We start from the raw sequence: 283,574 nt of genomic DNA on the forward strand, positions 1-283,574 counted from the left end.
AAATTCCCCTTTTTCATAAATATTACACACCAGTTTGTATAATCTATCAATCGCTTCCTCACCTGCACTGCGCAGTAATTCTACTGGTATTCCGTCTATTCCAGGAGCCTTTCTGCCATTTAAATCTTTTAATGCTCTCTTAAATTCAGATCTCAGTATTGTTTCTCCCATTTCATCCTCCTCAACTTCCTCTTCTTCCTCTATAACACCATTTTCTAATTCATTTCCTTCATATAACTCTTCAATATATTCCACCCATCTATCGACTTTACCTTTCGTATTATATATTGGTGTACCATCTTTGTTTAACACATTATTAGATTTTAATTTATGTACCCCAAAATTTTCCTTAACTTTCCTGTGTGCTCCGTCTATTTTACCAATGTTCATTTCTCTTTCCACTTCTGAACACTTTTCTTTAATCCACTCTTCTTTCGCCAGTTTGCACTTCCTGTTTATAGCATTTCTTAATTGCCGATAGTTCCTTTTACTTTCTTCATCACTAGCATTCTTATATTTTCTACGTTCATCCATCAGCTGCAATATATCGTCTGAAACCCAAGGTTTTCTACCAGTTCGCTTAACCATGATATAATCTATCTGATACCTTGCAGTATCGCCTGGCTTTTTCCAAGTGTATATTCTTCTATTATGATTTTTAAATTGGGTGTTGGCAATTACTAAATTATACTTTGTGCAAAACTCTATAAGTCGGTCCCCTCTTTCATTCCTTTTGCCCATTCCGTATTCACCCACTATATTTCCTTCCTTGCCTTTTCCAATGCTTGCATTCCAATCTCCAACTATTATTAAATTTTCATCTCCTTTTACGTGTTTAATTGCTTCATGTGTGACTTTCTGTCAGTTTTTCTTTCTCTGTGGGTGTGTTGTGTGTGTGCCTGTCATTTGTTCTTTCTATCTGTCTCTGTCTCTGTGTGTCTTTCTCTTTCACTCCCTCTCCCTCTGTGTGTGTGTGTGTGTGTCTGTCTTTCTGTTTCTCTTTCTCTCTGTGTGTGTGTGTGTGTGTGTTTGTGTGTGACTTATTGTCCATATCTCCCTCATTCTCTCTCTCTCTGTGTGTGTGTCTTTCTGTTTGTTTCTGTTCCTCTCTCATTTGCTCTCTCTCTCTCTCTCTCACTCTATGTGTGAGTGTGTGTGTGTGTGGTGATGTATGGTGTTGTGTATCTGTCTGTCTCTTTCTATCTCTTTCTCTCTCTCTCTCGCTCTGTATGTATGTATGTGTTTCTGTGTGTGTGTGTGTGTTTCTTTCTGTCAGTTTTTCTTTCTCTGTGTGTGTGTTGTGTGTGTGCCTGTCATTCTTTCTCTTTATCTCTCTCTCTCTGTGTGTGTGTGTGTGTGACTGTCTGTTTCTCTCCCTCTCGCTCTGTGTGTGTGTATGTTTGTCTTTCTGTTTCTCTTTCTCTGTGTGTGTGTGTGTGTGTGTGTGTGTGTGTGTGTGTGACTGTCTGTGTCTCAATATATCTCTCACTCTCTCTCTTTCTCTCCTCTGTGTGGGTGTCTAACTTCCTTTCTGTTTCTCTCTAATTTTCTCGCTCTCTCACTCTGTGTGTGTGTGTATGTGGGTCTGTCTGTCTGTTTCTAATTCTATCTCTCACTCTTTCTCTTTCTCTCCTCAGTGTTTGTGACTGTAGTTCTGCCAGTTTCTCTCTCATTCACTCTCTCTGCTTCTGAGTGTAACTGTGTGTGTGTGTGACTTTCTGTCTGTTTCTCTCTCATTCTTTCTCTGTGTGTGTGTGTGTATATGTGTGTGTGTGTCTATCTGTCTGTTTCTCTCTCATTCTTTCTCTCTCTCTCTCTATCTCTCTCTCTCTCTGTGTGTGTGTGTGTGTGTGTGACTGTCTGTTTCTCTCCCTCTCCCTACGTGTGTGTGTGACTGCCTGTTTCTCTCCCTCTCCTTCTGTGTGTGTGTGTGTGTGTGTGTGTGTGTCTGTCTGTCTTTCTGTTTCTCTGTCTCTAGGCGTGTGTGTGTGTGTGTGTGACTGTCTGTGTCTAAATCTATCACTCACTCTCTCTCTTTCTCTCCTCAGTGTTTGTGAATGTAGTTCTGCCTGTTTCTCTCTCATTCACTCTCTCTGCTTCTAAGTGTGACTCTGTGTGTGTGTGTGAGTGTGACTGTCTGTTTCTCTCTCTCTCCCTCTATGTGTGTGTGTGTGACTGTCTGTGTCTAAATCTATCTCTCACACTCTCTCTTTCTCTCCTCTGTGTGGGTATCTGTCTTCCTTTCTGTTTCTCTCTCATTCTCTCTCTTTCTCACTCTGTGTGTGTGTGTGTCTGGGTCTGTCTGTCTGTTTCTAAATCTATCTCTCACTCCCTCTCTTTCTCTCCTCAGTGTTTGTGAATGTAGTTCTGCCGGTTTCTCTCTCATTCACTCTCTCTGCTTCTAATTGTGACTGTGTGTGTGTGTGTGTGACTTTCTGCCTGTTTCTCTCCCTCTCACTCTGTGTGTGTGTGTGTGTGTGTGTGTGTGGGTCTGTCTGTCTGTTTCTAAATCTGTCTCTCACTCTCTCTCTTTCTCTCCTCAGTGTTTGTGAATGTAGTTCTGCATGTTTCTCTCTCATTCTCTTTCTCTCTCTGTGTGTGAGTGTGTGTGTCTATCTGTCTGTTCCTCTCTCATACTCTCTCTCCCTCACCCTCTCTCTCTCTCACTCTGTGTGTGTGTGTGTCTGTCTGTCTGTGTCTAATTCTTTCTGTCACTCTCTCACTTTCTTTCCTCAGTGTTTGTGACTGTCGTTCTGCGTGTTTCTCTCTCATTCACTTTCTCTGCTTCTGAGTGTGAGTGTGTGTGTGATGTTCTGTCTGTTTCTCTCTCTCTCTCTCTGTGTGTGTGTGTGTCTATCTGTCTGTTTCTCTCTCATTCTCTCTCTCCCTCTCACTCTCTCTCTCTCTCTCTCTCTCTGAGTGTGTGTGTGTTTCTGTCTGTCTGTTTCTCTGTCTGTGTGTGTGTATGTGTGTGTGTGTGTGTGTGTGTGTGTGTGTGTGTGACTGTCTGAGTCTAAATCTATCTCTCACTCTCTCTTTTTCTCTCCTCTGTGTGGGTGTCTGTCTTCCTTTCTGTTTCTGTCTCATTCCCTCTCTCTCTCTCTTACTCTCTCTGTGTGTGTGTGTGTGTGTCTGTCTGTCTGTTTCTAATTCTATCTCACACTCTGTCTCTTTCTCACCTCATTGCTTGTGACTGTCGTTCTGCCTGTTTCTGTCTCATTCACTCTCTCTGCTTCTGAGTGTGTCTGTGTGTGTGTGGGTGTGTCTGTTTTTGTGTGTGTGTGTGTGTGACTTTCTGTCTGTTTCTCTCTCATTCTTTCTGTCTCTCTCTCTCTCTCTCTCTGTGTGTGTGTGTGTGTGTGTGTGTGTGTGTGTGTGTGTGTGTGTGTGTGTGTTTATCTGTCTGTTGCGCTCTCATTCTCTCTCTCCCTCTCCCTCACTCTCTCTCTCTCTTTGTGTGTGTGTGGGTTTCTGTCTGTCTGTTTTTTTTGTGTGTGTGTGTGTGCTGTCATTCTTTCTCTCTCTCTCTCTCCATCTCTCTCTGTGTGTGTGTGACTGTCTGTTTGTAAATTTATCTCTCACTCACTCTCTTTCTCTCCTCTGTGTGGGTGTCTGTCTTCCTTTCTGTTTCTCTCTAATTCTCGCTCTCTCACTTTGTGTGTGTGTATGTGGGTCTAACTGTCTGTTTCTAATTCTATTTCTCACTCTTTCTCTTTCCCTCCTCAGTGTTTGTGACTGTAGTTCTGCCTGTTTCTCTCTCATTCACTCTCTCTGCTTAAGAGTGTAACTGTGTGTGTGTGTATGACGTTCTGTCAGTTTCTCTCTCATTCATTCTCTGTGTGTATGTGTCTATCTGTATGTTTCTCTCTCATTCACTCTCTCCCTCTCCTTCTCTCTCACTCTCTGTGTGTGTGTGGATGTGTGTATGTGTTTCTGTCTGTCTGTTTTTCTCTCTCTCTGTGTGTGTGTGCCTGTCATTCTTTGTCTCTCTCTCTCTCTATCTCACTCTCTGTGTGTGTGTGTGTGTGTGTGTGTGACTGTCTGTTTCTCTCCCTCTCCCTATGTGTGTGTGTGTGTGACTGCCTGTTTCTCTCCCTCTCACTCTGTGTGTGTGTGTGTGTGTGTGTGTGTGGGTCTGTCTGTCTGTTTCTAAAACTATCTCTCGCTCTCTCTCTTTCTCTCCTCAGTGTTTGTGAATGTAGTTCTGCCTGTTTCTCTCTCATTCACGCTCTCTGCTTCTGAGTGTGACTGTGTGTGTGTGTGTGTGACTTTCTGTCTGTACCTCTCTCATTCTCTCTCTCCCTCTCCCTCTCTCTCTCTCACTCTGTGTGTGTGTGTGTGTCTGTCTGTCTGTGTATAATTCTATCTCTCACTCTCTCTCTGAGTGTGTGTGTGTTTCTCTCTGTCTGTTTTTCTCTCTCTCTGTGTGTGTGCCTGTTATTCTTTCTCTCTCTCTCGCCATCTCTCTGTGTGTGTGTGTGACTGTCTGTTTCTCTCTCTCTCTCCCTCTGTGTGTGACTGTCTGTTTCTCTCCCTCTCCCTCTGTGTGTGTCTGTCTTTCTGTTTCTCTGTCTCTGTGTGTGTGTGTGTGTGTGTGTGTGTGTGTGTGTGACTGTCTGAGTCTAAATCTATCTCTCACTCTCTCTCTTTCTCTCCTCTGTGTGGGTGTCTGTCTTCCTTTCTGTTTCTGTCTCATTCTCTCTCTCTCACGCTGTGTGTGTGTGTGTGGGTCTGTCTGTCTGTTTCTAATTCTATCTCTCACTCTCTCTCTTTCTCTCCTCATGGTTTGTGACTGTAGTTCTGCCTGTTTCTCTCTCATTCACTCTATCTGCTTCTGAGTGTGACTGTGTGTGTGTGTGTGTGCGACTTTCTGTCTGTTTCACTCTCATTCTCTCTATCTCACTGTGTGTGTGTGTGTTTCTGTGTGTCTGATTTTCTCTCTGTGTGTGTGTGTGTGTGCCTGTCATTCTTTCTCTGTCTCTCTCCATCTCTCTCTCTCTCTGTGTGTGTGTGTGTGTGTGTGTGTGTGTGTGTGTGACTGTCTGTTTCTCTCTTCTCCCTCTGTGTGTGTGTGTGTGTGTGTGACTGCCTGTTTCTCTCCCTCTCCCTCTGTGTGTGTGTGTGTCTGTCTTTCTGTTTCTGTGTCTCTCTGTGTGTGTGTGTGAAACTGTCTGTGTCTAAATCTATCTCTCACACTCTCTCTTTCTCTCCTCTCTGTCGGTGTCTATCTTCCTTTCTGTTTCTGTCTCATTCTCTCTCTCTCTCTTACTCTGTGTGTGTGTGTGTGTGTGTCTGTCTGTTTCTAATTCTATCTCACACTCTCTCTCTTTCTCACCTCATTGCTTGTGACTGTCGTTCTGCCTGTTTCTGTCTCATTCACTCTCTCTGCTTCTGAGTGTGTCTGTGTGTGTGTCTGTTTTTGTGTGTGTGTGTGACTTTGTGTCTGTTTCTCTCTCATTCTCTCTGTCTCTGTGTGTGTGTGTGTGTGTGTTTATCTGTCTGTTTCGCTCTCATTCTCTCTCTCCCTCTCCCTCACTCTCTCTCTCTCTTTGTGTGTGTGTGTGTTTCTGTCTGTCTGTTTTTTTTTGTGTGTGTGTGTGCTGTCATTCTTTCTCTCTCTCTCACTCCATCTCTCTGTGTGTGTGTGTGTGTGACTGTCTGTTTGTAAATTTATCTCTCACTCTCTCTCTTTCTCTCCTCTGTGTGGGTGTCTGTCTTCCTTTCTGTTTCTCTCTCATTCTCGCTCTCTCACTCTGTGTGTGTGTGTGTGTGTGTGTGTGTGTGTGGGTCTATCTGACTGTTTCTAATTCTATCTCTCACTCTTTCTCTTTCCCTCCTCAGTGTTTGTGACTGTAGTTCTGCCTGTTTCTCTCTCATTCACTCTCTCTGCTTAAGAGTGTAACTGTGTGTGTGTGTGTGATGTTCTGTCTGTTTCTCTCTCATTCATTCTCTGTGTGTGTGTGTGTGTCTATCTGTTTGTTTCTCTCTCGTTCTCTCTCTCTCTCTCTCTGTGTGTGTGTGTGTGTGTGTGTGTGTGTGTTTCTGTCTGTCTGTTTTTCTCTCTCTGTGTGTCTGTGTGCCTGTCATTCTTTGTCTCTCTCTCTCTATCTCACTCTCTCTGTGTGTGTGTGTGTGTGTGTGACTGTCTGTTTCTCTCTCTCTCCCTATGTGTGTGTGTGTGTGACTGCCTGTTTCTCTCCCTCTCACTCTGTGTGTGTGTGTGTGTGTGTGTGTGTGTGTGGGTCTGTCTGTCTGTTTCTAAATCTGTCTCTCACTCTCTCTCTTTCTCTCCTCAGTGTTTGTGAATGTAGTTCTGCCTGTTTCTCTCTCATTCTCTTTCTCTCTCTGTGTGTGAGTGTGTGTGTCTATCTGTCTGTTCCTCTCTCATACTCTCTCTCCCTCACCCTCTCTCTCTCTCACTCTGTGTGTGTGTGTGTCTGTCTGTCTGTGTCTAATTCTTTCTGTCACTCTCTCACTTTCTTTCCTCAGTGTTTGTGACTGTCGTTCTGCGTGTTTCTCTCTCATTCACTTTCTCTGCTTCTGAGTGTGAGTGTGTGTGTGACGTTCTGTCTGTTTCTCTCTCTCTCTCTCTGTGTGTGTGTGTGTCTATCTGTCTGTTTCTCTCTCATTCTCTCTCTCCCTCTCACTCTCTCTCTCTCTCTCTCTCTGAGTGTGTGTGTGTTTCTGTCTGTCTGTTTCTCTGTCTCTGTGTGTGTGTGTGTGTGTGTGTGTGTGTGTGTGTGTGTGTGTGTGTGACTGTCTGAGTCTAAATCTATCTCTCACTCTCTCTTTTTCTCTCCTCTGTGTGGGTGTCTGTCTTCCTTTCTGTTTCTGTCTCATTCTCTCTCTCTCACTCTGTGTGTGTGTGTGTGTGGGTCTGTCTGTCTTTTTCTAATTCTATCTCTCACTCTCTCTCTTTCTCTCCTCAGTGTTTGTGACTGTAGTTCTGCCTGTTTCTCTCTCATTCACTCTATCTGCTTCTGAGTGTGACTGTGCGTGTGTGTGTGTGACTTTCTGTCTGTTTCACTCTCATTCTCTCTCTCTCTCTCTCTCTGTGTGTGTGTGACTGTCTGTTTCTCTCCCTCTCCCTCTGTGTGTGCGTGTGTGACTGCCTGTTTCTCTCCCTCTCCCTCTGTGTGTGTGTGTGTGTGTCTGTCTTTCTGTTTCTCTGTCTCTGTGTGTGTGTGTGTGTGTGACTGTCTGTGTCTAAATCTATCTCACACTCTCTCTCTTTCTCACCTCATTGCTTGTGACTGTCGTTCTGCCTGTTTCGGTCTCATTCACTCTCTCTGCTTCTGAGTGTGTGTGGGTGTGTCTGTGTGTGTGTCTGTTTTTGTGTGTGTGTGTGCTTTCTGTCTGTTTCTCTCTCATTCTCTCTGTCTCTGTGTGTGTGTGTGTTTATCTGTCTGTTTCGCTCTCATTCTCTCTCTCCCTCTCCCTCACTCTCTCTCTCTCTTTGTGTGTGTGTGTGTGTGTTTCTGTCTGTCTGTTTTTTTTGTGTGTGTGTGTGCTGTCATTCTTTCTCTCTCTCTCACTCCATCTCTGTGTGTGTGTGTGTGTGTGTGTGTGTGTGACTGTCTGTTTGTAAATTTATCTCTCACTCTCTCTCTTTCTCTCCTCTGTGTGGGTGTCTGTCTTCCTTTCTGTTTCTCTCTCATTCTCGCTCTCTCACTGTGTGTGTGTGTGATGTTCTGTCTGTTTCTCTCTCATTCATTCTCTGTGTGTGTGTGTGTGTGTCTATCTGTTTGTTTCTCTCTCATTCTCTCTCTCTCTCTCTGTGTGTGTGTGTGTGTGTGTTTGTGTGGATGTGTGTGTGTGTTTCTGTCTGTCTGTTTTTCTCTCTCTGTGTGTGTGTGTGCCTGTCATTCTTTCTCTCTCTCTTTCTATCTCACTCTCTGTGTGTGTGTGTGTGTTACTGTCTGTTTCTCTCCCTCTCCCTATGTGTGTGTGACTGCCTGTTTCTCTCCCTCTCCCTGTGTGTGTGTGTGTGTGTGTGTGTGTGTGTGTGTGTGTGTGTGAGACTGTCTGTGTCTAAATTTATCTCTCACTTTCTCTCCTCTCTGTGGGTGTCTATCTTCCTTTCTGTTTCTGTCTCATTCTCTCTCTCTCTCACTCTGTATGTGTGTGTGTGTGTGTGCCTGTCTGTCTGTTTCTAATTCTATCTCACACTCTCTCTCTTTCTCTACTCAGTGCTTGTGACTGTCGTTCTGCCTGTTTCTGTGTCGTTCACTCTCTCTGATTCTGAGTGTATCTGTGTGTGAGTATGTGTGTGTGTGACTTTCTGTCCGTTTCTCTCTCATTCTCCCTCTCTCTGTGTGTGTCTGTATGTGTGTGTCTTTCGGTGTGTTTCTGTTCCTCTCTCATTCGCTCTCTCTTTCGCTCTATCTCTCTCTCTCTGTGTGTGTGTGTGTGTGACTGTCTGTTTCTCTCCCTCTCACTCTGTGTGTGTGTGTATGTCTGTCTTTCTGTTTCTCTGTCTCTCTGTGTGTGTGTGTGTGTTACTGTCTGTGTCAAAATCTATCTCTCACTCTCTCTCTTTCTCTCCTCTGTGTGCGTGTCTGTCTTCCTTTCTGTTTCTGTCTCATTCTCTCTCTCTCTCTCTCTCTCACTCTGTGTGTCTGTGTGTGTGTGTCTGTCTGTCTGATTCTAATTCTATCTCTCACTCTCTCTCTTTCTCTCCTCAGTGCTTGGGTCTGTCGTTCTGCCTGTTTCTGTCTCGTTCACTCTCTCTGTTTCTGAGTGTGTCTGTGTGTGTGTGTGTGTGTGTTTGTGTGTGTGTGGGTTTGTGTGTGGGTGTGTGTGTGTTTGTGTGTGTGACCTTCTATCAGTTTTTCTTTCGCTCTGTGTGTGTTGTGTGTGTGCCTATCATTCTTTCTCTCTATCTCTCTCTCTCTGTGTGTGTGACTGTCTGTTTCTCTCGCTCTCCCTCTGCGTGTGTGTGTGTCTGTCTTTCTTTTTCTCTTTCTCTGTGTGTGTGTGTGTGACTGTCTGTTTCTAAATCTATCTCTCACTATCTCTCTTTTTCTCCTCAGTGTTTGTGACTGTAGTTCTCACCCTGTTTCACACACACACACACAGAGAAACATAAAGACACACACACAGAGAGGGAGATAGTGGGAAACAGACAGTCACACACAGAGAGAGAGAGAGAGAGAGGGAGAAAGAATGAAAGGTAGACACACACATACCGACACACACACACAGAGAGAGAGAGCGAGTATGAGTTTGTGAGAAAGAAAGAGAAACAAACACACACACACAGAGTAAAACAGACAGTTACACGCACACACACACACACACACACACACAGATAGTGAGAGAGAGAGAGAGAGTGAGGGAGAGGGAGAGCAGGAATGAGAGAGAAACAGACAGATAGACACACACACACACAGAGAGAGAGAAAGAAAATGAGAGAGAAACAGACAGAAAGTCACACACACACACAGTATACTCAGATGCAGAGAGAGTGAATGAGAGAGAAACAGGAAGAACTACAGTCACAAACACTGAGGAGAGAAAGAGAGAGAGTGAGAGATAGATTTAGAAACAGTCAGTCACACAAACACACACACACACACAGAGTGAGAGGGAGAGAATCAGACAGTCACACACAGAGAGAGATAGAGAGTGAGGAAGTGAGAGAGAAACAGAAGGACAATCACACACATAGAGAGAGAGAGAGGGAGAGTGAGTGAGAAACAGACAGACAGACACACACATAGAGAGAGAGAGATAGAGAGAGAAACAGTCAGGAACACAGACACACACACAGAGGAGAGAAAGAGAGAGTGTGAGAGATAGATTTAGAAACAGACAGACAGACACACACACACAGTGAAAGAGAAACATAAAGACACACACACAGAGGGAGGCAGAAAGAAACAGAGTCACACAGAGAGAGAGAGAGTGAGAGAGAACGAATGACAAGCAGACACACACACACACAGAGAGAGAGAGAGTGAGTAAGAGTTTGTGAGAAAGAAAGAGAAACAAACACACACACACACACACACACAGAGACAGAGAGAGAGTGTGGGTGAGAGAGAATGAGAGAGAAACAGACAGAAAGTCACACACACACACAGACACTCAGAAGCAGAGAGAAAGAATGAAGCAGAGAGAAACAGGCAGAACTACAGTCACACACACACACAGAGAAAGAGAAACAGAAAGACAGACACACACACACACACAGAGGGAGAGGGAGAGAAACAGACAGTCACTCACACACACACAGAGAGAGAGAGAGAGAGAGAGATAGAAAGAGATAGACAGACCACAACACCATACAACACCACACACAGACACTCACACATAGAGTGAGAGAGTGATAGAGATAGGGACCTAAACACACGGAAAGACACACACAGAGAGAGACACATACAGAGAGAGAGAGAATGAGAGAGAAACGGACAGAAAGTCACACATACACACACACACACACACACAGACACACTCAGAAGCAGAGAGGGTGAATGAGACAGAAACAGGCGGAATGACAGTCACAAGCACTGAGGGGAGAAAGAGAGAGGGTTAGAGATAGATTTAGAAACAGACACAGACACACACACACACACACAGAGAGAAAGAGAAACATAAAGACACACACACAGAGGGAGAGAGAGAGAAACAGATAGTCACACAGAGAGAGAAAGAGTGAGAGAGAAAGAATGACTGGGAGACACACACACACACACAGAGAGAGAGTGAGTTAGAGTTTGTCAGAAAGAAAGAGAATTAAACAATCACACACAGCGCAACAGACAGTTACACACTCACACACACACACACAGAGAGAGGGAGAGAGAGAGGCAGAGGGAGAGAGTGAATGTGAAAGAAACAGACAGATAGACACACACACACACACACACACATACACAGAGAGAGAGATAGAGTGAGAGAAAGAATGACAGAAAGAAACTCACACACACACACACACACAGAGGGTGAGAGGGAGAAACAGACAAACACACAACACACACTCACAGACACACACACACATAGAGTGAGAGAGAGAGTGAATGAGAGAGGAACAGAAACAGAAATAAAAAGACACACACAAACTCACCTACACACACAGAGAGAGAGAAGGAAAGAGGGAGGGTGTGTGAGAAAGAAATAGAACACATACACACACAAACAGAGAAACACATAGAAACACACACACACACACTGAGAAAGAGAGAGAATGAATGAGAGAGAAACAGAAAAATACACACACACACACAGAGAGAGATAGAGTGAGAAACAGAAACAGACAGACAGACAGACAAACACACACACACATACACAGAGAGAGAGAGAGAGAGAGAGAGAGAGAGAGAGAGAGAGAGTGTGAGAAAAGATAAACAAATACACACAGAGAGAGAGAATTAGACAGACACACACACACACGCAGAGAGGGAGAGAGGGTGAGAGAGAGAGAATAAGAGAGAAACAGACAGACTAAGACACACACACACACACACATACACAGAGAGAGAGAGACGGAAAGAGAATGAGACATTAACAGACAGACACACACACACACACACACACAAACCGAGAGTGAGAGATAGATTTAGAAACAGACAGACAGACACACACACACACACAAACCGAGAGTGAGAGATAGATTTAGAAACAGACAGACAGACACACACATACACACACAGAGAAAGAGAAACATAAAGACACACACACAGAGGGAGAGAGAGAGAGAAAGAATGACAGGCAGACACACACACCCACACAGAGAGAGAGAGAGAGAGAGTGAGAGTTTGTGAGAAAGGAAGAGAAACAATTACACACACACAGAGAACAGGCAGTTACACACACACACACACACACAGAGAGAGAGAGAGAGAGAGAGAATGAGAGAGAAACAGACAGAAAGTCACACACACACACACACACACAGTCACATTCAGAAGCAGAGAGAGTGAATGAGAGAGGAACAGGCAGAACTACAGTCACAAACGCTGAGGAGAGAAAGAGAGAGAGTGAGAGATAGATTTAGAAACAGACAGTCAAACACACACAGAGAAGGAAAGAGAAACAGAAAGACAGACACACACACATACACAGAGGGAGAGGGAGAGAAACAGACAGTCACACACACACACAGAGAGAGAGAGAGAGATAGAGAGAAAGAATGACAGGCACACACACAACACACACACAGAGAAAGAAAAACTGACAGAAAGTCACACACACACACACAAACACACACACACACACACACATAGACAGAGAGACTGACAGAGAATGAGAGATTAACACGCACACACACAAACAGAGAGAAAAGAGAGAGAGATATAGAAATAGAAAGAGAGACACACACACACACACATGGAAAGAGAGCGAGAGAATGAGAAACAGATAGAAAGACACACACAAACAGACCCACACACACACATACAGAGAGAGAGAGTGTGTGAGAAAGAAACAGAAACAAACTGGATTAGTTCATATTACATCGGCTTTCAAATTCAAAATTGATACAGTAAACACAGTGAGATGGCAACATTAAGTGGAGAATTTGATACTGATAGGTGAATGTATGTTGGCAATGGTTCATATTATATAGGCTCTCAAATTCAAAATGGATATAGTAAACACGGTGAGAGGGCAACAAATAAGTTCAGAATTTGATACTTATAAGTGAATGTTTGTTGACATTGGTTCATATTTTACAGGCGAAAGTCTGTATAATATATTAACCAATTCAAACTCAAAATGGATAATATATGATAAGTGAATGTTTTTTGGCATAGGTTCACATTATACAGGCTTTCAAATTCAAAATGGATATAGTAAACACAGTGAAAGGGCAACATTACGTGCAGAATTTAATACTGATAGGTGAATGTATGTTGGCATTGGTTCATATTATATCGGCTTTCAAATTCAAAATGGATATAGTAAACACAGTGAGAGGGCTACATATAGTGCAGAATTAGATACTGATAGGTGATTGCATGTTGACATTGGTTCACATTATATAAGCTTTCAAATTCATATTGGATGTAGTAATCACATTAAAAACAAATAATCTATTCAAATTTAACATCTTTAATTTTTTAATAAGGATATGATTTCATTAGAAACGCTTCTGTTTCCAGCATCATATTCACCCAAAAGATTGTACAATCTAACTACCAATTTGTTTGGATATTCCCAATATTAATAGACTTCAGAATAGCGGCCGCCTATAAGACGGTGTCCAGGGAGGCGTTTGAGGTGATTGCTAGATTCCTCTCTCTAGACTTGATGATAATGCGGCGTAGCAGAACTGGGGAACTGTGAACACTCCCATTAGAGGAAGGAAGCATTCTGATGAAGAACTAGAAGAAGAGAACGCACAACCATGGCAAGAGCGGTGAGATCGGGCCACGAAGTGTAGGTGGACCCACCGCCTTATTGTTGACATCAGGGGGGTTTGCTGGAGGACCCAAGGTGCGCAGTTTTGAGTTAACGCAATTCTTGGGTCATGGGGGATTCGGGTCTTATTTGTATAGATTCAGGCTCGATAAATCTGAAAATTCTCTGAAGAGGGAGGTGGAAGAGACCCCCTCAACATGTTTTCTTTTTGTGTCTGCGATTCACTGTAGAGCGTATAGAGATGCTCGGCAACCTGTGACGTGAGCATATGTTTCGCCCTGAAGATATCCTATGAGTCCTATTATAAGGCGAGGCACAGTGGAAGACTGTGGAAAGATTCGTGAGAATGGTCATGAGGAAGCTCCAATTATATGAGGAGTCCAGCAGAGGAGAATGGCGCGGGGGCAGACTGGTGCTTGGATGAGTGCCTAGCGGGCAGGGGGCCCGCTAGGGACTCATACCCACACGTACCCCCTGTACGTGTGGGTATGCCTGGGTGCGATGAGGCCGTAGACACATACTATATAGTATGTGTCTACGGCCATAGTATGTGTCTATATATATATATATATATATATATATAAATAGACTGGACTGTAATTAAATTGTGCATGCAGTAGTCCGATACCGCTAAAGATGTAGATGGTGTTTTTATATGATGAAACATATCTATCTGTTCTTTTTGGAGGAAAAAACTTTCTAATCACTTCATTATATTTAAAAGATTTATTCGTTTTTATGGTGGCAACATCGTCAAGTGTGCACCAGTATGATTTAACATACCTTTTGAAGTTTGGATATCAGATGTATGAACTTTTTGTAGATCTTGATTTTTAAAAACTAATAACTGTAAAAGACCTGGTGTAGCTAAATAGATTATATCAACTAAATAAATATTAAATATCTGCTCGCGACAAAATCATCCATAAAAATGGGTGTAATTTATTTAAAATTTAAAGTTGAAGCGGAAGAGAATTTTAAGCCTAATACAGTCGCATATTGTTTATTAATTTACAATAATATAGTTAGTTTATATACTCTCTCCCTTGATGAGCACTGTGATAAAGCAACAGTAATAGGTTAAAGGTGGCAGATAATTTAATAATTTTTTTTTTTTTCAATTTTTAATGATATAAAGCTAATGATTGATATTAAATAGAGATCAATATCTATCAATAGAGATATTATAATATCTATCTAAACCAATACTAACAAATAATTATTATTTGATTTAAAGAATAATTGACAGCTGACATCATGTTATAAGAGACAGGATTCCCCATGACGTCATCAACAGTCTATAGTAAATGTTCATTAAATAACAAACTATAACGAATAAGATAGGACCTCATGTAGCATCTAAAGCATATGTTTTACTATGAATTTTTCACTAAATTAAGTATTTCAAAATGTAAATTTACGTGATCACACATTCATCATTGAAAATAGCTGTTCATTAATGTAGTCGTGAAACACACGTGAGGTTTAAACTTCAGTAGCTTTGTTGGTTCTTTGTTCTAATTTTGGACTCATCTCAAACCCATGTATCCTATGTATTTTGAAGTAAATGTACTCTTTCAGTGTGAAAATTTAACTACAAAGAGGGGGTAATCTTGGAAAACATAGCGTGAGTGAGGTTCTGCCTCAACTTGGACTAAAGGGGTTAAAGTCAAAGTGAAGATTAAACCTCATGTTTTCATACTAGTATTCTGTCTGTCTGTCTGTCTGTCTCTCTCTCTCTCTCTCTCTCTCGCTCTCTCAATCTCTCTGTGTGTGTCTGCGCGCGCGCACTATAATAGTAATAAATTTTAATAAGTAATATAAAATATATACTAAGATAATTTTAGTATTTCATAAGGACATAAATAAGGAAATGTCTAACACTTAGTTTATAAGATACTTCTATTATGAGGAAATACTGTGTTCCCACTGGGATCTACCTTGAGTAATTAAAGATCAGTAGGCAGAGTTTGTTAAATTACACACTTTAGAAATTTTTTTTTTGATAACAACTTAGTAACTGTTGCTTTAAAAAATATAATCGTTTATCAACTCAATTTGTGGGTTACAATATACTGTTCCATAGGCAATATGAACAAAAAACCAAGTGATCTTTGATTAAACACAAATTTTTATCCGAACACAAAGGCAAAAGGTAAAAAAAAAAAACAACACAAGAAAGAATAAACGTAAATACTATTTCTTTATATTTATTTAAAAATAATCAAATGTACAAAAATACATAAAATACATTAAGAAATTTATATCACACAATAATTATCTTACATTAAAAAAACTTACCATTAAAAGAAAATACATAGTAAAAAAAGTATATGCATAACTTACAGAAAAAATACATTTGATTACAAAAATAATACAGCCTATTTTAAAAATAAAATAGTAAATACACAAATATCAAACATCAACAAATGACTAAAACATTTTTAATATGGCAACAACACATATTTAATAAAGTAATAAAAAAAAAACAAAAAACTGGTGTTTATAAAATAGAATCTTTTTTCAAAGATAAAAAAGACTTCATCTAGGTTACAAGATTACTTAAACATTTTTATATCAAATCAAATTTTATGAATGAATTCGTAAAATAGGAAATGTTTTCAGCAAAATTCATAACGGGTAATAGTAATAACATTTATACAATATAATACAAAAAAAAATTTTAAATATTTACTTAGTCTTAACTTGATCCATTGTAATAACTATTTTTTTATTAAATAATACAAAAATTAATTTTCACTTTAATCTGTATTTTTGTAGTTTGTAATATAATTACGAGTCTATTAAAATTAAAATAAACATGATATGTATATATACTATTAATTGGTATAACTCACAAACATCACCGAAATCTCTGCCACCTAGAAAAAAATATTTAACATTTTATTATAGTATAGCTTCAACAAGAAAATATTTTATATTTTATTCCGGGTGGACAAAAATTTATTGTGAGTGCAAAATTAAATATAATGCTTAATAATTAAAATAGAAAACAATAAAAATATTAACATACAATCCTGTGATAAATGTTAGTAAACCTGATGATTAATGGTACAAGCTAGTACTCATTTTGAATTTTAATGGTTTTTTTTTATAGGACATATCTACTAAACTGATAAACAGAAATTCATATCATACATTTTGTGACACACACATTATTTTCTGAAGTAAAAATCTAAATATTATAACTTAAGAATTAATTACCTACAGATGTAATGTTTCTTATTCATTATATATATTTAGAGACTACTTTTAAACTTTGTAGCCATATTATAACAATATTAAATACTAGAAATAGGACATATTAATAGTACATAATGACATATTAATACTAGAAAGCCACAAAGTAAAGATAATGTAAAAAAAATCTATTTTCACTAAAACGTAAAAATATTTATATTACAAACTATGTAAATATAATATGGTATGTATCAGTTACGTTTAAATTATATTTGCTATTAATAACTACTACTAACATTTTTCACAAACCAAAATTATATTTTAGAGTTTGAAGGACATGGTTTTATAAATTTCCTTCAAATAATTCAGAAAACTCTCTTTTGTAATAATTGCAAGTTAAAATTCCAAAAGTTCGAATCTCCACTGTTCCAAAATAATTTTCTGAAAAACTTTACTTGTAAAAAATTACTGTACAAGTTATAATTGTAAAATATAAAATTCATGTACATTAAAATAACATGGCAAAATTTATGGCATAGATTAATTTATCATACAAGTAGCATACGAGGTCTGTAAATAAAATAATGAGACTAGTTTTTTTTTGGCAGTCAAAGTGGCAACACTGTAAAGTTACTAATAAACTTATGGTTATATGAACAGCTGATTTATATTACGTATTAATATTTTTAGTCTATTATTGCCATCTTAGACGTAAACAAAATTTTTGTGTAACGAGTTTTTGTTGTGCATTACAAAAATGAGTGATACTAATTATGAGCAACATTGTGTAATCAAGTTTTGTGTTAAACTCTGTGAGAATGCTACTGAAACTCTTTCACAACTGAAAAGGGCGTATGGAGATGACGCTCTGCCATGAGCCCAAGTTTTTAGGGGGTTTAAAGCATTTTCAGATGGCCAGGAATCAGTTGAAGATGATCCATGCTCTGAAAAACCATTAATGTCAAAAAGTGATGACAATGTTGAGCGAATCAGAGAATTGATACGGTACGACCGGCAATTAGCTGTCAGAATGATTACAGAACAATTTAATTTACCACAGTACATTAAATTTTGATAAATGAATTGGACATGAAAAAAGTTTGTGCAAAATTGGTCCCACAAAACCTCACTGCTGAACAGAAAAACAACAGGGTGGAAATATGCTGCGACCTTCCAGGGCAAATTGAAACTGATCCTGATTTTCTAAAAAAAAATGTTATTACTGATGACAAATCTCATATATTTGAGTACGACCCAGAAACAAAATGTCAAAGCAAGGAGTGGCACACTTCAAACTCACTACATCCCAAAAAAGCAAAAATGAGCAAATAAAAAATCAGAACCATGCTAATTTGTTTCTTCTTTAGTAATGGCATTGTCCATAAGTAGTTTTTGCCTACAGGACAGACTGTAAATGGATATGTTTACCTAGAAATTCTTGAAAGACTGTGGAAAAGAGTTGCCATCAAAGGATCTGCATTTAATGCACCTTGTCATGTTGCACTCTCAGTTAATGAGTTTTTGGCAAAGAAAAACATTCCTGTAATTCCTCAACCACCTTATTCACCTGACTTGAGTCCCTGCCACTTTTTCCTGTAACCGACTTTAAAAAAAACACCTCAAAGGATGGCATTTTGGAACAGTAGAAAACATTAAAAATAATGTAACCAACCATCTGAAGGATATTCCGGTTTCTGAGTTTCAACACTGCTATGAAGAGTGGGAATACCGTTTGAAGTGTTGTGTGGCTTCCCAAGGGAACTATTTCGAAGGTGATAAAGAGTCCATGTATAATTGAACTGTAAATAATAAGTTTTCCTGAACCAGTCTCATTACTTTATTAACAAATTTCGTATTACATAAAAATAAATGTTTTAAGTTGTGAATGAAGTCAGTAACAATAAAGAATTAAATTACAAAGAAATTTAAGAATGAATACGTGGAAAGAAATAAGTAATGATAAGTGGAAAGACAAAAAAATAATTTTGAGTTATAAGACAACAAAATTATTAACAATGATAAAAAATGGTGAGCTTGAAACTGGGAATGTTAATAAGGAGAACATCCAGATGTCAAAATACAATGATTAAATTCTGATTTTCAATATGTTTACTATCTGTACCACTGAAAATAAAATGTGATATAAAATTCTGGCAAAGAATTCAAATCACTGTTGTGATTTGAATTCCTCCAATGAAAGTCAGCTTGAACAATTTATATTAAATTATATCTCACAAATAACAATACACAAATCCAGGGATGGGTTTATATAATGTTTTTTTTGTTTTTTTAGGAAATCTGAGCTTGTATTTTGCCTGATCTTTATTTCGAGAGGAAAACTAAGTTTTCAATAAATATTGTTGAACAATAATGTACTGCTTTCATCCTCAGTAAAAAATCCACAATTATCTGAATGGTTGTGAACAGGATGGTGTCTGCTACCTGGACAGACTTTTATACAGGGCTGTTTTCTTGGTATTGCAGTTCCTCTCTTTTTAGATTATACTTTCTCATTATCCATCCCTTTTCCTAATCCATGATCCATTCTTCCCAATAAGGGTCCTGTGGGTGTAGATAAGATACTAAGTCCATGCTGAGGTTGTAAAGACTTGTAGAGCCACTGTGATCTGACGAGAGATGACTGTTTTCTGACCAGTGGCTGAACAATACATCTAATGGCTGAAGTGCCTGATGGGTAAATCCAGGACTCCTAATCCCTCCTAAAATACAAATACAGATCTGATAGAGGGCTGTAGAGAAGTAGCTCAATAAATTGAAACAAAACTTAAATCTCTGATATTTTAATAAGAATTAAACTAATAAATAGATTAGATATAGACAAACTTTACATAGGTACAAAATGTTTTTATAAATGATATTATTTATGACAAAATTACTTCATTAGATGAACATTTTATTTCAATTGTCACCCTGAACCTATACCAGGATTGAAATTCATCAGCATGGCAAGGTCATTTACACAATACTACTTTCTTTCTGATCTCTTTCATCATATCAATAATTTCTCCTCTACTGTTGTCTTTTTTTACATCCTGAAATGATTACTTTTAATACCTGCTTGTTTTGTTTCACAATTCCTGTTTCAAAAATACAACCCACTCACAACATCTAATTTAAATTCAACAAAATTTCACAATTTTCTTCACATCTGTGTTCGTTTCTTGATTTTTAACTTAAGTACTTCATAAGTTACTTCCTAATTTATAATATAATTATTCTACTTATAAAAAAAAAATTACTTGGAATTATATCTTATGTTGTAGAATGTAATATTATTTTTATACCAGGTGATATTTAAGTATGGAAACATCTTTATACTGCATACCTGAAAGTTAATTGGAGATAGAAAGAAAAGGGGTTCTACACAATTAAAAAAAACTGCATTGTGGTGGGTTTTTAATTTTTATCTGCCACATTGAATCAAATTTAATTCTTTTAAATAGCACGGTGGATGGACACATGATTTCAATTTAAAATTTTACAAGAAAAACAATGTTTTTCTGTTAATGCCTTCATTATCAAATTAAAAGCATTCAAATCTCCAATGACAGAAAAATCGTGTTAACTATAAAACAAGGTAAAATAGCATTTTACATTTATAATACATACAATAACAAAGTTTAAACAGTGCTATAATATTGATGATAATAATAAACAATTACTAATAATTCACAACACAACAAATTAAACAACTATATCAACTGATATTATTTTCTAAATAAAAATTAACTTCCAGTGATAATAGCAGCTGACATTTGTTACTTATCATAAATGAAACAAATCAGCAGGAAATACTTTTTACTTAAAAAATATATTACATATTTAGTTGAGTAAATCAGCTGTTAATTTATAACAAAATGGTTTGTATTACATTGAAATAATGCGACTTATTAACTCCTCACTTCACCTTTTTACTTACACAAACATACTTGCTTGTGATGTAAAATTTGATAGAACTAGTAAAAATTAAGTTGTAGGCCTACCTACGGTTCAAATTTGATGTTTGGTGAAAGTTTTATTATTAGTTTCCTTGTTCATTTATTTACGTTTATTAAATATTAAACAAATAACAATGACTTCTTTAGGTGAAACCAAACGAATAACTCTATTGATGATGTACAGGTATAATGACAGAGTTCAGCCTTTACAAGAGGTAGGTGATTGATTTAATAATAGATTTCCAAACAGAGAACAAATAAGTAAATCGACTGTGATCAAGACAGTACAGTGATTTGAAGAAACCGGTACTGTAAAAAATTGTCCTTGCAACAGAAGACAAAGAACCATCACAACTGATGCAAAGTCATTAGATGAATGCAGACCTTTGTGAATTCTCATTCATCGATTGGGGAAGCTGTTGTCCAACATGATATCAGTTATTTTTCAGTTCAAAAAAATTCTTAATACAAATAAATATCACCCTTATAAGCTACTTGGAATTATGAATTATACTCATTGCAACTTTGAATGCTTATAAGTATATAACAAAGGCATTAACAGAAAAATGAATTTCACCATCATTTTTCTAGTAAAATTTTAAATCAAAAACATGTTTCATATAGCTTCTATTTAAAAAAAAATTAAGTTTGATTTAATACAGCAGATAAAAATTAAAAAACCCACCATAATGCAGACTGTATGAAACAATATGAACCCTCCAAATACCTCTCAGCCTCCTTCTTTTTGCCTCCAAATATCTCTCAGTTATGCAGTATAAAGCTGTTTCCATACTTAAATATCTCCCGGTATGCGTATCTTTAAAATTAACATATTTTATCAGTTCTAGTTATTGATAAAAACCTGTTTCACATACTGTAAATCTGGTATGACAAATATTTTATTACATGTGATTTACACAATCAATATACATATGATAATGAAAATTAAAATATTGAATGCAGTAGCTAGTTTAATATCTCCAGGTCACCTGAAAAATAATAATTTTGTTTACAGTACTGATATCATTTATTCACACATATGTTGTTACATAGTTTCATCATTATTCATGCTCAATTTTAAATATCTGATGCAATAAATTATAATTAACATTAACTTTTATTCAATACATATAATAAATATTAACTTTTTATCAACTGAATCTAAAAATTAAAATTATTAGGCATATAATTTGTAAAACACATTAATAAAACGTGTATTAATATTTTATCAAATATTATGTACCACTAAAACTGCAATACTAATTTATTTCAGTTGTGTTACAACATTTAATGGGTCAGGTGTATCTACACCTTATGAACATATGTTAATTACCTATATTGTACACATTTATTATGTTACCCTTTATTCAGTTCAGTCACACCTAGTTTTTTGGTTGGTTTTTAATAGTTCTGTTGTAATTATTTTTCTTTATCAAAAAGTTAAACAAATGAAACTCTACAGCAATTAATGATTTACATACAGAAAATGACAAAAGGAGTATAAACAGATCAATCAAGGTTGACTTCTAAAAATGTGATCAAGGCTATAATTCGAACATTATACGTAATTTTCAAAAATGTGTAAAAGTTAAATATTTTAGGTAGAAAGTTGTAAATAGAACAATATACAAATCTTAGAAAGATTAGAAATTCTTGTAGCAAAGAATATTTTTATTATTTCATTTATGTTTAATTATTAAATTAAAAATAAGCTGTTACATTTTTATAAACATATTTTTTTTAAATAATACATTTTATTCTATAAATTTCATAATTTGTGTTTTAACAACCTTTTTATTTTACACATAATAATAAATATATTCAGAATTTAATGAATTTAATTTATTAATTTAATCAGAATTTAATGACTGATTATTCCAATCATATAAAAAACACACACACACACACACACACACATACAGACAGACAGACAGAGAGAGAGAGTGTGATGGGGGGATAATTTTTAAGTAAATTATTTTTAACTCTTTACCCATGATGTAATGGAGACGGTACATGCATTTGGGGTAAGAGGTTGTGTGTGTGTGTGTATGTCTGTTACCATTTTTGCCAAAAACTACTGGACAGATTTCAATGTGGTTTTTTGCAATACATAGTTATAGGCTATCAAGGGGCACTGAAGTAGATGTGTTTCTCTAAAACAGTCGGGTCAATTTTAATGCATTTTTTTTTTTAATGATATATCTAAAAAAAAACTGGTACTTACGTATTAACGTCACTGCAGCTACAGCTTTATTTAAAAACAAAGTAGTCAATCGGATTTCGGTGGAAAATGTGCCGATATAGAGTTTAACATAGATTCAAAACAGTCTCTTTATTAATTTTAATATATTTATTTTATAAATATAGTTTAACCAAACTTAACCTACGCTCGCTTCGCTCGCTAACCTTGACTAATTAACACCGTAATTTTTTGAGTATTTATTTAATAAATTCAGTAATTATTGCAATTATTTATTATTTAATAATTACTGAATTTATTAAATAAATACTCAAATAATTACGGTGTTAATTAGTCAAGGTTAGCGAGCATAGCGAGCATAGGTTAAGTTTGGTTAAATTATATTTATAAAATAAATAAATATAAATAACCATTTTTTAAAATTAATAAAGAGACTCAATAGAATAAATACTTAATTTTAAATAAAGCTGTAGCTGCGGTGGCGTTAATACGTAAGTACCAAAAAACGTCTCAGTTATGTCAAGAAACACAGGTAAATGGTTTGTTGACTGATCGAGTAGTTTTTTGCCCATGATGGAACGGAAACAGTGTATGCATTTGGGGTAAGAGGTTTTGTATATGTGTGTGTTACCATTTTCTTCAAAAACTACTGGACCAGTTTTTATGCGGTTTATGCATTACATAGGTATCACCTCAGAGCAGGTTTTTAGATTAGTTTTACGGTTATAAGCCAACAGGGGGTGCTGCAATAGAAGTGTTTCTCTAAAACAGGTCAATTTTGATGCGGTTTTCTGCATTACATAGGTATCACCACAGAGCAGGTTCTTAGATTAGTTTTATGGTTACAAGCTACCAGGGGGCGCTGTAATAGATATGTTTCTTCAAAAACTGCTTCGTGGGTTTTTAACATTTTTAATTTTATCACTAAAATAATTTTAATTCTATCAAGACAAAATTTTATCACTTGTTCTTTTTAGTTTAACCTAACTTGACGTGTTAGTGAAATCTGCTAATGAGATATTTTTCATTGTTCTACCCTTGCTTATTTGGGCTTTTTGGGGCAAAATGGTAACAAATTATTTCTGGTTTTTTTTTAATATTTTGTTAAGAAAATATCTATTTCAATTAGGAATGATTATTTTTGAAAAAATATAAGGTGAGAAATAAAAAAAAATAAAATTAAAAATTTTAAAAACCACAACTAAACAACTGTGATATTATTTTTAAGACAATAAAATTTAAGATTTTGATTAACCATCGTGCATAACTGTGATGATAAATAACGCTTATCTATGCAATCTACAGGTGACACATGACGGTCAATCAAAATCTTAAATTTTATTGTCTTAAAAACAATATCACAATGTCACAGAGGATTATAAGGTAAAAATACTGTTATTTAATTATTTCATGTTTTTAAGGTAGTCGTATCTTTTTTAAAATTTTTAAATTTTATTTTTCATGTTTTTAAGGTTTTATTTTTAAAAATACGTTTAATTAATTAGAAAAGTATCTAAAATCTACCTGATGTAATGATCTACATGATGTAATCAAAATCTTATCATCCTATGCCTATACATTAAGTTTTTTATGCAAAAATATTTAAAAACACGGTTTTTTAAGTATATGTTTGAAGACATGAATACACAAAAACTATTAATGAAAATAATTACATTGTGTTCAAGAATGCTAAGCATTTATTAATTGATTAAAAAAGAGAAGAAAAAGATTCATTTCTTTTTACCATTTTGCAAACGAGGTTCCATATTTGGGAATTCACAGTGGTTAGATTATGTACAGTGAAACACTGAGAATTTTTCTTCCTTTGCACAAAGAAATATAAACAGTGTGAACACACAAAAAAAGGGTTGTTGCCTATGTAGTACTATAATAGACACTAAAATTAAAGAAAAGAATCAAACTTTGGTAGAGAAAAATATAAATACTTGATTAACTTTTCATTGGATACCTAGTATAAGAGCAACATAGGATGCAAGCAGAGAAAATAGATGCAATGCCAATAAATGATGCGATGGAAAGAACACATAACTGGATCCATGTTATACCAGCACGACTGACGACTGGAGCACATCTCTGTAAAAAAAAAAGAAAAGAAAACAATATATAATTATTCTACAACATGGCATTAAACATTTTAATAAAAAGCAAGTATACTGCAGAATTGGGGTATGCATATCCACTGTTAGGTGGATATGCTAAGAGTATTGACTATTATTCTAATTACATTATTAGTAGAATAATATCTGAAGTGTTTTATGTGTTTATAATTATATTACTTATAAATTTGTCTCTTTTTTGTTTCTTATGGGCGATATCATCATCCAGAAATTATTATGTCAAATCGTATTAGAAGATGAGCTGAATTTGCCCAGAATTTACATGTAAAAATAACTTTCTAAAAATTCAAATATTTCATCAACATACTGACTGACCACTGTGCCAAATAACAAAAACAACCAACAAACACAGTAACAGAACTTGAAAAACTAATACCAAAAGTTAACTTTCGCGGTATCCTGCACCATCAGTCGGTACAAAATTATAAAAATACATCAATAAAAACAAAAATTAATGAATAAAAGTCAAATATTATAAAACATAAACTTCAAACCAGAACAACAGAAGACTTGAACAACATAAATCAATGCCAACTGGAATGATAATAAATTTAAAACATCATGCAACTATGTACGTAAACAATGTTGCCCACTGTTACAATCCACTACGTCCTTAATAAAATCATCATCTTCAAAAACGATCTGATGAATCATTTCATACTTTTGTTTAAGTTTATAAATATAATACTTTTCAAGTGTACCCATTCTTCTACTGCTGTTTCAAATTTCCAAAATTTCTAAATTATTTTTACAATCAGTAACACTATGCCCTCACAACAACAAATAGTCGGCCATATTAGATACACCTTTCTTTCCATTTCTGTAAGCATTGTAATGTTACATAAACCTCATTTTGTAAAAGTGTTAGTTTTACCAATATAAATTTTATTGCATTCATTACATTTAATTTTATACATTCCACTTAAATCCTCTCCATTACTTTATTACTATTATTATTATTACTTAAATATTTTATATGGTTGTTTAGTTTGTAAGCTTTTTTACATTTATCTTTATCATAAATATCAGTAATTTTGTCTATTATTTTATTTGTATAACTGTATTTTAAGAAAAAACTATTACTAATCTCTGTGCTATTTTCTTGTTGCAGTTGTGTAAAACTATCACGGTACTTAATTCTCTGCTTTCAATATATTTTATCTATACCTCCAACATCAAAACCATTAAATACTGCTATTTGTTTTATTACATACATTTCTTTTTTAAGTTTATCATTGTTCCTTGTATAATGTAAAGCCCTAAGCTCTCTAAACATCAGATTTTTACATATATTTTTTTGTGACCATGGGTGATTTTCTGTTCTTTTCTATTTCACACGTAAACTTTAAATTATCATTATAGTTATTAAGTTTTCATAATGAACAAATGTTCATTATTTATAACTGAATTATATATAACCAAAATATCATGTACATATCTCATCCATAATAGCACTTAATATGTCATGAATTAAATAATTGCAGAAATAGGTGAACCCATAGGTAAACCTTTTATCAGTGTATAACAGTTGTTCTCACATATATAGGATAGAGAAGAAGGATTAAAGCCATGATTGACTCAAGTTTCACGTGCTCTCCTTAAGGGGAATAATCGGAAATAATAATAGTAATAATAATAATAATAAATATATATAAAGTAAAAAATATCACTTATTTGAAATAATAATAATTTAATTTATATAACAATGAAAACAATTTTGGGGGTCGTATAAATTTTGTTAAATATTTTATTTCTACTTATTCACTTGTAATTATTTTTATTTTTGAAGCAATGTTAGGATAAAATTAAATATTGTCAAAGTAAACATCAGTTCTGATTTCTTTTGTTTGATTTTGGGTTCAACAAATGTCTTTACTTGCTTTATTTGGTCTTTGGTTTTGCACTTTGGTAAATGAATTATAATTTAATAATTTTCTGTTTACAAAATATACAATTAATTATTATAATATTATTAATTTAACCATTTATAATTGGATCTTGGCTAACATGCAATAATATTTACAGTTAATGAAATAAATAAATTATAATACAGAGTTAGATTTGTTTTAATTCTTATTCACATCAAGAAAAAAATAGTTTAATTAATCTCCAAAAATAACCATTTTTGATCAAAATAATTATTGCTCAGAAAATGCCAAATAATGGCAGAAACTGCTTATCCTAAATGAACATGGGCTACAAAAAAACAATTACTAACTGGATACTAAATATGGTAAATATTTAGAATTGTTTTTCATTTCACAAAATGAGTAAATGTTGATCTGTATTAAAAAGTATGGATTTTTTTGTATTTTGGAAAAAATTGTTTACAATGGAATTAAATTGTTTACAATAGTAGAATTGTGGTCACTTGGAAGTAAAAAGGTTTACCTAGTAAACAGTCTAATCCTAGATAGTAGGCACTTCAATTCTAATCTGATAAGGCTAGATTTTTACCATTATTATGAAGCAAGTTATTTAAAAACTGAAAAATATAATATAAAAACTGTATAAAATGTTTCACTAGTTAAAAGAAAAAAGTTATATTAATAATCACAGAGAAAAAAATGCTTACAAAATGTATATGGCTGATTGAAAATACACATATGCACATCTTTAGAAAGACAGACAAACAAACCTAGTTCGATTAGAAACAAAACACATAAACTGGATCGGAAAAGTGATATGATTTTAAACAGAACAATTTTCATTAGTGTTTCAACAACATAATGTAAATGAAAATAAATAGAAAACTAATCAATAACAGAAACAAATGAATAAAAAATAGATTTAAAAAATTAAAAATCACATACTTTTTGCTTTTTTCTAAAAATGATTAATTATTAAAATGGTTCCTAGAAAAACATTTTTTTTAAAGCAGTTGCTCAATGTGGCCACCATTCTATTCAGTGCATAGTTCAGTTTGGCGAATTCATGCTAGCTGGGCATGCCTAATAGCATCATTATTATTCTTAACAGTAGCTCCAGCTTCTATTATATGATATCTAAATTCTTCTTGCGTGCCAATACAAGCAGAATGTACTAACGACTTCATCCAACCCCAAAGGAAAAAGTCCACTGTCGTGAGATTGGGAGATTAAGGTAGCCATTTAATAAGCAATCTAATGGGAATTTTCTTCTCCCCAAGTGTGTGTTTCAATAATTTACAATGGCATTCTTGTAAAACAGGATTCATCAGTAATTATAATATTACTTAGAAAATCAGGAAGATATTCACATTTTTTAATTAACCATCGACAGAATTTCATCCGTTTATCAAAATCAGATAGCAATAGTTCTGATTTATGATGTTTAGTTCATGTTGTATGAAATAGGTATAGTTGTTGCTCCCATTACGTTCACCACACACTTGATTAAGAGCATGGAAGCGATGTAACAACCTTTTGGTGCTTGAGATGGGAACTAATTGTAATTCATTAAATACTGCTTCTTCAGCATTGGCATTTCTCACAAAATTTTCACGACCAGCATCAAATCGTTGTGATTTAAGCATACCTGTTTCTCAAACTTGCTTCTCAAATACCTCAACTGTTTTACAATCCAGTACTCTTCAATTTGGATAATTTTCCTGGTATTCACACACACACACACACATATATATACTCTCTCTCTCTCTCATGTGCACACACACACACACACACACACACAGCAGCCAATCAATTTTTATTTACTTTACCATTGATTAATAACATGTTTGTCAACTATCCAAATGAAAAAATATTTATGGTATCACCCACAGTGAATGACTGACCAAACAATAACAGTACAAACACTGCTCAAATGAATATTCAAATGTTAGACACTAAATTTAACTGCTGATCAGCTGTTACTGACAACCTATTAAAAAATAAAAATTTTTAATGTGTTTTAAAAGGATGTGTTTCAAATTTATTATTATAAGTTTTAGTATTTGTGTGTAAATTGTTCTGTTTAAAATCATATCACTTTTCTGATCCAGTTTGTATATTTTGTTTCTAATTAAAGTTGAAAGTGTAAAGTCTTTTACCCAACCAAAGACATAGAAGAGCTCAGTGATCAGAATTTCCGCAAAAAAATACAAGAATCTACTCAGAAAACAGAACACATCCCCAATAAAACCTGCCCCAGATTTTTCATAGCATAAAGTAAGGCAACCATCAGTGTACATTTTCTACAATATTTATAGGGAGTATTAATTTGTTAAAATAATGTCTGTAGAAATATAAGGTAATGATATTTGATGTTTTATTTATAAAAATTGTCTGACAGAAGTAGTTGAATATATAGTAGTTAAATAAATAACATCCCTGCTGGTGTAGATTCCTAAACTGTCTCGGAGTAATATTGTTTCAATGAAAAGATTTTATATTTAAATGAGCTTGTACAGTCTGACAAAGAGCTTTTAAACAGATTAGCGGTTTGCAAGTTTTAAGTTTTTAATCCAATAATCTAACTCAAGGGACAAAACTCTACTCTGATGTTTACAATGTCATATAATAATGGGTGAACAGTTTTATCAGGAAGTTCAGCAGATATGCAAGATCAATTTCGTCAGATCATATTTTAGTTACTAACATACCAATATGTGATAATGAGGTAAGCCTCATTTTTGCCATTTGACACTTAGTGCATAGCAGCTGACTGAACCAAATATTTCTTTTTTGTTAATAAGGTCTAGGACGTTTTTCATTTTCAAATGGAAAACTCTGAATATAATGTGTCTAGATTTTAGACCAATGAATAGGTCGTTTTTTATTTCTGGCCATTAAGGATTGTACGTAAAAGTTATAAATAAATCTAGATACCCATATTAACACAAGTATGTCATAGCATCTTGAGATTTTTCATGCATATACCGTGGTGAAGCAGTGAAAGACGAGGAAGTATATGACACTTTGACCCATGTTGTTAGCATTAATGGTGTCTTCTTGCACAGTATCTCAAAGATGAATCTAATCATCAATATGTAATTTTTTTTTGGTTATTATGAACAAAAGCTAATATTTCAGCGATATTTTGGCCATTATGTTAACACAATATTGATTAAATACGTTTCAGTAATAATGTAAAAAATTATAAATGTTATCTTGAACCATAAGTCAATAAGTATAAAATTGCATACAGGAAACTTTTATTTTGTTAATTATTAACAAAAGTTAGATAATAACCATCTTCACCCTTCAAAAACATAAGGGAATATTGTAAAGGATTATAACAGCAATGAAGCTCCGACACACGTTGCATTTGACCTTAATGACAATTTAAGATATCTCTAGGTCCTTTATCTTCATCGGCCAGCAAGCAGCAACTTCAGTAGTAGTTGGAGCATTATAGCGATCCCTATGCTGATTAACAAATACATGATCAGCATGAATTATAAATTAAAAATTTTTCCACATTACCCAAAGGTGTGTTGTCAATATTGCATTTAAACTCTCTGATCAAATTATTATAATCCAGCAAAACTTGCTGGAGTGCTGGTATTAGTTCCTTGGTTTGGAACAATATTTGTACGAAGAGAAGTTTTATTGAGAAATTTTATAGAGTAAATTTGTAAAAATTGGTGGCCAATATCAGGTGCTGGCAATAAACTTCCTATGCGATGGTAAACTTAACCTTGAATTTTAAATGTAGGCATAAAATTCTATTCTATTCTATATATTCTATTATATATATATATTTATATATAATGTAATATTATATTAAAATCATAATTTTTCCTTGCATTTAAATATATTAATAAGAAAAAAGCAACATAATACAATACATACCTGTCCTCTAAGCCATCCACATATTCCTTCTTCCTCTTTCTTGAGTCCTGAACTGAGATCTTATTTCTTATCTTTCGACGAATCCTCTTTAATTCCCTTTCTTCTTGTTTTGTTAATGGATAATGAGATGGAAGAGAAACGCCTTCTTTATCCATTAATCTTTTCTCTTCACCTATAAAAACCAAAATTATTGTTAAGCATCAAATATTAATAACATTTACAATTAATTAACAAGAGAAAGAAAAATCATGTAATGTACAAAATTAAAACACTTCTACAGTTTCAAATATCTGACAATTTTTTAATGCAAACATGTCAGATTAGTACTTAAAAAAATAATAAAATAAACATGATTCTCTCAAGTTTGATATTAAATCTTCTAAAAGTTAATTATTGGAATTATTGAAACACTTACTGAAACACAAGAATTACTCAAATAAATACTTAAATGAAAACAACATTATAGTACAATTCAGGCTAAATAAAATAATGATGGAGAAAAGGTTTCAAACAGCTGAAATCTGGAATAATCCATGTTTATTTGTTGTTAGTGAATAAAACCTATTACAATGTTTACTACTACGTCTGCAGTTCTAAGGTAATTTGGATCCTCTACAGTTTAGGTTTCTGCAAATCAGCATTCTCAGATATTCCTTGTTCTTTTAACTGTGGACGGTTAGGAAAGTTATGAATGCTTCTGTTACTACAACAGAATTCAGAGTTTAAATTTTTATAATAATAATATCTGGGATTTAATGGTCAGTCTTTTGTACAAAATTTTAATTTTAGTGAAGAAAGTTAATGCCTTTTCATCAGGAAGTGATTTTTATTATTCTATTTATTTATTTTTATTCATGTAAGGTTTTGGTTGGCTATGTTATATTTAACCCATTACTAATGTTGAGTAAACGAACATTTTCATACATGTTTTTTTTAATTTCTAGGTACTTTTTCATTTCTCCCTCTCAAAAGTTTGTAAGTTTTTCACCTGGAAATAACTCAAAATAACAGGAAATATTGATATTAACCTTGAATAATTAAGAGTAATGTTTTGAGTACTTAATAATTAATGTTTTGAGTAATTATTGCTATTATTTATTATTTCAGTAATCAAAACATTACTGTTAATTAGTCAAGGTTAGTGAGCAAAGGTTAATTTTGGTTAGATTATATTTATAATTTATATGTAAAATTATAAGCAACAATGTTTATGCATACAATGCCAAGTCTGCAAAAGAAAATCAGGTGTGAAGTGATTTCCTGTTCGCTCTTTTTTTGCACATGTACATCAGCAAGTGTGCCAAGCCCACTAAAATGCAGATGTTCTGCTCTGCAAAATTGATCTTCAATGTGTTCACTGTAGGGATTGATAATTAAAATCATTATCCACACAGATAAAGATAAGAACACATTTTTTTTTTTTACAGAATCAACAGAATCAACAAGAATGTGGTCTTATTGAAACGCAACACATTTAAAAAAATAGTCATACATTAATGTTCAGTCACAGTCACAGAGTGCCTAGTCTTAAAAATTTAATGTCAGTGCCAATTATTAATCATTATGAAAAATTGTAAAGAATGTTAATTTTTTAGATAAAATAGGTGAGAACATTTGACATAAAAACTGCTTCTTTTTAATTTGTGGGAGATGTTGCAAACAGATAATCTCAGAAAATTTTCTTTGGTATCACTTTAATCGGTTGACTGTCGGTCTTGAATTTTTTCCTTGCTGCCAAATTGAGATACTTGTGGTCATGCTATCTTGATTGTATTCTGGCTCATAATGATGGATCAAGGCCTCATATAAGTTATACTTTAAAAATTTCATTCTTTTCATCAGAAATTGAGTTGAAATTCCTCACTGCCAAATTCAGGAATTTGTTCATGCTACGTCATTTGGATTCCAGCTCATAATGATGGATCAAGGCCTCATTATAAGTAATTACACTTTAAAAAGATTCATTTCTTTTATCAGAAATTAAGGTAGCCAAAAGCATGAAGTTTGATTTCTATATGATAAACTGTTTGGAATTTATCTTGCTTATTATTGTTTACAGTTTTTTTTTTTTTATATGCGGAGCGTTATGAATAATTGAGTGAACTGTACTGATGTTTAATAATTTTTAGGATTTACTACTACTGTAATTTGGCTGCCGTCTTGTTCATTACACATTGAATAATCCATTAGTTTTTTAATTCTGTAAATCAGTTATTTATAGGTCACAATGACTCACTCGTTGATCAGAAATAATCAATTTATACTGGTTACTTGATGGTAGTTACATGCTGGTCATTGATGTAACCATTATCTTAATCAAATCTCACCCTCAGATTATCAAAAAGATAAAGTTATCAAGATTGGAAGATCATCCTTTTTCACCGTTTCTTTTCCTAACCCTTGATCCCTTCTTTATTATCAATTCTTTGAGTGCAAGTCTAATACCACTAAGCACTTCTTGATATAAGGATTTGATCAAGATTCTATCAGGTAAAGTCGGGTTATCTAATGCTCCCCCCCCAAAAAACAACCCTTTCCCATTACTCTTGATCCATTCATCCCCATTCTGTGAATTTTAGGTTGATTCTACTAAATTTATGTTCCTTTATGGTTATTATCTGCTTAATATTGTGTAGTTTGATGTAGAATAGGGTTCATTGATGGACTTACCCACTGAATAGGAAATTCAGGTCCTGTCTGATGCTGTACATAATACCTATCTAGTAAAGTCAAGCTTCAATTCATTCCTAATATATATATATATATATAATCATACACAGAACCTTTTGGCATGACGTGTCTGTTTTGTTTAAAACAAGGTTTTTTAAAAAATTCATGAACTAATTAAGAATTTTTATGTAAAATAAATAAATCATTGATAAACTTAAAATAACTTTTTTTTAAATAAGAATAATTTTTTTACCTTAAATCTATGATCATTGATTGGTACATCATTTGGAGTAATTTTAGAATCTAGTATTTTGATCAAGAAATCTTCAGGACGTGGCAATATGTAAATATTTCATCAACAGTGAGACCAGTATGTGTTTCAGCAGTTAAATCACCACCATTATTTAATAAGATATTTAGACACTCCTTGTTGCCACTGAATGCTGCTCTATGCATTGGTGTATAACCTTCCTACAAAACATTGAAAGACATATAAGATGTATAATGAAATATATTTTACAGTCTGCCAAATGTAACTGTGGACTTAAACTGAAGTGTACCTGGATCTTAATCACTAAGATACAATTTATTTGTTATTTGATATTGTCACTAATGAAACAGTTTACTTTATACTTGGTTATTTTGCATTTTCATTGTTGACTATATTTTTTATTTCTATAATTGCTGAAGCTTTTGTTTCCATTGTGACAGTGTTTTAGCTTGCTTGAAGATTGCATCTTTTTATTGAAAATATATTTTGTTGTGGTAATGAGTATACAGAATGTATGAATGAGATGTTTTATCAGAAGTTACCAGACATTGTTGTTTCATATCATAATGCTGTGTGACAATTAAAAATAAGTTCCAAGAAAGTGGATACGTCAATGATGCACTCGAGTACAGAAGACCATCTATCCTACAGAGAAAACGTTAGATGGTATTTGTAATCGCGTAGCTGAAAGTCCCAACAACTCTACCAGAAAATTGGCTCGACAAACAGAAATCTCAAGCAGTAGTACGCACAGAGCACTAAATAAACATTTAATAAAAAAGAAGACAATCTTCATGTGACGGTTTTTTCAGATGAAACATGGTTTCATTTATCAAGCCATGTCAACAATCAGATGTGGACTGTAAATAATTCTTGCCAGATCTTTGAATGACAATGATCTTTTTATTGAAAATATATTTTGTTGTGGTAATGAGTATACAGAATGTATGAATGAGATGTTTTATCAGAAGTTACCAGACATTGTTGTTTCATATCATAATGCTGTGTGACAATTAAAAATAAGTTCCAAGAAAGTGGATACGTCAATGATGCACTCGAGTACAGAAGACCATCTATCCTACAGAGAAAACGTTAGATGGTATTTGTAATCGCGTAGCTGAAAGTCCCAACAACTCTACCAGAAAATTGGCTCGACAAACAGAAATCTCAAGCAGTAGTACGCACAGAGCACTAAATAAACATTTAATAAAAAAGAAGACAATCTTCATGTGACGGTTTTTTCAGATGAAACATGGTTTCATTTATCAAGCCATGTCAACAATCAGATGTGGACTGTAAATAATTCTTGCCAGATCTTTGAATGACCATTACACAATGAAAAACTGAGGTTTGGCATGTTATATCATATAAGCAGGTAATCAAACAATTTTTTTCAGAATACAGTACTCAAAATGTTATTACAATGAAATCATTAATTCTTTATCGGTCAATTAAATGAAGAAGAAATTGCTTTATTTTACTTCCAACAAGAGAATCATGGAATTTCTAAATTAGGTCAACAAATGTTTAGGAAATGAAAACATTTTAAAAATAGTATACAGTTCACTTTATTTTAAGGTAAAAGTTACAGAAACCTTAATTGTATCTGAGCTAGATTTTGACCTAAGTTAAATTCTCTTATAATATACAGGTAACATTTTTATAATTTTTCATTTTAAAATAAAATGTATGGTTGTTTTTTAAAATACAATAAAATCATGAATATCAATATCCTAACATTTAAAATGTGATCAAAAATAGTAATGGAATTGAACTGGATCTATTACACTTATATTATTGTTATGTATGTTTATTTATTTCATAATGAGTATTAAAATATAAATGCAGTTTTGCGTGTTTAAAACAAGGTTGTTCTTAATGTTAGTGGATTTGTGATCAGCGGTCTACAAGACAGCCAGCAAATGTTGATTATATGTTACCATGGAGACCTTAAACGCTTATTTTATTTTTTATTAAAGCTGAATTCCATTTGAACGATGTCTTACTTAAGCAGTGTGAGCAGATCAGTTTATATTCTAGGAGCATTATGTTTGTTTGGTATTGTATTTTTTTTCTTTTTAATGGTCTGCTTTATTTTGCTTTTCCTAGGGCCATATTGAATCCAGATTTTTTTAAATTCATGAACTATTTTCTGACTACTTAATTATGCATGCTTTTGATGTATTTTTTTTTTTTTATAAGTAGATCAATAATGAGTACATTTATGAATGCTTTTTCATCACATATTTATTCATAAGTAATGAATACATTAATAGTATATACATTTAATAGTATATATTTAGTACCATTTATATGTTAAATATTTTATTCTAAATCAAGAAATTGTTTGACCACATTCTAAATCCATATCTGCCAAAGTTACATGTGATCATATCTAAAAAAAAAATACCAGTAAAATTATTGGAATATATGAATTAAAAACAAAAAAAAGGATTTAAATAGAGAATGTAAGATGCTGACCTTGTCAGGATAATTAATAATATTTTTACAGTCATTCATTAAGATAACACGAAGAACATCAATGTTGCCGAATTTAGCTGAAACATGCAAACATGTCTCACCGTTTTCTTCTGTAGAGCTAATACTAGCACCTTTTTAGATAAGGATGGTGATTGCTGTAACTGAACCGATTTCTACCGAATAATGCAATGGAGTACATTTTGTAATTTCATTAGTCATGTTAACATTAGCGCCTTTTGAAACTAATTGATTCACGATATTCTCATATCTGAAACAAAATAAATAACTGTGAGGTCATGATACTGCATGGTACTGAATGTATATACAGAGTATTTCTAAATTAGTTATATAAAAGTAACCTTTAATAATAAAAAAAGTAAATAACTTACAGAAATGTTTGACAGAACACTAAATACATTATATCTTCAAGTTACATTTATAAATGTTCAATATGGCTACCTTTTGTAACACGGCAGATGTCCCATCTGTAATCAGTTTCCTGCCAAATCCTATGAAGCATGTCTTGGATCTATGGTGGCGACTGTTTGTTATCTGGTACCACAGCTCGTCAACATTTCCTGGAAGCAGGGGAACAAACATTCTGCCTTTAATGTAATTCCATACAGAAAACTCTACTGGAGTTAAATCAGACGATCATAGTGGTCAGGAAATTGTTCCACCACATTCAATCAAAGTTGCCACTTTGCCTGCATAATGATAATGTGGTAGCGTAGCATCTTGCTGAAAAATGAATTCTGTGCCCATACCCTGTTGTAATTGTGGCATAAGATAATGTTCAAGCATGTCCAGGCACTGTATGCCAATTATAGTTGACGTGGCTGATGGTTCCACCAGGTGGGGAAGAACTCGATCAATGGTCTGATGAAGCACAGTTACACCTCGATAGATACATCAATACACAGAATTCACCTGTTTGGTGTACAGAAAATCCACATCAGCTGCACGAGTCTCCTTTGCACAGACAAAAAGTGGGTGTTTGGCATGCAATTGCAATGTCACATAGCGAATCTTCATGACATTCTTTCATGGCTCAATGAACACTGAGTGCTACATACAGAAAGTGCAGCAATTCGTAAAATCTATTCCTGCAGACCAGCTAGAGTACATGTAGTTTCAGCAGAACAATGCTAAGCCAATAACACTATGAATTTCATCAGTGTTTTTTTGGACAAGTGATTTCAAAGGGATTTTGGTCCCTTTTAGATTTTTGTCCCAAAGGGACATGGTCTCCTGATTTATTCCTTCCTGACTTTTTCTTGTGGGGATACCTTAAGGATGTTACATACAAAAGTCATTCTCTCACCATCCCTGAATTGCAGAGCAAAACTGAATGACATGTCGCTGCAATTCCTCAACAAACATTACAATATATGTTTAAAAGCATGCAACATTGTATTCATTTATGTGAATTACATAATGGAGGCTAATCTTAACGACTATTTTAACTTGCTCATTTTCCCAAAATTTAAATCACTTTTTGAACACTAGTATATGTATAAAGGATTGTCAATGTTGAATTTAATAATTAATTGTTTATGTTGAATTATCAGTGTTCTGTTTGTATGATGTTTTCTGTCATACTGACATCTCTGGTCAATGGTTACGGATGACTAAGTAAACCACGTATAGTATCACTTGCTCCATCAGAGTTACCTCCTGGCAATATAATGATTATCATTCCCACTACAATTATGAACAGAGTGAAGATATCATTTGTAGAGCTGAATTGATATTCAGCTCTACTGTGAATTTTTTCCCTAGTCTTACTGATGTGTCATAGTACATTTGTTTTATGAAGAAGGCATTGGATCACTCAATCCAATTTTTCCCTAGTGGACCAAGAATGTAATGCTTATTATCATTGAGAACAATTGTATTATTTTCAGAATCAATCTATATCTCATACTAGATTACGTACATGTTTCTTTTTGTTATCTAATAGGCAATTTTGAAAGATTGATTAACCCAATTTGTTGATGATTCACCTGGATCTGTTTAAAATTTAAATAATTGTATAATTATTTTTAACAATGCTGAACTTTTTTTTACCGTTGTTATACTTTGTTCTGCAACTGGGAATACAAACTGCTGAATAATAAAAAATAAATAAAATGTTTAATTTAAATTGTATAAATAATATTCCATAAAAATAATACCTTTCAATGCTTAAAATTTTGTTATTGCCAGATGTTACCTCTGCACTTGCCAATAATAAAGGGCTTAGACTATTTTCATCTGATGCATTTACATTTGCATCTTTTTCCAATAGTATTTTAACACATGCAATATGTCCACCTTTTACTGCTTCATGTAATGGTGTACGACCCCCCACTGGCACTGGCAGCTATAAAATAAAAGATACAACTATCATACAATTACTGATAGGTAGTAACTAAATTTCACTATCATAGTTTTTCCTTTTTTAATTTTAAAATTTATAAAAGATAAATAACCTAAATATTGGCATGCAGCCACACAAATATTACATTTCATTACAAAATGTTTTAATTAATTTATCGTTATTCTTTTAATGTAAGTAGATTTAATGTGTAGCACAATCTTGGAATGTGATAAAAAACATATGAATTTTTTTTTTAATAGAAACCAATATCTTAATAGCAAAGTAAAGAAAGAGTAAATATATTGTAAATAAAAAATGTCTCTTCATAAAGAGCATGCACTGATTTCTAGTAATTGTCTGTAGTAGGTGTTTAGATATGATTTAGTTTGTAGGTAGGGTTGATTAACTTAAATATGAAATCAAACCATCCGTTGTATCAATAAGCGCATAGAACAGAATTAAAACTTGTTAGAAAATTTCAGTTGACGGTAGTTTGAAACTCTTGAATCATTGGCCTCATTGGTTGAAACCTTCCTTGAAGAGTACAAATTCACATTACTCAATTCTGTGTTTAGTTGGTGAAACTATATATTAATGAAATTTATTCAGTAGGTCTCCCTTCAAAACTTTTAAGAGAGAATTTTATCGATTCGGTTTTTCTGAGTGATTCTGAAAAGGGTCTCGCTTCCGTAGGTGACTTCTGGCTGAACTACAGTTTTATAATGTTTAAGTTTTGTTTTAGTCTTTAAGTTTTTTATATATATATATTAGCTATGGTGTGGGAGGGGGGGGGTTAATGCCACTATGTATCGCATAGAATTTACAATCGATCACATGTTTGGTGTAATATACTACCATACTTTTACCCCGGCAAGGTTAGAAGTCATTAAGCTGAGGGCCTATCTCCCCACATCATTATCATAACCCCCATTTTAATTATGCTTCAACCATGATCATTATTCCTTTTTTTTTCTGAAGTTATCTACCAATTTATATAAATAAGTTTTATTATTCTATGTGCTACTTTTCTTTTTCTGTTTCTTTTATAATTACTGTTTTCATGAATTTTGAATTAAATTCAGATACGACTTTCTCTTTTATAGTTGTTATTAAAAATGAAATAAAGATTTTTATTTATTTGATGAACCAGCAAATAATAAAATATCTAGAATTAAACCTAAGGAGGTATTGAACCAAGATGGCATATTATTCAACAATTATAACAAAAAAGGTATATATAACAATGCTAACTGTTAACATTAATAATGTAAATTAAGAAATATGATTATGATATTTATAAATATAAATATAATATTTATAAACTATTTATAAACATTTATTATCAAATCTAACACTAAATTGCCATTTCGATTGTTAAACAATCATTATTTTCGTTAGACACTAAAGGAAGTGTATATATTAGAAAATAAGCCATATAAAACAAACAAAAAGGTAAAAACAAACAGATCAGTTGTTTTAACAGCTGAAAATCAGCTGTTAAATAAAGCAAACAACTGATCAATGTTTGTTTTTACCTTTTTGGTAAATCAGCTTTAACAGCTGATTTTCGGCTGTTAAACAACTGATTTGTGACGTGTTAACTACTAGACCAGCCTGGTGGGCCAAATAAAATTTGACTAAAGTGATTTTGATGAAATTTGGCACAGACTCGTGTTAATGAGCAATTTATTGGTAAAATTTTTGGGGTAAAAATTTTCTCCAGGAAGTGGGGTTTCTTTGGGGTCAATTTTCTTAAAATTTTGCAAACATAACACCACCTTGCTCAGTACATGCATACATGCTTAACTACCGTCTTTAAAAAAAAAATGTTGCCCCGCCAAATTCTTCCCTTCTTCAGAAATCAAAAAAGCTATTTTTATTTATTGCATATTTTTTAACCCAATTTTTTTTGTCTTCCTAGGTGTAGTAGTATTACCCGCCGGGTTGGTCTAATGGTGAACACTTCTTCCCAAATCAGCTGATTTGGAAGTCGAGAGTTCCAGCGTTCAAGTCCTAGTAAAGTCAATTATTTTTACACGGATTTGAATACTAGATCGTGGATACCGGTGTTCTTTGGTGGTTATGTTGAGACTGTACAAGACTACACTTCATTTGCACTCATACATATCATCCTCTGAAGTATTATCTGAACGGTAGTTACCGGGGGCTAAACAGGAAAAAAGAAAAGAAAAAGGTGTAGTAGTATTAGTTCAAATGACCCAAAAAAAAATATGTAGAGGACAATATTGGAGGTAGGGGAGCTGATCAAAGTTTAAGAATATTGATTTTTTAAAACCTTTTTTTGTTTATTTAAACTTTTAATTTACGATAAAATTTTATCATAATTTACCCCCACCCACCAAAAAAACAAATCTTAGATAATTTTTTATCGGTTGTACATTTTCAGTGGAATTTTTTTAATCTCCTCATTTATTGTAGTAAACGTAGACAAATTAACAAATTTTCTTTAGGAGGTGATTTTGTGGGTGGGGGAGCAGAAAAAAGTAAAAAAATATTGATTTTTCAAAACTTTTTTCATGTGTTATTTTTCACTAAGTAAAAATAAATAATCAATACCAGGAAAACAACTACTTTATTGTCAGTTTTTTCAACTTTTAAAATGTTTGTGTTTTTTTTTGTTTATTTTAAATAAATTAAAAATATTTATTTATATTCAGATATCAATCACAGTATCTCAATAAATATTCAGTACTACCTCCTACTGTTCAATATATAATCTTTTACTACCATACCAATCAAGATATGATCAAAACTACCTACGTGATAAAAAAATAATTTATGAGTTAATTATTTTAAGAAGTTTGTAACGGTCAAAATCATATTTAAAGATTATTAGTGTTTACACTTCCATAAAACCACACCTTAAAATATTGTACTATATTCAAATTAGTAACATTATTTGATGTTTTTTGCTTATTTTGGGAAGTTTTGGCTGGCAAGTGACAATATGTTAACTTATTGGGCTAAACAATTATTTTCAATTGTAAAGTTTTACCGGCTAATACATAATCTATTGTAGAAAAAATTTCCCATTTTCACCCTCAGTTTAAGAAAGATTACAGTTGCTAATACAACATAATTTAGTAATATATATGACATTATAAAAATTTATTTCACTTACCTTAGCACCATGATCTAAAAGTAATAACAATATTAGCTGCATCCTGCTGATTTTTTAAAGATGATGCTAGTTGCAATGGTCGTACCTTCATTGCCCCACAATGACAATTTACAATTAATTCACTATTACCACATGTTCTAGAAAAATCGAGAACATTTTTTACTTCATTATAACTGGAGCAATGTATTGCAGTCATTAATCTTGCAACAATTTCACATTTATCAGTCTTTACCCATTCTCCCATAGTTGTTTTGTAAAAATTCATTTTGCTATTTTTGATTTTTTATAACATAATAGACTTAAAATTAAATAATAAAATTAATATAAACTAAATAAAACTTTTTATTAGCAGGTGCTAATAAAAAGATAAATATTTTCATCAGAATGAAAATATTATACCGCAAGAAATAAATGCTTATCATAAAAGTTTAGATAGGTTTAAAAGAAATACACCTTAACACTGAATAACTGTGATATTTTATGGCTAAATAGGTTTATTTAGATAAGAAGTGGTTGGTATTTGGTTGCACTAAGGTTTTTTATTTACATTATCAGGAAATGTTTGGCGGTTTAATACAGATTAAACTACAAGATAATATTATACATTAAGCCACAAAACTGTATATATGTTTGCAGTTGTTGAAATTATAAAATCAGAAATTCTAACACATTTTCCCCTTAATAAATTATGTTTTTGTCTTTAAAAAATTACTATTTAAATCAGTAAATCAAATAGTGTAATTGCCATGCTATTTGAAGTTTATTTTTTAATTAAATAATTTACAAACTAATAGAATTTATTTTTATAAAGAACAATGTAAAAAATAAATATAAAAAAATAAATTATTATTTATTTATTTATTTTATAAATAAATATAAAATTTAATTTACCCTCAAATATTTAAAAGCAGTAAGATTCTTCATTGACACTATGGTGGCTGCGTAATGTTGCAGGATAGAAGCATGGAATAATGGCAGAACAAGGTCGTAAAAGGACTTCTTTCAACGTTTAAAATGATTTTTAAAGTTATTTAATGTAAAATAATAAATTTTTGTTACTTTTATTTAGAGTAATTTTTACTTTTACTTTCAAATATTCACTTTAAATGTCATACTATTAACTATAGAATATTTTAAAATATAAGTATAAGTTGTGGAAATGTTAAGCATAAATTTATTTTTAAACCAAAATTAATGGGGCCAAACTGTTACCTGAGCATTTAGTTATCCAAGGTATGGTCCGTTTATATAAACTTGACTGAGCAATATTCTACTGCAGTTTAAACAATAATGCTATAAATTAATTAAAATGGTTTTAAAAAATAATATGAAGATGCTACAAAAAAAAAACATCAAATAATTTTCACTTGAGCCCTCTACTCTACCTAATCCTCCCAAACAGTATTTGAATGCGAGGTAATAGAGAGAGAACTAGTACAAACATTTCTGCGAGACGTACCTTAAAAAACTCTCAAAATTGTTGGCCAGATCAATTGTAATCTAGTTAGTTTGCAGCCACCCAACTGTTTGCACAAATGGAGAACCAACTGGAAAAATTATACAGCGAGTTAAACTTTAGCAGAAACATTGCAGAATTTAATAGATTCAAGGTTATGACTGAGGGGTGGAACTCTGTTTCTTTAGAGATTGATGCTGGGATTTCTGAATGTTGTGTTGCTACCACTGGTTGCAATGTAGGTGTTCAAATCGGGTTTTGAAAGGTAATATTTATTTACAACAAGTACGAACAGCATGTATGATTTTAATTGTTTGTGTTCATTTAATTAAGCAAAGATCTTTTAAAACCTAATTAGAACACTAGTGCCTTGTCTAGAAGCAGAGCTGGAACAATCCAGTGGCAGTCTCTGAATTAGCTTAACATAGAGCAAAAGGTGCAGTAGGAATGTTTTTTTTTCTTGTCTATAAAGATTCAGTAAGCCACTGACTGGTAGGAACTTTCACATTGTGGTAGGAAATCTGATGAGAAAATAATACCTGATAATGACCCTTTCCAGATGAATCGCACAAATGAAATTAATGCGCATCAGTTTTTAAGCCCTGAAAATCAGGACCGCTAAAAAATCAAAAGTATACAAAAGTATTGGTATATAGTCCCGACTTAATTTTCTGTTGTAAAACAATATATTTAATTGAGAAATATCTTGAAAATCTTTGTACAGCTTTCTAAGTAAAGTAAAAGTGCAGGCGAGGACTTAAAAATATTTTTATAGGTTAGTTTCAATAATTATAATAAAGATTAAGCAAACGTAATTTACTGTACAACATAAATGCAATATACATTACAAGCATTATGTAAATTTCCAGAGAAGAAAATAAATCATACATAGATAACATTTACCGCTTAATAACTTTATCATTATCATAACCTCTACAATATGTCACTGAAATAGTTTAAGATAAATATGAATTATTAACACAAGTAATCTGTCTTTAACATGATATGAAAAATAAATTTTAACTTAAGATTGTATACATATTCTTTTCTGACAGAATCACTTCTACTTAAAAATATTAAATGTTTAAAATATATAAGAAAAGTAAGTGTGTGTGTTTATATTTAAAATATATAGGCAAAATCATTTAAAAAATTATATAATTGTACTCAGACACCATCATGTATAATTACATTCAAAATTGTTTTACACTTCATGTCGCTAAATGCATTATTTGAATTTACAATAAAAACCTTTGAACAACTAAGTTTCATTAAAAATATCTATAATTATTGGTGGTGCTAATACAGGTACTGTAGTAAAGTTGAATTCTCCAGCAGATTAGCAGTTAACAATAATGGCATGCTTGATATTCCTGTAAATAAAACCATTAAGTTAAAGCCAATTCATGAACACAACATAAGTTATAATAAAAGTAGGTACACAACAATAGATATATAAGTAAATAAAATAAATAATTATACTGAATCGTACTAAATACTAAATTATACTAAAAAATAAATAAGTGTGTAAGAAACAACACACACACACACATAAAATTTATAACAAACCAATTATGTTTATCAAACTGATATTTGAATAACGGTACTTCTAGAACTAAAGTAAATAACTGTTTTCCAATTAGTTTCCTTCAAATTTCTTAAGATATTTTAACAGCAACATATTTTTTCCGTCAATATATTTCAGAAAAGTTTTAACGACTGAAGATTTAAGTTCTCCATTTATTTATTTACAACAACCACCTAAAATTAAGAATAGTTTATGACGGTCTACTTAGGTTAAGAGATGGCTCTAAGAAGATATATGCATGTATATAGAGCTATTTTTTTCTGTTTTATGTTAAATATTATGAAAACTGCAGGAAATGCAGTTCTGTGATCAATTTTATTTGATTTTTGAGGTTAAAAGTCATACAAAACCATCCGGTTTAACGCCAGAAAGTTTCAGTATGAACTCATTTCACCAGGAAAACTGAAATACAGGAAAAATCTTTCACTAGCTGTAACTTGATAACAAAATATTTTTTTTTGATATATGTTTGTATCAATGGAATGGAATGCAAAGTTGGCGGGAGTTTATTACTCCCTACTTTATCGCAGAACCTGGACAGAGTCCCTTGCTGCTGGATGATTCTAATCGGGCTTGGTTTTTTAAAAGGGTTATTTTATATCTCGGGTCTAATTTTTCAAGTTTTGTGTTATTTTAGTGAATTTAAGACGGATTTAATTGCATTCCAATCCGTTGTTGAACCAGTGTTATCGAACCCATTTCATGGGCCGACCGCGTAATTCCCCTTCAGACCGTCCACTGAAGTCCTTTCGGTGCTAACTCTTAATAGGCTAGCAGGAATACGCCACAACGGGGCACTAGCTATGAGGAGGGAGCAATGCGTCCCCTTTTCCGGAGGAGTCGCAATTGCTGGGTTATTTTGTCTTACTGTAAGTTTTTTAAAAAGGAGAGGTTGTGTAGAAGCTCTTCATCCGCTTCTGGTATGGCTGCCCTTCAGGACGCATCTCTGCTGGGCTCTGTTCCGGACTCCAGTCCGTGATGTTGAGACGAGTGGCTGGTCTTCCTTCTTCTTCATCTTCTTCCTCTTCTTCTTCCAAAGACCTCTTCGTTCTTCTTTGGCCTGCACTTTCCAAGAATTGGTAGTTTGTATCAACGTTCTCAAGTAGAGCTTATTTCAAACTACAGTATATATTTTTTTTTGAAAGATTTATTGCATCCTTGCACCAGTAAGACAAATACATAAAATCTGTATCCAAGAAAATATGCCATAAATGAATATCTAATGTAACTGCTCTGGTTAAATCCATCAATGTAAATCGCTTCACCTTATAAAGAAGTATCTTTATTGCAGAAATTCTGTAATACTACACGCTTATTGTCTGTTTTTCTTATAACTAATCACCTAAGTAAATATACTAATGAACAGTAAATGTAGCATTATTTAGTTTCATACTAAGGAAAGATAAAACAAACATTCCCCGAGCTTGAATAATCATAAAACTAAATTAAATGGGAATCTGTGGATTAAGACTGGAAAATAAAAACAAAATCACACAGAAGATGCTAAGATTGTCCCTTTATGATGCATGTAAATCATTATTGGTCCGACTCGACCAGAGAGGGAAAGGCTCACCATTCTTCATTAAAGAGCTTACTATTTGACTAGACAGGAATGATCCGGTAGCAAATCAAATAAAATTTTACGAATGGTGATCCAACATCCCAAGAATTGTACACTCTGAGGAGTAAACTACTAATTGAACTTAGACATTACCAAGATTCAGTAAAATTTAAGTACACATTTCATCTGCACCTCAAAAGCTGTTACTGTAAATATTATGCTGTTACTTGTTAACCTATCAAAATGTCTTAAACACTGAATTTTGAGTTCTCTTACACGCTTAATTCAGGCAATGCATTCATACTGAGATTTTTTTGTTAATTTAGATAATTTCACCTTATGACTCGTTCATAAATGAAGTTTTGAAGCAAACGTTTTGCAGCTGTCGATGGATGTAGGCTGTTAAATCATTTACATATAATGAACACATGAAGGCGGTTTTTAATAAATTTTATAGTGTTGTTTACAGCCAAAGAAAATAAAATTATAGAACATCAGTACTTTAAGGTACATTTTCCAGTGTAAATGGTTCTGAAGTTAAAAACATTGTTCTCAAGGAATCTTACTATGAAGCCCAGAAAATTGCCATCTACATCCCATTCTATTCAGCAAGTCAATTTGTAAGCCTTTTCAGAATTGAAGAAGACAGCAAACGTGGCACTGGGATTCAAAGTATCCAATAAAACATTCTGCTTCAAGATTAATTCAGAGATCCAAGGGAGATCTAGCACTTCAAAATCTGCGCTCCTCTGATTCACCATTAGCCGGAAAGAATTTCTGGTTTCTTGTTTCAGCAATATCAATATTGAATCTCAACATCTTTATTTTCTTTCTTGTTGGTATCTAATTTTTTCTATTTCTTTCCTGATTGATTGTTATCAAATTTCTCCTTCAATTGTTTCTTTTAAAAATAAATAGAATAGGAAAGGTGATAAGACTAATATGTCTGAGAAAAGGTTTTTTGGCTTTCCTAAATTTCAGCTTACCTTTCTAGATCTCTATCTTATCTCACAGCTACTGAATTCTTATACATATTCTAAACAAATTTTCTTTCTCTGTATTTCAATCCTAATATCCTTAACACATTTATTCGGTTAGACAACAATATGTAAAAAATTAATTAAATTAAGAGCTTTCTCAACTAAAGCAATCTGACAGGATGAAATTTTTAGATGGTTAATTGAGTATTTAGGTGGTCTTTATTTTAATAAGTTTTCCCAGAGTATGCCGACTGAGTATTTTAAACTCAATATCAGTCCCTCAGTTATAAAAAAAATAGTTTTCAATTTCTTTTACTCATTTTTTAAGCGAACAATTTTCTGGGAATTCAATTAAAGCATTTATTAAATACAGAATTTCATCCTGTGGTTTTACATTTCATTAATCCATTCAAAAATTAAAGAATAGAATACCAAATTTACTTCAAGTTTGGTTTCATGTACATTTTTACACAATCTATTTCATATAAAAATTGTTTACTTTTGAATAGTGAGTTTACATCCATCGACTGACCATTAACCTACTGATATCATCACATCCATAGGAATGATAAGTTGATCGTACTTTAGCAGCTAATGAGATAAAAGAAAAACTGACAGGTAGTGCAAAACAAGAAATTGATTAATCCTTTTAATGCACTCTTCTTCTTTGTACACATTACAAATCTATGTAGAAAAGCTTAATTTTTAGGTAGTCTTTCTTCTAAATATAAATTTAGAATAATTTTTTTTAATCTTTTTTTTGTTTTTCATAGCCTACTACATTAATCTGAACAAAATTAATTTTTACATCCTTAACATCTGAGAAATATAAGAGTTATTTTTTAAGATCAGTCGGTAAAAACTGTGTACAGATTACTTAAGTAAATATTGTGCTCAATATTTAATTAAAAATCAATAAGATTACGTGGTTGAGCTTGAGCTTTGAATAATTCATCCTTAAGGGTAGGAAGAAATGTATTAATTTTGTCCCATGTAACTGTCCAAAGAGGTGAATACTCCTCACCATGTTCTACAGCGACTCGGGTATGGCCTCGTACTATACAGACAAACATTATACAGTATACACATCAGACCGTAAAACAAGATTCAGAAAACTATTTAACCTATGTTTCTGATCGTTAACTATAACAGAATAAGATACACATCATATAACATCGGTTTGATTAACGTAACAAACAGTAGAAAATATATATACAAATTAAAGATATGTAAAATGCTGTATATTAAATAAAAAATATAAAGATGATATAAAACCTAATGTTAAAATAAAAATTTTACATCCGTAACAACAAATTATGAGAATTCCTAACAGCGATCAGAAAAACGGTTTTGTAGAAAGTCACTAATGATAAACTTATCCACACGCTTTCAAAAACCATAGCAAAATGAGAAATGAGAAATGAGATTTTGAGTGACAAATGGCTAAGTAAGATGTTCCTGACTTGCATATGTATCACCGATAGTCAGTTTAATTTTTCACTTACCAAATGATCACTTTATCAGCATGCATATATTTATCCATAAAATCAAGTATTGTCAGCCAGAGTGCAGTAAACATTGACAGTGTTTGAAGAGGAGTAAGATGATGCAGAAATACCTAAAAATAAAAATCTGACAATAATTCATTATACAGTTTTAATCTATACTAGATACTCAAAAAAATAAATAACAATGAGCTATTTACTTTAGTACTTAAAATAACAATGTTAAGATTTCTTACACGCATATTTTTTACTTATCACATTAAAACGCTAACCGATTACAAAAAAGTACTTGATTATATATACTGTATTTTTTTACATTAAATGTAGATTATTTTTTTAATTGCAACTAATCAAAAAACTTACTTAAATTAGAATCATGCATTCAGTTCTTCTGCAAGTTTGCTATCTTCATTGGAACAATCACTTACACTATAATTATCAAAGTCTACACGAAGCACATAACAGATTTTTCAGTCATTTTTTATATAGACAATTCAAGTTTCAAGTGGATCTAGATTTGCAATAACAATTACCGTCATTCTATACTTTTGAAGAAAATAGCTTTTAAAACTTACTTTTACAGTACTTAAATGTTAAATTTCCCAATGGCCTTTACTTTAGAGATATTCCTTGTAGTATATCCTTCACAGCTATTGAAGATCGATTCTGTTTGGTGATTTTAAATGAGTGTTTACATGAACCCTTTGTCATGTTTAATTGTTAAGATGATTGTTAATGATAATTGTTACTGATGATTTTAAATGAGTGTTTACATGAACCCTTTGTCATGTTTAATTGTTAAGAAGTGGACATATTAAAATGATCCCTTCTGTAACAAGGGTAGCCACCAGGTACATCCCCATATTTGGGCTACCAACCCCGGATGTCCAACCCAGTATGCCAGTGGAACCAGCATGTCAAAGCAGAGACCAGAGAGCCCTATGAACCGACACAAATGGACACCTTATTACAAGCTTGCCATCGCAGGGAGCAGTGAGAAATGAATTGATCTCTGTTGTGTAACAGAGATCAATTCAAGCTGTAGTAGGTGTCTACTACAGCTTCAACCCTGGTCGCTATATCACCAGCACAAAAGATGGTTAAACCAGTTTCCAAAATCCGATCTGTGTATCGATCTGAAGTTGAAAGTAAGATCAGCATTATTAAAAAAGAACGATCACATTTTCGAGGAAAAGATTTGGAGTCCCGCTACCCAGCTATATGTTTAGTACGTATAACTGTTATTGCCCCAGATGGTATATTCCAGATATGGAGATGATCTACCTCAGGGCATTCTTTTTATTATTTTTAATTTTTTTTTTTAAGTGTAGAATTAACTACTGGTAATTTAAAGAGAATGAAAAGATGATTGTCATTCATCTGTTTGTCATTTTCTTTAAATTGCCCTTTAAAGAGCAATTTAAATGATTAGATGAATTGATTATCACAGATTTTTTTTTAATTTAATAATTCCAACAAAAAAAAAAATAAAGATCGTTGCTGCTCAATTTTTATAATCTTAAGTATAATTAAAATCTTAAGCGTAATACCATGATGTTTTATTACATAAAAAAATAATAAAATAAAACAATGCAATATAACCTACTTTTGTTTCTGGTATTAGCTAAATGAATGAATTTTTCACTACTTTTCAAAATTCTTTAATTCTCTGAAACAGTTAATTTCATTATGATATCATATCAGAGGGCAGGAGAGAGAGAGAGAGAGAGAGAGAGAGAGAGAGAGAGAGAGAGAGAGAAAAGTAAAATATCTTGATTTTTGTATCAATTGAATAAAACTGTCCATATATCAATATTTCAAGTACAATTGGTTAATTTTTTTTTTTTAATTTTATTTCTGTGACATTTAATTATATAAACATAAATTCAGTTTGCCATGTGTTAACAATTTTTATCTGAAATTTAAAGACAAGAAAAAACTTTATTTGGTAAAATTGACAAAAGTAGGGATAAAGAGATACAACTCCACTAGGACCAGTATTATTAATGTATCATATAAAGCGCAAAATAAACCTATAAAAACCATTTGTCCAAGTGTGACTCCATAAAGTTCTCTTGCATAGACTTGATACAACTCTATCTTTGATGTGAACTGTTACTACATTAACTCACAAATTCAATAGTATGTAGTTATCTAACTAAATAGAAATAGCTTACATCATTTTTATAGATCACCACAGGTGATCTATATTCACAGTATGAATGTATGTACTAATTCTTTAATTAACTTTCATATTTAATTGAAAGTTATTTTTGTATTTTTATAGAGATATCGAAGCTTTATTACATGTAGTCAAATCAAGCCTTGGTTCAGGAGTACTAGCGATGCCGGTTGCATTTAAAAATGTTGGCCTTCTGCAAGGGTTTTGGGAACTATATTTGTCAGTTTACTTTGCACACGTATAAATTATCATTTTATCATTCCCGATTCATTAAAACTTGGTTTAAACTTCATCCTTCATTTTCTATAAAAGTGTCTCTTCCATTCAAAATATGTGGAAGGGTTAATATCATAAAATAATTCAGCAGTATGTTGAATATTTACAGTTTATATACAAATACAATATACAGCAATATATGGAACTGTGTAGAAAAGAAAGTAATTTACAAGCAATCTGGTAATAGTTGTAATTATTAAAGAGAATGAATTAATAATTATTTAATTAATTACTTTCTGGTACCATTGTTTTTATTATATGGAACACAGTTAATACAGTGAAACTCCGTACAAGAATAGCAATCACAGACAAAAAATATTCCTTAAAGTGAATCATTTCAATCTCTGGTGTAGGGCGATGCCAAACTCAATATAAATGTGTTCACATAATTATAATAATGAATTTATTTTTAACGTTTCTTATTTGCGATTAAAAAATATTTTAGCTCAGCAAAGATAGAAAAACAGTAAAAATAAATAAAAAATGTTAATTTATTAACCGCTTCAGAATTATCAGTTTTAATTATTTTGAGAAAAGGTAAAACCACAGACAGATTAATTTAATTAATAACTTGAAACTTGAAACAAGCAGACCCCTCTTTTTTGCTGGCCACAGGTCATAATTAGACACGAGTGTTAATAAGTTGTTTTAAGTGGAGTTAAATAAAATTTAGTTCTAATCATAAAATGTGTGTTCTGTGTTACTATATTTACTACGTTTTTCACCTGTTAAAACTTATCCGCAACTTAATTTACTGTTGTAGGAATAATACTTTAGTATCTATAATTCAGCCTACTTCATTTTAATTGTATACATGATTCATTATATCCCTTACAGAATTGAGGTAATTTGTATAACATTGTTTCAATACAGAAAGACATGTTAATTTGTTGTTCTACACTAACCCAGTCTTTATCATGGTTATAGCGCTTGTAACATAAGTTGCAAGAATGACCGATTACGGTTTTCTCTGAGATGATTTCTACATTCCTGTGGTGCAGTGTTGTCTGTAGGGCTGAATATCATCTGCATTTTGGTAAGTTTAGCAGAACGATATGATACAACATATTTGACCGATGAAGAAGACAACATGAAGTCTCACTCAATTTTAAAGGTAAGCCTTAATTCAATTTATAATTTTGTTAAAACAAAGTTACATAGAACTAAATAAATAGAACTGTCACCAAAAATAAAATTTAATAACTTGTTGCTTACTATATTCCAGAATATTCAAAAACTAAATTATCTATATTTAAATTTCCTCATTGCCGAATCAATAGTATACATTTATATATAAGAAAAAAAATTGCCAGTTTTTTATTTCCCAGATAAATGGAACATAAATTATACTTTCAGGTAAAATCATATCAGAAAATGTGTTACACACTTAAAAAAAAAATATTTAGGATATGCAGAAACAGTTGAAGCAGTATTTATGTCATCGCCACATGAAAGTGTCAAATCTTGTGCATCATTAAGTAGGTGAGTTGAAACCTACATTTATTAAAATGTATTATATTAAATATAAAAATATATTATATTTATTAAATTATATTATGCTAAAATATGAACAAAATTAATTTAAAACTCACTAATTTTATTTGTTAAATGAGGAAGATACTTTCAAATAAATCATGTAATTCTTTCTGTTACAACGATTGTTTATTATAAATGATTAATACTAAATGATAAATTTTTCCACTGATTAGATCTCAATGAAGGTAGTGCTTATCTGTAAAAACTTACCTACTTTATCAAGCAACATGAAAAGTTACATGGAGTTTAATTTGTTGGGAAAAGTTACAAAATAAAATTTCACATAGCTCGTTTTTGCCAAAAGAATTGGACTTTATTTTTTGACAGAATGAAATCAGAATTGTATAACCAACCATATTTATAAAACTGCATAAATACATTATCACATTTTAATACTTTGTTAAGACTGCACAAAATCTACATGTGTGAAATTTATATACAACAATCCTTAATTTAAAGGATTATATAATAATAATACCTTATTATTTAACAGACAATCACTGTTAATATCACTAAGATATTAATGAAAAACATTATAATCTTAATTAAAATAAAATATCTTACACTTGCACAAAATGTAATCTCACAATCGTGAATTTTATATATGTCTACATAAATTCCTTTGATCAATGGAACATTCCAAATTATAAAGAAGAAAAATCACAAACATAATTTTTGACATGCAACAAAGATTCATATGTATGACTTCAAAAGATATTACAAAGATTCATACGGATTATAACATGACAAAGAATATTCGTAGAGCTCACACAACAAAGATTCATAAGTATTAAACGTAACAAAAAATATTCACAGAGTTAAACATAAATCCATTCAGGTGTTCAATTCTTTAACACAAAATGAAATGATCACATACACAATAGCTGCTTAATACAAACTCGAGAAAAATTGTATCAAAAATGTTTTTTACATAATCGTGTCATATACATAGAAAATTAAATGAAATGAGAAAAGATGAACATGTGTAATTATGAATGTGAAAAAAACAATACAACAATCTCAAAATATTTTTCTTTTTTTTAATAATTAAAAGTTCTTATTATTACTATTTAAGATGTAAACACATGAAATAATACAGAGTTAAATCTTAAAAAATAATCAATACAGAAGCATAAATGAAAATCAGCTGAGCATATATTTATATGTATGTTGAATGGAATGCATAAATTTCAGTATTTGAAAAACTTCTTAATTATAATTAAAATTTTCATCTACAACGGTTCACCAATTTATTTAAAAAAAGTATAATGAGACACTCTCTTATAAGTTGAATTAAAGCTGCTTTAATATTTTCATATTTAATTGTGGGAATTAAAACAAAAACTGTAATCTGGTTTAAAATAATCCCAAATTGGTGATTTTGGAATCAGCTTATAATACGATTCAAGATATGTGCAAGTAAGAAATCTGCTGTGACTATGTCAGTACCTGTCTCATAAGACAGTAATATCTTCTAATTGATATTAAATATAAAGAATTTTTTGTAGAGTAGAACCATAAAGACACATTATTTTTACACTCGTATTTAATAGTTTTACTTTGTTGACGAAAGTTATAAATACAAAATAAAAGATGAAAAAAAAATTACTCTGATATAAGTACAAAACTCAATTTTCACAAAAAAAAAAAATTTTTTTATAAATGCGTGGTTATTTTTAAAACTAATTTAATATACATGCATTTTTAGTTACTTTTTTTTTTGTATGGAGAACTAGAAATTGTAAAATTGTAGTGAAAACTGTTTGGTAAAGCAGTTGTGATTTACAACTGTTTATGAGAGAATCATACAACTGATTATCAGAGAATTTGTTTCCATTTCTTCATGAATCTTCTAGGTACTTTCCATTTTTCTTTATCTCAGGAAAATCAGCGATTAAATATATCTGTTTTTTTTTTGTTTCTTTACCATTTCCAGCTTTCAGTCGTGCTTAAAATTAACAGCTTTATTTGTCATCTAAAGTAGGATTAGGGAATATACATGCTATCCTTTTGTGCATCAAATCGATGAACTTCATTAGTCATGTTGTAAAATTTACATTATTTTTTTCTACATAAGTTTTTTACTTTGTACTATGTTTATTTAGTTTTATTTTAATGATTACAAAACTTGACTAGTGCATTCAATCTTTAATGAAATACCATTAATCTATCAATCGAACAATAATTTAAGATATAATGCTAAAATTCTATGAACGGTACTGTTGGGAAAAATTACAAAATAAAATGACACAGCTCGTTTTTGCCAAAAGAATTAAACTTTATTTTTTGACAGAATAAAATCAAAATTATATAACCATATTTATAAAAACTGCATAAATACATTATCACATTTTAATACTTTGTTAAGACTGCACAAAATCTCCATGTACGATATTTATATACAACACTTTAATTTAAAATATAGGTAAATTTGTTTGTTACCTTTAATATTTCTTTTACATACACAAAGTATATCATTAAATTACCTTATTATTTAACAGACTATTACTGTACAATGAAAAACATTAATATCTTGCTATTCAGTTACGCAAAATGTAGTCTCACAATTGTGAATTTTATATATGGCTACATAAATTCCTTTTATATTAATGGAACATTCTAAATTATGAAGAAGAAAAATCACAAACATAATATTTAAAAGATTTTTTGCCATAAAACAAAGATTCATACGTATTAAACATAACAAAAAATATTCGCAGAGTTAATTCAAAACATACACATAAATCCATTCAGATGTTCAGTTTTCTAACTAAATCTAGTTTTCTAAATCTATTATCTTAGATATTTTTACAGCTATGACAGAGCTGAAAATAATGCTGTAAGGTACAGAATTATAGACAATTTTTTCCAATTATGTTCAATGGTAACAACTGTAATGTACATTTCATAAAAGAAAAGGTTCATCTTTAAATAATTACATCACTTAAGTTCTTTACTTACTGTTCTCGCAGAATAATTATTTTATGTTAACACAAAGAGAAGCATATTTATATTAACACTTGAAACAAAACGAAATGTTCACATCACTAACCGATGTTCACACAATGGCCGCTTAACAACAACTTGTAAAATTATGAATCAAATGTTTTTTTTAACAATAAAAAGTTTTTATTAATTATTTAAGATGTAAACACATGAAATAATATAAAGTTACTAAATCTTAAAAAATAATCAAAAAATAAAGCACAATAAAGAAGGCATAAATGAAAATCAGCTGAGCTTATATTTATATATTATGTTGAAGGGAATGCATAAATTTCAGTGTTTCAAAAACTTCTTAATTAAAATTTTCATCTACGATTTAATACTGTTACTATAAAAGAAAATTTTATTTGAAATAAATTGGTGAGAAAACAGTTCACCAATGGGACACTCTCTTATAAGTTGAATTAAAGCTACTTTACACATTGGCGTAAACAGGTACGGTTGACACATTTATTCAATTTACAATTGAATATTGTGCAGGTGAAAAATAAGTTGCCCATTGAGTTCTTTACATGGTATAAGTGAATATTAGATCGTTATTATGTTACACATTTAAACAGCAGTCAGAAAAAATAAACCTCTATAAAAAATTATAGAAACTCGGCTTCAGTACCATATAAGAGTTTCTTAGCTTATAATGTCTCCTTTGTCATAGCCACAACAGTATCCATCAAGATATCTAAACCAGAGGTATATATGCTCACGTGGAATTTGGTAAGAGGAGAATGACAATAGCCTTTGCTTCAAAACAATTATATAATTACAAAGCCCAAAGGATCGCTGTAGTCAGATCACTAGAGGGAAATTATTTAAGTAAAAATTGATTTTAGTAATTTATTGATAACATAAGCGTTTATTGTAAAACGATCTCAAAGAAAATCCAAATACTTAGTATTAATGTTATTTAAATGATACGCTAACTTTCTACAGGGAACATCAAATTTTCTTAAGCCGCCTGTAGAAACGTAAACTAGATCTCTATAACAAATTGAGATTTACCATCGACAGCATATCCCATTGAATAAAATGCGTCTATATATAAAAGGCGTATTTTCAAAGTAAGGTCAGTTTTGAATTTGCCTCCTGTACAGGTGATTTAAATAAATGGCGCTTGCGTACTTAGTTAATTCAATCGATATTCAGCTGATAGCAGCAATAGCTAGTCATTTTGATGTTAGTTGTTTATATTAATCTGTTTATAATGATCGTTACAATTCCTGATTCTTAATGGCAAAAGATAATTCTGCGCCAAAAGTGTACAAGGAAATCTGTAACGTTTAAGGGCCAGATATTATAAGTGACGGAAAAGTAAAACAGTGGATAGGCTAAGATTTGGAATACAAGCCATAGAGGGGCTAAAAAATCTGACAGGACTGCGAGACTGACTACTCGCCTCCTCCCAAACAGTGGCAGACCGACCCTGCATCATAGAAGGTTACTTATGGGAGTGACGTACACCACACTGCTTTATGGGACTGAGCTATGGGCTGGAGTAATTAGAGGGCTAAATCTGGAAAATTGGTGTTCCCTGTATGAAAAATCTAACATCCTTACCTCTTCATTTTCAACTTTTACATTTTCTGATTTAACTAAGTTCCTTTAGCAATCTTCAATTGCTACAGGATCTTTTGGAATATCACTATTAATATCAAGCGGTTCCTCCTTCAGTCTCATTAAATCTTTCTGCTGTAACAAAAAACAAAAAATGAATGCTACAAAGTAAGTATATTTATGATATTTTGTTATGAATAATTATTAAATTAAAATAAAAAATAATTATATTTTAATTAAAATTAAAAAAAAAATTAATTATTATAATTATGATTAATAATTCATCATTTTTATTATGAAGAGAAAACTATCTCTAATTCACTTACCAGATACATTAACAGTGCAGCCATAGTTCAATTATTATCATTATTAAGTGACTTTAATGTGCCAGGTTTCATCCAAATTTAGCTCTTCACCTTACAGATTCTTCAACAAAATCTAATCATTTACAATCAAATAAACTCATAAACTGCTGCGGTAATTCACTTCATTTAGTTTTCCAATTTTACAGACAGCATTCATATTTCATATGATAATATTTTAGAGATAATCTAACCTAAAATTTTGAATTCTACTTATAAGTGATAAATACATATCAGATTACAAAAATATTAATTTTGTAAGATTCAACATTTACTAAATGAGAGTTTGATTCTAAACAATATTTATTTATTATTATTTTATTTTTTATATATCAACATATAAGTCTGAAGCTTGTGTGTGGAACATGGAAATTGATTTTGTAGTGTATGAAAAAATACCATGCTGACTGGGATTTATATTGATCATGATAATAGAAATTTTTGCTGAGGAATTGCAACCATATATTAATACATATGTACCAAAAGTACTTATAAAAAAAAATTAATTTTCTCTAGTGAAAATACTAATAAATAATAGTAAACATAAAAGAATAAGTGACTTTCTAGTGAACTTATAACCAGAATTATTAATAAGCTTCAAAAACAATGTAGATCTACTTATTATGAATTATTTAAGAACAAATTGTACGTAATACTCTTAGTCGTAAAGATTTATTATTAAGTTATATTCTTAAACTTGAGGAATCTTTATATACTGATCCCAAAGATTTTTTAAAATTTGCTAATAAAAATGACAACAGTAGATCTTATCCATCTCTTATTAGTTTTGAAAATAAGTATGCTGATAAAGGTGTTGATATTGTAGAAGTTTTTGCTAAAAAATTTGGAAGTATCTACACTGATTTTTCCTAGACTGAAATTAGATTTAACAATAATGATCGCTTCACTTTTAACTAAGCTCTTCAATCGTTATTTAAATACTGGTGTTTTTCCTAGTTGTGACATTCAGATATCAATAATGATTGTCCTATCAGCAAATGCAATTTTTTCGCTAAACTCTTGGATAAGTTAGTTTGTTAGAAAAAATTAGACCTTGAATACAGTAACTTATAGTTCTGAACAACATGGTTTTTTTGGAAAGTAAATTAGACAAATGAACTTAAGTGCATATTTGGAAGATATTGTTGATGTGCTAAATGACAGTTATTATCTTGATGCAATTTATAAAGATTTTCGTTGTGCGTTTGATGTAGTTAACATAAAATTACTTATTAGAAAACGTGCTGCGTGTGGATTTAATAAATTCTCTTGGATACATTAATTTCACTCAAACAGAATTCTCTGTGTTAAAAACGATGATTTTATCTCTAAGCCTATTTATGTTGAATCTGGAGTAAGACACGGCATGCATTTTGGTTCACCAATTTTCCTACTACTTATAAATGACAGTTTAATAAGTTATTTGCATTTTTTTTAATTTGCCAATGATATGAAATAGTTTATGTCCATTACAATTGTAGCTGATATTCAGTTACTTCAAAGAGTTGAGCTCTGTGCTTAGAGATAAAAGCAGGAGCTACTATTGGGAATAATAATGATGATATTAGATGTGCCTGACTAGCACGGATTTGCCGAGCTGAACTATGCATTGAACAGAATGACAGCCACACTGAGGTACTGCTTTGAAGAAATATTTGCAAATTTATCAAGTAAGAAGAGTTTTGATGTTTAATAATTTTTAGAAAAAACCAAAAGGTATGTGGTTGGTATTTTTTGAAATATATTTTTTATTCTTTTTTCTGTTATTGATATGTTTTCTTCTTTTTTTTCATTTACATTATTTGCCCAAACACTGCTGAAAATTGTTCAGTTTAAAATCACATCACTTTTCCAATCCAGATTGTGCATTCTGTTTCTAATTAAAGTTGAACTTTTCAGATTTGTGTTTAAATTTAAGACATATTTACAAAAATTTTCTCAGAAGTAAATTCTCTGCCAAGTTAACAAGAAATTTTTCTTTGTTTCTTGGTAAAGTTATGTTATTCCAAATTTTAAAAAAAGTATATTTTCTAATAAAAATGTTTCTTTTTTAACACACTCTTATTAAAAACTAAGTGAAAAAGAGGTCTGGGAATACTTTAATTCAATTTCTTAGATCAAACACCATAAGGAAGCACCAAAAACGATTATACACTGAAGTTTTTGTATAGTTTAATTTCACAAAGGGAGTAGAAAGCAGAGCTAAATGTTTTGCGAGGCAAATCTCACAAGTAAACAGTTTTCTGACCTATGTTTTTATGAACATTTTTTCATACGTTTGGCAATAAAATCATCTCCCGAGAGACTGCCATGCAATTTGTATATTGAATGATAATTTATTTTTAAATGATTCTAGTGATAATGCTGATTTTGGCAACTATTTTGATAAAAATCCTGAATACAGATCAAAATTTGACAAACCAGCTGTAAATGACACAACAAAAAATCAAAAAGTTTATAGAGAGTGGGCCAAGCAAAGGTTATGATGGAACTATGAATTTGTCTGATTCTGTTAGTAATTCCGCTGATATAAGTAATAGCAACAATACTCCGATTTCTTGAATTCCTGATGAAACAGAGTATTTTGAAGTATGCACTATTGGTGCCTCCAACGGTCCAATGTTTTCAACAATGCACAGCACAATGGTAACAGGGAAAGAAACAATAAATCTAATCTTCACTGCAGTTAATAATTTAGATATAAGGTAATATTTTATGGGGACCCTCTGGTGAAAACCAGTTATTTTTCCCAATCCCTTTCCACAGTTAGTTAATGATTAAATAACAGCAAAGGTACAGACACCAACCTCCAAGAAGCGTACAATGTTCGACAACTCATCGACTTGCTTCTCCCAAACATTCAATATGCAATGAATCCCCAGCAAAAAATATGAATCAATTAAAAATAATTGCTTTCACAGTAGGGCTTGTTTTTTGTTACTGCAAACAAATGACATCAGTACGGGGTGAAACTTTTCAAATTATGCCTTATCTATTATGGCCACACATGGAATCTCATGATAAATGCTGGAAAAGAAGCAGTTTCAGGCAAAGGGGTTGCAGAAAATTATGTGTCTGAGCTTGCTGGACCATTACTTGATGCTGGATGAACATTTTATTGTGACAATTTGTACACAATTGTTCCCAGCTACTTGATTGTTATACACATATTGGTACCTTAAGGGTTAATGAAAATGGAAAACCAAAACAAATAAGACACCAAACTGAAAAAAGTGAGGTAGTTAGCCGAATGTTCAAGAATAAAAAAAATATATTCTTGAAATGGAAAGATAACAGGGATACAACATCCCTGTTATGATTTCAACAATACAGAGATGAAACAGTAACAAAACAGAAGAGAGGATTCATTTTCTACACATGTCTGACCATGATCTGAAAATTAAAGTCAGTCAAGTTGGATCTACAAGACTGGATCAGTACCAAGGCTGATCAGTGAAGAGGCAAAGATAAAGAAAGCTCAGCAAATCTGTCAAGAGGTGATAACAAAGTGTTCAGTGTGTGATGCCTTCTTTTGTGTTGATTGCTTCAGCAGACCACACTCAAGTTTTGTGAAATGAGATGACTAATTTTGTTATCTCATAAATCTTTGATAGAAACTTCATTATCATGATTTTGTGTAAAAATGTTCTTTATTGAAAGGTTTAACAAAATTAAGTGATAGAAATGAAATTAGAATTAATTTCATGTATTGTTTTCTGTAAACAGGATTTTGGAACATAGTACGATGTTAACTAATAATATAACTAATAAAAAATTTCCTTAAGAGCTATAAATAACTATTTTTTAAATAACACCCTTACCACTTCACTTTCATTTTTTAAACCTTCTGATTTAACTAAGTTGGTCTCTTCAATTGCTAGAGGGTCTTTTGGAATATCACCATTAAAAATATCAAACGATTCCTCTTTCAGTCGTAATAATTCTACTTGCTGTAACAGAAAACAAAAAATGAATGCTACAAAGTAAATATGTTTATAATTTTTATTATAAAGATAAATTGTATCTTTAATTCACTTACCACATGCATTAACAGTGCGGCCATGGTTAAATTATTATTATTACTAGATGACTGTGCCAGGTTTTGTATAGAAAAACCTAGAAAATTGTTTTTTCCTAAACGTTATCCTAATTTAATGTTAAAAATGCTGCTACTCCCCTTACAGATTTTTCCATAGATTGAAATCTTTTACAATCAAATAATTTGTTAAAGTCTAGCAATAATTCTCTTGATTTGGTTTTTTTAAATCTTACTGACATTTGTGTTAATATTGCTTATGAAGAAATTTTTTATCACGATAAATATCATTTACCTTCGGAAATAAGTTAAGCTAAGATTTTGAATTCTACCCTTTTATCTGATAAATACATACCAGATTCTAAAAATACAAATTTTGTAAGCTTCAACATTTACCAAATGAAAGTTTGATTCTAAATAATAGTTATTATTAATTTTTATTTATTTTTATAACACCACATAACAAATCTTTTTGTTTATCAGACTAACAAATCTTTGTTAGTCTATACTAACAGAGATTATTTCTAGACGAACAATAACAAATAACACACATACGGTGAGCAACTTACAAACCAAACTGAGCAAGTTTGAATTTGTTATTTGAGTGTTACCTTAAAAACTGCTTCGATTAGCACCATTACTGGTTGTGTATATTACTACATGAATCTACTATTGTCAGTTTTAAACTGTTCATCCTTCAATTCAGCAAGTTTTGTTCCGTGAGTTGTGTTTCTCTAAAATGCCTTAGTGGATCAAGAAATGAGTTACTATAGTGAAAAATAATCTGTGTTCTGAATCCTTTCAGTTTTCTTTTCTCATAGGTGCACAAGGAAGTGTCGTTTTCATCAGCCAGAAAGGATAATCATATAGTATGTAAATAAATATCAAAAATTAAAAACTAAGAACCCAAAAAATGAAATAAAACCAGCAGTAGATCTCGACTGTTCCTCATATTGATTCATATCCGTTAGAGAACACTACATAAAAAATTGGATGATTTTGTTGCACTTTAATATGAGCTAAGTACAGATCATTTGGTTTTGTCTATTCTAATGGCATTTTGCCACTTTCAGCAGGGCTTGAATGAAATGCACCTGTAGTAAGATGGATGAATGAATGATAAACTACATCTAGCTACCATTCTAAGAATGGTGGACTAACTGAATGAATAAGCTACACAGTTGTACTCCATGTAAGAATGGACTAGAATTTAGTAAAAGTGCAACATGCATACTCAATCAGCTCCTCATCGATTATTAGATAAAACTCTCTCTGCATGTCTATCGTTTTTAAAATTTTACTTTCAGTTCCTTTAAAAATGTTACAGACATTAGTCATTGATCAAACAACATTATTAAAAATCTAACCACTGTGTATAGTTCAACTGGTTCACCATGCAAAAACAATTGAGGGTCAGTATCTTCCCTCAAAATTAAAAGTAGATGTTATTTCATATTCCCTGGAGAAAATGCAAATTCAGTCATTTTACACCACAATTCTAAATGGGTTATTTTATTTTGGAGCAGTCTCTCGCTAGTAGTTACAAAGTTCTAGATGCTACGTAAATTGAAAAATCATCAACAAATAAAGAATTAGTTAGTTTTAATATTTATAGCTACGGCAAATAAAGTAACACTTAGGACAATTCCCTGAAGCATTCAGTTTTCTAGTGTGAAATTTTGAGATCGTCTTTCCAACTCAAACTCAAAAGGGCCGACTACTCAAAACGGCTGACAGGATGAAACCCCTGATAAATGCAAGATTTTCTAGAATACTGCATTCACACAGTGTATTTAGAATTCCTCTCCTCCAAGCTGTGACATACTTCTTTTGGACATCAAAAAATACAGCAACCAGGCATTGGCAAAGTAGAAAGGTGTTTTGAATAGCAGATTCCAAGGCAACTATATGATCGATATCATATAGCATTTCCAGTGGAAATATCATGGGAAATATTCAAGGCACACCTCCCGTAATGAGAAGAAAAAGCAACTTTTAATTCATTATGCAATTCTTCGCTAATAAAAGGCACACTTTTTACCTGCAACTTATAATTCATAAACTCAGGACAGTATGATGATAAGTGAAACTGACCTAAAAGAGTAACTAAGCACGTTCACCACACCAATTGGTAAGGTAACGAGTATGCCGTTGCTTTTCAGTCCAATTGAAGGTGGTGACTGTCCTGACCTGCACATGGCCTGTACTTTTCTCCAAACAACAGATGATGCAATTGTCTGAGAAATGGTACTGACATAATTTAGCCATGATTTCTGTTTAGCACACTGAAACACTCGATTGCACACAGCTTTCACATTGCAGTAGGCGCAAAGCATTTTATCATAGGCCGATTGAAAGGACACAAAGCACTGCAACGATCCCTTAATGCACTTCTGCATTCTTCATTCTATCAATTTCTGTTTTTCAGAACAGCAGGTGCCTTGATTTTCCAGATGTTAGAGGGATATATTCACTTGCACTATCAAGTATCAGGGGTGAAAAATTGGAAATTTGGTAGATCACATCACCACTTTTGTTGTATTGGATAATTGAAGCTTTGTAGCTGATCCAGTCTGCTTTCCCAATCATCCTTCTGCGTAGCTAACTGAGACAAACCCTTACTATCAACAAGTCTATGATCGCTTACAAAATGTTTTTGGAAACACGCCAGTTAAGACAAGGAAGTAGGGATGCTGAACACGACAGATCGATGCACGAAAATGTACCTGATGAAGATGATACAAACATGTAAAATTCATCGTTCAATAAGCAGAAATCTAAGTTCTGCCTCAGTTGATCAACCACACTGCCTTGGGAAGAACATGATGAGCCCCATGAATGGTTAAAGATAAATTGTATCTTTAATTCACTTACTACACACATTAACAGTGCAGTCATAGTTCAATTATTATTATTATTAAGTGACTTTAATGTGCGAGGTTTTGTATGGGAAAACCTAGAAAAAGTTTCTTTTACTAAATGTTATCCAAATTTAGCTTCTCACCTTAAAGATTCTTCTACAAATTGTAATCTTTTACAATCAAATAAATTGTTAAATTGTTGTGGTAATTCACGTGATTGGTTTTTTCTAATCTTACTGACGTAGCATTCATATTTCTTATGATGGAATTTTTTATCGTGATAAATAAAATATAATTTACCGTTAGAGATAATCTTACCTAAGATTTTGGATTCTAATCTTATATCTGATAAATACATACCAGATTACAAAAATATTAATTTTGTAAGATTAAACATTTACTAAAGTTTGATCCCTAAATAATATTTATTTATTATTATACAACACCCCATAAGCTTGAAGCTTGTGCATAGAACATGGGAATCAAATTTTGTAGTGTATGAAAAAATGCCATGCTGACCAGGATTTAATATTGATCATGATATAGAAATTTTTGCAGAGGAAATGCAACTAAGTCAATCCTTTTGAAATGTCCTAGAAAAACATAAACTGGTTGCTTGAAAAATTCAAAAAAGAATGAAACTTGCCCACTTGTTTCACTATTTTTTTATTTATGTTTTATTTAAGCACAGTACCTGTGGCAACCATTTTTGTTTTGCTGTGCACACACATTTCTGTAATTGTAAAGGTTTACGGAAAAAATCGTATCTAAAAAACTACTGGTCCTAGAAAGGTGAAACAAAAAGCGATTTATTCATATTTTCTCAAAGTTAAGGACTGGTTTAGTGACTTATTTACCTATCTCTTTTCTTTCTATGAGAAAATTACAAATAACATTGAACATGAAAAACTGTGTGAAATTTCACTTCAGGTAATTTTTTTCAAGTGGCAGGGATGGCATATACAGTTTGAATAATTTTTTTTATGTAGGTATATGTTAGTAGTTTTGCCATAAATAATATTAATGGTGATATACTTACCCCTAAAATTTTATTTTTTATTAATTTCTGAAAACTAATTATTTTTTTAATTAAAATTTTGGCTTCAAATAACTCTGATGGGGCTGGTGATAAAAATCTCAATTTTGCACAATTGTTGGACTGTTTTTGTAGATGTTTATGGCAAATAGAAAGTTTCTTGTGTTGAAGTTGATGTTTTCAATATTTTTAAAATGTTTTTTTTTTTTAATTATTAATGATACATCTAATTTAATAACTTAACCAATACCAGTATCCAAATACAATTTTGATACAAAAATTTTAGCAAAACTTACCAAAACTGAAATTTCAATAAGTAGCCTAAATGATTTTTCAAGAATTCATTTTTATTTTTGTATTGGTTCATTTTTGTAAACACTATGGAATAAAAAATAAATTGTAGCAAAAATTAAATTGTACTTCAATGAAATAGCGTTTTTGTAGCAATGAAAGTTTTATTTATTGTGGTACCGTATTTATTTAAATTTGAATGCTGATGGCCTTTGATCCATACTGAATGTTTTCAGTTTTGATGGAGTTGATACACCCAAAATGCTACAAGCAGCATCAAATTGTTCAAAATTGTGATGTGGAGCAATGTATTGCTCTTGGTTTTTGAATTCATATAGTTTTTTGTTCTGCCGAGAAAAAATAATTTTGAAATAGTTTACAGAAAGATAATTTCCAGGAACTAAAATTACATTTGGAAAAATGTGTTCTTTAAGAGCTTGCTCTAATGTTATTTGTCTTAAGTTATTCTTAACTGTTTTTTTTTATGAGTTCCCAAAGGGTCACAACAGAGCTGTCCATACAGGTGACTGAATTTTGGAATTTTAACTCTTTTTGAAGACATTTACAAACATTAGTGACAACATCTGAATTAACAAATAAAAAATAAGTTGTTTTCACATTAAATTTACAAATTTTAGTGAGTTCTTTTGGTTCCATACACTGTTTTACGACACTCTTCATTCACATAAATTCCTACAGAACATTGTTTTATGCGAAATTACTAGAAAATAATGTAAAAATTTAACTGATTTAAAATTTGAAAATATAATATTATTAAGTAAAACTTATTTTAAAAAAACTCCTGAACACAAGATGAAATTTTTGACACTCTATAGATGTGAGCAGGTCCTTGACTAATATCAGTCTGTAACTGCAAAGCTAAATGATGAAACAAGCATAAATGAGCATGTTGCAACAATATTAATTTTCCTGACAACTGGAAATAACTTCAAGCGCCAGTTATAACATGAACACTGCAGTTGAATGGCTCGAACAAGTCTAGTTCAACTATAGTAATTAGTATAAAAATATTGAAGTGCCAAGAAGACAAGAAACTCCCTTGGAGCACCTCTTTTTTGACTCAAAACAGTATTGCTTTTAACAGGTTTTTCATGATTTATGAGAAGTTATAACTTCTTTATTAGTACAATACACAAGAAACTTTTCTAATTTGCCATAAACATCTACAAGAACACTAAGTTGTACAAATTTGAGATTTTTATCATCAGCCTCATCAGAGTTATTTGAAGCCAAAATCTGAATTTTTAAATAAAAATTAGTTTTCAAAAATTCATAAAAATTTAGGGGTAAGTATATCATCATTAATATGATTTACGGTAAAACTACTAATATATACTTATACATAAAAAAATAATTAAAAAAACTGTGTAAGCCATCCCTGCCTCTCGAAAACAATTACCAAAACTGAAATTTCACAGTTTTTCATGTTCAGCTTTATTTGAGGGTAATTTTCTCATAGAAAGAAGAGAGATAGGTAAAAAAAATCACTAGAGCAACCTTTTACCTTGAGAAAATATGAATAAATTGCTTTTTGTTCTAACCTTCCAGGATCAATAGGTTTTTAGTTACAATGTTTGCCATACACCCTTGGAATCACAAGAATAGGTGGGCGCACCGTAACAAAAATGGCCGCCATAGATAAACTGCTTAAATAAAAAATTTAGAGAAATTAGTTTTAAGGTCCTGAGATACGTAGAAAACAAGTGGGTAAGTTTCATTCTTATTTGAATTGGTCAAGCAACCACCTTTGGGTCACTTTAAATGGATTGACCTGATTATAAACATTGTTGATACATATACAACTTATTATCACAAATATTAATAAGGAAAAGTTGTATAGGCTTCAAATACAACACATATCTACTTATTATTAAGAATTATTTAAAAACAAATTGAATGTAATACTCTGAGTCATAGAGATTTATTATTAAATTACATTGTTAAAGTTGAGAAATTTTTATATACTGTTCCCAAATATTTTTTTAAATTTGCTAATAAAATAGACAACAATACATCTCATCCATTTCATATTTGTTTTTAAAATGAATATGCTGAGGGCGATGGTATTGTAGAACGTTTTGCTAAAAATGTGAGACTGTCTATATTAACAATGATTTTTCCTAGACTGATATTACATTTAACTAATATGATTAATTAATTCAGTTAAATTACTTTAACTAAGAATGGTGCTGATGAGACCATTTGTCAATTTAATGATAATTCTTTGATGGACCCAGAAAATATTCATCCTCTTTTAGTTAAGAAATGCTCTGCCTTTTTTGTACAGTTCTTAACTAAACTCTTCAATAGTTATTTGAATTCTGGTGTTTAGAAGTCGTAACATTCAGATATCAATAATTATTGTCCTATCAGCAAATGCAATGTTTCTGCCGAACTCTTACATAATTTAGTTTGTATGAAAATTAGAACATGCATACGGTAATTTATACTTCTGAACAACTTGGTTTTTTGAAAGTAAATTACACAAATTAACTTATGTGCACATATGGAAGATATCTAGAAGCAATTTTTAAATATTTTCATGGTGCATTTGATATAGTCAATATAAAATTACTTATTAGAATGCTTGTTTTATGTGGATTTAATAATAAATTGTTGTCTTGAGTATATTTATTTTACAAACTGAATTCCCTGTGTTAAAATTGGTAATTTTACCTCTAAGCCTTTTACGTTACATGTGGAGTGTGACAAGGCATGCATCTGGGATCTCCAATTTTCACAATATTTATAAATGACATTAGTTTAATAATATACTATTACCATTTTTTTTTTTTTATTTGCAAATGATATGAAATTGTTTAAGCCTATTACAAATATAGTTGATATTCAATTACTTGAAATTGACTTGAGCTCTATGCAAAAGTGATGCGACAAATGTTAGTAACTTAAAAAGAATGTTTTCATATTCAATTTGGAAAGTCTGCTAATGTTGACATAATTATTTACTGAATAATATTACAACACAAAAGATAGCTACTGTTAAAGACGTGCCCCTCCCACCACAAACGCCCGAGTACAACCCACTTCAAAAACATCCAGTTCCCATGAATGACCCTGAATTTTGATATCAAGTTATCCTAAGTAAATACATTGGTTATACTTATCTAAATCATTCAAAATTTTAAATGTTATTCTTTACAAATTTTAGAAATATTAACTCTTCAGAACTTTACGGTTATGCTTTTTTATATCCAGTACTAAATTATTGCTCTGTTTTCTGGTGACCTTTTACTGATTTGCAATTAAATTTATCAGACATACCTCATACAATCTTTCTTAAATGTGCTGCCTATAAAATCAGTGATTCTATACACTTTGCTCATCATAACTTAATAATTCATATTTCAAATTTGTTAAAAGTAGCAAGTATTGAATCACATCTGATGAGGATAGATTTAATATTTGCCAATAAATCAAGACCTATTCTATCTTATGAATGTTAATTTTGTTAACTATTAATCTTTTGTTATTGTTTTTTTTTATATGATTTTGTATTAATGGATTTCATGCCTGTTTATTTGAATAAAGAGGTAAATTGCTGTTAATCATCCAGCCATTTCTTTGGATAAAAATGGAAAGTTAGGTCTTAACAACAAAGACAATTGCAAAATTGTAGTAAGTACTTTGAAAGATTAGCCAGAAATTAAACAAGGTGAATGCTTGAGTGCAACAAAATCATGAAAACAGCCAAGAAAAAGTGAAGAACTTCTTCTAAGAAGAGATATGAAAAACTGAAAAAAACTTCACAAGACTGAAAAATGCATTAATACATCCACTACACAACTAAAAAGATAAAACAGAATAAATAACAACAAAAGGATTTCCCTCTTACATCTGATAAACATCAAAGCACTTCCAAATAGATGAAATTAATTGTAAACGCTAACTGGGAGAATACCAAGAAGGATTCAGAAACAGAAGTGCAGAACAAATCTTGAACCTTAAAAAAATAAGGGAAAAATGACAAGGTATAAAAACTAAGTAATTGTCTTCATAGATTTCAAAAAGAGTTACAACTCAATCTACAGAATTTCTTCTTCATTTAACAACCTTATTATTTGGTATAAATCCCGAAACAATTTTACATTATTAAACAGACTCTGACAAATATAAAATTAGAGGTGTCAGAAGAATTAGAAATTAAAACATTAGTAAGACAAGGGAATGAATTAGCTTAAAAATATTTTATCTGTGTCCCAGCGAAAGCAATAAGAGAATGGGAAGAAGATGAAACAAATTTGAACACACCACTAAATAAAACTGGGGAGGACCCGTTTGCATCAGATGCATCTTTAGTTTGAAATCAGATGAAATAAGTCAAATAAAAAAAAGGCAAGTAAAAACTTGAGAAAAATGCTACAACTACTAAAAATACAAGAAATGGATGCAAATTAAGAAGTAATAAAGATATTTACAAACACAATGAAATTGAAAATGTCAGATTACATCAAAAAATGAAGAGCCAAATCCTTTTTTCAAGCTCAGAAAAAAGATCTTCAACTATATTTACAGCAAAAACAATGCAAATCAATAAATTTCAGTGTTTCTAAATGAAATGAAGATATCTGAAGGAGATCGTGCAATATAGAACAATGTTCAGAGAAACAAAAAACAACAACATTTGGTCAAGAGAGAGAAGGCAAAAAACAAAGTAAAAGAATGAAAAGTTGATGGAAAATCAGTAAAGAAAACACAGAAATATGAGGAATGAATGCAAAATATTGCTTCATAATCCTCAGACAGTCAAATAAACAAAAAATTAAAAACTTACATGATCAAATGATGTATTCGTTCCCGTCCTGTGATTTGGTAAAAAAATGCATATCATGTCTCCTACATTATCCGGTTCATTCTCTAATTTAATACTTTTACTAAGAGGCAGAGCTTCATTATTAAAAGAATTATTTACAGGCTCGTTCATTATCTGTAAAAAAAAAAACAAACTAAAATAAAAATAAATTATCTTAATAAAATAAAAAACACTATATAAAAAGACTTCATGACACGTCTCTTGCAATTCCTTAATGATTATTCTTGGTTTAATATTTTATGGTGGCCTGAATGAGGTTATATTTGATATAACCTCATATATATAACCTGAATGAAAAATTCTAGTTAACTTTACAGAGAATCTACTTCTAAGAAAATTAATATAAATAACATCTATTAAAATTACACACAAATTCTGGAACTTTAAAAAACATAATGCACAATCTGGATCAGAAATGTGATAAGATTTTAAATAGAACAATTCTCATCAATGTATGAACAATTTAATGTAAATGAAAACAAATAAAAACCATAACAAAACAAAGAAATGAATAAAAAAGCTGATAATGTAGTTGTAGGACTTTCACATCATATGCCTTTTTTTATGATATGCAACTTACACACACTAACACACAACTGAATTTAAAATATTTGTAATTTTATTTAAATATAATATTCTTTTGTTTATTTAATTTATTAACACTAATTACAATGCACACACTTGCTGCTTTACATCAGTGCTACACAACCACTCCTTGTGGTGACAGAGGGGTACTACAGATCCAGTATAATCACTTAGCCACTAATTTAGGGCATTTTTTTGGGTAGGGAGCAATTTCAAAAAAAACTTTTTAGCGAATATTTTTTTTAATAGTTAACAAATGTGCCTAAGAAAAATAAGACCTTAATTAGGTGAAATCTCAAGATAATGAGGATGACCTTGCTCTACAGCCTCACCCCCTTCACCTTTTTAAGTTGAAAATTTAATGGCATCAATGCCCTCTGTACAGAAGTAATCTGACAGTTTGGTTAAATTTGGTCCAGTAGTTCTGGAGATATGAAGTGTTAGACACCGAACACACACAAGTACATATAAATGATGTAAAATTTCCATCCGGTGAAAACCGCATATGCCCAAATTGGACCATTACAATACTTTCCCTCCTACAGCTGTAGCACTAAATGGGAAAGTAATACATTTTAAAAAACAAAAATTACATACTTTTTGTTTTTTTCTAAAAATTATCAAATATCAAAACTGTTCTTGATAAATCTACAAACATTTCTTCAAAGCAGTTGCTCAATGTGGTCGCCATTCTGTTCAATGTATATTTCAGCTCAGCAAATCCATGCTGGCTGGGATGTCTAATAGCATCATTATTATTCCTAATAGTAGTAGTTGCAGCTACTACCATACGATGTTTCAATTCTTGTATGCCAACATAAGCGAATAGACTAACGACTTCATCCAACCCCAAAGAAAAAGTCCGATGACATGGGATCAGAAGATCAGATAACCAATTTTACTGGTCCGTTTTGACCAATCCATTGCTTACTAAATGTGTTATTTAAATGATTCATCACATCACGACAGTAGTGAGCAGGTGCGCCTTTTTTTTTTCCTTTTTGTGTTTAGCCACTGGAACCACAGTTACGATTACTTGAGAGGATGAATGAGGTTGATATGTGTGAATATAAATGAAGTGTAGTCTTGTACAGTCTCAGGTCGACCATTTCTGAGATGTCTGGTTAATTGAAACCCAACCACCAAATAACACCCATATCCATGATTTAGTGCTCAAATTTGTAGAAAAGTGCCTTTACTATGATTTGAATCTTAGAACTCTCGACTTTAAAAACAGCTGATTTGTGAAAACGAGTTCACCACTAGACCAACTCAGTGCGTTAAAAGTTGTGCCATCATTGAAAAACCATATCTGCACTCTTATCTGCAAGTGGAATATCTTCCAAAAGTTACATTAGTATTGTCTTAAAAAAATGCAAGTACCAAACTCCTTTGAAGCTTAGTGATAAAAAAAGGGGCCTATGAAATTATCATCAAGACCACAGCACACATTAACCAAATAAACGTCCATAGGAAATGACTTGCAGCAGACTGATAAGAATTTTTTTTTGTCAAAGTGACAGTATTATGATAATTTACAATGACATTTCTTGTAAAACAGGATTCATCAGTAATTAGAATATTATTTAGGAAATTGGGATGATGTTCACAATTTCTAATCAACCGTTGACAAAATTTCATCCATTTTATCAAAATCAAGTGGTAATAACTCTTGTATACATGTTGCATTTTAAGGGTATAATTGGTGTTATTGCTTGACTGCTCATGTCACACGCTTGGATGTGAAACATGAAAGCGATGTTACAACCTTCTGGTGCTTGAGGTGGGAGATACTTCCACAACATTCAATACTGCTTCTTCAGCGTTAGCATCTTTTACAAAATAAAATCATTGTGGTTTAAGCAAAACTTGTTTCTCGAACCCATCTCTCCGAAAGATTTTCTTAAAAACTAAGTGAGGTCCATTTTTATTCAATTTCTTAGATGAAACACCACAAGGAAGCACCAAATTTACCCCTCAATTTACACACAAGAATATTGAAACTGTTTAATTTCACAAAGGGAGCAAAATCCAGGGCTAAATGTTTTGCTTTTGCTAACTAACCATTTTCTGACTTATGTTTATATGAACTTTTTTTCTTATATTAGGGAATAGAATCATCTCCCCAGAGATTGCCGTGCAATTTGGAATCTCTTGTATATTGAATGATGTATTTTTAAATGGTTCTACTGATAATGCTGATTTTAGCACAGATTCTGATGAAAACCCTGAATACAAATCAGAATTTAACAAAGCAGTTCTAAATAACAGGACAAAAATCAGAAGTTTATAGAAAGCGATTGAGGAAAGTTAAGATGGAACTATGAATTTGTATGATTCTGCTAGTAATTCAGCTGATATAAGTAACGGCAACAATACTCCGATTTCTTGTATTTCTGATCTCAGTGTTATGAAGTGTGCATCACTGGAGCCTCCAACGCTCCAGGTATTCAACAAGGCACTAGGACATGAAAACAATGGAGATGCTGAATCTAACCTAACTGCATTAATAACTTAGATACAAGATGATATCTTATGGGGACCTTCCAGTGAAGGTACAGGCACCAACTCCCAAGAAAGCTATTTATGTACTGTTCATCAATGATGCCATTTTTAATTTATTAGTCGACGAGACAAATCATTATGCAGAATAAAAGATTCATCCAACCAGTACAAATAAAATGAAAATTTCTTTGGGATATTTTGTGGATTGGTCTTTATACAATGGTGAGTATAAAGCAAGTCTTTTGTATTCTAACCATGTTAGGAAACAGATTTCAGATTCTTTCAGATTCTTTTGAGAATGTTCCATGGTTCAAATAATGGAAATGCATCAGAAGGTGACACACTGTACAAAGTTCAACAACTCATCGAATTGCTTCCCATTAAGAAAGGTGTATCAATAAAAAATAATGCCTAAAGAGTATGGCTTGTCTTTCATCAATACTGTTCAAACAAAAAAAAAAACAGCATGGGATGAAACATTCCAAATTAATTCCTTGTCTTTGGCTTCACAAGGAATCTCATTATATATGCTGGAAAAGAATAGAGCAGTTCCAGAAACATATTTGTTGGAGCTTTCTGGACCATTACTTGATGCTGGACAATCATTTTATTGTGACAGTTGATACAAAAGTGTATCGTTGGTTTCTCAGTTACTCGATTGTTATACACATCTTGTTAGTAGTACCTTAAGGGTTAATGAAAATAGAAATCCAAAACAATTAACAGAAATCAAATTGAAAAAAGGTGATATAGTCTATACCCCAATGTTCAGGTACAAAAAAAGAAATATTGAAATGGAAATATAACAGGGATGTGTTAATGATTTCAACAAAACACAGAGATGAAACGGTAACAAAATAGAAGAGAGGGAAGGACAACATGAAACCCAAGGTAGTAACAGACAACAACGATGCCAAAGCACCGATCTTCTATAAAAAATATGAGAAGATATAATGTTAAGAAGAATTAATTAACCTGTAGTACTTATTAAACATATTGAGATCAAAAGATAAGTAGAATTTTGGAGAATGTTCAAGTGACATAACTTGAGCTTATAATAACAAATAAAAATAAATTTTGAATTGTTTAGTAAAAGGGAAAAGTTAAAATTTGTTTTAAAATGATTTAACGAAATTACTTCCCTTGGAGAAAAATTTATTCATTAACTTCTTCCATTTTGTCTTCCTTTAAAAATCAGAATGTAGTTTTAATTCTCTAAATTAATTTGTTTTACTTTTAATTGAATCCATATTAGGTTTAAAGTTTGACTACCAGTCTCAGATTAATGAAACTGTTTCTTCCAAAATGCCATATACAGCTAATTTTATTTCATTCCTGAAATGTTAATCTGAAACTCAATTATTAATAACTTTAGTAGTTTTGTCATTTTTTTGTAATAATGTTCAATAAATAAATCCATTATGCATTTCACAATAGCATTATTATAAATTTGGGTTTATAAACATACATTTTTGAGGTTTACATTTAAATCATTTGTGTGAGGAAGAAAATGTTCTTACATCTCTTTAAGTACTAGTATTAAACACTTTAAGCAAACCATTAAAATATATATATATATACATAGCTAGATTGGGTAAATCTGATGCTTCTTATTCAGCAATAAGCAGTATGCCTTACTAATATTAAAAATAATTATTAACATGGAAGTTAGAACTAACAAAAAGCATGAATAATAAAACGTAATTGAGTTCATGAGCACAAATAAATAATTTTAGTTGTTAGACTTGTGGGCTTAAATATTGGGTGTTGAGGTAATGTACATCTGATTCATTAGTTGATAAATTATCAGAATTAAGTAATGACATATGACCTAATCTTAAGTATTCTTGCATAAAGGCAGAATATTCCCTTTTAAGATTTGTTTCATAATCTTCATTCCAGATTAAAAGCCTACTTTTAGCGTTAATGAACGATTCACCTAGCTGGGGTTTATCAGATTTACGTGGTAATGAGAAGATAAATCTGCCTTGATTGTTCGTAGAGGTATTAAGTTGGAAGTGTGTTTGACATGTAGAAGTTTCATTAACAAACATTAGAATCAGTTTCAAGAATTTTCCAAAAATTTTCAAACATAGTTGAATGTTCTGAGTTATTGTTGGTTGTAAAATGGGATGTAATAGTTTAAATTCTTATGTTTAAATTTAGTAGGAAGACAACCGCTAAGAATACATCCTAGCTTAGTCTCTTGAATAACAGGATATCTTAAATCTCGAATAAATTAGGACAAGATAATATAATATCTAAATAAAATTGGGCTCAATTAAAATATCGATATTAGTTAATATAAGGTAGATTAAGATAAGAAGTTTCAACTCTATGTAATGGAAGGTTAGTTTATGTCTGGCAAAACAGCACAATACACCTTGAATGAAACGTTTTTTTATCGTGAATGCAACGAAGTACCACACCATAATCAGATTTGACTAATGCATTATTTATGCCTGAAATAGGCAAATGTTTATTGAATTGAAATCCCAATTTGCAAACAAACGTATATGCCTAAGTCTAACAAGACTACACAAATAAGAATGACCAAAAACATTGTCTACATTACATACAGCAGTATACAAAATTACATTTTTGTTTAATTGTAAACAAGTCATTATTATTAAATTTATCATTACTTATCTTATCAGTATGAACGAGTGTGTAGTGTCGTTCACGTAAGTTATTTGAGCAACACTGATACTATGACCTCTGTGAAAACATATGAGACAGTTATTTTTTAAAAAGTATCTTCATTCATCATTGGAAAAACTTATAGCATTTTTGTAACTGATGACTGAACTTACGAAATAAACAATGCTTAAAGTTAGATCTAGAATAATAACATTATGTTGTTTATGAATCTTGTTAATGTTTGAAGTAGGATGTTTGCGATGAGACTTAAATGCATTGTTGTAATCTTGTCCTTTAACATTTCCAATACTGAACTGAGTTGTAATACTTTTTGAAAACCCCTTATTTGATAATCTTTCGTTCCATAATCTGGCAGTATTATATTCTAACCTTGTTAACTGGGAGTTTCAATGCCTCAAATGAGTTGACAAATGAAATGTCAATAGGATCTAATGATTATCTTTATCAAATATGATTATCTTTATTATCATACATTTATCAAATTGTTTTATCAATAAATCTAATGCGATTTAATTTTCATTGTTTATTGGAAGTTTTTTAATAATGGCTAAGGCTTCGTCTCTTAGTGCCATATGTAAATACTGTAATTTTTGAATGTGTTAAATCTTTTTGAGTGTTCTAATTCTTGCAATGAAAGCCTTAATTTATTTTATTTGTCTTAATTGTACTTTATCCATAATGATTACAATTAACTAATGTGGCCAAAAACCAAAGTAAAACTAAATTGCACTAATATTATGTAAATAAAGGTGTTAACATAAGTTACGAACCCAGTTTCAATGTAGTGAAAAAAACTACAATGTAATATTTTTGTTCATTCATAATTGAATGACATTGTAAAGAAAAGTGAAATTATAGTTAATAATTGCTTAACAATACCTAAGCTCAGCTGGTTCATTAATAAAAAATAAAAAATGAAAGGCCATGTTTACATCAAGCAAAAGTATGAAGAAAACATGTGAATCCAAACAAGGTGGTCACAGAGTAAACAATATCAGCGTTAATCGAGGCAACGTTTTAGAATTGCTGCACTTAATCACAAAGTACGATGCTGTACTTCGTGAACATCTTGTAAGATCTAAAATGGGTAGCAAAATTTCTATTGCTTATATGTCACCAGAAATTCAGCAATTTTGGGAGATAAAGTTCCCCAACATATCAGACAAGACCAAATATTATTTGATTACATTCGACAGCACTCAGACTTTTCTCACAAAGAAATACATAGCGATTGAAAATCAGGAAGTACACATAGCTGCGGTTAATACATAATTTTATTTGAAATAATTAGTAATCCTTTGATTAGAAAACCAGTGTTCTACCATTCTGTTATCCCAAATTTTAAATATTAAACAACCTATATGTTAAGACAAACAAATTCTCTTCCAGTAGGATTTAACTTCCTACTTCCTGCGTCACGATTTTTTCAGACTAATCTAAATTTAGAATGTTAAATTTTTTTTGTTAATTTATAAAAAATTTTAAATTATTGAAAAATAAAATACTGGTTAGGATACAAAGCAGTACATGAAAAAAGTACTTTAGTGAGAAATGTATAACTTTATCGAGGTGATTTGTATAGATTAAATGTTACATTGTGTAACAATAAACTTTACAGACCGATTGATTTATAAATCAATCAATTTATAAATTTGTTTTGTGTTTATTTTTGTCTTCCTATTAAAACAAAAAATCTTAAGTGAACATCACATGACTTCCTTGCACGCATATTAAATTACATACAATTTTTTTTTTTAATCAATATATTGAAAAAAAATTAAAAAAAAAAAAACAAAAGATGAAGTCGGATTTAAACCGATGTGCCTTCCCCTTGTAAGATTCAAATATTTCATTAATTAAAATTTTATTTGGCTATAACTCTGGAACCAATGAAAGTAAATACCACTTATGGCATATCATCGAAAAGCTCTAAATGAGAGCTTATTATTGCAGTTAAGAAAATACCCAAACTCCAGATTTTTTGTATTTTGGGCTTTTTTAGATACTTTTGGTCCAGTCAATTGCAATCAAAAGGGGTAGTGCACAACTAGATCTTATAACAATCGTAAATCCAAAATTTCAACATCCTATGGCTAATTGTTTTGAGTTATGTATTTTACATACATATGTATGTAAAAACATACAATGTCACACCGAAACTAATCAAAATGGATCCAGGGATGGTCAAAATGGATATTTCCGTTAGTCTTAAAACCGAAATTTTTTATGATCACAATATTTCCTTTACTTTGTACAAGGAAGTAAAAATGAGATTTCCTTGCATTCCCATTTTAATAAAAGATATTGTATTTTAAATTACAATGATGAAGTTAAAAAATATACAAACATCCTACACGAATTAATTAACCAAAACTGGCTTGTATTGAAAACTGAAAAACAATAAGCTAAACAAAAAAAAGTATGTTATAATACAAAAGAAGATTACGGTAAAAATTATAAAATTAAAATTCAACTAGGGTAACCTATATATATATATATATATATATATATATATATATATATATATATATATATATATATATTCTACCACAAGATTGCAGTTTACATAGATTTGCATTTTGTAATAACAAAGCAAACTTCAAAACTATATCAATAAAAATGACATTAAAGTTTCATATTAATGAAATGTGGGGCACCCCCTATTTCTACTTCATATTATTGAAAGCATTTAATATAATGAGTCCTTCTTTCTTTACACTTGTACAATATATAATCCTTAGCTTAATGTCAATAGCTATCTCCCACCCACAGTTTATGAAAATGATCTTTTTTTCATACAAAAATCTTTGTATGGAACTGTGGCGCTTCACAGATCAAACACCATCTTCCTATGTGCGTACACACAAAGGAAGCTGCACACAAGACTGTGAGGGGGAGAGAGAGAGAGCACTGTTGCTCTCGCAGTGCTGACCCTGGCATCTGGTAGAAGGTAGTTTTTTTTTTTTACTTCGCAAGTGTATGGAATATTCCTTGTTCGTTCCCTTTTCTAGTTTAGTCGGTAGAAGGAATATGAAAGCGGTTTAGTTATTTTTTCAGTAGTTATCAGAAGATGGCGGAAAGCAAGGGCTCTTTGATTGCCAAATCTGACCAAAAACAAGCTGGAAAGAGAAGATTATTAGTAAAAACTAATTATGTATTTGTTTCTGTATACATAGAAATTTAAATTAAGCACCGTTGCACTGTAGTGTTTTTAAGCGAATATTTTAATAAGTTATCAAATGATACTAAAAAATATTAGCGGTATTGACATTTTATTATTTATTCGATTAAAGTGAATACGGTTTTTAAGCACAATGTGCTCAAAAATTGTGTACCATATTCTTGAATATGATACAAGTGTAGAAATAAATTATTACCCTGCTTCCAGCTATTCCATTTGATTAATTTTTTTTTCAGTTCTGGTATTTTACAGAAAAGTTTAATCCTACCTTGAAAAGACCCAGAAAAACGTTTTCTGGAGCAGCACCCCCACTAATTTTAGCTACAAGCTGCCACTGATAATCGTGTGTGAATATATATATAATTATTAAATTAATAATATTTATTAATGTAAATGAGTAATTAAATAATTTTTATTTTTTAACAAAAATGTTTAACATTTATTAATTTGTTGTTATATTTTTTTATTATAAAAATATTTTAGTGTTTATCATTATTATTAAAAGTACTCATAAAAAAATACTCAAAATTTATTAATATTGAACAAAAAATGTATGAAAAGTTATCAATAAGCATAACTAAATATTAAAATATGAAAATTCTATTCTGTTCGATTCAAAACAATAAACATAAAATGACGTGATAAAGAATACTATTTTATTTATTTTTATTAAAAAATGTCCATTTTAATATTCAGTCTTCTTTCCTTTGCTCATCAGATAGTGGATTATTTATTATTTTTTTTAAAAATGCATGGCCAATCGGCAAATCTTCCTAATAAATATATCAATAATTTTATTTTCTTTTTAAATTTGGAATCCAACCTGTAGATTACAACAATAGTTGTAATTACTATTACAAGTGTAATAGTTTATTACACTCGATTCATGTATTATTTTTCTAATTTCTTTGGTCGATTCTGCTTTCTTAGTTTAATATCAATCTGAGTGACATTCACTTTTCATAAAAGTCTTCATCGGTTGTGATTTAACCAGTTTATATAATAATATTTTGTATTTTTATAGTATTTTTATTGGCATTCATTTTCAAAAAAAAAGAAAAATCATCCTTGTGCGTCTCATAAAAATTTGTTTTCTTGTCTAGTACTTCTTACCTCTTTGTATCAGTTCTCTAAATGAACTTAGGTGATCTTGTTTCATGGCTGTATGGCAGAAATTAGAGCCATTAAGATACTGTGAACCTGAAGATTAGTTGTCACTTCCATACTTGTTTCCGGTTGTGATAATGAAGCTTCTTTTTGTTTTTATTCTGTTCCGTACATGTATTGCTGTAGATAATCAAGCTCTTTATTTATGGCAAGTTTTATACAACCGGATTCCTTCTTGCTTATTTTCTTTGCTTATTATTTTCTTGCTTCCTAACTACAATCTGTTCTATCTGTTATGTCCAAATTTCTTGAACTTGATTTCTGGCATGATCTCTCTTCTTGTACTTTGGACAAATTTATATAATTTCAAGCAAAACTTAAGACCAAATGGAAAAATATAAATATGTTGGTATTATTCAAATTAGAATGCAGAATTGACAGCTAAATAAAAAAGGAATATCATTGTTGCTGCATTACCCTTTTAAACTCTACAGCAATAATTGTGGTAATCTCTAGACATCAGTGACTTAATGAAAAACTAAAAGATCTACAGCAGGAAGCAGCTCCATTATATATTGCTTCATCGATATTTTTCTTAAGAGAAAAAATGTTTAACTTACGAAATAAAAAAATTGGAATATCAGATTTAACTGAATAATAAAAATAATTTAATAATAATAGAAAAAAATAAAATAAATAATAACAAATTGTTTATCATACAGGCAATTAATTAACTTTACATATAATATGCATAATCATCTTGATAACAATGTGAGTTGCTTGGAACTTTGTTTATAGTTTTTAAGAAATACAAATAAATTCTCAACAACTGAACCAACTAAAATCTCTCTGTAGGAATATATTCAATACTCTCCAAGCATCTCGTAGATATGAGTTATAAATCCACCAAAATAGAAAATAGTGTTGATATTGTATACACACTGTAAGGAATTGTGTTCAGTAGAACACAAAATGACATATTAAATGAATAAGCACAATTAAATACAATACAGTATTTGATCAAATTCTAAGTATATCTGTTCCTAACATGAAAAGGCATAAATGTTTCATGCTTTGGTTATTAATTCCTTATTTATAATGATTTGTTTTGCCCCTGCTGCCCCATTTGCATAGAAAGTAACAAAATTTAATGCAGCTGAATTGGAAACCATTAAAAACGCAATAAACTACAACATATAGTTCAATGGTACTTGTAATCTGCTACCTCTGTGTAAACGGCAGTTCACTAGTACTTGTACTGAATTTTTTCTAATCGGATTTTCATATTTTTCTTTTATGTTAGTTGCATTTGCTAATGGCACAGAAGAAAAAGGACAATTTTTAAACTAATTTTCAAAGAATCGATGAGCAATCTTCTTTCTGTAAGGTTATGTTCATTATGCAGTGAATCCATCACAGCACAAATATTGTTACAAAACACTAAATTATTTTTTTCAGAATATCAATCTTGAAACTCTTCCTGATAATAATGAAAGAAATATATTTCATATCAGTTTGGAGTAGTTTCCAGCCTTTCACAAATTCAAATCCTGAACAAGGTCATAATTCACTTTGAATTACCTAATAAGATTCATGGGAAGAGGATTCTGCTTCAAAAGTAGGACCTTCTTTTCAAAAATTTTAAACTGTCCAGTTTAAATAAATGCCGTAACAATGATTCCTTTATGAAGATAAAGAGATTATTAGGTGGTTTCTAAAATGGAATTAAGTAGTTACCTGTGTACACACGTTCAAGGTACCTAAAGGAAAACCTGGACCATTCATGGAAATTTGTGGCATTTAATTGATGAATTTATAGTTCAGCCTGGCCTCCAATAAATATGTATAAATAATGGTTGTGCCTAATACAAATTTTGAAATTAAAACATGTCTGAAAATTTTTATTACAACGTTTAAATTTATCATCTCTCTGAAAAATATGTGGTTTGTTCATTTACTAACAAGTGACAGGATTTAAATCTAAAAACAGTTATATAAAATTTACATAATATTTTTGTTATGGAAATAATATAAGTGAAACCTGGCTGTACTATAAATTCATCATTCATCTATATTGTTTTTTTAAATATCCACTCAAACATAATTGATCTATTCATCTTATCAGCAATCTTATAAAAGTTGGTGGTACACTTATTTATTATAATATTAAAAAATATTACTACTATGGTTTTATTGTAATAGAATTTTATTTATTGATAGCCATTGTATACTAGATGTTATTCGCACATCTTTAGTTCATTCAAAATAATGTAAGTGTAAAATAAATTTTATAAGTATGATACTTTAGTGGAAAAATTAGAATTTAGAGCTGCTTAGAAAAAGAGATAGGATTATTTTTATTGATTTATGAAACACTTATATATTGTTATAGAATTATAGTTGTATAATATTTAATTTTGCTGTGTTTATGTACATATACTATAATATGAATTTTAAATAAATTTTGTTTTTAATAATCATTTCTTATTAGTTATACTCCTAATAACCTTTCTCCTCAGAATACTGAATATTGTTAAACTACTTCATACTTCTTAACTAAAATATTATGTGCATGTAAGTATAAAAACTTTTTATCATCCGTTTGGACCGGTGAAGGTATAACAGCCACAAATGTTTGCCTAAGCCATGTTGTAGCAAAAAATACGAGAAAAATCATTTTTGTATTAAAAAGATTTGATGAAAATGCAGGAGAACACTACTATACACAGAGTCAAATACAACACACAGTATAGACAAGTGAAGCTAAGTAACTGCACTTATCTGTAACGTATCTGCACTTGCAGATAATGCCAGTGCTGTTGTTTAATTCCTCAATAATATGTGCTGCTGTTTAATTCCTCAATAATATGTGCTGCTGTTTAATTCCTCCTCAACTAGTCTTCCCATGTTATTTATAAGGTGTAATGGCTGGTACTCAATACTTTCCTGTTGGATTGTTACCTTAGTGTAGGAATACCAGTCAGGCCTCCTTGCGGCACCTTGGTCATTCCCTGCTCTCTATACCGTAGCTGGCCACTTTGACCATCTCAGAAGGTGATTTGTTCAACAGTCCCTTTAAAATCGCAGCTGGTATAGCGTCTGGGTCAGGACTTTGCTTTGCCCAATTAGCTGACTACTGTTTGCACTTCGTTAAGTGTGAACATCCTGATCTCACATTCATCAATGTCCTTTTGTTCCTCTTCGTTACAAGATCAGAGAATCATTGCTTGGTTCTGTACTTGCTCTTTTGTTAGAAAAGTCAAACGTCTTCCAAATCGCTTTGTATTTATTTTATATGTTTTACCCCATAGGTTGTTGTTGAAATCTTCACACAGAAATTTCCAGTGTTCTTTTTGGAATTATTTATTTCATTGTTCAACATTCTCCTCCTGTGCACGTAATTATCAACTGTTTCCTTTTATTTTTCTCCTTCTACTCTTCTCGATCTTTATTTTTTCCACTGATTAGCTTGAAGCTGCCTTCTCAACGTTGTGTTGTTTGCCGTCCATCAGTAGACCTTATGTTTACATTCATTTCTGTTGATCTCCTTCTCCATTTCTTGTTGAATCACTTTGAAGTGCTTCAGATGTCCATTAATAATTCTACCTACCCCTCAATCAACAACTACATCTACCTGATGAATCGTTGGTTGCAATGGTTGACTTCTTGATACAGCTCTAAAAATTGGTTCATTAATCTCTAAGTTTGCGATTATATGGTCACTCATTATGTCGTCTGAAAGATCATACCATTTCCACTGTTATTCCAGTTAAGTCGAAGACTGAAAACATGTCCCTTTGCAACATATTTTGGAATGTTGTCATTTATGCAAGGCTGTGTCCATCTCTATTGCTATAAAACCCTTACTTCTGCTCTTGACTTGCCAGGCAATCTTACCAGTCACATCCAAGATCGCAATGTCACCTTCTGTGTCAATACACCACCCAGATCTGGCCGTTACATATATGATGGGCCTTGTGGCACTAAGCATATCAGGCCCTTTTTCTATGAGAACCTCCTCCACCAGGTAATGTGATAGAGTACTTTGATTAACGTCAGCAAGTACTACTTTAAGCATTGTCTGTTTGTCCACACATCTGGCCCCTTGTTACTAAAATTTAGATAATGTTTTCGTTCTTGACACGTTTCGATCTTGTGGCCTTTGCCACTACAGTTGTAATATAAATCCGAACAGTCTAGTCCCCTGGGCTAAAACCTCTTGTGTCCTTGCCCTAACCTGAAGCATCAGTGTTCCTCAACAAGTGATGAGGAATATATATGCCGATTTTATTATATTCCCCAAATCGGCATAAGACTGCTTCTTTAAGTATCAGAGTCCTACTTTCTTCAACATGTGGTGTTGCATTTTTTATGGGTATCTGGCCTGATCTAACTTGTCTTGTTTGATTCTCTAATTGCTGAATCATCACCTCTGGAGGCTCTATTTTATTTCACAAAATATAATGCAACGCCTTCTTGATTGTTTTCCTTATTGGTCCTCCAGGTAATAAAAAACCTACATTTGGACGTAACTGCAACACCTTCCTTATACAACGTATTATAACCGTCATCATTCCCTACACAATTATGATTGGTAATGTTTGATTCACGTCTGAGGCTGAGGTTGCTCAGCGGGTGTCACATTGTGGCTTACCCTGACGATGCTCTACTGCTGGACGAGGGAGGATAGTGGAGAGAGTTTGAATTCTAAGCCGCTCAAGCATGCAGGATACACGAGCTAAAGGGTCATCCAATAATAAGGTGGATTGTTTTCATTTTCGGGCACAAAATTTCAACAAATCGCTTTGTTTTTTACCCAATCCTAAGAGGAGAATAATTCTTATCATATCGGCCACATAATTCCAACCAATCGTATTCTTTGTTTTTACCCCATCATAAGGTGAGAGTAATTCTTACCATTATTCACTCATCCGTTTATTCACAAAAATTCACTCATCCGTATCTCAGATTACACCAAACATTCAACGCCCACAGAGATTCTTTCTATAACTTTCTTATCAAAGAGGTAAAGCCGAGAAAAATTTAATCAATGACATGAAACGTTCACTCTTCCGTATATAAGATTACACCACACATCTAACGCCCTTACACATTACTTTTATAAATATCATATAAGAGAGCGAAAGCCGATAAAAATTTAACCAGTGACAAGAAGCATTCACTCTTTCGTATCTCAGATTACACCTAACATTCAACGCCTTTACAATTACCTCAATTACTACCTTATCAGAAAGAGAAAGCCTGTAGTTTTTTGGTGTTTACTGTCACAGTAAATAGCTTAATCGCTTCATATATTGACTGTCAACACTGTAGGATTTACAAAGCCTTTTGTACGTACTTAAATTGTGACTTTGTTGTGTATAGAGTTTCACTCTTTTCCATTCAATTGCCATTCGCTTAGCATGTTTATTTTATTTTAAATACGCACAATATGAAATTTAATTCATTACCTAAACTTGATTTTTATTTTTGTAGTATCGTACCTTTTTCAGTTTGGATTTTTAAGATAACAGCCAATAAATTTTTTTCTTTCATTTAATTACTATTAGTGAAAGGTCATACACACAATAGGCATAGATTTACAAATTACTTTATACAGTCCACTACTATTGAGAAGAATCGTAAAATATACTTTATTGACAGGACAAAAGTCAGTTAAATTTATCAAATGAATTTAGTTCATAGTAATAATAATAATAACAATAGAATAATTCACTCGATGGAATAAATGATAGATTTGCATAAAATTTGTGTAATAATTTATTTTATTTAATGGAATTTACAACTACATACATACAGCGGTTTCGTTACCTCTTTTATAACCATTGAATTGTGCAGACAGTGTAGTTTGCAGTATCATTACAACAACATTTATATTATACTAGTACATGCAATTTTACCCATCATGTCTGATAAAGGTATTTGAGGTTCTTAATTGTGGATCTTGAAGTTCAAAACTCTGTTTCCATTTCCTGAGCAAACATTCTTTATTTAACATTCTTGTTCATTAATATTTTATTAAGCGACTTGCAAAAATAAAAATGATACAGTATTTGAATCTTTGAGGAAGAGCCTGCAGTCACAAATTAAGTTTTTATATGGAAAAATTATTAATGAAATATCCTTAATCCACTCCATGTTAATATTATTACTTTTGATACTTAAATACAGTTGACAATTTGGTCAATCTCTAGATTTTTCTGTTCCATTCAAATCTATCTGCATAGATTCGTTAAAATGTTTTCCTACTTCCATAAATATAACTTTCTGTACGAGGTTAAAACAAAACGAAACTCATAAATCCATAAAAATTTTTTATATTTAAAATTATTATAAATGATTTCGCTTAAATAAATCGTTTACGTCATGGAAATGGCACACAGCAAGGTTGACATTATTTACATCAATCTTCTTATAATTAAATTCTGTACAATTTATGTTTAAAAAATGTAAGATTTATCACCAATTTAACAACGTTATGTACGTCAAACGTAAAAAAATGTGTTTCTGACCCTATTTTTGGCGTTTTACACAGAATATCTTAGAAACTAAGAGACATACAGTTCTGAGACCTATGTTTTTCGATTTCCCAGCTCAAAAACCATAAGAAACAATTGAATTTGCCCCTAAATTGACCTTCCCAGAATTTCAGAAAACATTAATTTACCTGGACAACTGAAACTCGGGCGAAATCTTTCACCCTGTATAACTCGCTAACAAAGCGTTTTCGGACCTATGTTTATATGTACTTTTTTCTTATTTTTAGCCTCTAGAATGAGTTGTCAAAGTATTGCCCTATCCTCGTGAATCACCCTGTATATACTTATATCTAGTTAATGTAAGTCACACATTCTTATTATTAATGAAATAAGTCATAATAAATTCATATCGATAATAAAGTATAAGTTCACATTGAATACACTAATATCGAAAATACAAAACATTATAATTTACTTTATAAACAAAAATAATTACTAAAAAATTAATGTAAAATGTAAAACGACATTAATCGTTACTCTTATAAGAGAACAACCGATAATAAATAATTTACAAAACAAAAAGTAAAATGAAATTTAAGATATATAAATGTCAACGCATTACGTTGTAAAAATACTTTAAATAAGATGTACAAATGTACATATCCACCACAAAAAAAATTAGTGCACAGTTTTAAATATAATGTCCCTCATCATCGATATCAAATATACAACGTATACTTATGTTCTGTCGTCTACAGATACCGATTCAAACTTAAAAAATTAAGAATTTTAATTTTTTTCATCATAAAACAGAATCTTTTTATATTAAATTTTTAAAAAAATTTGTACTGGCCAAAAGCCAATATATTTTAAATAAATTAATAAAGTTTTTAAAATAAAATTTAATTTAACCCTATATTGTTTATGCGAACATATTTTTATAACTGCAATGGAAAACTAGGAAATGAAGGATAAAAATTTATATATCTTCACCGGTAAACAAATTATCAAAAAAAAGTTTTTTGATATCATCAAAAAACTTTACTTAGATAGGTTTTAGGCCCTTATTCAAAAAATAGTATGAAATGAATTTGATATTTTACTTAATAAGAAAGTTATAGCGATATTGGTTTTTTTTTAGAAAGCCCTGCCCATTTCCACCTCCATGGTCTGATTTTGCCCATGTTCACGAGAAAGTGAAATACATAGATATAGATATGCTAAAGACAAAAGTATAAACAATTTACCACCAACAGTACAGAATTCAATAATGCTTCTTACCTTATGTGCTTTCAAGGATTTCCCTCATCATCGGTTATAAAATTTAAAAAAAATTGTTATGCAGCTAGATAGCCACACATACAGTACCGTTCACAATTTATTTTTTAATTTTATAATATTTAATACGACTACATATTATTACACATTTACAATTTTATTCCTAATTTAATGTGCGATTGTTTAAAACAAAGACTGATGATGAGGGGAACCCTTGAAAGCACATAAGGTAAGAAACATTATTGAATTCTGTACACTTAGTGATAAACTGTTTATACTTTTTGTCTTTGGTGTAATTAGTACAGGAGGGAATATGGACAAATACAATAACAAAAGAATTGGTCTTGCTAATATATATATATATATATATATATATATATATACACTTTTTGAACTTTTACCCATTGAAATAGGTAGCTTTCTTATGAAATCTACCTAAAAATAAGATTCAGATAATAAGACTTTTTCAAACAATATTAGACCTATTTTTGAATAGTTTTGTATTCTAATGTTACATGAATAGTAGACCTTGATCGTTTTGTATTGAACTTAACTGAACTCTTAAACAAAATTTAATTAATAAAGTGAAAATTGAATTTTAAAAAAAATCATAAAACTTATGTAAAGAAATGTATATTCCAATTAAAACAATTTGATCACATTGCATGTAAAATTTGGAAAATTAAGCCAAAATTACCTAATTGTATTGTTGTACTTTTTTTTTATTCGATATAAAATAACACATTAATTTATGCTGTGTTTTACATTTAATCTACTTTTGTTGTTTGGAAACTTGATTCAGTAGTTATAATAAGGATTCTAAAGTACAGAAGTAATAAAATATCGAAACACGATGTTAATTATTAATATAATTAATGTTTAATTATTATTAAACATTTATGTTAATCTACATCAGAGAGGACATCTGTGCATAACGCCTCTGTAATATATTTGTTCTGGACGATAATGCGAAAGTTTTTCATGCTACAAAAAAAAAAATGCCTCAGTAATTGATACTGATTTTTTTAACCGTAACCGAATCAGTAATTTACTGAATCAATTGTCATATTTAGCTTCAGAAAATTTGCTTTCATAAGCTTCTTCAGTACTGAAATTAAAAAAAAAAAATTGTAATTTTTAAATTAAAATAAATAATTAATTATTATTTTATTAATTAATAATTAAATTATTTTTAATTTTTAAAAGAACATACAAAACATTTAGAATATTTTTAAAATAATGAACTGAATACAGAGTGCTAGTAATTTATAAATAACTTTTTGTTTAAATCATAATAATTCTTGCCGTTGCATTGGTAAATTAATTACTACTAAATCTCCAAGATGGAATGTTACTCGTTTGTTAAATACTCTATACTGGTTGTGAGAGCACTAAATCTCACAAACTTACTCAAAAAAGTAACTTACTGACCCTGGAACTTCTTCAAAAGGGACACTACCATGTCAATGACAAAATATTTCAGCACCTGTTTTCCTTAAAAGGAGCTGTGATAGTAGCTATACAGTGATTGAAATTCTTTATAGAATTTACTAGAAAACAACCACAATCCCTAACCCATCATATTACGATATATTATTCATATTCAATAAAAAAAAATTCAATAATAGTGTTTGTTATCTGGGCATCCCAACCCTGCAGGGGGAAGAACGGTAACGTCACCAGTCGCCACAACACACCCTCCGTTCCGAGCCCTGAGGACTTTACTGGATGTCGTCTTTAGACCCCTCTGATTACATCTCACAGTAATCAGCCAGGCCTGTCAGGGTGCTTTATTATTGATAGGCGGTTTCGGTTTTGTTTGCATGTGATTGTGCTACGACCACTTTGAAAAAACAATCTGTAATGTTTAAATTCGATTTTGACGCATTTAGCCTGATACAGACGTATAATTGGTTTAAATTGCTGAACATGCATTGTTGTTGATGAATGTTTGGTGTGACCATTAGCCAGCATTAAACCAAAAAAAGTCATTGCAGTCAAAAAAAGACATACCGTCAACAGCATACATAACATTATGAAATTATTGTACAGCACATGTCAGTAGCTTTTGTTAAGGATTGGAATCTAAGGTTTTGCCGTGACTACTATCTGATGAACAAAAATAATATCGTAAATCACAAACTTAAATGTTTGCAGTGAACTGAAAGAATTGCAAACAAGGAGAATTATATCATCTTAACAGTCTTTTTGGTACTGTTTATAAAAGTTTTTGATGTCCTTTTTCTGTTTATTTTTGGTGTTTACAGCAAATTTAATTTAGATTGATCCGTATTATTCTGTGTTATTCATTGTTTATTTTTATTTTTTTCTTGAATATAATATATATCTTTTATTTTAGGATCTTACTGATGAAACAATTGACGATTGTTTTAGAAAATATTGAGGATAATATTCAGAATACGAAACATATGATTCTCAAGAAACATAAAGATAATGTTTTACGTAATTGCCTACGTAAAATATTCAATGAAATCGACAGTGTTAGTAATGATGGATTTAATAACAATAAAACATTAGAATTTGAACACGATATAAAAATTAATAACAATGATGTAAGCGATAGATTAGTGGAGTGTAACAAACAAAATATTAATGACGCTAAGAAATATACGTGTAATCATTGTGAAAAAACATTCAAGTCAAAATATAATCTGATGCATCACAATAATATTCATGTCTGGGAAAAAATTACCATCGTACATTATGTCAAAATTCATTTTATCGAAGCGGTGATTTAAACAGCATTTTTCTGTTCATATCAGTGAAAAAAGATTTAAATGTAACACTTGTGAAAAACTTTTAATAATAACGGTAATTTGAAGAAACACCTTATAATTCATACAGGCGAGAAGAAATTTACGTGTAATATTTGTTTAAAGACTCTTAATAACAGTAGCAATTTGACGAAACATCTTATAATTCATTCTGGGGAGAAAAATACTCTCCATTCACAGTGGTGAGAAAAAATCCTCGTGTAATTTTTGTCAATTGTCTTTTAACCAAAGTTGTCATCCGAAGTAAGTCACATCTTTCTATTCATAATGGACAGTAGAAATTTACGTACGTGTGATTTTTGTCAAAAGTATTTTAATAGAAAAGATAGATTAGAAAAACACGTTACTGTTCATAAAGAAGAAATTTCTATAAAATTATCTTCATAATAGTTTATATTTATATAAATTCTAAGATTTACTAATGGTACACAATATAAAATTTAGATGATGTGTTTGTATAATTTTTTTAAATGTTTGTATAAAGTTAGTTATTATTTGATGTACAGTATTATTAAATTTTGTTTTTAAGAATTACTTATTTAGTTTTGTTCAACTCGTTAGTAAGTAACTTGTTCTCGTTACTTATGTACTTTTAAGTAGATAAGTAAATCATATTTTTCATCAAAATGATTAAAAAATGTTTTACTGAAATAATTCATATTCAACAACAAATGGTAGTTTGGTAGTTAATTCTGTTCAAAGGGTATCTGATTATATATAAGGTAAAAAGTAACTTGCCTGTTAGCTTCTTATACTAATTTATTTCAAAGCTGTGAATTCATGTAATCCACCAGTTTTATTGCATTAAGTTCATTTTTGTTGTGGTTGTCTTCTTTAAAAAGAAAATCAAGAACTGTCTGTACAAGGTGCAGTAAAGGATTACATGGGGAGTGTTTTCCTACACATAAATTTAAAGAAAAACATTTACCCAAAATGAAATATTTTATCCAAAAACAAACATGGATTGAAAACATTCATTAGTGAATTTTTTGTATTTTATTTTTTTTGGTTTCCGTAGCGGGGAGGAATGCTCTGCCAGCCGCCGTCAGGCCCTCACTGACGGCAGTGTGGGGCTGTTAGTTTAGGGGGATTGGGTTACATGCTAACCTCACTCCCTTAGGTTAGGATTTAAAGCCGCTAGTGTTTAGGTCAAGTTCGTTAAAATATAATTTTAGTTATAGGTCAAGTTCGGTAAATTATAATTTAAGTTAAGTAAGGGGGAGGGGTTTTAGTCGGTGCGAGCCTGAAACTGCCGTCTTGTACGGGCAAGCGGCGGGGCTGGTAGAGCTTTCCCCTCCTCTTACGCAAAACAAACAAAAAATCTAGGTGTAGGAATGGGAGAAAGGTTTAAATCAGTGAGAGCACTACCCTGCATATAAATAAATATATACCTCTTTGAAATCTATAAGATGGATATATATATTTATATATATATATCCTTTACCTGGGCTGTTCAGAAAGTTCTGAACCCAACACAGATGTGGTGCAAGTATGACAAAATTACTATTTGTCAAGTATGATTCTTTATATGGTATGCTATGAAATATCAGATGCATACGTTTTTTTCACAGTTGTATAGCACTAGAATAAAACAAACAAGATTGATATTTTTTTGGAATATGGATAAAATTTATTAAATTTGAACGGTTATTACTTGTGTTAAAAAGGGTAACTCCGACAGACATAAAAAAAAAGTATTAAATTCACTTAAAGAATTCTTACTTTTCAATTTTTTCAATTAAAAAAGTGAGCTGCTGAATTTAAATGTGGTTGTAGATCAATTTAAGATGATAAAAGCTCAGCGCATCCAAAACTTGCTAAGACTGACGAAATCTTCAAATAATCCACAATGTTGTATTAAATGATCACTGACTCACGACGATGTCCGCTACAATTATGCACATGAGCTAGTTGACATCGCAAACATTTCAATAGATGTGCCCACTACACCTATAAACATTTTAGGTGTGAAAAACTTTCTGCTCTATGGGTGCTGCACAGCTGACCGTAAACTTCTCAAGGCTATTATAAATTTATTTAAATATAGTTCCCCTGAGTTTCTTCAACGTTCTATTACAGTACATGAAACACAGATTCACAGTTACATGTCAGAGGCCAAAGAATGGTGGTTGTGTGAAATTGTGCCAAAGAAAGAGAAAATGTTTCGAAATACAAAAAAAAAAAAAATCAAGGCTAAGCATTTTTTCTGTTATTTAAAAAACATTAAGCTGGGAAATAGTTATTTCAGTAGTTTTCAACAGTTGAAACTCAATAGAATTTCAACCGCGCTGATTATTATCGATACATGTATTTCAAGAATTTGTGAATCTATTACCGGTCCTTTTTTCCAGAAAAATTAATCTTTAATTTTGTAAATTAAATACTGTTAGTTTCTTTTACAAAATAATAAGAGATTTTGAGGTTACTGATAAATCTTCTACTAATGAAAAATGTATCGATTAAATTTGTTGTTTATGACTAAGTATTGAGAAAGGAATTCCATCAGTAGCAACTGAATCTTTAATTTTTATGTGCAAAGTCTGTGTTTTAATTTCTTGTATATCGACCTTAAAATAATAGTAATACAATAATTTGGGTCCCAGAAAAATGTAATCGCTTTTTTGTTGCCATTTTATAAAAGAATAATTTACACGTGTAGGATTCCTCTAGTCGAGTAGAGACCAAAAGAGACCAAAAGACAAGCCAAGTCTTAATAGTTCTACATTCACAAAGCTAATTAGCAGATCTCACATTTTAATATTTGTACTTAGAATCCCAACTCGATACTAGAATATTGATTTTTCCAGTATTAGAATACAGATTCAGTATTCTACAAACAATGTCCTAAATATTGTTTAAGTTTTTCCTTTATTTTTAACTACGGGTCAGCCAGAATTCCTCCTCTCCATTTTCTTGTTGTTTCCTGAAATATAAGTCTACATTTATTTTCCCTCAGTTCCTGCGGGCCTGGGAAAAAAATTTATGCAAAAAAGATTTGTGTAATAAAAGAATCGGTAAGTTACAGATTAGCGTATTAAGGATTTACTGATTTCTTTTATATTTAAATTAATGAAACAAATTCTGAAAATTTTACTTTATTTAAATTAAAATACCTGCCGTACAAAAATATTGTTAAATTAAAAGAAAATACATGTATAAATATGGATGCAAATTCATGTTTCTGGTTTAGACCACCTAACATCATGCATTATTTTACGTTAAATCATAGAATATTATTACTTCACATCAGTCAATATTATTTCCTTAAAATGTAGCATCAGTGTTATTTGAAGACAAAAGCTGGTTAAGCTTCTGTCACTTCGTATTCCTAGCATTTAAAAAAAATACTACCTAGAAATATGAACCAAGAATTTCGCTCTTTTAAACTCACCAATTTGTGAGGTTATGTTTGTATTCATATTAAATGTGATCACCGCAAAAGTACCTCTATTTTTATGTGTATATATTCTTACATAAAATTAAACTTTTTTATATACCGAGATAAACACGTTGATGCATGCAATCGGTCAATTACAACTTCATATGTAACACTACATAATTTCAAATTAAACTAACATTACAGAAAACCCACCAGGTTGGTCTAGTGGTGAACACATCTTCCCAAATAAGTTGATTTAGATTTAGTTGAAGTTGATTTAGAGAGTTCCAGCGTTCAAATCCTAGTAAAGGGAGTTACTTTTGTATATATATTTGAATACTAACTAGATCATGGATACTGGTGTTCTTTGGTGGTTGGATTTCAAGCCGCACATCTAAGGAATGGTTGAACTGAAACTGTACAAGATTACACTTCGCTTAAACACACATATCATCCTCTGAAGTAATGCCTAAACAGGAATAAGAAAGAACATTACAGAAAAAAATGAATTTTTTTCCTTCATTAAATTTTATTGCTTTCCATAAATAAAATCATTTATTTTCATGGTTATGTATATTTAATTATGAATATGAAGATGTGCAAAAATAAAACAAAAAGGCATTTCTTCAATGAATTTTATTAGTTAACGTATGAAATTACTGAATTCAAAAAAAAATTTTATGTTTTTTAAAAATAAAATACAGAAATGATAATTTAGATTCACCTACTTCAATGCAACACCTTATTGATTGGAATGTCATTTCATATTCAGTCGCCTGAGCTTTATTAATCTGTCATTTTTAATATAGATTAGTAAGAATGAAATTTTTTCAAATGGCTGAGAAAAAAATGTTAGACTAACTTAGTCTGTATTTCAAGTTAACATTAATTTTAATATAATTTTTAGAAATAAAACTGATAGCATTACTAATCAATCATGTTATCGGTTGAAGTATCTTTGCTTAATCATTTATAAAAGATGTTTGAGTAATTTTAGTCGTTCTGATTCTTTCAATTTTTGAATACGGTAATTATTGTTAACACTCTGTATTAAGATTCTGTATGCCGTCCTCCCTAGTCTTAACTAATCATTATTCTGCTGTCACTTCTCTTGAGCTTGCAATCTGTTGAACTCAATGTCAAGGTTTCACTTTAGAAAAACACCACTGAAATACAAGTGGATCTCAAATTAATCGATTCTTCTTTCAACATAGAATTCTCTTATTCAGAGGACTTGTTTCATTATAACTTGTTTCTGGCATTATTCTTTTATTTATCTCTCTTTTCATTCTGTCTAATATCAGGCCCGATTAGATCTGTTTCATTCTCAATATGTAAGGTTCTACTGAAGCAAGGATAAAGTTTTTTATTTAGGTTTATTTTCACCTTTATTTTTGCAGCTAAGGTTAAATTTCAGATTTTTGACAAGTAGGCTAAGCTTTGAGTTCTTTTATTTATCTATCTCTCTTTCCATTCCATCTAATATATCAGGACTAATTACATCTTAAATGCCTTAGGTTTAATGGAAGTAAGGATATAGTTTTTATTTAGATTTATCTTCACCTTTTTTTTTTCATAAGGTTGCAGTTAAGATTTTTTACAAGTAGGTTAGCTTTGGGATTTGTAAACTATACTTTCCACCGGTAAATAACTTTTTTCGATACAATTTTATCACACTGTCTATAAAACTTAAGAAAAGATATACGAATTATGTAGAGCAATATTTTTTCACTAAATAACCTATTTGGAATGGCTCTGAGATTACATTCGAAATTCTGAAATAGTTTCAACAAAAAAAATTTAATCAAAGAATTAAAGTTTTTAGCCAAACTACTAATAACTGTAAATTTAAAGGAAATGAATGAAGGTTTTGCAAATTAAATCTTCATCCCTTCTATCACCGACATTGGTATTAAGGGAATAATCGTCTTTATCATCTTTCCTGGATGCCATTACCTTTTATCAGCCGATCAAATTTACATTTCTTTATTGAAGTTATAATTGTTGTAATATACAAGTATGTATAATTTCTCCCTCTCCATATTTAATCTGGACTCAGGTATGTTTCTTAGTAAAAGTTACATTTGTCTGCTTGACCGGTTAATCAGTCTTTCATACTTATTCGGTGTACAATGGATTACAAATATTATAATTGCTACAATTCATGTTTTTAATGTTCAATGGACTCTTACAGCATTTTTCTAGTCAATTGTGTTAGTTTTTTTTTTATTAAAAATTGTATCAGCTGTGGGATAGATGAGGTGAAATAAAATCATTACTGACTTCTTATTAAAAATTAATCTGTATTAACTGATAGAAAATAAGGCTGGAACTAGCAGTTTATAGAGGCATTGGCAAGACCCCAATTCATATTTCACAGCAAATGGAAACCGATGAATTTCGAGTGCGCATGCAACAAAAAAGAATCCCAATATTATTGTCCATTGTTTCCTTCGCAACCGGCTCTTAATTTAACTCCTTGTATTGATGAAATCTACCGTAAGTACATTTAGGCTGGTTTACATTTAGTTTCAATTTTTTATTGTAATTATTTCCATTTTAATATTTTATTATATTTACTACTGTTTATGTTATTCCTTTGAACTTTTTCAGTACTGTAATGTATTACGATTGTATTTGATAAAATATTAACATTTTGTTTGGTTATTATAATAAAATTAATAATTATCAATTCTGATATTTGTGTTTTTATTTTATGTCTCGTCCAGTATAACAATTTACTTTGTTAAGTCTACAAAGTTCATAATATAATGCTACTATTACTGTAGATTGTACAGTATGAATGAAACTAATGAAAATATAACACGATAATTATTTTGTTGTTTGGTGGAGAACGCGTCTTCCCAAATCAGTTGATTTAGAATTCGAGAGTTCCAGCGGTCAAGTCCTAGTAAAGCCAGTTATTTTTATATGTATTTGTACTAGATCGTGGATATTGATGTTCTTTAGCGGTTGGGTTTCAATTAACCAAAAATAAAATATGAGTTTTCAAAAGGAAAACAAAAATATCGATTTTTCATAAGTTTCACTTAAATTTGTCTAAATAATTCTCAATTGAATTCTATTTATTGTAATTGAAATACTACTAGTTGGAATATACTTACATGGGATATTTTTGATTTAAAAAAAGAAAGTATTTTTGAGAATTGTTACTGTTTTCAGAAGCGATTGACACTTTATGTCTGGTTGTAAAAAATGAGAAAATCTAAAAATCTGATTTTTTCTTTTAGATTAAAGTAGTACCAGAGTTAATTTTAAAAGCCAATAAAAAACAGTTATTTGCTGAAGATAAAAATTGAAAATGTTAAATTAAAAATATCAGCTGGTTTGATAGAGCTGAGTTTTAAAAGATATATATTTCCACCATAGATAATTTGAGAATAAATAACGTAAAAATCTAAAAAACTAGTTTCTGCAAAAAAAATAATTATAAGATGATAATAATCATACCAAAAAATTAGAGATCCGGAATTAACATTTATATTTCTAAGATTACTAAAGGAATATTCAATAGAAGCTCTGGTTAAAATATTGAAAGAATTTGTCAATAACACTAAAGCATTATAAAATAAACATACTCAAAAGTTAAAATTTAAGGTTGAATTTCGAAACCCATTCAAATAAAAATGACAGTAAGACAAGATGATGGTCTCTCACATCGTTCAATTTCGCTCTGGAAAAATCGATTGAAGAATAGAATATGAAAATACAAATACTTGTAAAAAAAAAATACAAAAGTCAACATCTAAATGTTTACATTTTACCATTAGCTGATGACATGGTAACTTCGGAAAAAACTTTAGATGGGAGAATGAAATTTCAATAATCAGAAAAAAGTGCAAACAAAATCAAGCTATAAATTTAATATAATGGATTCCAATACTATGTATAGTTTACTGACATACCGTTATGTTTCAGTCCACTGCCGCCTTTCACAAAATATAATAGTAGTATAAATTACCTTAATTTTATTGCCCGGCGGTGGTGCAGCCCGTATAACAGCAAGGTTGATTCGTATTCTTTCTTCTAATTCGTTATTAAAATGTAATCGATCAGCGCTTTAATGAACCAACAGGACATCAAGATATGGACTTGGCGCTGGTGGATAGATGCTGAAGAACCGCAAAGAAAACCGCTGTAACAGCGAACAAACCGGATAATGATGGCTTCATCTAAAACAACTTAATGTATTTTGAACCGATTAAAATAATTAAAATTAAATTATCGCATATTTATAATAATCTTATTTGGGGAAACAAAAGCGATAAAAAATAAAAACATTATATTATACACTTTTTAATAAATTTCAATATTCTGCACATAGATGATGACTGGTGTTCGCAGGCAACAATAAGAAAAAGGGTAGACTATAACCCCATTAATGAAAAGAAAATATATATATACATATATATAAAGAAATTAATTTTCATTAATCGAACTAATTGTAAAATTATTTTCAAGAAACCAATTAAATAAACTAATTTGCATAATCTAAACTAAAAAAAAAGGTTTTACATAACGAAAAAGTATCTCTTAACTTTAAAAATTTTACTATAACATTTTAGTTCGGTTAATAAAATAAAATTAATATATATAAAACGAGCTTTTATTTTATTTTATTTATAAAGAAAATTTAGTGTAAATTAAATGCGGTATAAATATTGAAAAATTATCATTTAGATAAAATAGTGTGTTCCCTCGGGTGGATAACCGGGAGACTGATGCTGATGATCTGCTACAGCGAGACCTGTAACGAAACAACACGTATCGAAAAAATCTCGAGTAAAAGGACTTGAGAAACTTTTGATGTCAAAATTTTTTCAGTTTGTTGCGTTAAATAATTTACAACTGAAAATATAAAACTAAATTTTTTAATTAAATATGATAATTAAAGTAAATACCTCGGTTGACCGGGCCGTTTAATTAGGGTCTGGGCCATAATTCCAACATTATTTGTTTTAAGTTTGTTTCGGGTGTAATTCTAAAGGTACGTAATAAGAAAGTTACAACGAGGGGGTTTTAACTCGTTTTATATCCATCGCGATTTTTACGTCCCTCCAACTTTCAGTGCTCATAAATAAAAAAAAAGAGTAGATGATAAGTGGTTTCGCCATTATTTCCACAAAACATTACATTAAAACACGTATCATTTACTATTAAAAAAAAAAATTGATTCAATACGAGATCCAAGACGGCAGGTAAACGTGAAAGACCCGTATTTTTGGTAAGAGCCATAACTATGTTAAATGAATAACAAAATCCGTACAACTTTTACACCATTGTATTCTGAAGAAGAAAATAAACAGCGTTGTATGATGAATCGAACAAAGAAAAACCTTTTTGCTTCTCTTTCATCAGTCGTAAATCGGAAACTCGTACATATTTTATATTAAATTTCTCCGTTATTTTCACGTGTAGAAAATTTTATAAAAGATCCGGCAGAACAACGTGTACACCTGTTATTCTTTCGTCCAAATCTACTCGATCGATACAAGTTAAATTTTGCACTAACAAAGGTTTTATACCTGTAAAGAATTTACGATATAATATTTGAACGAGTTGGAGCGGGAGAATAAAAAGTAAAAATAAATAAACTGAATAATGATTTTCTTTTAAAACGAAATCGCTCTAAAAAGTAGAACATAATTTTTGTTTATTATAAGATAATCAAAATAATTTTCAATATTTATAAGAATTCTGAGCTCGTAAAATATTTACTGAAGAATTCGAATAGGTAATCTGCGATAATTAATAAAGTTAAAAATGTGAACGTAAATTAAATCGATAAGACAAAATAATATTTTTTCGGCGCACAACGGGTTATTTTTTACAAATGCTGAAAATTATTTTCATTATCTTAAAATCACCAGAAAATTTATTTTCTACTTTTTATAGCGATTTCGTTTTAAAAGTAAACCGTTGTTGTTTTTAAACTTTATTTAATTTTATTTTTTGTATACGTAAATATTTTTAAAAAAATATATAAACCCTTTAGGAGCAAAACTATATTGCTGTAGAAGTAATATGAAATTTTATAATCTATTTTTTTTTTTTGAGAAATTAATTCAGACGGAAAACGCGAGCGCGCGCGCGCGAATACACAGTGAGACATTAAAAATCGGTATTTTCAGCTATTTTATTACTTTCATAATTATTCTTGACGTATTTTGGTACTTTTCGTTTGATTTTTTGCGAAAATTACTGGAAAGAAGGATCTGTTTAAATATACGTGTACGACAAGAACACCGTACGATAAGCTACGTCATCCTTGAAAATTGCATATTGTGAAATGTCAGGTCCCACTTATATTTTTATAGGACAATACGTTTCCCACCTGAAACTTATTATTTCGCGTCGTGCGTGCCTGCACAATGTAATTTTTTTTTTTTAATGTTCTCCCTGCATTTCTCGATTTGTATTAACATAATGTACAGGAGTTATTTTATTTATGCACGATAATTCATTATTTACAAAGTCTAAACTAATTTTCACCCTTTCCTTCCTAGTACCGATTCAAAATTTCTATGAAAATAAAATAATATTTATTATTACTTATTTATTATAATTACAAATTTATATTTATCGGTTATTTCCTAATAACGATACTAACTTAAGAAATTCTTCTTTCGAAATGCGACGGCCGTGGTTTCTTCGAAACGGTTTTTACATAGTTTTGTAGTCTCAGGTCGACCGTTCGTGAGATGTGTTTAATTGAATCTCAACCACCAAAGAACACCGGTATCCGCTATCTAATGAAATCGGTAAAAAAGTTATTCTTAACCTTGCTAGGATTTGAACCTTAAAACTCTCGACTTCGAAATCAGCCGATTTGCAATGACGAGTTAACTTTTTAATAATAACTTTTTAATAAGACATTCCTGTAATGACAAAATTTATATATAACAGAAAGTAAACTAGGAAATATAATATTTTCGTTATGCATCAATATACGTAATAAAAAATATATTTCAATATAAGAGTACGTTAGAAATTGTATCGGAAACAAATAAACGCCATTATTATGTAAAATAATTAAACGAATGGTATAGAAAAAATCATAAACAAAAGAGAAAATCCCACTTACTTAAGCTAGAATCCTTAATAGCCCCAGTAGTTAAAAAAAAAGGATGTAAAAAATAAAAATAAAAAATATATATAAGATAAGCTAATACACAAGTCTCTCTCCCTCATACTCTCTCTCTCACACACACAAGCACATATATTCATATTCTTTCTAGTCTAAATAAAACATTTTAAATTGTATAAACATCGTTCAAATTGTGTAATAAAACGGATTCCTCTGTGAATACAAAACAAAATAACCGACTTAGATGCCATATAAAATGATTTTGTAACCATTTCATATATACACACCTAGTTTAGTGGCTACATGATCTGAAAAGGTTAAATAACCGCACGTGGAAGGCAGGCTATATACAAAAAATATTCCGTGAAATTCAAAAAAATTTTAAGAATGATTTATCTCGAAAAAGGTTTTCCCATTTAATGAAATATACGCGTAAGTTTAACAAAGGAAACGAACCTTTTAATTAAAATATTATTAAACTTATTAAATAATATTTTTTAAATTTATACTGGGATATCGACTTGGCGAATTTTATTCGCTATCAAAAATATCATGCGTTCACGTTTAATGATGAAATTTAAACAAACAAAAAAATAATAAATCGATTTGAAACAGAAAATTTTAAAACGGAGACAAAATGGGGCGTATTGTAAATATTTTACTTTATAAAAAATTAAAAGATTTTTATTTTAGCTGCTATCGGCGCAGAACGGCCCGTGGTGGTGAAGCGAGTAATTACCCAAGGCTCTTTCCACGACTCTCTTCCGCTGGAAGCAGTCAATTGATTATAGAAAACCATAAAGTTTAAATTCAAGTAAAATTTTCGTTCAATCCGGTCAGTTTTTTCCGACAACAATTGAATTTGAAGGACGTTAAACAATTATTTATGTTACTTAACTGTTTTTTTACTTTCCGAAATCAAATACTAAAATTATAATCGACAAAATTAAAACGTTATTTACATAAAAGTCTAAATTAGATTTTATTACCTGTTAATGTAGCGATGTCGAAAGTAAAGAATCGGCTAAAATTCCCCGTCGTAAAATTTTCGAACAGTAAACTTTTACGTCGTTCAAATTTAAAAAATAAAAAAATAATATGAAAATTCCGTAAAAGAAGACACTAACTCGTTAAAAATAAAAAAGATCGATATTAAATTATTTCACACAATATTTTAAATTAGCATAATATTATTTACGTTCACTTAATTAAAAAATAGTATTAGTAAACTTATTCGCATAAACAACGATTTATAAAACATGCCGATTCGATTAACTATAACGTGGAGAGAATTATATAAATATCTTTTTTCATCGTAAACTATATACATTATTATATACCCTAAACATTATTTTTTAACAAACGTTGACATACAAATCGAACAAAAACGGACCCAGAAATGGCTTAATTGACATCGATATTTATACGATAAAAACAAAATCGTGTTATTTGTGTATCCACCTAATAAAGTGAAGAAATATTTTTAAGTTAATTATTTTAACAACGAACAATTTTTTTTTTTACAATTTATATTTCTTACTTACGCGCGCGCGCAAACACACAAAACACAATTTATGTGCGTTTTTATATGAAACTCAACGCATATGTTTTAGATCATATTTCAGATACAAATTCAGCGTAGATTGATAATTTTATATTAATTTAGAAAAATAATATAATTTACGTATTTAAAAAGCTAACTCGAAAGTATAATAAATATTTACTAATTTGATAATTCTTTTTTTATTATTTACTATCTCCCCCGTCTTATATTTATAATAACCATTAGTACATTTTTATTTTAAACGAAATAAATTAGAGAAAAATAAACCGTTTAGAAAGTGTTATTCTAAACGGTTTATTCTTTGCATTTATAGATTATTAATTAACACTGACATATTTAAAAGATTTAAATACGATAAAAAACTAGCTGCAGCTAGGCGGTTCCTCTGGCGGGCAGCATCTCAGAATGGGATTATTAGGAGTCTGAAATTGATAACCTCTTGTGTGAAATTTTTTTTTTAATGATGAAAATCGATCAAAGAAAAGCGAAGTCACCAAATCTATGCAATTAAATTTGGTTTAGGCGTCTTTTAATGATCGCACATTAAACATTTTCAATATTCACAATATACATATGCAAATTCACTCGATACGAGAACCGGAAAGCTTAAATATAAATCAAATTAAATTAAATTTAAGAAAAAAATTCGTAATAAATAATACGCTACATATTTGAGTGTACTCCATAGCGCTCTTTTTCCCGCATCATTACTAACTCTGATCGTTCCTAGAGGGAGTATTTACTTATATTTTCACTTTCTTCTACGGATATATCGGCGATAAATTTTTATTTTATTATTTTAATGTAAGCGTTTCTTGTACTGTTTCTTTGATTTACAGACACCGAATGATGTTGTGAATTACACGGTAATGCTTTTGCAGTAGATGTTGGTAACTAAGGATATCATACAAGTAAAATCAAAGCGGCCGGTTCTACGCCCTGAAATATTTTTTTTAAATAATAAGAAATATAGTAAATTAAAAATTGTATTTACACACGGTAAATTAATTATAGAAATATTAATGCATTCGTTTGTAACTATTGTAATCCTAAGGATTATATTCGTACACTTTTTATATAAATTAATTTAACACACCGCTTGAATAAAGTAACTTCCTTTTTTTAAAAAAAAAAAAATAGTATTCATAAATATTGTCAGAATTTGCACGCATTTAACATATATATATATATATATATTTGCACATTCTTATAAGTAGACATATATGAAACTTAACATGTAAGGTAATAATGTAATTTACGTTACGTTATTACAATGTAAATTACAACTTAAAACTTACGTAACTTAATAAAAAGAAATATATCTTAACAAGAAATAATTATTGGATTTTACGCTTTCTCTCGATCGGTTGTCAAATATACGTTTCTCCTTGGCTGTTGCTGTGTTATTTCAAATATTCAAATTTTCATCAATTTAAAACTCGCATAGAGGGCGATACGATTATATCATTTATTTTTTATAACTACAATTGTATCGTTGTCAGTGTTTAACGGAAGGAGAAGAATTATGTTTGCGTTAAAATGAATAGCATTTTTAAAAGACAAAAAAGTTTTTCGATCGAACAGAGTTTTTGTTCGACTAAACACAAACAAAGATTAATTTTTAAATAAATGATTTATAACGATTCCTATATATATACTTGCTATCTCATTATTATGGGTTATGGGGAGAAAAAAATGTTTACGATAACTATATTTTACATGCCACACCCTATTCCGCCATAAACAATGGTTCATGGTTCAAAACTAGCCGTTTTGTTATAGTGTTTTTCTACAGTACCATTTGTCCTTGAAATCTGTACGTGTAATATCGTTTTTGTTAAAACATTATAAGATTAATAAAACTTTCTTTGTTTGAACGCAAGCAGCGGTATAATTATTAAAAGAATTTTAGATTTTTACGCAAAAACCTTTAAATAAGAATGACATTAGAAAATGAATCCTCCCGCTATAAAAATCCAACGATAATGCCGATTACATTAAAATCGTTTACTTAGACTAAATAATTTTCCGTTCAAATAAGTTATGAAAAAAACTTTTCTCAGGATTATCGGTGGAATTACCTCAACAAAATCCATGAAATTATCATTAAAATCGTTCGGTTTAATGAAGAGTAAACCTTGAACATCTATCGTTTTTACTTTTCCGGGAAACGGACCAGATTTGAACTCCTTGATCAAATTATGTTTTTAATTTACAAATGACGCGGTAAAATCGTTTACTTAGACTAAATAATTTTCCGTTCAAATAAGTTATGAAAAAAACTTTTCTCAGGATTATCGGTGGAATTACCTCAACAAAATCCATGAAATTATCATTAAAATCGTTCGGTTTAATGAAGAGTAAACCTTGAACATCTATCGTTTTTACTTTTCCGGGAAACGGACCAGATTTGAACTCCTTGATCAAATTATGTTTTTAATTTACAAATGACGCGGTATTAAAAGCGTTAATCAGAATAAAAAAAAAACAATAATTTGTAATAAAACATTTTGCGTCTAAGTTTATCCTCTTGACCAAATAATGTTTTTACCGTCAAATTTATATCGTATTTAGAATTTAATTACTAAAAGAAAAAGCTGAAAACACATTTGTACGACTTACCCTTCAGCCGGCTTTTTTCTGATGCACAGCTTACACAAACAACTTAATTTAAAATATTTATCGATTTAGTGAAATATAATATTTTTTGTTCAGGAGTTAAGCTTCCCTCATCGCCCCTGACGCATGGACAAAAGATATCAGTCGGTAGGTAAGGATTTTCAAATAACAGCCTATTATGATGACAAATTGTTTGTACTAATAAAATTTATTGCTACTTCAGCAACCGTTTCGTAGCCCTAACAATTTGTTTTACATATTCCAAACGTGGCCTGCCTACACAATTTTTCCCTTCTACCTGTCCTTCCAATATTAACGCCTATAACTCGAGAATTTGTACAACTCGAAATTTATTTTAATTCCCTGCCGAACTGCATTACGTTATACGGAAATATAATGCCTTTAACCCGAACAAAAATCCTATAAGTCCAAGTAAAAATTTGATCGGTTTATAAAAAATTAATATAAAAAAACCAAAGTTTAACGCGAGGCCTATAATAATACCGCTCTTATATTCAGTTCAGAAATATGAAACAAGCGTGTTTCACTTCCTGTACTGTGCGATAACAAAAAAGAATGAGTCGACATACAAAGAGGGAAGCGAAACTTATACATCACGCGTCGGTATTCACCGAAACTCGTTTCTCGTAAGTGTCGGTCAATGCGTCTTTATAATATTCTCAGCCCGTATGCGTAGTTTTTTTTGTCTTTTTTTATTTGTTTGCTACTATAAAAAAGGGTGTTCTAATTCTTTCCTTACAACGAAAATTTTTCCACTACATGTTATTTGCCAGATCTAATTTGTTTTTAGGTCATTTAAATTCGATTATAGATTGCATTGCTGAGGATAAACCTAAGAAAAAATACACGTGTAGAGTACGGCTCTTAAAAAACAATATTTTAAAAATGAGAAAATTACCTGCTAAAAGATATTTTAGAATTATAAACCGGTATACTAGTATCTAGGATTACAAATAAACTATCAAAAATATGTGCAAACGGTAATGTTTCTGACGAAGGTGAAATCGTTAATATTTCTTTTACGAATACTTTGTTAGAATATTTAATGAAGTTATCAGTAGCGCCGGTACTGTGAACGATAGAATGATGTAGAATTATCATAAGTTATGACTTGTAATGCGTTTATATTTTGTTTCGCATTTAGAGTTAAATCTTTTACCGTCTGATTTACACCGACACTATTCGAAAGACAAAATATATATTATAACGGCTGTTGAACTAAACTAAAATAATAAATTTATATGCTTTACGTAAGTAAGAAGAAAAGAGTAAGATAGTTCATTTATCATTAATAAGGAGGACATGAAATTACTATCTAAAATACTCGAGTTGGAACCCTATATATCGGGGGAGCCAAGTTAAAATTGTATTTTTCATCGAAAGGGAAAGCAGTTGAACGATACCTTACTCTAAAAGTTACAGTATTCTTCTACCTTCATGGATTATCGTGGATTTTTATATTCAAAAAAATGTGTCGTTTAAACCGAAATTTTTATTCGCAATTTATAGTACCCGAATGATAAACTCGATAAAACATGAACGTCAACCGAAAATCGACTCGGAATCTTAAATAATCACTTTGTGAGGCGACAAATTATTGAACGATAATATAAATATAATATTAAAATTCCAATATCAACTACATCATGTCCTGCAGGTAGCTTCGCTATCGAACCGACTATACTAATGAAACCTATAACATTATTCGTAATTTAAAAAGTAATTTTTTATCGCCAGGGATAGAGAATTTAACTGAAATCTACCTAAAAAAATTCATATTTATTGTAAATATGTTGGAATGCTAGACAGTTTTTTTTTATGTAGAGTAGTAAATCTGCATTTTCAATTTAATAAATTGATCAGAATAAAAAATCGATTACACGTCCTTCCTCAGTCAGATTTTCGTTGGAATGTTAAAACCCTGTTTTAATAATGAACCGATAACGGAAAGAGAATATTATCGCTAACTTGAGTAATTATTTCATAATCATAACAAAATAATAAATTCGGTATTGTGTCGCGTACAAACTACTGACAGTCGTTATTTGTTTATGTACTCTGCGCTTGACAAGACGCCACCATCAACAAGTCTATACGATAACAAAATATATCAAACAAATTATTTTTCGTTCAAGATTTATTATAAAAATTATCGCGATTCAAATAAAGTGTCGACTACTGAAATAAATCAAACGGTTAAATCGACACGACTACGTATAACAATTTAATCTACGCGTAAAAATGTCTCGATGAAAATTATTTTACATATTGATAATTTTGATTTTAATACTTTTAAATTGAAGTAGAATTTTTCTGATGATGGTGGAACGACAGAAAGTACATGAAAAAGCACAGACGAATTGTCGTTAAGGTTGAACTTTGACAAATTTTATTAATACATAAATAATCTTATATACCGACGTTTTCACGATTGTAACATCAAACATTATTTGCATCTCTATCCCTCTTTGTTACTTATTTAGAAATGACCGTGGAATTAAACCCGTTAAAATAATAAGAGACCTTGAAAAAAAAACTATTTTTCCTTTTTTTTTTAAATTCCTTTAAACATATTTTCACACACACCCACTGACAGAGAGAGATAGCGCAAAATTGAAAGGTTTCTTGGGTTTACGTACTAAAAACACAAAAGGTACTTTTGGCCGCATGAACTGGAATACGAGTGAAAAATATGTTTATATTACTTTTATTGCGGTATTAAAACCTTTTCAGAAACTACATATTTAAAGATGAAGAAGAAATACATAAAAGGATATATGAAATAAATGTCAGAACTTGCCGGGAATCGAACAACAGTTATAAGGTAACTGTGCCGGTTTTAACGATGGAACTATTGTACTCTTTATTTTCACACATAAGGTTTTTACAATAATTTTCTTAAAACTCGCTAAAAATATTCCTACATGTTCTATTCAATTTTTAGGTAAAAATCCGTATGAAACATACCGATTTTGTACGGCTTCAACTCGATTGTATGTCAACGGAGTTTTACAAGCGATGTGTCATTTTATTCAAAATAAAACGCTTTAATAAATTTTTTAATAAGTAAAAATTATATCAAACCGTTATAAAGATATGGAAGAATAAAAAATGAAATTTTCCAAATTTAATTAATCTAGGTTTACCGGTTTCTGAGAAATAATTTTTTTGTTGAAATTCACAAAACGGAGTCCAGAAGGAAAATAAATTATTTTAATGTTAGGTGGTTCGGATAACTGAGCCAAAGTGCACCTTTTGTTATTCAAAACTTATGCCGCAGGATCATTAACACCCTCGTTAGTCCGATCGATATATATTTAATTTAGATAATTTAGTAAACAATCTCGCACTGTTAAGTTTAAAACGGTGCACGTGTAAATTATTAATGCTTAAGAGTATTATAATTAGGGTATTTACATTTTAAGTTAAATCTTTTACAGTTTCGTTTACACTAGCGATACTATTCCAAAGACAAAATATATAATATAAAACAGCTGTTGAACTTTACGTATTTTGTTTTAACCGATTTGGTTTAACATTATAGGGTTAGGTAGAAGGTAAAAAAGTAATACGAAGATAAATATATATATATATATATATAAAACAATTCATTAAGAATGTAGAATTTAGAAAATACATACATGAAGGTCCAAAAAAAAGGCGAACAGTAACATCACACCAGTCAATCGAAGTGATGATGACAAAAAATAAAAGAAGTTATCGGAGTATATAGCAATATTAAACGAGACAAGAGAGCGATAACACAGTCATCAGTTTTTTCTTTCAAGAAAGGTTTTTTTATAAAAAAAGGCCAAAATAAAAAATAATACTATTCATAAATTCTTTAAATTTCGACTTTGTGAAATTCGGTTGATTCAGAAACTTTTTCAAATTGTTTATTTGGCGGAGATTATTTATTAGTTTTTTATAAGCGTTCATCAATTTAAAAAAAAAAATTATTTTTATCTGTAATATAATCAGTATTAAAAATAAAAATGTCCGTATAGACCGTTCTCAAGAAACGTAAAAGTGAAGCGAGCGTTCCGATTAAAATAAAAAGAATATCGCTCAAGGTAGTCTGTTAACTTCTACTAAACTTTAAGGAAGTCAGAAAATATTTCTTATGGCTTTGAAACAATTTGCCTTTTAACTTTCCACAAAAAAATACTTCAATACCGGAGAAAACAATCAAAATGAGACTCTTATAAATATTTTAAACGAATGATGTACAAAAAAGCATATATAAAAGAGAAAAACCCCACTTACGAAACCTAGAATCGTTAATCGCCCCGGTATATCACAAAGCCCGCGCTATTTAAAACACAATAGATTTATTTCGGAGCAAAAATAATTCAAACTTCAAAAAACTCCTAACTTAGACGTAAATAAAATTACTTTTAACGTAAGTAGAAAATACGTAGTTTGTTTATGTTGAAATAAAAATCACGGTTCAAGGAGTTTAATTTAATTAACTAGCTGTAATAACCGAAGGATATTTACGTTTTTAAAAAGTAAATATTTAAAATATAAATAAAATTAATGTAACTAATTAATTCCCCAATAATTCCGATTAAGAAAATTATAACCTAAAAACCATACGGACAAAAACGTTTTAAAAGAGTAAGAATGATTTTCACGATCGGTGGGATTTTATTGTGTTAATAAAAGTTTTTCGTGGAGTGCATGTTCAGGCAAAAAAGATACATCAAAGTCGCAAATTTTCTCATCTATTAGACGCACAGGAATGAAAAATTGTAACCGCAAAATGGAGGCTTCTAGAAAACTATTATTCTTGATCGACAAAATATTTTAGGTTAAAACCACAAAATCAAACTATACGGACGATTCCCTCTATATTATGTAATTAAGACGAATCTGAGGTCATACTCGGCTTTAATTTCTTTGTCGTATAGTATCCGCATTTGAAATTACTTTTTACGGGTGAAGACAATCCTTTATATGCCCGCTTGCAAATAAATTAAATATTAATAAATTTTTTTGTTACTATTATTAAATAATTCGATTTAAAGTAATTTAATTTTAGACTGAATTAATTTAAAAATTTTTTAATTATTTTCACGGCCTTCGAAACAACTAAATAATTAACCCCGATTAATTTGTACTCATATTAATACAGTAAAATAAGCTTCAACACGATCGCCCCCTACCACTCTAGCAAATCTATAAAAATGATTATTCTACTGAATAATCGTGAAAATTTTTCCGTCAAATCTGATACAGAAAGAAGTATAACAAATAATTTGATTTTATCAAATATTATTAGTTTTACGCTCTTCTACACGCTTTTGTTTCTGCGCTAATCTTTTCATTTCAGAGTCCTTACAGTTTCTAGATCTACCTTGGCATATTAACTACATCTAATGCGTTTACGGAAATACGCAATAGAAACTAATCGACAGCCTGCCTACGACGACTGTTCGAAGACTAATACGCTAAATTTTCAAACGGCATGAAATAAGCGTGTCAAGTGTAGGGTACATTGTTCTACAACCTAAGAAAAAATTGAGATTTTTTGTTGGTTTTTTTCTCAGTCGATAATAAATACAAAACTCGAAAGCTTGTGAATGGTGGATGGTAGTGAAGAATGGAAAACATTTTAGCATATTCCGGCGGCTAATATATATATATATATATATATATATATATATATATGTTTGTATATTATTGAAAAATGGAACAAACTAAAGCTAGAAAGAAATGGCCTATTTGAATTCGATTTAAATTGCGATAAAAAAAATTCCTAAAGGTTTATGCACGAATGGACTGAAAAAATATTTTTAAGTTAATTACTTTAACAACGAACTATTATTTAATTTCTTTACATAAAACTAATTCTTTACCAATATCGCGCGCGCGCAACACACACGTAATCTCATTCGATAGATTTAATAATTTTTTCTGAATGTTTACTTTCCCCTTATATTTATGACCGTTATTACGAAAAATACATTGCCGTTGCGTAATTTCTTTGTAATAAGAATTTAAGATATAAATCCACACGGATATGTTATAAATTAATAAATGAAATAAAAGATTTTCTTTTATTTAATAATAAAAAAAATACATTTTGACACATTAGGTCATCGTCAAAGAACATTGGTAAAATAGACGGAGCATACAGGAAAGTTAAGGAAAATTTTGGGGTACATAAATTAAAATGTAATAATGTGTTAAACAAAGATGGTACACCAATATATAATACGAAAGGTAAAGTCGATAGATGGGTGGAATATATTGAAGAGTTATATGGAGGAAATGAATTAGAAAATGGTGTTATAGAGGAAGAAGAGGAAGTTGAGGAGGATGAAATGGGAGAAACAATACTGAGATCTGAATTTAAGAGAGCATTAAAAGATTTAAATGGCAGAAAGGCTCCTGGAATAGACGGAATACCAGTAGAATTACTGCGCAGTGCAGGTGAGGAAGCGATTGATAGATTATACAAACTGGTGTGTAATATTTATGAAAATGGGGAATTTCCATCAGACTTCAAAAAAAGTGTTATAGTTATGACACCAAAGAAAGCAGGGGCAGATAAATGTGAAGAATACAGAACAATTAGTTTAACTAGTCGTGCATCAAAAATCTTAACTAGAATTTTATACAGAAGAATTGAGAGGAGAGTGGAAGAAGAGTTAGGAGAAGACCAATTTGGATTCAGGAAAAATATAGGGACAAGGGAAGCAATTTTAGGCCTCAGATTAATAGTAGAAGGAAGATTAAAGAAAAAAAAACCAACATACTTGGCGTTTATAGACCTAGAAAAGGCTTTCGATAACGTAGACTGGAATAAAATGTTCAGCATTTTAAAAAAATTAGGGTTCAAATACAGAGATAGAAGAACAATTGCTAACATGTACAGGAACCAAACAGCAACAATAACAATTGAAGAACATAAGAAAGAAGCCCTAATAAGAAAGGGAGTCCGACAAGGATGTTCCCTATCGCCGTTACTTTTTAATCTTTACATGGAACTAGCAGTTAATGATGTTAAAGAACAATTTAGATTCGGAGTAACAGTACAAGGTGAAAAGATAAAGATGCTACGATTTGCTGATGATATAGTAATTCTAGCCTAGGGCTTTGCTGGTTGAAGCAAAAACTTTCATGAATTGAATTAATGAACTGTGAGTCTTTATTACTGTGTGGGTTGATTTTGAACTAAATGATTTTATTCAATCGAATGAATAATATTACAAAAATAATAAAATTAAATTTACATTATATAAAATAATATTAAATAAATTTAAGAAATTTTGTTTAACAATAATGAGCTTCCCGTGGAGATCGCCTGTGAGGTTGGAGTTGTAAGGTACCTCGTTGCAAGCTAAACTTATCATCACCATCAACTAATAATAAATGGGGTGCTCCTGTGGCGCTGTTTTGGGAGCACCTTCAATGTGCTCTCCACTGTCACAACATATTTAATTTCTAACTTGTTCAGTACAAACAAATAACATACCCTGTACTACATCAGAGCATATCATATTCCCTAAGCGCTCAAAAAACCTGAATAACACATCATTAACTATGTCATAGCATATTAAATTTTTTCTAATTTTTCAGATAAATAAATAATACATCCTGAATGTATTACTACTTGCTCAATTCCTTGCCCAAATCCTACTTGCTCGACAAAAAATTAAATACAGCACGCAATACGATAGCTTACAAGATATGCTGCTAAATCAACAAGAAGCTTGATAATGCATCCGTAACTGTGTCAAAGTATATAGCATTTGCTGCCTCATCAATAAAAGTAGTTATTACACCCTGTACTATGTGAGAGCAATATAACATTTTCTCTCGTTCAGTAAAATCATAAATAATATATAAATTATTTATATAACAGTTACCACTTACCGACAATCTTTAATAGTAATGTTCCAGCGCTTTAAGATTATTAATCCATCCTCAGGAACAATGATGTGTTATACTTTATTTACGTCACATATCATTAATTATACTGAATTGAATTTTATAAAACTTTGAATACTTGTTTGATTAATATTATTCAAACGTATATTAAACAATAATTTTAATTCTCAGGACAGTAATACTGCTTCATACTAATAAACATAACAATTGAGATCTTCATACTGACATGATGGATAATGTTGACTTTATTTTACCTTTTGACGATCGATTGTTATAATTACATTTTTATAAAATTTAATTTATTATAATTAATGACATGTAAAGTAAATAATTATAGAGCATAACACATCATTGTTCATGAGGATAGATTAATAATCTGAAAGCGCTGGAACATTACTATTAAAATTTGTCGGGAAGTGGAAACTATTATATAAATAATTTATATATTAATACCAACGGGTCTTGCTTAATAAAATTCATATAACTAATATACTCTGTGTACTAAACCTAAGTGAGCTTATTACATTTCTAACTTTTTTTGTAAAAATATAAATAATATACTCTGCAATATGTCAGAGAATAAATAGGATGTACTTGCTGCTTGAACTGCAAGATTTGAAAGAATAAATCCTGTAATTTGCCAGAGCATACCGTACTTCCTACTTCTTCAAAAAAGTTAAAAGAAAAATTAAATACTATTTAATTTTTCTTTTCACTGTGTCGAAATATAACATGTAGATTACCAAAAAATGTTAGTAATATACTTTGTACGATATCTAACCGCAAGACAATTTTAACTTGTTTAATAAAACCCTACATAATAACCCTGCACTGTGAAAAACTAACTGATTTACCAACGACAAAGAAAACAGAACTCAAATTCAAAGTAAGTAATTTTCAGAACCACTCAGGCTAAAATCAGAATTCAATTACTAAGCGAATTTGCAAGCAAATTGGTCTTCAAATTTCTTATGAAAAAAACTAATTAATTTTCCAAAGAAAAAGAAAATAGAACTAAATTCCTTAAAATTTCTGACATCAACAAAGTAAGTAGAGTACAAAAATGTAAATATTTGAGAGAAATCATAACATCAAATATAATTGAAAAATGTGTGGGATGAGGAATACAGTACAAAAAATCGAAACTGCCTATCATCTCATAAAGAAAGTTTATCATAAAAATTCCCTGTTATATAACTCCAAATTGAGGCGCTAAAAAACTGCAGTTCTATCAGAAACACTGTATGGGGCAGAATGTATGCATTTTTTTTAGAACAAAAAATAGCAAAAGTAGAAATAAAAATCTTAAGAAAACTCGGGGACAAAAATATGTAAATGAAATTTATAAATTGAAAAGTAATATAGAAATTTACAAATGTACAGTAAAATTTAAGGTTCTTAATCTGAGAAAGAAGATTTTAGTTTTATGGTCATTTATACAGAATGAAAACCAAAGATTAGACAAAAATGTATGTAAAAGTATGAAGTAATAAAATCATATATAACTGAAATTATGGCAACTTTACCTGGCAACTCTCCATTGGTCTTATTGCTCTGGTTTAGTACTTTTTTTTCATTTAAGTACCATTCTTCTTACGATAAAGAAATTAATTGTAAATTTTCAGAATAATTCTGATAAAATACTATGCGATGTAAATTTTAAACTAAATTCATATAAAAGTTATGAATGCAATCGTTTCCTAAAGTATATTTTATTTCAGCAGCCATAAAAATAAACAGATTCAAATGTTCAAGTATTTGTAATTTTCAAGTATAATCAAATTGAAGTATTTTTCAATATATTTTTGTGCCAGAAAATATTTTTGTATAATTATTAATATTTTCATTTACGTTCATATGAAAATTCAATTTTAGTTCCTATAAAATAGTATAGTAGAGACAAAAACAACTGCATTCTGTGCTTCATTAGAACAGCTTTTAAAAAGTAGGCTAAACATGCCTAGACAAATTTTTTCTTGTCAATTTCAAATACTCAGATTTGCTATTCAGTACCCGCTATATATGTATTGTTACAAAACTTAAAATCAAAACAATTCTCATAGGGTCATTTAAAAGAATAAAGTATTTTGTTTTTTAGTTCTCAAAACTCATTGCAGTTCCTATATAAAATTTAATTTTATAAAAATAACGCCGCCATATTGGTTAATCAAGCTAATGTAAAATGCATTATTTTTTTACTAAATAAAATGTATGTCTGAAAATAATTATTAAATAAAATTAAATGTTAGAATAGACCTTAATAAAATATAAAAATCATTCTACATATCAATAACTCTAACAAAATATAACAGTTTAAGATTCCTGATAATAAGCTTTATAAAATCATCCGATTACATTTTCAACTCGTTTAAATTTAGTTAAAGTATTATTAGCTTATATATATATATAAAAGAGTAATAAAGTTATTACTTACTTTAAATAACGTCCTAAATTGTGTTCAACAGTTATTTTTCTAGAATATTCTATAAAAAAAGTTTATCATTATAATCCCACGTACATACACCAAAACGTTAACGACGAAAGTGAAATTGAGATCGGTAGATGTCATCATAAATACTTTAAAAGAAATTATTCATAATTTTACATATAAGAAATTTAATAATAATTAAAAAAAATTATATAGCTTGAAACACACACTTTTTGCCACTGTTTGTTCAAAAAATATTTATGATAATTAATAAATAAACAGAATAAAATTGTCTCTAAATCTTATTAAGAGATTGAAAAATTTATATACATTTTTAATTATGATGCGTTTACAACAAATTATTCCTCGAATTAAGATTATTTTAAGTCGGCTAAAAATTATTGATATCAAACAAAAACAAGATCGATAAGTAATAATGTATTAGTTGTCAGCTAATTAAAAATATCGTTGAATTCAGCTTGGGCATAATTATAACAATTATTTACTAGCACAGTAAAAGTAAGAACGTGTAAAATTTTTGATTTATTAATCATGAGGTTTAATAAATTTTTGAATTTCACTCGTTAAATTGCCGTTCAATAAGTCTTAATAAAAACAAACTTGGTTTTGTTTTTCTAGGTTATAAAATTTAATCACTATCTTCCGTACAACTTAATCTTGAATTCTTAATAATATTTAAAAATGCATTCACAAAATATACAAATTTTTATAGTTAATTTTTCTTAAAGAATGTGTGTGTGTGTGTGTTAAACTTTTAAAACTGTGTAATAAAAAGTCCTATTCTATACCGTAGCAGAATTGAACAGTAAAACGGTTAAAAGTTAAACCTTCAACACGCAGCCAATCGTCTTGCCGTCCCTCCCCATTTCTAACCGCAGCATGCACGTATATCTTATATAACGTACTTTTTGCCTTTGAAAATTAACTAGACCATTTTTTTGTTTAGTCTGTTATGACTTACTTATTTCAACTACTTTTTAAAATTTGAAAACCGAAATTTTTTGCGATCACAATACTTTCTTTACTTCGTATAAGAAAGTAAAAATTCTCAGTATAAATATGACTAAAACAACAATACAAAATATTAGATACCGATATAATCAGTTTTGAAACTGTACAATTTTTTTTTTTATATTTCAAATTAGTTAGATAACCTTACTTGTCAATTTATCTTATCCATGAAACTGTACGACTCTGTGCATTTGTCATTCTTTAATCAGACCAACTTTAAAGCACAACTTGAAGTACAAGATTACAGTTCATCGTTAGCTTAAACGAATACCTTTATAAAATTAACAAAAAATTGTGAATATTTCTCTCTTAACTCAATGACAGAAATTTTTATCACAAATTCATTATGAAAATTTACCGATCAATTTTTTTTTTGCAATGCGTTCCAGTACATCGATCGGTCTAAAAATCGATTTTCTCCAATTACTAATAGGAAAGTAGTTAAAAAGAAAATGTTAACAAAAAAAAGGATTTTTATAATTGCATATTTAATGAATATGTTCAAAGATCTTGCTTTCCCCCTTATGCAATCACGATGGCATTTACTACAAAATTACACATTTTTCCCCTAAAACTTTTGTCCGATTTATGAAATCAAATAAATGAGTTTTCAATCGACTGTGAGTGGTAATTCAGGATGTTTGGATCTGAAGAAACTTCAAATTCAAAAGATTACCTGACCAAAAATCATACGAATGCGGTTACCGTTCCAAGTTGTTTCTCGACATCCTAAACATTCAAAAAAATTTTGATCGATGTCGTCTGTAATTTTTAAGATCGTAGCGAGAAATATTTGAAAGACACACGACTATTTCTCATGAATTGTCAAAAATATAAACCGAAATAAAAAATATGAAATTTGCGTTATACTTTTAAAAGAAAAAAAAAATATGGATAAAATACGAAACGTTTGAATAATTTAAATAAATTCTTGCACAACTGAAAGGACCTGTCACGTTACCCCAAGTGCCAGAAAATAATTAATTATAATGTATATTCATTATTTAACTATAATATTTTGATTTTTACGTGTCAATTTTGGGATGTACCGTTCTTATTTTACGAGTTTATTTGCTTCTATTTAAATTTTACACGTAAATAATGTTATTTATTTATGTAAGCATCGTGACAATTCAGTTGTACACTAACGTCTACATTTCACGACAAAGAAAGTCACTGGCAGATCTCTGTTCTTCCTTCTACCAGAAAAACTAATCGTATTAATCGTAAGGGTTTAAGCGAGTGCACGACAGGTTTCAGCGTTACAGAAGAACATGATGGCAGACGGGATTACAGACATTGCTGGCCGTTACCGTTTACTCTTTGTCGAATTAATCTGCAAAACATTTTCAACAGTTAGAAGGCAATTTTTAAACGGTTCTAGTGTGTATTTTGTTTCGTATTTGTTAGTATTATCATAATAAACATAAAATCAATGCAAAATATAAATTAAAAACTTACTTGCAACGCGATCGAGTGAGGTACGTGCTATTTCATTCTCTGCTCTGAGCATACTCTACGACAGAAAAAGAAAATTATAACAGATCTAATAGTAACATGTTTTTTTTTTTTGTATTTGTTCGTACAAGAGTTATGTATATAAGATATATGTACTGTAAAGTAAAACTCTTTTTATAATTACATTGCCGCTTGTGCTAAACAAAAAAGAAATTTCAGTTAAAAGTGACAGTAGTCAAAACAAAAAAAAGACGCTATTAAATGTAATGATTTCAACAAAGTGACCACTGTTCATACTTGTTTGATACTAGCAGACCCGGCAATGCTTATATATATATATATATATATATATATATATATATATATATAGAGAGAGAGAGAGAGAGAGAGAGAGAGAGAGAGAGAGAGAGATTTACTTTAACCACCTACAGCGATATTATAAAATTAATATTTACAGAGGTCGAGAAAAGTTTTAAATAAATCGGTTATAAAATTTAAACATTTATATTTCTCTAAAGTAAACAGTTCATACAAAATAGAAAACAATAATTTTACCAGTTCATGGACATTTACTTTGTAAATCGTTGAATATTTTCAAATAAATTTACTTTTGTTAGTTATTTTAATTAAAGGATCCTTTATACTAGTATTATTGGAATAAAATTTTGTTCAAACAAATGAAATGAAGTATTTATTTTTTTTACATTACATTTATATTACGTTTTACACATTTTTTTATATTACAGCGTAGACAACAGATGCGTAGGCTTATTAGTCCGTACGGGTCACCGCTCGATACAGTCCATCATTCATTTATCCGTCTGGTTACAGGAGCGTTTCATTAAAGCCCTGTAGTAAGTCTATTAGTTATTATTACCAGAATTGTAGGTAGTACTGGTAGACAGAAAGTTCTGGGTTCGAATTCCGGTCAGAATTGGCTTTTATATACGTTTTATATAAAATTGAAAATAAACGTAAGTGAAGAACTGGATGTCTGTCTATTGCCGATACAAATCAATAAATATAAAAATGTATTAGGTACTAATACGTGTAAGGAAAGATAATGTGGAGCGACTTATCAACCGTTGGTAGCCGTGATGCTGTCGAGGTAACACCGCAGTTCCTCTCCAAAAGACTACGCTAAACGTTTCACTACACATGCTGCAACATAACTCATATTTCGATAAATAATTAAATCTATAACGTACATTATATTAAATTAAGTTAAAAATTCCAACGGCGACTGAGATTCGGACCCGGGACCTTCCGGAAGATTCCATTTAGGAGATCAGTCGGCAAACGGTTTAGTTGATGTTTGTTGAAGAATTAAATAACATTATATTTTCTGTTCTTATAAACATAAAAGGATTACATAAATGTAGGTCGATTACGTAAATGTTGCTATAAGCAACATTGTTGTATTTATGTGGACGTCTCTTACTTTTATTATTAGAGCCTTAAATATAATCGAGTTAATTACAAGTTTTACATTTTTTTTTTATCTTCAGTCATTTGACTGGTTTGATGCAGCTCTCCAAGATTCCCTATCTAGTGCTAGTCGTTTCATTTCAGTATACCCTCTACATCCTACATCCCTTACGATTTGTTTTACGTATTCCAAACGTGGCCTGCCTACACAATTTTTCCCTTCTACCTGTCCTTCCGATATTAAAGCGACTATTCCAGGATGCCTTAGTATGTGGCCTATAAGTCTGTCTCTTCTTTTAACTATATTTTTCCAAACGCTTCTTTCTTCATCTATTTGCCGCAATACCTCTTCATTTGTCACTTTATCCACCCATCTGATTTTTAACATTCTGCTATAGCACCGCATTTCAAAAGTTTTACATATTCATTTTTTTTACCCTTTAATGCTGTATTTCATTTTATAAATAAGTTCATAAAACGGATAAACTTTATCGTAATATTTTTATTTAATTTATTAAAATTTAAGGTGATTAATTATTATTTTAAATAAAATGTAATAAATATAAAATAATCGACAAATCTTGATTTAATTTAATTATATCGAATGTCTATATAAGAAATGTCTTTATAAGAAAACGTCTATATTAACGTGTTACTCGCACAGCAATATACTCATACGTACGCGCACACACATGTACACATGTTTACGGTTGAATTTGAATTGTACAACGCTTGTTCAGTACTGTCTGACGGCAGCCAATCAGAGCGAAGGAAGCCAGCTGCGTTTGTTAAAACTCCCGTCCCTCTCTCGCCCCTCGACGCATTAGTTAGACTGATTTTGCCTCATCCCAAAAAAATTAAATAAAAAAAGATTTACCTCTAAAATTCCTCTTAGCTAAAGTCCTCTGTCACCAAATAAAATATACAATTTTATAAATTATGTTATTTTATCATTAACTCTTGAACTATTTAATTATTTATTTATTTTATTTTATTAAAGCATTTGTTACTATAAGAAATTTGTTTTATTAAATTTATTTATCATAAAAACTTTCGCTTTAATCAACTGATTTTTTTTAAAATCTAGCACAAATGAAGTATTACAATAAATAAAAATACCTTAAAAACTAGAATGTTCAATCTTGATAGTAAGAATGTTCGTAATTTTCTTTCAAGAAACGGCCTCAAAATCATCTTCATCTTTATTACCAAAGTAAAATGTAATGCACCCAATCGTGAAATAACTTTAACAATGTGTGCGTTGTGTGCTTACAGATGAAATGATATTCCGTTCCCGTTCTGTTTTTCTGTACACTTTTATAGTACAGATAAGAACCAAGATAAGAAGTTATCGACGAGTGTTGTCTTATCATCGTCGATAAATTTATCGGTGAGAAGTGCAAGAGTAATTCCGTAAATGCATTCGGTAAAATTGTTTCGACAGTGTTTAGCTCTGTGAATTGTACGTTTCTCAGATGTACAAATATTCGGGCAGATGTTCAAATTATTTATTACGTAGTTTTTTTCTTTTTCGTATTTAGCCTCCGGGAATTACCGTTCAGGTATTACTTCAGAGGATGATATGTATGAATTTAAATGAAGTGTAGTCTTGTACAGTCTCAGTTCTCAACCTTTCCTGAGAAGTGTGGTTAATCGAATCCAACCACCAAAAAACACCGGTATCCACGATCTAGTATTTAAATCCGTATAAAAGTAACTAACTGCCATTACTAGTATTTGAACGCTCGAACTCTCGACTTCCAAGTCGGCTTACTTGGGAAGACGCGTACACCACTAGATCGACCCGGTGGGTTTATTACTCGGTTTGATCAAATTATTTATTACGTATTCAATATTATTATTACATTATTACGCATGTAAGATTCGTCGCAAAGATTACAAACGGTTTGAAGGTAAACACAACACATTGGCAACATCATACATCACATACATACATCAATGACTGTGATGTATGTAAAATATGTTCAACACAATAATATTACTAATTAAGAGTAATATTTACTATGAAAGTAATGATGTTTATTAATTAGATAACCATTTGGCGATCATTATAAACATTTTGAATCGGTATATCAGTATATAAAATATATATTCGTGTTTTCGTGAAGACAGGAATCTATTTAATTTCTCATTCTATATTCCCTATTAAGCCTGAAAAAAAAGTTTTATTTATTGAAATATTTTTTGTATTTGTTCGTACAAGAGTTACGTATATCTATAAAGGAATTGATGACAACCATAAAACGTTAACATATATGTTATAGTCTAATATAATTACACTGCCGCTTGTGCTAAAAAAAAAAGAATTCAGTTAAAACTGACAATAGTTTAAAACAAAAAGACAGACGCTATTATTTGTAATGCTTTCAAGGACAAGTGATACTATAGAAAAACACTTAACAAATGGTGTGTACGTGCCGCTGTTCATGTCGATTAGAGGGTAAGGCATGAAAATATTAGTCATCGTAAAAGTTTTTTTTTCATCAGCCCGTAATGCTGTCTAAAGAGAGAGAACTAGAATTAAGTTGTATATAGTTAGCAAAGATAAATCATTAATATTAATTTTAAAATTAATCTTTTTCTTTTTTTTTTGTAACAGCCTTTAATTAATTAAATTAAAATTTATGTATTTAAAATGAAGTAAAATAAGAATTTTAAGTTTTTAATAATAAGTTTTTTTTAATATGTTTAATTTTCATTAGCGTATTTCCTTCATTAATGCGATATACTGCGGTGAAACAAAGTTTTGTGATGAAATGTTTTAATAAGTAACAAATAAAATTGTATAAATGGATATCAGGCAAAACACGACTTTAATAATGTAAGTAGAGTATACGAAATATTTTGATTTTATTTATTAAGAAAATATTTATTACGTAAATGTATGTATTAATTTAATTTATTGATTCGTACGATTTCCTCCTACTGACGACACTCAGTCGTGTCACACAGCATCGAGATATCCTTTTGAATTATTAAATCGGAAAACAAATACGATCCATTATTTTGGAAATTATGAACACTGTTTCCAGTATATGCCATAATAATTTTTAATTACCATTTTTATCGCTAATACAGTAAGTTTGCTTTTTATCGCGTAAGTATTATTGTTTAGTGAAAATATCCTTGTATATTCATTAGTCGGAATAAGAGCTAACTTTTATAGTTTGTGATCTGTTTTTTAATCTTTAATTAAAATTAATAATTATTAATTTTAATTATGAACGTCTAATTTTGAAAAAATAATAAAAAGGTAGAAGAATTTGAAATTTGTTTACTTATACTCAAAATGCCGTTATCGTATCAAATTACACTAACGCAAATCCATTTATCGAAATATACGTAGTCAATTTATAAATTTGCCTTTTGATTTTGAAACGAATTCATAGGTTACAGATTGTTTAACTAATACGCGATTGTTTTGTGCCGTTGAACCTAAATAAATCGTTCCTTGAAATATCAAAATCCTTTACCGGTCTCGTAATAAAATCGATTTAATATTACACGTTTGTTTTTTATTTTATTTGAAATCTAAATATTATCCCAAAAAACAATATAATAATATACACCAGAATTAGAAACACTACAATAAAATATGCCACATTTTTTTTTTTTTTTTTTTTTTTTTTTTTTTTTTTTAATCGGTAGGTTGTATACGGATAGATTAATTAAATATTTTAAATTGAACTATTAATTTATTACCTTAGTTATTATTTTATTATATAACGCTACCGCAAACATTAAAAAGTACAGTATAAGTTGACCGATCAATAAATATATCTGTAACAAAATGCGAAAAGGAGCCCTTAAAAATACAATTAAATTAAATAGTAAAATAATTTTTGCGTCTATTATAGACATCATATAACACATTCGCTCGTAGACACACTCTCTCTCTTCTACCGAATAGATTTAATAAAATAAACGATGCTAGTATTTGGCCAGAAGGTATTTTAATTTCCACCTTTTTTGGGCTCTTGAAAAATAAAACAAATACAAATTCACCAGGGAAGGATGGTAATACTAATACTAATGGCTAAGATGTCTATACTGTATCAAAATGTTCGCGGTCTACGTACTAAGTCTTCCAAGATTTACGCAGCTTTTACAGATTCTGATTACGACTCCATTGCACTGACGGAAACTTGGCTATCGGACGTTCATAGTAATGTAAACTTCTTCCCGGAATCATATAAAGTGTTTCGTTCAGACAGAAACTATGAATCTTCCGTCGCTGACCGTGGCGGAGGCACTTTAATCGCTGTTAAAAACTATATTAAATGTGTTCGACGCAAGGATATGGAGATGACTGCCAAATCGGTCTGGATCGAGGTACCAAGAACTGCGTCTAAAAACCTAATACTCGGTGTTTATTATTTTCCACAATCTGTGCACCCATCTGTTGTAGAACACTATTTTAATGATTTAATTTTACAAATAGATTCCGTAAAATACGACATAATAATAACTGGTGACTTCATTACCCCCGGGGTGTGGTCTGGAATGATCGCACTTTTCTTTCCGGTTGCAATTACTATTCTAAATGTCGATCTAACCGCATCTTCAATCTAGTAGATTTTTTGAACCTACGTTTTTATAACCATAACTTTGCACAAGGAACTAGCCTAGATCTTGTATTGACGAATGTAACTGTGTCAACTCTTTCTTCGGACGGTGTTGTGTACCCGGATAAACATCATCCTCGGTTCTCAATAATCTTACATGACTCTTCGTTCATTCACGATCATGTTACAAATCGTCCCACGTATAATTTCAGAAAGGGAGACTTTAAATCTTTCTTTAAAATGTGACGAACGCAGATCGGGGCAATGTTCTTCTGTGTCCTAACCTAGACGAAGCTGTGACGAATTTTCGTCAGGTGTTCAGTAAAGCTGTAGCCAAGAATGTTCCTATCACTCGTCGTCGATCTCCTAAGTTTCCGTTCTGGTTTTCAGCCGAACTTATAGCGCCGATTAAGAAGAAAAAAGTAGCACATCGACGATTTAAATTAACGAGACTTACTTCTGACTATCGCTCGTTTTCAGAGCTACGAAAGAAAGTTAAACTTATGGTTTCTAGGGATAATTATAACCACGCAAGCTTCATCGAAAGCGATCTAACGTTTAAGCCTTCAAGGTTTTGGAAATACGTCTCACAACACAGATCTAACCAAGAAAGAGTAGTTGCACCTCTGATCAATAATGAACTAGAACCTCTCGTGTGGTATGTACTCGTTTTGGGGAGTACTTTCAATCTGTGTTTCAGACTTTTCCAGAGGATGTAAGAGCGGATACCTCTTCAACGTCCAAAGATCGGATGAACTGTGCTGAGCTTGATATACCCTATGTAAGCGTCGAATTAGTATTAACCACCATTAACGGAATTAATCAAGGAAGCCAGTGGACCTGATGGCATACCACCATTTATTATTAAAGGCGTCAGCAGCGTGATCGCTCCTATTCTGGCCTCATTGTGCAACTAGAGCTTGAAATCAGGTACCTTCCCCAGCCTATGGAAAAAGGCGATCGTTACTCCAATTCCCAAACCTGGTGTCCCCCTTATTCCTAATTTCCGCCCTATTTCTGTCCTATCCTTCTTTTCTAAAATGTTTGAATCGATCCTAACATCTCATATATCTCAAAACATCAAACATAAAATCTCAGCTTCCAAACACGGCTTCATGCAATCCCGTTCCACAACCACAAACCTCAATTGTTTCCTTGATAAAATCGGTCCTGTTGTTGAATCTCAAGGTCAGGTGGATGCTATCTATTTTGATTTTCAAAAAGCATTTGACAAAATGCCCCATTACCTGCTCCAAAAAAGTTGGCTGAATTTGGGTTCAGTGAGCGTCTTGTCAAGTGGATCTCTTCATACTTGAATAACAGAACTTTTGCTGTTAGGTATGCTGGATGCAGTTCCCAAAGAGAATTCTCTGCAATCTCTGGAGTTCCACAGAGTTCCAACCTTGGACCGTTGCTGTTTCTACTTTTTATAAATGATATTACTGAATCCGTCTCTGTTGGTCTGAGTATGTATGCCGATGACCTTAAATTATTTCTTCAGATTAAAAGCTTACATGATCACCTAATGTTACAACACAATATTAACCGTATTTACCAGTGGGCAATGAGAAATCACATGCGGCTAAATTTCTCAAAAATTAAACATATTCCGTTCTCCCGAAAAACTAACATCGCTTGGTATAATTATACAATAAACTCTCTTCCCATTAATACTGTGAACTCCGTCACCGATCTAGGCATACTCCTTGACTCCAAGCTATACCTTTCTTAACACGCAGACATGATTGTGAGCCGAGCGAAGAGAAATCTTGGTCTGTTGAAATGGATTGCGAGACCTTTTGTTGATCCTCGAACTTGTGTCTTACTCTTCAAGTCACTTGTTCAAAGCCGGCTTGAATATTCCACCTCAACCTGGAATTCTCGAAGAGACTATACATCGATTAAAATTGAATCCATTCAGAACAACTTTCTATCTAGGCCGACTCACAAATTTAAACTTCACCAACTTGGAAAACAACAGCTTCAATTACTACATAATTTACCGTCTCTTGTATGTCGAAGAGAATACTTTGATTTACTGTTTTTTTCATAAAGCATTACACGGGTGTAATCCTACGGAAAACAAAATACAGTTACGTACACCCGGACGCAATATTCGAAACTTTTGTCCTCTTGCATACTCTACACAACTTATCTCACCCACAGAGAGATGCGCTTTAACTGCTGTAAAAAAATATGATAAAATAGACTTTTTTCAATCGAGGAAGAATTTTGTTTTTGAACTGAGTTTTACTCCGATATATTATAGATATTAAAAGTATAAAAACCCATAATACTGGATTACTACAGAACTTCACTAACCCTCTTCTGCTTGACCTTAGTTAAGTTATATAAATTAAAACAATTTTCTATTAATAAATAAATAAATATTTTAATAATTAAAATCAATTATATTGTAAAACAATGACGTAAATTTCTTTTGTGTCCATTTTACCTGCACATATATATATATATACACGATATATATACACGTGTACGTGTGTGTGTGTGTGTGTGTGTGTGTGTGTGTGTGTGTGTGTGTGTGTGTGTGTGTGTGTGTGTGTGTGTGTGTATGCTCATATACTTTTCCATACCATAGATAAAATTTAAAAACAGACTGGTAAATTCTTGAATATTTATAATACATATTTTAAACTTATTTCTTAAAATGTCAGTAGTTTTACATACATACAAAAAGGTTGTATATATATATATGTATCAGAAGTTTTTTATCTATTGAAAAAACCTTGAATTGAGACTTTGATCTGGCTTGAAATCAAAAATTCTGAAATAAAAAAAATCCTTTTCTTGTAATAACTCAAACTAAACTAAACATAAATAATTATCTATTCCTGTTAATAAAAAAAAACCTGTAATATATGCAGTTATTAATAAGACCAAAAACTACAACATTAGTTTTATTTTGGAATATAATTTGTTTTTAGAAGTTAACTGATTAATTAAATTGTATAAAAGCAACTCTTAACATTAGATTATAAATTAAAAATGTGTAAAATTTGGTATAACATGCTATGTATTAATATCATTCAATTTTATCACTCTTCAGTATAACTGAATTATATTAATCAGTATATATCATAATCTGTGTCCCCTCCTCCAAATACAAATGTATAATAAATTTTCTTATCTCTTCTCTTTTTGTTTTCAGTAAAAAAAGGAAACATTAAATTGTAATTTTCTGGTATCTGAATCTGTATTTCTTGTAACTGTGATATGTGAAACCGACTGAGGAATTATAAGCATTAATTAAAGATGCTTTCTTTGTTTTTAATGATGTTCATAATATAGTCGGTCCTTCTGATGAAAGAATGTTTCAGTTCTAGAACTTCTAGGAATATCATCTACATTTTAGCGGGTTTGGCAAATGGTGTTTTGGTGATACACACAAAATATTCAGCTCAGTAAGGAAGACAATAGAAACTGCTTTATTTCCTGGTTGATGCTATTATTCCATTAAAGTATATACTCTAATCTGAATTCAGGGGCATTTTTAATTCTCAGAAAATTGTCATCAAGGTTTGAGTAGCTCAATCTTGATATTACTCTGCCAGTTAAGATGTTTCTTCACCGATGATATCACTACCACCAGCAGAGGTAAGGAGAATGGAACTACTAGTCGATAGTGATATCACCGGCGAAGATACATTTCTTAACTGATAACTCTGAATAAAAGCATTTAAAAAATAATACACAGAAAAAAAAGGGTTATGCTAAATAGTTATTGAAATGTTTTTGTTAAATAGATTAGTAATATATCTTAGTATAAATGAAAGAAGATTCAGAAAACTACGTTTTATAAATATTCCCGCCACTCAAAAGGCTATTCATATTGGCAAAAAAAACATGCGTTACATGTTTACCGATATCGTTTGTCGGAAAATATATTTATAGACATCAAATAAAAGGGACGTATTTATGATCACAAATTCCTTCGTTTTTTTTGTGTGTGCAGGATATGTTTTTTCGGTATGTTGCTAGTAAGAGCTATTTAATAAATCCCTAACCCTCATAGTAATTATAATGCACAAGTCACACACACACACACACACACACACACAAGCAGATTTCTGAGAGAAAAATGGTCATATTCTTTCTAGTCTAAATAAAACATTTTACATCGTTCAAATTGTGTGTAATAAAACCGATTCCTTTGTGAATATAAAACAGAATAACCGACAAAGATATATAAAATGATTTTGTAACAGCGTTTTAAAACTGACACCGTACATATCCAGTTTAATGGCTGCATGATCAGAAAAGGTTAAAAACAATAATTAACTAAATAAAAATACAAGATTTTTGTATCGTGATATATAATCTAAAAAACATAAAAATTAAAATTCGGAAATTAAGTTGAGAAATATACATTAAACTAAAATGTAAAATCACTTAAGTTTACATTGAAATCGTATAAAATAAAATACATTTTGCAGAAATTAAAAGAAATACATTGTAAGATAACGTACGATAAGACAACTGAATTCACTAGATATTCAGTTTTATATATGTAGGTTTTTTAAATGTATTTTGTTGTATATTATTCGTTATAATAATACGTTAAATTAATTGTTATTAGTGTGGGTTATTTTTGCGTTTCGGTTTTGTATTTTAAAATTTAGATTGTGTTTCTCCCGTTCGTCTATTTGTTTGATTATATTACTATATATTATTAGGACGTTAAAACGGTCGGGGACTTTGTTAGAAAATACACTGGCGTAATACAAAAATTGACGTTTGAAACGGTTAATTTTGAAAAGAATGCGGTATAAGCATTTTTCCCTGCCGAACGAGTATTGTACGGTGTATTTTTAACTTCAAATTAATTTTTATATTTGTTAAGTGTAGTATTACTTTCTTGACATAAAGGAATCGGATTTTGGACTTTTTCTTACTGCAGTGATAAGCCCTCGTCGAGAACTTTTCAACGATACGTCATAAACGGTACTTATTTTCATCGTTTCCAGAGTTAAAGCCAAATAAAGTTTTAATTAATGAAATATTTGGATGTTAGGAGAAACCACATCGGTTCAAATCAGAATTAATATCTTTTTTTAATTTAAATATACTGATTTATTAACGATTAACCTCTGATCGCAAACAAAAGATTACGATAAATAATAATTCAATAACAACAAAATAAAAAATAAGAAAACATATCAGAAGTTATTAATGAAAAAAAATTTTATCAACTTTTCAATTTAAAATGTGTATGTAATTTAATAGGCGTACAAGGAAGTCGTATGGTGCCCACATCAATTTTTTTATTTACGCGATTGTTTTTCTTCAAAAAATAATAAACTACAATTAGAAAAAAGAACCAGAATGTACCGTTCACTACCGCGAAAATCCCTATTCGTTAGTACATTATTCTACAGTTAAAATTTCTATCTAACTTTCGTTAAATCAATATTCATCATTCAAAAAAAAAAAAAATGACAAGAGGTATTCAATAATTTCACTTTATTTTAGCCACCTAATAACCCATTACGAGACACCGCCCTCACGGAGGGACTGACTAGTAATGTAATAAAAATGTAAACCGTTATTACAATATTATAGTTTACTTTTTAAGAAAAAGAAAACATATTAAGTAAATATTACTAATAAAATACTTGGAAACATAATGGTAAAAGTCAGTTTTATGGAGATAATCTCAGTAGAGACTGAAATATTTTATTCTTTCATTTAATTTATGTATATATATATATATATATTAACTTAGCAAAATCAATTCTTTTGTTATTGCATTTGCTATATTCCTCTCTATACTAATCATGTCAAAGATAAAATTATAAAAATATTTTACTAACAAGAGTACAGAATTCAATAATGCTTCTACTTTTGCTTATTGTTATTTCATAATAGCGCTTTCAAGGTTTCCTTCATCATCAGTTAATAAAACATTTTCTTTTTAAAAAATCACACGTTAAAATTGTAAACGTGTAAAAATATGTAGTCGTAAAAATTAAAAATATTAAACATTTTTTGTTATGTGGCGGGCCACACATAAAGTACTGTACATAAACTTGATTTTGAGACTAAGATACCCAGAGATAACGTATTTTATCGATTATAAAACTTCTTATACAAAAATTATAGTTTACTGACATACCATTATGTTTCAGTCCACTGCCGCCTCTCACAAAATACAATAGTAGTATAAATTACCTTAATTTTATTGCCATGCGATGGTGCAGCCCATGATAATAGCCAGGTTGATTCGTATTCTTTCTTCTAATTCGTTATTAGAATGCAATCGATCAGCGCTTTTATGAACTAACAGTACACCAAGATATAGACTTGGCACCGGTGGATAGAAATGCTGAAGAACCGCAAAGAAAACCACTGTAACAGCGAACAAACTGGATAATGATGGCTTCTTAAAACTAAAGTTCAAATCAGGTTTAGCTGTTTCTGGTATTATCCTAAGCTTTATACTTTCATGAAATATATATGCCTATTATGTTAAGTTATGAACACTCTCGCGGTTATAAATCGATATAATATTATTTGTAAATAATGACGTTGAACTCGCAGCTGAATGTAGCGCATTTTATTGTAATTTTAGAAAATAAGCTTAGATTAAAATCCATGCAAAATTATAAACAAAAAATAATTAAATAAATTTATAAGCGTAAAATTATGTAAGGTCCGATTTCAGCTCAACAAACCGATTGCTGAAGTGTAATTGGATCCACATCCTTTTATAAGTAAATATCTTAAATAAAAATGAAGTACATATTAAAATTAATTTACATATTATCAAAAAGAAATTACTTGACTTAATGGTGGTCGGTGCCTCTGTGCTGCTTGTTCCGCCATTTTACAGAGCCTAACAGTCTTCAATGGTTTGTGTGCGGGCGCGTGTAGTTGAATCGACCAAGTTAAAACGGCGGTTCAATTGTAAGCGCTTCAATTTCGCTTCTCCGATTTCGTTCCTTATATACGCAATCCGCCGATTCGTATACGATACGTTCATCACATATTTTTTTGAAAATGAACGATCGGGAATGCACGGCGATGGAATAGTTGCAATAAGGATTAAATCAAAACAAAAGCCGACGATTGTTAACGTCTACATGCCTACAAGTGCCCATGATGATGATGATGAGGTAGAATGTGTATACAAAGAAATATACAAAGCGATTAAATACATAATACAGGATGAAAATATAATAATAGTAGGGAGATTGGAATGCAAGCATTGAAAAAGGCAAGGGCGGAAATATTGTTGGTGAATATAGGCAGAGCAAAAGAGACTCATTGAAACGCTCTTTTGATGAATAAAAATTCCGACATTTATGACACTACAGGTACAAGTTTTTATTCCTTTTTGACCCGCGTTATTAAACGTACAATCACATATAAATATATGTAGCATTACCAAAAGTTTTGATAAATTTCTTTACCGCTTAAGTAATAGTAAAATTAAGTTTCAAATTACTTATTATCTGAAATGCGGATTAACAGAAGATTCACAATATACTCGTAATTTTAATATTGATGGATAACAAACAATTTATAGAATAAGCGAATTTATTTAATGCAAACGATATTTGTTTGTCTGTTGTAAAGAATATTACTGAGAAGAATTACTGTAAGAATGTTACTGTTACTGTAATAGATAATAGAATTATTATAGTGTGATCGTGGAAATTTAATAGTTGTTCTATAATTGGTCTGGCTCTATTTATTATGTTAAATTTTATTCATGATGATATTTCTAAGGAAATTTTTTAAATTTATTAATGAATTTTAAGTTCATGGCAATTTTCTGCCACTCTTAGAATGGCTTAGATACTAGTGGTAGTTCATTAAAAGAGTGTTCAGGGGGTGGTGTAATTGAAAATCATTCAATTGAGGATGATTTATTGTTTTTAAAGATTGTAATTCGTTTAAATGCTATGGCTTCTCGTATGATGAATATGAATATTATAATTCTGATTATTGAAATTAATGATCCCACGGATGAAATTGTGTTTCATGTCATGTAATCGTCTGGGTAATCTGAATATCGTCGTGGTATTCCCGCTACGCCTAAAAAGTGTTGCGGGAAGAATGTTAGGTTTACTCCTAAAAATATGGTTGAAAATTGAATTTTTAATCATTTTTTATTTATTCTTATACCTGTTATTAGTGGAAATCAGTGAATGATTCTTGCTATAATGGCGAATACTGCTCCTATTGATAATACGTAATGAAAATGGGCTACAACATAGTATGTATCGTGTAAAATTACATCAATTTAAGAAGAGTTGGCTAGAATTACTCCTGTTAATCCTCCGATAGTGAATAGGAATACAAATCCTATAGATCAAATTATTTGCGGTGATTTTTTTTTTGTTATTCCTTGTATAGTGGCCATTCATCTAAAGATTTTAATTCCTGTTGGTACTGCAATAATTATAGTTGCAGAGGTGAAGTATGCTCGTGTGTCAATATCTATACCTACAGTAAATATGTGGTGTGCTCATACAATAAATCCTAAAATACCAATTGCTAATATCGCATAAATTATTCCTAGATGACCGAATGTTATTATTTTTCCTCTTTCGTTAGTAATAATGTGGGAGATTAATCCGAATCCTGGTAGAATTAAAATATATACTTCTGGATGTCCAAAGAATCAAAATAAGTGTTGATATAAAATTGGGTCTCCCCCTCCTGCGGGGTCAAAAAATGAAGTATTAAAGTTTCGATCTGTTAATAGTATTGCGATTGCTCCGGCTAATACTGGTAATGATACTAGCAGTAAAACTGCTGTAATTAGGACTGATCAACAGAAAAGGGGTATTTTTTCTATAGTTATTCCTTTTGGTCGTATATTTATTGTTGTCGAAATAAAATTAATTTCTCCTATGATTGATCTTAATCCCGCAATGTGAAGAGAAAAAATATTTAGGTCTACTGAAGGTCCTGAATGTGCAATTTGGGCTGAGAGGAGGGTAAACAGTTCATCCTGTTCCTGATCCTGACCCTACGATTGATCTTGCAATTAAAAGTGTAATTGATGGTGGTAGTAATCAAAATCTTATGTTATTTATTCGTGGGAATGCCATGTCTGGTCCACCGATTATAATAGGGACTAGTCAGTTTCCAAATCCTCCAATTATAATTGGTATAACCATAAAGAAAATTATAATGAATGCGTGTGATGTTACGATGGTATTATAAATTTGGTCATTTTTAATTATCGATCCTGGTTGTATTAGTTCTAATCGGATAATTATTCTTATTGTTCCAAGTAGTCTAGCTCAGAGCCCAAAAATAAAATAAAGAGTTCCGATATCTTTATGATTTGTTGAAAATATTCATTTATTCATTGAGAATGGGATGGCTGATTTAGGCGATAGATTGTAAATTTATTTAAGGTTTTAAACCTCTCATTATTTGTCTTGTATTCAATTATGATTCTATATTGCAAATATAGAGGTGCATTACTTGCTAAGGCTTATTTATAATAATAATTTTAACTTTGAAGGTTAATAGTTTTTTTAACTTAAATCCTTCTTTTTAGTTTAATTTAAAAATTATTATTATTGGAATTCCTATTAAATTTAGGATAATCGGGATAGTTGATTTTTTTTTATTATTTTTTATTTATTTGATTTGGTTATTGTAGGGATTATTATGTTTAAGTATATGTATGTTGATATAATTGATGAAATTAGTATAATTAATGGAATTGTTGGTGCTATACAAATTGTTGATTTTATAATTATTCATTTTATTAAAAATCCTCTTATTGATAATGATGAAATTATTAGGGATGTTTTTGTTAAATTTGTTTGAGTATTGATTTGGTTTAAAAAATTGATATTATTTTTTTTGAACGTGTTTATTATAGTTAAGTTGATTATGGTGTATATAATTAATAGAAGAGTAAATTGTTGTTTTGAAATTATTAATGAAAAGATTATTACTGGTGAATTTGAGATTGATGAGTATGCTATTAATTTTTTTAGCGATGTTTGTTTTATTCCTGAGATTGGTGCCGTAATTATTGATGTTATTATTAGTTTAATTCTGGTTATTTGGGTTGCAATAATTGTGGGAATGATTTTTTGTATAGTTATTATAATACATATTTCTCATCTTATTATTTGCATGATTCTTGGTACTCATAGGTGGAATGGGATTATACCTATTTTTATTAAAATTCTTTCATTAATGAGGCAGTTAATGATAGCATTAATAATTATTGAGGTTATTATAATTGATGAGGATATTCTTTGAATTAAATATTTTATAGATTGTTCATTTATTTTATTTCTTTTTTTTAAAAGGGGTAGAAAAGAAATTAAATTCTATAGATATTCATGAGAATATTATTCTGTTGGAGGATATTGTTATGATAATTCTTACGGTTATTGTTGTGATAAATATTGTTTTTGATAAATTTATTTTAATTAAAAAGAGAATTTATTCATCGATGGAGTATGAACCCATAAGCTTAATTTAGCTTATCTTTTTGTAAAAGGATGTGTGATGCATTAAGAATTTTGATTTCTTCAGTTTCAGTTTAATTCTGGATTTTACAATTTAGCATGAGTGAGGTTTCACTTAATTTACTTCATCAAAGTAATCCTTTAATCAGGCATCTTGCTTGAGTATAAAAATCCATTGTTTTTTTTTTCCTTTTTTTTTATATATCATTTTTTTTATGCGGTACATTATTTGCTTATTTAATTTTTTTGCAATTTTTGAGTTTAATTTTTAAACATAAATTTTTTCGTTATAATAAGATATTTATATTATACCATTCAATTGATTAATTATTATGTTACAAAAAAGAAAAAAGATAGTTATATTATAATATATATATTATATATAGTAATATATTTATTTAAATATATCTATTTCACCCTTTAATATTTAATCTTATTAAGTATAATATTTTAATTCATAAGTGTTATATAAATTAAAAAATTTATTATATAATAGATAACCTCTTATATTTAAATAAAGATTTTAATATAATATAGATTTTTAGTTTAATGTAAAATAGTTTTTGTAAAGATAATCATCTAAAATAAATTATTTAATTAAATGCATCAATAAGATATTAAATTTTAATTTTAATTAAATACTTATTTTATAAGAATTTAATTAAAATCAACTTTTAATTAAATTAAATAGGATTTTATTAAAAATAATTTTATTCATTCAAATAAATTTTAAAGTTTAAAAAACCTAAGGAATATAATTATATTATGATAAGTGTATTTAAAAATATATAATTAAAAAAAAAAAAAAAATCCTCATGGTTTAATTCCTATCTTAAGTTTTAGTTTAGTAAAATAATTACATATGTTTTATTTAAGTATTTATTTTGGTTCTTTAAAAACAAATTTATTATTATACTATTGTTATTTGTGATGTTAAGATTATTGTTGTTTAAGTTTACTTTCATATATTTTGAACCATTGTTTTTTTTTTTTATAGAAAATTATGATAATGTTAGGGGTAGCTTTATCTTATATTTGTGTGGCTTTTAGATATCAACTTTTAAGTTTACTTTTATTTATTTTAACTACTGTTTTTTTATTTAAATTAGATAATGTTAGGGTAGCTTTATTTAATATTTCTTTTTCTTAAATTATTAGCTTTTGATTTTATTGACTGGTTTAAGCTATAATTTTATTTAACTTCAGTTAGGGGTAGCTTGAAGTTATGTTTGCTCGAGGGAGGAGATCCTTTTTTGAATGTAATTTGTTGTTTAAAATTTTGGAGTTAAGGTCCCCTTTAAATATAGTTTTTAAAAAAATTTGATTTTTGTTTTAAAATTTGGCTTTAAATTTATAACGCATGTAAATTTTTGTTAGGTTAAATATCCTTAATGGTGAATTTTTATTTTCAGTGTTAAGGTTTTTTAATTTAATTTTTTAATTTAAGTTATATTTTTTAGAACCAAAAAATGTTGTGCCAGCATTTGCGGTTATTCCTCAGGTTCAAGTTAATTTTTTTTAGAATTTAGTCTTATTTGGTTTTAATATTTTGTATTTAGGTGAAATTTATACAATAAATTTTTTTTTTCTATGTAAATTTGAATTTAAACCGGGATTAGATACCCTGTTATTCTTAATTAGTAATTTTTTTCTAAGGTAGTATATTTTTTATAATTGAAATTTAATAGATCTGGCGGTTTTTAAATCTTTTTAGTGGAACCTGTAATTTAAATGATATTCCACGATTTTTTGTACCTTTTTTTTCTTGTATATCTCTGTCGTCGAGTGTAATGAAAATTTATTTTCTTTTTCTTTTTAAAGATTTATGTTAGGTCAAGATGCAGTTATAAAGAGGTTATTATGGGTTACATTAATTTTTGTTTTTTGATTTTTTAATTTGATTAAATCTGAATTTGGATTTAATAGTAATTTTTTTTAATAATTTTTTTGAATTTTGCTCTTAATTATGTACATATCGCCCGTCACTCTCATAAATTGAGATAAGTCGTAACAAAGTAGATGTACTGGAAAGTGTATCTAGAATCGGACTTCGGTTTATTCTTATTTACAATAAGATTTTTTACTGTTCAATTCAGTTGAGTCTGATAGGTTTTTTTTTTTATTTGATTTTCTTTAATTTAGTTATATATAACAGTTAAACTTTAATATGTTCCTATTGCTATACACAAATAACGAAAATCTTACAGCAAACATCTGTTTTCAGTATCGGTAGTCATAAAAAATTTCAGCATAAATATCAATCACTTTTTATAATTAAGTAAAACAATATAACCAAAGAAAAAAAAAAGTTTGAGAATTTCATTTTTTCAATGTTTATACAAGAGCATCAATATATCATGTAACCCATCATGTGTGTTTACGTAGAAGAAAATAATAAAATATTTGGAAAAGGAGATATTATAAATTAAGGTAAAAGAATGGCTAAATTGAGACATAGGGCGACAGGAAATATCTACAATAAACAAAGTTAACATCATATATAATCTTCCACTTGTATATACGTATAAATATGCATACGTATACGAAAAATTTGGACTTTAATAAATTTTATATAATCCAAATTTATAAACATTTCAAGACATAATATAAGGAAGCTCCGAGTGTTTTGTCATTCTCCTAAATTATTACAGTACATAAAGTAACGTTGAAATTTAAAAATATTTATCTTACAGATAAAATAATATCGTTAAAAAAAGACAAAAAAATGTAAAATTTAATTTATCATTTTATATTATTTTATTCACTCTTTCGTAAGATTTATTCGAGCAATAATAAACACACTTTTGTCCTTTTGTCCTTGAAAAATGACGTAGTTGACACAATAGAGACGAATACTGGTTTATACTGGTTTAGCACTAGCATATAAGACGAAGGACATTTAAACCGTTACAAGCTGCGCTAACCTTGAGTACAGTGTTGCCAACTGACATTATACGGAGAAATAAAATTTATTTATGCGTGACTTCTACCTTCTTAATTTTAGGGTTGAGTCCTTTTTGAAACACCTAATATAGTATATTAGATTGACTTATACCTGATAAAAGATATTCATTCTCATGAACCTATGAATCAATTCTTTCAACAATTGCATTTATCACGTCTTCCTGTTTTATAGTAAAATTTTTAAATTTAATTAATTCCTTAAGTACATCTAATTTGCTTAAGCAAATTCAACATGAGCAAGTGTACCTCTATTATTATCTCTTAACGTGAAGATGTACCTTTTATCTAGTAATTGACTGGTTAATTCTTTATATTCATTTAATTGTTAATTTAGTATTGGATAAATAAATTTTATTTTAGAATAATAATTTTTTTTTAGTACCTTTTGTATCAGGGTTAATTAATTTTTTTAATTTATTTTTTTTCCCCCGAATAGTGAAGATCTATCTTAATCTGTATTTTATTGTGGAATAATTATTTATAAGTTTGGGATTGTTTCGATATGAAATTCATTTCTTTTTATATGTGGTTATCTGGTAGATTGATTTAATCGAGAATTTCTTTTTGTTAATTTTATTTTTTTTTTCATTTTGAAATTTTATATTAAGGGTGGATAAGCTCTTTTTTATATATAATTTATTTTTTTTTATTTTTCTTGTTGGATTAGAATCTTTCATCATTTAAAGTTCGTTGTAGATTAAATTGGGTTTTTTTTATATTTATTTTTTTACTGGATTTTAATTAATTTTTTGATTTTTAATTATGATTAAATTAGTAGATTTAAAAATTTTATTTATGAATTAGGCAAGAAATAATTTCGCCTGTTTATCAAAAACATGTCCTTTTGTGATTTATTTAAGGTTTGGCCTGCTCAATGATTTAAATAGCTGCAGTATTTTGACTGTGCTAAGGTAGCATAATAATTAGTCTTTTAATTGAGGTCTGGAATGATTGGTTTGACGAGAATTATACTTTATTTTTGAAATTTAGTTTGAATTTTATTTTTAAGTTAAAAAGCTTAAATTTAGGAGAGGATAAGACCCTATAGATCTTTATTTTATTTAAACAATTTTTTTTTCTTTAGTTTATTTTTTAAATTTTTATTAATTAAATTTTGTTGGGGTGACAAATAAAATTTTAATCTTTATTTTTTTTTTACATTTTTTTTATGTGTAATTGATCCTTTATTTTGATTAAAATATTAAGATACCTTAGGGATAACAGCGTTATAAATCTGGAGAGTTCTTATTGATAGATTTGTTTGCGACCTCGATGTTGGATTAAAAGTTTCTGTGGGGTAGGTTTTACAGTTTTGGGCCTGTTCGACCTTTAAAATTTTACATGATCTGAGTTCAAGCCGGCGTGAGCCAGGTTGGTTTCTATCTTCTTTAAATTTATTTTAATTGGTACGAAAGGATTTTTGGTAATATAATAATTTATTTACTAATTTGGCAGATTCAAGTGCTTTAAATTTAGAATTTAATAATGTATTTTTACAGTTAGTAAATGTTTATTCTTAGTTCTTTTTTTTTATTTATTTTTATTCTTTTGGGTGTTGCTTTTTTTACTTTATTTGAACGTAGGAGTTTAGGTTACATTCAATTCCGCAAGGGTCCTAATAGGGTTGGTTTATTTGGTTTGTTGCAGCCTTTTAGAGATGCTTTAAAGTTATTTAGAAGGGAATTTTATTTTCTTGTTTTTGGAAATTATTTGATTTATTTTTTTGTACCTATTCTGGGTCTTTCTGTTTCTTTAATTTTTTGGTTAATATTTCCTTTTAGTTTTAATTTTGTTGGATTTCCTTATTGTCTTTTTTTTTTTGTTGTTCTGGTTTGGGGGTTTATTTTATTATAATTCCTGGTTGGTCATCTAATTCTCTTTATTGGGTTGTATACGTAGAATTTCTCAAAGAATTTCTTATGAAGTTGTTTTTTTTTTTAGTTATTTTTTGTTTTATTTTATATTGCGAGTCTTTTAATTTGAATTATTTTTGTTATTTTCAGTTGGATGTTTGGTTTATTTTTTTTTCTTTTCCTTTATTTATAATTTTTCTTTCTTGTATTTTGGCTGAAACTAATCGTTCTCCATTTGATTTTTCTGAGGGTGAGTCAGAGTTGGTTTCTGGATTTAATGTTGAATACAGATCATTTAGATTCTCTTTATTTTTTTATCTGAATATAGAAATATAATATTTATGAGATTTTTTACTTGTTTAGTTTTTTTGGGGGGTGATTGTATAAATTTTTTTTTTATTAGGGTTGTTTTTCTTATTTATTTTTTTGTATGGGTTCGTGGTTCCTTTCCTCGTTATCGTTATGATAAATTAATATATATGTGTTGAAGGAGCTATTTACCTATTACTTTAAATTATATTTTGGTTTTTATTTTTTTTAGGATTTTTTTGTTTTTCATTATTTTAAGGTGAAAAAAAAGTTAATAGTATTTTATACTTTCCTATAATTTCAAGTTATATTGCTTTGAGCTTATTAACTTATCTCATTTCTTTGCAGACATGGGATGAATAATAAAAAATGAAAAGTAAATTGCGGTTAAGATTTGTCCTGTAATAATATATGGTTCTTCTACTGGTCGTGCGCCGATTCATGCGAGTAAAATAAATGTATTTACTATAGTTCAAAATATTATTTTATTTATCGGGTAGAATTATCTTGTTTGGAATTTTATTTTTATTGAGAATGGTATCGATATAATAATTATAATCGATATTATTAGTGCTACTACTCCTCCTAATTTTCTAGGGATAGATCGTAGAATTGCATATGCGAATAGAAAGTATCATTCTGGTTGAATGTGTGGAGGTGTTCTTAGTGGATTTGCTGGTGTAAAATTTTCTGGGTCTATAGTGAGGAATGGATTTAAATTAATTATTATTGTAAAAATTATTATTGTTATTGCTATTCCTAAGATATCCTTTGTTGTAAAGTAGGGGTGAAATGGAATTTTGTCAATATTGTTTTCCATACCTAGTGGGTTGGATGATCCGGATTCGTGTAGGAATATTAGGTGTAACATTACTATTATTGATAAGATGAATGGTAAAATAAAGTGGAATGTGAAGAATCGATTTAGCGTAGGATTGTCTACAGCAAATCCCCCCCCCCCTCATACTCATTGTACTACTATTTCTCCTATGTAAGGAATTGCTGAAATTAAGTTTGTAGTTACTGTTGCTCCTCAGAAGGATATTTGACCTCACGGTAGTACATATCCTATGAATGCGGTTGCCATTAACGTTAAAAGAATTAATGATCCTGATATTCATGTTTTCTTTTATTTAAATGATCCATAATATATACCTCGTCCTGCGTGTATAAAAATTAAAATGAAGAATAATGATGCACCATTTGCGTGAATATTTCGAATTATTCATCCGTAATTCACCTCTCGGGTAATATGTACAATTCTTTTAAAAGCTTTATCAATTCTTGGTGAATAATGTATCGCTAGGAATAATCCTGAAATAATTTGAATTATAAAGCGTATTCGTAGAAGCGATCCAAAGTTTCATCGTAATGAAATATTTGATGGTCTTGGTAAATCAATTAAGAAGGAATTAATCGGTCTTAATTTACGTATCGATTTAAACATAAGTTTTTTTAAGTGGTCCTTCAAATGTTCTTACGATGTTGTTTACTGAGTTTATTGTAATAATTAGGATTAATATTATTATAATTGTAATATTTATTTTATATATTCTAAAAAATTTTCTTGTTGATTTTTCTTCAGTTAGTTCGGTTGTCATTTCCTTTATTTCATTAAGTTTAGTAATTATTTCTGTTGTTGGATCTAAATTTCTTATTATAACAGAAATTAATGCGACTAATATTCAGATTAAAAAAATTTTTGTTGTTTGTTTGAATTTTTAATTTGATGCAATTCTTGATATATATATATATATATATATGAATATAATTATTAGTCCTCCTACTGTTGTGAAGAATATAATATAAAGATATCATGATGATTTAATTATTATTGAATTATTTCTGCACATTAGGGCTGTTTGGAAAATTAGTATTGATCCTAGTGATATAGGGTGTTTAAGTATTGGAGATATAATAATGTTTGATAAAATTAATTCCTTTGTTTTTGTTTTTTGATGTTTTGAGTTTTTTATATTTTTATTTTGGTTTAATTTATTTTTATTTGTTCAGATCTATGTGATTTTTAAGATTTTATTCTTCAGGGTTTTTTTAAATCGGTTTTTTAGTTTTTGTTATTTTAGTTATAGATTAGTTGATTAGAATATTTTGTTTCGGGTGGTTTAGTTGGATTTTTGCAATGGTTAGGTTTTTTTTTGATAGGTTTACTTTAAATATTCTTAAGTTTTTTTTGTTTTTTTTTTGTTCGGATAGCATAATTAAAAGCCTAACATTGAAATTGTTATTATGAATTTTTTCTCTGGACATTTATAAAATTTATTTATTTATACATTGAAAGTGTATTGTTTTTTTTAAACTATATAAATAAGAATAAAGTGATTTCACTTGAAAGGTAGTTAGCGGCTCCTTTACTTTTTATTCTTTTAACTGGATATAATCAATTTTTTCATTAACAGTGAATAGCTTCTATTTAGCTTCAGTTAAATTGAGTATGAGGATTATCCTTAAAATTAAGTCGAAATTAATTGTAATTTTACTTCTTTACTCTATTTAAGAGAAATTGATTATTCAATAATTTTTATTTGCAAAGTAAATGTTATATTTAACTATTCTCCTTAATTTCTTCATTCTAGTATTCCTATTTTTCATTCACGGATAAGTCCTATAATTAGGATTAAGATTGTAACTGTTGATGAAATTAGTCATTCTTCTATAATTATTATTTTTGTTGAGAATATTGGTATGATTATTGAAATTTCAATGTCGAAGATTAAGAAGATTGTTGCAATTAAAAAGAAGTGAGTAGAAAACGATTTTCGTGTTGATGATATTTTTGAAAATCCGCATTCAAATGGTGAATTTTTTTCTCGTCTTATTTTATTTTTTTTAGAGATTAATATTGTGAATATTATCATTATAATAATGATTGATCTTAGTGAAATTATTGTTATTGTAATTTGGATTATCTTTTTAATTTTATTAAATCTATTAGTTGGAGGCTAATTATACTTTTTGTACTAAAAAGATTATTATTATTTTCCTCATCAGTAAATTGAAAGATATAGGAATAATCAAATTACGTCTAAAAAAATGTCAGTATCAGATTGCTGCTTCTAAGCCTAGGTGATGCCTGGCTGAAAAATGTATCTTTATGCATCGTACCGTTGAGATTATAATGAAGGTTGTTCCCACAATTACATGAATACCGTTCAGGTAAAAAAGATACACCAAAGTCGCAAATTTGCTTATCTATTAGACGCACAGGAATGAAAAATTGTAACCGCAAAATGGAGGCTTCTAGAAAACTATTATTCTTTATCGACAAAATATTTTAGGTTAAAACCACAAAATCAAACTATACGGACGATTCCCTCGATATATTATGTAATTAGGACGACGAATCTGAGGTCATACTCGGCTTTAATTTCTTTGTCGTATAGTATCCGCATTTGAAATTACTTTTTACGGGTGAAGACAATCCTTTATATGCCCGCTTGCAAATAAATTAAATATTAATAAATTTTTTTGTTACTATTATTAAATAATTCGATTTAAAGTAATTTAATTTTAGACTGAATTAATTTAAAAATTTTTTAATTATTTTCACGGCCTTCGAAACAACTAAATAATTAACCCCGATTAATTTGTACTCATATTAATACAGTAAAATAAGCTTCAACACGATCGCCCCCTACCACTCTAGCAAATCTATAAAAATGATTATTCTACTGAATAATCGTGAAAATTTTTCCGTCAAATCTGATACAGAAAGAAGTATAACAAATAATTTGATTTTATCAAATATTATTAGTTTTACGCTCTTCTACACGCTTTTGTTTCTGCGCTAATCTTTTCATTTCAGAGTCCTTACAGTTTCTAGATCTACCTTGGCATATTAACTACATCTAATGCGTTTACGGAAATACGCAATAGAAACTAATCGACAGCCTGCCTACGACGACTGTTCGAAGACTAATACGCTAAATTTTCAAACGGCATGAAATAAGCGTGTCAAGTGTAGGGTAAATTGTTCTACAACCGAAGAAAAAATTGAGATTTTTTGCTGGTTTTTTTCTCAGCCGATAATAAATACAAAACTCCAAAGCTTGTGAATGGTGGATGGTAGTGAAGAATGGAAAACATTTTAGCATATTCCGGCGGCTAATATATATATATATATATATGTTTGTATATTATTGAAAAATGGAACAAACTAAAGCTAGAAAGAAATGGCCTATTTGAATTCGATTTAAATTGCGATAAAAAAAATTCCTAAAGGTTTATGCACGAATGGACTGAAAAAATATTTTTAAGTTAATTACTTTAACAACGAACTATTATTTAATTTCTTTACATAAAACTAATTCTTTACCAATATCGCGCGCGCGCAACACACACGTAATCTCATTCGATAGATTTAATATTTTTTTCTGAATGTTTACTTTCCCCTTATATTTATGACCGTTATTACGAAAAATACATTGACGTTGCGTAATTTCTTTGTAATAAGAATTTAGAAAAAAATCACACGGATATGTTATAAATTAATAAATGAAATAAAAGGTTTTTTTTTTATTTAATAATAAAAAAAATACATTTTGACGCATTAGGTCATCATAAATAATTTATGGCTAACAACTACGCGTTTTTGATTTGTTTTTTTTTTTTGCTTCATCTGAAAACAATCTTTTGATTATATTTTAAACTAACTTTACCCATCGTACGTATATGTTATAAGGAGATCTATAGATTATCAACTATTAGTGAAGCGAATAAAAACCATTATTTACTTTTACTTGCAATTATACAAGTGTTTACTTGCAGTTCTGTGAATAAACAACGGTAAACCAAATACTTGACAAGTATTCTCTTTACTTGTAAAATAGGGAAGTGAATAACCTTTACTTATCAAGCGTTTACTTGTAACTATACGCAATTACTGATTCCGGTCAGACTTTACTTAAAACGAGTGAATAAAATCCAAGTTCGGAAGAGTATTCAAGTATTTACCGGTAGAATTTCAAGGTAGCTATTTAGTAACCTTATCAAACATTCTAGATTAACTTTTTAGATAGGGAATCTTGGAGAGCTGCATCAAACCAGTCAAATCACTGGCATCTGAGTGGATTCGCTTCCCGCAGAATGCTCATGAGTTAAATGAAGCCAAGAGAAAATGGAGATCACGCTTTAAAATGCCGAGCGTAATAGGTGCTGTGGATTGCACGCACTTAGAAATAAATACGTCACTTTATTTGAGGTCTATAAATATCTTTTCTGACAAATGATATCGGTAAACATGTAACACATAACGATTCGTAATGAATAAGAGTTTACAGTAAAAATGGGTTTTTGTCAATATGAATAGCCTTTTGAGTGGTGGGAATTTTTATAAAACGTAGTTTTCTGAATCTACGTTCACTTATACTAACATATGTTAATAATCTGTGATTTATGACACGGGTTTTTCATCATATTTTGCCCAATTTTCAACCGATTTGCTTGAAAGTATTATTTTTAAAATCAGCAAACTATGTTTCATAACAGAAAGCAAAAAAAAAAAAAAATTCGCTAATAAAAAACGCGTTAGAAATGCGCAAAATAATTCTCCAATTAATCAGATACCAACATATTTTCGCGGATCATTGTGATGGGAAAAGATTAAAACAAATGAAACGTTTGATGTATTGACAAACGTGTCTGAACATGATGATGTACAGGATATTAATCGTATAAGTGTTTACTTGATAAGTAAAGAGAATACTGGATAAGTAAAAGGAAAATGGGAAAACTACGAATGTTACAAGTGTTTACTTAAAAGTATAAGTAAAAGGTTATTCACTTAGTCTCAAGGGTTTACTTTACTTGACCGGTATTTATTTTAAAGTAAAAAGTATAGTTTAAATATCTGTAATCGGTTCAATCGATGATATAATAGGTAATTTCTCCAATATCTTAAGTACTTGTGTTCTGTTCCATCAAATAATAATAATAATACTGTATTTGCATTTTTAACAAAATATTTTCTTAAAATCATGCGTATTAATTTGACTTTAGTATATCAAATATTATCTACAAAAGAATAAGAGGGAATCAGCTTAATAGCACTAGAAAGAGGAAACGTAAGCTTTTACACGACACTTTTTTGAAGATAAAACGCAGGATATTCAACAGATGATTTCAAAATTAAAAACGAAGAAGCAGTAAGAAAATGAATCTTGATAAAAAAATAAATTAATTAAAAGCGATTGAATATATCCGTCAAGAAAAAAGTACAGATACTTTGATAAAATGCTAAAAAAATATTAAAAAAGTGAAATTAAATAATAAATATTAGAATAGCAGTAGTAAAGGAAATATACGAACGGAAAAAAGCGTATCCTAAAAAAAAATCGTGCGATCTGAATCTTTTACATTTTGAAAAATATCGAATATAAAAACTTAAGATTAATTTTATATTACGTGTTATTCGTGAAGTTTTTACGTCCCCCCGCGGGATGCACAAGGTTCACTGCTAACACACGGTGGTGGTTATGCGGTTCCACAGTTCGACCGCTGTAGCCTGAAGAGGAGGCGCTTACACGGATTCTTTACGGTATCCCACACAAAGAGATCTGGCGATCTCGGAGGCCTCTAATCGAGAGAAAAAAGCCGGTTTTCACACATCGAGATCGGTTTGTTTCCGTAACGGTGTTCTCTAAAAACAAAAAGAAGTGGACCGTACTTCTCCCTGGAAATTGCAGAAAAACATTATGTTTGAAAGAGGAAAACAATTCAGCTGTTATTCAAAAATATTTTAAGCGTATATTTATGTATAGACTGAAAGGGATGCGGAAAATCATTTGTAAAACTTCATCGACAAACAAAATTTTTTGATTGTATTTTAATCGAATCGGTGGGATATTTTTAAGTCTTTCAATTTATTAAAAAAGGCAGTAGAAACGTAATACGGCCCTTCTCATAAGCCGAAGTATTGCGTTGAGACACACGAAAATATTTTCTTTGTCTGGTTATATATATGTAAATGCTGTACTTGTATATGTTGAAGCCAAATTGAGAAGTTTATAATTCGCACCGTACTAAAATAACAACCGATTTACCTTCTAAATCTGTAATAACTTTTTGAAACTTCAAAATTGTTTAAATTTTTTCAAAATTTGTTGACTTTAGAACTGAAAATATGAAGGTAAATTTTTAAATTAAATATGATAATTAAAGTAAACAATACCTCAGTTGACCGGGCCGTTTAATTTGTAGTAGTATTGCAAATTAGTTTTTATTATAATTATCGGAAGGCTGTTATTATTAGGGTTTGGGCCATAATTTCAACATTATTTGTTTCCGATGTAACTTTAAATTTTGCACTAACAAATGTTTATACCTGAAAAGAATTTACGGTTATCGCCCTACCGAAATATTTCAGGTAGGTATGGGGTAAGATAGTATAAAATTCTCGTGGAAACAAAAAGATGAAACTAATCGCTTACCGACCTTCCAAAACGTTATGAACATATTACTTGGAATTCAAAATAATATTAACCCTTATTCGACAGGCTTGGACATATATTAAGACTTAAACGTGTTTTCGATAGATCGGGGGATTCCATCCTTGGCTTCCGTAGTGAGATTGTATAGTTACCGTTACGGTACCTGCCCGCATAGCAGGCCATTGTCTACAATCAGCTAAGATTAGAATAAGTTTTTATAACTTCCTTAGTTTAGTGAATGAGAAATTTTAAAGTCATTATTCCTAAAATTGTATAGCCTATACAAATTTTGAATCGAACAAAGAAAAACCTTTTCGCTGCTCTTTCACCAGTCGTAAATAGGAAACCGGTCGGTAACCGTTTAATATTCACGCATTTTTTTACAAGAGGGTTTATTATTTACGAATTTTGAAAATAATATAACATAATTCCAAGCCTAACCCTGAAATCGAACCCAGAATTATTTACTGTACAAAAAGAACGGATTTCTGTTTTAAAAATATGTACGAGTAAGAGATTCCTCCGTTCTTTAATTACGCAAAAAACTCGAAACTTAACAAAATATTTTTTCATCGCGGATTCATTATTTTGATTTCATCGATCGATAAAATGTACGGGATGAGTATTTTTTCACAGAAAATTTACTCCATTGGAAATTGTTAGGTCGATTGACACGCTTAACAGCCCACACGTATAATACGTATTACAATTGAAAGAGGACATAATTTTCTGGTTAATTTTTTACTACTACCGTTCTGGTTGACAAAAAAAATGTACATTTCAGTTTACATTCTCAGATTAAAATGTATCGCGTAACCGACTTATATCCGAAACGTGTTGGTTCCAAATGCCGTTAATTTTTTACGTACGAAAATATTTATCTACTTAACCGTCATATTATTAAAAAAAAATTGTAATTTGGGCATGAGCCTTTAGGCGTCAAACGAAAAAATAAATATCGAACTTTGATATTGTAAAAAAAGAAATGCGAAGACAGTTTAAGTTTAACCAAGTCGGTTTTCCGTTTCTTATACATTCCCGTAAGAAATTTTATTATGTTGCATTCTTTTACAGATTGAATATTTTTCAAAAATGTTACCCCGCAGCTGACGTAAACGCATCGATTAAAATAAAAGTAATCAAACCGTTACATACAGGTAAAATAAAATAAAAATACTAAACAGACAATCGAAGTCGCCTGAATTTACATCCTTGTTGGCTCCATTCACAAATAAAAAAGGAAACGTTAAATATTTTAACTATTTATATTTAACAAGACCTGCTTGCAACAGATCGAGTAAGAAGACGCCAAAAAAGGCATATGCACCGGGCTCCGTAAAAAAAATACTATCGATGGCGACGGATCATAATTTTGAAAGTTTGATTCGCTTTTTGTAAAACAACTAAAAAAATTTTAGACTTTCAAATTACTTTCCTATAATCTTCATTGTTTATAGAGCCTGAGGGTGTAAATGCAGGAAAACGTTTTTGCGAGAGCTAATTGAACGGCAGTCGATCGACAGGTTCTTCTAATAATCATTTATCCAACACCGTATGTCGTTTTCAATTTTGAAATTACCGCTAACATCTAAGAATTTTATTACGACCAAAATAACGAATGAAATCATTTTATATATATAAAAATTAAAAAAATACGGTGCCAAGCTTTCTCTTAAAAAATTTACATTTGATTACTTTACTTGTTGAAAAGATATTTAATTCGCAATAACCAAAATCACGATTAAATATTTCTATCAAAATCTATAAGTATGAAATCAATATCTACGTTACGTTCAGTCGATTATCCGGTTCTTAATAGTAATTTTAAGGGAATTATGTATATATAGGAATATTTTTATTTTAATGTTTTAAGAAATAGTTAATTTTTAGCACGCGATAGACTGGAGACGCATTTTAATTACTAGCGTATCTTATTCGACTTTGTTGGTTTTCAGCTTTCTCTAAATAAAAAAAATACATTTATTTTAACGATAAATTTGAAGTAACTTTCAGTTATAATAAATTCTTACGCGATACAGTGCGATAAATAGCTAAAAAAAAATGAACACAAGCTGGGAATCGAACCGAAATCCCGGTATCTAACCCTCTGATGAAATTACTTACGTTTTTAATTTATAACTCCTGCGCGATCGTTTACTTACGCGTTATTGTTTAGATGAATTACGGGCTGTTGAAGAAGACAAACTTACGCCTGAAATCGACATATACACGGTATGAAAGATAGGAATACTAGAACGAAGTAAAGAAGGAGAATAGTTAAATATAACATTTACTTTGCAAATAAAAATTATTGAAAAATCAATTTCTCTTAAATAGAGTAATGAAGAAGATTACAATTAATTTCGACTTAATATTAAGGATAATCCTCATAATCAAATTAGCCGAAGCTAAAATAGAAGCTATTCCACTGTTAACGAAAAAATTGATAATATCCAGTCAAGAGAATTAAAAGAAAAGGAGCCGCTAATTACCTTTCAAGTGAAAGACTTTATTCTTATTTATATAGTTTAAAAAAAACAACAATACTTTCAACGTATAAATAAATAAATTTTGTAAATGTCCAGAGAAAAAATTCATAATAACAATTTCAATGTTAAGCTTTAAATTAAGCTATCCGAACAAAAAAAGTAAAACCTAAGAACGTTCAAGTACACCTATAAAAAAAAATCCTAACCACCTCAAAAACCCAATTAAGCCACCTGAAACAAAATACTCTACAAGTAATCCATATATAAAATAACAAAATTTTAAAAAAAACCAGAAGAATAAAAACCCAAAAACCATACATAAATCAAACCAAAGTAAAAATATAAACTCACTACATCCAAAAACAAACAAAAAATAAATAAATATAAAAAAATTAACCTAAAATCAACAGGCTAAACAAAAAAAAAATCATCCTTAAATAATCAAAACATTAAAAAACCAACAAATAAACAAAAAAATATATAAAAAAGAGAAATATTCAGATATAAACTATAAGAAAAATTAATATAAGGGAAAAAAGAATTAGAAGAAAACAAATAATAAATTAAACGTAAATTATAAATAAAAGTAACCCCCGCCACCGCCCTAAAAAAAACTAAATATTTAAAAAAAATCTAAAATAAAATCCCTTGAATAAAACCCAGAAAAAAAGGAAATCCACATAAACAAACTAAAGAAACAAAAAATGCTTAACTAAGCCTCCTATAAATCGGCTATCTTGACTACCTAAAAAACAATGAATAAAAATAATACCGGAACACAAAAAAGTAACGATTTCAACACAGCGTGAATTAATAAATGAATAAAACAAAGAGATGAAGACCCAAGAGAAAGAATAAAAAATATAAATCCCAACCGTCTAAGAGTAGAAAAAGCAATAATCTTCATCAAATCATTTTCTAAACGAGCGGCACAAGTATCGCAAAAATAAATAAAATAATTAAATAAACACCAGAAGTCACCAAAGTAGAAACAGGGGTAGGAGCTGCCGTCGCCGAAGGCAACCAAACACAAAAGGGGAACCGAGCGCTTTTAGTAAAAGAAGCAGCAAATAAAACCAAATTAATAAAATCACCGTCAAAAAAATATAATGAAAAGAACCAAAATTAATAAATAAACCGATACACAAAATTAAAAATACATCGCCTGCACGATTTATTAATAAAGTAATAAGACCAGAACATAAAGAAACTCTATTTTGATAATAAATAACTAAACAATAAAAAATTAACCCGAGACCATCTCAGCCTAATAATAAACAAATAAAATCAGGTATTAAAATAAAAAAAAACCGTACTTAGAATAAATAAAACAACCAAATAATAAAACCGAACTAAATTTAAATCACCAAGACTATAAAATAAAACACAACTTCTAATTAAAAATACAAGACATAAAAAAACAAGAAATTCAATCAAAAACAAACGAAATCATATTCAAACAAATAAATACCAAAGAAAAAAAAAAGATTGTAACAGAAAAACATAGCCTATTCTCGAAAAGATCTTTGACATCACAAATCAAAATTTTAAATTAAAATAAATAAATCAAATATTATATAAAAAAATAAAGAAACAATGACGAAGCAAAACATAAAATTCACGAACATAACAAGAACTAATTAAAATTTAATCACCGGAATAAAGACCGTGCTGAGTTAAAGAAAAAATTATTACTTTATAACAAGCAGGAAAAATAAAAAATAAAATCTTCATCTTAAAATAGAAATAATTAAACTAATCTCAGAAAATAAATTCATTCTAGGAGGACCAGAAGACGCAAAACAAAAATAAAAAAAAACTAAGTAAAGGTAAATAATTAAGCAATCCCTTAACGAGAAAGAATCTTCGTCTTCCCGATCGATCGTAAATAACCCCGACATATGTAAATAACAAAAGCAGGAGCGACCATAAAACACGATGAACCGATTAATCCCAAACCAGTTATAGTAAATAACCAGACTTATGTGACAAACAGACGAAGAATAAGCAACAAGAACCTTTAAATCTCTTTGAATTATACAAAATATTCTAACGACCAAATAAACAAATACTAACAAAAAAATAACCGTAATTAAATAAAAAAAAAAATATATAACCTAATCGACGAATCCAACCATACCCCCATACTTTACTGGGGGTAAAGCCCCCCATACTGGGGGTAACCATACCCCCCAACTTTAATATTACACCGGCTAAAATTATAGAACCTGAAGTAGGGGCCTCTACATGAGCCCGTTAATACCCCGACTAAACCTAAAGTCAAAACAAAGAATTCAAAATAGATAAAAATAATCTTAAAAGCTAACAATTTAAACCATCAAAATTAGAACTTAAAGCTACCCCTAACCTTAAATCAATTTAATATAAAAAACAAGGGTTCAAAATATAAGAAAATAAACTTAAAAGCTAACAATTTAAAGCATCAAAACCAGACCGTAAAGCTACCCCTTATGCTAATTCAATACAACAAAAAAAATCAAGAATCCAAAATAGATGAAAATAAACCCGGAAAGCTTAATAAAATAATCTCAATTTAAATCTAAAAGATTAACTCTTATAATAAAAAATTTGTTTTTAAGAAACCAAATATAAATATTTAAATAAGCGCGTGTAATTATCTTATTAAACTGAAACTTAAATTAAAGTTAAACCATGAGGGTTTTTTTTTGTATAAAAAAAAATTGGTAAGAATTGACTCAACGCTTGGAGTCAAACCAAAACAGTCATGTTAGTAGGTTGTTTGATCCAGCAAATTGATTTTTTTGTGCCTCGTAATAAATTTAAAACAGAAAAATTCAATTAAAAAAATTAACGGTAAATATTTTTTAAATGTTACGAAGAAAATTTAAACACGGTGAATAATTATTTATTTTTTTAAATTAATGAGTGTAAATTCGGGCTATTAACATTTTTAATTTAATAAATTATTTGAATACATACATAGAAAGAGAAAACATCTGCAGATTATTGTTTCAAAAATTGTAAAAAAAATTAAAAAAGTAATTACCTTAAAATTGAGTCTACGAACACACGTACTACACTTTCCCGTACACTTATACAGCACAACTGCGGGACACACATATTTCTCTGTCAACCCCCACTATGGCAACGAATGTCACGACATCTTTACCGTTACTTTTAAACAACAAAATTATTCCATCTAAAATTTTTTTTCGCTTATACGTGTCCATCCATCAAACCATCAAACGTCCTCTAATACCAAATAAGTTATTTTCAATCTTGCGGAACTTATAATTACATTAAATATTAACGAAAATAAATTTCCATTTTAACGATACACGAAAGAGTTATAACAAAATTTACGCTTATTTAATTAACCTATTACTACGTAACTAACTTATTACGTAATCATGCTCAACATACAATACATGTAAATGCAGACCCGCACGCGCGCGCACATAAAATCTTGTTAATAAGTATTATTATATTTGTTTAAATATCAAATCAGGGATTAAAAAGAAATAAAATTAATTTTTTTTTTAGATGCAACATCTCCACGCTAGAGAAGCAGCTGTTTACCTGCTACAATAAAACTGAAATTACACGCTTATAAAACCAAAGATACTGTAGGAAATGAAACCCGATGATTGTGTAAAACGTTACAATTTCGCTGTTGAAATGTCGGACAGAATAAGTGAAAACGAATCGTTTTTAGACGATATAATTTTTACAGACGAAGCTACATTCCACGCGAATGGATGCGTTAACAGACACGATTCACGAATACGGGGCTCTGAAAACCCACACGCAATTGTCGAGAAAAAAAGCGATTCGCCTAAAGTTAATGTTTGGTGTGGTGCGATGAAAAATCGTGTAACAGATTAGCCCTAGATGGCCTTGGTACGTCGCTAATGTCGCTTAACTTAGCTTAGACAATTAAAAAGCCTTTTACAGTACTCACCCCTTACGGTTATATTAGAAGGTCGATATTAATCGACCTAAAAATGGCAACAGCCATGATCTTCAAAGTTTAAGCGTTTAATTAATCGTATCCGGTTTTACTTGACGACTTTAATCTATCCTCTAACGGAAACCGGTAAATTAACATCGGTATTTTTGTATATTAATACAACAGATAAATTATTTATCTATAATAATATTCTGCACCAGAGAAATCCTAAGTTTAAATTATTTAGAATAACAAATCTTCTTACCTTAAATATTTACGATTTAGATTTTTAAAAAATACAGCCGGTAATCTTGAAGTCAAATCGATGAAAAAAACTTACTTAAACGAAACTTACAACATAAATATCTGTTCCTTTCTAAACTTAATTTACGCTTAAGGAAAAAAAAATTAAAAGAGGCTTCCCTCTGATAATTCGGTTTAAAAAATAAATGTTATTATACGATAAAAAAAATATCTGGAGAAAAATTAAACCGCACAAAAAATTATTGCAAAAAATATTTACGTTAAACCGTTATTAAATAAACTTTAAAACAAGAAAATTAATAAGAACAGTTTACAAAAAGAAAAAAGCTGACGACACAGTTGTAGGATTTTTTCTGACGCACAGTTTACGCACACGCAACTTAATTGAAACTATTTATCGTTTTATTTAAATACAGTATTATTTCTTTATTTAATTCAATTACTCCAATTAAAGCGCGCGCGCATACCGTATTTCATTCGCGCAGGTGTGACCGTACTAGCGGCCACTTTAAATAAATTTTTACTCCGTAAACGTTACTCGTTTATTTAATTCCACCGCTCGCCTGTGACGTCACAACACATTAACGACTACAGCAGTAGTCCGGCCGTAAGCGGGATGTAGAGTGTCTAAGGCTGGAAGTCGGCAGGGAAAGAACCGCACTTTGATGGGGAACAAATTTGTGGATCCGACGAGATTCAAACGGAAATAACTACGACGAAAAAGACCCGCTGCTTTGCCTTCTACAACGTTTCAAAATTATTAATATTTTTTGGAGTGAAGTGTGCAATTTAGAAAACGGTTTTACACGAAAGATGTTTCTTTTATAATCGTTCACAAATTAACTTAAAAGAATGCAACGAAAATCACCCCTTATACTACCGTCTATAACTCTTCAAAATTAAAATAATTTTTACGGGTGGGGGTGAAATTTTGAAATTTTTTTACAAGAGTTGTTTATTTATTTATATTCACAAAATTATCGAAAAAAACCTGCAACGAAAATCACCCCTTGTACTGCTTTCAATAACTTCAGAATAAAAAAAAAAAATCCGTTCTGGAGTTACGAGTATAAGGTGATTTATAGGCCGCACCGAAAACTATTTTTAGAGGTGGTGGTAATTTAGCAAAAACTTTTTTTACAAAATTGTTTATTGATATTCACAAAATTATAAAAAAATATATATATAACTTTAATTATGCAAAATCGGGAGACGATTTCGTTTTTCCCCCTGTATCTCCCATCCGCTGACCTTCTTAATTGAAAATTTAATAGCGCCGATGTCCCTTCTATAATAATATTATAGTCAAGTTTGGTGAAAATCGGTCAAGTATTTCTGGAGATATAAGGCGATTTACACGCCAACATGCATACATATATGCGCACATTTTATCGCGGAAATTTCGGTTTTACGGAAGTTTCGATGCCATCTTTCGGTTTTCTGGTATCCTTAGGGGTCAGTTCGTCAAGACTCGGTGAGAACCGGATATGCCCGGTGTTGACCGATTATTATACTTTCGCTTCTATATAGCTATAGCTGCTATACAGACGGGAAAGAAAAAATTAATTAAAATCTAAAACTACATTTTTTGGTTGCTGAACAGTAACCGTAAAAAAAATTAAATAAGTACTATACAGTACTTATTTACCGACTTGACCCGGATATTTTTTACCATCTACTGCCTGTCATAAGAGAACCGCTTGGCAGACTATTCACGGGATGCCTAAGCTGCTTGAAAGGTGGCCTTGTTAAGGGTACTCCTGAAACCTGGAAAGGATCCTGGTGAGGTCGGCAGTTATCGACCCATCAGCCTCTTGCCGGTTCTCGGCGAGTTGCTTGAAAGGCTGGTTGTGGAACGGCTCGAGGAAAGCATCGATATAAGCTGTTTTCTAAATCGAGGCCGATACGGTTTCATTACAGGGGTTGGCACCGAGGACTGCATCTTAAATGCTCTTGCCGAGGTGGAAAGCGCCGACTGCAAATATGTTTTGGCTATTTTTATTTATATAGAGGCGGCATTTCCTTCCTTGTGTTGGCGTTCTGTCCTCTATGCTTTGGCACGCCGCAATGTTCCCGAATCCCTGCAAGCCGTGGTAACAGACTATTTGTCTAACCGTACGGCTCTGTTTAAAGATGCGCACCTAGTTGTGGAAAAGACCGTCACCAGGGGAAGCCCGAAGGGTTCCGTTCCGAGTCAATCTGGCGAGAGCCGCATTGGCGGACCGTGTGTGAGTTCCACGATGAGGTTGCTATGTTCAACCGTCATCGTTAATTTTAAGGGTTGTGTAATGTAATAATGACTCCTAAGCTCTGTTGTAGGAATCCTTCCTTGAGATAATGGCTGGCCACCAGCCAAAATAGCTCCAAGCGCTGTTAAATGGTGGACAGGTACTAGCTGGCATACAGCGACCGAGGCGTGGCAGCCTAAATTGCTACCTTTTAGATATAAGAACTTCAATAGTTTTAATTGTAACAAGGGGTGCGCCTCCCCGATTTAGTTTTATTGTTGACAAGTGAGCGACAAGGTCACTTGTCAAGTTTCTATCTTATATGGTGAATTAATCATAAAAAATCTGATGCGGACACTACATGACTTCCTTGTTCGCCTATTAAATTACATATACACAGTTTTTTAAATGAAAAGTACGTAAAATTTTATTTCATTAATAACTTTTGAAAGGTTTTAATTTTTTTTTATTTTATTGTTATTACTGAATTATTATTTATCGTAATTTTTTTTTTACAATCAGATGTTAATAATTATTAACAAATCAATTAAAAAAAATGATTAAAAAAAAGGAGACGAAGTCGGATTCGTACCGAATTTAATTATTTCATTAATTAAAATTTAATTTTTCTATAACTCTGGAACCGATGAAAATAATTACCACTTATCATATATCATTGAAAAGCTATCGATGAGGACTTTTTACTGCAGTTAAAAAAAAGTCCAAAATCCAAATTTTATTGATCTTGCGTTTTTTTGAACGCTTTTGGTCCAGTCGATTGCAATCAAAAGAGGACAACTAGACGTTACAACAGTCCTAAATCCAAAACTTCAACATCCTACAGCTAATCGTTTTTGAGTTATTCGAGATACATACGTACGTACAGACGTCACGCCAAAACTAGTCAAAATGAATATTTCCGTTGAAATATGAAAACCGAAATTTGTTCTGATCGTTATACTTCCTTTACTTCGTACAAGGAGTAAAAATTAGAAGGACACCTATGTGTCACGATAAAAAATGATTCTGATCAAACTACTTTAATTTTGCAACCGACAGGTCTAAAATGGCGAATAAATAAAAAATTAAAGCTTGAATAATCTTCTTGACCGTATACTTCAGATTTAAAAAAATAATCAAATTAAAAAAAAGATCGGCGAGAAAAAACATTTAAAAAAATTTTAAAGTATTTCTCCGCGTTTGATCGAGCCCATAGGGGAAATAAAGTTTATCAGCGACTGCAATAACCCACCGGGTTGGTCTAGCGATGAACGCGTCTTCCCAAATCAGCTGATTTGGAAATCGAGAGTTCTAGCGTTCAAATCCTACTAAAGTAAGTTATTTTTACACGGATTTGGATACCGGATCGTAGATACCGGGTGTTCTTTGGTGGTCGGGTTTCAATTAACACATCACAGGAACGGTCGAACTGAGACTGTAAAAGACTACATACACTTCATGTACACTCATACATATCATCCTCATTCATCCTCTGAAGTATTATCTGAAAAGTAGTTACCGGAGGCTAAACAGGAAAAAGAAAGAAGTGAACTGCAATAAAATAGTTTAAATCTTAAAATTTTACATTTAATTTCTTTTTTCCGATTTTGCTAAACGGAAATGTTCCATTTTAAAGGTAAAAGGCCACTTTTGTCTTTAACGCTGCATATCTCCCTATCTAAGCAACGTAGCGATAAAATAAATAAAAAAAAGGGTTTTCATCTAGACGATTTAGCTTTAATGATAAATTGTGAAGTCTTTAATGTAGCGTCACAGTTTTTGGCTTTTCTTCATTTTGTGCCGAGGCATTGAAATCTATTGAAAGACTGTGACCGGACCGAGTATCATCCGCTCTCAGCTTAACCTAAGATATGCAACGTTTAAAAATAATAATTGCAATTGCCGTTTAGAAAAAAAGCATCTTAAAAACAGTAATTGTAATTATTGTTTTTAACAGATGGTAAATTTAAAAATTTTAGGAGGCTCTCTAGTAACACGGGAACGGCCAGCAAAGCGGTTCCTGACCGTCTTGTTATATGTTTTTATGTGCGATAACACTTGCATCATAATTTTTCATCCTAGTAATATATTTATATAGCTTCGTAAAGATTTTATTACAATCTATTTTTTTTTATTTTAATGGATTTATTTTTAATAAGTTAAATAAGAATCTTTTTTTTTTTAAATTACTTTACAAAACAGATAAACTTTATCGTAATATTTAAAAAAAAAAATTATAAATATTAAGGGAGATTAATTATTATTTTAAATAAAATGTAATAAATATAAAATAATCGACAAATCTTGATTTAATTTAATTATATCGAACGTCTATATAAGAAATGTCTTTATAAGAAAACGTCTATATTAACGTGTTACTCGCACAGCAATATACTCATACGTACGCACACACACATGTACACATGTTTTCGGTTGTATTTGAATTGTACAACGCTTGTTCAGTACTGTCTGACGGTAGCCAATCAGAGCGAAGAAAGCCAGCTGCGTTTGTTAAAACTCCCGTCCCTCTCTCATCCCTCGACGCATTAGTTAGACTGATTTTGCCTCATCCCAAAAAAATTAAATAAAAAAAGATTTACCTCTAAAATTCCTCTTAGCAAAAGTCCTCTGTCAACGTATAAACTATACAATTTTATAAATTATGTTATGGTATTATTTTATCATTATCTCTTGAACTATTTAATTATTATTATTTTTTTTTTATTTATTATTAAAGCATTTGTTACTATAAGAAATTTATTTTATTTCGCTCTTCTCCATCATCGCTCACCCAGTTTCCTTTTTAGCCTTTCCCGTTTTCCCCTTTTCTCTTTCCACCTTTTCCCCGTTTTCCCGCGCGTAAATCGGTCCATTAGTGTTTTTATCTTTAGCGGACACACATACGAACATGCATTTTTTATATATATATAGAATAAAAAAGTCTATTTGAATATTTGTTTGTTTCGTAAATATGTCGACACCGGCCCCACCTAGCGGGTACAGTTTTTGCAAAAATATTTATTTTCACGTAACTAATATTCATATTCTGAATACGAACCAAATCGGTCCATAAATATAATTTTTCTAAATATCTCAACCCCGGCGCCAACTAGCGGGACCATTTTTTGCGGAGATAATTCTTTCCATTTAAGTAACACGTATTCTGAATACGAGGCAAATCGGACCATAAATACAATTTTTCAAAATATCTCGACCAAAGCGCTACCTAGCGGGTCCAAACTAATTCAGAAACCTTCCCTGGCATGCGTCCAACCGTTCCCTAAATTTTCATGCTATCGGATGAACGGTTTAGAAAGGCTTAAGAGACACACAGACAGACAAACATTCATTTATATATATATATATAATTACTTACTTAATAAACTTCTTATCAAATGTTACAACCCTCAGTATCGATGAACTGAAGGCGAACGTTCGACAGAAATCAATGCCCTTGACAACAATGTGCAAAACGTTGCTGTCAAAGTTCTTGCGACACCTGACGCAAATTCAGGTGAGACAGTCAGTATCATCGCTTGGAACATTTTTTACAAATATAAAACATATATTACAAAAATATAGTATATATCCCCAACGACAAATGTTTTCCAGCGATTCATCTCAAAGCTACCTCCAAAAATTTTAATAAATAATAATTACCTCTAAAAGTTTTTTTCTCTATTTTCTTTTTATATGATAGATTTTAATCATTATGTAATTATTTCAACGAATATTACGCTACTGGCTTTTTTCATACAATACTAACCGGTCACTACACCGAATACTTAGTACAGGATTCGAAACTTTTAATAATTTGAAGTATACGGGTTTCAAAAAAGTCGGTTTCCATCTTAACGGTTACCTGTCTTCCGTACGGGTAAAAAAATATTTCCTACTATTTGAGATATTTCCATGCAAGAAACTTGCAAACTTATGGACGGAAGGGCAAGAAACGAAAAGGACCTAATCCGGTTGTTACCGTAAGTTAGTTAATCCCCCACAATTTTGAAACGGTGAAACATTCGTGATTACAGTAATCATATGGTCCTTCCAGGTTACGTAACATTTCAGAAAAGTCGGTTTAGTAGTTTTTTGCGTGAAAAACAGACTCTCAGAAACTACTAGATTTTTAAATACGGTATAATAGAATTTAAGTTAAACTCTACAAGTTTGTTTAACAGAGTTATTCTACTTCAAACCTAAAAAAACGTGTTTTTCGTCACTGAACTTTTCTGTTCTACGCTGGATATCGTGAAAATAAGGGATGATGGTACTGTTTTTTTTTAATTCTATTTTACAGGTCAAAAAACATAAGAAACCATCAATTTTACCCCTTATATAACGCCTTAAAAATTTCAGTATGACTTATTTCACAGGGGAACTGAAATCCGAGCGAAATTTACGCTAGCCGTAACTTTACAAAGAAGCGTTTTCGGACATATGTTTGTACGTGAACTTTTTCCTTTATTTCAAGATCTAGAATCGGTTCCCAAATTATTTCCCTTTCTTCCTAAATCACCCTGTATTTGCGATAAATAAAATAGAACTGATAGTTACCGTTTATTTAATGTTCCATTTCGGACAAACCTCAAATCAGGTGACTTTTTATTAATACAAAAGTGCACGTTAAAACAATCGCACGCGCGCGAATAGAAATTTGATATCGCATATCACTAAATATTTAAAATTAAATAAGTAAAACGAATGAAAATTGCAACAACGGGAAAAGACCCGTTGTTGCAACGAGTCTTTTCGTTTTCGTTTTCGTTTTGACGGTGGGGGGGAAACCCCCCCCCCCCCACCGTCAAAACACTTTATCTTTTCTTTTTTGGGATTCCTCAGACATAAAACTTGGAGAAATTAAAAAAAAGACCATACCCCTTTTTGACTGATTATCATACTTTTCCTTCTTGCAGTATACCTTTAGATCTATGCCAGGAAAATAGAATGAAAAATATTTTCGATCGGTTTATACATATATTCTGTGTATTTTTAAATTAAAAAAATTATAATAAAAAGTCATTTAATAAAAATTTCCGAAAAAACTTAAAAGATGATCATTAGAGAGAATTTATCTTAAAAAATAAAAAAAAACGTAAAAAGTGATCCATTTTGTTAATAAATAAATAATTCAAAATGCATGAAAAAATAGTTTCTTAATACCCGTTTTAATTTTAGTTCATTTTTACTTCCTTGTACGAAGTAAGAAATTATTGTGATCGCGAAAAATTTCGATATTCAGATTTAAACTGAAATATCCATTTTGACTACTTTCGGCGTGACGTCTGTACGTACGTATGTACTTTAAGTATTTGGCATAAGTCAAAAACGATTAGCCGTAGGACGTTAAAATTTTGTGTTTAGGACTGTTGTAACATCTCGTTGTGCACCTCCCCTTTTGATTGCAATCCACTGAACCAAAAGTGTCTAAAAAACCCCAAAATCTTGTTTCTAACTGCAGTAATAAGCCCACATTGAAAGGATTTCAACGATATATCGTAAATGGTATTTATTTTCATTTGTTCCAGTTATAGCCAAAAAAAATTTTAATTAATGAAATATTTGAAAGAGGAAAGCACATCGGTTAAAATCTCCTTTTTCATCTACATTTTTTTTATTTTTTTTTTTAATTTATTAATAATTATTAACCTTTCATTATAAAAAAAAATTACAATGAATAATAAATCAATAGCAAAAAAAAAAGAAAAAATATCTACAATTATTAATGAGATAAAATTTTACGTATTTACATTTAAAAAAAGTGTAAGTGTAATTTAATAGGCGTACAAAAAATCATGTGTTGTCAACATCAGATTCCATGTTGTTAAAAATTAATAATATTTTTACATTAATCATAAATTTTTAATTATTATTTTTTTTTAATCATTTAATGGTATTAAATTGTAAATTTATTACAATTTTTATACTCATTCATTAAAACAAGATTAATTTTATCTTGTGGTTTATGTTCAGCGCAAATAAAAAAATTGGTTATTTAATGTTTAAAGAGCATTCTTATTTAAAATTTCCTTTTAATTTCATGGAACAAGGATTATTTTTTTTGCACTGTGAGTATGAGTGTGTGTTTGTGTGTATGTAATATATATATGAAATAAGAGAAATACATTTATCTGACAAATATTCGCTCCAGTGAATTTTATACGTGTTTATTCTCTCAAAGAATCGGACTTGTAAAACATATAACAGTATGAACGCATCAGGAACAAATGGTAACATAACACGCGCACACGCACTGATTCTCAAAGTCAAAGGTTATGAGATTCAAAGCCTAGTACAAGTTAGCTACTTTTATATGAAACTGAGTACTAGACAGTAAATGCCAGAATACTTGACGGTTGAAATTCAATTAACCACAGGTCTCGGGAATTGTCAGCCTAAGTCACCTCATTTACATGTCATAAATATCATTGGGTCATGGAGGGTTGCTTATTATTTACTCGTTGAACATATTGTAATGTACACTTTGGGAGAAAAGAGCAAATTATACATTAGAATATATTTAAGAATTGCATTATAATAGGAAATGTACGTTACATAGACTATATTTATACTTAAAGTGTAAGTTAAGAAAATATTAAAAGCTTAGTACAAGATTTTTTTAAAATGAACAGTTACACTAAAATATTTTACAAGATTTACAAATATAACTAAAATGAAATGTGGATGATAGTATAGAAAAAGTTATTTTATGTACTAATATTTAGTTGTAAGAAACATTTCATCTAGTATTACTAATTGTAATCATGTGGATAAATAAAGGTTATTTATATATAAAACACACACACACACACACACACACACAGACACACACACACACACACACACACACACACACACAGAGACAGCCAGACACACAAATATATAAACTAGGTAATTTGCTGCATTGAACTTTTATCAAAACCCGATGAATTTTGTACTTACCTTACATACAAGTTTAGTTTCAATTACAAATTAATAGTAATACCACTGTTAAACATATTCCTGAATAATATTTCACATTATAATAAATATAATAAAACCAATTTATGATGTTTCAAACGAACTCAAGATTTAATAAAAATGTACATGTTTTAACGCACCAACAAGCGTCTAGAAAGGTTGTCCTTCAGTCTGACGTTCGTTAATTTCCGCGTACATTCGTTCAAGCCCGAAGCTGGCTACATACGACATCTGTTGTTACATCAGAATTCATAAACTACGTCGGAGAGATATTTTTACAGACTACCTTTTTATAAAGTAACATATTATAAAACGGATTTTTTTTAATATATGCATTACTATTAAGTTAAATTTATCTTTATTTTTTTTTAATTACTTATTTTTTTATTTCATGAATTAATTTACTACGGCGTTTTATAGAGAAGCTTATGTATGGGAATATGGAAATGGAATTTAGTAGCGTATAAAAAATGCCATGCCTGACGGGATTTCGAACTCGGGACCTCCGGATAAAAAACCGAGACGCTACCACTCCACCACGGAAATCGACGGGTAAATATATATATTTTTAAATTATATAAATAATTAAAATATTATTATTATAAGTATTATTATTACTTCGTTTAATTTTATGTATTTGTTTGAAACATTATATTAGCGTAAATTTTATTTACTTTTTTAGGGTTACTATTAGATAACATAGAACCCCATTATTTGAGTAATTTCATCTGTGTCTGGGGTAATGTTTATAAAAAATAATTAAAGCCTCGAGCCAACAGTTTAACATAACCTAATTCACTTGTAACGCATCAAATGTAAATCTTTTTATTACTTATTACTGATTAAATAATTAGTTTTATTTACTTTTTTAATATTAATACAATTTTTGAAACGATAACTTCCAGTGGTTTTATTATTTGTTTGTATTATTCAAATAAAATAAGAGTAAATTAAACAATCTTTTTAACTAAAAATCCTTACGTGTAAAGATTAAACTTACTTAAACTAACTTAGAGAGGAACGTACTTCAGTATGATGTAAATGCACTTCAAGGTACCTTAAATAAAATTTCACGTAAACCCACATAATACATACACAAAAGATTTTATTAACCCTCCCCTTTGAGATAATGAGTGCGATGTAACACTCGAAAACCGTCTTTATTCCGTTGGTTCACAAACGATAACTTAACTACCTATCATTGTATTTACTAAATTAGTGTCTACTCAAATATTCCTTATTTACAGATGTTTGTTACGTAAGTAAACTAGAAAATCCAAAAATAATACGATTTTAAATTATAATTTTCAATTAATATTAAATAATCAGATGTTTCACGAACATCAATTACATATACACACGTATGTAATACCTATTAAATTAAATTTACACATTTTTAAAAGTATGTAAAATTTTATTTCGCTAATTATTTTTTCATTTTTTTTTATTATCATTGAATTATTATGTATCGTAATTTTTTTTTTAGAATCACGGGTTAATAATTATTAAATCAGTATATTTAAATTAAAATAAATAGTTGAAAAAAAAAATAAAAGGAGATGAAGTCTGATTCAAACCGATGAGTCTTCCCTTTAAAGATCAAAATATTTTATATTTTTACGTCACGCCGAAACTAGTCAAAATGGATTTAGGGATGGTCAAAATGTATATTTCCATTTAAATCTGGAAACCGAAACGTATCGCAATCACAATTCACAAAAAAAAAAATCGATTAAACCGAATAGGCCTTTTAAGCGTAATATGCTTAGAAACGGTGGGCCGTATTCTTGAATCTAATAAAGTGTAGAATTAGATTATTATCCTGCTTTCTGCTATCGATTCATTCTTGTTTTCGGTTCTTTTATTTTACAGAAAACTTTAACCGCGGCCTTGAAAAGGCTAAGAAAATCAACCTCGTTAAATTTAGCTACGAACCGCTACCGTTCATGTCTGTTTCTAACCAAACGACACGATTTCAGCGATGAAGAATTCCAGAAACCGGGTATCTCTCGATCGGATGGACCTATTTGGATGAAATCGGCACGATGATTTTTTGTACGTGACGGCGATTAATTTGTCACGATAGGTGTAGCAGGCAAGGAGATATGGACCTTAAGGGTCCTGTATCTCAAAATTTTATTCAAAGGGCAGAAATGTTTCCCAGCGAACATATTTTCCGGTATTATTCAATCCCTTATAAAGGGATAAAAATATCCTTTTTTCGGTTTCTCGCGCGGTTGGCGAAAGGACCTGTTGGTCTGCCTATTTCGACGAAGTAGACTTTTCCGTTATCGGTCTAGAAATGTTAATCGCTGAAATTACTTAATTTTTTCATATTTACTTATAATTCTAACGTTACATATTTAACTGTTTACGCCGTATCAAAACAGTACATACTGAGAATATTATTAAGCGACGTCAGGAACTGGGTGGAGCGAAAGCACGGGAACACAGGCTACGAATTTACCCGGCTCCTGTCTGGACATAGATGTTTTCGGGAGTCGTCGCTCCTCGATCGCCCCCTGGGGACGCCTTCCGGTCATACGGATTCGGATAGTAGAGTGCCTGTGTGATCATGCAGGGACTGTACATATCATATGGCTTAGATCCGGACCCTGCACGATAGGGGGGCAGGTTTTTTTTAGCGGGGGAGAACCCCGCACTGCCATTAGTGCTGGCAGAGCTTTTTCCTCCCCCTACGGAAAGAGAAAAAAAAATTAATATTATTAAAAATACTGGTATCAACATTTTATTTTTATTAAATTTCAACTCTACCCGTATTCTATTTTCCCATTTTTGACAGCTGTTTTTTAAACGCTGTACAGAGAAATGAATACAGTATAAAAAATTAATTTTTATTTCTGTAAACTACAGGTACGTAAAACTGATAGGCGACGGTCGTAAACGTATCAAACAAATATCACACCTTTATAAAACAATGCAAGCAAAACCGACATCAAAATCCGTTCAGCACGCAACACCCGGTCGGTTTACCGAAAACGATTTGGATGGATTTCAATTAAACAACAAATTTTTCTTTGAAATTACGAACGGTAACGTATTCCTTATAAAATTATGATCATTTCCGTCTTCATTTTCTCAATTTATCCACCATCGTGTCATATTAGTAACGTTTTCATCGGTTTCTTAACGTCTGCGAGTAAACTGTAATTTTATTTGCAATTATTTCTAAATTCGGAAAATAAAATTAGGTTGGAATTACGAACAAAATTAATATGATAGCTGCCGTAATTACAATGAAGTAAAAGTTAAAATAGAAAGCAATTGTAATGTTTACAAGCCGTAAATTTTAACGGTAAATATTGTTCGAGCTGGTTGTAAGTAATAGTTTAGATGAAAAATTAGATATTATTTGTAAATTACCCGTCAAGATTGCGATTATTATTTTAAGATAGGTAAATCGGATTCATATTTTAAGTTTTTTTGTTATTTTTGCGTAATAAAATAAATTTTATATCCATTGAAATGTTATTTTTTGAAAAATGCTTAGTAAATTTTTGGAAGGCGTAATTTGTTTTTATCTATTTCAAGAAAAATTGCCCGTAATAACGAATAAATTTGAGCGGTGCAAAAAAGTAGATTTCTTTGCTTGCGAATTCCGAGTTTTTATAAAATGTTTATAGCGCCTTAGAAATTAAAGAAATCTGCATATCAAACGGAAATATTTATAAAACAATCGAACTTTATGTTTCAACCTGGCTCGGTTCTTTTAATCTTGGATTTATTTTTATATTATGTTTTTATTTATTTTTATTTATGTTTTTTTAGTAAATTAACCGGAGGCAGGGGCAATTTTTTTTTTCTTTACCTTCCTTCACCCCTTTTGAAAAATCGAAGTCGGTTGTTATTTATTCGCGTGAAAATTACACACATCAGAGAACCAATAGATTTACCGCTGAAAGAAAAATCTGAAAAATTATAAATACGGATTCTATTATTTATTATTAAAAAATGTTACGCGCTTTTTAAGTGTGTTAACATTTTCCGTTGAAAATACATTTTTTTAAAAATAATAATAAACGTTCTTCTGGTAGCGAGTGATCTTTATTTAAATATTCTACATTACATTACACAATTAACGATTACTAAAATTACAAGCGATAACAAAATTCTAATAGATATTTCACTAGTAATAATTTTTTTTTCTTTTTAACAGGTGACAAATTAATTTTATCTAATTCTAATGTTTTTAAACTTATATAAAATTCTGTGCGTCGAGACTAATCAAAACTTAGTTCATTATATAATTTTGGATGCCCGCGACTTTTATCGCATACTGTGGGTTATTTATTTATATAATTTTACCGTTATTAGGATCGATAAGATATATTCCTTAAAGTGTTTTAGTTATTTTTTACTTATAATTTACAACTTTTATTTTTACGTAAAAGGAAGTATTGTAATCGCGAATAATTTCGGTTTTCAGATTTCAACGGAAATATCCATTTTCACTTGTTTTTGCGTGACGTCTGTACATATGTAAGTGCGTACGTAATTACCTCGCGTAGCTCAAAAACGATTAGCCGTAGAATGTTGGAATTTTGGATTTAAAACAGTTGTAACAGATCTAGTTGTGCACCTCCCCTTTTGATTACAATCGGATGAACCAAAACCGTCCAAAAAAGCCAAAATTTAAAAAAAATTAGATTTTGAACTTTTTCTTAACTGAAGTAATAAGCTCTGATCGAGAGGTTTTCTGCGATATATCGTAAGCGGTACTTGTTTTCATCGGTTCCAGAGTTATAGCCCCCAATAAAATTTTAATTAATGAAAGAAAGCGACCCCACGCACTCGTGGGTAAGATTACCCTTTGCGGGCCCAGTTAAGGGTTAAATTAAAAAGTTGATTATATATTTAATAATGTGTACATCACGCGAATTTATTTTATTTGTTTTTCCGATTTACATTTAAATTACGGGTTCGTTTATTAACTTCATGTAGTTTTTAACTCTTAAGTAATTAACCGTTTAAAACAATATCTTTTTCACGTGTAAAGAAGGATATATTTTAGGTAAGAGGGCCGTATTAAAACCACGTGTTTTCGCGTCCCTCAGTTTTCTGTTTTTATTAAATATTTATTAATTAAATATTTACTTGATTAGTTGATTAGGACATAGAGTATATTTTTGTGAACATTTTCAAGTGATTTGATCAATTTTAGGACGATTCTGTGATTTATTGTAGAATTTTACGGTTTTTAATTTTAATATTAATTTTTAATAGCCATTTAAATGTCGCCATAAATGACGTATAGCTAGTTCGATGACGCCATCTTTCTCGTTGAGAGTGTGTATGTGTGCTGCCAGGCCAGCTGCGCTTCCCTACTCTGTTGCTATTGGTGCAGATGGGACACGTGATGCGCCATGCTGCTCTGCGCATCTCAGTCATTGCTACGTAGTTAGTGCAAGAATTATATAAAAATAAAAAACCTAGACTTTAACGTAATATCTGTTAGAATTACTACTATTCCAGGAGTACGCTTGCATATGCTAAATACTAACTCCTCCTTCCCCCAAAAATACCCGGGAGCTGCTGATTACAATACAATACAAAAATACGAGCCTTATAAAAATTTAATTCGCTAACGTCTAAAAATCTGGATTCCTGCAACTCTTTCTTGCGTAAAGTAGTGGGTTATTTCTATATAAAATTTTACTATTATTGGGGTCGATGAGATACGTTCCTATTCCTTAAAGTCTTTTCGTTATCGTTTCCTGATGGTCTGATCGGGTAGCGGTTACGTAAGATAAAAGAAAAACATAATAAATCGCATAAACGCTATTTAAAGTTTGTTAAATTTATAATTATATACCAGAATCGCAAGAAGAGTTTACGCGTCAACTATAATAAAGGAAAACAATACGGTAAATAACATTTACGCTACAAGAACAGAAAACTAAACAATAATCTTGCGTGTGTAATCCGTTAGTAAGTTGTTTATTACAACGTTTATTACATTTGTTGTAAAATTCTAGCCCGGTATTGCGAAATCGACAAAACTGCTGGCGACGTTGCTGTCTGCGACCTTCACCCCACATACCTAATAATTTTTATTTTTTCCTTTTGCGGCTCACTTGACAAAAAATACTGCATCTCTGTTATATCCGTTTAATTAAATTTTCATTAACATCTAAAGAAACATATTTACAATTCTTATTTGTATCGCTAGATTAAATAATAAAATCTTCACAATTTATTTCTCGATCGATATTATTTCAAATGAACATAAATATTTCCATTACTTTTTGTTAGCACTAGACTAGATAGGGAATCTTGGAGAGCTGCATCAAACCCGTCAAATGACTGAAGACAAAAAAAACTTGTTTTTCCTTATTCTAATTTTTGTTGATATTATTCCAGTCGCATAAAATATCAGTTACATATTATTCATACAGTCGATTATCCTACTCTCTTAGCCCTCCTTTTTCTAAATAAGATACATCCCATATATCGTTTATTTTTTGAATTTTTAGAACTCAAAATCGTATTTTGAAATTTTAAAAACTAACTGAGATTATTAATTTTCCCTACTCCATACCCTGATGTTAGAATATTCCTGATCTGTGCTTTTCCCCTTATCGACCTAGTATCTATTAACTCTCTCTCCTGATCGAGCGATTTTTCATCCGCGTGTTTGTTACCGATGTACTGAAGCTTCATTTCTTCAAAATTTTCTGTTAGTTTTCGTTGCGGTACATCATTATGGCCGATAATGATATTTTTCTGTCGATTATCGTTTCACCTTGGACGATCTTAACTTTGCCGTTCTTCATTTTTCTATTAATTTTATTTCAAAATATCTATATACAGTACATCGCCCGTAAATTTTTAAGTATAATATAACGAATTATATGAAATCAAAGAACGATTAAACGATCGCCAACAAAAAACAAATAAACGAAATGACGATCAGCTCCGACTTGGCAAGAATATTGTGCGACAATATCAGAAGAGTAATGAACTAAAAGATACAAATTTTTTGCACCTTATTAAAGATCGGGCATGCATGTCTCAGTGTATATGTTGTTGTTCTTATGAGGGTCTATTTTTCAGTCAGTCTGTAATTAACTTTAATGTAGATAAAATTAAACAGAAATTAAAGTAGAAAATCCAAAAATAATACGATTATAAATTATAATTTTCAATTAATATTAAATAATCAGACACTTCACCAAATCTATTAGATATACACGTTTTTAAAATTCCATATAATTTTATTTCACTAATAACTTCTGATTTTTTTTCATATATATATATATATATATATATATATATATATATATATATTATTGAATTGTAATTTATTGTATTTTTTTTTTTTTTTTAAATAATGGGTTAATATATTAAAGCAATATATTTAAACTAAAAAAAATGAAAGTTAAAAAAATAAATAAAAAATTAAAATAAAAAAACGTTATGAAGTGTGATTGGAATCGATGAGCCTTCCCTTTAAGATCCAAACATTTCATAAATTAAAATTTTATTTTAATTTCGATCGCAATCGAAAAGTGTGGTCCACAATTAATGTTACAACAGCCCTAATCTAAAATTTCAACATCCTACGGCTAATCGTAGGATTCGTTATAAATAACGAACATTTTCGGGTAACCCATCTTTTTCTTTCTTTTTCCTGTTTAGCCTCCGGGAATTACCGTCCAGGTATTACTTCAGAGAGATATGTATCTGTAAATGAGGTATTTGTACAGTCTCAATTCGACCGTTCCTGAGATGCGTGGTTAATTGAAATTCAACCGCCAAAGAACACCGGTATCCACGATCTAGTATTCAAATCCGTATAAAAGTAACTGATTTTACTAGGACTTGAACGCTGGAACTCTCGACTTCCAAATCGGCTGATTTAGGAAGACGCGTTCACCACTAGACCGATTCGGTGGATCAGTAAAAATCACTGCTTTGTGATGTTAGTGTCCATGTCTGGTTCTTCAAACGTAAAAATTATAATTAATCTTAACGTCAAGCCTATCTAGGAAATATATTTAATGTAAATATAGTCTTATGAAAGCAAACAATACGAGGTGTATTTTCTCCTCCTTTTAGGTAATTAGTTATAAAGGAGGTAAACTCCTAACTCAAAATTTGTGTTAAGATTAACCTTCTCAGCCGTCCCTCTACCGAAGATTTATGACTTATTGTTAAGTCGTCATAGCTATTACGATAATAAAGGAATTACTTAAAACCGATTACGGTCACACATTACTGACATCAGATATTCTTTATTTCTCTGTTATAACATCCATAGAAATGTAGTCCCTACTCCAAATTATAGAACGTAGGAAACCCCCTTAGTTCTTTTGCTTTTCTTAACCGCCTATTAATAATCTGCCTCAAAATGTTATCGTTAATTTTAACCCTCTTCGCAGAATTTTCTGTAAAAAAAATAATCTGACGAGTAAGAAAAATCACCTAAATGTATCGATTAAAATTTATTTCATTCCTTTTTCATCAAAATGAAAGGCTTTCAAGAAACAAATGTATCCCGTGTGCTCTTTCTTTTGCGCTCGTAAGTAACAAACATCTTTACCGTTGTACGATAAATTCTAATTTATCCTTGTATCTTTATTTAACATCACACTATTCGGTAGTCACTTATTCTAAAGAAAAAAAAAAACAAAATTACCTGTATTTTATCGAATCGGGCTATAGAACAGTTTACTTGTTCTTTGGAGTACAAGAAAGGAGTTAATTATTTTTCTGCTGTTGTTCTTAATAAGATCTAGTTAAATCTTTTTCCCCGTTAATTTAATTAAAATATTCTCTTTTACAGAAAAAAATAATATTCCGTTTTCAATGATTTTTTAATTCGTTTTTTTCATCGCTGTGTAATATGCGCTCAATGCCTTTTAGCCGTTTATTTTTTTGAATTTTATTTAATCTACCGATCATCTGTGCAGATATTTAATATTTCTAAGAACTAATATAGACTCACCGCATCCAATTTTATTTTATATGTCGCTCTAATTAAAGTTTTACCTCTATTTTCTTTGATTTATCCGGTATTATAAGAGTTATTTTTTTATCGATGTATTTCCATCCTTAACCTTCCTTGATATTAATTGTATAATGCATTATCAGTGCAAAATATTTGTAGATTTAATACAAGTCTGTTGTCCTGTCACCGTCTGAAATAATTTTACCGTCTAGACGAAAACAACTTTATACTTAATTACATCGGGATAGGAACAGAACTTCTTAGGCGCACTCTTTGATTTTACATAATCGGTGTTATGCTAAATATATGCTGTAATTTTTTTCTCAAACACAACCGCTTTAATGTAATTTAGTTAATTAGCGAATTCTTCGTTAAATACTAGCTAAAATAAAAAATGATAACTAATTGAAAACTTCAAGTTAATTTCTAGCGATTTCAATTTATAAATTTCTTCTGTATGAAATGAAGCGCGTCAAAACAGAGGTACTGGAATTTCTGATGAAAGATGCTATATTTCATCGGAAATTAAATAATATAGATTAAATAATATAGATTATCTATGTAGATTATTTGTAAATTCATTTCTACATTAAATAAATCGTGACCGATTATTTTTTCGATTATATTTCATTAAACTAAAAGACCCCTCTCCTATATCTCCCAAATTTTGAAAAATTTGTTATCTATGTCGATAAGAAGATTATACGATTCTACTTTCAAGATTTTATTATTTTTTTAGTCGATAAATTAATTAGCTATATAAGCGTGAAAATAAACGATTGAAATTTTATAAGAAAAAAAAAATCGATCCTGACCGGAATTTGAATTCAGTACTTTCCAAACGAAAAGCTGAGATATTCATTATCTTTCTGTTACGGAAGTCAAGTTTGAGACGCATTTTGTTATCTTATTTCATCAGACAGCAGATCTAAAGATTTCAGATTCGTTGTTAATTTGTCTTTTTCTTCAATTTCACATTTGAAATCTCCTAAGCCTCTTTTTCTTTCTTAGGCTCGGTGTATCATCCGTACTTACGCATACTCCAAACAACTCTACATAAGATTCTTCTATAACTCTAATATCTTCTTACGTAAGTACAGTTTCTGTTAAATAATATGCGTGTTTCTAAAAGATCATCCGATTTTGAAATTTCATAACTATTTAGCTTTTAGTCCGTTTTGATCGAGCAAAGTACCGTTAGAAAGCGGGAACTCTCGAATTTCACGAGGTTGTCGCCGGGTAGCTCCAGAACTTCGTTCGCTTCAACATTAGAAAAAATGGCGACTTCACGACAGAAATCACGCTTGTTCTCACACAGCGTGAGTTCGTATTTACTGTTCGGTGTGATTTCCATAGCGAGTACGGCGCTGAACGTCCTTCCGCTAAGAGAATTACGCTCGTGGTTAATTTTTTTTTCTTTTATTTATATTTTTCAACAGTAAAGAATTTTAATTTTTCGCTATTTATTTAAAAATTTCCTTGATATTTTACTTCAAAGTAGGTAATTATTTTTTCCTAATGTGTCTGAATATATATATATATATATATATATATATATATATATATATATATATTATTTCATTTTCAACATTTCTATAAATGATTCTAAAAACGGTTTATTTGTTATATCGTTTTTTTTTTATAATTTTTGCCTTCAAATTATATTTTATAAACATTACATATAATTTAAATATATTAGAATTAAGATTCATTATTAATTATTTTACCGATTTTTTAATTATTATTATTATTATTATTATTTTTTTAGTTTTAAAATCGATTTTATAATTAGTTAAATGTATTTTATTTGAAAAATGTATTCACGTCGGTATAAATTGAATGTAAAATATTCAGTGGAATATAAAAATTCGTAAATTAATTATGAGCACAGGTCAGTTCATTTTTTATCGGCTACTGAAATAACAAATATACAGCTCTCTATTATATTTATAATTAGATCATACGTACGGTGCTGCGGGACGTATTCGCCCAACTCCAGAACCGATTCAGTGGCGCCAAAAGGGGCAAAAACGTTCATGTCGACACAAGTCCTATATTGCCTTGTTTGCCTTCTGGACGCCACTCTGTGATTTTCAACAAAAAATTTATTTTTCAGGAGCGGGTAAACCTGCATTAATTAAATTTAGAAAACTTAATTTTTTATTCTAAAAAATTAAATATTCTGAAAACGTCACGTCAAAAATTCCAAAACGGAGGCTATTTTAATTATTTATTCTTCAATGTCTGTAATTATTTGTTTGATAAAATGTTTAATTATTAAAAGATTTATTAAGGATTTTATTTTGAACAAAATGATACCCCATTTTTAAAACTCCGTTGACAAACAATCGAGTTATTGCAAACAAGTAACCCGATATACGTACACATTTGCACCGTAATGCAAGGTGATAACTTTTGCTTGTTTTTGTTTCCTCAATTAAACGTAATAAATATTGTTAATAAAAAATAATAAGAGTAAATTAATTAAAATTAGCGGTTTTTAATATTTTATCCCTTCTACGTTGTACGCTTGGAAATGCGAAATTTTTAAAAACATTTAATCAAGACACATTTATAAAATTATATTCGTATAGTATTAAAATTATTATAATAGTCCTTTCCTTTAAACTCTGCTGTCTAAACATTTTATTTGCTTTGCTTACGCGCGTGCGTGTGTTTGTATTGAAGCAGCTTGACACACAATTAGATCGCATAGACATAATTTCATCGAAAGGGACGAAATAAAATAAGAGAACAGATTTCTTAGTTATATGTAATAAATCCTTTATGTCGAGAAACAGCGCTCTCACTTCTCTCTCTCTCTCTCTCTCTTTCTCTATACAGATATATATTATATATATATATATATATTAAAACGTATGACACATGTACGTGAGATACGAAAACTTTTAACCTTGACTTTTTTTAATATTACACTGGACAGTTGTCATTGTTTTGTCTACTATAAAAAGAGATATATACATTGCTTTAATGTCTCTCTTCCGGTTACAGTTTTGTTTTTTTTTATAGTTGCTTCATATTATTCTTTGCTAATGTATTTAAACCGGCCATATTTCTTCCTAATAACTTTGTTAAATCGGTAACAAACCATATATATATATATATATATATATATATACACATGTGTCATGTGTGTGTGGGCACGCGCGTGTGCAGATTATCCTAACTCAACAACCACTGACGTGATCTGAACAGTTCTTTTACCAATATTTTAATTAAAATTTGAGAGAATGATTTTAATTAGAAACTTATCCAGGTATCAATGTTTTCCTCCGTGCTTTTATGATTACCATCTTTTTATTGTATTCTTTATACGATTAAAAGTGTCAAAAGCCTCATTACCTTATGTTTGATTTTAACGGTTCTGAAAATTCAAAATAAGTTAAATATAGATTATTTGTAAGCGCCTGCAAATATTTTCAGTCTGTCTGTTTTATAAAAGATAAAATACGATTTATCAGTATCTTTTGTATTTTGAAATGTTTTACTATGTTTTTTAAAAATGACGTGCAATCTTACCCTTTCCATTTAAACTTTTTAGTGTCCCAACCACGGGGGTTTGAATGGCAATACCATAATACCATAATTGAATATGGTAATTATGGTATATGGTAATTATATAATAATATTATATAATAATATGGTAATTATGGTATATCAATACCATAATTGAATGGCAATTATTAATTTCATTGTTTGTTAAAACTGCCAGAGATAGTATTCTAATAACTGATAACGAAGAAAAGTTCTTTTTAGGTAGACCGATAAGTTTGCTTCTAATTTGTAAGTTTTTGTTATTATTACTATTATTTTTTTTTTACGGGCATCAACTGCTAAGGTCGTTGCCCTTGTCACATTATTAAAAAGAGGTTAGTGTCACCGTCAGGGACATCATATGTAACTGTGTAAAGGGCCCTTACATTTTTATTTAAAAGCACAAAGTACACGTAACGTTTATCTAAAAACAATAAACAAACAACACTTATGGGATGTAAAGAGCCTCGATCTTAAAATTTGAGATAATATCTCAAAGAACGTAAATGGAAGATACAAGTCTTTACAGTACCATTATCTCATTCTACCTGTCTCGTTTATTTATTTATTTAAGCACCCTCGGGGCGACCAGAACCGCCGTTAAGCAGCATATCAGTCGCCTCAGGATGCCGTGGCAGTTGACTCCCCCCCTATAAAAGTCCCGTAGGACGTAATCCTTCAGGGTCCTCCCGGCGCCATAAGAACAATCTGACCGCCTGTTCGGGAGGGCCAAAAGCCCCTCTGCAGGGAGGCTGCCCTTCCCGGTCCAACCTACTTGACTACAGGCATGCATTGCGCTTACCCGATGGCCTCGTGCCCACAGTCCACCCTTGAGGGTCCCCCGTGCCATCGTTGGACACACCCATTACAGACCTTGGATGAAGTTCCTCCAACCGATGGGAGAGGGGAGAGCCACCGTCGTATCTTTTGAATAAAACTGAAAGACTCCGATGGAAAATTTTAGTCCCTTCGTTTGGCCGACTCTACAGATAAATTAGTCGGTCTGTGTGTCAGCGAGTCGTTTTTAGTATATCGGATCGAAACAAAAACGAGGAGACATCGATTGCGTACTAAATTTAATTTTAACATGAAACATACGCTAAATGTTACACGATATTTATTTCGATTAATATTCGACGACAATTTTGTTCAACATCGGTCTGCGATATGAAAAGTAAGAGGCATAAGGTATAATAAGCAGCGGTAGAGGTGCTTGCGCCGTCGGTGTCGTTCACTGAGCGCGCCGTGTCGGCTTTGCGACGTTCCCGAAACTGTTTCGCTTTCTCAGTAGCGGACACTGCGGTACCTGTACGCGGCCCATAACCTTCACTTTCCGACGATATGCGTAATTTATATTTCCGACTGGCTTTTACGCGGGCTGAGGCTGAAATATTGAATTTTTGTACTTTTTACACGTTAATATTGTCCAAAATACACTTATTATTACATAAATCGATCTATCTCGAAAAACTCTAAACGCAGACACACGAATCACCGCGCTATCACATCTAAATCGTCAGCTACACCGTGTGCCTCCTTCCCGCCAACCCGCTCGCCAGTAACGCAAACTCAAAGTCGTATCGGCGAGCTGACCGTGTAAGTTATAAAATAACACCGCACGAGACTAATAGTTAGGGAGTTATTAAGGCAGGACGATATAGACCTTTTCGTTACGCTACAAATTTCTGTTCTGGTACCCGTATGTTTCGGTGTGATTTTAAAGAAGTTTCGCGTCAAAAACGCCAAAATATTGTATAAATATATAAAAAATATCAAAATCGATCCGACTGTTAACGCCAAAACTCTGTTTCAGTCACACGACTTTGTGAAAACCTTTTTCTGAATATCTAAAACGAATTTTTAAATAAAAATATAGGCGAGTAAATACAAAACAAAAAATTATTACGGTAATATATATATAATTTTTCTTTTTTGAGAAGACGGGCACCGACTGCTTTGATCATTTTGTCCTATGAAAACGGAATATTGTAGAGTATGAGAAATAATTTGCCCGACCTGGGACTTCCGAGTGAAAGCTTGTAACCGTACCGCACCGCTACGGAGATCGGCAAAAGATATTTAGAATATAAAATATTTTTTTTTATTCTAAATACGTCAGTTATAAAAAAAAAACGATAAAGATTTATTCAAAATAAACGATCGGAAATTTATTAAATTAACTATTTTACGTTTTAACCGCTAATTAATTTTTTCTTAAAAGAGGTCTAAGTTTATCCCAGTTTTTTTTTTTTTAAATTTTAACCTTTATTTTCAATTTGGTTTTTGGTTGTATATATTTAATTTTACTATCCGGGGAGGGGATTTTTGCACAACCCATCGGAGTTAGGTAAGTTTTATATACTTTCTTTAATCTATTATTTTAACTTTTATATTTTATCAACTTTGTCTGTAGTATTGGTTTTGAGTTTTATTTTGCCTTCTTGGCTTGTTTTAGTAAATTTTTATTATACGATTAATATTATTATGTTTACACCTTGTATAGTTTATTATTTCGGAGTTATTTTACCCTTTTACTAATATCTACCGGGCGATGATAACGCCCAGGCGTTTTTCGCCCACAACCAAAAAAAAAAGTATTCTTTGGAAAGGTTCAGATGAAATTGAAATTACGATTCTTGTCTTCTCTGTTTTACATTTTTTTTTTTTTTTTTTTTTTTTTTTTTTTTTTTTTGTTTAACCGTCGGATCTACCGTTAGGTATTGCTTCAGAGGATGAAATGAATGATTTGTAGCGTGTGTGAAAATGCCATGCCTGACCGGGATTCAAATCCGGGACCTCCGGATGAAAGGTCGAGACCACTCTGTTTTACATTAAAGACAGATAATTAAACGTATTTATTTTTGCGTCTCGTTTTATTCAAGATTATATTTCTCTTCTCGAATTCTGGCTTACATGTTGGTAAATAGAAATAAACGAAACAAAATCAAAGCACGTCATGTTCACCCTTCGTAAAGAACACTGTCCTGTTTTTATCATCGATGTTCCGATTCCGAGATCTCAAGACCGTAAATATTTGGGTTTTCAACTTGATCGACGACTTACTAAAGCTTAGCGTATCACATCTAAACGGAAACGGTTGGATCTGAAGTTTAAATACATGTTCTGGCTGATAACACGTAGATCTCTGCTTTCAACAGAAAGTAAAGTATCGATTTATAAATCCGTTTGGATGAAGCCTGTTTGGACTTAAGGGCTTGAATTGTGGGGTACGGCATGCGATTCCGGTATTGACGAACTTGAACGCTACCGGACAAAAACACTGCCGAAAATGCTCAACATATCCTTGTACATTTTTTATGTTAGTCAAATTTATTTAACATTAAAAACGATTTGTAACAATTATATTCTTTAATCAAAACATTTTATTTTATGACAACGGATTTCACATTTTAAATTTATTTTTGTTTTTTACTGGAATTGTAATTCCAGTATTGATATACTTGAACGCTACCAGACAAAAACGCTGCGGAAAATTCTCAATATACACTGGTACATAAACAATAGTTGTTAAGTTGCAAACCGTTCGGCAGGAAATCTCTCATATCAGCGTAAGGTATCATAATCGTTTAGATCGTCACCCGAATTATTTGGCGGTCAGTTTATTAGATAACACGATCGGTGTGATTTTTCAAGATTACTGAGGAACAATATTCTTGGTTTGCCTTATTTCAATTAGGTGATTTTACGGTCTGGCCCTACGGAGTGCTCTTCTATTTCACAAGCCGCTGGGTCTGTGGCTACTTAATGTTAGTTCAAATAGATATTTTTACTTATTGTTCAATTATCTTGCTGAACAAATTGTTAAGTTGCTGTGTCGTTACAATAAAAAAAATAAATTTGTTCAAAATTTATGATTTAAATAAATAATTATTTATATTTAATTTATATGTTATTTTATAAGTCGCACAACGATTAATAATATTTATTCTTGATAGATTTTTCCTGACAAACTTTAATTGACTTTGGAGAATGTTTAAATTTTATGATGAAATGTACGTTAAAATTTATCGTTGAATATTTTAATTTTTAATATTAAGACTTTTAAAACACGAATTAAAAGTATTACATTAAAACAAGCATTTATAAGTATTTAATAAAATTTCAATAATGAAACGATATGAGTCATTACGAATCAGTAATTGTATAAATAAACAGTATACGTGAAGAATCAGTAACATTAAGTTAAGAAAAAAAATACGTAACGTCTAAACCTTCTTGTGGCTGTCGTACAGTTGTACCCAGAATGCGTTGTTATTGTTGAATAGCTCTGCAGTCTTTGATAGCTGTACGCGCATCGCACAGAGAAAAAGAGTACACATGCGGTCAGTCGCGTCGGTTAATACGCGGCATTGTTTAGTTAGTTCATAATTTAAAATAACGTATGAAACGATAAATATTAAAAATATATTAGTGCAGCCGTTTCATAAAACACGGTAAGGATTATTTTAAAATTATTATTAGTTGTTTTGACTTTTTCTTTTTTATTATTTCAGTTTTAATTTATTTGGTTTTTAAATAATAATTTATCGATAATATTGAATAGAAGTTTAACTAACTCGTTCCGTATTGTAATGATAAAATAACTGAGGTAAAATTATTTAACGCTTTAATCATATTAAACAGTGAAATTTTATTTCATATCCGAAACACCTTTCTTAAACCTAATTTAAAGTGAGACTTCCAAAAAAAAATTTTCTTTTATCGTTTGTTTAAATTATTTAATTTTATATCCATGTTGTTTTTTTTTTACAAAAGCAGATCCCACCGATTAACTTGCTTTTATACAAACTTTACAAAAAAAAAGTTAATTAGAAAATAAAGATGACGTGATATTATAATTTCTTTTATGCCGTATTCCACAAGGACTAAAATAGAGTTAAAAAAAATCTCTCTTTCTGTCTTCTCTCTGTCTCTGTGTGTTTTTTATATATTGTTTTTTACAAATAACCTTTATTTGTCCAGATGTTCCATTACAATGATACCACACGCATTGCTTCCACAACTAAATATTACTACATAATGTAACTTATTCTATTATAAATTTGTTTTTTTTTTCACTATAATTCCTTTGTTACACTTTTTGTCTTTTATTAAGTCACAAGCCGCCGGGTCTGTGGCTACTTAATGTTCGTTCAAATAGATATTTTTACTTATTCAATTATCTTGCTGAACAAATTGTAAAATTGCTGTGTCGTTATAATAATAATAATAATAATAATAATAATAATAATAATAATAATAATAATAATAATAATAAAAATTAATTTGTTCAAAACTTATGATTTAAATAAATAATTATTTATATTTAATTTTTATGTTATTTTATAAGTCGCACTTATAAAATATTTATTTATACTTTTACGAGTAAATTTAAGAAATATTTTAGTTTTCATGTTAATGAATTCTGTATAGAGCTTTTAATATATATATATTTTTTTTAAACTACTACTTTAAATATAAATATACATATAATTATACTATATTATACATATAAATATAAATATATGAATATGTATCCTATATATTCCTCAGTCCTATATATTCAATCATTTGACTGGTTTGATGCAGCTGTCCAAGATTCCCTATCTAGTGCTAGTCGCTTCATTTCAGTATACTCTCTACATCCTACATCCCTAACAATTTGTTTTACATATTCCAAACGTGGCCTGCCTACACAATTTTTTCCTTCTACCTGTCCTTCCAATATTAAAGCGACTATTCCAGGATGCCTTAGTATGTGCCCTATAAGTCTGTCTGTTCTTTTTACTATATTTTTCCAAATAATTCTTTCTTCATCTATTTGCCGCATTACCTCTTCATTTGTCACTTTATCCACCCATCTGATTTTTAACATTCTCCTATAGCACCGCATTTCAAAAGCTTCTAATCTTTTCTTCTCAGATACTTCGATCGTCCAAGTTTCACTTCCATATAAAGCGACACTCCAAACATACTTTCAAAAATCTTTTCCTGACATTTAAATTAATTTTTGATGTAAACAAATTATATTTCTTACTGAAGGCTCGTTTAGTTTGTGCTATTCGGCATTTTATATCGCTCCTGCTTCGTCCATCTTAAGTAATTCTACTTCCCAAATAACAAAATTCTTCTACTTCCATAATCTTTTCTCCTCCTATTTTCACATTCAGCGGTCCATCTTTGTTATTTCTACTACATTTTATTACTTTTGTTTTTTTCTTGTTTATTTTCACGCGATAGTTCTTGCGTAGGACTTCATCTATGCCGTTCATTGTTTTTTCTAAATCCTTTTTACTCTCGGCTAGAATTACTATATCATCAGCAAATCGTAGCATCTTTATCTTTACACCTTGTACTGTTACTCCGAATCCAAATTGTTCTTTAACATCATTAACCGCTAGTTCCATGTAAAGATTAAAAAGTAACGGAGATAGGGAACATCTTTGTCGGACTCCCTTTCTTATTACGGCTTCTTTCTTATGTTCTTCAATTGTTACTGTTGCTGTTTGGTTCCTGTACATGTTAGCAATTGTTCTTCTATCTCTGTATTTGAAGCATAATTTTTTTAAAATGCTGAACATTTTATTCCAGTCTACGTTATCGAATGCCTTTTCTAGGTCTATAAACGCCAAGTATGTCGGTTTGTTTTTCTTTAATCTTCCTTCTACTATTAATCTGAGGCCTAAAATTGCTTCCCTTGTCCCTATACTTTTCCTGAAACCAAATCGGTCTTCTTCTAACACTTCTTCCACTCTCCTCTCAATTCTTCTGTATAGAATTCTAGTTAAGATTTTTGATGCATGACTAGTTAAACTAATTGGTCTATATTTTTTACATCAATTTAAAACAAGTTTCTACACATTCTATACTTGTTATAATACTTAGTGTTAAATATACTATACTTACAATAAATCAGTAGTCAGGTTAATTTGTTTACAAATTCTCAATATAAATGTTTAATCAAATTTTCAATATTTGGTACTTTTTCGTTTTATGCCACCCAAACATTCTTGCCCAAATCAACTCAAAAACACGCAAAAATAATTATTATATTGAAAAAAAAAAACAATTTTAGGCAATTTTTCTTTTTTAGTTTTTTATACTAAATCAAAGAAATATAATTATTTTTTTGTATATTCCTTTGAGCAGTAGTAAAAAAACATAATATTAGTATCAAATGATAATTGCGTATCTTATAACCATGTATTATTGCGTAAACCAATTTCTGATCTACAAGTTCATTTTTTGCATAGCCACCTATCACGTCCGTTTAAATTCAATGTCATTAGATGTACTCATTTGAAATAACCATTTACATTTATTTATTTTATAAATATAATTTAACCAAACTTAACCTACGCTCGATTCGCTCGCTAACCTTGACTAATTAACACCGTAAGTTTTTGAGTATTTATTTAATAAATTCAATAATTATTTAAATAATTAAAACATTACTGTTAATTAGTCGAGGTGAGCGAGCGTAGGTTAACTTTTGTTAATTTATATCTATAATTAAAAGCAATAACGCTTATAAAATTTTGAGTTGATATCGGCAAGAATTTTTGGGTAGCATAAAACAAAAAAGTACCCGATATTTTAACACGCGTGCGTGTGTGTGTACGATAAATAAAGTAATCCGCTCTTGATATTTTACAATTATTATGAAATAAAGTGAATTTATAACATTTTAAACTCGGCAGTAAAAACGCAGGTGTACAAAAAAAAAATATTATAGTTTTAAAACTATTTAATATCTGTTAACTTTGACTTTCGGTTATGAATAACCGATAAAACGAAAGAGTAACTCTTACACTTTTTCCTACAATATTCAATGCGAACAACTTCCGTTACGCGGCACTCGACCGACTTATAGGGCAGTTCGTCATACTTTAACCGACATATCTGGACTAATGGAGCCACAACCGTTTCATTCCTGCGCCTCAAAGTAGGTAGGTCAGTACCTACCTACCGGTACAGGTAGGTCAGATTTAGGAGTAAATACCGATTAAGACTACGGTTAATTTTTTTTTTAATAATCTTTAAATCGCATCGATTATTCTGCTCGTGGTAATAAATGATATTACCGTGAAGTAGAACTCACCCGATTTAACTTCGGTGATCTATGTGAATCGGTTTATTAAACGCGATTCCGGTTAAGATTTACTTTACATTTTTAAATTTCCAGATTTCCTCAAGATTTTCCGATTAAAATCTAAACCTTCAGGTTGTAAAAGTCCGTTTTCATGTTATCCAGAATTCAAAACTCTGGTATCCTTTCGCATAAGTAATTCGCCTTTTTAATTAACGATAAGAAAAACGGTACTTACGTATTAACGACACCGCAGCTACAGCTTTATTTAAAATTTACTATTTATTTTATCGAGTCTATTAATTTTAAGAAATGGTTATTTATATTATAAATATAATTTAACCAAACTTAACCTACGCTCGCTTCGCTCGCCAACCTTGTCTAATTAACAGGAGTGTTTTGATTATTTAAATAATAAATAATTGCAATAATTACTGAATTTATTAAATAAATACTCAAAAACTTACGGTGTTAATTAGTCAATGTTAGCGAGCGAATCGAGCGTAGGTTAAGTTTGGTTAAATTATATTTATAGACTAAATATATTAAAATTAATAAAGAGACTGTTTTGAATCTATGTTAAACTCTATATCGGCCCATTTTCCACCGAAATCCGATCGACTAGTTTGTTTATAATTAAAGCTGAAGCTGCGGTGGCGCTAATACGTAAGTACCAGAAAAACTTCACAATAATTGTAAATTATACGTTAATATTTTAAATAACATTGATATTGAATATAGAGTTTATTTATTTTAGGGTGTATCGAGCTAACCATTTTCAGTGAGCTCAAGGACAAAGTTCATCAATAACCGAAGAAAGCATTTATTTGTTAACAAACGCTCTCTTACGGTTCTAGACACAATCGGAGTAAATTTTATTGCCGTCTACAGTTTACTATTTATAACTAAACTAAACACCATTATATTGAAAGTATATATTTTTTTTTATTTCGGTCACCTTGTACAATCTTAAACATCGATAAAAGTTTGTTTAATCTGATAGAAATTGTAATTTCGTATATGGTGATTTTTAATTATTATTGAACTGTAAGTTTAAAAATTACTATAATGTTTTTGTTAATCCTGCAGTGAATCTTTTCTGGGTTTTATTGCACTTAGTTTTTTGTTTTTTTTTTAAAAATGAAACTATCGTTTTAAGTATTACGATTAGTAAAATTGAAATTAAAAGTAAGGATAGAGTTCTAGCTTTTCTCTATTGAGCTTACACCGGTGACATTTCAGAAGTTATCGTGATATTTAATTATTATTTATTTTACAATTACTAAGTAAATGTTTATTTTAATTAAATAGAAAAGAATAAAGATAAACGTAATGTATTTTTTTAATCGGCTGAAAATCTACAACAGACATTCTTTCTTGTCGGTCATAAAAAATAATTTTAATTTTTGTATTGTAAATATTAGTATAAAAATGAAAGAGAAAGGATTATGGAAACGCATCTGTTTGTACGGGTATATATGTGTTTGCACGCGCCCGTCCACGTAATTAATTTGTTTTGTTCATTTTAAGTGCTCCGATATAAAATAATCCCTAAATACATCGACAAGCATTATCTTTTAGAAGGCTAAAGATTAAAATTTATGCTGTGATAGTTTACGAGCGAGCAGATTTTAGCGTTTGGTATGGGTATTCTACTGCGTATGGGTGTGTGCGTACGTGCTCGTACGTATACGCACCCGTTTTGTTTGTTCTCACGTAAAGCGTTTAAAAATGTTCATATCTAAATCGATTTAAACCTGTAATGCAGAAGGCGGTGAATACAATGCGAAATATAAATACGACGAGTTTTACTAATTTAACATCGGTTAAGATATTATAGTTATCTCTTTACAACGAAGAATTTTCTGGGGTAATGATTTTAGAATGTCCCTTGTTCTTCTGTATCTTTAATGTTTTCCAGGGATAAAATGAACACAATAGTCGGTTTGATAAGTCTTTTATCGTTTTAAAACATTTGCTTGAAAATCTCTCTTTCAACACTAATGTCGTTATATATGTGTAAAGTCTCATGAAGGTTTAATTCAGATTTATATTTTACAATAATTAGAAAATGTGTTTCGTTAAGATAACTACGTAATTATATACTTATTCAATTTACTTGAAATAAACGTACTTTTGTTGTTATTGAAATTTTATTTATTAAATCTAATTAGAAATAGATTTATCTCGTTTTTAGTTATTAAAAAGGTTTTTAATAGCTAAAAACCTTTTTAGCTATTAAAAAGGTTTTTGATAGATAAAAAATATTTCTTATTAGCATAAAAGTATACGTTTATAAGCGAGTATTTAGTTTAAAGAGGAGCTTTTTATCGTCGCGAAAAGATTAAATTTATTCGCTATATTAATTGAATTTATTTTTCCGTAATAGACTTTTTTGTCTTAAAATAAAATTTACAATCTGTTAAATATTAATGAAACCGTAAATAACTATGATCACATAAAATGAGGTGCAGAGAGGCTTCTGTAGAAGTTCATCGTTAATTAAATACTAATATTTCTATACAGAACATCGATATATGTACGCGTAAAAGTTAAGTCAGAAAACAGTACCGTTAGTGGCTCAATCGCAGCATTAATAAACAAGAGATACGATGAAACACAGAGAAAAAAATGAAAATAAAACTAAAGTTAATAACGAATGAATAACTAAAATTGAATGAAGCCAAGTAATGGATTGATGGCTAACACTCGGTTGATGCAGCTGAAACTAAAATCACATGAAATCAACGAGAACCAAAACCTGTAGTAGTTTTAGTTTCCTAACGTTTTCACTACTGTCTAGAAGCGAAATAAATAATTCACTTTTCCATAGTAAATCTGTTTAATCATTTATTTCAATAACAGATTATTAATAAAAATTTTTATTTATAATTACTACTTAACTATAAATTTAAAAATCTGATGTGGACACCATATCACTTCCTTGTACGCCTATTAAATTATATATACATATATTTTTTTTTAAATGAAAAGTACATAAAATTTTACTTCATTAATAACTTCTGATATTTTTCTTCTTTTTTTTTTTAATTGTTACTGAATCATTATTTATTGTAAAACGTTATTTTACAATTAGAGGTTAATAATTATTAATAAATCAGTATATTTAAATTTAAAAAAAAAATGTTAAAAAAATAGAGATGAAGTCTGATTTGAACCGACGTGTTTACCGTTGTAAGATTTAAATATTTCATTAATAAAAATTTTATTCGACTATAACTCTGGAACCGATGAAAATTTCACTTACGATATATCGTTGAAAATCTCTAAACGAGGACTTATTATTACGATTAAGAAAAGTTCAAAATCCGAATTGTTTTTTAATTTTGCCCCTTTTTTGGACACTTTTAGTCGAGTCGATTGCGATCAAAAGGGAAGGTGTAGAATTAGATGTTACAATAGTCCTAAAAAAAAATGTTCAACGTGCTACGGCTAATCGTTTTTAAGTAACGCTAGATACATACGTAGTACGTACAGACATCACGCCGAAACTAATCAAAATGGATTCAGGAGTGGTCAAAATGGATATTTCCGTTGAAATCTGAAAGCCGAAATTTTTCGCGATCGCAATACTTTCTTTATTTTGTACAAGGAGGTAAAAATCATTACAATAACAATGTTTATAAATAAATAAGTCGACATCCAACAAAAGAAAAACTCGTTCGTTGGTTGAAGTCGTTATATTTTTAATCATGCCTGTTTAAAATTTTGCCAGCGTATAACTAATTAATTACTAAATTAATTATTATTACAACATATTAAAATAATAGAATACAAATAATAAAAGAATTATGATGCAACAGATTCATATGAAAATTGTTAATCTCATGAATGATAGTGGATTAAATTTGAATTTAATCCACTATCTTTTCTATTTCACCCCTACAATGATTTTTTTAAGAATAACTATCTAAACGCATTAAGAAAATAATAATTCTTATTTTTCAGTAACTTGCATACATATTGACATTAAAAATTAGATAGTAATCTAACCAAATTTAAGCTACGCTCGCCAGTCAAGGTTTGCGAGCGTAGGTTAAGTTTAGTTAGATTATATTTATAAATCCTCCGGCCTGACCTAGTAGTGAACGCGTTTTCCCAAATCAGCCGATTTGGAAGTCGAGAGTTCCAACGTTCAAGTTTTAGTAAAGTTAGTTACTTTTGTACGGATTTGAATGCTAGATCGTGGATACCGGTGTTATTTGGCGGTTGGGTTTCAATTAACCACACATTTTGAAACGGTCGAACTGAGGCTGTACAAGATTACACTCGTATATATCATCCTCATTCATCCACTGAAGTAATATCTGAACGGTAATTCTCGAAGGCTAAACAGGAAAAAAATTATATTTATAATAATTATTAACGTAATGCTTATATCGGTATCTCTTAGGTACATTTGAAGACCTATATTTGAAAAAAATTGTCGAGTTGAAATTAAAAAAAAATAGGTTAGCGAGCGTTTTTTAAGTTCGGTTAGATTATATTTATAATTTCTCTACAAATACCTTCAAATATGCACCGATTTGAAAGAAAAAGATATGAAATACAATACGTAATACGCAATGTGAAAAAAATACCGTTGCGGGGGAAAAACAGAAAAGACCTCAAGTCGGATTCGTTCTTGGTTTATTTAGGTATTGTTTTTATAATTAGTTTCAGCGGTGTAAATAAGTCCACTAAATGAAAGTGAAATGCTCCAACTCGTATTACCAAACCGTATTTGCAGAACCGATCGATGAATTTTATCTTTTATATATATCGGTTTTCTATATAGTTTTTATAGAGATCCCATTTCGGTTTCGATTTATCATTATTCCAAGATATTTTATTTACGTTTATCTTCTCTAACGTGGAACAATTACATATGTTATTACCTAAGAAATTAATGTAATTAATATGCAATTTTAGAGGTTTATTTAAATTTGGTCGCCTTGTCTTAATAAAGACTAAGCGTGATATATTTTGTTTTCTTCACGTTCAATCCCAAACTACTACCGTTCAACTAATCCGTTATCGTTAATCGACTATTCTTAGCCGAAGAGTAAACTTTCTTTTATAAATATTCTGAAAAAATTACCACCGAAACGAAATAATTATACCGTTTTATACATCAAGATTTAGAAGATCGTTTACATGTATTTTGAAGAAAATAAGTGACAGTACAGTTCCCTGTGGTAAATCGTAATATAATTTAACTACATGTTAACGGAATCGGAATTTATTTTTAAGATATGCGACCTTAATATCCTTATACCATAATATCCTAGTTCGATGATTGCCAAACTGTGCGCCGCGACGCTCCGAGGAGCCACGGCCTCTTAAAAGGGGCGCCGCGAAATATCGTAAAAGCTTCATAATTAATTGAATCGAGACATTTAAAATTATTAATTTAATGTTAATAAGGTAAAAAAATAATGAAAATTCAGACGTTTTATTTATTTTTATCCCTTACTTACGAGTAGTCGCACTTTTACTTAGGGGTAGGGCATCGTGGAAAAATGTTAATCGAAAAAGGGTGCCGCGACTCCGAAAAGTTTGGGAACCGCTGTCCTAGTTTATTCAGTAATTTTGAGTGAAATATAGTATATTTATTAGATCCAGATTATAATCAAAATCATATATAAAAATTATGGAGAATAGAGTACCGGCTTACAGTAGATGTTATCGTTTATCATAAAGAACGGTTTAACAAGTATTGAATAGAGAGCAAAAAAGGATAAACGGTCAACACAACAGTTAAATTAAAAAAAAAGTATATATGAAAAAAATCAGAAGTTATTAGTGAAATAACGTTTTTTTGTACTTTAAAAATTTAGATTTTGAACATGGGACCCCTTAGGATCTAAAACGCACATACATTTTCACTATAGCAACGCATTCCTCGATCGAATAAGGCGTTTTAACAGTTTACCACTGAAGATAATAGACGAGAGCGGTAACGTACCCGCCAATAGTGACGCTAACAGTAGCGGTGTTGAAGTTAACACGAATGACTGTAGTTCGATCTGATCGATTCGTTTTTTATGTTGCTCATCCGACATTTAAAATGAAAGATTTCTTTTGCTACTTTTTCATCGACGTAGTCTGTAAAAACTCAAGTTTGCTTGCTTTGCCGAGTTCCATTTTTCCAGTTCCGTTTTATATCGTAGGTTTTCTCCTGCTTCAAAATTTGTCATTCGGTCTTTTCTAATCTTTCTAACATTTTTAAACGGTAGAAAGACCGAGTTTAAGAATAAATAACAGTCATTAATATGTAAATACGCAATAGCGTATTTGAAATAAAACGCTGTCGATGAAGATGCCGAGAAAGTTATACAACGTCGATTCGGATTTTTTTAATATGAAAATAAACTGAATTATTGGTTCGTAATTTTTTATCTTCAAATTTACGTTTACCTAGTAACATCTTTAAGATTCAGGCACATATTTCACTATCGTATTCGTAAAAACTGCGCAAAAATTTATAATGCGATGAACACACGTATATTTGGGATTTGTCTGTGTGATATTTTTCCCCCGGTCGGGTAATATAAAACGTTTTATATTACTCGATATATTGTCTTTTTTTATATTTATTTTTTTTTCATTTTCTTGGATTAGCCGAGAGAGATTTAGCGGGATCTTTTATTACCGGCTGACTTTCCTGTTATCTATGTACTAATGTATGCCAGAAGCACGTAATTTAAAAAAAAAGAAGTAATGTAAACTACACGCTCAAGCTAAAAAATAAATATAAATAATGTATAACGCCCTTTTTTAAAATATAGCAAACAGAAGTTAAAGCGGGATACCTATAAAATATATTTTACCTTTTTTGTAGTATCGAACATTTTAATATATTAGCAGTTACAAATAAATAAAACCACATACTGTACTATATATATATATATATATATATATATATATATATATATATATTTGTGTGTGTGTATTTAACAGATAAGAAATGGTGACGTTACGTTGAATGTAATTTGAAGTAATATCCCTCTAATCAAAGACAATCCGATGGAAAATTACGGTTGAGTCACCATATGGCTGGTAAAGTCACCTTATTTTTTACAACATAAATAAAAACAACCCCTTGTGTACATTTGGAAATGTAAGAAACTTTATTAAATTTTTAAAACAAACAAAAAAATACGTAAAACATTCTTGTATAAAATTATTTTCCCGTGAGTATATTACAATATACTCGTAATAAAAAATATTTCTTTACAATATTACAGCACTGAAGTAAAAAAAGGCTTTTTTAAGCATTCTATTTTTTTGTTTTATATAAATGTATGAGAAATAGTTAAAAATATTACTATTAAGAGAAACCACAGTGTTGGCTGATTTTGCATTAGGGGACTGGGTTTATCAATCCAAGTTGTTTATTATTATTGTTCTGAGCTGTGTACGAATGTCGTCATTAGCTGTCGCCAGTCTGCTGTCTGTGTGCGTTGGGTGTGGTAGTCTCGCTGTTGTGAACATTGCTTTTTGTTATACAATGAATTATTATTTATTGTAAACATCTTTTTCCTAATAATCTTTTGTTAATAATTATTAATAAATGAATATATCTGAATTAAAAAAGAAAAGTTAAAAAAGGAATGAAGTCAAATTCGAACCGATGTGTATTACCCTTGTAAGATCAAAATATTTCATTAACTAAAATGAAATATTTTGCTAAAAAATATCATAAGTACCACTTACGACATATCCTTGAAAAGCTCCCGATGTGCACTTATTACTGCAGTTAAGAAAAAGTCCAAAATCCAAATTGCTTGCGTTTTGCGCTTTTTTGGGTCAGGTCGATTGCAATCAAAATCCAAGCACAACTGCATGTTACAACAGTCCTAAATCCAAAATTTTAACACGCTAAGGCTAATCGTTTTTAAGTTACACGAGGTATGTTTGTACTTACATATGTACATACATTCGTAAGTAGAGACGTCACGCAGAAACTACTCAAAATGGTTTCACGGTTGAACAAAATGGATATTTCCGTTGAAATCTGAAAACCGCATTTTTCACGATTACAATACGTCCTTTACTTCATACAAGGAAGTAATAAAAAAGCCGGCGAATAGTTGGCATCGCTAGAAAATTTTGCAGTGCAATCATTTTAAACTCTATTTGTACCTCAGGGAATGGTAAACGTAATCAAATAATATTTATAGTCGGAGGGATTATCGATTTTTAACAGATTATTAAACTATTATCATCAGTAGATATAATGAAATTAATACAAAATAAATGTATACAAATTCAAAAACATAATAAAATAAAAATTACAAACATAACATCAACATTAACATCAAATATACTCGTAGCTAAAAGAGGTAAGTAATTTGTTATCGAGTATATTTGTTATATCGAGTATATTTGATGTTAATGAGTCTAACACTTTCCGATATCATCCTATATGCCGTCAAATGAGTCGGCATTATGGTACGGCGTAGCCAGATAAATTCGGACAAATAACTTTAGTTAACAATTCCACGATCGTTTTGTTATGTCAATTTTAATAATCCCGATAAGATTTCTATCATCTGGGTGTGTACTAAAGTGTCCGGATGAACGAAATTATAAGTAGTCACCTTAAAATGTTCGAAATCGTATGCCTTCAAATTCGTAGTTTGATGTATATCCTAATATTAAGTGTTGTCATTCTAACCCACCGGGTTGGTCTAGCGGTGAACGCGTCTTCCCAAATCAGTTAATTTGGAAGTCGAGAGTCCCAGCGTTCAAGTCCTAGTAAAGTCAGTTGTTTTTACACGGATTTGAATAGTAGATGGTGGATACCGCTGTTCTTTGGTGGTTGGGTTTCAATTAACCACACATCTCACGAACGGTCAAACTGAGACTGTACAAAACTACACTTCATTTACACTCATAGATATCATCCTCTTAAGTAGTATTATATGAAGTAGTATTACATGCTTTATTATTTCCGCCCTTAAAGAAGTTTTAGAATAATCGGTCGAGAATTTTTATGTAAAACAATTCACCCTCAAATACTCTCTGCAGCCGGTAAATGCGGCCAAATTGAATTTCCCATCTTTAAAATAGTTTCACATCGATTTTTATTATTGTTCTGACACCGCCAATTTTTGTAATTTCTGTTATCACATTTTCGACACGATCGACTAATCTCCTGCATGTAATTGTTCCAATCAGTTGTGAATGACACAAACTCACGGACATACAACTCACGTGATGTTATCTTGTTCCCATTAATAAATATTTTTATTATTTTTTTTCCCCTACTCTCCCCGACCGGATATCCATTTAAGTATATTCAGTCGGGGAGAGTGTCCGTTTACTCTAAGGGAGTGTCCCCCGCCCACCGGTTGTACACCCGGCACGGCAGGTTAGCTCCCCCGGTCTCGGATCTTTAATTTTATTTTATTCGCCTGGCTCTAATCCCCCGCCTCGGAGACGGGGTATGGCTACGCCACCTCCCATCCCCTCAGCAGGGAACCGGGTCTCGGTCATTATGTCTTTGCCTCTAATCAGCGGTACCGCCCCCACTAAGCACCGAGGCACCCGCAGGAGCGGCACCGCCAACCGGGACTCGATCTTTTATTTGTCCCACACTCCCCAGGAGTTCCCCCCCTTCTCAGGAACCCGCACACCACGGCGTACGGGCCCTCCACGGAGGGACTGTCCTCCCTACCCTAATTTCACAAACCCCTTCTTCTGTCCTCTTCTTCCTTGGTGCGTAAGATTTCCCCGGCAAACCTACGGAACCAATCCCAGTTATCGTCACTATAGACCATCCAATTTAAGAGGTTTTCAGGTGTAAGTCCGTTGTCCAAAATTTCTCTTCTATTTGGAGCCCATCTTGGGCATACAAACACAGTGTGTTCCGCATCATCAGTCTCTGGGCAGTACACACATTGTGGGGTAGGTCTTTTTCCAATTCTAAACAGATAATGGCCGAACGAGCCATGCCCCGTCAACAGTTGTGTCGTATAAAAATCTACATTACCTATTCTATTACTAGTCCACATATTTATGTTGGGGATTAGTCGCCTGGTCCAATCCCCAACTCTAGAGTGTGTCCATGTATCCTGCCACTCTTGATCGATTAGCCGTTCGATCTCATCTTTGGACATACCCCTATATCTAAATGTTCTTTGTTTAATTTGTAAATCAATGGGTAGAACCTTCGTTAGTATACACAACGCGTCGTATGACACTGTTCTGTATCCCGCGGCTACACGCAGTAAAGCAAGCCTGTTTACTCTTTTTAATTTTGTTTTGTTTCTCTGAATATTCATTGTATCTCCCCATATCGGGGCCGCATATAAAATTGCTGACGTTGTAGCCGCAGTTATCAGTCTCCTTATTACCATTTTCGGTGTACCATGGTTCTGGAAAAGAGTCCTCAATGCCTTAATCAAAGGGGTGACCTTGTTACAAATCATCTCTACGTGTTTGCTAAATCTTAGGCTTTTATCCAAAAGAACCCCTAAATACTTTGCTTCTTTGACCTCCTTAATTCTCTCTCCTCTAATGTTTATATTGAGGTTTCTAATAGGTCTTCTACGTGAAAACACCAAACAACAGGATTTGTTAGGGGATATCTGTAGCATGCTTCCTCCAGCCATTCATCAATTATTCGTAACGCCTGATTTGCTTTATCCTCTAGGTTATTAACTTCTCTGTCTTCTACTAGGATAGCAATGTCATCAGCATATCCAACAACAACAACCCCCTCGGGATAATCTAATCTAAAAATTTTGTCATAAAAAATATTCCACAGTATAGGCCCAAGGACTGATCCTTGTGGAACTCCTCCAAATATCTCAAATGTGGATTTTCCTTCTAACGTTTTAACCTCAATGAATCTACGGTAAAGGTATTGATTAATCTGGTTGACTAGATAATCACTTATATTCATGGCTTGTAATGCTGCGATAATGGCTCTCCAAGGAACAGATCCAAAAGCATTTTTTATATCCAACATTATAATAAGTGGGATTTTCCTAGTTCTCCACGTGCCGTTTCTAATATTTAATGCCCAGGTCTTAACTTTGTCGATCGCGTTTATCGTAGACCGGCCTTTTCTAAAACTATATTGCTCCGCGTGTAAACAACCTTTTTCCTCGGATTTCTTCTCTGAGTCGGGTTTCTAGTAATCTTTCGACTACCTTACCCATGTTATTTATTAGTGTGATTGGTCTGTATCCTACCTGTTCTTGATTTGGTCCTATTTTAGGAATGAAAACAGTTCTAGCTTCTTTCCAACTATTGGGGAAGTTACGGTTTTGTAAGCCATAACTTGTAACATCCACTAATTCCCAGGGTATGATCCTGGCAAGGTCTTTAATGATGGCGGCAGGTATGCCATCCGGTCCTGGACTTTTTTTATTTTTTAATTTCATGATGGCTTCCAAAACCTCCTTTTGAGTGAACCTGCCAGCCTGACACTCAATTACCTCTCTATTGAGATCTTCTATTCTGGAAAATAGCAATTTAACCTGTCGTGCCGACATTTCAGCACTCAATGTCGGCACGTATCTTCCCAGGCGTTTGCCTGGGAATCCATCCTAAATGCCTTTCCCCAGGGATCTTCATTAAGCTCTTCACACAACTCCAGCCATTTCTTTTTTTTAGCTTGTTTGATAAGGAAGTTAAGTATTTTCCTAGCTTGTCTGTATTGCTCTATCGCAAGACGCCCTTCTTCTTCCGTTCTATTTCTAGCGCGTAATCTCTGAGCTGCTCTTTTGTATCGTTGCATGATTCTTCTCTGCTCTTCTATCTCTGCAGACCACCAATAAACCGGGTGATATTTATTGTTACTCGGCGGTATTTTAGTTATCTCCTCTTTAATTATATCCTGAAACGCCTCAGGAGTTATTTGTGGACAATTTTTGATTCTGTTTGCTGCGTTGTTGGTAACGCGGTGAATCTGTTGTTCTGTCATTCTACTGAAGATGTTTAACTGTCTTCTTCCTGGTGGGTACTCTCTAAGGGTGACTAAAATGGCCCTATGGTCACTAGCAGTTTCTTCGTTAAGGACCTCGAAGTCGATTGAGTCAGTACGGATCCTACTGTCGATTATAACCAAATCAATTATCGAATTATGTCCTCTTGCGCTATAAGTGGCGGTCCCGTCGTTAACACAATTCACGCCATTAGCCTCAAGCAGTTCCTCTAGTATTCTTCCTCTAATATTCGTGTAGGCCGCACCAGCTAGCGCTGTCTTACAATTGAAATCGCCTAGGACAAGCGTTCTCTTACAGGAGCGCGTCATGACTTGCTGTAAGTCAAAAAGTCTATTTTTAAAGGCTTCCGTAGTACAATTAGGACTAATGTAAATTCCTATTATTATTATATTGCTTAACTCTACGGCTACCATACCATCACCCCTATGATACAGGTTGTAGTTCACATTGCCAGCAATCCTTCTGATGGCCACATCCCCATTCCTGTCAGTCACCCAATGTCCCCTGGCCGCCAAGTACACATTTGGTTCCGTGGCCACCAAGAAGTCGGCATCGTACCTTGTTGCAATCTCCTCAGACAGATCACAAGACAAGCGACTTCTATTATTATTAATTAGTATTACTTTAGTCATGACCTTTGTTACAGCACGGGTTCCCGGTCCTATGTGAAGTGGCTCCACAGTCCAGGCATATGGTCGCCTCCTTGCAATCTTTAATTACATGGCCGGGTTTACCACAGTTGAAGCAGAGGTTTGAACGGTCCTGGCCTCTGCAGTCTCTTCTGCTGTGACCGACATCCCAACATCGATGACATTTCTCTATATCCGTCCGGATGTAGGCCCTGCAACTCACCCACCCTACTCTCAGCCTTGCTGCAATTAATTTCGTTGCATTCCTTTGACTTGTGACCACCGTGGCATTTTTTGTGTTTCCAAATGCCTCCCTTAGTGATGTGATCTGAAAGTTTTCTCCTTGTCCTAGTACCTTCTCTACCGCTTCCCTGATCTCTCGCTCAGTAGTGTCGCCTAGCATGTCTTTTACATGAACAACTGTTCTACGGTCTCCTCTTGTTCTTATATCCACCTGGAGATCCTCTGCTCTGTTCTTCAGCAGGGAGGAAAACTCCCCCGCCTTCTGCGCCCCACTAATTCGGACCTCTAGTTGTTGATCCCTTCCCTGTTTAATTGACAGTATTTTGCCGGCCTCCTCAACCTTAACCTTTTCTTTCATGGTTTTCAACAGATCGGCATAAGATTTACCGGGGGCCCTTACTACGACCGTTTTACTTTCAACGACCGAGGGGATTTCCCTTCTTGATGATACCGACCTCGACTTTGCTCTCTCTTGTTCGCTCAGGCTGGGGAGTAACATCCTCGGCAAGGTCTTACCCTTCCTCATCATGTATATTATTATTTTCCTCACTATGATGCCCGCTGGACCACTGGGAACCACAAAGACAACTGACTCCAGCTTACCTACAGCTCTTCGTAAGGCCTTTATAATATGAGAGGCCATTATCTTATCTCCTTCTCTAGAATCATAGATTACCGTGTACCTAGTTCCGGTATTTGTGATCTTTCCATCTTCGAGGATGGTGGAGTCTTGTAAGATCATTGCCCCAGGTGCCGTCCCAGCATACCGGCTGGATGGCTTTAAACCATTTAAATCGATGAAAAAACAGCTGTCATCTCCTGGTCTTAGATCTTTCTCCTGGGTCAGCCTGTTCATTACCCAGGTTGACCATCGTGTGGGTAATCTGTCTATCAGTTGTTCATCTGTCAGCTCTACATCTAGAATATCTGACATCTCGTTCCTGCCATGACTTTCGGTTTGCGTACTTTGGTCAACTGTGTCTGGAGTCTCATCATTTATTCTTTGTAAATCTTTATAAATTTCTGTCAGCTCCCTCTCATGAGCCTTGATTGCCGTTACACTGTCCCATTAATAAATAAAATGAATTATGGTCACGAAATCAATTCGGGAATATCTTGGCCAATAACAGACTCGCATCTGGACTTTCGTGGGACTCATCCGTGGTTTGTTACGTCGTATGACTCTCTCGATGTATTGTAGCTTAACAGTCATTATACGGTTATTTCTAAACCGTTCCAAAAAAATAAACTCTTATTCTGAAGAAATGCAATACTTCTTATTCATTATGTGGTAAATCCAAATTTTCATTTATCACTGATGTAAATCTTCTGTAGTACAAGCACAAATATGCTACGTGAATAAACAGGAGAAACTATTTCTGTATAATGAAAGCAATAAGATAAAATGGTAAAAAAAAGAAAAAGTATTTTTTATTTCACGTTTTGCTCAGAATCAAACAATAATACAACACACTATTGTTTTTCTGGAAAAAATTAGTGTGACGTCATATATACTATACAAGACCCATTTATATATAAACCTACGATTAGCTTGTGGTTTCTTGATGAGGCCATGCAGCAGCTAACTACAACTGTGAGCAATAATTGACTTACCTGGTTGACTTCTTACTATAATGAGTGTTAAAATACTAATACTGTATTAAAGATGTAAGTCTTGAAATTATGAAAAATATTGTAAAAGAATAAACTTAAGTAAGTTATTGTTAAATAACGAAATATTATTGAAACACCTACTGTGAGTACTTTTGTTTCTGTACAGACAAAAATAATAATACGAAGCAGCTACTTGTGAAGCCAATTACAGAATAGTAAGTAGTTGTGTGAAAACAATGCGGGAAAAGAAATATTTTTTGGTCATTGAAATATAATATTTTATTTCTGTAATACCTGAGAGATATTCCAGGTATCACAGAAATTAAAAGCTTAAACCATCAAAGGCTGTAAAACCAGAAAAGCATTTCTATATGGTTTATTAATTTCATTCAAAATTCATTAGCATGGCAGTGTTCAGTAGTGAAAGGAAATTTACTTGCGAGTTTAGAAATAAAATTTATTTGTAAGAAATGAACTGCTAAAAATCTCTTTCAAATCATAAATTACATTCTGATGCTGCAGTTTAGGTTATTTATATAGATATTATGGTTTATCAATTAGAACACAAAAAACATAACTGAAAGCCGCATGATTAGAGTATTTCCATCTCAAATCAATTAAGGAATTGCTGCTCATAGTCTTTGCTCCACTGGAGTTGAGATTTGCTGTTAATATATGCAAGCATACAATTTAAATTTATTTTATTCTAATTATTACAGTTTATATTTCTCTGTTGTTGTTAATTAATCTTAACAGAGATGCAATTTATGAAAAATAAGTAAGTTATTGTCATATTATAATTTCTAACCGTAACTCATTTTAATTTCTTATATTTACACATTAGATGAGCATTTTAAAACAATTCTGGTGAATGCTTACAATATTATTACTGAAGAATTTCTTAACCATATGATGGATAGTAGCATATCTGCTTTTCATTTGGAAGTTTCTAGTTTGAATCCGAGTTACCTTGTCCATTTTTCAAAAATTATAAAATTCTCACATCAAAATCCCACATGTAAAACTTCAGTTTTAATCATCCTCACACAAGAAAGTAAATATAAAAGTTTTGGTATAGAGTAAACGGATATACTCTTGTAATACCTGTAGGAAGAAATAATTATTATTAGTTCTATTAATTATATGAAATATTTTATATTTAATCATCATCATAGAAATACTTCTTGAATTGATTGATCGATTTTTATGATTTTATGATTTTTATGATTTTATGATTCCAGGAATCTCAAGATATTTCTGCAACATTTTTAATTCTGGTGAAGTAATCCACCAGAATGAAAGATCCTGGTGCCCACCAGGATGCATTTATTTGCATTCTTGTCCATGTAATGTTTGTAACAATAGTTTGTTGTATTTTTGCAGCACAGACCAGGATCTGTTTTCAATCAGAATCAGATAACAGAATAGCGGCCAGAAAACTGTATCAAGTAGGCATTAATGTTAAATCACAATTAGTTTGACCAGGCCAAACTATTTCCTAACTTTCACAAGGAAAAACTAACTGCACACAAGTGCTACTCTGACATAAATCAGAAATACTATTTAACAAATATTTTCAATAAAATTATTTATGTCCTCAAAAACAGAACGTAGAACAGTGAAATAATACTTAATCTATATTGCACGTTTAGCTTTTTAGTATTTAAATTAATGAAATGTATCTACTTAATTTTAGTTGTACTAGCATTTTGTATATTGTGTGACATCAGGTGCCGACCGATAAAGAATCTCGATTCTTCACATTTCTTGTGAAGAATCACTTCACTTTTGTTTCTGTACAGACAAAAATAATAATACGAAGCAGCTACTTGTGAAGCCAATTACAGAATAGTAAGTAGTTGTGTGAAAACAATGCGGGAAAAGAAATATTTTTTGGTCATTGAAATATAATATTTTATTTCTGTAATACCTGAGAGATATTCCAGGTATCACAGAAATTAAAGGCTGTAAAACCAGAAAAGCATTTCTATATGGTTTATTAATTTCATTCAAAATTCATTAGCATGGCAGTGTTCAGTAGTGAAAGGAAATTTACTTGCGAGTTTAGAAATAAAATTTATTTGTAAGAAATGAACTGCTAAAAATCTCTTTCAAATCATAAATTACATTCTGATGCTGCAGTTTAGGTTTATTTATTACTGGAACTCTTCTTCGTCAGGGTGCTGGACTTAATCCAAAGGTTATGAATGACATATTGATATTTTTGTACATTATCTTATATTTTTTAATTAATCATTTATTTTCAGGTGTGTTTCATCTTAGCTAATAAAAGTCATTTGAAATTAAAAAAAAATGTATGCAACAAATTTTTGGGACATAAAAAGTAACTTAGTAATTAAAATTACAAATTGAATGTTTTATTAATTAAGTTCTTTTTATTGAAAATTCTTCTATAAGAAAAAAATCCCTAGAAATAATCTTGTAGCCTACTATAGCTAATAATAAATAATTAGCTGCAGTAAAAAAAAAAGATTTTTTTTTAAGGTTGTCAGTTGTATATTTCCATATGGGAAATATTGCCATACACTGGTCTCAGGTTTTTTCCTGCATTTTCTATCTTGCCACCTACTTCCCTTCTTACAATTCTTTCTCTTTCTCTTTCTCTTTCCTCCATCTTAATAAGATCAGTCTTTTTTCTTTATCTTCCTACTGCTTCTTTATCTTCAAAACTTAAAATTAACAGTCATCTCTTACTCCCTTCATGATATAGGCATTTTGTAAAATCTTTACCTTGCTCTGTATTAGACAACTCTTTCTATTTTAGCAGTTTTAACATTAATGTGCTTTCTCTCATGTCAACCAGATTTTCTTTTCACCTTATATTTGTACCATTGAACCATTTTCTCTGTCCATATCTTTTAATCTTTCTACTTCTATTATTTTCATTAGTTTGTAAGAAGTCACCTGCATTCTTACATTTTTCTTTCTCGGCTATTTTTTTCTTTATCTCCTTAACCATCTATTCCTAATACAATTCGTTCTATTTTTCTCTCTGTTTTCTTCATCTTTCTTTCTACTGTTATTTTAATCAGCGGCCACATTTCACATTTATTTTTTTTCCCTTCTAATCAATGTTAATATCTCATACATAGGACACTGCCTTATAGAATCAAACGCTTCTTCATAATCCTTATTCCAGATATACTGGTAAATTATACTGTTTATATTTTTCATTCAAAATTCTTGTTGAATATATTTATGTGACTTACAATCTTATTTGATCCTGAATGTCACCAGTTCAATATATGTTATCACTTGTTCAATACCTGTTCTTATCTGTTATAATTTATTGTTTTTTGTCAAATTTAGTATATTAGTAAATTTCATATTGTTCAAGCATGTTAAGGTTTTTATGTACTGTGAGCAAAATTTGCTAGTTGTGATTAGTATTTTGTTTGTACATCAAGTTTCTATAAGGTAATTTACAAAGATTAATTCTGGTATTTCAGTTTTACAAATCACATCAAAGAAGCAGGACATTCATAAAAAGAGAGTAACTATTACACATAATTGTATACACAGCACACAAAACATTAGATCTCAGTATATTTGAATCATACAAAATTTAAACAATAAATCTTACAAAAAAGCATATTTAAGAACAAACACAACATATATTGAATATACTACTTGAGTACAAACTAAAAATGTTTACTAATCACTTTAACATAAGCATCATTAAAAGCAGTCCATCATCGGTGACCCTTCTTTAGAAGGAATTATGTAATTAGCTGCAAAAGATCCTCTGGAAGAACAATTTCGATGTAATTTGAAAAATATTCATTTATAATCTATCTTCTTCTTTAGTTGTTTCCCTGTTCCTAGTAGGCTGTCAAAAATTTATTCTAATGTTTTCCTCTGCAGAAACTATTTGTTTATTCTCAAAAACACTTTCAGAATAAACAAACTTTGAGAAGTCTTGGAAGACTTTGTTTAGTCTTCAAAGGTAACTTCTATGCATTTCCTCCTTAACTGAATCCATCCAAATCCTTCTTCTGTTCCCCATTTCATTTGGTATCCATCCATTTGGTCTAGGTACCAGCACCACCTTAACTGAATTTAAACAACTCCTTCCAGAAAACTATATTTACACAACTTCTGTCTTACCTCTTAATATTTTACTATTTCTTCTGTTTTTTTTCTGTTTTTCCCAAAAAAGTTAATCTTTACATGTAGTTTACAAGAAGCAGAAATGCAGGTATGTGCTGTTTAGAGACTATGCCCTCCCCTCCAATGAATACTTCAAGTTGGGCATGTAGTTTTCATATAAGAACTGCTCACACTTATTTATAATTTTTAATAATTCTAAAGTGTTTTCATACTTTATCATGCTGCTCAACATTTTATTTTAACCTAAAAATATACTGTTCATCATTTATAATCCACGTAATCATTCTTTCATACATGTTGATTCTTAAAAGCAGTTCTAAAATTTACAAAACAAATTAAACTGCTAAACTGTTATTACTGTAGAAGTTAAAACACTTTTAATCTACCATGAATATACAAGGAAAATTATAAACATTTAAAGTTGTAGTGATTATTTTGTTTTCCTAGTTTATCCTTAACTGATGATATTAGTCACACTCTTGTGTTTCTCAAAGGTTTTATCAATATTAACTTCAGTTATATTCAATGTACACAGTTGTTGCTGCATTTTCTTTTCTACTAACTGAATAAATTATAAATTTTTATAACTCTAATTATGTCTTCTTCAGCTACTCAAAAACGGAAATGCTGAGTTCCTAGAGCAAATCAAGTACTTGATTGTTTTAAAATTATCATTAAAACTATTTTATAATTTATTTAATGAAATTTATTTTAGGTGCCGACTTCTCAGCCAACAAGATTATTTTCTTTTATGAATCCTTTGGCTGTTGAAATTTGGTTGTATGTGTTAGCGGCTTACGTACTTGTTTCCATAACAATGTTCATCGTTGCCAGATTTTCTCCATATGAATGGCAAAATCCACATCCATGCGATATTGAAAATGACCTGATAGAAAATCCATTTTCTCTCGCCAACAGCTTTTGGTTTACTATTGGAACTATTATGCAACAAGGGTCTGATTTGAATCCTAAGGTAATGACTATTTATGTGCTGTGTCCTGCTTTCTTATCAATAAAACATGTGCATTAATTATAACAAAATACTACTACTTATAAATTATTTTTATTTTCTGACATTAAAAAACAAAGTTTATTTATTTAGCAAAGATAGTTACAATTTATTACATCATTACAGAACAATTAATTATTAAACAGTCAAATGTCAGTAAGATGCGCTGTTATTAGTTATATTTTTCTGAACTGAAATTGTTTTCAGTGTTTAAAACCATATACAGCAGAAGATTTGCCTGTATGTTCCTGAGATTAGTATCTGGGGTTTTTTTTAAAGCGATTGCTACACTTTTTTTTCCATTTATACATTATATTTTATAAATAGTCGTATTTGTGTATGTTTATGTAAATATGATCACTTTCTTTGAAAGCAAGAATTGAAAACTTTAAAGATTACCCACAGATACAGTAAAATAAATAAAAACTGGTTTAATTAATTAAAAGTTTAATCAGCAAAAGAAAAAGTCAAGTGAATCAACTGCATCTGTATACTAACATAACTTGAATATTTTACTTGTATACTAGCAAGTCAGGGCTCCACCCCCTGGACCTCTGATGTGTTTGCATAATCCTCTTGGTTGTGAAAATAATACTGATAAATAACTTAAAGCCTGAAAATTTCTCTTTCTTCTAACACTTCCCTGGTTCTTGACATAGAAGTTCTGATGTGCTCCTGCTGTAGATGAACATATTTCTTTTGATTCCCCTTTCCTTTACCCTAGAATTTCCTATCTCTTGGGAAGGGACCAAGATAGAGAGCTGAAAATCAAATATACTTCAAAATGCATAGTCTATTATTTTTATGTGGAAAAATGAAATCAAAAATGGTGTTAGGTCGTCTTCCAAGAAGAAAATTCTCAAGTTCACCCCCAAGGAGGCCGGGGCTCAATCTATGGCTTAAAAGCTTAACTGGGAAAACACAAATGTATCCTCAAAGGTCGATTGATTCTCATGTGATCCTGTTGCAAACGAACAGAACCGCAATAAACTTTCACATTTATGTATATGAGTATATAATTTCTAGAACCATCTTAATGTAATAAGTGTAATTGCAATTCATTTGAACTACTTTAAATTTATAAACGCATTGAAAAATGTCTTTATTAGACATACACAAATCAAATACAACTATTTGAATGATACTAAATGGATTTCTCAAAAATTAGTATTATTTCTAATTTGTAACATCATGGTGGAAAGAAACTGCATTACAGTTCTAACAGTACATTTCATGTATCTGAATTGTATTAATTTTTTTTCTTTTATAATAGTATAACCTCATTTGCATATCAGAGAACTGGATGCTCAAGACTGAATTTGCTACATGATTGTATGTGGCTTTATAGAACCGCATAGTGTTAAGTCCAGGTTCAGTTATTGTTTGTTTGCCTTACTCATTCACATGGGGAGTTCACAAGTATTTGCATTCAGCTAATATAGTGATAATTCAACTAATTAATAAAAAAATAATTGATTCACTTTCATCAATGAGTGAAAATAAGTTCAATAGTTTATTATTGAAAATTCAAACATATAACTAATTATGTAGAAAAGCATTTTCCATACTACTAAAAAATTCCCTATAAGATAAATGTATTCTCTTTTAACTATAGAATACATATAACGTTTTAAATCTCTATTTAAAATATGATTTATTAATATGGTTGACTGTTATCCACTTATTACATAAGTCTTCTGATATCCAGTGGAGCTTTTTTGATTTAAGACTCACTGGCAACAAAAATATTACTATTATTAATAGTCATACCAACAATCAAAAATAGTATGCTATAATTATCAAAATTTTAGCTTTAAGTTTTGATATGCGTAGCTCATTTAATACAGAAGCATTTTGAGGTTTCAGATATTTGTTTAATACAGTTTATCTTATTATTTTCAGCAATTTAAGTAAAAGTTTATTATTTACAAGTGTTATCTGGTTGTACATAATCTACTTTTATTTTTAAACTTGTACATTTAAAATTGCTATAAATGTCATCATTTCATAGTAACAAAATTTCAGTTACCTAAATAATTACCATTATGTGATATATCATATATTAGTTACTGTGTACAGTTGAGGGAATTTCTGACTCGTACATATAATAAAGTTAAAGAAATAACCTCATGTGGAAAAAAGCAGATTTATTAATTATTATTTGGAAATTTTTTCTCTAATTTGAAGGATACTGCTCCTAAAAATGTGCTTTACATATTCAAAGCGTAGGTATTTTTTAATGCACTTTGCATAGTTTAGAAAGCACTGTGTTGTATAAATATTTATAAAACACCGTGCTTTCTAAAATATGGCAATTGCATAACTGTTTGGTAAAGTCCTTTAAGTCATTTCTCTATTATATTTCTGTTTTTAGTAAAAAAAGATACATGTTTTACCTATTGGTATGAATAATTATTGTAAACTAAAGTTAACTATCAGTTACTAAAATGCACTGAAAAAAAATAGGAATTTATTCATATTAAAAAAAAATAAAAAAAGTTTAAATCCTAATCCAGCTGAACATGTTGTTTGTACCTGCTGAAAATTCAACTGATCCTCTAGGTAAAAAACTGAATTTGATTAGGTATATTTCTTTAGTCACTGAAATAGTAAATTAAATATAAATTAGGTCATGAGAAAAGAGCTTATTACAATCCAGTTTTCATTTTTAACAAATTAAATAACAATGCAAAAGATCGTCTGATCTATTTATTTAAAATTATATTAAGATTCCCTTTAACAAAAGTAGTATTATTCTGTAAATAAGTGTTTAGCAGAAATGATTACATGAATTAATTATTTCATCCTTTTCATTACCTAGGCTCTTAATTACTAATTTTCTGTAACAGGCTTCATTACAAGTTCACTGAAATTCATAATTATTAGAAAAAGTAAAGTTTTTTTTAAGCACAGTAAATGGTAACTTATATATATAATAATAATATTATATTATAGTAATTTATATATATATTTAGTTATTTATTTATTAATAAATACTATTAAAATAAGCAAAAATTAATTTTTTATTTCTGAAAATAAATTTACCCTCTTTGTACTATTTCTCTGACATGATTGCTTTTCCTGATGCCTGGTTAAACTTCATATATCCAATATTTTGAAGGTGAATCACATCATCTATAATTTTAGTATATTTTGGCTTGTCTTGTTGAACTGGATCAGGTAAATCATCATCCAAATCTTCTTCAGAATCTTCTGATGAACCTTGGTATTCTGTTTTATCTAAATCTGGCTGTTTTGAATCAATCTCGTTACTCTACCTCTCTCTTCCAAGGCTTTTATTAGAGCAAGATATGTGTTTCTCATTACATCCCCTATTGATTTTGAGGTCAATAATTAAGAATTTTTTCCTCTTTTTCAAAAGCTGTCAGAACTTTGCTTGAAGTCACATATTCTTTGTCTTGGGTTCCTTTTGCTCAACTTTATTTTTTCTGTTGTGCTCATTTCATTTTATTGAATATCTGTAAAAAATAGAAATATAAAATTAATAACCGATCAAGTAAAATTGTGATTCACTTTGGAACTTAATTATTGTTATTCATTATGTTTTTAACGAGTATAATTTGAAATTTGTTCCATATGTTAACCTACGAATGGACAAACATTAATTTCAAAATGAAACTGCAAGTGCATTTAAGCAGGGAAAATATTCCATTCTGAAGTTATGTAACATTGATTTGACATCCCCAGATGCTGCCCTCAGTGACAGATGTCCACTCTTACCGGTTTAGTGTAGTAGTTAAAGTATTAGGTTACAGAAAAACTAGTGTTGTAATCAATTCCTGGCAAAGATTAAATTTCTTTTCACCTCACATTTTATCATCGCATATCTTGTTAAATTCATGTGTAACATATCCCCAAGTACAACAAGCTAAAATAAAAAATGACATACTTACTGTTATCTTTATTTTGATTTTATTTGGCACTTGATAATCTATAATCCAGAAATAAGTAAATTGTTGAGCGGCATCGGTTCTTATTATGTTTCTCCAAAAACAGTATATTGTTTTCACAAATATCATGTATGGCAATAATCATCCTTGCAGACTACTTCAAGCTATACCTGTTTAGGCAATACAGCAAGAAAAAATGTTTCAGAAGTGTTTTTAAAGTAGGAAATAGTTCTGAAAGACGACAAGATTCTTATCAATGCTTTGTTTCCTATATTTCTGGAGCAAAGAAATTGTTAATCTAGAGTGGGAAATCAACATAGCTTGATAGGATTTATGAAATGTATCGATGTACCATAGTGAAATTTTATTTTGGCCCTGGAACCAGTAATTATGTTAAAAATATGGTATGGTGTATGGATAAATTTGTTAAGATTGATGAAATCATGCATGCAAAATGCAAAGATAAAACTTTGGACATTTTTTACACAAGTGAGTTTTCAGAAAAATCTGTCAGAGACTAAGTAAGCATTCATTTGAAAAGGACTTGACTGAAACATTAAGAGGGTAATTTAAATGATTAATCGAACCATGTTCCTTCCATAAAATGAATTCAAAATGCCTGGGTGCTTGCAAACTGTAGGTCGCCAGTTATGATAAAAAAATGGCCGGATCCAACTGATGGTACCCACAGTCAGCATAAAAAGCAAATATGGCGACCACACATAAAGAAATAAAAATTAAGGTACGCTTATATAGCACCTCAATAGTCTGGTTCAGGTAGAGCGGCAAGTGAAAACCAAGAATGCTTATCTGTTTGACACATTTGCCAAATTGCCACCACAATAAATAAGTAGACATATTTATTTAACAATATTAAAAATAATGAAAAAATTCATATTACGAGTTTAAGATTTTTCAATGGGATTGTTCAATCTATAAGAACCCACAGCATTATATTTATTTTGAAAGCTAATCTGTAACAATCTCTGGATGATCACCTTTCTCCACTAAAAATAATGAAAAGTTGACAAAATATTATTTAAGCATATGCTAATTTAGTTTTTACACGACTGCTCAAAATGGATTGTAATGTATTTAGGGTGTGTGAGTGTATATATTTATCAGGCTGAACTGATTTAGATGTATGACAGCGCATTAGAATTCTTATGTTACTGGAAGTGTCATAGGCTATATAAGTAAATAAATATATATATATATATATATATATATAAATTTAGGGGCTCTGGAATTCTGCATAACACTTTCGTTTAATGATCTGCTCTGGCCGGGCCATTTTTTTTTTGCAGTCGAGTTTTTTAACTTTTAACAGATATAAAACTTGTGTTATCTCTTAAAGGTGGATAATTTCGATAACGTCTTCTGTGAGTATATTTCCACACATTTAAGCAGTACCGGTAAGTCGGCTAAACATTTTTTTTATTCATTTCTTCTTTTTATTTTAAACTATTTAAAACGTTGTTTTATAATGTAATAATTTTTGTTATGTCTTCAATTCCCGAATTCCACACGTTTTCTCTAATCGTTCTCATACTAACACTTAGACACTATTCTTGTTGCCAACACACACTCTCTTAGGTCTGCCTAGGTTTGGTTTCCCCCTCTTTTCACTTACGCCATTTTTTCGGCAGAGTAGATCAGACTTTCACCATGTGCGATCGACTGTGACCTTTCTCTCTCATACTTCATGTTTTTAAATACGTTTGTCGTCTTCGTACTCTCATAAACGTTGTGGTATTTCTCCGTCGAAATATTCTGTAGTTCAACTCGTCAGTGTTTCGTGACTTCACCGATCTCTATGTTTTGTTTTGCCTCGTTTCTTTGTTAAGTTCAAATTCTGTATATTACGTCTCTCCGGAAAGTGTTTCAATCGCTACAAACTGCCGACTCTTCTCCAGCTGCTGATTTCTTTTTTCATCGATGCAGATTCTCTCCAAATTCGTTGCTACATATCTGAGGTGCTACGTAATTCAACTTCTAATCACAAATTGTTACCTCTGTTATTTTTTATTCGCCATCACAGACTACGCCAAGGAAAACTATGTATGTATATGTGCACTTTAATTTCACGAGTTCATTTTTTACCGATATTCGTGTGTTATTAAGGGATGTTCAAATCCTTCATTATTTATTATAGTAAACAGTTACGCTATTAGTAAAATTTGTGAAACATTCAGTAAATCGTACATTATGTTTTTCAAGTTGGGTTTAAAAACCCATTTATTCACTTAAGTGCACTCAGTACAGGCAGCCCAGGTGGCTTATATAAGGTTATGTTATTATGTCATGTGCAAACATATTTTATGTGCTTACTTATTACAATTTGTTTATATTTGTACTTGACTCTATCATTCAGTTTAATGTAATTCGTTAATCGCAGAGATTAATTATTATCTATTCATGAACTGAATTCATATTACTTCTCTTAGATTAATCTAAAGAAAATAACTCCTGATGTGAAGTTACGTTTTTGGACTTCTTTGTAATTTTATATTTTCAAGTAAGCTTGTTTACTAAAATAAACTCTATTTATATGTTCACTTTTTTCAATTTGATTATTGTAATTAACTCTTTTTTTATACTGAAATATAATCGTGGCCTTTTTTCTATACTAAACTAGAATTACATGCTTTAATTATTTAATGTTAAGTTTGATGATGTTCATAATTCAGAAAAGGCCAGTGCCAATAATAAGATGTACTGTAGTTTATTTTTCTAAGTTAATGACATTTGTTCATTGCTAATTTTTCAATATTACAGCATATGTCAGTAATGCAAATAGTTTTCCAGTCATACTATGTTTATTGATGTCATGTTTTTCTAAGTATATAATTGTAAATAGGGTGTTTTATGTTCTCTTGTTTTCAGGCTTTGTTAAATTGTTGATTTTCAAAATGTGTATTTGAAAAATGCATATTCATCTATTTTCTCATTTAATATCATTATTCATATGTTGATTCAGCTGACATTTCTTATATAGAATTAAGTTATGTTTATTTCATAATTTCTTTTAATTTTTTAAGGTTATGATTTAACATAAGTTCAGTTGTTTTCTTTCTAATTAAAGTCCAATTTCTTTTGGCAAATACGAGCTGTGTGTTCTTTTATTTTTGTTAACTTTACCCAACAATAAATGCAAATGAATTGAAGAAAAGTCTGTTAAAAAACCCAGTAAAATAAAGATTGATAAAAACCTTCCCATTGAAGCAAAGATCGATTTGAATAGTGTTAAAATTTTCAAATAATGTATTTGTTTTTTTTTTAAATTGCCGAGTCTGAATTTAAAAAGTCCAGTTAGTTTGACGTCTGGAAATTTGGGGCCTCACTGTTTATCTTTTCATTACATATATATCATCCGCGTTTCATTTGGCCTTGGTGGTGTTGATTTTATGTTCTGTAGTTAAACAAATTGCAACCTACACATTAAGAAAATAAAACCTGTATACATTTTTAATAACTAGTTATATTATATTATAACTATTTATATTATAACTAGTATTATATATACTAGTATTATAACTAGTTTAAAATTTATATAAAAATTAATTAAAACAACTTTTTTCTTTTTTTTGGTCTATTTCTGTCTTAATTCTTGATTTTTGTATCATTTTTAGCAATTAGACTTAGATTTTTAATTGTATTTGTTACCAAAAATATCTATTTTAAATTGAATCTTATGATGTATATAATGGTATTATTAAGTTGCAGGTAGAATAAAAAAAATGATTTAATATTAGTTCGTTTTCATATTTTTTTTAAGGTTTTTCATTATCCTTTTTTTTAAAGGAATCTGAGAACTTGTTGAATGATGACCTTTCATCACAACCTAATCTTAATATGAGAACCAATGAACAAATAAATGATTTATGCATGATGAAGATAGAAGAAGAGATGTGGTTTTATCCAGGTTATGTAAGTATTAATTACTGGATCATGTAATAAACATGATTTCTCTCTTGTTTATTTCATAAATATATGTATGTAATTTGTATATATGTATATTTTATTACTTTTACTGTTATAAAAAAAAATTGTTTTTATTTCTATTAGTTCTATTTAATTAATACTGACTTATGCTATGTGTAAATGATAAATTATCAGTGTGTGAGAGTAAATTTTTGTTTGAAAATTTGGTGATAACTAAATGTATGTATTATAATCTGTTGATACAATTCACATTTCAATAAGCTCCAGGTGATTTGTTTTTAATTGTTCCGGTTGTAAAATTTGAATATTTTACCAGGTAAGCAATTTAAAATGGACCTGACACAGAGAGAAACACACAACGCCAGCGGAAACAGTCTGGTTTGTGTGGGTTCCACCTAGTTGGTTACTGTTTGCTATGTTTCTGAAAATATTCAGAAGTTATTATACTAGGTTGTTTGTAAGGGTTTGGCATTTGTTTTTGGTTTCTATCTTTGGGTATTTTATTTCAAATTTTTGGGAGTGGGTGGGTTTATTTTCATTGAACTACTCTATTGGCACAGGGACTGTCTATTAGTCAGTTTTTATTTATTGTTATTGGTTTTTGTTATCTTTAATAATTTGTGGTCTGTTAATTTTGAATTTGTTGAAATTTCATACATTTGTTTAATTTGAACAGCTGTCATATTGGCAACTGTTTGTGTTGATAGTTTTTATTTGTATTGTGTGTTTATTATTGTGCACCCACTTTGTTTAGCAAAAGATAATGACTGTTTGTATGTCTATTAGACTTTAATCTGAGATTTTACGTGAAAATTTTCTTACCTGAATTTTCATGTAGTCAATCCAACACGGGTTAAGTGGTGTGAATTTCTTGTACTTGTGGATTTACCCATTTAGTTCACTGTATAGTGGATTGTTGATCGAGGGTATGTCTGACACAGTTGACATTAAGAAACAGGGTAAGCCCAAGTGGGTTAAACCTGGTGAGGTGTTGCAGCTTGCTGGCTCTTCCTCCTCTTCTGGGGAGGATAAGTCGCAAGTTGAGCCATCGACCTGGGCTGGAAAGGTTAAGGTTTTGGTTCAAGAATCAGGGAAAACCGTTAGAAAGGCAGGTACCTTTGCTCCCTTTCAGACTTCATGAACGAAACTGCCCAATGATGCCATCTTTTCTCATCATAACAGATACTGACTTTCGGTATGTCTCATTAATTTTTTATTCCTGTGTGGTGTTTTCACTATACCAAATTTGACAATTGTGTCTTTAACTATCCCAAATGTATGAAAAGTTGCCTCATCTCTAAATAAAATATCATTATAATTAGGATTGTTTTCAATATGATGATTGCCTCTGCTACAAGCTGATATTGGCAACGAACGTTTGGTTTAATGTGATGTATTTGTAACTTGTACACTTGCAAATGGAGGAATTTGCAGTCCATAACTAGACCACCTAATAGACTTACCTAGACTGGCAGTGAACTCATTGCTTACTTGATTCACAGTCTCTTGGAATTAAAAAAACCTTTTGATTTCCAGTTTGTGAAACCAAGCTTCCAGTCTCTCTTGAAGTCATATGTTTGGAATATGATGTCTTGGATGTAGGAGAATTGATATTTAATTCAGTTTGTACAAGCCGTTGAACATGCATAACTAATTGAAACTACTAACCAAAGCATGTATCTTGACAGTTGCATTGGAGTTGGCTTGTCTGCATTTGTGTATTCTGCTGAATCTGAGAGTATACTGAACAAATCTTGGGGATATATCCTGTCGTTTGAGCTTATGTTGTAAGAGATTTCAAGAACTGGTTTCCTGAATAGGGCCATTAGTTTTAGATACCTTCACCCCAGACATCGTGTATATAAAATGTGTGGGTTTGTAGATGTAATCAATATGAATGTAGAAGTAATAAATATATTGACCTGTTATAAATTTGCTAAATAATTAGTTTTGTTGGTTTTCTTAAAACATGCATTTCATAATAAAGCTTCACTCAAGATTATAAACATACTATAAAATAAGTAAAGTTCCTTATTATACTGAAGTTAACTCTGATTAATTAATATTCAATACCATGTTGATTATGAATATATGTTTAAATTATTCAATTTTTTATACATATTTTGTGGTTTTTTGAAAGATAACACTTATTAATGTTATTGTAATTAAAATAATTTTTTATTAATTTATAATTATAATAAAAAATAACTTAATTTACAGGTTGCTATGGACAAAGGAACCATCAAGGGAAGTACCAAGAATTTTATTACTTATAAGAGCATAAATAATTCGTTAAATGATGGAATTATAAATGAAAACTCCATTGAATGTAATTGTGCATACGGTGATGTAACGATAGAAAATTTAACAGAGAATATAAGTAGTGAAAACAAGTTGTTCGAGCAAAAAGGAAAAGAATTGGTTTGTGAATATTGCAATGAAAGATTCAGATGTAACTGTTATTTAAAGAGACACATTAACATTCATACTAAACAAAAAAAAAATAGTAACTTTTGTCAAAAGTCATTTAATTTTGAAAATGTTTTAAAGAGACATCTTAATAATATTAATACAACAGAGGAAAATTATGTTTGTAACTTCTGTCAAAAGTCATTTAATAGTAAATCCCGTTTAGTGAGACATCTTAATATTCATAAAAAAGAGAAAAATTATATTTGTAAGTTTTGTCAAAAGTCATTTAATCGCAAAAGCTCTTTAAACAGACATATTAATATTCATTCAAAAGAGAAAAAATATATTTATAACTTTTGTCAGAAGTCTTTTCATCATAGTTTTACTTTAAAATTACATTTAAATATTCATACTAAGGAGAAAAATTATATTTGTACCTTTTGTCAAAAGTCATTTAATAATAAAAGCGCTTTAAACAAACATATTAATATTCATACAAAAGAGAAAAATTATATTTGTAACTTTTGTCAGAAGTCTTTTAATACTAAATACAATTTAGTGAGACATCTTAATATTCATACAAAAGAGAAAAATTAATTTATAACTTCTGTCAGAAGATGTTTAATCATTTTTCTAATTTAAAGCTGCGTATTAATTTATATCCCAAAAGGAAAAGTATGTATGTAAATTTTCCCAAAAGTCTTTTAATTGCAGTTGTGATTTTAAAACACATATTAATTTCCACTTAAAGAAAAAAATTAATATTTGTAACATTTATCAAAAATCTTTTGATCAGATTTATATTTTGGAAAGACATCTTAACAATATCCTTATTAGAGAATCATTATGACCTTTTAAGAAAATTGATTAAGGAAAAAAGTAATAGCATTCTTTAATATGTGTATAATTTAAAACTAGTATGACAAAATTTTTCTAATGTTTATAATTTAACGTTACATTTTTCTCATTTTTGTATATTACAACTTAAGGCGGGGAATTTCTATCTTGTTTGCCTCAAACGCAGATTTGTATATTACTGTAGCTTATAGTATATGATGAGTATGTTTATGAACATTTTAAGCCCTGAACCATGGCAGTCAGAAAATTTGGCGTAAAAAAGTTGTGTAAAGTTCTCAAGTGAGACTTTTGTCCAAATCACAAGTTTAAATGTGTTTTTCTTGAACATTTTTTTTTCAAGTTTATATTTAATTTTATATTAAATTTAATATTAACTTAATTTTTTTATATTAATTTAATATTATATTTAATTTTATATTAACTTCACATCATGTGTCTTATATTTGAGTAATGTTTTCAAATATTAAAACCAAACAAGCTTGAACAAACAATAATATTCAGATATAAATATTATTAAGAATATTTTTTTTTTGGATATGAAAAGCTTTTGTTCATTAAGACTAAAAAGTAAAAGATAAAAAAAAAAATTACAATAATATATTTGATTACATATAAAAAATTATTTTTTAAAAAAGCTTTTATTTAACTAATATTAATATTAACATTAATAAAAAAAGGCAAACAAATTAGACAACCCTCTAAAAAGTAAAAAATAAGAATTAAATCAAATTGAGAATTTTAAACAAAAAAATATAATATATTAACAAATATAAAAATGCACTGAAAAGTAAAAAATGAGTTATATAAATGTCTAATAAATAACCAATAAATAAATGTAATAATTATTAAATTTTAAAATGAAAAGTAATGAAAATATTTAGTTAAAATAAAAGCGTGCATAAACACTAAATAAAAATATCGTGCATAAAAATATCCCTACTGCTATGACCCATAATTGCTTGAGTCTACCAGGCAGACTAAATTGGTCCTGCCTTGTAACAGTTTTACTAGAATATCACTTTAAACTCTTAAAACATTTTATCATTTAACATTTTAACATTTGTATATTTCATCAACGTAATACGTAACGAAGTAATATAATCTCATATTACTTCATTACACTCTAAGCATTTTATTGTTTATATATCAAAATGTTCTTTATAATTTTAACCTGTATTGCTTATGTAAATAAATTATTGGCAATAATGCTTGAATTAAAATTAATTTTAATAAAATTTTATGAAATTTAATTTAAAAATAAATTTGTCATAAAAATGTGTATATAATGTACATATATAAGTTTAAAATATATATCTACTTACTACTGTGTTGATAAAAATATAATCAACTTGCTCTGTTGATCACCTTACTGGTGTATGAGGTGTGTTCATAAAGTACGAGAATTTTTGTTTTTTGGAAAGAATTTTATTTATTTGTCTACAATAATGTTATCCCCTTCAAAATAATCCCCATTAGATATATACTTATTCCAGTGCTTTTTTCAATCCCCGAAACACTTCTGGAACCTGGAACTCAATCTTTGGAATAGTGTTTAGCTCTTTCAGCTATTTACTTTCAATCTCATCTATGCTTGTAAAACGATGGCCCTTTAAGGTTCTCTTTATCTTTGGAAATAGAAAAAAAGTCATACGGGGCCATGTCTGGCAAATATGGTGGCTGGGGTATCATTACAGTGTTGTTTTTGCTAAAAATTGATGAACAAACCATGAATTGTGAGCAGGCGCATTATTGTGGTGCAAAAGCCATGAATTGTTTCGCCACATCTGGGTGTTTTTTTCAGATTGCTTCATGCAAACGGCATTATGTAATACTCGTTGATTGTTTGAACTTGTGACAAGAACTCATCATGCACTATGCCGTTAAAATCGAAGAACACTGTGAGCATAACATTCACATTCGACCGTACTTGTCGAGCTTTTTTCGGTCTTGATCCAGAAAGCCTCCATTGGAATGATTGAGCCTTAGTTTTGACATGATATCTGTAAACCCATGTTTCATTACCTGTTGTGACACGTTTCAGTAGTTCTTCATTGTTGTTGACTTCATTTAGCAACTCCTGAGCAACTTCTATTCGCCATTGTTTTGGTTCAAAATTCAACAATTTTGGAACAAATTTCGCTGTCACGTTTCATACCCAAAACATCTGAAAAAATTTCATGGCATGAGCCAGTTGATATCCCAACATCATCAGCTACTTCTCTGATTGTGATTCGGTGATGATTCATAATCATTTCTTTTACTTTTTCCATGTTTTCATCGGTTGTTGATGTTCTGGGGCACCCAGGGCATTTGTCTTCTTCAAACGCTCTTCTTCAAAGAGCATTTTAAGTTGAAGGAAGGTCTCACGATCTTCTTGGAAATGCTTATACTACTCATAAACCCTTGCTTTACTCACAGCAGACTCACCAAAAGTAATATTTAATATTTTTAAAACATTGCTACATTTTAATCCATGCTAATAGCAAAATTTAATACAAATTCTCTGATCAATTATCTATAAAAATAAAAAATCTTTGATTGTACCAAAACATGTGTTATCCTTTTGACAGCTTACAACAGACTAAACATCCAGTATGGCTAAAAATTTACAGATACTTTTCAGACGTGTTTACTAATACAACAGTGAAAAAATGCAGAGAATCTGACTAATACATCCAGTGAAATTTCAAAATTCTCATTACTTTTTGAACACACTTTGTAAATTCCGGAAATTTATATCAGTTCTGTATAAATTATTATTAGTAATAATGAAGTGTAATTAATTGTTCAGAACATTCTAATTCAACTTATATAAATTCTAATAACACATTCTTATTCCAATTTGCATTCATTATTACAATGAATTCACATTCATTTTCTTTCAGAGTTATTCCAATCAACTTAACTTAAAATTGGAAATGAATCGCTGTGGTTGTCTTTAGTCCTTCAACTTTTCTATATTTTTTCCAATTTTGTACACTTTCATGAACTTTTTGTTGAGCTTAGTACAGTAATTGAAAAGATTTTATTGCTGCAGTGCAATTTTTTTTTATTTTAGTCTGTTCAAGTCTTTCTCAGGATAGAAATAGAGGAAGTTGCAATTAAAATTTTGTCTATTTCATGTTTTTTGTGTTACTATCTCTTATTATTGTAATGAACATAGAAAAACTGATATCACTCTTATAAAGCAGTTTTTTTTTTTACTGCTAATAATAAATTGGTTATGGATAAAACTAAACTATTAACTCCTATTCACTTCTTTACATGTTTCTTTAGTCTGGCCTATATGACATAGTCGCCTTCTACTGGGATGCTTGATCCCTTCAGATATCTACTGTAGAACAATTCTAACCCACTTGTGTTCCAAGTTATGTAACCCACCTAACTATTGACTTGCTAAAATAGCTTCATAAAAAATATGTTTGTATACATTTTCCTGCTGTTTATTTTTTATTGTATGATAAATGTGGTTTATAGAAAATGTTAGTAGGATAAAAAGGGAAAGGTTTTGATAAGTGAATTTTAAGTGTTTTAGAATTTAGAATTATATTTTTATGTACTTGTGTATGATTATTTTTTAAATCGTATGTTTTAGTTATTGAAGCTTTGGTCATCACTGAAAGGGATCCTGTTAAAGCTAAAAAGAAATTATTGGAAATACTTTACAGTTTTAAAAAAATTAATGAAATCATAGATTGTGCTGCTGAAACATCTGATTTAAATTTAAAGGAATTAGCTTGCAAAATGTTTGGTGAACTGAGCATTGAAGAACCTAATATTATACGTAATGTTGAGAGTGATATTACGCCTTGGTGTGATGAACTTCTTAAAGGAAATCCTGCATCTTATTCTGGTTTATTAGCTAAAGCTGCACAATTAATAAGAAATTCTTTGTATTCTGATGCCAGAGATCTATTAGAAACAGGTGATTGTATTTTTTTGTTATCTAGCTGTATTTTTTAACTTACATTAATATTGCTTATTTTTTCATTATTATTTATTTATATTTACACAATATAAATGTGTTGTGTTTCATTTTAAAAAAAAATTTGTTAAATCTTGAGGGGCCAAACAGAATTATAATTTTTAGATTCTTTTCCCACTATGTGAGAGTGTCAGATTTTAAAAGACTCTCTTCCCTGGTTCTTTTTTTTATTTTATAAGGGATCTTTCTTATAATTGAGTCTGATTCTCTGACATGGAAAATGTAGAGAGGAAAATTTTCTTCAAGTATCTTCTGACTAGAACCAAAATGGCTTCATATGGTGATCCTGGGTTGAAAAAGAAAGAAATTTCTGACTTAACAAGAGTAGAGTAATCTGTAGGACTCAGTTTTATTTGTAAACTTTAGGTAGAATAAATTCTGTTTTTCCAAACAAGAAAAACAGCTTAAAATAACTCAAGATGCTTGTGATATTTGTGATAATGGAGTTAGCCAGGTGGTAAATTTGCTAATGTATATAAGAAAATAACTCAAGAATTGAAATCCACCATCTCATAAGTGGTGCAACAAGGCCAGTGGATTCTGGCGATCTCAGATCACATGCAAAGAGAAATTGGAACCTCTTGAAAACACACAATAATTAAATTAATCAAAACACAAGAATTCTTTGAAACTTTAAACACAAACTCTCTTCTTAAAGTAGGAAAATTAAAATACTAACTAAAATTTTTTATGAAGAACAAATTCTAATTATAGCAATTTTGGAAACTGTATTTACAGATGAAAATACAATAGAATCAGAAAATTACAGCATTTTAAAAGGAATTTAACGTTAAAAAATTTAAACGTAGTCAAAAACTTCTCCTCTTCTGAAAGGCTTTTTCTTCTGACAATAGTTGTGAAACAAAAACTACACTCTGATCAACTGCCTTACCCCAAACAGCCCAGCAAAAGAAAATCATAGAGAAGGTCAAAGAATTCTGGAAACTTCCTGAACAAGAAATATACAAATTTCTAGAACAAAATGCTAAAATTCTACTTTTGAGACTTAAAAATGCAGGTCAGAAAAGAAAAGACCTTGTGGAAAACCTTCAAGCTCATTTTAGAATGGACAAGAATGGTGTGAGGTTGATTAGCCTGTACAGTGTCTTCAATTTTGAGTTATTTTCCAGAAATTTCAAAAACATTGTATGCAAACGAAGATCCAGGAGATCTCCCAACCAAAACCTTGAAGAATTTCAAATGGATCACTTAACAGTTTCCTACAAATGGAGGAAAGAATAATGAAGGTAAAAGTAATTAAACTCACAAATATCGAGACATTATATGAGCAAGGTCTATCATAAAAGTCATTCCAAAACAGAAAGAGAGCATAATTCTCAGAACAGATTGAAGAAAACTCAAACAAAACAGAGAAGTTCTTTACTCTAGTCAATAGAATAGAAAACCTTTCTTTTTTCCTGTTTAGCCTCCAGGAATTGCCATCAGGTATTACTTCAGAGGATGATATGTATGAGTGTAAATGAAGTGTGAAGTCTTGTAGAGTCTCAGACCGACTATTTCTGAGATGTGTGGTTAATTGAAACTCAACCACCAAAGATACCACACTGGTATCCATGATCTAGTATTCAAATCCGTATAAAAGTAACTGTCTTTACTAGGACTTGAACACTGGAACTTTCGACTTCAAAATCAGCTGATTTGTAAAGACGCGTTTACCACTAGATCAACCCAGTGGGTTAGAATAGAAAAACCTAAATTCAGAGAATTTACAAGACAAAATCACAGAACCAGTAAATTGAAGTCATGGCAAACAGGCGAACAAAAAATCATTGGTGCTGGAATGAAGTTTGTGGAGATCAACTTGACAAATAAATTAAAACTTGAAAAAAATAGTATTTGATCGCAAAATAAGAACATTACCTCAGATGATAGAGAAAGGAAAACAGCCTAGGTTGTAAGATACAAAAAGTACAGGCAAAATCAGTTAACACAGAGTGACTAGAATAAACAACACCAGAAACCTTTTTTAAATCTTATAAATTGACTTTCAAAATACCAACCACCAAGTCTGTGCTTCAAGAAATAAAATGGAGAAATTGTACTAAACAGTGAAGAAAACTGTGGAATTATCGAAAGTTTCAGAATCTACTAAACTCTGAAGAACCAAAATACGAATTTGATAAGATAAAACCTACTTCCACTAACCTGGCTAATCCTTCAGACAAGCAGGAAATTCAATATATCGTAAGAAAATTAAAAAAGTAAGAAATCAAAGTGAAAACATGCTAATAGCTAGAATGTGGATGGGGAGATATTAGAAAAACTGATTGAGAAGTTGAGAAAAATTTGGTTTGAAGATAAGATTCCAGAAGATTGGAAAGATCTGTTGCTTCAGTTTACACAAGAAAGAGGTTAACATCTAAAGAAGGATTGCCTGTAACTTACAAGGTTCTCTATGTAGTTCTTTTGAACACACTGTAACAACAGGTTGAACTAAAAATTGGAAAGTAGAGGATTTCAGAAAGGGAAGTTAACGTGCTTAACAAATTGCAATCTGAAAGTAATATTATTACTTTTAGACTTGAAAGTCTGAAACTAAATAACATCAGTGAATTTTAAAAAAGCATGACTCTTGACGGGGAAATATTATTTAAGATCTAGAGGAATTTGGTGTTGACAGGAGAATAAGGGAAATCATAAAATGAATTTTAATAGAAACTAAATCCAAAATTATTCAGAATTAAAACAGGAATGAAGTAAGGTGGTGAACTTTCACCAATGTTTTTAAACTCGTGTTCTCAAGAAGATTATGAAGGAGTGGAGGAAAAGGTCAGAAATTCTTGGTTAAATTCTAGAATTTAACCAAGGTTACTTGTAACCTAGGTTACAAGTAAGATTGGATTACAAAAGTACAATTAAACTGTAGACTATTTAGCCTTTGTAGATGATTTGGTTTTACTGGCAGAAAATGAAAAAAATATGATAATTCAGAAGATCACATTAAAAAAAGTAGAGGCAAAAAAGAGGATAGTTTATATCTTTTGAGAAAACATGATTAACTTTAAAAACTCAGGAAACAGCAAACAAATAAGGAAAAATCCAGTTAAGAAATATAAGTATTTAAGCAAAATCATTTAGCCCATTAAGTTTAATTAAAGAAGGGAACACAGTAAGATCAAGAAAAATGGAAATGTAACTAATAATCTAAAAAAAAAACAGAAGCTCTTTCAGTAAAATCCAAAATTTGGCATTACAACTCTCAGATTATAAAGTCTACGCAGCTGCATGCCTGACTTTGAATAAGGTTCTGGAAGAAATGGAAAAAAGAAAGAAGGATTCTTGAATTAAGAAAAATTGAAGATGAATGAAAAACTCAGGAAAGTCATCAAACTTATAAGGAAACAGAAAAATTATCAGATACGGTAAGGAAAAAGAGAATCTGTTTTTATAGGTACTACATTAGAATGATTCCATAAAGGTTGATAAAAAGAATCTTTGACTGCTAAAAAAAACTAAACCAAAATGGAAAACAGATGTCAAACAAAACCTGGAAGAAAGGAAATAAAATTGAAGAAATACTGAATAGGAAAACTTTAAAAAAAGTAACAAATTTTTAGGGATAAGAAAACTTAAAAGAAATCAGGATACATTTGGACAGAAGAAAGAAACAAAATGAGATAATGATCAAATTGTAAACGAAAATAAAACAGCAGAAGAAGAAGATGAAATCAAAAGTTACATTTCTCAGAGTAATAGTTGGTTAAGTTTGCTAAAAAATAAAAATAAAATAGTAAGTTAATATAATGTCACTGACTTTTTTGTTAAACATGAAAAGTACTTAATTTTTAAACGGACAGTAGTCATGACTCATATTATGTGTTACTTTTTTTGAGGCATTAAAATATGGAATTGCTAAATATTAGAACATTTTTTTCTAAAAATCAGCCTAAATCTTTTGTTTTACATGTAGAAAACTTATTTTTCTTTTCATTAAGCATGAGATACTGAAACAAATTGAGAATTTTTTCTACTATTTGTGTAAATATAAAAATCAAATAAAAGGAAACATATTACAGATACTTAGATGTTGTAGCTACATTTTGCCTTTTTTATAAACAAGAAATTTGCTATAAAATTCTTTATACACATTTTATTTTGATTTACTTTTAATTTCAAAAGGTGAATAATCTGCTAAATTTTATCAAGGATCTTTCATAAGAATAAGTTTTTTGATTCCTCCTACGTGTGAGAAGTAAGATTTTGTTGCCTCATTTCTTCTTCATCTTTATATAATTGGACGACCCCAGATACTTAAGAAAAAATTTCATATAGTTGCCACAAAAATCAGTAAATGTGTTGATGAATATTCCTTATTATTCATTTTTCTACTTAAGTGTATTCTTTTATTTGTAGGATAAACTTGAGGCTTTTTGTGGTATTCTCAGATTCCCTACATTGTTTCCTTGGTTACCCAGATTTCTTTTTCCTGTTATCGTGGTAGTGCAGTAGTAGTCTGCAGCTTTATGCTTGTGTTCCCGTTTTTCCATGTTGTTATAAACCAAACTTGATTTATTTGGAGTACGCTTTAATTGATGTTAAGAAACTGATTCCCATAAAATTTTTATTTAATGCATGGTTTTTTACTTGGTTAACCATGTTAAAATGGGCACTGTTAACTGTGGCCATACAGGAAATGTGGTCACATCCACATAGTAATTGTATGACTTGTTGTTATTAATCCATTCTCACTGTTGAATGTTCAACCCTCACAAATTTTAAAATTATAAAAATATCAAATAAATTTACAACATTTTAAAAAATTATATAGGGAATTTCAAAGCAGCATTCTTGTTTTTGTTTCAAAATTTTAATTTAAAAATTTTACCTTGTATTTTTTATGTAATTAAAAAAGTCCATAACATTATATGGAATTTTCAACAAAAACTCATTTGGAAGTTTCAATTGACCGATTCTGAGATTTATAAGCGATATATATATTTTTAATAATCATTGTTTATTTCCTAAGGAAATCATATTATTTTGGGATATGTTTTAGCTTTCATTGTTTCATTTATGATGTATTTCTTATCTAAAAACTGAAAAAAGAAATTGTTTTTATGAAAATTTTTTGTAGACATTGCAAAATTTTGATGATTGATCGTAACTTATGTGGCAGCAAGGTTACTGCAAAATATGGTAGAATTGGTAGCACTTATGGTAAAACTTAGGGCTGTATCAGCAGAACTGGTGCATTAAATATTAGTAGAGTATCAGTTATTTGTTCATTACATTCAATTATTTTCAGTAGATGGAAGCAAATGAAAAAAGTTAATAAGCAAGTATTCATATTTATGAAAATTATGATTTAAAATTTTTACAATATGCTCTTGAAGAGCATTATCTCACATGGACAAATGTCTAATTAATAATAGATAAATACCTAATCTAAGCAGTAGTTAGATCTGAATGTATTGCTTATCACTAACTGTTAATGTGCCGTTGTTACTGTTATTTTAAAATAAGTAAGCAACAGTGGAATCTATGTTATTCATCAGGAATCAGAACCAAGCTCGTGACTGATATAATAGATAGTAACAGAATTGGCTTAAAAAAAAAAATATGATACAGCCTACAGGCAATGAAGATCCATATTTATTTTTTTTAAAACTATTCTATCATAATACAGCATAGTGTAACAATATTATACACTATATAATAGCAGTTTTGGGAAATAATAGCAAAATATAAAAAAAAGAACATTCCTGTAACTAGACATAAAATGGATCAAACTAAACAAGTTGTGCATTTATAGATATTTCAGTTTATTTTTAAAAAGGTTTTAGTTTAGTTATTAGAGTTAATAAGCCATATTTAAAAAAAAAAATTTGTGCTTTTTATGTTAACATAAAGTCAAAAGCAGTATAGATGTGGCTTATTATGATGGCAGGTATAAGGGAATTAAGATAATTTTGTTGAAATGAAATTGCTTAAGACCGTTAAAAGTGATTATGGGATAAATTAAGTCCAGTCTCAAGATATCTGTTATTATTAATATTTTATTTTTTTGCTACACAAATACAGTGAGAATTATTTAGCTTGAAACTCACAGAAATAGCAAAGTACTGTGACTATTTCAGGGAGAGTAATATTCCAGTAATTAGAACTCGAACTCTAAGGGGTTCTGGGCGGGCAATTGCTTGTGATAAGTTATTTTATTTCTTGGGTTCTGATGGTTAACCTATGGGCAAATAAGATCTTCCTGTACTTAGGTTGTTTTTTTATCTAATCCATCTTTTTTTTATCTACCCCTTATAAAGGTTGAGAATCACTGCAATAGACCATTATAAAGTTATAAATGTATTTTGCTATAATTCCGCGAATGCAACTATTAACAATACTAGAATTTTATTCAATAATTACAGCCTTTCAAAATTTTAATTTAGCATAACATAATTTTGTGTCCTTATATTAGTCATTAATGACATTGTATTTTAAAAAGATGTAATTTAGCAAACAAATCTTTTTTATGTAATGCATACTTTTTAATTGTAAAATATACATTATCTGCTGTTATCTAAAGAAAAATTCAGGAGATTCAAAAGGCTTATTTGATATGTCTCAAATTAAAAAAGTTAAAACTATAAAAATATAAGTCTATCGACAGTAGTATTGTCAAGAATCTGCATAGGAATTGTATCTTCGACACAGTTGTTTTTTTTTATTCTATCCTGTAGCTTTAAGCATTAAATGAAATGAAAAAGATTTCTTGTACACGATAACTTAAAAATTTTGAATGTTGTTGACAAGACCGTTTTTCACCAAAAAATAGATTTATATTGATTTATTCTTTGTACATTAACAGGTATTACTAAAGACAGCAGTTCTTGGCATGCTCAGTGTATGCTTAGCAAAGCTCATCTGAAATTACTTTGTTATTATGATGCTGAAATATGTGCTAAATGCTAAGAAGTATAATCCAGATCCAAAATTTAAGAGTATTATTGACACGCTATTAGCTGAAGCTCAAGTGCATTCAAGAGATGAAAAAAAATGGAATCAGAGTATTGACATCTGTAAACAAGTATGTAGTATTAATTAAGATTTTATTTTGGTTGCTACATATACCATATATAAAAATAGTTAAATTTTATCTTAGATGATTTCAAACTTTTTACTTGAAGCTAGAGCGTTTTACCACATTTTTGCACTCCCTAAGATTTGGCCTTGTTTCTTAAATTTATTAATAATCAAATGCTTTAGAACAAAGGGTAGAAGATGAAATAGATAGATGTAAAAGATCTGTTGTTAATTAATTTATAAATAAACTTGTTTTGTAGGTTTTACTCTTGTTTTGTTTTAAATACTGATGTTTATGGATATCTTTTTATTAACACTTTCTTGAAATAGGTAGTCTTTAAATTACCACTTTTGCTGCTAAGCCTGCAGATCTGCAGGAAAGCATGAATATGAATCCTTCCCACTTTTTCTACTCCATTTCTGTAGTCTTTGATATTTCTCATTGCATTAATTATGGAGAGATGCAGGGCAGGTTATTTTGAATGATTTTATATATTACAATATAGTACTTGGAGAGGTCTATGTTTTATTGCAGTGCAGTCTGATCATGGGGGGGGGGGGAGGGTTTGGTTATAAGTATTTTTTCTTAGTTTTTTTCTCAGTCAGATGAAAGTTTTTCTTCAGTTTATTTTAAAATAATCTAGGAGTTAAATTTATGATTTTTTTTTGGTTAAGTCTTGTAACTTGATAGCTTTTTATAATTAAAAAGCTGGTATAAGCTTTTTATACCATCTGATGTAAGTAAAAATAAAGGTCCTTTGGTACATACATAACATTTGTATCTGCATTTGTTTATTTTGAATGCTTTCTTGAAATAGGTAGTCTTAAAATTAACACTTTTGCTATTAAGCCTGTAGATCTACAGGAAATATAAATTCTTTCCGCTTTTTCTACTGCAAATCTGCAGTTTTTGATTTTTCTCATTACATTGATTATGGAGGGATACAGGCCATGTTGTTTTGAATGATTTTATGTTACAATCATTTGGAGAGGTCTGTTTTTTATTACAATGCATATTTTTACTTAGTTGTACTATTATTAGGTTATTGTACATTCTCATCCATTTGACCAGAGAATAGTCGTCTACATTTTTTGTTAGGTAGGACCTGCTTATGTAAGGTTCTACCTTTTTCTATCCACTGCAATGAGGTTTTGCAGTGACCTGGCAAAACTCCAGGACCTTACATCAACGGAGGAGCATGATCAGTATCTAACATAAATTTAATTATTTATTTTTGTAGACAGAATTATGTTTACAGAATACTTAAGAAGCAGTAGTAAAAAAAATAAAAATATGATTTGATTAAAATTAGAAATTTGTTTAAAATTGATTTGTTTAAATTTTATGTCGTTATATTACATAATAAAAAATACTCACTGAAACAGTAAAAACTTCTCCAACAATAGTTCAAGTTTTCTTTTGAAACAAGACGGTAATTTTAAAAGAGCACCAGGTTCCTGCACCCACACATTTTACCCACTTTAAAACAAGTGCTTTCGCCATCCATCCTTTTTCTTGGCACCTGTCAGTGACATAGCAACAAGTCATTTTACACTCTTTGGAAAGTTTTTTCTTTAATTGCAATAAATGATAGAAATTTTTGCCAACTACAAGTATCATCAACATGATTGTACATTGCTGTTTTACATAACCACTAGTACTGTTTTACAAAGTAAAACTGCAAACAGTGTTATCACTGACAGAGTTAATTGTTGAATCTGCTGCCGTGTGGAAGTAAACTGATGTTTGATTGGCATTTGCTATCTCTCCCATTAGAAAGCTATTTTCTTGTCATAGCTGAATTAAATAACTCTAAAAGGTCAATAATTTTTCCTGAAAGGTATTTGACAAACATTGACATGCAGATGTATGTTTTGTTATTTATAGTTCATACCTATACATAAAACAATTTAACTATCCTAGACTTGCTTTAAAATTCAGTATTTGAAGTTTCCTCACAATTTGTGCGGCTTTTAATCAGGTCATCTATTGAAACAGCAAATCCTTGCTCGCATATATCTTGAATGTAAGAAAACTACTGCTCTTCTACTTGAGGGAAGTTCCAAATTCAGTCAGATAATACTAAAGTAGTACTGTAAAAAGATACTGCTTCTCTTTTTCTTTCTCCGATTTCTTATACATGATTCTGGAATATCATAGTTACAGCCTGCTGCACAATTACAGACATCCTCAGCTAAGCGAATAACTAATTTTTCGCCTACTGTAAATAATTTAAAATTTTTTATAAAATTCATTTTTACTAGTTTGCTTAAAGTTTACTAATTGAAAAAATTTAGTATAACTGAATATATAATCTTCCTTCATTCAACTAAAACAAAATGAATACTGTTACAAGTTTATCTGAAATGACTTGTGTTTTATATAAAATTACAAGATGATTAATAATAACATATGTTATAATAACTGAAAATGCAGAGATAAACAAAATGCTTATGACAAAAGTTTGTTTATAAACAGGCAATTATGATATAGTCTACATAACAGATGTGACTCAGCATTAATGATGTGAAATCAAAAGTAATTAGAATATATGCTACAATTTGTTTTGGTTACTACCATATATTGTGTATTATATTACAATACGTAGTACAGTAGTAAATACAAATATTGGACCCTCATTTGGAAATCCAGCTTGTCACATGCACCCATAAATTTCATGTTCCTTTTTAAGAAAAAAGGTGTGTGTTTTACATGAGTCAATACAATATACAGTTTTATGCATTGTACATGAACTACACCAAACTTTGGTTTTCTTGGTTATAGACGTGAAAATATTCTCACAAAAAATTAAATTTGTGTTCTTACTTTAACTACATAACACAAAAAACTTTATTGGCAAAGGAGGATATATGCACTAAACATTACATAAGAGTTTAAGTTAAATTCATGTATTTTTTTGTCATAATTGATGACAGCATTAAATATAATGAGTTGTATGTATGCAGCTTTGACAATATCTTTTATTTCTATATGTAGTGTAGAAACTTTTTAAGTTACTGTTGATTTGTTCCAAATTATAAGAACAGAGCGTAAAAATAGTTGTTTATTTTTAAATCTCTTTCATAAGTAAATAGTACAATTTTAATTTAGTTAAAATTGCATACATGTAATTGTAGCATTAAAATTGCAATATATTGAAATTTGGATGATATCTTAAATCATGTAACTACCATGCCTTACTAAAATCAACAGATAACTTTTAAATATGTAAACAACATCCACAGAAACACAGATTTTGCAAAGATGATTTTGCTATGAATGGTTTCTAACAGTGGGTGGGGTATAAACATGTCATTATGAAGACAATAGCTTTGTACGCATGAATGCATGATGATTAATTTACTGCAGGTTCTGATATGTTATTGCTGAGGAGTCTGTTGAGTTATACAGTTAACACACCAGCATTGTACTTTAATATGTAGTGTGATGTTAAAAATTCACTATGAAGGCATGTCCTGTGGTTTCATTTAGTTGTGTGATTTATAGTTACTGTGTCAAGTGTGTTGTGTTAGTGAATAAATATGCCAAGGAAGTAAATGATCCGGATAGCTTCTGTTATCGTATGTGGGGAATTTGACTTTAAAAAACAATGATGAAATTTGACTCCACTTGTTAAAAAAATGTTATGAACTATACTTTGGCTTTAAATAAATCAAGTGCTCCGGAACCTCCGATACATTCAGACATGCTGTTCGTCTGCGAGGTGTGAGGCGGGATCTGGTTCCCAGATCCGGACAAGTATCCAGTACGCGATCATGCGGTAGTGGGGTGGTGAGCTGTGTGCGGTATATAAGACCGCACTTCTCGACCGTCGACCAGTCTGTTGTATGAATTTCCCCGGTCACAATTACCTCGGCCCTGGCAACCCAATCGATAACGGGCCCCCGGTGGACATCGATGATCAGATCGCGCTTGAACACGACCGTAGATACGAATCGGCCACAGAACATCATCATATACGTGCAGCTGATAGATCTGCGATCGGGGATTTTGCTGGCGATTTCGCTAGGACTGGGAATTGGCACAGCCTTGTGGGCGCCGCTGGTCTTTCAATCAAATACGGAGTGGAATCCGTTACCGGCGTATTATATCCACGAATGTCAGGCAGTCGTACAGCGGATACAGCTATGGCTGACGAACCTCCTGCAAAGGTAGCTAAAATGGATGGCGCTGCCGCCACGGTCCGCAACTCTGCGACCGGAGGTACAGACTTCATCCACATGCCGGTCTCCAACTTCAAGACCGGCCGTCTGGATAGGAACTGGGTCCCTTACACCTGCTGTTTGATCTGTGTGAAATGTCTGATAGACTTTGCAAGGCGCAATTGTCACATGAGTTTTGCCATATTGATGAATGTGTGGTGTCAGAACACAAGATCATTTGTCAGATTTCTGTATTACAAAGATAAAAGAAATAAGTAATAATTCCAAACACAGTGCAGTACCAGAATTTGCCATCTGGTAAAAGGCTTATGGTTGGTACTGTCTCCAAGGCCATTATCATATCCTCCTCCAATACATGTAACTTTAGAAAATGAATTGGAATACAAGGTAGCCACTAAAGTTTGTTATGAGGAGTATGATAATCCTACTTTTGAAACAGAGTCGAAAAATCTTATCTGATAACTCAAACTGAATTAAATAACTTTTTTCAGGAGAAACAAGCAGAGCTTTTGTGATCTAGGCTGAAAAGTTGAAATCTTCTCCATACTGACACTGAAGTTTGTTTCTTTCATAATTGTCAGGAAGATTTATATTCTGAAGAAAATAATTTAGTGTATTTTAACAATATTAGGGTTGATATAGATGCACTTCATCATGAACATAGCTGGAGAATGGAAACTGTTCATTGATTGTTTGAAAACTAGTTTAAAGGATGTCCTTTAATACAGTGGCAACAAACTTTCTTCTGATCCAATATCTTATGCGACTAACTTGAAAAAAAAGTATGACAGTATGATAATCCTGTTAGAAATAAATCAGTAAACAATTACCATTAGACTAGATGTTGTAATTTAAAAGTTGCATTTAATGGGTTTCCATCTCTGCTACTAAATTTTTTTGCTTTTTTTGTGATTGGGACACCAGGGACAAAACAAATCATTTTATCAGAAAGAAATGGGCGAAAGGTGAAGCACTTATGCCTGGACAGAACAATGTTGTTTGTACATTCCCCACTAGTTAACTTAAGAAATAATTCTTATACCTCAACTACATGTAAAGTTTGGGCTTTTCAAAACCTTATTTAAGGCAATGGGGAAAAATGTTCTGGGTTTCATTATTTGAAAGAAAAAGTTAAAATCAAGTAATACATTTTTGAAAGGAAAAAGAAAAGGAAGAACTGATAAGGTAAATTGAAAAGTCAGCATGGATGTCATTTAGTTGTAAAAAAAATTTTATAAAATCATAAATCCCCCAACTACTGTGACATTATGGGTGTATTTATTACAGTAAATTAACAAAATTAAAACATGTATGGGTTATAATAAAAATTCATTTTTTGGATTCACACCTGGATTTCTTTCTGGACAATCTCGATGGCATCAGTGATGAGCTTTGATAATATCTTCACCATCAAATCTCAGTCATGGCAAACAGGTACCAGTGACAGTGGAGTGAAATAATGCTTGCAGAGTATTGTTTGACGTTAAAGAGCGATGTTCCATAATATGGCAATTTTCATGAATTTTATCGTTGATTTTCATCGTCAGTTCATCAGTCACAAGGCTAGGCCGACCAGTGTTGTCAAATTTAGACTAGGCACAGGGTCCGCGCTTCTGCGGTCTCAGTTAGTTAGTTTGAGGAAATCATGTTAGGTTGACCTGTCTGTCTGTTTGAGGCATACGTGAAGGCAAAATTTGATTTGTGTTTTACTAATGTAAATGTCTGCGGAGGCATTTACATCGGTGGCATCCCAACTGAGGCCTGGTTGATGACTGTGAGATGTAATCAGTTAGAGGGACCTCTGGTAAAGCCCCTCGGGGCTAGGAACAGAGAGGTGGTGTGGCGACCGGAAACATCACAAGTTGGATGTCTTCCCCTACAGGGCTATGATGAGGCTAGACTGAAAGATGTCATTGCCAAGGTACTGAAGATGAACTCTGGTAAAGCCCATAAGGGCAAAGTACAGAGGGGGTGGTGAGGTGACCGAAACCATCACATAGAAGGTGTCTTCTCCTGTGTGGTGAGTTGCAGACTGATATCTCATCTTAAGCTATCATAGTAAATATATTGTTGAACAAAATTACATTTTCCAGAACTGAAAGATATTAATTTGTATTTTATGGCGTACAAAAATTTAATGAAGATTTTTATTAAACGTAAACAAATTACTCTATTTATTTATCAAGTTCTGAAATATTAACAGGGAGCAACACAATTACTTTTTGATTGTAACTTTAATTTTACTATTGGGTAGAAATTGTTGGCAAGTTTATAATTCTAATTTATTGTTATGATTTTAAACGTTACAGTTGTTAATAGAAGACAGAAATAATGCAATGGCTTTGGAATGTATGTGCAGAGCTCATATACATTTAGAAAAGTGGGATATAGCAAAAACTTGTTAGCAAAACTGGAAACTATGTATACCAGTAGTGATAATGAGGTTACTGCTATATTACTTCGAGTTCAATTAGCTGAGCTAGCCGATAAGGCTATGCCACCTCTTGATATACTTTTTGGTATTACTGTTAAACATCCTGACTCACCAGATGCTTGGTATCATCTAGGTATGCGTTGTTTAGAAGAAGATGAGATTCAACAATGCATTAATGCATTATTTAAGGTACTTTATTGTTTATTCATGTTTATATTAAAGATAAATATACTTTTTCCATTTTGTTTATTGAAATTTATTGTTTTATATAGTGTGCAAACCTTGATTTAGTTTAGTGTATTATTATAACGAGTGTTTTGAAGAGGATCCAATTTTTTGAATGTGGATTTATAATTTATCCAAGAGTAAATTGTATATTACACTATTTGTCTCCATTACTGTACTCAGGTTATTGTATGCGAAAGATGAAATAACTTTGTGATACACCATTGTCATTTCAATATCCATTCTTTGTTGTGTATCATTTATGTTGTTTGCCATGAATTAGATTGCAGAAATTTATCCAATTTATCAGTTGAAATTTCATTAGTTTGTAATTTGCAAGAGATGAACATTATCATGTTTCTATATAAATGTTTGGAGAGCAGAAGTGTATGTAACCAAAAGATACTAGGTGATATCACTTTTAACAACTGAAACATCTGATTATTCAAAAGAGTGATAAACTCATCCGTAAGAAATATTTCTAGAAAATTTTTTAGAAAGTTATCTATATTAACATTTTAATTAGATTATTTGCAACAGTGAAACATAATGTGACAGCATTCATAATAGGTCAATGCAACAGCATAATGCTGTCTTCACTGCTGTCAAATTGGAACTCCTTTAGCCCCATTTTCGGGTTGGAGAACAACCAGAGATCACAAAATTCCATGTCTAATAAGTAAGGGGTCTGGTGATCTTAGGAGTTCCATACTTGACCAAGAAATCCTGGATTACATATGAAGAAAGGGCTGTAATTATCATGATGCAGAACCTCTAGGTAGTATGTTTGTTGGAAATTTGGCCTTATGGTGGGTATTCATATCCACAACTTCATAAAAAATATAATAAAAATAAAAAATATAACTGGTCAGCATTACTTTCACTTAGCTCTTCATTTGTTTTGTTTGCATTGGTGTTGAGGATGATGGTGACTTTCTTTCTTTCTTCTATTCAAATGAAAACAGTTTTGGCTTAAATTTCATAACCGCTGCGCATGCTCAAATCATTCATTAAAATCATGTAATTAGTTCTACAGAACTATCATTAATGCCGATGTCATTTGCAATTTCTTAGTCGGTCGAAAATTTTCCTTATCAAATTAAATATTTTGTAAATGAAATGTGGATTTTGGTCTGATGACAGCCAGCCACTGTGCTGGTATATTTATTTGATTACTTAGGATGTTTTTTTAACTAGTAGATATTTAATATGTTTATGGTTTGTTCTACTTTTATAGGCTGGAAAATTAGCACCTTACTGGTATAAAGTTTACTTAGAACTGGGTAATTATTATGTTACTCATGATTTAGTAAAAGCTAGATGTTGTTACAAAAAAGCTTTGTATCTTAATAAACGGTCTTCTGAAGTGGCAATGGCTCTTAGTGATATATACAGGATTCAGGGAGAGACAGTAAGTATTTTAAATTAATATTTATGTCTTGTGTGCTTGAAAATTATTATTTTAAATTGTTAAAAGAATGCTCATGAAAAGAAAATGTAAGAGTGATCTAACTTTTTGACATCAAATTAAGACACCTTTCTGCTTATGTTTATAACAACATATGAACTCATGTTTTCCTACTGTTACTTGTAAAAACTGAAACTGTTGCTCATTTCCTTTTTTCAATAATTTATAATGCGATTGAGATACCTTTTTATTGTAATATCTATTTTTTCAAATGTAATAATTACAAAAATATTTTAACACAGTTAGTTGCTTATTCCAATCACAAATTTTTTTAGTATTATTGATTATTATGTATATTGTTTTGTGATGTGTAATTTTGTTGTAGAAGTGATGAAAGTATATTTGTAACAACTGACTTCACACATTACTAAGAGATTGTGGTTATTAAAATGTACATCATACTTTGTTAAAGTGTTGTTTTTATCGATTGTTTGACGTATTACATTTGATTCAAAACACTAGTGTTTTGAATCTGAACATTACATGTCCATTGTATATTATATTACTATCCAGACAGTAACATAATATTGGCTAGCCAAACCACACACATACACGCTCCTTCTTATTTAACATATTTATAATTTTAACTTTTAATTAATATTTTTATTATTTGACAACATATTTTTATATATGGAATTTTTAACTTTAATTTTAACTTTTGATTTTGATTTTAAATCTTAAATATAAAAGGAATAAAAATTTTAATTCCATTTTGATTTGAATTGATTTTAAAGTTTATATCCAAAATTTTAACAAATTTTGTGTTATTGTATTTATCAAGATTTTATTTTGTTAATATTGTGTATTTATGGTATGTAATTTTACGTGAACAATCATAAGTTTGGATCAACTTAAGATGCGAGAAAATTGTGAAAGTACTCTTGTGTAAGGTAATTGTCATCCTATCTAATTTAATCTTATTCTGTACTTGGTGGATCAAGTTATTTATTTATATATATATGTGTATTACTGAAATTAATCTTTTCAAAATTAATATTATTCCTCTGTGCTGTTAAATTATATTAAACAAACCACCTAGTATAGAATATTAAGATACTTTCATGGGATCCCGCATCCTGTCACGATTGAAATAATTCTGTTATTGCATAATAAATATATTATTATTGCTGTTATTTATTAAACAACAATAATAAATGTTATTCTACACCAGGTGGTTTATTTAATAGTATTTATATATATATATATATATATATATATATATTAAATAAGAATCCTTTCAAATTCATTATAAATTATTATAATGTTCAGATTTTGAGCATTAATACACTAACTTTTTGCTCTGTCAAGGAGCTCTTTCTATATTGCATGCGAGTTGAAATAAGTCAATGAATGATTTAAAAAAGATAACTTATTATTTTTTATTCTGAATATTCTGATAATATATTATTTGTGAATTTTATCATAGATATAATTTTTTTTTACCTATGTAAGTGAATTAATTTAATACAAAAAAGTTTTTGTATAAAATAATGATTTTAACTCTGTAAATTCTCTATTGTAAAATAATAATTATTATGATATTGGATAATGCTATTTTTTTAATGTAGAATAAGATTATTTATCCAAATCAATTATATTAATTACTTATATAATGATTTTACTTTTAATTACGTATTATGTTACTTATTTAGGTTTTAATGGTCATAAATATTATTTGCTGTATTCTTAAAATGATATTTCTGAAAAGAATGATTTCTGAAAGTTATGATGGTTCTATTATTTTATTGACTTATAAGTCAATATTTTATATTTTTTTTTTTTTTAATTAAAAGAGACGATCAGAAAGCAAGTTACACCCCTTCTATGAAACAAACACATATTTATAAGACAATTTTTTTTTTATTGAACAAAAAACTACACATTTTCATCTATTTTTCGACATAATCACAAAGTTTTTCTGAACACTTTTCATACCCTGTGACAAGTTTTTCAGTTTCACTCTCATAAAAATTTCGTCCAATTTCCTTCAACCATTTAACTACCGCTTCCTTCAGTTCATCATTAGCGAAGCGCTCCCCTCCCAGGTCTCGCTTGAGAGGATCAAACAGGTGGTAGTCACAGGGTGCTAGGTCAGGGCTGTAAGGCGGATGAGACTACACTTCCCACTTGAATTTTTGCAGTAACTCCTTTGTCACATGAGCTGAATGAGGAGTAGTGTTGTCGCAAAGAAAAACGATACCATTGCTCAGTCTTCCAGGTCTTCGATCTTTAATGGCTTTACGCAATTTTTTTAAAGTCTTCACGTTAAGATTCAGCATTGATTATTGTTCCTCGGGGCATAAATTCACTGTAAATAACTCCCTCGGAATTGAAAAAGATGTCAGCATAACCTTTTGAGCAAATCTTAGTATCTCCGTTCATGTGATGCTCGTTTAGTCTCAGGACTGTAATGAAGCACCCAGCTGTCATCCCCTGTGATGATTTGTTTCAAAAACTGTGGACCAGTCCTGGAATAACGTTGAAGAAAAAGAAAGAGCAGATGCAAAATGTTTATGTTTGTGGTTGTCAGTCAACAGATTTGGCACCCATCGTGCACCCACCGTGCTTGGTTTCTTACGGTAACCAAGCTGATCGTGAATAATCACAATCAAACTACCAAACTGATGTTAAGTTCACTTGCAATTTCTCTAATTTTAATATGCCAGTCACTCAAGATCATTTCATTCACATGTTCCGTGTTACCCGTTGTGTTTGCTGTTGAAGGACGCCAGCACGCAGTCTGTCATTCACATTTGTTTTTCCGTTTCTGAACATTTGGCACCATTTTGTGATCATGGGATGTGACATTGCAGTCCCACCATATACCTCAAAAACTTGGCGATGAATTTCACAATTGTAATTTTTTGCCTACAAAAATCGGACTGCTGAATGCCCTTCTAATCTGGACAAAACCCCTAAAGGACATCCTATATTTGACAATGACACTACGCATGTACTGAGTACAGAATTGCTGCTGGGGGAGCTTAAAGACAACAGCACAACCAGTGCTGCCACTGTAAGACATTAATATATCCTTTTCAGTTCAAGAACACAGTAAGGGTGTAACTTATTTTTTGATCCACCTCTCATATTAATGGATTTATTGATGTTTTTTATTTTATTTTCTTTGCAGGCTTTAAATATTGAATTATTAACTGCTGTTACAAAAACAACACAAAGCAAATGGGCGTGGTTACAATTAAGTATTCAACATTTTGAACTTCAAGATGTTGGTGCTGCTGTGAAATCCCTTCTAGCTGCTATTCGTATTGATGTGGAAGACTCGTATGTTTATGTTCTTTTAGTTTTATAGATAAGAGATAACTATGTTTTTTTAAAACTATTATGTTATAACAGAATTTGCTGAATTATTAATTTGTCAGTACTTAGTTTTTCTGTTGAAATGCATACATTCTGTTAGGTCATGAAAATTTGATATTTCTTTATTAAAAAATACAGTTATGTGGTGAATGATGTTTATTAATATCAGAAAATGTTTCATAAGTAAATAAGTGACTATCATGTATGGCTGATAGACGTAATATATTTATTTTTCAATACAAATATTATGCAGCATCAACAATTGTTATATTCATTAGTCAGTAATAAATGCCAGCAGCATGCAGTGCAACTGTATTCACTGTTGTTTAATATTCGTTATCTGTAGAAAATAATTTATTAAACTTTGCTTTGGCTTTGGCATTTATCCTTATTTCTCAAGTTCATTTTTCAGGATTCTCTATTCCTTAAAATATTCCAGGTCATTTTAGACTCTGGCTTTTAAGGAATGCAGCTTTTATCTTAACCTGGACCTTATTAAGTTTGTGTTAGCAAAGGCATTGTGCTATAAAGATTGATTCACTGAATATTCCTGTGTTTGGAACTTTACTGCATCCCTGCTGCAGTGACTATCAGTTCCTGAAAAGTGGTTGTAAATCAACCCCTTTGGATTGTGCAGGCTTGACTGCAGGAAGATATTCCTTCTGTATATATGTAGATGAATATAAAATTCCTTTATTTTAGTTGGACGGAGTTGCATTGAGGTCTGTCGCAAACTTAAAACCTGGTGAAAATTTTTTCCATTAGCTATGTTTTGCCCTTTATAGTTCTATGTGAAAATTTATTTAAAACCATAAATTTGGAAATGACAAACTGGACCAAATTTGATAAATACAGTGTTTTTTAATAGCTTATTTCATAAGATTTTTAGTTACCCTTATAAGAAAACTAGCTGTTTACTTCATAAATAGACACAATTCAGATCCAGTACACTACTTAATCACATTCGACAAACAGTCGCCATATTTCCCTGGCAACATATGTCATTTTAGAACCTTGTGGTAACCCTGAATAGGGCTGTTTGAGATTTTATAGTGGCCCTGAAAAGGGCTGTTTGATGTTGGATGAGGTAGCCCTGAGTAGGGCTGTTGAGTACAACTGCTGGTCTCTGGCAATGTTGCCTTGGCTGCTGATCTTTGACAATGTCACCTTGGTTCATGGATTGTAGTCAAGGAGTTATGGCTCATCTATTGGAATCAGACGTGTGTCCCCACTACAGTATGGTTGGGGATTACCCCCAGATCATCTGATGCCAGCATAGCTGAGATGGTTCTCGTCTATCTCTGTCTTTACAGTAAAGACAGAGTGCTACTGATGTAAAGACATTTACTGATGTAAATGTCTGCCGAGGCATTTGCGTTGGTGGCATCCTGACTGAGACTTGGCTGGTGACTATGAGATATAATCAGTTAGAGGGTCTGAAGATGACCTCCGGTAAAGGCCTTCAGGGCTAGGAACGAAGGGGATGGTGTGGTGACCGGAATCACCACAAGGTGGGTGTCTTCCCCTACGTTGTTGGGGTAATCTTTTCTGGTGGTGGTCTGAGAGTGAAAGCTCTTGTATTGCCATGCTGCTGTTTATAAAGCTGCTGGCGCATGGTGGGTCATTGTGCAGTCGTCTGCTATTTTGGTAGAAGGAGCTTGTGTGCAGGCATGCAGGGGAACTACAAACTCCCCCTACATCTACTTGCTAGTATTGTAATATTGTGCTAGCCGATAGTAAACACAGCATGTGGCAACAATACGCACCTACATAACAAATACGAACATCCTGCAACAGTATAACGTGATGTTTGAACATTGTATTTGTCAAATATGATTTGCTTCTATTTTAAAAAATGTGCAGATGTAATTTTTTTTCCTTTGGCTGTACACATTTGTAATGAAAATGTTTATAGTAGAGCCAGTTTCATTGACATTTAATGTCAAATGAGCATTGTTCTTCTTAGGCTACTTTAGCGAATGCATTAAGATTCTTTAAAGTGACAGAATCATAAGTATTTGTAGTTTCATTTATATTTAATGTAACCGGACTCTACTAAATCAGGTAACCCTTGATTATTTATTTATGTAATGCCAGGTTATCGAGTAACGTCATAGACATGATGTCAACAGTACTCTGCAGAGATAATAAAAAATACCTCCTTATTTTTCCATTACTATTTTAATGTGTGAAATATTAACAATACAGTTGTTGATTAAGAAAAATATAAATTGTTTGATTTTGATTGTTATTCCAGTCAACTATGTGGTAATTTTCTACTGTCATATCTGATTCTGTTAGTATTAAAAATATTTCATTTTTTCTACTATTCACTAAAACTTAACATGTTTAATTTATTAATTATGCTGGTAATTATTTGACAAATGTCATAACTATGATTGACATTAAGTAATATAAAAACATAAAATAACCTCATACTTTATAAAAAATACCGAAACACAATAATGGAGTTGTTTGACTAAAACGTTTGGATAAATATTGTAAAAAATGTTTCCAAGCAGGCCAGGAAATATTAGAAAATAGAAACTTTTAACATTTTAAATCGCTACTATAAAATTTCATTCATGTTAAAATTGTTGGGATATAAAATACAACAAAAGTTGTGTTGGGTTGAAAGTAAATGGGTAACTGTAAGCACCATTCATTAAAATGGAAAGAACAAGTTTCGGATCAAGAAAGATAATAAAAATTAGTTTTTTATTTTTCTGTAACAATTTTTTATTACTTAGTAATGTTGGAAGGGTGCATTAACCCATTCATCACAAAAGATGAACACAGTGCATCGTGTTTTTTTTATTGCGTAATTATGAAAGATGGACTCTTCCTATCACTATATTTGAGCATGTACATTCTACTGCAAGATATAGTTTCGGGTTTTTTATCTTATAGAGAAGTTTAGAAGTTTAGATGTTTTATATCAACTGCAGTCATTTGCTATCATTTCTATTTCGATAGTTTTATTTTTATCATTACTTTTAGATCAGCTGTGTGTTTACATCTTATACAAGTTGTTTTTTATGCTTTCTACTTTTCATGGACAATACGACTTTATAGAAGTTGTGAGCCAGCGAGAAATTAGAAACCTCAACCCTAAAAAACCCTGAAACCTAATGCAGTGTTTGCTTACAACAAATATATATATAGGAGGGGTAGATAAAGGTTGGTGTCACTCCCAGTAATGAGGAGGTTTGCAAAGGGGTATAAAAAATTATTGTTTTATCTTTTTGATGTCACCTTGTATAATGCAAGCATTATTATTATAGAAATATAACAGGAAACTATAAAACTTAATGATTTTCATTGAAATTTAAGTGAGCAGATCCCAAATTCAATTCACCTCTAAGATAGGGACACACCAGTGGTCGACCGTCAACTTCAGGGATATCTACTCTTTGGCTGAATGGAAAATTTTGGGCCCATTTTATAGAAAAGGTTTCCTCAACTAATAAGTCTAAACCTACCAAGAGGTGTAAACTGTGTTCCAGCCAAAGATTAAGAAAAGAAACAATTTATCAGCGTAAAAAATGCAAAATACCATTATATAGAAAACTGTTTTGAAATTTACCATACAAGAACAAATGTATTCAGTTTTCAGCATGATATAAAATCAAGTTGTAAAGGTAAGTTTTTACCTTTTATTTGTATGTTCAGGTAATTTGTTTCATGAAATGACAAATTAAGACAAAAGACTCAGTAATAAGAACCGGTGATTTGAGGTAAATATTCAGCAATTAATATCTTGTTTCTTGATGCTGCCTGTCAGTATCTCTTTCTGCAATACAGAGACTTATTAGATTAAATTTTATGAGATGGAAAATTTGACAAACCAATTTCTTGGCATATACCAAAATATATTTATCATTAGGCTCTTATTTATAAGTTCTATCATCATATTGATGATGAGGATGAGGTGCAACCCTCTTAAAATTAATTTTTTCATCTAAAATATTCTTCCATCCTAAAAAAAGTGCTAACTATAAAGACAGAATGCCAGCAACATAAGCCAAGTTCATAAAGTAGTTCTTGTAGATCAGATAGTTGATATATATATATATATATTCTTTTTATAATCAGGTGGCAGTGACAGCCTGTGGGTGGATCTTCTTGAAGGATCACTGACTGCCTAGCAAGTATAATGGCTGAAGAATCTGTTGGATGTAAAAATATCCTAAAATATAAATATGTCTTCATTTCATACAGTTGTATTTTCTGCTTAATGCATTAAAAACGAATATTTATTAGTTAATGTATTATGTTTATATACATACAGTATTTATTTTGTTTTAGTAACTGTTGGGAGGTCTTAGGAGATGCATACCTGGCTAGAAAAGCTTATACTGCTGCACAGAAATCTTATCAGAAGGTTGTTCAGTTAAGACCAGGATCCTTGTATCCACAACTTCAAATAGCTCGAATTAAACTGGTTTGTAATTTGATTAAAAAATATATATTTCATATTTATTTCACATACAAGGGATTAAAAATGTTAATACTAATAAGTTATTTTCTATTATGCCTTTCATTCTTTGCATTTATCATACAGTATTGTTTGAAGTTTTATATTATATTTTACATTACATTATATATCTTTTTGTTTCTATTTGTAATTTCTTTTTTACTTAGCGTACAAAGTAAATGAAGCATTGCGATCACGAAAAGTTTCGGTTTTCAGATTTCAACAGAAATGTCCATTTTGACTAGTTTTGACATGACATCTGTACTTATGTATCTCGCATAACTCAGAAACGATTACCTGCAGGATTTTAAAATTTCAGATGTAGGACTGTTGTAACATCTAGTTGTGCACCTCCCTTTTGATTGCAATTGATTGAACCAAAAGTGTCCAAAAAAGCCCAAATCCAAAAAAAAATGTAGATTTTAGACTTCTTCTTAACTGCAGTAATAAACCCTCATTGAGAGTTTTTCAACAATATATCATAAGCGGTACTTATTTTCATTGGTTCCAGAGTTATTGCCAAATAAAATTTTAATTAATGAAATATTTGGATCATACAAGGCACATTGGTTTGAATCAGACTTTATCCCTTTTTTTCCAACTTTTTTTTTAATTGAAATATATTGATTTATTAATAATTATGAACCTCTGATTGTAAAAAAAAATTTACAGTAAATAATAATTCAATAAAAAAAAATGTGTATATGTAATTTAATAAGCGTACAAGGAAGTCATGTCATGTCCGCATCATATTTTTTCTCTTTGCAGTAATTTTTATCAATTATTTACCTTTCATAGTATTTAATTATGCATACCAGAATAACAGCTAGAATAAAATAAAATGACTGACATTATCAGAAATTAATATTTAAAAAAATAAACATTTTTAATGTTTATTTTTTTAATATTACTCAATGTGATGGTATAGTATTTTTTCTTAATCTTCCTGCTCAGTCTGTGACAGAAATTACCATCATGCATATGAAATCTTTAAATGAGTTAAATACATTAAAAGTATTAAAACAAGTTCTTTCATTGTATATTTTACATTTGATTATACCTTGTAAACATTTCTATATAATTTAAAGGTTTTTACACAAATATAAAATTAACTTTCAATTTAATAAAGATTTGGTTTAGATGAAATTCTGATGTATGTTAGTAGAATTATGAAACATTGAATTCAATTAGAATTTCAGGATTGATTTTTCGTTTGTTTAGAATTACAATCGAGAGTGGAATGTTTGCTAATTTTTAATTTTTACTAATTATTTTCTATGTAGACATTGTCGCTGTATGGCTTTGACAGAACTTGGCACTTTAAAACCTTATGGTAGCCCCAAGAAGGGTTGTAGTTGTCCCCGAATGGCTTTTATGACCCATGGAAATCTAAAAGCTTATGGTAGTCCAGAAAAGGGCTATTGTTGTCACCGTATGGCTTCAACGGCACGTTGCCATTTGAAACCTTGTGGTAGCCTTGAAAAGGACTGTTTGAGGTTTCTGGACTGGTGGCTCTGAAAAGGGCCGATTTTGCATTAGCTCTGAGAAGAGCTCTTCGGTGCAGAAGCTGGTCTTCAGTGATGTTGACTCGGCTGTATTCAGGGAGTTGCAGCTTGTCCGTTTAAATCAGATTGAGTTATCCTTAGCGGCAGTTCAGTTGGGTCCCCACTATAACGTGGCAGTGATGGCCCCCAGATCCCTGTACTGTCGGGTTGGCATTGGTCATCTACTGCCGGCGCAGCTGAGGTGGTTCTCCTGGAGCGATCCCATGCTGGGCTGGCTTCTGCTGGTGAGTCCACGGCCAGAGCGATTGAAGCCCAGTGGTTGGGCTGGGAAGGTAGCGTCTGCACCAAGCAGCTCCCTCGGCTGGCCGGCCAGGCCTGCTGCTTCGGCAGGGATATTGATGATGTAAGAAATTGGATTAATGAAACATTTTCTTAATTTAATCATGGTTTTACTTCTGGGGATATTTTTTCCAGAAAAAAAATACAGAATGCATCTGTAAATGAACCTGCTAAAACATTCTACTGCTAGACTGCTAGAAGTACTATATATCTAAGTTTGAAGAAATAAATTTAAATATCCTGAAACATAATTGAATACAAAATTACAATTAATAGAATACAAATATATTTTTTTAGTGGTATCATAAATATGTGTTTTGAAAAAAAACCATCATTAATGAAACAGAAAAATTATAACAGTGCAACAACAAAAATGTCATTTATAACAAAACTGCAAATATCATTGAAAATGTGTTATTAAACTGTCTGTTAACTTTGAATCAAATTTGATTTATTATAAAAACATTGGTTTTAGTGTTATACATATGGTAATATTTTAAAATTTAGCTGAAAAAAGATTGGTAATTTAAGGGGTTAATGTTTAGATTACTGAAGAACCAGAGGATGTCATACCTGAGTTCAGAAAACTTTCTGAAGAATATCCTCAGGATGTTCCTGTCCTTAAAGGTCTTGCTGAAGCTTGTCTACAATCAGCAAAAATTTTTCACTCAAAGAGATTATTAGGTCGTACGAGAGATAGCCTTCAGGAAGCTGTAGATGCTGTTACCAGGTAATTTTGTTTATTTTTCTGAATTTAAAAGGAGGGGTTACTCTTCTCATAAACATGGCAGATTCTAAAGCAACATTTTTTCACAAAATACTGCCCTTTTTTAGATGGAAAAGAAGGTATAATATATACCTTGTATATATAATTCCTTCTATATATAATATATATAGAAGGTATAATATATAAGAAGGTATTTATATATTCATTTAGAAAAAATAAACTTACTTATTTTCCTTTGCTTAAGTTTTTTTTTTAAAGTAAATAAGAATTAAACTGACCTCACCATTGATAAGTTAATAAGAACAAGAATTTGGATTAATTAAAAAATAAATATCTGCTAGAAAAATTTCATGGTCTTTTTTGTATTAAACAACAAAAATATCACCGACATACCGAGTCCATAATAGAATATCATAAGTATGAATAATGCCATAAATAATTTTATTTTCAAAATCATGTAAATAAATTTCAGACATGATGGCTGACAAAAGAAAACCCATTGGTAAGCTAGTTTCCTGAATATAATATTTGTCGGCAAATTTAAAGTAGATTTGTTGGCACGTATTTGTAATTATAGTAATAATGTTATCAACAAACAAAGGGTCTTTGTGATTATATATTAATTTATTTTTTATTATGTGAACTGTTTTGTCTATGGGTATGCTAGAATACATATTACTAATATCGTAGCTAACCATCCTAGTATTTCTTCAATTGTTAAGTCTTTCAACTTATTTACAAATTCAAATTCATTATTTATATTATAATTATAATTTAAATTCATTTTTATCCTAAGTAATTTATATGTTATTTTGGAAATATATAATATGGAGCAGTTGTATAATTAATCAAAGGTCGCATAGGGATACCAGGTTTATATATTTTTGGAAATTTGTTCCAGTTAATTTTTGGTGCAATTTGTTCAGAAGGGTATAATCTGGAGTGATATTTTAAGTTATTGTTATAATTAAAAATATTATGGTATTTTGCTATTAAACTTAGTTATTTTTAAAAATTTATTAGGGGATCATTTATTTCTTTGAAATTATTTTCTAATATTTATTGTTTCATCAGATTATTTATATTTTTCGATATTCATGATAAGTGTATTAGTTTTATCTGATTTTAAAATAGTACAATTATTTTTATTTAGTTTGTTTTTCAAATAGTAAATTACTTTTTTATTATTAAAAATTGGTTTGCGAGCTAAATTTTCACATTTAATTTCATGAATTTTACTACTAATGATATTAATTACATAATTGTTCTTTGTCATTAGGATTTACTTTATTAATATTTATTTCAGAATCAACTGCTATATTTTTATTAATATTATTCTTATCACTATCATTCAAATTTAATTTAAATGCATTAGCCCCAATAAACTGTTCCTTATCATCAAGCTTGACATTTGTCAAATTTATCAAATCAAAACAAGGATCAGTAAATGAACCTGAATCCACCTGTACATCTTTGAAATGTAAATCTTCAAAACCACCATTCGCTACAAATTCCCCTTGTAATCTGTAATAACCAAAACCTTATTACTATTATAATTCATGCAAATACAATTGTAATTATTATTATTACTATTATTTCCTCTTTTATTATTATTATTATTATTATTATTACTATTATTTCCTCTTTTTATCTAATTACTAATTTTATTATAGTTAGATTCATTAAGTTTATTTTTTTGAATTTCAATATTAGTTTTAATCAAATTAAATACATAATCAAATATTAAATGCCCAAAACTTGCACCAATTGAAAGTGTGTGTTATATAACTAATTTATAATATGATTCCCTGCTTCATCCTAAATCTTTCTGCAAAGTATTTTGTTTTTATTATACATTTCTTAAATTGAGAATTCTTAATGTTAATCCTAGCATATTTAAAGAATTATGTTTAATTTAAGGCAAACTTTATTAAAATTTATTGAATGTATTATATTGTGAAGTTGAATATGTAATTTGTAAAACTTAAATGATAATTTTTGTCTGGTTAGCATTCATGATAATTTTTATAAAGTCAATCTTTTCAATACTACATCCCTGTGTACTAATATATATTGTATATATAATCCAACTTGATTCACCTAAATACAGAAATTATAAATTAAATAAGATGACACTTATGTTATTTTTTCATATCTTACAATAGCGTTTTTGTGGCAATTCACATCTTCTATATATATTTCTATATATATATATATATATATATATATAGAATATAATATATATTATAACATAATTAATTATATAATAACATAAATTAAATAATATATAATAACATATTATAATATAATATATATATTCTATATATTGAATATATAATCCAACTTGATCCACCCTAAGTACAGAAATTTACCTTATTTTTTTTATATCTTGCAATGGTGCTTTCGTGGCAACCCACATCTTCAGTTATAATTTACTTTTTAAGTGTTTAGTTTATATCAAATTACGTATTCTACTCAATACGATTTGTATAAAAAACTGTTTTGTAATGTATAATTTTTTTTTATAAATTAAAATTTTAATTCAGGAATTAAAATATAAAAATTCTTTTAAAAATCACAAGTTAAAAGCTTTTTTAAAAAATATATAAATTAAAAATTTTAAAATCTCCTTAAATTTATAAAAATATATTATTAAAGAATTTTTTTATATTTAATTGTATTGAGTATAATATGTAGTTTGATATAAACACTTAAAAAGCAAATTATAACCGAAGATGTGGGTTGCTACGAAAGCACTATTGTAAGATATAAAAAAAAAAGGTATAATTTCTGTACTTAGGTGGATCAAGTTGGATTATATATCCGTACGCATTATGTATTTTATACACTTTATTAAATGATTTTTATTATGTTTCAGTGCATTAAAAGAATGGAGTGATGTTTCTTGTTTATGGAAACTGTTAGGGGATATTTTTACACTAGCTGGTAATTTACCTCCAACTTGGGCATTTTTCTTGATTCCTTGTTGGTTTAGTCCACAACAGAATCAGACTGGTGACAGGATAACGATCAAGTCACAATTTTCTTGTTACAAATTTGCTTCTACGTAAGATATGATTTGATTAATTTTTTAATAAGTGTAAACTATTTATTATCTTAAGTTAATTAATAAATAGAAAGTAATATCTCTGTCATATCATATTCTGTGCTGTAGGTGTTCATACATCTCTTCAGTGGTTACTTATTATAACATGCTTCAATGGATACACAACATATTTTTGGTAGGTAGAATAACTTTTAACTTTATATGTATAAAATTTTTTATTAAACATCCTTGCTCTGTTAAAATATTCAATAACAAGATTAATGATACCACCAAGACAGAAAGTGTAAATGGTTTTCTTATATATATTTTCTTAATGCTGAAACAGTGAGGTGGAAGAAAAATTGATGCCGTTATTCTAACAGTGTCACCATCTTAAGAAATCCATCACTCTCATAATTAATTTGATGGCTCGTAATTTATGTTTACTTTTTAATTTTTAAATGTATAGTATTTCGAGATGTGTTGCTTGAAGTTTAAAAAGAAATATAATAATAAAAGAAAGTTTTATTTGTATGTATTTAGTGAATATGTGTTCATTTAAAAATGGTTAATTATTAAAAGTAAGTATCTAATTTATTGGCTCAGCTAAAAAAATTGAAGATAAGAAAATGTGATCTATTATGAAAACATATAAATATGTATGATAAAAACACATAAAAACATTTTGACGGAGAATTAATATACATAAATAAAACGGATACATGCGTCATAAATATGAATGTTGGGTTTGCAACAAGTAGCCAAAACTATCATTAAAAATGCTCATGTGTAAATCACAATAAAGAAATATTTAAAAAATTTGTTTTATACCACCTTTGCTATCTAAGTATAACAATATAATGTATTTTTTCTTGTAAAAATAGTATAAATATGTGTTATTAGATTCAAGTTACTAGTCTATGGTTTTAGTTAAGTTTAATTATTTTCTTGGGTTGATTTTCATATTAATTTTTGCCTCAGATTTTATGTTGAAGTTTTACCACTTAACTCTTTTTAACTCTTAATTTTACCTTTCATCTATAGTATTTGAATAATTAATTATTTAAGTTGTTGGAATAGTTGGTAACCACAATCAATTTTTTTATAAATTGTTTTGATAATTGAAATAAAATAATAAAAAAAAGATATTCTTTTTTTTTATTATTTTATAGTAATACTGCAATCTATATATTTTTATATGCAATCTAAAATATTCCTAAAGTCAGGCATTTCTTTTTATTTATTATATATTCATTGTGAATGAATATTTCATCATTCAGTGTTTGAGAATTTACGCATTTGACAATTATAAAACTAGAAATTCTTAAAATTTATTAACAGATTATATAAATAAATCAAATAAAATATAACTCACCTGCTTCTGTTTGATGACATTTTTCTATAATTTTAAAATTCTTAGAAGCAATGTGGTATTTGATAAGCCATAATTTGTGTAGTATATTATACTCTAATATAATTATAAACTTAAAACAAGTAAGTTAAATAAAATTAAATTGAAAAAGAATTGTGGTGAATTGTCTTTTCTGGATAAAACAAATTCAAAAAGCTTAAATATGCGTGCCACTAAAATTGAATGTTGTACCTAAGAAAAGGTCACACCCATGCATGCATGCGTGTGTGCTCATTCTTACAAAAATTAATCCATTTTCCACATATTTTTATCATTCATTATACTGAAGCTAAAAACAGTTGTGCCACTGAGAGGAATGTATCCTCCTTCTGGTATCACTATACCACACCCTGTTTTCCATAAAACCTGCATCTGGTAGCACTACTACCTCATTTATTCAGTGAAGTCTTAATAATTCATTTTTTATCAGTTGTAATTAGACAGTCTCCCTCAAACATTGTGTGAAGGTTTATCAAATTTCAGTTTTGTTTGTATTTATATGTGTAATATTTTTCTGATAATTTAATTTTATATCATCTTTATTAACTTCCAATATTTTTAAATTTGTGTTAATATCAGAAATAGAATGTTTATTGGACGGTCTGCCATTATATAAAACTAATTTATTATTTTTTTAATAGAATTAATTATTGCAATTTTTATAAAATTAATTGTAATGATTGTGATGGTACTTATACAGAAGAAACAAATTGGTTCTTAAAAACTAGATTTCTTGATCGTGATAGAAGTTACAGAAATAATAAATTTGCTTTATTTACAAGGGATATCTCTAAAGTAAAGACCGCAAGGAAATTTCTCTCCTTAAGGTTGGTGAACCTGTGTCGTTCATGGCCGTGCTAGTAATGTACACACTGCATTGTTGTCTGTAAGTTGTCGCATTGTAGTATCTTAGATTACATGTAACTTATTATGTTATAAAGTGAGTAGGAAAATCGATGTTGTTGCCGACTGGAATACTTGAAGTCATACATTTTTTAAATCATCAAACTGTTAAGCCGGCTGAAATTTATAGGCAGTTGGTTGCTGTGTACAATGACCGGTGGCAGTCATGATCATGACTGTAATGCCACGCAAGATACCATGGTGGGACTGGGTGGGGGTGCGAGGTTTGTTCGTGGCTCCTGTATGGATCAGAATGAGGTGACGTTCCCCTTGTTAGGTGACCTAAATTGGTCGATTTATTTGGGTGTAGGGCTGAATTTATGTTGCGTAAGACATAATTTTGATTGGTATGAGTGTAGCAATGATTTAACTTTAAACTCGTTTGTTTTCTGAGGCATTCACAGTCACTAATGGTGCTGTCAAATCTGGACTAGGTTTGGGATTCGTACCTAGTTAGTTTTGGTTAGTTAGTTTGAGGGAATCATGTTAGGTTGGATGTGAAGATGTTCGTTTGAGGCCTAAGCGAAGGTGAAATTTGATATGTATTTTTACTGATGCAAATGTCTGCCGAGGCACAACATTGGTGGCATCCTGACTGACACCTGGTTGATATGTGAGATGTAATCAGTTAGAAGGCAGGTCTAAAGACGACCTCCAGTAAAGCCCCTCAGGGCTCGGAACAGAGGGAGTGGTGTGGTGACTGGTAATGTCACAAGGTGGTTGTCTTCCCCCTACGGGGTTGGGATTTGTACAGTGATAATTTAATGAATGAAAGAAACATCCGAAAATGATGTGAAAGGTTTAGAAGTAACAGAATTAATGTGTATGATGAAGAACATTTGAGGAGGCTCTCAATAATCAATGAGGGCTTGTTGAAATGCATTGATGATGAAATTAGAAAAGATTGTCGCTTAACGATTTCCAACCTGGCCCTTCTTTTTCCTGATATTTCAAGAGCTGTTATTGGTCACATTGTTCATGAATATTTAGGCTTCAGAAAGGTTTGTGTGCATGTTGGGTGCTGCTGCCTTAATGGAACGTCACAAAAAAATCGGAATGGGATTTGCTTTGTAATTTTTGACGATACATAGCGATGACTTCCTTAATTCAATCGTTACCAGCAATGAAATATGGATTTTGTATTACACACCAGAGAGAAAATAGTAGTCAAGTGAATAGCGCCATCCTCAATCACCAACCAGACCAACAAAGGTCAAGCCACAGCCATATGGACGTAAACTGATATAGACGTAAAGCCAGAGTCTTTTGGGTTAAGTTTGGCATACTGCTGATTGATTTCATGCCACATGGAACAACTATAAATGTAGAAGCCTACTGCAAAACTCTACATAAGTTACGACGTGCCATTCAAAATTGGCGATGTGGTTGGCTGACCGACGGCATCATCCTACTGCACAATAATGTATGTCTACATGTTGTTGATCTGACGTATGATTTACTGAGAATATTTGGATGGGAAATTTATGATCACCCACCATGTAGTTTGGACTTAGCTCATTCTGATTATCAATTTTTTGGGAAATTGAAATAATTTTTGAGTAGTAAGCAATTCACGGGTGACTATGAACTTAAAAATCACTAGCTAAATGGACTGGTGGCAGAAGAATGTGACGAGGGTATATTGAAGCTGGTGTATTGCTATGATAAATGTCTTAATTCACGTGGCAATTATATAGATAAGTAGTATAAGATATGTAGTTTAAGAGAAATAAAAATATTTATAAAGTTTTCAGATTAAATTTTTTTTACAATGAAACGATCTTTACTTTAGAGATAACCTCTTGTAATATGGCAGAGCATCCAATAAGCAATAAACATTCTATTTCTGTTATTAAACCAAATTTAGAAATATTAGAAATTAATAAAGATATCAAAATTAAATTAGTAAAATATTACATATATATAAATATAAACAAAATTTAAATTTGATAAACTATCAGACAGTGTTTGGGGAGACAGTCTTATAGAAAACCTACAATAGATAGCAGCGCTGGTATAATAAATTAATATGCAATTTTAATTATTTCAGTATTTTTATTATGCAGTTTAACTAAATTATTTCATGATATTAGATTCAGGAGGTCCCATGAAAGAATTTTCTTGGTAAAATTAAGATAGCTATGTCTTATTTCAATATTCTATATTAGATGGTTTATATTAAAAAAAAAAAAAAAAAATATATATATATATATATATATATATATATATATATATATAATATAATATATAAATTTTCAGTGTTTTATCATTTTTACAATTGTTTGGTTGTTATTTTTGATTAATTTACATATTTGATATGTTTTGTTCCCAGTTATATATATATATTTTTTTTAATACAAAAAAAATACTGCCTTAATATTAAGCTATTAGAAATACCTTCCACATACAGAATATTTCTCAGTCGTCTCAGGTCGTTCATAGCAAAATGGTGCTCAAATCTCTGAAGCATATATATCACTAATGAACAGAGAGAAGAGAAGAGGGCTTAAAGAGATGCTCCGTACAACTCCCTCTGTAATCAATCTTTGCTGATTTCAAGGAATTCTCATTCAGCATGATAAAATTTCTTATCATATAAATTGGTAATTAGTGCAACTATTTTCACACTCAGCTCTATACTCTTTTAGTTTTGATCATAGCTTCAAGCAGTGAATGGTGTTGAAGGCTTTCTTAAAGTTATAAACATCATGTAGGTTGTTCCCTTCAGAAGGTATAATATTCAGTGTTGAGAATAACACAAAGATGTTTTCTACCTCAAAGCCATTTTTTTCTTCTAAAAGTACATTTTCAGTCTCTGCCCATGTCATTATTCTGTCAGCCAAAGTAGAGCAGAGGTTAATAGCTTAGTTAATGCATTACCTATGTTAGTTGCTGAGCTTTTTGGGGTCTACATTTTTAAATGATGACCATAAATCACTGTCTACCCAACTGGTACATTTCCAAGATTAAATAAGTGTGGAATTTAATGATCCCAGCATTCTGGTAGATTTTTTAAACTTCATATAAAGGCAATTTGCTGCTGATGCCTTCCTGTCTGACTCTTAAGATGGCAGCATATTGTAATTCAGTTAACTTTGTTGTAAATAGATGAATAGAAGTATTATTCACATCTCACAAATTAATCTATTATGTCAATTATAAAAAAAAAACATGGTTATTAACTGTATTGAGATAAGTTTAAATAAAGTAGATATGTATTGAATGAACATTTTTATCTAAATTTGTATTTAAAATCATTTAACAGGTATTTACACAAGCTTTAAAGTTGCTGGAAAAAATTGGCAATTGCAGCCTTTTATGGCATGATTTAGCAGCCAGTTATTGTTTACAGTCCAGAGTAAGTCTTGATAGTACAGATAAAAAACAATTGATGCAAACAGCATTTCTTGCGGCTAAAAAAAGTATTAGTCTTGAACCAAAAGGTTGGGAAAATTGGAATTTGCTTGGAGTTATTGCAAAATTGAATGGTAATAATATTACATTTATTGGTATTTATTATTGTTTTTAATAGTTTTTTTGTTAGTGTGTAATCTGTCTGGTAATATATTAGCTGTTCTTTTTACATTTTTATCTCTTTTCTCTTATTTTTTTATATGGTACTGATTTTATTCAGGATACTAATAATGTTAGCATAATACGAGGGACATTAAATAATTAATGAAACAAGTTGATGTAGAGAAAAAACAATTTATTCAGTGACAATGAAACACTACTTTTCTACATAGTCTCCAGGAACATTTAGACATTTGTCCTCCCACCATTCTGTGACCTTTGTGATTCCTGCAGTGTAGAAGTCTTAACCTTGCTGTTTGAACCGTTCATGTACCACTTTTTTGACCAGTTCGTTGTCGTCGAACTTCCTGTTGTGTAAAACGTCTGAGCAGGTCGAACAAATGAAAATCAGACAGGGCAAGGTCTGGGCTGTAAGGAGGATGTGGCAACACCTCCCAACTAAATCTGGGTCTTTATGGGTTTAAGTCAACTGTCTTCAAACCCATCTTGAACATGTTTTGTGATAATTCAGCACATCATGAATGATTGAATGCGTGGTTCCAACACTAATATTACATAAACTAGCAATTTGGGAAATTTTGACTCCCCTATCTTCATGAATAAGATCATTTATACGATTTTAAGCATGGTAGTCAAAACTTCAACTGGTATTCCAGACGATCAAACAATGAGTGATCAGAACAAGATCAATCACACTTGTTCTGCCCAAATTAAACTGTTCCACCCACTTATACATGTTACTGCGTTTTAAATACTTTTCACCGTCTGTTTCAACATTCATGAGTAAATTTTCACTGGTCCACACCTCTGATATGGCATGCATATTTCAAGTGGAGCTGACATTCTGAAATCAACAAAAGGGGTTATGCTTAGATTAATGTGTTTAACCTTTAAATGTGTTTTAAAGGTTACCAACTTGACCCTCAAAAAGTCTCATTATCATTGAATGAACAGTTTTATCTCTACATCAGTTTGTTTCATTAATTATTGAATGTATCTTATATATATATGACTTCTCTATAATGAGAGGTATTAACAACTAGTTTATTGATTACTTATGAACAGACTGATATAGGAATATACAGGTATCTTATATATATATATGACTTCTCTATAATGAGAGGTATTAGCAACTAGTTTATTGATTACTCATGAACAGACTGATATAAGAATATACAGGACAGCTTCACAGCATACCTTTATTGGTTGCTCTCTAAGGCTGCAGCAGTTTTTCAAATTGAGGATTATTTAATAGTATTAATACATATTTTAGAGAAAGTATTTTAGCATCTATTGTAGACATGAATCAAAATGTGCATTACCAATACTTTAGTTACTCTAAAAGTACTGACATCTCTTCAGATTGGTTGTTCTTTGTCACATCAATCTAGTGTGACAGTAATACTTTATAGAACTATGTATTTAGAGCAGATGAATTTTGAGAAGAGCGCTCCTGCTTACAAAAGGTTAAAAGAAAAAGAAAAACTATAATTTTTCTAAATTATGTTTAGTTTGAAATAAAACGTGATTATGTGTGTTGAAACATAATCTGTACCTGTACATAATTTGGACAGGTACACTCAAATTATAAATTACTTTAAAGTACCAAGTTCCCTCTGTGAATCATGAGACCTTGCTGATGGTGAGGGGGCTTGAATGCTCAATGATACAAAGTAGCTGGTTCGAAGGTGCAACCATATCAGAGAGGTATCTGTTGAGAGCCAGACTAAGGAATGATTCCTGAAAGAGGGCAGCAGCTCTTTCAGTATTTGTTATGGGTGTAGGTCAGGACATCAAACATCACTCAAACTGGACATATCAATATCACTCAATTTTCTGAGTACTGCACAGCTGAAAGCAATGGAAAAACTACAGCTGCTATTTTTGGAATTTAGAGAAGCTTGAGTAAGGGGAGGTAAAGAAATTTTTTGATCGCAAGAGGTTTGAGTAAAAAAAGATAAGGTTGAAAATGTAGAAGAAGAATGGGAAAATCTTAAAAAGTAAATTCTTAAATCAGCCGAAGTGAACTTAGGCAAAACAAAGAGAACTGGTAGAAAACCTTGGATATCAGAGGATATATTGCAGCTGATGGGTGAACGTAGAAAATATAAGAATGCTAATGATGAAGAAAGTAAAAGGAGCTATCGACAATTAAGAAATACTATAAAAAGGAAGAGCAAACTAGTGAAAGAAGAGTGAATTTGTGAGAAGTGGGAAGAGAAATGATAATTGGCGAAATAGATGAAGGATACAGGAAAATTAAGGAGAATTTTGTGGTACGTAAATTAAAATCCAGTTATATCTTAAACAAAGATGGTAACACCGATTTATAATACGAAAGGAAAGATTGATAGTTGGGTGGAATATATTGAAGAGTTATACGGAGGAAATGAATTAGTAAATGGTGTTATAGAGGAAGAAGAGGATGAAAGGGAAGAAACAATACTTAGATATGAATTTAAGAGAGCATTAAAAAATTTGAACGGCAGAAAGACTCCTGTAGTAGACGAATATCTGCAGAATTACTGCGCAGTGCAGGAGAGGAAGCGATAGATAGATTATACAAACTGGTGTGTATTATAGTCATGATACCAAGGCAGGAGCGGATAAATGTGTAGAATACAGAATAATTAGCTTAACTAATCATGCATCAAAAATCTTAACTAGAATTCTGTACAGAAAAATTGAGAGAAGAGTGGAAAAAGTGTTAGGAGAAGACCAGTTTGATTTCAGGGAAATTATAGGGACAAGAGAAGCAATTTTAGGGCTCAGATTAATAGTAGATGGAAGATTAAAGAAAAACAAACCAACATACTTGGCATTTATAGACCTAGAAAAGGCCTTCAATGATGTAGACTGGAATAAAATGTTCAGAATTTTTAAAAAATTAGGGTTCATGTACAGAGATAGAAGAACACTTGCTAACATTTACAGGAACCAAACAGCAACAGTAATAATTTAAGAATATAAGAAAGAAGCTGTAATAAAATAGGGAGTCTGACAAGGATGTTCTCAATCCTAGTTATCTTTTTAATCTTTACATAGAACTAGCAATTAATGAAGTTAAAGAACAATTTAAATCCAGAGTAACAGTACAAGGTGAAAAGATAAAGATGCTACGATTTGTTGATATAGTAATTCCAGCTGAGTGTAAAAAAGATTTAGAAGGAGGAATGAACGGCATGGATGAAGTCCTACACAAGAACTACCACATGAAAATAAACAAGAACAATATAAAAATAAGAAAAGATTATGGATGTAGAAGAATTTTGTTATTTCAGAAGTAGAATTACTAAGATGGATGAAGCAGGAGTGATATAAAATGCTGAATGGCACAGACGAAACTAGTCTTCATTCAGATATATAATTTGTTTACATCAAAAATTAATTTAAACGTCAGTAAAGAATTCTTGAAAGTATATGTATGGAGTGTAGCTTTATATGGTAGTGAAACTTGGATGATTAAAGTACCTGAGAAGACAAGATTAGAAACTTTTGAAATGCGGTGCTGTAGGAGAATGTTAAAAATCAGATGAGTGGATAAAGTGAAAAATGAAGAGGTGTTGAAGCAAATCGATGAAGAAACTACCACATATTAAGGCATTCTGTAATAGTCGTTTTAATATTGGAGAGACAGGTAGAAGGGAAAAATTGTGCAAGCAGGCAACATTTGGAATATGTAAAACAAATTATTAGGGATGTAGGATGTAGGGGGTATACCGAAATGAAACGACTAGCACTAGATAGGGAATCTTGGAGAGCTGCATCAAATAACTGTCAAATAACTGAAGACAAAAAAATTACCAAGAAGTATACACCCCTTCATTTTGACGAAATGTATGACCCAAAGTCGGATACCACTATTTAGAACACTTAAGTAAGAAAGAAATAGGAAGGATTTTAATACATTTTAATCTCTGGAAGCAAATATAAGATAATCAGATCTTAAGTGGTCAAATTTAGATTAGCTGTAAAAAAGTAACAACACAATTTATGAAATATGATCCTCAATATTTCCTTATAATGGAAACTTTGGGAGTAACATCACAAACCTATTTTTAGAAATTAAGTTTATTAGAGATCTAAGAAAAATAATTCTAATGGGTAATGTGGATGAAAATAATGGAGGAGTATTACAGAAGGCTAGTCCTAAGTTTTGCCATTTACTAATTTGATAAAATTTGTCTAGTGATTTGTTATCACTAGACTCTGATTTAAATCTTGTGAACTTTATTAGATAAGATTTGCACTAGGAATTTGAAAGGGCATTTATTATGTTTATTAACATATTATGATAATGTGTTTTATTGATAAAAGTGTTGTAATTGTGATTGTTTTATTTGATGTTACAGAAATTAATGAAAAACCATTGGCTCAGCATTGTTTTATTCAGTCAATTTTGAATGAAGAAAAAAATGCTGTTGCTTGGACTAATCTTGGTATTTTATATTTATATCAATCACTAACTATTACTGATTGCAGACATTGATATTTCAGCATAATAGCAAATATAGGTGATCCCATTGGTAAGCCTTCTGTTTGTTAACACTTATTCTCATATTTAATACTCATAGTAATTTTGAAGACTCTCATACTCAAAAGTAATTTTGAAGACAAATATTTCTTATAATAGTAATTAATGTGTTCAGCTAGAAAAAAAGAAAAAAAATTGTACTAGTTTATATCTAAATACAATTATACAAATAAAATGATAAAGAAATTATCAACATATATGATAAAATAGATATAAAAAAGCATATAAACCAAAAAATCACATTACTAAATATTTAAAAAATAACAGTAATAAAAAAATAGAGATAAATTAAGAGGAATGTACAAAATTAAGTGCGACAAATATAATAATATTTACATTGGTAAAACCAATAAAAAAGAAAAAGTACATTTTTTTTTATAAATTTAACATTAGTAAAGGGTGTTGGCAGTTGTTATTCAGCAATGAATTTTTCACAACATTGTGGATAAAGTAAGTTTCCCATCCAGTTTATTGCAGGCATTTTTCAGTATTTAATTTTATAATAATAAATAATTATGTGACCAGTTTCTAGGAAATTCTGGACTAAGCTAATCTCTCTGGTCTTATATCAGTAATAAGCCAATCTATTATTATATTCTCAGTCTTTCTTTTAGTTTGCTCTGTATATACCAAATTAAAATTATTTTCCTTACAAATTAATTTGTATATGCTCTGCTCTTTTGACATGGTTGTATTTATCTTAGTGCTTTTGAAGGACAGAGGCTAATTTCATAGACCTAGCCGAACATTAAAGTTGAGATTTTTAAAGATCTTTTTACCTTGCTGTCATATAAACGGGGCTAATATGCAATTTTTGTCCACATTTTCTGCAATCCTGCTGCTCAATTATTTTTAAGTAAAGTTGTTTTAGGACAGGGACAGTCATGACCGTTTTTAAATTTTAACTATGATTTTTTAAACTTTTGACTTATGTACTAATTTTAAATCCTGATGATGGCTTCCATGTAAGCCGAAAGATCTAGAGTACATATCAACATGCTGTTAAGGTGGATTATATTAATTGTTAATTTATTCATTTAATTTATCAGCAGTACCATGTTTGAGAAACTAAAGTTGTTTTGCTGTATTTGCTCAATGTTTTGTCAATTCTTTTCTTTATAGTGTTAATTATTTTTTTGATAAAACCATTGAATTCAGCTTTATGTTTATTAAAATTCATTTTATTTTGAGCTTCTGGGCTAATTGGCACCTGGTTTGCTGTATGAACCGTTTTCATTAAAAGCTATCATCTTATGTTGTGCAAGATAAAAATATAATAATAAAAAAAAATAAAGGATTAAAGATTTATTTATTCATAAAATAAAAATGTGGAAAATTAAATTCATTTCTTTAATAACAGAAAAATTATGTACAGCGATAGATAATATCTTTAATTCAAATACCAAAGCATTTTGTTTTGAATTATTTAATTATTCGTAATTTATATTAGGATTATAAATAAATAAATTTTGTAGTTTACTTCTCATTAAAAAATTAAATAATCTTATAATTACTTCAATTTTGGAAAAATTAGCAGAATTTGTAACAATAAATCCTAATTTGTGTTATTGATCTTGTTGATATACTTATGAGTCAATCCTAAATGTATAATAATACCAAAGTTTATAATTTCTCCCGAATAACTTTGAATTTTTCAACTTATCCTTGTTTATGTACCTGAGATATTCAGGTTGTTTTATAACTGTCAAGACAAGAATTTGCTGACCTGGTTTTTTATCCAGCATAGTTCTGATGATAACAGAAATCTGAAGAACAAATCTTACAGCCTTTAACAAAGTCCTTGACTCTGTTTTGTGCTAGGGTTGGCTATCCAACCTTTTGCTGGGCTACTTGGCTTAGGAGGAGTAAGGTGTGGCTTTTTTGTAAATCAAGTTTTAGAGTTGAAGTGTGAGTATTTTGATGTGTTTTCTTGAATGATTTCAACTAGCTACAATGCAAATATTAGACAACTTTGCACATTATCACTCTATTTGCCGGATCCAAAACCTTTTCTGGATATGCTCCCAGGGTTCATTTAAAAATTGTAGAATCATAATTAATAGTAAAGAAAACAGAAAATTTTGATTGGAAAAAGGAATGATATAAGATGACATTTTGAGCTCACTTTTTTTAGTTTCATGAATTTAATGGCAAAAGAGGAATTAAGTGTTATACAATTGGAAATTGCAATTTAAAACTAGTGTAATACAACTTCTTTTTATGCAGATGACATCATATTGTTTAAGAAGAAACTAAACAATGTTCAGGAAGCAGTATTAGAGTAGGGTTACAACGTAGAAGAATAAAAGTTATCGTTGGGAGTATTAAAGTAATCAGGATTGGATGTGAGAATGAGGAATTGATTATAAAGTAGAAAGATGTAACACTAGAATAGATTTTAAGTTACTAGTATTTAGGAATAATAATTCATGAAAATGGTATAATAAAAGAAGAGACTGAAAGAAGAGGAGATGATCGAATTAAAAAAGTTAGAATTTAATCTACTAAAGTTTGTATATTATATTTGTAAAATGAGTAACATTTATACAGTTATATAATATATATATTTAATAATGAAAAGTATATTTATTAGAAAAAAATCAGTCTGTTTCTTCTTAAGTACTGTGTGACTTTGAGAAATAAATAGGAAAGCAAAATAAGTAAAGCATCTAAAAGAGGATGGACAAAATGAGAAAGGATCAAGTTAGAAATTATAACAAAGAGAAAGTTCATCAGCCACGATTTGTAACTGAAACACGAGAATGGATGAATCTGCTCCACACAGCACAACTTCAAGATTGGAGAGCTTCAATCACAATCATGAGAGCAAGGATACCATTCATAGCAAACAAATTATTTCTTAGGAACCAAATGCTGTGTTACTTTCAAAACAGTAGCAACATGTTAATTGCTGGGTGGGATGTGGGACTTCTTGGATGTAGCGTAGAATCAAAATAAATAACAGCAATATAAAGGTCTATTATCAGCATAATATCTAATCCGCATGAGATATCATGAATAACAACAAAAGATTATATATGATAGAATGATTGTGATCCTTTGTTGATCGGACAAGATTTATCATAAACAACTGTATTTATCACAGCTAATGCGCATTTATAAAAAAATAATTTAATATGGCAAGTGGTGGACTGCAAATATTCGTAATAATGTTGACGTCCAGTTTAAGTTCTGTCAGTGTTTCAGTCCTTGTGAAAACTTGTAAAAGATTTGTTAATTTTAGACAATTGGCATAATCAATAAAATGGGACTTATTTTTTCAGTTTCTATCAATGGTTTATTTATATTGGCATAATATTTATCTACTCGAATAAAACTTTTTAATCATATAAATTTTTTGTGCTGTTAATAATAATAGTAATGTATTGTTTTTGTTACAGAAAAATGATCCTCCACATGATATAGGGAAAAACGATCTTGATACACCAGCATCCCCACCTCCTGAAAATCTAGCTGATGATAGCCTTTCTGATGAATTGTCATCTAGTTACGTCTCAAAAGAGGTAATTTACAATTACAGTATTATCTGTATCTCCTTTCCTAAATGCATGTAGAAAAGCTTAGTATGATATGTTACTATAAAATTGAACAGTTACTAATTAAATTAAAAGATTTGTTTTTATTTTTTTTTGTGAATTATAGACTGTTTAAAACATTTCTTTCTGAACATTTAAATAGTTGAGTTGAAGCAAAACATAGTTCCATGTGTTTCTGGTTTAAGTTTTTTATAAGCACCAGTACTCTAGATATCTGTAACGAAATTTATTCATTTTAAATGATCTATTAGAACTACAAGGGAGGGAAGAAAACAGCATGTTTTTGGTTTTATTTTTCAATGTAATCTCCACAAAGCTAATACATCTTTCCTACCGCTGCTTTAATTTAGTTTTACCATTTTTATTATGCTATTTGTCAAGCTCCTCAAAATACCAACTTAACAGCATCTGTATCTTTTTCATTTCTTTTAAATTGTTGTCCATGAAAGCATTTTTTGAGATTATGAAATAAGTCTCTGGGTGCTAAATCTGGTGAATACAACAGATGAGCAAGCAATTTGAACTTTAGTTCATTGATATTAGCTATTGTGATGACTGATGAAATGTGCTAGTGCATTGTCATGGTGAAACAACATTTTTTTTTTTGCTAATGTGGTCTTTTTTTTTAACGTACATGCTCTTTTGATATTTTAACAGATAAAAATTTAGTAATGTCAGCTAATTCATCTTAGAAAATTGTTAAGTAAAATCCAATAAGAAGTACGACTTATACCAAAATAGATAACAAAAGCAACTTGTGCTGGAAATATTCATGAAAATTAAACAAAATAATATTTTACAATCTATATTTAAATTCTGTTTTAATAATTTTAACGTTCGGTTCTATTTTCAAGATTTATTTGATTCTCCGCTTGATGTATGTTGAATAATTTTGGTTTTCAGTTTGAGAAATACAGGTTATAGGTTGACGTTCTATTTTTCCAGAGTGTTTTGTTTCCTTGGTCACTTGTATATATTTGTTATAAAAATGATTGATTACTAATAGAAATCAGAGCAGCCATTCTGTTATTATGATGGTACAAAAACAAATCACCATTCTAACAATAGTCCAGTAATATTAGCTCTTTTAAGTATATATTTTACATTAAGGTTTTCCATTAGTTTTAGTTCCTGTTGTAGTGTATTGAATTTAGTGAAAAGTTGAAAGATAACTGTTATGAAGATCTTAGTAGTGCAAGAAATTTTTCCAGAGTGTTTTGTTTCCTTGGTCACTTGTATATATTTGTTATAAAAATGATTGATTACTAATAGAAATCAGAGCAGCCATTCTGTTATTATGATGGTACAAAAACAAATCACCATTCTAACAATAGTCCAGTAATATTAGCTCTTTTAAGTATATATTTTACATTAAGGTTTTCCATTAGTTTTAGTTCCTGTTGTAGTGTATTGAATTTAGTGAAAAGTTGAAAGATAACTGTTATGAAGATCTTAGTAGTGCAAGAAATGTCTTTGCACGAGAAATTAGTGAAAGTAACATTTTTTGTACTGCATTTGTAAACTAAATTCCTTACCTTGCATGAATAAATACATTTACAGTGTTATTGTGTAAATTGAATTTTATTTAATTCAAGAGAATATTGTGAAATGAAAAAGTCACCAAGTTCAATATTAAAAAACTTTTCATAGTTTTATGGTAATGATTATTATAATTATTTAAATTACATTATTTAAATGGAATTAAATAAATAAAATTAATGTAATTTTATTAAATTAATTATTTGTTAATTATTTATTTAACTAAATAAATTGACTGTTAATAAATATAAAACTGACCATAAGTCTCAAAATATTTTTTGTGTTCAAAGTTGTGTTATTCTGTTTCTTACTTATACGATATTATATGAATAAATAGTAAGCAAATTGCATTCTAGCAGCTGAATATACGATGTTTGTTCAAAAACTGGCTGAACTTTTTAAATTGCATACTCCGACCACCGTGCATACCTAGCTGCATATCTTGCTAACATATTGTCTTTTACTGGGTTCTGATCTATGCGTTAGTTATTGAGAACTATCAGTTGAGTGAGGTCATGCATAAGCTGCTCATCAGATTAGTGGAAAGCAAAAATGAAGGAGTTGGAGGAACAATGCGCCTCCGTGAAATTTTGCATAAAACTGGGGAAACTTTCACGGAAACATTCTAAATGCTTAACCAATCATACAAGGATGACTGCATGAGTCGAACACAGTGCTGTGTTTGGCTTAAGCATTTTAAGGAGGGCAGAAGTTCAGTTATGTTAGGGTTTGTGTATGTGTGTGCATGTGCATGTGTGTGTGTATGTGCACGCTCATGATGGAGGGTTAGTTTCATGTGGAAGTGAGTGTTGCTGGTCTTCAGCAGTATGTGTCTGGAGAATCATTGTGTTGGTGTTTTATACTCCCTGTGTCATATATTGAAATGTGCATTCTTTTTAGTCTATATTCCTACGCATTCAATGTATACTTTATTAGACTTTGTGTGTGTATACTTATAAACTTCAAATTGTGATTAAAATACAAATCTTATATATTTACAATTGGTATTCATAACCATTATTTATGCAGTCCACTATCCAAAAAAAAACTTTTAAGCAATAATTCAGAACAAGCATCAACATAAATTCTTAACAAGCGTTTTATGTTCTACACATTAATTTGTAAAACTCAATACTCTTCAAAAGAGTAACAATTTTTTTTAGTCATCAATTTTGTTGCAGCTCTCCAAGATTCAAAAGATTTCAAAAAGTATTTCCTTTTTAACATTCTTCCATTCTTCTTCTGTATTTTCTACCTTATCTTTTTTACTAAGACCTGTTGCAATGTCCTCTTCACAGATCTTCTTTACTTCCTCTTCCTTAAGCTTCTCTAAATTCCAGCAATTCATCTGGCACCTTTTCTTGAGGTTTTTAAACCCATTCCATTTTATTACCACTAAATTATGGTAGCTATCAATGTCTGCTCCTGGAGATATGCATTGCAGTCGACGAGTTGATTTCTAAAACTTTGCTTAACCATCATATAATTTATGTGATATCTTGCAATATCGCCCAGCTTTTTCCACTATTCTTCTATTATGACTTTTAGACTGAGTGTTAGCAATTACTAAACTATACTTTGTGCAAAACTCAATAAATCAGTCCCCTCTCATTTTTTTTTTTGCCCACCCAAACTCGCCCACAATATTTCCTTTCTTGCATTTTCCGATGCTTGCATTCCAATCTCCAGTTATTATTAAATTTTCATCTCCTTCTATATGTTTAATTGTTTAATCAATTTATCTACGCACTCTAACTCATTGGCATCTTGGGCACTTGTAGGGATATAGACATTAACAATTGTTGTCGGCGTAGATTTTGATTTTATCCTGATTATAATGATTCTATTGCTAAATTTTTTGAGATACTCTACCGTCTGCCGTATATTCTTTTTCATTATGAAATATACTCTTCTTGCCTGCCCTTTGTTTGACGCTGAGTTAATTGTTCTAAAATCACCTGAGTAAAAGTCGTTTTTCCCTTCCCACCAAACCTCGCTAATTCCTACTACATCTACATTTAACCTACTTTAAATTTTCTAACCTTCCATACTTTTTTAGGCGTCTTAACATTCCATGCTCTGACTCGTAGAATGTTATTTTTTAATTTTCTGATGACCCCTACTTTAGTAGTACCCACCCAAAGATCTGAATGGGGGACTAATTTACCTCCCGAATATTTTACCAAGGAAGGCGCTTCCATCTCTTTTAAATGAAAAAGCAGAGAGCTGCATTTCCTTGAAAAAAAAACAGCTGTAGTTTTCCATTGAGCTGAGTACTGCACAGCTTCAGCTATGCAGTAATCAGAAGATTGAGTGACGATATGGCTGTTTAAGTGCTGCTGATGTACACCATTAACAACTACTGAAAGAGATGCTGCCCTCTTTCAGGAATCTTTCCTTAGTCTGGCTCTCAAACACCTCTCTGATATGGTTACACCTTCGGTCCAGCTAATCTGTATTACTGAGCACTCATGCTCCCTCACCGTCGGCAAGGTCTTATGATTCATAGTGGGAGAACAATTTTATTAATTGTCATTAATTAATTTCATTAGAAATTAGGTTAACCATTTTCTGGTTAACAAGAAAATGGTGTTTTATAAAATATAAATGGTTTTTAAGGAAATAATTGATGGTTGTTTTTTAATTACCTCAAAATATTCAGTATATAGCCAAATGTAATTGTGATTACATTTTCAGAGGATTTAATGTTAAATATTTTCCAAAATTCCCAGATTTTTTCTTTTCATTTGACTATTGTAATTGTAAACAATTTATTATGTATAATAAAAAAAAAAATTAAAGCATATAACAATGGTGTTAATAGAAAATTTGAATTCGTATAGATCAAGGGATTACTGTAATTCTGTAGTAAAAAAAATTAAATAACATTGTTATTACTCTTATTCTATATATTAAAACAGGATTATAATAAGTAGTAAGATTTTTTTTTGTCATTTAATTCACTTTCATACGTTTAATATTTTGAGATTTTTGGAAAATTAATCATATTGTTTTGTATTTTTATTTTTTTAAATTTTAATTTTTGTTGTATGTTATTTTGTGAAGGGTAAACCAATAGAGGTGATATCATCTACAAAGAATGATACTGGATTCAGTTTAGCTGATTTTTTAAAGTCCTTAATGCCATCGCAAGACAACACTCAAGCGAATAGAGTTACATCCAATGAAATTGAACCGCCTGGTATAGACACTCCTGTAATTGATACTTCAGTACCTCCACCAAATATCGATGAAAATTTCCAAGAAAAACTTTTGAATTCAAACCTTCCTCCTAAATTTCCTTCGTGGAGTGATTCACAGGTATTTATTGTTTGAACTCATTTAACAAAATGATTATTTTATTTAGTCACGAGTCATTTTAATCAGTTTTTATTACTTTTACTTAACACTGTCAGTGTGGATTCTTTTCTTGAATTTTGATACCATCTCCTATTATTACATGACTACCACTGAATACAGCTTTTATATGTGTTTATTATTACACGAGTGTTCACAAGTAGCTATATTTTATGTCCCGATTGATTAACCCATTCACTGTCATGAACATATAAAAATACTACTTGTAATTCAAACTTTTAGCACTATCTAATTTAATGGTTTTAATCAGTCCTTCTCTTATTAATATATCAAATTGATTTTAGTAAAATGAATTTTTTTTTCTTTTTTAAGCAAATGCTATGAATATATAATGCTATTGCTTCTATTCTGTTCTAAATACAGTAAACAAAGAGAGCGACAAGGCTTGATTCATTGTACCGTTTTAGCAGTATGTATTGCCATTAATAATGACTCCTACTTTTCTAACATGTGAAAAATGTAAATACTGCAAACCTGTATGAAAAATTTAATTTAAAATTAAAAAAAATAATTATTTTTAAAATTTGAAAATATCTTCATTCATCAACCAAAACTGTGATATAGGTCTAAAACAAATTTGACTGTGGTCAGATAGTAACTTGACTTTAAATAACATTTTTTTTTGACAGAATACAATATATTACATCGAAAGAAAATACTTACGATTTAATAATTTGATTAAAAGTGTTCTTTGTAGTCAATAAGTTAGGTATACTGTTAAAAATTATATATTTTGTCATTTATGGCTGATGTGGGATTTTTTTTTTTTTTGACAGTGAATGAGTTATAAGTTTTCCCTTCCAAATGATAAACATGTGTTCAGATTACACTATCTTAAAAAAATTAATTACTAAATATTATGTCCTTTTTTTTTTTGTGTATTTTTATATAATTTAACCCGCTCAACATTCCAGGGATATGATGGAATATCTACATTGTTGAGTGAAAACAAGAAAAATGTGAAATGCTCCATACATTATGAGAAGTATTTTATAACTATGTAATATCGTATAACCTCTTAATAGTCTTGTGGAAGAAGGTAAACTATTGTGATCAGAGACAGTTGCTGTGAGTTGATTATTTCCTTTATTCTTCTCTTGCCGGTTCCATTTGTGATATTATATTAGCGGTTTCTAGATTTCTGGAAGAGGAGCCTCTTTTTTATGGGGTCGTGATACTCCATGTTTATGAACTGTTTCCTAATTAGGGATTGTGTAAAAACCAAACAAGGCTGAGATAGCTGCTGGGTAAACCCAGGCACCCTATCCCTCATAAATTTAATTTAATGAACTAATGTAGTCATTCAGTACAGTTCAACTAAATATTGAAAACTAATCACAGAATAAAAGTTTTGGTAATTTTAAAATTTAACGCTTTGTCTCTAAATCTTCTTAAAAGTAATTTTTGTAATAAGAACTGTTCTTAATAACAGTTTCACTTCCCCGGTCTTTAACAAGCTTATGGGCTGGTAAACCGGTAAGTTTCTGTGGTATTCAATTAGTATATAATTTCTTACTTATATACAGCTGATTTGTTGACACCTTACAAAAATAAATTTCTATTAAGTTTTTTGTACATAACCGTCCGTTTTTTCTAGTATGTCAAAGCAGTCGCTGTTTTATACAAACATACAATGGCCACATTTTTTATAATCGTGTATAAAATGGTTAATTTTATAATTTTTTCAAAGACCTCACCAACCGGTATAAATAATCTAAAAATATTCTGTTTATTGGAATCCCCACTTGACTGCTATTATTATTTTTCTCCCGCTATAAGCTGAGAAGGTATAATTGCAGAAGAATCTTTGGAAAAAGTATACAGCTTCTGGATATGAAAAAAAGATGACTTCTTTTATCATGCAAATGGATGGTAGTAAATGATTGTGGAAGTGTTGTGTAAAACGCGTGGAGAAAGATACTTATGAAGCATCTTCTACATCGAAAGTTATATAAGAAGAAGCGAGTGAAGACAATAGACGTGTTTGCTAAGAAATTCTACCGGTAAGATCAAATAGGAAGAATGAGAAGCCCTAAGAAATGAAACTCCAACTTAACGTTGGAGATTTTCATTAACATTATGACTATTTGAGATTTATTAATGACCTAATAAAAGACGGCAGGCAATCGACTACAGATGATGTTTTTAAAAATTGTTTAGCTGCAGTACATTTTCTTGTTTACTTATTCATTGTTTATTGAAAATATAGATTAGTTCATTAGTGTAATTTTTTAGCATATATGTTTATTAATGTTTGAAAAAAATAGATACAGTAATATTGTTCAAGATATACTGTGAAATCAGTACCCAGCATCTTTTTTTATGCGTAAAATTTCCTGTTGTTTGGAGAGGACAGGACATTTTTGTGCCTGGTGTTACAAGTATGAAAGTCGGAGTTATGTTTCAGTTCTGATGATAGCTTATCTTCAGTAAATAGTACAGTCCTGGAAAATATAAATGATAGAAGAGTGAGGGTTCTAAAATATCTTAAAGAACTCTCATGAATCGCCAAGTATAGTTGACAAATCACATGAATGATCTTTTTATGAATAATAAAATCTTTTTTGCTATTAACAGAATTACCCCAAGAAATAACAACATAATTTAAAAGGGAATATACATATGTTTTAATACACCATCAATAGAATTCTCTTGTTCATTATACATGACAGTGTAAGTACAACTGAAAAAGTCCAGTTTAATTTAGATGACAGAGATTGGACCTAGACCTTCCAAGTAAGGGCATCATCAGTTGTGAGACCCAAAAAATAAGCAGAGCTTGAAAATTTCAATGGGGTATCAGTAACTGTTCCATGATTCAATTGAAACCTTGTTGCTTGTGTTTCATTGGAATTAAGTAGCGAGCCATTAGCCAAAAACCATTCATTCATTTTGATAAGATCAATAGTAACTAAATTGGAGAAAATGGAATAATTTAGATTTGTAAAAGCCATTGTAGTATTTTCAGCAAAGGTAATTGGCCTCAACAGACATATTGAGTTCGGCGAGTCATTTACATAAATCAGAAATAATATTTGCCCAAGGATAGATCCCGTAGGAATGCTATCAGGTACCAACTCATAATGTGCTATTACTGTTAACCAGACATGAATATTCTGCATCAATCTTTTTATTCACAATAAAATTGTGATTATTTATAAAATACAAAAATCTAATCGTGCGAATGTAAATAGTCCTTGCATTGTTTAGTAACAAAATATTGAAAAGCAACTAAACAATGAATTATTATGACTTATCGAAAATAATGAATAGCGCTTAAATACATTAAAAAAATAATGTAATTAAAAGCAAATGATAAAATTACATTGATGTTACACCTAAGCTGTGGGCAAACAAATAAGAACATTCTTTATTCCAGTACTGCTAATAAAATGCCATAGAAATACTGAAGAAGATACCAAGCATCGAATCCAAACAGATTGGAATGTGTGAAATACCCTGTGTGAATGTAGCCTTGCAGTCATTTAAAGGCCAAATATAAAAACTTGGGCTATCTGTGCGTGTGCAAGGGATTGGGTGTGTTAAATTTAAATAATTTTTGTTAATTTAAAAGAAAACAATTTTTTTAAATTATATTTAATATCTTTTATTTTGTCAAAGAAGTTATTTTTTTTAAATTTAATTTTTCTGACTAATAATTTTTAATGAAATAAAACTTGATAGCTGCTTATACCATACTAATTAGCATAACTAAAAGAGTTTTTATCACAATACAGAACTTCAGCCACTATTATATTGATTGTTCTGGCTACTACAATTTCAGTTGAAGATTTGAGTTTGAAAAGTTGATTTTTATTTCCTCTATTTTAGTATTAAGGTTACCCTTCTTTATTATTGTTGAAATAACACTGCTCGGAATGTAAAAATTAGACAATCTTTATATTCCGCATCATCACATCGTTTGTTATCTTGCATCACCGTGTAACCTATGTTTCATATACATCAAATACACATCATAGAAGTCATTAATGTATCTATCCTGTGAAAATATTTGTCTGTGGTAATCCACAGAAATTCACTGCTAACATTTTCATTTGGTGTGTTATTGTTGATGTGTATGTTGTAAATTGTATTCTTGTTATATTTATTTTAAAATTCAGGAAAATTTTTCTTGCTCAGTCAATTTCTACTTATATGTACATTGCTCGTAGACTCATTATAAAAGGTGACAGTTCGTGATCTGCAGATATAAAGCTTTACCTGAACAGATGATTGGTGTATCGTTGTTCAGTTATGTCTGTACATTATCTATTTTCATATAAAGTAAGTAGAATTACCTTGAATTAAACTAGTTACTAATTAATTGATCTATATGTGAGATATAAAGTGGGGCCTATGATAAAACTCTATGGGATGCCTGCTCCCACAAATCTGCCTTAATTTTCTAATAATAAATAGAATTTAATCCTCTGAATTTATTTATTTCATTTATTATCCAATTTTTAAAAAATACAGAATTTTTTTATATGTGTATATATATATATATATATATATATATATATATATATATATATATATATATAATATAATATGTATGTGTGTGTTTGTATATATATATATGTGTGTGTGTGTGTATTTTGAACATTGTATAACACTATATCAAACAATTAGTAATACGAGGGTCATTCAAATATAGTTTAGAGCTTCATTAATATTAGATAAAATTACAAATAAATACCTTATTTTTCTAAATAGTTTCCTTCAATAGGAACACATTTTCTCCACTGGATAGGTAACTTCCTGATTCCTTCATCAAAAAAACATGATGGCTGCCTCAGCAACCAATTGCACACATGCATGCTCGACTGCGGCATAGTCTTTAAATCTTTCCTCTCCTAAAGCTTCTTTCAGCATACCAAACATGTAGAAATCACTTGGTGACAAGTTTGGACTTTTCTGTGGGTGTTGAAGAAGTGTCCAATGAATTTAGTGAGTTTATCGTGAGTCTTGAGTTGCCATGGAGTAGGAGGATGTTGTGAATCTGTTGCCGGCACCGTTTGTTGCTATGAGCAGCCCTGACATCATCTAACAATTGGCAGTAATATGCCGAATTTACGGTTCTTCGTTCATGCAGTTAGTAAATCAGCAGCATACCTTTTTAGTTACCAAAAGACAGTTACCAGAAATTTTCCAGCTGAGAAGTGTTTTATGGCCTTGATAGTGCTCCTCTCACTTTTCCAACACTCCATACTGTTCTTTTGTTTTATGGGGTGCAGTTGTGAACTCACATTTCGTCGCAGGTCACAGTACGGCCATTAAATGCCTCCCTTCACCTCAAAGCAATTCATAAGCTGTTGACAGATATCTTTTCGGACATTTCTCTATGTCTCATGGAACCCACACATACCCATACGTGAAACCTACCTTGCCAACACTTTTTTGTATCCAAGAGTGTCTCTCTTTTTTCTGTTTAGCCTCTGGAACCACTGTAATGTATTACTTCGTAGGATGATATATATGAATGTGAATGAAGGGTAGTCTTGTACAGTCTCAGGTCGACAGTTCCTGAGATGTGTGGTTAATTGAAACCCAACCTCCAAATAACACTGGTATCTACAATCTTGTATTCAAATCTGTATAAAAGTAACTGCCTTTACTAGGATTTGAACCTTAGAACTCTCAACTTCGACATCAACTAATTTGCAATGAGTTAACCACTAAACCAGCCCAGTGGGCATCCAAGAGTGTCTGACAACATTATATGCACACTCCCAACACTTACACCCGCCTCTGATGTAATTTCAGTGACAGTCATCTTCCACAAGGTCATAAACTTCCTGAATCATTGACAATGGTCTGCAGATTATATTCGTGACTTTTGTTCTCCACTGCATCACAGCCACCTCAAAATTTTTTGGCTCGGTTAAACATTTGACAGGGTAGCATCTCCAAACTGTGCCTAGAGTTGAGTCAAAATTTCAGAGAATTTGACACCTTTGTTGGCAAAAAATGCTAAGTTTTGCTCAAAAGATGCTAATTCGTTACACAACTGATGATGATACCTCCTGCTCAGATATTCTGCTACTGACAGGAATGTTACCTACGAATGTGGCTGGCCAGTTGTTCCCCTCCACACATATCCACCTTACTACCCACAGTGCCCTACCACATTTACTGCTGTTCCTCAATCCACACAGAACAATTCTGGTTTACATATCAATGACCCTCATAAATATCTAAATGCACAGTTCAATAAAAGGTAAGAACACTCACTTATATGTCTGCAGTGCCATCAGCATCAGAGACATTTTTAAGAATACACATAATTATAAATAAAATATAGTTATTTTTGTAAAAAAAAAGTTAAAATTTTAAAATTATTATTAGTATGATGGTATATACTATTATCATATTTAAAACTTATGTTCACACCATGGTTAAATAAACTATCTCACATTTTAACTATGGTTTTTTTTTTTAAAAAAAAACTATTTTTAACTATATATTTTATTTATAATTTTGAATTTTACAAAAATTGGTCTGCTAATGATGGAGTTAAGCTCTGTAAGTGCTACAGACAAATAGGCAAGTATTCTTACCTTTTATTGAACTGTAACTGGTGGATTTAGATGTTTATTTGTTTATATTTTATATGTATATATATTTATTTATAAATTTTATATATATATATAATATTAATAATAACTATTTTTAATAATATTAAAAATGTTATAATTTATTATTATTTAATTCTTTATATAAAAATTGAATTTTATATAAATTTTCTGAAAATTCAAATATTTTATTAGTGTAGGGGATTTTTATATATATATATAGTTTTTATATACGAGTGTGTGAACTTGCAGTCCCCAATAGAGCATGCAGCAGGTATCAAAAGTACCTGTGTGTATGTCTTGATTAGTAAATTAAAGAGTAATTCATTGTATAAATTAATAGTTCACTTGCTTATTAAATTTGTACTTACATTTTGAAAATGAAATAATCTACATAATTTAAAAAAGTAAATAAGGTAATGCTATTATTTATTTTCTTATTCGACCATTAACGTAGCTTAATTTAGCAGCTGTACTTTTTTTATTTACAGTTATTGGATGTTTTTGATTTCCTACTGAAAAGCCTCTAATTATAACTATTTCCCTACTTCAAAGCAGTTTCAAGTTGAGATTAAATTTTCATTGCTGTTGGTATTTTTTCTGTTTTTATATATATATATTTTTTTATTTAAAATAAATAAATTTTTGCCTGCTTTCAAATAAAAGATTGTCTTATCATTAAAGATAACATTGTATTACCATTTTTATTTACAGTAAATAACCAATATGCTATTGTCTAATCACTGTAGCTAATCCTAATTTATAAGAATTTACTTTTTATTACTTTTTTGTGCCTAATCATTTTAGAGAGTTCAGCTTATAACGTATCACCACTGGTGATCTGGTTTAATAGAATAATAAAATAGCAAATGTGATATATTAAAATATTAGCCTGTGAGATTATGGAAAAGCAAATTGGTAACATGAGGTTTGTTTAGATGGCTAAGATATTTTATTTTTCCTTTCTTAGGTTTCTTTTTTCATATTAACTTACCATTACTTTTGTTTAGGCAAGTTGGGGAGAAGGTGTTAATTCACCACCAGGTTGTAAAGAGGGTTTTGGAAACTCATTGGACTATGAAATTCCAGTACCAGAAGATAGTAGTGAAGACGATGTGCTGAGGCCTCCACCAGCAGTTGAAATTGACCACAGAAATCTTATAAGTCTGACTGGTTCTCCGTTGAATAATGACAATAACCAATGGCAACCACAACCTGTTGATGTTGATTATAGGTAATAATTAATTTTAAAATTTAATACAATTTTATCTTTAGTAATAATTTCTCTGAACGAAGTATATTTGCACGAGGTTAAATACAACTTGTTTAGTAGCAGTAGTCTTATTTTTAGATTTTTGGGTTATTTTTTTTATTTGGATACTCTGCTGTGAGTTCCAAAATTTACATTCATTGTAAGAGAATTTTGTAGTTTATCAAAAAATTAATGAATTTTTGAAGAAAATATTGCTGTTACACAGCAGTTATGGTGAGATTAGCAATGGGAATCATAGTGAAAAGTTTACGATGAATTTAGAATAATGTGATTTTAATACTATTTATTATTTATAATATAGTAAGTTAATATTTTTAAGTTAATAAATATTTTTAATAATTATTTTAAGTAATTACCAATATACATCTTTTCCTTACATTTATTCGTTAGACTAAATTGTTTTACTATAATTGGCATACAAAATTGTATGCCAATTTTACAAACCAAAATGTTTTGTAAGCACTAAAGCTCACACTTTATTATAATGATCATTTTCCCTTGACTTCTTCTTTTACCCTGTGACCTCTTTCTAGCCCTGAGCTGTTATTGTTACTTTTTTTTAATGTTTTCATCTTCTTTTGTGACCAATTCTTACTTTGTTAACCCAACAGGGTTTTTGGTGAGGGAACTGTTCATCTTGTTAGTTTCTGTTCACTTTGTTGTATATTTTTCAGTGCTTTTATGGTGTATGTTACATGATCCAACTTTTTTCATTGCGTGTATCATTCTTTGTTTGAATGACATGGGTTTTCTTACTATGTATATTTATGAAACAAGTTTAAAATTGTTATGGTATGTAATTTTTTTTTTCATGTTTTATCAAGTTTTTTTAAAACCAAATGAAAAAAAATAAGAACACTAGCTTCCATTAGACCTGTAAAGATACAGAAGGAAATGAAATAGAATGAAGAATGTCCAATTTTAGTTTATAACTGTGCTGCAATATTTTATTCTACAACAAAAAAATGATAATATTATACATAGATTATAATCATGAAGAAAAGAAAATTCTGGAAAATAATCAAATCTTGAAAGTGGAGTTTTACTAGGAAATCAAATAGATGTAATTCAGTATCTGGGAGTAGTAGATAAGGTCACAACCCAAGTTTTTACCTTACTTTCTAAAAAAACAAACAATTTTAATGTACTTTTTTAACAAAAACAAAATAGAACAGAGAAAGTTTTGCTAGATTGTATAGAAGGTGTAGGATGCAAAATCACATTTTAAGACTTGGAAATTTTTCTGAGGACACATTCCAAGAAATCATTTAACATACAAACATAAAATTAAAAATCACTAACTGGAATATTGTAAGATCACTTACTGGATAAATCACTAACTGGAATATTCATCTGATTAGTGAAAGTCCTTGGGTTATTATGTATATAACCTAATCAATTCTTTAAAATTTTGTTAACTTATTGTTGGTGATTCAGAGGCTGTAAATAGAATGACATCAGAAATTGTTTATCTCGTCTTGTATTTGAATTATTACCATTTACTTCTTTTGCTTTCCTATAATTAATTAAACAGCTTAGTGTAGTAAAGTAAATTATATTTTATTTCTAAAACAAAACATATAGTATTTGTTTTAAAGCTTTTCTAGCTCACTTACAGTAAAAGAAAGAAATAACAATAAAATCAAAGCATAAACCAGCTTGTAACATTATAAAAAGATATAAACATTTTTTTTTTTGCATTAATGATAAATTTGTTAATTTTATTCTACAAAAATACTTACGTTACTACGTTTAATACATTATTATTTTACCCTTAATTCAATTAAAAAAATTGAAAAGTATGAGTCATCAAAGGAATACCTCTGTGATGACTTGGTCACTTTCTCTATAACTAATTAAAAATATATTCCTGCTTGAACAACTTATTAATTTTCAAATAAATCTGAAATTTCTTTGATTTTCATATTATTATATTGCTCATGAGGAAATAAAAATAATTCCAAGATATGTTAGGCTGGTGAGAGTAAAGAAAAGAATTAATAATAATAATAATCTTTATTCCACAAAATAAACAGATTACAAATGAAAATAAAATTATTTAGTTATAAATTCTTAATACGTAAGCTTAGTAGACATACAACCAAACAATATAAAATAATAAAAGTAAACAATTTTTACATAATCTTGTGGAACTAGGTACTCCCTATAGTAATAATTGTATTGTATGTTAACATCCATTATTTTTCAATGAGCAAAATAATAAACTAACCATTTATTGAATAATGGTCAAGTATGGATTTCCAAGTGAATATAAAAAATAATTACACAATACAGATCTTGCAGTACTAAAATTGCAGCTAGTGATAAGATTAAATAAATGTACATGCATACAGATTAAATAAATCAGAACCATAAATACAATACAAGAATACAGTGATAAAATTGAAAATGAAATTAATCCTAGATAAAAAATTGAAACAAAAATAATAACAAAAATAAAAATTAATAAAAATATGAAAATTTTAGAGTCATTGATTCCACCCACAATCACAGGCCAATCAATTAAAAAAACTCTCTAGATCTTCATTTGACAACAACCAATCATAAAATGATAGTGAAAACCTTTTAGAGTCTTCTATGGATTTAAATTCCCTGGGTAAGTGATTAAATGTTTTTGGAACTATGAATAAAAATGTTTAAATAATTCAATTCTTGGCCTAGGAGGAACTAGTCTAACTGCTTGCCGCAAAGGCCTCATAGCCAGAGTACCAAGGATCCTATCCTGTTTACAGCCTTAATAATATGTCATTAGTATTCTATAGAAATATATATGACGCAGTGGCAAGTTCTTAAGGCCTCTGAATAATGGGAAGGATTCATGTCGTTTACTTATTCTATAAATATAGTTTCAGAAATGCTTTGTTTTTGCGTTATTGTTAGCAAATATTTCTTTCTGATTTCTTCTCCAATGGTAAAATATTACCGTTATTACTTTTATAAGTATGAGGATGATTTGGAAAGTAACCTACATATAAAAAACCTGTATAAATAAAAATATTTTATTATATACAACTTAAAATTACAACTTTAACCATTTTTCAACATGCTCACCATTTAGACTCAAGAATTTGTCATAGCGCTTCACTAATTTACAAATATCTTCCCTTCATAAAATTCAGTCGCCTGAGTACCTAGCCAACCTTTCACGGCATTTTGAAATTCGTCATCATTATCAAAGTGCTGCGATGCAAGCCATTTCTTCATGTGAGTGAAGAGAAGAAAATCACTTTATATCAAGTTTGGGCTGTTAGGGGAATGAACAAAAATGTCCCATTTGAATTGATCAGAAGTTCTTGAGCGCTTTTAGGACGAGTGTTGTCATGGAAAAACAACACATCGGATGACAGCATACTGCAACATTTGTTCTGAATGGCTTGCTTAAGTTTTTTCCAAGTTTCACAGTAGACTGCTGCAGTAATTGTCATACCATGTTCTATAAAATGGACTGGATGAACTTTCTTGGCATTTCAAAAAACCGTAGCTGTAACCTTCCTCGTTGGCAAAGTTTGGCTGGTTTTTTTGGTATACATGGAGAACTGGTAATGGCTGCAGGCCATCGATTGTTTTGTTTTGGTGTTCATGTAGGCCACTGAAGTTTCGCCCCCGGTCACAGTTCTCTTTAAAAAACTTTCTCCTTCCATGTCATAGTTTGAAAGGAAGTCTAATTCAGAGCCCATTTGTTTGGTTCGATGAATCTCTGTGAGCATTTTTTGGAACCAAGCACAGAACTTCCAGTAGCCTAATTTATTGGTGACAATCTTGTACAAATCCATACAAGAAATGTGCGGGAATTGTTCAGAAAGTTCAGAGATGTTAAATCTTCGATTTTGATGCATTTTTTCATCAGTTTCACTGAAAAGATCATTCACATTATAGAAAGCCTAACACACTTCTCTTCTTCCTGGATGTTTGTCTTTCAAACAAACATCCATGTATCCAAAAAGAGGGTACAGTTTTTAAAAAATCATACCCATTGCCACACTACATCGCGTCATTCATAACGTTTGGGCCATTCACAGTACATAACTGATGATGGATGTCTGATGCAAAACATTTTGTGCTAAAGAAATCTTATGATAGCATGTACCTTGTATTTTGTAGGATTTTTTATTGCAGTGCTCATGTTTTTAGGTTATAACAAGCAAACGCGCTGAAGTACACGGCTCACACTAACACAGCTGGAAGCGCACTTATTCAGAGAGTACGCTGATGTTTCAGTAGTGGCACCACTAACATTACTAGTAGCGCTAAGCTACAATGGAGGTTACTTTCTGAAACACCCAGATAATTTTTACAAGTTAATTGGCAAATTTATAAAATGAAATTTTGTTTAAATATCTCATTTTTATAATCGGTTATTAATATGAAAGTTTTATATTTTTTATTATTATGTAACTTGATTAACTTAATTCACTGCTTTTAAGTAAGCTTTTAATTATTTTTCTTTTACTTATTGTGGATTGTTAATTTTGTTTTATAATTTTTTTACAAAATAAAAGATTTATAGTGTAGTTTGGTTTAAAGTTTCGACTTTTTGTATATATTTCAATCTAAATTATTTAAAAAAAAAGGTCTGAATCATATACATTTTCCATTTTTGTAATTGATGCTATTATTGATGTATCGTGTACATCAGTAATATATGTAATAGATTATTATTGTATTGTATACAACAATAATGTATGCAAATAAAAGTGTATAGCATTCAGACTTTATTTAACATTTCATAGCTCTGTTTCTATTTAATAATTTAATCCATATTAATTTACAATTAAATAATAGATCAAAATAAGGTAAGAACATTTTGTTGCATTTTATTGCTTAATTGGATTCATATTTTGGATTATTAAGATTTGAATACTTTGGTATATTTTACTGCTTAGGTGGATTCACTATTCAATTAATATTGATTTATAAATAAATATACACGTGGATATGTTCATTTTTCACATGCATAATGTAAATATTATTATTAAATTTTGAAGTAACTTTCAGTTTAGATTTTAAGCCCCAAGTATGGAAATATAATTAGTACAAGAAGTAATCCACAATATATCTATTTTCACAGAAAAAAAAATACAATAATAATAATAATAAAATTTAATCCAGAAAAAAAAATACATAATTGTAATTTTGCTAAATTATCAGAACATTCCTCTTTATGTTGGTTAAAAAAAAATTAAGTTATTTTTTAATAAGAACAAAAAAATGATGTCCAATAATCCAATGTATTTATTTATTCAGTTTTTGTAAATGTACTGTCTAAATTTTTACCCATATTTTAAATAATGCCAAAACTTTTTTCTGTTCTGTAGGTTTGTAATATTTCTTGATAGTGCATTGCACATCTTAGGTCCTAAAAGACTGTAAAATCGCTAATGTAGAAGGTTTTCCTTCTACTATACCTTCCGTATTGTTGAAGGTTGATGGTATTTGCCATTAAATCTAGGAAGTTTATGCTGAAGACACCATTATAAATGATTTGTTGTACTATGTTGATGAATTCTTCTAACAGGATCAGCATTTTATTTGATGAAATCAATGAAAATTTTTCATTTGCTTCTTCCAACATTATCCATGGAATTGTCACTATTCATCTCAATTGTAAAAAAATTTATGCAAGGTGCGGTTTCTTGCAGACTTGGTGTTAAACATTTAAAAATCCCCATTAAGATGCTGCATTGTAATTTTTTAATCATTATGCAAAAGATGGAGATGAATTCTTTACACATATCATGACATTTTGACCCCTGTAAGAGAAGATTCCTGCCATGACAATCCCAGTTGCCACACACCACTCTCTCTATTTCTAGCACTGATGGGCTTTACCGGAGGTCATCGTTTAGAGCTTCTAAATCTGATTACATAACACTGTCATCAGTTTGGCCTCTCTCAGAATGTCACCGATGCAAATGCAAATGCCTCAGCAAACATTTCCATCTGTGTGTTTACTCAACTCTGCTCTCATCTTTGTATTAGGCTTCTTCCAATTTCTCTCACTTGCTTTAATTTGTAGTACTTTCAACTAACTGATTAACTGTTTATGGAAATGCGATCTCCGCGCCTATATCTAACATGAACACAAAACAACCATTTCCCATAACTAAATTTCAAACTAGATGTACTATCAAAAAAATTTATTCATTTCAATCTACTAGAAACATCTAATTTCTAATTCCATATCCCTTAAACAAGTGTTGATTGCAACAACAATTTTGTCCTACAGATAGATACCCAAATCCAACTCTTAATTTGTCAGACAAGAAATTCATGAAATTCTAACAAAACGTATTTACCATCTCTCTCTGTGCTGGTCTACTTTTGAGAGTGAGTCAAATGTCTTCACAGAGTTCCTAACACAATCTACCTTCATCCTAAAAATGATAAGTTCAGTTGACCAGGGTTTGATGCCAAAATGCTTATCTTGGCGAAGAAAGCACCCAAGCAGGTTCCTAGCCACCCAGGTTGCTCTAGCTATTAGAGCATCAAATTTCAGCCATCCTCTGCAGGGTCAGAAACCTAAGTAAGTATATTCGATTCCCATCAGGTTTTCCAAATAACTTGCAAATCAGCATTAATTCCTGCAAGTTCCCTTACTACTCTAGTACATACAGACTTGTAATTTGGACAGATATACAGGATGACTACTCTACAGGAAAATACCATGAACGTGACAGCCATTAGACGATTCATCCCATCTGACCTACCTTGAGGATGGAATGGGTTTCTGTTCAAACAGAAACCTTGGTTCTCAATTTCTCATTTGTGCTTGGAGGTCAGGTGGGGCCTATCTTTTTTGGCATCATAGTGTAGTTAGCACTCAGTGGCAAGGATATCAGTAGTCTTAACATCCGGAATAACAAGTACTGCCTTGCAAGAGGCAGTTGTATAGCCACCAATTACTGACAATTATAGGAGACACTGGGCTCCCCAGACATCATTTGGTGAGCCCAGACAGGTGCAGCATACAGCATTATAGCCTCATAAACACTGTTTAAAGATCATGCTTAGTTCTAAAATTTTATCTCCAATTGTGCTACTCTACAAATACCAAAGAAAGCAGCATCACACTTTCTTGGCAACATATTGAAAGAGCTTCTTGAATTGAAAATTCTCATCTAGGATAACATGTAGATACTTCTGAAGCAGGACATACCTAACTGGATGACATGACATTGATACACGAGCTTGTTGTGTAGCAACCAGTCACCCTTTGAGCAATATCATAATAGTTTTCTCTGGGCTGAACACCATCTTATGCTGTTATCTTCACAACTGGAATATGTTACAAGCCTGAGAAGCCCTGAACTCAATCTCACTCCATGAATTTCTTTAACTAACAAAAGCTCATCATCTGTATAAGTGATGATGCAAACCCATTGATTAATCTGAACCACATCAAAGAATCGAATTCAACAAACTAGAGTAAGGGTCCTATCATTGTATCTTGCGAACAACCTTTGGTTTTTGTCTTTTCTACCTCTGAGCTGCTGCCTTGAAAAACTTCTCAATTGCTGAAATAACTAAATACTACATTTAGCTCATTTTGGGTGCAATCACCCTTTTGGGAATGAAAGCTGAATTTTTATACCAGAGAGTAAACTTCAGTATATGATTACCTTGTTCACCATGCAAACCAAACAAATTTAAGTAGGAGTCTGTACTTGAATAGTTACGACTACTATCTTCTGGAACCAAAAACGTCCTTCCTTGCTGAGTTTATGGTCCATTTAGCATAAGTAAATACTGATGCACATTGTAAAACAGTAACAAAATTGTGGTAGACTGTTTGAAATTGTAGAGAAGCCTGTTGTCTAGCAGCATTTGTTTCCTCTGTTACATTTCATGGTCTCATACCAATAAGAAAATACATCAGTTGCTTTTAAAACTGAAGTAGGAAATTTTCAACCAGCCAACCTGTACCCCCTCACCTGACCCCTAGTGGCTATCATTTGTTTATCAAACTGAAAGACCTTTTTTGGAGGAAAATGTTTGGGAGAGAATGATAAGACTTAAAACAGTGACTACTATCTTGGTGAACTGGGAACAGAGGAATATGATACAGGATTGCCCCGGTCAGAAAATTTGATAGATTTTCTTTTTATCATAAAATTGGTACCATTTTCTGGTTGGCCTTCATAGTATTTATATGTGTAATTTATGTAAAAGTACCTTTACTTAAATGCTGTTTAATCTGATTATATTGTAGCAAACACAAACTGATAACCAAAGTCAATTCCTAGTTATTATTATTATTGATAATAATAACAAAAAACCGTTTCAGTGTGCAAATTATAAAATGGAATTTGTTTTTGTTTAACAGTATTTTGACTTGTAAAATTAAAAAAAAAAAAACCATCATTTTAGAAGCATTAAAACAATAAGTTTACTCCGTCTTTATGAAATCTATATAGAGTTGAAACCTTTCCATAATCAAGGGCTATATTATTGATAAGAGAGGAACTTGAATATCTTGATCCAAATTCTATTTTAGTGTAGGCTTTAATTTTGTGACAGACTTTTGGCAAATTCTGTTTTTTCATTTTATACCAAATAACATAGATTTGGTTATATGTAACAATTATTTTGGGACCATATAAAAAAAGCTTGTTTTAAATGGGCATCTGTTTTAGGAAGATTTATAATTTATTAATTAAATTAATAAAATTAGTTTAGTAAGACTTGTTGAAGATCTGTTTACTATATAAAAGTTTTACTGGAAATGAAGGTTAATGAAAATTATTTAAAAAATTATTATTATATACTATTTATATTTATAATTGCTGAGATGGCAGGTTGTATGATGTATGATTATTGGCCAGTTTTATTAGGTGTTCATTTCTAAACTGATTTCATGATTATTGAAATTAATCTGTGATTTATAAATTTTTTTATCTGTTTTAGGAAAATTCCATTGCCAGATAATAGAAACATAGTTGAAAGTGTTGATATGGAGATGAGTGATGAAGAGGATCCTCAGTTACCAGGGTCTTTTACATCAGTAAAATTAAAACCACCACCTCCCACATTGTTGACATCATTGCAGAAAAATCAGCTGAACAGAAAAATTCATAAATCAGATTTACG

At 30.5% G+C, this 283,574-nt stretch overlaps 5 protein-coding genes and 1 pseudogene across 8 annotated transcripts; 2 read left to right on the forward strand and 4 right to left on the reverse strand.

Moving 5' to 3' along the window:
* Positions 1-15,546: 15,546 nt before the first annotated feature.
* Positions 15,547-36,183, reverse strand: LOC142327781 (alpha-latrotoxin-Lh1a-like). The gene is made up of 6 exons (XM_075371108.1): positions 36,054-36,183; positions 33,555-33,772; positions 30,632-30,803; positions 24,692-24,816; positions 19,006-19,283; positions 15,547-16,244 (listed from the first exon to the last, which is right to left on the reverse strand). Exons 1-2 carry the CDS (start codon positions 36,090-36,092, stop codon positions 33,617-33,619), a joined length of 195 nt encoding a protein of 64 aa, XP_075227223.1. The 5' UTR covers positions 36,093-36,183; the 3' UTR covers positions 15,547-16,244; positions 19,006-19,283; positions 24,692-24,816; positions 30,632-30,803; positions 33,555-33,616.
* A 5-nt stretch (positions 36,184-36,188) lies between these two features.
* On the reverse strand, positions 36,189-41,822 carry LOC142327886 (uncharacterized). Its single transcript, XM_075371245.1, has 3 exons — positions 41,643-41,822; positions 38,231-38,418; positions 36,189-36,321 (listed from the first exon to the last, which is right to left on the reverse strand). The coding sequence occupies exons 1-3, from the start codon at positions 41,820-41,822 to the stop codon at positions 36,189-36,191; spliced, it is 501 nt and encodes a 166-aa protein (XP_075227360.1).
* A 2,332-nt stretch (positions 41,823-44,154) lies between these two features.
* On the reverse strand, positions 44,155-131,100 carry LOC142328067 (uncharacterized). 3 transcript variants are annotated; one of them, XR_012757182.1, is made up of 8 exons: positions 130,960-131,100; positions 118,760-118,814; positions 98,610-98,783; positions 70,598-70,750; positions 61,382-61,510; positions 57,202-57,330; positions 48,648-48,760; positions 44,155-44,386 (listed from the first exon to the last, which is right to left on the reverse strand). XR_012757182.1 is itself a non-coding variant. In XM_075371537.1 (6 exons), the coding sequence occupies exons 4-6, from the start codon at positions 70,745-70,747 to the stop codon at positions 57,247-57,249; spliced, it is 366 nt and encodes a 121-aa protein (XP_075227652.1). In that variant the 5' UTR covers positions 70,748-70,750; positions 98,610-98,783; positions 118,760-118,814; positions 130,960-131,100; the 3' UTR covers positions 54,896-57,246. The 3 variants fall into 3 exon arrangements, 1 of the variants encoding a protein (XP_075227652.1); XR_012757181.1 differs by having other exon boundaries at positions 57,202-57,333; XM_075371537.1 differs by lacking the exons at positions 44,155-44,386; positions 48,648-48,760 and having other exon boundaries at positions 54,896-57,333.
* Positions 131,101-132,467: 1,367 nt separating this feature from the next.
* LOC142327802 (cytochrome c oxidase subunit 1-like) lies at positions 132,468-133,850 on the reverse strand (annotated as a pseudogene).
* A 69,109-nt stretch (positions 133,851-202,959) lies between these two features.
* On the forward strand, positions 202,960-218,849 carry LOC142327887 (uncharacterized). Its single transcript, XM_075371246.1, has 5 exons — positions 202,960-202,965; positions 203,593-203,850; positions 211,602-211,727; positions 213,963-214,163; positions 218,608-218,849. The coding sequence occupies exons 1-5, from the start codon at positions 202,960-202,962 to the stop codon at positions 218,704-218,706; spliced, it is 690 nt and encodes a 229-aa protein (XP_075227361.1). The 3' UTR covers positions 218,707-218,849.
* Positions 218,850-225,900: 7,051 nt separating this feature from the next.
* Positions 225,901-266,322, forward strand: LOC142328199 (superkiller complex protein 3-like). Of its 2 annotated transcripts, XM_075371782.1 has the most exons (12): positions 225,901-226,039; positions 232,530-232,843; positions 234,117-234,290; positions 237,481-237,632; positions 241,977-242,112; positions 244,535-244,719; positions 247,595-247,783; positions 247,892-247,958; positions 253,342-253,564; positions 257,963-258,136; positions 261,546-261,668; positions 266,307-266,322. In XM_075371782.1, exons 2-10 carry the CDS (start codon positions 232,568-232,570, stop codon positions 258,097-258,099), a joined length of 1,539 nt encoding a protein of 512 aa, XP_075227897.1. In that variant the 5' UTR covers positions 225,901-226,039; positions 232,530-232,567; the 3' UTR covers positions 258,100-258,136; positions 261,546-261,668; positions 266,307-266,322. The 2 variants fall into 2 exon arrangements, with proteins under 2 accessions (XP_075227897.1, XP_075227898.1); XM_075371783.1 differs by lacking the exons at positions 247,892-247,958; positions 257,963-258,136; positions 261,546-261,668; positions 266,307-266,322 and having other exon boundaries at positions 253,342-253,499.
* Positions 266,323-283,574: the final 17,252 nt, after the last annotated feature.

The sequence above is a fragment of the Lycorma delicatula genome, chromosome 7 (assembly GCF_047948215.1).
Source record: "Lycorma delicatula isolate Av1 chromosome 7, ASM4794821v1, whole genome shotgun sequence".
Classification (NCBI taxonomy): Eukaryota; Metazoa; Arthropoda; class Insecta; order Hemiptera; family Fulgoridae; genus Lycorma; species Lycorma delicatula.

Bases quoted from the DNA above. Each gene is read 5' to 3' on its own strand.
- LOC142327781 (XM_075371108.1), bottom strand. From the start codon at position 36,092: ATGAATGACTGTAAAAATATTATTAATTATCCTGACAAG. The intron at 33,773-36,053 runs GTCAGCATCTTA...AATGTTTTGTAG, and splicing joins TTATTAATTATCCTGACAAG to GAAGGTTATACACCAATGCA.
- LOC142327886 (XM_075371245.1), bottom strand. From the start codon at position 41,822: ATGAATTTTTACAAAACAACTATGGGAGAATGGGTAAAGACTGATAAA. The intron at 38,419-41,642 runs GTACGACCATTG...TTTATTTTATAG, and splicing joins GTCATTGTGGGGCAATGAAG to CTGCCAGTGCCAGTGGGGGG. The intron at 36,322-38,230 runs GTATTATTTTTA...ATTTTGTTTCAG, and splicing joins AAAATTTTAAGCATTGAAAG to ATATGAGAATATCGTGAATC.
- LOC142328067 (XM_075371537.1), bottom strand. From the start codon at position 70,747: ATGAACGAGCCTGTAAATAATTCTTTTAATAATGAAGCTCTGCCTCTT. The intron at 61,511-70,597 runs GTAAGTTTTTAA...TTTCTGTTACAG, and splicing joins CGAATACATCATTTGATCAT to CAAGTAGAATTATTACGACT. The intron at 57,334-61,381 runs GTAAGGGTGTTA...TTTTTGTTACAG, and splicing joins TAAAAAATGAAAGTGAAGTG to CAGAAAGATTTAATGAGACT.
- LOC142327887 (XM_075371246.1), top strand. The intron at 203,851-211,601 runs GTAATGACTATT...TTTTTTTTAAAG, and splicing joins GGTCTGATTTGAATCCTAAG to GAATCTGAGAACTTGTTGAA. The intron at 211,728-213,962 runs GTAAGTATTAAT...CTTAATTTACAG, and splicing joins TGTGGTTTTATCCAGGTTAT to GTTGCTATGGACAAAGGAAC.
- LOC142328199 (XM_075371782.1), top strand. From the start codon at position 232,568: ATGTATGTGCAGAGCTCATATACATTTAGAAAAGTGGGATATAGCAAA. The intron at 237,633-241,976 runs GTATGTTTATGT...ATTTTGTTTTAG, and splicing joins CGTATTGATGTGGAAGACTC to TAACTGTTGGGAGGTCTTAG. The intron at 244,720-247,594 runs GTAATTTTGTTT...ATTATGTTTCAG, and splicing joins GCTGTAGATGCTGTTACCAG to TGCATTAAAAGAATGGAGTG.